This window comes from Microcebus murinus, chromosome 27, assembly GCF_040939455.1.
Source record: "Microcebus murinus isolate Inina chromosome 27, M.murinus_Inina_mat1.0, whole genome shotgun sequence".
NCBI lineage: Eukaryota > Metazoa > Chordata > Mammalia > Primates > Cheirogaleidae > Microcebus > Microcebus murinus.
Genome location: NC_134130.1, coordinates 20,148,892 through 20,424,302, shown reverse-complemented (window position 1 = coordinate 20,424,302; position 275,411 = coordinate 20,148,892). Strand labels below are relative to the sequence as shown.

At 63.4% G+C, this 275,411-nt stretch overlaps 46 non-coding genes and 6 pseudogenes across 46 annotated transcripts; all 52 read right to left on the bottom strand.

Annotated features, from left to right (window-relative positions):
* Positions 1-75,916: 75,916 nt before the first annotated feature.
* On the bottom strand, positions 75,917-76,035 carry LOC142864880 (5S ribosomal RNA). Its single transcript, XR_012915190.1, has one exon. It is a non-coding gene; the product is annotated as a 5S ribosomal RNA (ribosomal RNA).
* Positions 76,036-79,900: 3,865 nt separating this feature from the next.
* Positions 79,901-80,019, bottom strand: LOC142864912 (5S ribosomal RNA). Its single transcript, XR_012915222.1, has one exon. It is a non-coding gene; the product is annotated as a 5S ribosomal RNA (ribosomal RNA).
* A 3,782-nt stretch (positions 80,020-83,801) lies between these two features.
* Positions 83,802-83,920, bottom strand: LOC142864911 (5S ribosomal RNA). The gene has a single exon (XR_012915221.1). It is a non-coding gene; the product is annotated as a 5S ribosomal RNA (ribosomal RNA).
* Positions 83,921-87,713: 3,793 nt separating this feature from the next.
* LOC142864910 (5S ribosomal RNA) lies at positions 87,714-87,832 on the bottom strand. Its single transcript, XR_012915220.1, has one exon. It is a non-coding gene; the product is annotated as a 5S ribosomal RNA (ribosomal RNA).
* A 3,770-nt stretch (positions 87,833-91,602) lies between these two features.
* On the bottom strand, positions 91,603-91,721 carry LOC142864909 (5S ribosomal RNA). Its single transcript, XR_012915219.1, has one exon. It is a non-coding gene; the product is annotated as a 5S ribosomal RNA (ribosomal RNA).
* A 3,793-nt stretch (positions 91,722-95,514) lies between these two features.
* Positions 95,515-95,633, bottom strand: LOC142864907 (5S ribosomal RNA). The gene has a single exon (XR_012915217.1). It is a non-coding gene; the product is annotated as a 5S ribosomal RNA (ribosomal RNA).
* Positions 95,634-99,412: 3,779 nt separating this feature from the next.
* On the bottom strand, positions 99,413-99,531 carry LOC142864906 (5S ribosomal RNA). Its single transcript, XR_012915216.1, has one exon. It is a non-coding gene; the product is annotated as a 5S ribosomal RNA (ribosomal RNA).
* Positions 99,532-103,315: 3,784 nt separating this feature from the next.
* Positions 103,316-103,434, bottom strand: LOC142864905 (5S ribosomal RNA). Its single transcript, XR_012915215.1, has one exon. It is a non-coding gene; the product is annotated as a 5S ribosomal RNA (ribosomal RNA).
* Positions 103,435-107,214: 3,780 nt separating this feature from the next.
* On the bottom strand, positions 107,215-107,333 carry LOC142864904 (5S ribosomal RNA). The gene has a single exon (XR_012915214.1). It is a non-coding gene; the product is annotated as a 5S ribosomal RNA (ribosomal RNA).
* A 3,771-nt stretch (positions 107,334-111,104) lies between these two features.
* On the bottom strand, positions 111,105-111,223 carry LOC142864903 (5S ribosomal RNA). Its single transcript, XR_012915213.1, has one exon. It is a non-coding gene; the product is annotated as a 5S ribosomal RNA (ribosomal RNA).
* A 3,782-nt stretch (positions 111,224-115,005) lies between these two features.
* Positions 115,006-115,124, bottom strand: LOC142864902 (5S ribosomal RNA). Its single transcript, XR_012915212.1, has one exon. It is a non-coding gene; the product is annotated as a 5S ribosomal RNA (ribosomal RNA).
* A 3,780-nt stretch (positions 115,125-118,904) lies between these two features.
* On the bottom strand, positions 118,905-119,023 carry LOC142864921 (uncharacterized; annotated as a pseudogene).
* Positions 119,024-122,805: 3,782 nt separating this feature from the next.
* Positions 122,806-122,924, bottom strand: LOC142864901 (5S ribosomal RNA). Its single transcript, XR_012915211.1, has one exon. It is a non-coding gene; the product is annotated as a 5S ribosomal RNA (ribosomal RNA).
* Positions 122,925-126,702: 3,778 nt separating this feature from the next.
* Positions 126,703-126,821, bottom strand: LOC142864900 (5S ribosomal RNA). The gene has a single exon (XR_012915210.1). It is a non-coding gene; the product is annotated as a 5S ribosomal RNA (ribosomal RNA).
* Positions 126,822-130,601: 3,780 nt separating this feature from the next.
* Positions 130,602-130,720, bottom strand: LOC142864899 (5S ribosomal RNA). The gene has a single exon (XR_012915209.1). It is a non-coding gene; the product is annotated as a 5S ribosomal RNA (ribosomal RNA).
* Positions 130,721-134,490: 3,770 nt separating this feature from the next.
* LOC142864898 (5S ribosomal RNA) lies at positions 134,491-134,609 on the bottom strand. The gene has a single exon (XR_012915208.1). It is a non-coding gene; the product is annotated as a 5S ribosomal RNA (ribosomal RNA).
* Positions 134,610-138,390: 3,781 nt separating this feature from the next.
* Positions 138,391-138,509, bottom strand: LOC142864896 (5S ribosomal RNA). The gene has a single exon (XR_012915206.1). It is a non-coding gene; the product is annotated as a 5S ribosomal RNA (ribosomal RNA).
* A 3,769-nt stretch (positions 138,510-142,278) lies between these two features.
* Positions 142,279-142,397, bottom strand: LOC142864895 (5S ribosomal RNA). Its single transcript, XR_012915205.1, has one exon. It is a non-coding gene; the product is annotated as a 5S ribosomal RNA (ribosomal RNA).
* Positions 142,398-146,189: 3,792 nt separating this feature from the next.
* On the bottom strand, positions 146,190-146,308 carry LOC142864920 (uncharacterized; annotated as a pseudogene).
* A 3,780-nt stretch (positions 146,309-150,088) lies between these two features.
* LOC142864894 (5S ribosomal RNA) lies at positions 150,089-150,207 on the bottom strand. The gene has a single exon (XR_012915204.1). It is a non-coding gene; the product is annotated as a 5S ribosomal RNA (ribosomal RNA).
* A 3,778-nt stretch (positions 150,208-153,985) lies between these two features.
* On the bottom strand, positions 153,986-154,104 carry LOC142864893 (5S ribosomal RNA). Its single transcript, XR_012915203.1, has one exon. It is a non-coding gene; the product is annotated as a 5S ribosomal RNA (ribosomal RNA).
* Positions 154,105-157,885: 3,781 nt separating this feature from the next.
* On the bottom strand, positions 157,886-158,004 carry LOC142864922 (uncharacterized; annotated as a pseudogene).
* Positions 158,005-161,774: 3,770 nt separating this feature from the next.
* Positions 161,775-161,893, bottom strand: LOC142864892 (5S ribosomal RNA). Its single transcript, XR_012915202.1, has one exon. It is a non-coding gene; the product is annotated as a 5S ribosomal RNA (ribosomal RNA).
* A 3,779-nt stretch (positions 161,894-165,672) lies between these two features.
* LOC142864918 (uncharacterized) lies at positions 165,673-165,791 on the bottom strand (annotated as a pseudogene).
* A 3,779-nt stretch (positions 165,792-169,570) lies between these two features.
* LOC142864891 (5S ribosomal RNA) lies at positions 169,571-169,689 on the bottom strand. The gene has a single exon (XR_012915201.1). It is a non-coding gene; the product is annotated as a 5S ribosomal RNA (ribosomal RNA).
* Positions 169,690-173,457: 3,768 nt separating this feature from the next.
* LOC142864917 (uncharacterized) lies at positions 173,458-173,576 on the bottom strand (annotated as a pseudogene).
* Positions 173,577-177,357: 3,781 nt separating this feature from the next.
* On the bottom strand, positions 177,358-177,476 carry LOC142864890 (5S ribosomal RNA). The gene has a single exon (XR_012915200.1). It is a non-coding gene; the product is annotated as a 5S ribosomal RNA (ribosomal RNA).
* A 3,777-nt stretch (positions 177,477-181,253) lies between these two features.
* LOC142864889 (5S ribosomal RNA) lies at positions 181,254-181,372 on the bottom strand. Its single transcript, XR_012915199.1, has one exon. It is a non-coding gene; the product is annotated as a 5S ribosomal RNA (ribosomal RNA).
* A 3,771-nt stretch (positions 181,373-185,143) lies between these two features.
* Positions 185,144-185,262, bottom strand: LOC142864888 (5S ribosomal RNA). Its single transcript, XR_012915198.1, has one exon. It is a non-coding gene; the product is annotated as a 5S ribosomal RNA (ribosomal RNA).
* A 3,780-nt stretch (positions 185,263-189,042) lies between these two features.
* LOC142864916 (uncharacterized) lies at positions 189,043-189,161 on the bottom strand (annotated as a pseudogene).
* Positions 189,162-192,941: 3,780 nt separating this feature from the next.
* On the bottom strand, positions 192,942-193,060 carry LOC142864887 (5S ribosomal RNA). Its single transcript, XR_012915197.1, has one exon. It is a non-coding gene; the product is annotated as a 5S ribosomal RNA (ribosomal RNA).
* A 3,779-nt stretch (positions 193,061-196,839) lies between these two features.
* On the bottom strand, positions 196,840-196,958 carry LOC142864885 (5S ribosomal RNA). Its single transcript, XR_012915195.1, has one exon. It is a non-coding gene; the product is annotated as a 5S ribosomal RNA (ribosomal RNA).
* A 3,780-nt stretch (positions 196,959-200,738) lies between these two features.
* Positions 200,739-200,857, bottom strand: LOC142864884 (5S ribosomal RNA). The gene has a single exon (XR_012915194.1). It is a non-coding gene; the product is annotated as a 5S ribosomal RNA (ribosomal RNA).
* A 3,793-nt stretch (positions 200,858-204,650) lies between these two features.
* On the bottom strand, positions 204,651-204,769 carry LOC142864883 (5S ribosomal RNA). Its single transcript, XR_012915193.1, has one exon. It is a non-coding gene; the product is annotated as a 5S ribosomal RNA (ribosomal RNA).
* Positions 204,770-208,546: 3,777 nt separating this feature from the next.
* Positions 208,547-208,665, bottom strand: LOC142864882 (5S ribosomal RNA). The gene has a single exon (XR_012915192.1). It is a non-coding gene; the product is annotated as a 5S ribosomal RNA (ribosomal RNA).
* Positions 208,666-212,445: 3,780 nt separating this feature from the next.
* LOC142864881 (5S ribosomal RNA) lies at positions 212,446-212,564 on the bottom strand. Its single transcript, XR_012915191.1, has one exon. It is a non-coding gene; the product is annotated as a 5S ribosomal RNA (ribosomal RNA).
* Positions 212,565-216,359: 3,795 nt separating this feature from the next.
* LOC142865009 (5S ribosomal RNA) lies at positions 216,360-216,478 on the bottom strand. Its single transcript, XR_012915297.1, has one exon. It is a non-coding gene; the product is annotated as a 5S ribosomal RNA (ribosomal RNA).
* Positions 216,479-220,269: 3,791 nt separating this feature from the next.
* Positions 220,270-220,388, bottom strand: LOC142865008 (5S ribosomal RNA). The gene has a single exon (XR_012915296.1). It is a non-coding gene; the product is annotated as a 5S ribosomal RNA (ribosomal RNA).
* Positions 220,389-224,170: 3,782 nt separating this feature from the next.
* Positions 224,171-224,289, bottom strand: LOC142865007 (5S ribosomal RNA). The gene has a single exon (XR_012915295.1). It is a non-coding gene; the product is annotated as a 5S ribosomal RNA (ribosomal RNA).
* A 3,777-nt stretch (positions 224,290-228,066) lies between these two features.
* On the bottom strand, positions 228,067-228,185 carry LOC142865006 (5S ribosomal RNA). The gene has a single exon (XR_012915294.1). It is a non-coding gene; the product is annotated as a 5S ribosomal RNA (ribosomal RNA).
* A 3,782-nt stretch (positions 228,186-231,967) lies between these two features.
* LOC142865005 (5S ribosomal RNA) lies at positions 231,968-232,086 on the bottom strand. Its single transcript, XR_012915293.1, has one exon. It is a non-coding gene; the product is annotated as a 5S ribosomal RNA (ribosomal RNA).
* A 3,782-nt stretch (positions 232,087-235,868) lies between these two features.
* LOC142865003 (5S ribosomal RNA) lies at positions 235,869-235,987 on the bottom strand. The gene has a single exon (XR_012915291.1). It is a non-coding gene; the product is annotated as a 5S ribosomal RNA (ribosomal RNA).
* A 3,783-nt stretch (positions 235,988-239,770) lies between these two features.
* Positions 239,771-239,889, bottom strand: LOC142865002 (5S ribosomal RNA). The gene has a single exon (XR_012915290.1). It is a non-coding gene; the product is annotated as a 5S ribosomal RNA (ribosomal RNA).
* A 3,782-nt stretch (positions 239,890-243,671) lies between these two features.
* On the bottom strand, positions 243,672-243,790 carry LOC142865001 (5S ribosomal RNA). The gene has a single exon (XR_012915289.1). It is a non-coding gene; the product is annotated as a 5S ribosomal RNA (ribosomal RNA).
* A 3,776-nt stretch (positions 243,791-247,566) lies between these two features.
* LOC142865000 (5S ribosomal RNA) lies at positions 247,567-247,685 on the bottom strand. The gene has a single exon (XR_012915288.1). It is a non-coding gene; the product is annotated as a 5S ribosomal RNA (ribosomal RNA).
* Positions 247,686-251,466: 3,781 nt separating this feature from the next.
* Positions 251,467-251,585, bottom strand: LOC142864999 (5S ribosomal RNA). Its single transcript, XR_012915287.1, has one exon. It is a non-coding gene; the product is annotated as a 5S ribosomal RNA (ribosomal RNA).
* Positions 251,586-255,365: 3,780 nt separating this feature from the next.
* Positions 255,366-255,484, bottom strand: LOC142864998 (5S ribosomal RNA). The gene has a single exon (XR_012915286.1). It is a non-coding gene; the product is annotated as a 5S ribosomal RNA (ribosomal RNA).
* A 3,769-nt stretch (positions 255,485-259,253) lies between these two features.
* LOC142864997 (5S ribosomal RNA) lies at positions 259,254-259,372 on the bottom strand. The gene has a single exon (XR_012915285.1). It is a non-coding gene; the product is annotated as a 5S ribosomal RNA (ribosomal RNA).
* Positions 259,373-263,152: 3,780 nt separating this feature from the next.
* LOC142864996 (5S ribosomal RNA) lies at positions 263,153-263,271 on the bottom strand. Its single transcript, XR_012915284.1, has one exon. It is a non-coding gene; the product is annotated as a 5S ribosomal RNA (ribosomal RNA).
* A 3,776-nt stretch (positions 263,272-267,047) lies between these two features.
* Positions 267,048-267,166, bottom strand: LOC142864995 (5S ribosomal RNA). Its single transcript, XR_012915283.1, has one exon. It is a non-coding gene; the product is annotated as a 5S ribosomal RNA (ribosomal RNA).
* Positions 267,167-270,946: 3,780 nt separating this feature from the next.
* Positions 270,947-271,065, bottom strand: LOC142864994 (5S ribosomal RNA). Its single transcript, XR_012915282.1, has one exon. It is a non-coding gene; the product is annotated as a 5S ribosomal RNA (ribosomal RNA).
* Positions 271,066-274,835: 3,770 nt separating this feature from the next.
* LOC142864992 (5S ribosomal RNA) lies at positions 274,836-274,954 on the bottom strand. Its single transcript, XR_012915280.1, has one exon. It is a non-coding gene; the product is annotated as a 5S ribosomal RNA (ribosomal RNA).
* Positions 274,955-275,411: the final 457 nt, after the last annotated feature.

Genomic DNA, 275,411 nt, shown 5'->3' with positions numbered 1-275,411 from the left:
CGGAACACGGGCAGGCAGGGCGCTGTACGGATCTGGCTGTTACCACTCACCTACGGCAGGCGGTCAGGCAGGGCGCAGGGTGGATCTGGCTGTGTCCACTCACCCACGGGAGATGGGCAGGCAGGGCACAGTGCGGATCTGGTTGTGTCCACTCACCCACGGCAGACGGGTAGGCAGGGCACCGTGTGGATCTGGCTGTGTCCACTCACCCAAGGCAGACGGGCAGGCATGGCGCAGTGCGGATCTGGCTGAGTCCACTCACCCACGGGCGACGGGCAGAGACGGTGCTGTGTGGATCTGGCTATGTCCACTGACCCACGGCACACGGGCAGGCAGGGCGCTGTACGGATCTGGCTGTTTCCACTCACCTACGGCAGGCGGTCAGGCAGGGCGCAGGGCGGATCTGGCTGTGTCCACTCACCCACGGGAGATGGGCAGGCAGGGCGCTGTGCGGATCTGGCTGTGTCCACTCACCCAAGTCAGACAGGCAGGCAGGGCGCAGTGCGGATCTGGCTGTGTCCACTCACCCACGAAAGACGGGCAGGCAAGGCGCAGTGCGGATCTGGCTGTGTCCACTCACCCACGGCAGACGGGCAGAGAGGGTGCTGTGTGGATCTGGCTATGTCCACTCACCCACGGCAGACGGGCAGGCAAGGCGCAGTGTGGATCTGGCTGTGTCCACTCACCCACGGGAGACGGGCAAAGAGGGTGCTGTGTGGATCTGGCTGTGTCCACGGACCGACGGCAGACGGGCAGGCAGGGCGCAGTGCGGATCTGGCTGTGTCCACTCACCCACGGCAGACGGGCAGGCAGGGCGCATTGCGCATCTGGCTGTGTCCACTCACCCACGGCAGACGATCAGGCATTGCGCAGTGCAGATCTGACTGTGTCCACTCACCCACGGGAGACGGGCATGCAGGGCGCAGTGCGTATCTGGCTGTGTCCACTCACCCACGGGAGATGGGCAGGCAGGGTGTAGTGCGGATCTGGCTGTGTCCACACACCCACGGCAGATGGTCAGGGAGGGCGCAGTGCGTATCTGGCTGTGTCCACTCTCCCACGGGAGACGGGTAGGCAATGCGCAGTGTGGATTTGGCTGTGTCCACTACCCACGGGAGACGGGTAGAGAGGGTGATGTGTGGATCTGGCCATGTCCACTGACCCACGGAGGACGGGCACTCAGGGCGCAGTGCGGATCTGGCTGTGTCCACTCTTCCACGGGAGAGGGGCATGCAGGGCGCAGTGCGGATCTGGCTGTGTCCACTCACCCACGGGAAACGGGCAGGCAGGGCGCAGTGCGAATCTGGCTCTGTCCACTCACCCAGGGGAGATGGGTAGGCAAGGCGCAGTGTGGATCTGGCTGTGTCCACTCACCCACGGGAGACGGGCAGAGAGGGTGCTGTGTGGATATGGCTATGTCCACTGACCCACGGCAGACGGGCAGGCAGGGCGCAGTGCGGATCTGGCTGTGTCCACTCACCCACGGCAGACTGTCAGGCAGGGCGCAGTGCGGATCTGGCTGTGTCCACTCACCCACGTGAGACGGGCAGGCAGGGCGCAGTGCGGATCTGGCTGTGTCTACTCACCCACGGGAGACGGGCAGGCAGGGCGCAGTGCGGATCTGGCTGTGTCCACTCACCCACGGGAGACGGGCAGAGACGGTGCTGTGTGGATCTGGCTATGTCCACTGACCCACGGGAGACGGGCAGGCAAGGCGCAGTGTGGATCTGGCTGTGTCCACTCACCCACGGGAGATGGGCAGAGAGGGTGCTGTGTGGATCTGGCTATGTCCACGGACCCACGGCAGATGGGCAGGCAGGGCGCAGTGCGGATCTGGCTGTGTCCACTCACCCACGTCAGACGGGCAGGCAGGGCGCAATTCGTATCTGGCTGTGTCCACACAACCACGGGAGACGGGTAGTCAAGGTGCAGTGTGGATCTGGCTGTGTCCATTCACCCACGGAGACGGGCAGAGAGGGTGCTGTGTGGATATGGCAATGTCCACTGACCCACGGCAAACTGGCAGGCAGGGCTCAGTGCGGATCTGGCTGAGTCCACTCACCCACGGCACACCGTCAGGCAAGGCACAGTGCGGATCTGGCTGTGTCCACTCACCCAAGGGAGACGGGCATGCAGGGCGCAGTGCGGATCTGGCTGTGTCCACTCACCCATGGGAGACGGGCAGAGATGGTGCTGTGTGGATCTGGCTATGTCCACTGACCCACGGCAGACGGGCAGGCAGGGCGCAGTGCGGATCTGGCTGTGTCCACTCACCCACGGCAGACGGGCAGGCAGGGCGCAGTGCGGTTCTGGCTGTGTCAACTCACCCACGGGAGGCGGTCAGGCAAGGCGCAGTGCGGATCTGGCTGTGTCCACTCACCCACGGGAGACGGGCAGAGAGGGTGCTGTGTGGATCTGGCTATGTCCACAGACCCACGGCAGACGGGCAGGCAGGGCGCAGTGCGGATCTGGCTGTGTCCACTCACCCACGGCAGACGGGCAGGCAGGGCGCAGTGCGGATCTGGCTCTGTCAACTCACCCACGGGAGGTGGTCTTGCAAGGCGCAGTGTGGATCTGGCTGTGTCCACTCACCCACGGGAGACGGGCAGAGAGTGTGCTGTTGGATCTGGCTATGTCCACTGTCCCACGGGAGACAGGCAGGCAGGGCGCAGTGCGGATCTGGCTGTGTCCACTCACCCACGGCAGACTGACATGCAGGGTGCAGTGCGAATCTGGCTGTGTCCACTCACCCACGGGAGACGGGCATGCAGGGCGCAGTGCATATCTGGCTGTGTCCACTCACCCACGGGAGATGGGCAGGCAGGGTGTAGTGCGGATCTGGCTGTGTCCACACACCCACGGCAGATGGTCAGGGAGGGCGCAGTGCGTATCTGGCTGTGTCCACTCTCCCACGGGAGACGGGTAGGCAATGCGCAGTGTGGATCTGGCTGTGTCCACTACCCAGGGGAGACGGGTAGAGAGGGTGATGTGTGGATCTGGCCATGTCCACTGACCCACGGCAGACGGGCACTCAGGGCGCAGTGCGGATCTGGCTGTGTCCACTCTTCCACGGGAGAGGGGCATGCAGGGCGCAGTGCGGATCTGGCTGTGTCCACTCACCCACGGGAGATGGGCAGGCAGGGCGCAGTGCGGATCTGGCTGTGTCCACTCACCCAAGTCAGACGGGCAGGCAGGGCGCAGTGCGGATCTGGCTGTGTCCACTCACCCACGAAAGACGGGCAGGCAAGGCGCAGTGCGGATCTGGCTGTGTCCACTCACCCACGGCAGACGGGCAGAGAGGGTGCTGTGTGGATCTGGCTATGTCCACTCACCCACGGCTGATGGGCAGGCAAGGCACAGTGTGGATCTGGCTGTGTCCACTCACCCACGGGAGACGGGCAAAGAGGGTGCTGTGTGGATCTGGCTATGTCCACGGACTGACGGCAGACGGGCAGGCAGGGCGCAGTGCGGATCTGGCTGTGTCCACTCACCCACGGCAGACGGGCAGGCAGGGCGCAGTGCGCATCTGGCTGTGTCCACTCACCCACGGCAGACGATCAGGCATTGCGCAGTGCAGATCTGACTGTGTCCACTCACCCACGGGAGACGGGCATGCAGGGCGCAGTGCGTATCTGGCTGTGTCTACTCACCCACGGGAGATGGGCAGGCAGGGTGTAGTGCGGATCTGGCTGTGTCCACACACCCACGGCAGATGGTCAGGCAGGGCGCAGTGCGTATCTGGCTGTGTCCACTCTCCCACGGGAGACGGGTAGGCAATGCGCAGTGTGGATCTGGCTGTGTCCACTACCCAGGGGAGACGGGTAGAGAGGGTGATGTGTGGATCTGGCCATGTCCACTGACCCACGGCAGACGGGCACTCAGGGCGCAGTGCGGATCTGGCTGTGTCCACTCTTCCACGGGAGAGGGGCATGCAGGGCGCAGTGCGGATCTGGCTGTGTCCACTCACCCACGGGAGACGGGCAGGCAGGGCGCAGTGCGGATCTGGCTCTGTCCACTCACCCAGGGGAGACGGGTAGGCAAGGCGCAGTGTGGATCTGGCTGTGTCCACTCACCCACGGGAGACGGGCAGAGATGGTGCTGTGTGGATATGGCTATGTCCACTGACCCACGGCAGACGGGCAGGCAGGGCGCAGTGCGGATCTGGCTGTGTCCACTCACCCACGGCAGACTGTCAGGCAGGGCGCAGTGCGGATCTGGCTGTGTCAACTCACACACGGGGGATGGGCAGGCAGGGCGCAGTGCGGATCTGGCTGTGTCCACTCACCCATGGGAGACGGGCAGGCAGGGCGCAATGTGGATCTGGATGTGTCCACTCACACACGGGGGATGGGCAGGCAGGGCGCAGTGTGGATCTGGCTGTGTCCACTCACCCACGGGAGACGGGCAGGCAGGGCGCAGTGCGGATCTGGCTGTGTCCACTCACCCACGGCAGACGGGCATGCAGGGCGCAGTGCGAATCTGGCTGTGTCCACTCACCCACGGCAGACGGGCGGGCCGGGCGCAATGCGGATCTGGCTGTGTCCACTCACCCACGGGAGGCGAGCAGGCAAGGCGCAGTGAGGATCTGGCTGTGTCCACTCACCCACGGGAGACTGGCAGAGAGTGTGCTGTGTGGATCTGGCTATGTCCACTGACCCACGGCAGACTTGCAGGCAGGGCGCAGTGCGGATCTGGCTGTGTCCACTCACCCACGGGCGACGGGCAGAGACGGTGCTGTGTGGATCTGGCTATGTCAACTGTCCCACGGAACACGGGCAGGCAGGGCGCTGTACGGATCTGGCTGTTACCACTCACCTACGGCAGGCGGTCAGGCAGGGCGCAGGGTGGATCTGGCTGTGTCCACTCACCCACGGGAGATGGGCAGGCAGGGCACAGTGCGGATCTGGTTGTGTCCACTCACCCACGGCAGACGGGTAGGCAGGGCACCGTGCGGATCTGGCTGTGTCCACTCACCCAAGGCAGACGGGCAGGCATGGCGCAGTGCGGATCTGGCTGTGTCCACTCACCCACGGGAGACGGGCAGGCAAGGCGCAGTGCGGATCTGGCTGAGTCCACTCACCCACGGGCGACGGGCAGAGACGGTGCTGTGTGGATCTGGCTATGTCCACTGACCCACGGCACACGGGCAGGCAGGGCGCTGTACGGATCTGGCTGTTTCCACTCACCTACGGCAGGCGGTCAGGCAGGGCGCAGGGCGGATCTGGCTGTGTCCACTCACCCACGGGAGATGGGCAGGCAGGGCGCAGTGCGGATCTGGCTGTGTCCACTCACCCAAGTCAGACGGGCAGGCAGGGCGCAGTGCGGATCTGGCTGTGTCCACTCACCCACGAAAGACGGGCAGGCAAGGCGCAGTGCGGATCTGGCTGTGTCCACTCACCCACGGCAGACGGGCAGACAGGGTGCTGTGTGGATCTGGCTATGTCCACTCACCCACGGCAGACGGGCAGGCAAGGCGCAGTGTGGATCTGGCTGTGTCCACTCACCCACGGGAGACGGGCAAAGAGGGTGCTGTGTGGATCTGGCTGTGTCCACGGACCGACGGCAGACCGGCAGGCAGGGCGCAGTGCGGATCTGGCTGTGTCCACTCACCCACGGCAGACGGGCAGGCAGGGCGCATTGCGCATCTGGCTGTGTCCACTCACCCACGGCAGACGATCAGGCATTGCGCAGTGCAGATCTGACTGTGTCCACTCACCCACGGGAGACGGGCATGCAGGGCGCAGTGCGTATCTGGCTGTGTCCACTCACCCACGGGAGATGGGCAGGCAGGGTGTAGTGCGGATCTGGCTGTGTCCACACACCCACGGCAGATGGTCAGGGAGGGCGCAGTGCGTATCTGGCTGTGTCCACTCTCCCACGGGAGACGGGTAGGCAATGCGCACTGTGGATTTGGCTGTGTCCACTACCCACGGGAGACGGGTAGAGAGGGTGATGTGTGGATCTGGCCATGTCCACTGACCCACGGCAGACGGGCACTCAGGGCGCAGTGCGGATCTGGCTGTGTCCACTCTTCCACGGGAGAGGGGCATGCAGGGCGCAGTGCGGATCTGGCTGTGTCCACTCACCCACGGGAAACGGGCAGGCAGGGCGCAGTGCGGATCTGGCTCTGTCCACTCACCCAGGGGAGACGGGTAGGCAAGGCGCAGTGTGGATCTGGCTGTGTCCACTCACCCACGGGAGACGGGCAGAGAGGGTGCTGTGTGGATATGGCTATGTCCACTGACCCACGGCAGACGGGCAGGCAGGGCGCAGTGCGGATCTGGCTGTGTCCACTCACCCACGGCAGACTGTCAGGCAGGGCGCAGTGCGGATCTGGCTGTGTCCACTCACCCACGTGAGACGGGCAGGCAGGGCGCAGTGCGGATCTGGCTGTGTCTACTCACCCACGGGAGACGGGCAGGCAGGGCGCAGTGCGGATCTGGCTGTGTCCACTCACCCACGGGAGACGGGCAGAGACGGTGCTGTGTGGATCTGGCTATGTCCACTGACCCACGGGAGACGGGCAGGCAAGGCGCTGTGTGGATCTGGCTGTGTCCACTCACCCACGGGAGATGGGCAGAGAGGGTGCTGTGTGGATCTGGCTATGTCCACGGACCCACGGCAGATGGGCAGGCAGGGCGCAGTGCGGATCTGGCTGTGTCCACTCACCCACGTCAGACGGGCAGGCAGGGCGCAATTCGTATCTGGCTGTGTCCACACAACCACGGGAGACGGGTAGTCAAGGTGCAGTGTGGATCTGGCTGTGTCCATTCACCCACGGAGACGGGCAGAGAGGGTGCTGTGTGGATATGGCAATGTCCACTGACCCACGGCAAACTGGCAGGCAGGGCTCAGTGCGGATCTGGCTGAGTCCACTCACCCACGGCACACCGTCAGGCAAGGCGCAGTACGGATCTGGCTGTGTCCACTCACCCAAGGGAGACGGGCATGCAGGGCGCAGTGCGGATCTGGCTGTGTCCACTCACCCATGGGAGACGGGCAGAGATGGTGCTGTGTGGATCTGGCTATGTCCACTGACCCACGGCAGACGGGCAGGCAGGGCGCAGTGCGGATCTGGCTGTGTCCACTCACCCACGGCAGACGGGCAGGCAGGGCGCAGTGCGGTTCTGGCTGTGTCAACTCACCCACGGGAGGCGGTCAGGCAAGGCGCAGTGCGGATCTGGCTGTGTCCACTCACCCACGGGAGACGGGCAGAGAGGGTGCTGTGTGGATCTGGCTATGTCCACAGACCCACGGCAGACGGGCAGGCAGGGCGCAGTGCGGATCTGGCTGTGTCCACTCACCCACGACAGACGGGCAGGCAGGGCGCAGTGCGGATCTGGCTCTGTCAACTCACCCACGGGAGGTGGTCTTGCAAGGCGCAGTGTGGATCTGGCTGTGTCCACTCACCCACGGGAGACGGGCAGAGAGTGTGCTGTTGGATCTGGCTATGTCCACTGTCCCACGGGAGACAGGCAGGCAGGGCGCAGTGCGGATCTGGCTGTGTCCACTCACCCACGGCAGACTGACATGCAGGGTGCAGTGCGAATCTGGCTGTGTCCACTCACCCACGGGAGGCGAGCAGGCAAGGCGCAGTGTGGATCTGGCTGTGTCCATTCACCCACGGGAGACGGGCAGAGAGGGTGCTGTGTGGATCTGGCTATGTCCACTGACCCACGGCAGACTGGCAGGCAGGGCGCAGTGCGGATCTGGCTGTGTCCACTCACCCACGGCAGACGGTAAGGCAGGGTGCAGTGCGGATCTGGCTGTGTCCACTCACCCACGGGAGACGGGTAGGCAGGGCGCAGTGCGGATCTGGCTGTGTCCACTCACCCACGGGAGACGGGCAGGCAGGGCGCAGTGAAGATCTGGCTGTGTCCACTCACCCTCGGGAGACGGGCAGGCAAGGCGCAGTGTGGATCTGGCTGTGTCCACTCACCCACGGGAGACGGGCAGAGAGGGCGCTGTATGTATCTGGCTATGTCCACTGACTCACGGCAGACGGGCAGGCTGGGCGCAGTACGGATCTGGCTGTGTCCAATCACCCACGGCAGACGGGCAGGCAGGGCGCAGTGCGGATCTGGCTGTGTCCACTCACCCACGGCAGACGGTCAGGCAGGGCGCAGTGCGGATCTGGCTGTGTCCACTCACCCACAGGAGACGGGCAGGCAGGGCGCAGTGCAGATATGGCTGTGTCCACTCACCCACGGGGGATGGGCAGGCAGGGTGCAGTGCGGATCTGGCTGTGTCCACTCACCCACGGCAGACGGGCAGGCAGGGCGCAGTGCGGATCTGGCTGTGTCCACTCACCCACGGGAGACGGGCAGAGAGGGTGCTGTGTGGATCTGGCTGTGTCCTTTGACCCACGGCAGACGGGCCGGCAAGGCGCAGTACGGAAATGGCTGTGTCCACTCACCCACGGCAGACGGTCAGGCAGGGCGCAGTGGGGATCTGGCTGGGTCCACTCACCCACGGAAGACGGGCAGGCAATGCGCAGTGCGGATCTTCCTGTGTCTACTCACCCACGGGAGACGGGCAGGCAGAGCGCAGTGCGGATCTGGCTGTGTCAACTCACCCACGGCAGACGGACAGGCAGGGCGCAGTGCGGATCTGGCTGTGTCCACTCACCCAGGGGAGACGGGCAGGCAGTGCGCAGTGTGGATCTGGCTGTGTCCACTCACCCACGGGAGAAGGGCAGGCAGGGCGCAGTGTGGATCTGGCTGTGTCCACTCACCCACGGGAGACCGGCAGGCAGGGCGCAGTGCGGATCTGGCTGTGTCCACTCACTGACGGCAGACGGGCAGGCAGGGTGCAGTGCGGATCTGGCTGTGTCCACTCACCCACGGCAGACGGGCAGGCAGGGCGCAGTGCGGATCTGGCTGTGTCCACTCACCCACGGGAGGCAGTCAGGCAAGGCGCAGTGTGGATCTGGCTGTGTCCACTCACCCACGGGAGACGGGCAGAGAGGGTGCTGTTTGGATCTTTCTATGTCCACTGACTCATGGCAGACGGGCAGGCAGGGCGCAGTGCGGATCTGCTGTGTCCAATCACCCATGGCAGACGGGCAGGCAGGGCGCAGTTCGGATCTGGCTGTGTCCACTCACCCACGGCAGACGGGCAGGCAGGGCGCAGTGTGAATCTGGCTGTGTACACTCACCCACGGCATACGGGCAGAGAGTATTCTGTGTGCATCTGGCTATGTCCACTGACCCACGGCAGACGGGCAGGCAGGGCGCAGTGCGGATCTGGCTGTGTCCACTCACCCACGGGAGACTTGCAGGCAAGTTGCAGTGTGGATCTGGCTGTGTCCACTCACCCACGGGAGACGGGAAAAGACGGTGCTGTGTGGATCTGGCTATGTCCACTGACCCACGGCAGACGGGCAGGCAGGGCGCGGTACGGATCTGGCTGTGTCCACTCACCCACGGGAGACTTGCAGGCAAGTTGCAGTGTGGATCTGGCTGTGTCCACTCACCCACGGGAGACGGGAAAAGACGGTGCTGTGTGGATCTGGCTATGTCCACTGACCCACGGCAGACGGGCAGGCAGGGCGCAGTACGGATCTGGCTGTGTCCACTCACCCACGGCAGGGGGTCAGGCAGCGCACAGTGCGGATCTGGCTGTGTCCACTCACCCACGGGAGACGGTCAGGCAGGGCGCAGTGCGGATCTGGCTGTGTCCACTCACCCACGGGAGAAGGGCAGGCAGGGCGCAGTGTGGATCTGGCTGTGTCCACTCACCCACGGGAGACGGGCAGAGATGGTGCTGTGTGGATATGGCTATGTCCACTGACCCACGGCAGACGGGCAGGCAGGGCGCAGTGCAGATCTGGCTGTGTCCACTCACCCACGGCAGACTGTCAGGCAGGGCGCAGTGCGGACCTGGCTGTGTCAACTCACACACGGGGGATGGGCAGGCAGGGCGCAGTGCGGATCTGGCTGTGTCCACTCACCCACGGGAGACGGGCAGGCAGGGCGCAATGTGGATCTGGCTGTGTCTACTCACACACGGGGGATGGGCAGGCAGGGCGCAGTGTGGATCTGGCTGTGTCCACTCACCCACGGGAGACGGGCAGGCAGGGCGCAGTGCGGATCTGGCTGTGTCCACTCACCCACGGCAGACGGGCATGCAGGGCGCAGTGCGAATCTGGCTGTGTCCACTCAACCACGGCAGACGGGCAGGCCGGGCGCAATGCGGATCTGGCTGTGTCCACTCACCCACGGGCGACGGGCAGAGACGGTGCTGTGTGGATCTGGCTATGTCCACTGACCCACGGCACACGGGCAGGCAGGGCGCTGTGCGGATTTGGCTGTTTCCACTCACCTACGGCAGGCGGTCAGGCAGGGCGCAGGGCGGATCTGGCTGTGTCCACTCACCCACGGGAGATGGGCAGGCAGGGCGCAGTGCGGATCTGGCTGTGTCCACTCACCCAAGTCAGACAGGCAGGCAGGGCGCAGTGCGGATCTGGCTGTGTCCACTCACCCACGAAAGACGGGCAGGCAAGGCGCAGTGCGGATCTGGCTGTGTCCACTCACCCACGGCAGACGGGCAGAGAGGGTGCTGTGTGGATCTGGCTATGTCCACTCACCCACGGCTGATGGGCAGGCAAGGCACAGTGTGGATCTGGCTGTGTCCACTCACCCACGGGAGACGGGCAAAGAGGGTGCTGTGTGGATCTGGCTATGTCCACGGACTGACGGCAGACGGGCAGGCAGGGCGCAGTGCGGATCTGGCTGTGTCCACTCACCCACGGCAGACGGGCAGGCAGGGCGCAGTGCGCATCTGGCTGTGTCCACTCACCCACGGCAGACGATCAGGCATTGCGCAGTGCAGATCTGACTGTGTCCACTCACCCACGGGAGACGGGCATGCAGGGCGCAGTGCGTATCTGGCTGTGTCCACTCACCCACGGGAGATGGACAGGCAGGGTGTAGTGCGGATCTGGCTGTGTCCACACACCCACGGCAGATGGTCAGGGAGGGCGCAGTGCGTATCTGGCTGTGTCCACTCTCCCACGGGAGACGGGTAGGCAATGCGCACTGTGGATTTGGCTGTGTCCACTACCCACGGGAGACGGGTAGAGAGGGTGATGTGTGGATCTGGCCATGTCCACTGACCCACGGCAGACGGGCACTCAGGGCGCAGTGCGGATCTGGCTGTGTCCACTCTTCCACGGGAGAGGGGCATGCAGGGCGCAGTGCGGATCTGGCTGTGTCCACTCACCCACGGGAAACGGGCAGGCAGGGCGCAGTGCGGATCTGGCTCTGTCCACTCACCCAGGGGAGACGGGTAGGCAAGGCGCAGTGTGGATCTGGCTGTGTCCACTCACCCACGGGAGACGGGCAGAGAGGGTGCTGTGTGGATATGGCTATGTCCACTGACCCACGGCAGACGGGCAGGCAGGGCGCAGTGCGGATCTGGCTGTGTCCACTCACCCACGGCAGACTGTCAGGCAGGGCGCAGTGCGGATCTGGCTGTGTCCACTCACCCACGTGAGACGGGCAGGCAGGGCGCAGTGCGGATCTGGCTGTGTCTACTTACCCACGGGAGACGGGCAGGCAGGGCGCAGTGCGGATCTGGCTGTGTCCACTCACCCACGGGAGACGGGCAGAGACGGTGCTGTGTGGATCTGGCTATGTCCACTGACCCACGGCAGACGGGCAGGCAGGGCGCAGTGCGGATCTGGCTGTGTCCACTCACCCACGGCAGACGGGCAGGCAGGGCGCAGTGCGGTTCTGGCTGTGTCAACTCACCCACGGGAGGCGGTCAGGCAAGGCGCAGTGCGGATCTGGCTGTGTCCACTCACCCACGGGAGACGGGCAGAGAGGGTGCTGTGTGGATCTGGCTATGTCCACAGACCCACGGCAGACGGGCAGGCAGGGCGCAGTGCGGATCTGGCTGTGTCCACTCACCCACGACAGACGGGCAGGCAGGGCACAGTGCGGATCTGGCTCTGTCAACTCACCCACGAGAGGTGGTCTTGCAAGGCGCAGTGTGGATCTGGCTGTGTCCACTCACCCACGGGAGACGGGCAGAGAGTGTGCTGTTGGATCTGGCTATGTCCACTGTCCCACGGGAGACAGGCAGGCAGGGCGCAGTGCGGATCTGGCTGTGTCCACTCACCCACGGCAGACTGACATGCAGGGTGCAGTGCGAATCTGGCTGTGTCCACTCACCCACGGGAGGCGAGCAGGCAAGGCGCAGTGTGGATCTGGCTGTGTCCATTCACCCACGGGAGACGGGCAGAGAGGGTGCTGTGTGGATCTGGCTATGTCCACTGACCCACGGCAGACTGGCAGGCAGGGCGCAGTGCGGATCTGGCTGTGTCCACTCACCCACGGCAGACGGTAAGGCAGGGTGCAGTGCGGATCTGGCTGTGTCCACTCACCCACGGGAGACGGGTAGGCAGGGCGCAGTGCGGATCTGGCTGTGTCCACTCACCCACGGGAGACGGGCAGGCAGGGCGCAGTGAAGATCTGGCTGTGTCCACTCACCCACGGGAGACGGGCAGGCAAGGCGCAGTGTGGATCTGGCTGTGTCCACTCACCCACGGGAGACGGGCAGAGAGGGCGCTGTATGTATCTGGCTATGTCCACTGACTCACGGCAGACGGGCAGGCTGGGCGCAGTACGGATCTGGCTGTGTCCAATCACCCACGGCAGACGGGCAGGCAGGGCGCAGTGCGGATCTGGCTGTGTCCACTCACCCACGGCAGACGGTCAGGCAGGGCGCAGTGCGGATCTGGCTGTGTCCACTCACCCACAGGAGACGGGCAGGCAGGGCGCAGTGCAGATATGGCTGTGTCCACTCACCCACGGGGGATGGGCAGGCAGGGTGCAGTGCGGATCTGGCTGTGTCCACTCACCCACGGCAGACGGGCAGGCAGGGCGCAGTGCGGATCTGGCTGTGTCCACTCACCCACGGGAGACGGGCAGAGAGGGTGCTGTGTGGATCTGGCTGTGTCCTTTGACCCACGGCAGACGGGCCGGCAAGGCGCAGTACGGAAATGGCTGTGTCCACTCACCCACGGCAGACGGTCAGGCAGGGCGCAGTGGGGATCTGGCTGGGTCCACTCACCCACGGAAGACGGGCAGGCAATGCGCAGTGCGGATCTTCCTGTGTCTACTCACCCACGGGAGACGGGCAGGCAGAGCGCAGTGCGGATCTGGCTGTGTCAACTCACCCACGGCAGACGGACAGGCAGGGCGCAGTGCGGATCTGGCTGTGTCCACTCACCCACGGGAGACGGGCAGGCAGTGCGCAGTGTGGATCTGGCTGTGTCCACTCACCCACGGGAGAAGGGCAGGCAGGGCGCAGTGTGGATCTGGCTGTGTCCACTCACCCACGGGAGACCGGCAGGCAGGGCGCAGTGCGGATCTGGCTGTGTCCACTCACTGACGGCAGACGGGCAGGCAGGGTGCAGTGCGGATCTGGCTGTGTCCACTCACCCACGGCAGACGGGCAGGCAGGGCGCAGTACGGATCTGGCTGTGTCCACTCACCCACGGGAGGCAGTCAGGCAAGGCGCAGTGTGGATCTGGCTGTGTCCACTCACCCACGGGAGACGGGCAGAGAGGGTGCTGTTTGGATCTTTCTATGTCCACTGACTCACGGCAGACGGGCAGGCAGGGCGCAGTGCGGATCTGCTGTGTCCAATCACCCATGGCAGACGGGCAGGCAGGGCGCAGTTCGGATCTGGCTGTGTCCACTCACCCACGGCAGACGGGCAGGCAGGGCGCAGTGTGAATCTGGCTGTGTACACTCACCCACGGCATACGGGCAGAGAGTATTCTGTGTGCATCTGGCTATGTCCACTGACCCACGGCAGACGGGCAGGCAGGGCTCAGTGCGGATCTGGCTGTGTCCACTCACCCACGGGAGACTTGCAGGCAAGTTGCAGTGTGGATCTGGCTGTGTCCACTCACCCACGGGAGACGGGAAAAGACGGTGCTGTGTGGATCTGGCTATGTCCACTGACCCACGGCAGACGGGTAGGCAGGGCGCAGTACGGATCTGGCTGTGTCCACTCACCCACGGGAGACTTGCAGGCAAGTTGCAGTGTGGATCTGGCTGTGTCCACTCACCCACGGGAGACGGGAAAAGACGGTGCTGTGTGGATCTGGCTATGTCCACTGACCCACGGCAGACGGGCAGGCAGGGCGCAGTACGGATCTGGCTGTGTCCACTCACCCACGGCAGGGGGTCAGGCAGCGCACAGTGCGGATCTGGCTGTGTCCACTCACCCACGGGAGACGGTCAGGCAGGGCGCAGAGCGGATCTGGCTGTGTCCACTCACCCACGGGAGAAGGGCAGGCAGGGCGCAGTGTGGATCTGGCTGTGTCCACTCACCCACGGGAGACGGGCAGAGATGGTGCTGTGTGGATATGGCTATGTCCACTGACCCACGGCAGACGGGCAGGCAGGGCGCAGTGCAGATCTGGCTGTGTCCACTCACCCACGGCAGACTGTCAGGCAGGGCGCAGTGCGGACCTGGCTGTGTCAACTCACACACGGGGGATGGGCAGGCAGGGCGCAGTGCGGATCTGGCTGTGTCCACTCACCCACGGGAGACGGGCAGGCAGGGCGCAATGTGGATCTGGCTGTGTCTACTCACACACGGGGGATGGGCAGGCAGGGCGCAGTGTGGATCTGGCTGTGTCCACTCACCCACGGGAGACGGGCAGGCAGGGCGCAGTGCGGATCTGGCTGTGTCCACTCACCCACGGCAGACGGGCATGCAGGGCGCAGTGCGAATCTGGCTGTGTCCACTCACCCACGGCAGACGGGCAGGCCGGGCGCAATGCGGATCTGGCTGTGTCCACTCACCCACGGGCGACGGGCAGAGACGGTGCTGTGTGGATCTGGCTATGTCCACTGACCCACGGCACACGGGCAGGCAGGGCGCTGTGCGGATTTGGCTGTTTCCACTCACCTACGGCAGGCGGTCAGGCAGGGCGCAGGGCGGATCTGGCTGTGTCCACTCACCCACGGGAGATGGGCAGGCAGGGCGCAGTGCGGATCTAGCTGTGTCCACTCACCCAAGTCAGACAGGCAGGCAGGGCGCAGTGCGGATCTGGCTGTGTCCACTCACCCACGAAAGACGGGCAGGCAAGGCGCAGTGCGGATCTGGCTGTGTCCACTCACCCACGGCAGACGGGCAGAGAGGGTGCTGTGTGGATCTGGCTATGTCCACTCACCCACGGCTGATGGGCAGGCAAGGCACAGTGTGGATCTGGCTGTGTCCACTCACCCACGGGAGACGGGCAAAGAGGGTGCTGTGTGGATCTGGCTATGTCCACGGACTGACGGCAGACGGGCAGGCAGGGCGCAGTGCGGATCTGGCTGTGTCCACTCACCCACGGCAGACGGGCAGGCAGGGCGCAGTGCGCATCTGGCTGTGTCCACTCACCCACGGCAGACGATCAGGCATTGCGCAGTGCAGATCTGACTGTGTCCACTCACCCACGGGAGACGGGCATGCAGGGCGCAGTGCGTATCTGGCTGTGTCTACTCACCCACGGGAGATGGGCAGGCAGGGTGTAGTGCGGATCTGGCTGTGTCCACACACCCACGGCAGATGGTCAGGCAGGGCGCAGTGCGTATCTGGCTGTGTCCACTCTCCCACGGGAGACGGGTAGGCAATGCGCAGTGTGGATCTGGCTGTGTCCACTACCCAGGGGAGACGGGTAGAGAGGGTGATGTGTGGATCTGGCCATGTCCACTGACCCACGGCAGACGGGCACTCAGGGCGCAGTGCGGATCTGGCTGTGTCCACTCTTCCACGGGAGAGGGGCATGCAGGGCGCAGTGCGGATCTGGCTGTGTCCACTCACCCACGGGAGACGGGCAGGCAGGGCGCAGTGCGGATCTGGCTATGTCCACTCACCCAGGGGAGACGGGTAGGCAAGGCGCAGTGTGGATCTGGCTGTGTCCACTCACCCACGGGAGACGGGCAGAGATGGTGCTGTGTGGATATGGCTATGTCCACTGACCCACGGCAGACGGGCAGGCAGGGCGCAGTGCGGATCTGGCTGTGTCCACTCACCCACGGCAGACTGTCAGGCAGGGCGCAGTGCGGATCTGGCTGTGTCAACTCACACACGGGGGATGGGCAGGCAGGGCGCAGTGCGGATCTGGCTGTGTCCACTCACCCATGGGAGACGGGCAGGCAGGGCGCAATGTGGATCTGGCTGTGTCCACTCACACACGGGGGATGGGCAGGCAGGGCGCAGTGTGGATCTGGCTGTGTCCACTCACCCACGGGAGACGGGCAGGCAGGGCGCAGTGCGGATCTGGCTGTGTCCACTCACCCACGGCAGACGGGCATGCAGGGCGCAGTGCGAATCTGGCTGTGTCCACTCACCCACGGCAGACGGGCAGGCCGGGCGCAATGCGGATCTGGCTGTGTCCACTCACCCACGGGAGGCGAGCAGGCAAGGCGCAGTGAGGATCTGGCTGTGTCCACTCACCCACGGGAGACTGGCAGAGAGTGTGCTGTGTGGATCTGGCTATGTCCACTGACCCACGGCAGACTTGCAGGCAGGGCGCAGTGCGGATCTGGCTGTGTCCACTCACCCACGGGCGACGGGCAGAGACGGTGCTGTGTGGATCTGGCTATGTCAACTGTCCCACGGAACACGGGCAGGCAGGGCGCTGTACGGATCTGGCTGTTACCACTCACCTACGGCAGGCGGTCAGGCAGGGCGCAGGGTGGATCTGGCTGTGTCCACTCACCCACGGGAGATGGGCAGGCAGGGCACAGTGCGGATCTGGTTGTGTCCACTCACCCACGGCAGACGGGTAGGCAGGGCACCGTGCGGATCTGGCTGTGTCCACTCACCCAAGGCAGACGGGCAGGCATGGCGCAGTGCGGATCTGGCTGTGTCCACTCACCCACGGGAGACGGGCAGGTAAGGCGCAGTGCGGATCTGGCTGAGTCCACTCACCCACGGGCGACGGGCAGAGACGGTGCTGTGTGGATCTGGCTATGTCCACTGACCCACGGCACACGGGCAGGCAGGGCGCTGTACGGATCTGGCTGTTTCCACTCACCTACGGCAGGCGGTCAGGCAGGGCGCAGGGCGGATCTGGCTGTGTCCACTCACCCACGGGAGATGGGCAGGCAGGGCGCAGTGCGGATCTGGCTGTGTCCACTCACCCAAGTCAGACGGGCAGGCAGGGCGCAGTGCGGATCTGGCTGTGTCCACTCACCCACGAAAGACGGGCAGGCAAGGCGCAGTGCGGATCTGGCTGTGTCCACTCACCCACGGCAGACGGGCAGAGAGGGTGCTGTGTGGATCTGGCTATGTCCACTCACCCACGGCAGACGGGCAGGCAAGTCGCAGTGTGGATCTGGCTGTGTCCACTCACCCACGGGAGACGGGCAAAGAGGGTGCTGTGTGGATCTGGCTGTGTCCACGGACCGACGGCAGACGGGCAGGCAGGGCGCAGTGCGGATCTGGCTGTGTCCACTCACCCACGGCAGGCGGGCAGGCAGGGCGCAGTGCGGATCTGGCTGTGTCCACTCACCCACGGGAAACGGGCAGGCAAGGCGCAGTGTGGATATGGCTGTGTCCACTCACCCACGGGAGACGGGCAGAGAGGGCGCTGTATGTATCTGGCTATGTCCACTGACTCACGGCAGACGGGCAGGCTGGGCGCAGTGCGGATCTGGCTGTGTCCAATCACCCACGGCAGACGGGCAGGCAGGGCGCAGTGCGGATCTGGCTGTGTCCACTCACCCACGGCAGACGGTCAGGCAGGGCGCAGTGCGGATCTGGCTGTGTCCACTCACCCACAGGAGACGGGCAGGCAGGGCGCAGTGCAGATATGGCTGTGTCCACTCACCCACGGGGGATGGGCAGGCAGGGTGCAGTGCGGATCTGGCTGTGTCCACTCACCCACGGCAGACGGGCAGGCAGGGCGCAGTGCGGATCTGGCTGTGTCCACTCACCCACGGGAGACGGGCACAGAGGGTGCTGTGTGGATCTGGCTGTGTCCTTTGACCCACGGCAGACGGGCCGGCAAGGCGCAGTACGGATCTGGCTGTGTCCACTCACCCACGGCAGACGGTCAGGCAGGGCGCAGTGGGGATCTGGCTGGGTCCACTCACCCACGGAAGACGGGCAGGCAAGGCGCAGTGCGGATCTTCCTGTGTCTACTCACCCACGGGAGACGGGCAGGCAGGGCGCAGTGCGGATCTGGCTGTGTCAACTCACCCACGGGGGATGGGCAGCCAGGCCTCAGTGCGGATCTGGCTGTGTCAACTCACCCACGGGAGGCGGTCAGGCAAGGCGCAGTGTGGATCTGGCTGTGTCCACTCACCCACGGGAGACGGGCAGAGAGTGTGCTGTTGGATCTGGCTATGTCCACTGTCCCACGGGAGACAGGCAGGCAGGGCGCAGTGCGGATCTGGCTGTGTCCACTCACCCACGGCAGACTGACATGCAGGGTGCAGTGCGAATCTGGCTGTGTCCACTCACCCACGGGAGGCGAGCAGGCAAGGCGCAGTGTGGATCTGGCTGTGTCCAATCACCCACGGCAGACGGGCCGGCAGGGCGCAGTGCGGATCTGGCTGTGACCACTCACCCATGGGAGACGGGCAGGCAAGGCACAGTGTGGATCTGGCTGTGTCCACTCACCCACGGGAGACGGGCAGGCAGGGCACAGTGCGGATCTGGCTGTGTCAACTCACCCACGGGGGATGGGCAGCCAGGGCTCAGTGCGGATCTGGCTGTGTCAACTCACGCACGGGGGATGGGCAGGAAGGGCGCAGTGCGGATCTGGCTGTGTCCACTCACCCACGGGAGACGGGCAGGCAGGGCGCAATGTGGATCTGGCTGTGTCCACTCACACACGGGGGATGGGCAGGCAGGGCGCCGTGTGGATCTGGCTGTGTCCACTCACCCACGGGAGACGGGCAGAGAGGGTGCTGTGTGGATCTGGCTGTGTCCTTTGACCCACGGCATACGGGCAGGCAAGGCGCAGTACGGATCTGGCTGTGTCCACTCACCCACGGCAGACGGTCAGGCAGGGCGCAGTGGGGATCTGGCTGTGTCCACTCACCCACGGAAGACGGGCAGGCAAGGCGCAGTGCGGATCTTCCTGTGTCTACTCACCCACGGGAGACGGGCAGGCAGGGCGCAGTACGGATCTGGCTGTGTCCACTCACCCACGGCAAGGGGTCAGGCAGGGCACAGTGTGGTCCTAGCTGTGTCCACTCACCCACAGGAGACGGGCAGGCAGGGCGCAGTGCAGATATGGCTGTGTCCACTCAACCACGGGAGACGGGCAGGCAGGGCGCAGTGTGGATCTGGCTGAGTCCACTCACCCACGGGGGATGGGCAGGCAGGGTGCAGTGCGGATCTGGCTGTGTCCACTCACCCACGGCAGACGGGCAGGCAGGGCGCAGTGCGGATCTGGCTGTGTCCACTCACCCACGGGAGACGGGCAGAGAGGGTGCTGTGTGGATCTGGCTGTGTCTTTGACCCACGGCAGACGGGCAGGCAAGGCGCAGTACGGATCTGGCTGTGTCCACTCACCCACGGCAGACGGTCAGGCATGGCGCAGTGGGGATCTGGCTGGGTCCACTCACCCACGGAAGACGGGCAGGCAATGCGCAGTGCGGATCTTCCTGTGTCTACTCACCCACGGGAGACGGGCAGGCAGGGCGCAGTGCGGATCTGGCTGTGTCAACTCACCCACGGGGGATGGGCAGCCAGGGCTCAGTGCGGATGTGGCTGTGTCAACTCACCCACGGGAGGTGGTCAGGCAAGGCGCAGTGTGGATCTGGCTGTGTCCACTCACCCACGGGAGACGGGCAGAGAGTGTGCTGTTGGATCTGGCTATGTCCACTGTCCCACGGGAGACAGGCAGGCAGGGCGCAGTGCGGATCTGGCTGTGTCCACTTACCCACGGCAGACTGACATGCAGGGTGCAGTGCGAATCTGGCTGTGTCCACTCACCCACGGGAGGCGAGCAGGCAAGGCGCAGTGTGGATCTGGCTGTGTCCATTCACCCACGGGAGACGGGCAGAGAGGGTGCTGTGTGCATCTGGCTATGTCCACTGACCCACGGCAGACTGGCAGGCAGGGCCCAGTGCGGATCTGGCTGTGTCCACTCACCCACGGCAGACGGTAAGGCAGGGTGCAGTGCGGATCTGGCTGTGTCCACTCACCCACGGGGGACGGGTAGGCAGGGCGCAGTGCGGATCTGGCTGTGTCCACTCACCCACGGGAGACGGGCAGGCAGGGCGCAGTGCGGATCTGGCTGTGTCCACTCACCCACGGGAGACGGGCATGCAAGGCGCAGTGTGGATCTGGCTGTGTCCACTCACCCACGGGAGACGGGCAGAGAGGGCGCTGTATGTATCTGGCTATGTCCACTGACTCACGGCAGACGGGCAGGCTGGGCGCAGTGCGGATCTGGCTGTGTCCAATCACCCACGGCAGACGGGCAGGCAGGGCGCAGTGCGGATCTGGCTGTGTCCACTCACCCACGGGAGACGGGCAGGCAGGACGCAGTACGGATCTCGCTGTGTCCACTAACCCACGGGAGACGGGCAGGCAGGGCGCAGTGTGGATCTGGCTGTGTCCACTCACCCACGGGAGACGTGCAGGCAGGGCGCAGTGCGGATCTGGCTGTGTCCACTCACCCACGGCAGACGGGCAGGCAGGGAGCAGTGCGGATCTGGCTGTGTCCACTCACCCACGGCAGACGGGCAGGCAGGGCGCAGTGCGGATCTGGCTGTGTCCACTCACCCACGGGAGACGGGCAGGCAAGGCGCAGTGCGGATCTGGCTGTGTCCACTCACCCACGGGAGACGGGCTGGCAGGGCGCAGTGCGGATCTGGCTGTGTACACTCACCCACGGGAGACGGGCAGGCAGGACGCAGTGCGGATCTCGCTGTGTCCACTAACCCACGGGAGACGGGCAGGCAGGGCGCAGTGAGGATCTGGCTGTGTCCACTCACCCACGGGAGACGGTCAGGCAGGGCGCAGTGCGGATCTGGCTGTGTCCACTCACCCACGGGAGACGGGCAGGCAGGGCGCAGTGTGGATCTGGCTGAGTCCACTCACCCACGGGGGATGGGCAGGCAGGGTGCAGTGCGGATCTGGCTGTGTCCACTCACCCACGGCAGACGGGCAGGCAGGGCGCAGTGCGGATCTGGCTGTGTCCACTCACCCATGGGAGACGGGCAGGCAGGGCGCAGTGCGGATCTGGCTGTGTCCACTAACCCAGGGGAGACGGGCAGGCAAGGTGCAATGCAGATCTGGCTGTGTCCACTCACCCACGGGAGACGGGCAGAGAGGATGCTGTGTGGATCTGGCTATGTCCACTGACCCATGGCAGACGGGCAGGCAGGGCGCAGTGCGGATCTGGCTGTGTCCACTCACCCTCGGCAGACGGGCAGGCAGGGCGCAGTGCGGATCTGGCTGTGTCCACTCACCCACGGGAGACGGGCAGAGAGGGTGCTGTGTGGATCTGGCTGTGTCCTTTGACCCACGGCAGACGGGCCGGCAAGGCGCAGTACGGATCTAGCTGTGTCCACTCACCCACGGCAGACGGTCAGGCAGGGCGCAGTGGGGATCTGGCTGGGTCCACTCACCCACGGAAGACGGGCAGGCAATGCGCAGTGCGGATCTTCCTGTGTCTACTCACCCACGGGAGACGGGCAGGCAGGGCGCAGTGCGGATCTGGCTGTGTCAACTCACCCACGGGGGATGGGCAGCCAGGCCTCAGTGCGGATCTGGCTGTGTCAACTCACCCACGGGAGGTGGTCAGGCAAGGCGCAGTGTGGATCTGGCTGTGTCCACTCACCCACGGGAGACGGGCAGAGAGTGTGCTGTTGGATCTGGCTATGTCCACTGTCCCACGGGAGACAGGCAGGCAGGGCGCAGTGCGGATCTGGCTGTGTCCACTCACCCACGGGAGACGGGCAGAGAGGGTACTGTTTGGATCTTTCTATGTCCACTGACTCACGGCAGACGGGCAGGCAGGGCGCAGTGCGGATCTGCTGTGTCCAATCACCAATGGCAGACGGGCAGGCAGGGCGCAGTTCGGATCTGGCTGTGTCCACTCACCCACGGCAGACGGGCAGGCAGGGCGCAGTGTGAATCTGGCTGTGTACACTCACCCACGGCATACGGGCAGAGAGTATTCTGTGTGCATCTGGCTATGTCCACTGACCCACGGCAGACGGGCAGGCAGGGCGCAGTGCGGATCTGGCTGTGTCCACTCACCCACGGGAGACTTGCAGGCAAGTTGCAGTGTGGATCTGGCTGTGTCCACTCACCCACGGGAGACGGGAAAAGACGGTGCTGTGTGGATCTGGCTATGTCCACTGACCCACGGCAGACGGGCAGGCAGGGCGCAGTACGGATCTGGCTGTGTCCACTCACCCACGGCAGGGGGTCAGGCAGCGCACAGTGCGGATCTGGCTGTGTCCACTCACCCACGGGAGATGGTCAGGCAGGGCGCAGTGCGGATCTGGCTGTGTCCACTCACCCACGGGAGAAGGGCAGGCAAGGCGCAGTGTGGATCTGGCTGTGTCCACTCACCCACGGGAGACCTGCAGAGATGGTGCTGTGTGGATATGGCTATGTCCACTGACCCACGGCAGACGGGCAGGCAGGGCGCAGTGCAGATCTGGCTGTGTCCACTCACCCACGGCAGACTGTCAGGCAGGGCGCAGTGCGGATCTGGCTGTGTCAACTCACACACGGGGGATGGGCAGGCAGGGCGCAGTGCGGATCTGGCTGTGTCCACTCACCCACGGGAGACGGGCAGGCAGGGCGCAATGTGGATCTGGCTGTGTCTACTCACACACGGGGGATGGGCAGGCAGGGCGCAGTGTGGATCTGGCTGTGTCCACTCACCCACGGGAGACGGGCAGGCAGGGCGCAGTGCGGATCTGGCTGTGTCCACTCACCCACGGCAGACGGGCATGCAGGGCGCAGTGCGAATCTGGCTGTGTCCACTCACCCACGGCAGACGGGCAGGCCGGGCGCAATGCGGATCTGGCTGTGTCCACTCACCCACGGGCGACGGGCAGAGACGGTGCTGTGTGGATCTGGCTATGTCCACTGACCCACGGCACACGGGCAGGCAGGGCGCTGTGCGGATTTGGCTGTTTCCACTCACCTACGGCAGGCGGTCAGGCAGGGCGCAGGGCGGATCTGGCTGTGTCCACTCACCCACGGGAGATGGGCAGGCAGGGCGCAGTGCGGATCTGGCTGTGTCCACTCACCCAAGTCAGACAGGCAGGCAGGGCGCAGTGCGGATCTGGCTGTGTCCACTCACCCACGAAAGACGGGCAGGCAAGGCGCAGTGCGGATCTGGCTGTGTCCACTCACCCACGGCAGACGGGCAGAGAGGGTGCTGTGTGGATCTGGCTATGTCCACTCACCCACGGCTGATGGGCAGGCAAGGCACAGTGTGGATCTGGCTGTGTCCACTCACCCACGGGAGACGGGCAAAGAGGGTGCTGTGTGGATCTGGCTATGTCCACGGACTGACGGCAGACGGGCAGGCAGGGCGCAGTGCGGATCTGGCTGTGTCCACTCACCCACGGCAGACGGGCAGGCAGGGCGCAGTGCGCATCTGGCTGTGTCCACTCACCCACGGCAGACGATCAGGCATTGCGCAGTGCAGATCTGACTGTGTCCACTCACCCACGGGAGACGGGCATGCAGGGCGCAGTGCGTATCTGGCTGTGTCTACTCACCCACGGGAGATGGGCAGGCAGGGTGTAGTGCGGATCTGGCTGTGTCCACACACCCACGGCAGATGGTCAGGCAGGGCGCAGTGCGTATCTGGCTGTGTCCACTCTCCCACGGGAGACGGGTAGGCAATGCGCAGTGTGGATCTGGCTGTGTCCACTACCCAGGGGAGACGGGTAGAGAGGGTGATGTGTGGATCTGGCCATGTCCACTGACCCACGGCAGACGGGCACTCAGGGCGCAGTGCGGATCTGGCTGTGTCCACTCTTCCACGGGAGAGGGGCATGCAGGGCGCAGTGCGGATCTGGCTGTGTCCACTCACCCACGGGAGACGGGCAGGCAGGGCGCAGTGCGGATCTGGCTATGTCCACTCACCCAGGGGAGACGGGTAGGCAAGGCGCAGTGTGGATCTGGCTGTGTCCACTCACCCACGGGAGACGGGCAGAGATGGTGCTGTGTGGATATGGCTATGTCCACTGACCCACGGCAGACGGGCAGGCAGGGCGCAGTGCGGATCTGGCTGTGTCCACTCACCCACGGCAGACTGTCAGGCAGGGCGCAGTGCGGATCTGGCTGTGTCAACTCACACACGGGGGATGGGCAGGCAGGGCGCAGTGCGGATCTGGCTGTGTCCACTCACCCATGGGAGACGGGCAGGCAGGGCGCAATGTGGATCTGGCTGTGTCCAGTCACACACGGGGGATGGGCAGGCAGGGCGCAGTGTGGATCTGGCTGTGTCCACTCACCCACGGGAGACGGGCAGGCAGGGCGCAGTGCGGATCTGGCTGTGTCCACTCACCCACGGCAGACGGGCATGCAGGGCGCAGTGCGAATCTGGCTGTGTCCACTCACCCACGGCAGACGGGCGGGCCGGGCGCAATGCGGATATGGCTGTGTCCACTCACCCACGGGAGGCGAGCAGGCAAGGCGCAGTGAGGATCTGGCTGTGTCCACTCACCCACGGGAGACTGGCAGAGAGTGTGCTGTGTGGATCTGGCTATGTCCACTGACCCACGGCAGACTTGCAGGCAGGGCGCAGTGCGGATCTGGCTGTGTCCACTCACCCACGGGCGACGGGCAGAGACGGTGCTGTGTGGATCTGGCTATGTCAACTGTCCCACGGAACACGGGCAGGCAGAGCGCTGTACGGATCTGGCTGTTACCACTCACCTACGGCAGGCGGTCAGGCAGGGCGCAGGGTGGATCTGGCTGTGTCCACTCACCCACGGGAGATGGGCAGGCAGGGCACAGTGCGGATCTGGTTGTGTCCACTCACCCACGGCAGACGGGTAGGCAGGGCACCGTGCGGATCTGGCTGTGTCCACTCACCCAAGGCAGACGGGCAGGCATGGCGCAGTGCGGATCTGGCTGTGTCCACTCACCCACGGGAGACGGGCAGGCAAGGCGCAGTGCGGATCTGGCTGAGTCCACTCACCCACGGGCGACGGGCAGAGACGGTGCTGTGTGGATCTGGCTATGTCCACTGACCCACGGCACACGGGCAGGCAGGGCGCTGTACGGATCTGGCTGTTTCCACTCACCTACGGCAGGCGGTCAGGCAGGGCGCAGGGCGGATCTGGCTGTGTCCACTCACCCACGGGAGATCGGCAGGCAGGGCGCAGTGCGGATCTGGCTGTGTCCACTCACCCAAGTCAGACGGGCAGGCAGGGCGCAGTGCGGATCTGGCTGTGTCCACTCACCCACGAAAGACGGGCAGGCAAGGCGCAGTGCGGATCTGGCTGTGTCCACTCACCCACGGCAGACGGGCAGAGAGGGTGCTGTGTGGATCTGGCTATGTCCACTCACCCACGGCAGACGGGCAGGCAAGGCGCAGTGTGGATCTGGCTGTGTCCACTCACCCACGGGAGACGGGCAAAGAGGGTGCTGTGTGGATCTGGCTGTGTCCACGGACCGACGGCAGACGGGCAGGCAGGGCGCAGTGCGGATCTGGCTGTGTCCACTCACCCACGGCAGACGGGCAGGCAGGGCGCAGTGCGGATCTGGCTGTGTCCACTCACCCACGGGAAACGGGCAGGCAAGGCGCAGTGTGGATCTGGCTGTGTCCACTCACCCACGGGAGACGGGCAGAGAGGGCGCTGTATGTATCTGGCTATGTCCACTGACTCACGGCAGACGGGCAGGCTGGGCGCAGTGCGGATCTGGCTGTGTCCAATCACCCACGGCAGACGGGCAGGCAGGGCGCAGTGCGGATCTGGCTGTGTCCACTCACCCACGGCAGACGGTCAGGCAGGGCGCAGTGCGGATCTGGCTGTGTCCACTCACCCACAGGAGACGGGCAGGCAGGGCGCAGTGCAGATATGGCTGTGTCCACTCACCCACGGGGGATGGGCAGGCAGGGTGCAGTGCGGATCTGGCTGTGTCCACTCACCCACGGCAGACGGGCAGGCAGGGCGCAGTGCGGATCTGGCTGTGTCCACTCACACACGGGAGACGGGCACAGAGGGTGCTGTGTGGATCTGGCTGTGTCCTTTGACCCACGGCAGACGGGCCGGCAAGGCGCAGTACGGATCTGGCTGTGTCCACTCACCCACGGCAGACGGTCAGGCAGGGCGCAGTGGGGATCTGGCTGGGTCCACTCACCCACGGAAGACGGGCAGGCAATGCGCAGTGCGGATCTTCCTGTGTCTACTCACCCACGGGAGACGGGCAGGCAGGGCGCAGTGTGGATCTGGCTGTGTCAACTCACCCACGGGGGATGGGCAGCCAGGCCTCAGTGCGGATCTGGCTGTGTCAACTCACCCATGGGAGGTGGTCAGGCAAGGCGCAGTGTGGATCTGGCTTTGTCCACTCACCCACGGGAGACGGGCAGAGAGTGTGCTGTTGGATCTGGCTATGTCCACTGTCCCACGGGAGACAGGCAGGCAGGGCGCAGTGCGGATCTGGCTGTGTCCACTCACCCACGGCAGACTGACATGCAGGGTGCAGTGCGAATCTGGCTGTGTCCACTCAACCACGGGAGGCGAGCAGGCAAGGCGCAGTGTGGATCTGGCTGTGTCCAATCACCCACGGCAGACGGGCCGGCAGGGCGCAGTGCGGATCTGGCTGTGACCACTCACCCATGGGAGACGGGCAGGCAAGGCACAGTGTGGATCTGGCTGTGTCCACTCACCCACGGGAGACGGGCAGAGAGGGTGCTGTGTGGATCTGGCTGTGTCCTTTGACCCACGGCAGACGGGCAGGCAAGGCGCAGTACGGATCTGGCTGTGTCCACTCACGCACGGCAGACGGTCAGGCAGGGCGCAGTGGGGATCTGGCTGGGTCCACTCACCCACGGAAGACGGGCAGGCAAGGCGCAGTGCGGATCTTCCTGTGTCTACTCACCCACGGGAGACGGGCAGGCAGGGCACAGTGCGGATCTGGCTGTGTCAACTCACCCACGGGGGATGGGCAGCCAGGGCTCAGTGCGGATCTGGCTGTGTCAACTCACGCACGGGGGATGGGCAGGAAGGGCGCAGTGCGGATCTGGCTGTGTCCACTCACCCACGGGAGACGGGCAGGCAGGGCGCAATGTGGATCTGGCTGTGTCCACTCACACACGGGGGATGGGCAGGCAGGGCGCAGTGTGGATCTGGCTGTGTCCACTCACCCACGGGAGACGGGCAGGCAGGGCGCAGTGCGGATCTGGCTGTGTCAACTCACCCACGGCAGACGGGCAGGCAGGGCGCAGTGCGGATCTGGCTGTGTCCACTCACCCACGGCAGACGGGCAGGCAGGGCGCAGTGCGGATCTGGCTGTGTCCACTCACCCACGGGAGGCGGTCAGGCAAGGCGCAGTGTGGATCTAGCTGTGTCCACTCACCCACAGGAGACGGGCAGGCAGGGCGCAGTGCAGATCTGGCTGTGTCCACTCACCCACGGGAGATGGGCAGGCAGGGAGAAGTGTGGATCTGGCTGAGTCCACTCACCCACGGGGGAAGGGCAGGCAGGGTGCAGTGCGAATCTGGCTGTGTCCACTCACCCACGGCAGACGGGCAGGCAGGGCGCAGTGTGGATCTGGCTGTGTCCACTCACCCATGGGAGACGGGCAGGCAGGGCGCAGTGTGGATCTGGCTGTGTCCAATAACCCAGGGGAGACGGGCAGGCAAGGTGCAATGCAGATCTGGCTGTGTCCACTCACCCACGGGAGACGGGCAGAGAGGATGCTGTGTGGATCTGGCTATGTCCACTGACCCATGGCAGACGGGCAGGCAGGGCGCAGTGCAGATCTGGCAGTGTCCAATCACCCACGGCAGACGGGCCGGCAGGGCGCAGTGCGGATCTGGCTGTGTCCACTCACCCATAGGAGACGGGAAGGCAAGGCACAGTGTGGATCTGGCTGTGTCCACTCACCCACGGGAGACGGGCAGAGAGGGTGCTGTGTGGATCTTGCTGTGTCCATTGACCCACGGCATACGGGCAGGCAAGGCGCAGTACGGATCTGGCTGTGTCCACTCACCCACGGCAGACGGTCAGGCAGGGCGCAGTGGGGATCTGGCTGTGTCCACTCACCCACGGAAGACGGGCAGGCAAGGCGCAGTGCGGATCTTCCTGTGTCTACTCACCCACGGGAGACGGGCAGGCAGGGCGCAGTACGGATCTGGCTGTGTCCACTCACCCACGGCAAGGGGTCAGGCAGGGCACAGTGTGGATCTAGCTGTGTCCACTCACCCACAGGAGACGGGCAGGCAGGGCGCAGTGCAGATATGGCTGTGTCCACTCACCCACGGGAGACGGGCAGGCAGGGCGCAGTGTGGATCTGGCTGAGTCCACTCACCCACGGGGGATGGGCAGGCAGGGTGCAGTGCGGATCTGGCTGTGTCCACTCACCCACGGCAGACGGGCAGGCAGGGCGCAGTGCGGATCTGGCTGTGTCCACTCACCCACGGGAGACGGGCAGAGAGGGTGCTGTGTGGATCTGGCTGTGTCCTTTGACCCACGGCAGACGGGCATGCAAGGCGCAGTACGGATCTGGCTGTGTCCACTCACCCACGGCAGACGGTCAGGCATGGCGCAGTGGGGATCTGGCTGGGTCCACTCACCCACGGAAGACGGGCAGGCAATGCGCAGTGCGGATCTTCCTGTGTCTACTCACCCACGGGAGACGGGCAGGCAGGGCGCAGTGCGGATCTGGCTGTGTCAACTCACCCACGGGGGATGGGCAGCCAGGGCTCAGTGCGGATGTGGCTGTGTCAACTCACCCACGGGAGGTGGTCAGGCAAGGCGCAGTGTGGATCTGGCTGTGTCCACTCACCCACGGGAGACGGGCAGAGAGTGTGCTGTTGGATCTGGCTATGTCCACTGTCCCACGGGAGACAGGCAGGCAGGGCGCAGTGCGGATCTGGCTGTGTCCACTCACCCACGGCAGACTGACATGCAGGGTGCAGTGCGAATCTGGCTGTGTCCACTCACCCACGGGAGGCGAGCAGGCAAGGCGCAGTGTGGATCTGGCTGTGTGCATTCACCCACGGGAGACGGGCAGAGAGGGTGCTGTGTGGATCTGGCTATGTCCACTGACCCACGGCAGACTGGCAGGCAGGGCCCAGTGCGGATCTGGCTGTGTCCACTCACCCACGGCAGACGGTAAGGCAGGGTGCAGTGCGGATCTGGCTGTGTCCACTCACCCACGGGGGACGGGTAGGCAGGGCGCAGTGCGGATCTGGCTGTGTCCACTCACCCACGGGAGACGGGCAGGCAGGGCGCAGTGCGGATCTGGCTGTGTTCACTCACCCACGGGAGACGGGCAGGCAAGGCGCAGTGTGGATCTGGCTGTGTCCACTCACCCACGGGAGACGGGCAGAGAGGGCGCTGTATGTATCTGGCTATGTCCACTGACTCACGGCAGACGGGCAGGCTGGGCGCAGTGCGGATCTGGCTGTGTCCAATCACCCACGGCAGACGGGCAGGCAGGGCGCAGTGCGGATCTGGATGTGTCCACTCACCCACGGGAGACGGGCAGGCAGGACGCAGTACGGATCTCGCTGTGTCCACTAACCCACGGGGGATGGGCAGGCAGGGCGCAGTGTGGATCTGGCTGTGTCCACTCACCCACGGGAGACGGGCAGGCAGGGCGCAGTGCGGATCTGGCTGTGTCCACTCACCCACGGCAGACGGGCATGCAGGGCGCAGTGCGAATCTGGCTGTGTCCACTCACCCACGGCAGACGGGCAGGCCGGGCGCAATGCGGATCTGGCTGTGTCCACTCACCCACGGGAGGCGAGCAGGCAAGGCGCAGTGAGGATCTGGCTGTGTCCACTCACCCACGGGAGACTGGCAGAGAGTGTGCTGTGTGGATCTGGCTATGTCCACTGACCCACGGCAGACTTGCAGGCAGGGCGCAGTGCGGATCTGGCTGTGTCCACTCACCCACGGGCGACGGGCAGAGACGGTGCTGTGTGGATCTGGCTATGTCAACTGTCCCACGGAACACGGGCAGGCAGGGCGCTGTACGGATCTGGCTGTTACCACTCACCTACGGCAGGCGGTCAGGCAGGGCGCAGGGTGGATCTGGCTGTGTCCACTCACCCACGGGAGATGGGCAGGCAGGGCACAGTGCGGATCTGGTTGTGTCCACTCACCCACGGCAGACGGGTAGGCAGGGCACCGTGCGGATCTGGCTGTGTCCACTCACCCAAGGCAGACGGGCAGGCATGGCGCAGTGCGGATCTGGCTGTGTCCACTCACCCACGGGAGACGGGCAGGCAAGGCGCAGTGCGGATCTGGCTGAGTCCACTCACCCACGGGCGACGGGCAGAGACGGTGCTGTGTGGATCTGGCTATGTCCACTGACCCACGGCACACGGGCAGGCAGGGCGCTGTACGGATCTGGCTGTTTCCACTCACCTACGGCAGGCGGTCAGGCAGGGCGCAGGGCGGATCTGGCTGTGTCCACTCACCCACGGGAGATGGGCAGGCAGGGCGCAGTGCGGATCTGGCTGTGTCCACTCACCCAAGTCAGACGGGCAGGCAGGGCGCAGTGCGGATCTGGCTGTGTCCACTCACCCACGAAAGACGGGCAGGCAAGGCGCAGTGCGGATCTGGCTGTGTCCACTCACCCACGGCAGACGGGCAGACAGGGTGCTGTGTGGATCTGGCTATGTCCACTCACCCACGGCAGACGGGCAGGCAAGGCGCAGTGTGGATCTGGCTGTGTCCACTCACCCACGGGAGACGGGCAAAGAGGGTGCTGTGTGGATCTGGCTGTGTCCACGGACCGACGGCAGACCGGCAGGCAGGGCGCAGTGCGGATCTGGCTGTGTCCACTCACCCACGGCAGACGGGCAGGCAGGGCGCATTGCGCATCTGGCTGTGTCCACTCACCCACGGCAGACGATCAGGCATTGCGCAGTGCAGATCTGACTGTGTCCACTCACCCACGGGAGACGGGCATGCAGGGCGCAGTGCGTATCTGGCTGTGTCCACTCACCCACGGGAGATGGGCAGGCAGGGTGTAGTGCGGATCTGGCTGTGTCCACACACCCACGGCAGATGGTCAGGGAGGGCGCAGTGCGTATCTGGCTGTGTCCACTCTCCCACGGGAGACGGGTAGGCAATGCGCACTGTGGATTTGGCTGTGTCCACTACCCACGGGAGACGGGTAGAGAGGGTGATGTGTGGATCTGGCCATGTCCACTGACCCACGGCAGACGGGCACTCAGGGCGCAGTGCGGATCTGGCTGTGTCCACTCTTCCACGGGAGAGGGGCATGCAGGGCGCAGTGCGGATCTGGCTGTGTCCACTCACCCACGGGAAACGGGCAGGCAGGGCGCAGTGCGGATCTGGCTCTGTCCACTCACCCAGGGGAGACGGGTAGGCAAGGCGCAGTGTGGATCTGGCTGTGTCCACTCACCCACGGGAGACGGGCAGAGAGGGTGCTGTGTGGATATGGCTATGTCCACTGACCCACGGCAGACGGGCAGGCAGGGCGCAGTGCGGATCTGGCTGTGTCCACTCACCCACGGCAGACTGTCAGGCAGGGCGCAGTGCGGATCTGGCTGTGTCCACTCACCCACGTGAGACGGGCAGGCAGGGCGCAGTGCGGATCTGGCTGTGTCTACTCACCCACGGGAGACGGGCAGGCAGGGCGCAGTGCGGATCTGGCTGTGTCCACTCACCCACGGGAGACGGGCAGAGACGGTGCTGTGTGGATCTGGCTATGTCCACTGACCCACGGGAGACGGGCAGGCAAGGCGCTGTGTGGATCTGGCTGTGTCCACTCACCCACGGGAGATGGGCAGAGAGGGTGCTGTGTGGATCTGGCTATGTCCACGGACCCACGGCAGATGGGCAGGCAGGGCGCAGTGCGGATCTGGCTGTGTCCACTCACCCACGTCAGACGGGCAGGCAGGGCGCAATTCGTATCTGGCTGTGTCCACACAACCACGGGAGACGGGTAGTCAAGGTGCAGTGTGGATCTGGCTGTGTCCATTCACCCACGGAGACGGGCAGAGAGGGTGCTGTGTGGATATGGCAATGTCCACTGACCCACGGCAAACTGGCAGGCAGGGCTCAGTGCGGATCTGGCTGAGTCCACTCACCCACGGCACACCGTCAGGCAAGGCGCAGTACGGATCTGGCTGTGTCCACTCACCCAAGGGAGACGGGCATGCAGGGCGCAGTGCGGATCTGGCTGTGTCCACTCACCCATGGGAGACGGGCAGAGATGGTGCTGTGTGGATCTGGCTATGTCCACTGACCCACGGCAGACGGGCAGGCAGGGCGCAGTGCGGATCTGGCTGTGTCCACTCACCCACGGCAGACGGGCAGGCAGGGCGCAGTGCGGTTCTGGCTGTGTCAACTCACCCACGGGAGGCGGTCAGGCAAGGCGCAGTGCGGATCTGGCTGTGTCCACTCACCCACGGGAGACGGGCAGAGAGGGTGCTGTGTGGATCTGGCTATGTCCACAGACCCACGGCAGACGGGCAGGCAGGGCGCAGTGCGGATCTGGCTGTGTCCACTCACCCACGACAGACGGGCAGGCAGGGCGCAGTGCGGATCTGGCTCTGTCAACTCACCCACGGGAGGTGGTCTTGCAAGGCGCAGTGTGGATCTGGCTGTGTCCACTCACCCACGGGAGACGGGCAGAGAGTGTGCTGTTGGATCTGGCTATGTCCACTGTCCCACGGGAGACAGGCAGGCAGGGCGCAGTGCGGATCTGGCTGTGTCCACTCACCCACGGCAGACTGACATGCAGGGTGCAGTGCGAATCTGGCTGTGTCCACTCACCCACGGGAGGCGAGCAGGCAAGGCGCAGTGTGGATCTGGCTGTGTCCATTCACCCACGGGAGACGGGCAGAGAGGGTGCTGTGTGGATCTGGCTATGTCCACTGACCCACGGCAGACTGGCAGGCAGGGCGCAGTGCGGATCTGGCTGTGTCCACTCACCCACGGCAGACGGTAAGGCAGGGTGCAGTGCGGATCTGGCTGTGTCCACTCACCCACGGGAGACGGGTAGGCAGGGCGCAGTGCGGATCTGGCTGTGTCCACTCACCCACGGGAGACGGGCAGGCAGGGCGCAGTGAAGATCTGGCTGTGTCCACTCACCCTCGGGAGACGGGCAGGCAAGGCGCAGTGTGGATCTGGCTGTGTCCACTCACCCACGGGAGACGGGCAGAGAGGGCGCTGTATGTATCTGGCTATGTCCACTGACTCACGGCAGACGGGCAGGCTGGGCGCAGTACGGATCTGGCTGTGTCCAATCACCCACGGCAGACGGGCAGGCAGGGCGCAGTGCGGATCTGGCTGTGTCCACTCACCCACGGCAGACGGTCAGGCAGGGCGCAGTGCGGATCTGGCTGTGTCCACTCACCCACAGGAGACGGGCAGGCAGGGCGCAGTGCAGATATGGCTGTGTCCACTCACCCACGGGGGATGGGCAGGCAGGGTGCAGTGCGGATCTGGCTGTGTCCACTCACCCACGGCAGACGGGCAGGCAGGGCGCAGTGCGGATCTGGCTGTGTCCACTCACCCACGGGAGACGGGCAGAGAGGGTGCTGTGTGGATCTGGCTGTGTCCTTTGACCCACGGCAGACGGGCCGGCAAGGCGCAGTACGGAAATGGCTGTGTCCACTCACCCACGGCAGACGGTCAGGCAGGGCGCAGTGGGGATCTGGCTGGGTCCACTCACCCACGGAAGACGGGCAGGCAATGCGCAGTGCGGATCTTCCTGTGTCTACTCACCCACGGGAGACGGGCAGGCAGAGCGCAGTGCGGATCTGGCTGTGTCAACTCACCCACGGCAGACGGACAGGCAGGGCGCAGTGCGGATCTGGCTGTGTCCACTCACCCACGGGAGACGGGCAGGCAGTGCGCAGTGTGGATCTGGCTGTGTCCACTCACCCACGGGAGAAGGGCAGGCAGGGCGCAGTGTGGATCTGGCTGTGTCCACTCACCCACGGGAGACCGGCAGGCAGGGCGCAGTGCGGATCTGGCTGTGTCCACTCACTGACGGCAGACGGGCAGGCAGGGTGCAGTGCGGATCTGGCTGTGTCCACTCACCCACGGCAGACGGGCAGGCAGGGCGCAGTGCGGATCTGGCTGTGTCCACTCACCCACGGGAGGCAGTCAGGCAAGGCGCAGTGTGGATCTGGCTGTGTCCACTCACCCACGGGAGACGGGCAGAGAGGGTGCTGTTTGGATCTTTCTATGTCCACTGACTCATGGCAGACGGGCAGGCAGGGCGCAGTGCGGATCTGCTGTGTCCAATCACCCATGGCAGACGGGCAGGCAGGGCGCAGTTCGGATCTGGCTGTGTCCACTCACCCACGGCAGACGGGCAGGCAGGGCGCAGTGTGAATCTGGCTGTGTACACTCACCCACGGCATACGGGCAGAGAGTATTCTGTGTGCATCTGGCTATGTCCACTGACCCACGGCAGACGGGCAGGCAGGGCGCAGTGCGGATCTGGCTGTGTCCACTCACCCACGGGAGACTTGCAGGCAAGTTGCAGTGTGGATCTGGCTGTGTCCACTCACCCACGGGAGACGGGAAAAGACGGTGCTGTGTGGATCTGGCTATGTCCACTGACCCACGGCAGACGGGCAGGCAGGGCGCAGTACGGATCTGGCTGTGTCCACTCACCCACGGGAGACTTGCAGGCAAGTTGCAGTGTGGATCTGGCTGTGTCCACTCACCCACGGGAGACGGGAAAAGACGGTGCTGTGTGGATCTGGCTATGTCCACTGACCCACGGCAGACGGGCAGGCAGGGCGCAGTACGGATCTGGCTGTGTCCACTCACCCACGGCAGGGGGTCAGGCAGCGCACAGTGCGGATCTGGCTGTGTCCACTCACCCACGGGAGACGGTCAGGCAGGGCGCAGTGCGGATCTGGCTGTGTCCACTCACCCACGGGAGAAGGGCAGGCAGGGCGCAGTGTGGATCTGGCTGTGTCCACTCACCCACGGGAGACGGGCAGAGATGGTGCTGTGTGGATATGGCTATGTCCACTGACCCACGGCAGACGGGCAGGCAGGGCGCAGTGCAGATCTGGCTGTGTCCACTCACCCACGGCAGACTGTCAGGCAGGGCGCAGTGCGGACCTGGCTGTGTCAACTCACACACGGGGGATGGGCAGGCAGGGCGCAGTGCGGATCTGGCTGTGTCCACTCACCCACGGGAGACGGGCAGGCAGGGCGCAATGTGGATCTGGCTGTGTCTACTCACACACGGGGGATGGGCAGGCAGGGCGCAGTGTGGATCTGGCTGTGTCCACTCACCCACGGGAGACGGGCAGGCAGGGCGCAGTGCGGATCTGGCTGTGTCCACTCACCCACGGCAGACGGGCATGCAGGGCGCAGTGCGAATCTGGCTGTGTCCACTCAACCACGGCAGACGGGCAGGCCGGGCGCAATGCGGATCTGGCTGTGTCCACTCACCCACGGGCGACGGGCAGAGACGGTGCTGTGTGGATCTGGCTATGTCCACTGACCCACGGCACACGGGCAGGCAGGGCGCTGTGCGGATTTGGCTGTTTCCACTCACCTACGGCAGGCGGTCAGGCAGGGCGCAGGGCGGATCTGGCTGTGTCCACTCACCCACGGGAGATGGGCAGGCAGGGCGCAGTGCGGATCTGGCTGTGTCCACTCACCCAAGTCAGACAGGCAGGCAGGGCGCAGTGCGGATCTGGCTGTGTCCACTCACCCACGAAAGACGGGCAGGCAAGGCGCAGTGCGGATCTGGCTGTGTCCACTCACCCACGGCAGACGGGCAGAGAGGGTGCTGTGTGGATCTGGCTATGTCCACTCACCCACGGCTGATGGGCAGGCAAGGCACAGTGTGGATCTGGCTGTGTCCACTCACCCACGGGAGACGGGCAAAGAGGGTGCTGTGTGGATCTGGCTATGTCCACGGACTGACGGCAGACGGGCAGGCAGGGCGCAGTGCGGATCTGGCTGTGTCCACTCACCCACGGCAGACGGGCAGGCAGGGCGCAGTGCGCATCTGGCTGTGTCCACTCACCCACGGCAGACGATCAGGCATTGCGCAGTGCAGATCTGACTGTGTCCACTCACCCACGGGAGACGGGCATGCAGGGCGCAGTGCGTATCTGGCTGTGTCCACTCACCCACGGGAGATGGACAGGCAGGGTGTAGTGCGGATCTGGCTGTGTCCACACACCCACGGCAGATGGTCAGGGAGGGCGCAGTGCGTATCTGGCTGTGTCCACTCTCCCACGGGAGACGGGTAGGCAATGCGCACTGTGGATTTGGCTGTGTCCACTACCCACGGGAGACGGGTAGAGAGGGTGATGTGTGGATCTGGCCATGTCCACTGACCCACGGCAGACGGGCACTCAGGGCGCAGTGCGGATCTGGCTGTGTCCACTCTTCCACGGGAGAGGGGCATGCAGGGCGCAGTGCGGATCTGGCTGTGTCCACTCACCCACGGGAAACGGGCAGGCAGGGCGCAGTGCGGATCTGGCTCTGTCCACTCACCCAGGGGAGACGGGTAGGCAAGGCGCAGTGTGGATCTGGCTGTGTCCACTCACCCACGGGAGACGGGCAGAGAGGGTGCTGTGTGGATATGGCTATGTCCACTGACCCACGGCAGACGGGCAGGCAGGGCGCAGTGCGGATCTGGCTGTGTCCACTCACCCACGGCAGACTGTCAGGCAGGGCGCAGTGCGGATCTGGCTGTGTCCACTCACCCACGTGAGACGGGCAGGCAGGGCGCTGTGCGGATCTGGCTGTGTCTACTTACCCACGGGAGACGGGCAGGCAGGGCGCAGTGCGGATCTGGCTGTGTCCACTCACCCACGGGAGACGGGCAGAGACGGTGCTGTGTGGATCTGGCTATGTCCACTGACCCACGGCAGACGGGCAGGCAGGGCGCAGTGCGGATCTGGCTGTGTCCACTCACCCACGGCAGACGGGCAGGCAGGGCGCAGTGCGGTTCTGGCTGTGTCAACTCACCCACGGGAGGCGGTCAGGCAAGGCGCAGTGCGGATCTGGCTGTGTCCACTCACCCACGGGAGACGGGCAGAGAGGGTGCTGTGTGGATCTGGCTATGTCCACAGACCCACGGCAGACGGGCAGGCAGGGCGCAGTGCGGATCTGGCTGTGTCCACTCACCCACGACAGACGGGCAGGCAGGGCACAGTGCGGATCTGGCTCTGTCAACTCACCCACGAGAGGTGGTCTTGCAAGGCGCAGTGTGGATCTGGCTGTGTCCACTCACCCACGGGAGACGGGCAGAGAGTGTGCTGTTGGATCTGGCTATGTCCACTGTCCCACGGGAGACAGGCAGGCAGGGCGCAGTGCGGATCTGGCTGTGTCCACTCACCCACGGCAGACTGACATGCAGGGTGCAGTGCGAATCTGGCTGTGTCCACTCACCCACGGGAGGCGAGCAGGCAAGGCGCAGTGTGGATCTGGCTGTGTCCATTCACCCACGGGAGACGGGCAGAGAGGGTGCTGTGTGGATCTGGCTATGTCCACTGACCCACGGCAGACTGGCAGGCAGGGCGCAGTGCGGATCTGGCTGTGTCCACTCACCCACGGCAGACGGTAAGGCAGGGTGCAGTGCGGATCTGGCTGTGTCCACTCACCCACGGGAGACGGGTAGGCAGGGCGCAGTGCGGATCTGGCTGTGTCCACTCACCCACGGGAGACGGGCAGGCAGGGCGCAGTGAAGATCTGGCTGTGTCCACTCACCCACGGGAGACGGGCAGGCAAGGCGCAGTGTGGATCTGGCTGTGTCCACTCACCCACGGGAGACGGGCAGAGAGGGCGCTGTATGTATCTGGCTATGTCCACTGACTCACGGCAGACGGGCAGGCTGGGCGCAGTACGGATCTGGCTGTGTCCAATCACCCACGGCAGACGGGCAGGCAGGGCGCAGTGCGGATCTGGCTGTGTCCACTCACCCACGGCAGACGGTCAGGCAGGGCGCAGTGCGGATCTGGCTGTGTCCACTCACCCACAGGAGACGGGCAGGCAGGGCGCAGTGCAGATATGGCTGTGTCCACTCACCCACGGGGGATGGGCAGGCAGGGTGCAGTGCGGATCTGGCTGTGTCCACTCACCCACGGCAGACGGGCAGGCAGGGCGCAGTGCGGATCTGGCTGTGTCCACTCACCCACGGGAGACGGGCAGAGAGGGTGCTGTGTGGATCTGGCTGTGTCCTTTGACCCACGGCAGACGGGCCGGCAAGGCGCAGTACGGAAATGGCTGTGTCCACTCACCCACGGCAGACGGTCAGGCAGGGCGCAGTGGGGATCTGGCTGGGTCCACTCACCCACGGAAGACGGGCAGGCAATGCGCAGTGCGGATCTTCCTGTGTCTACTCACCCACGGGAGACGAACAGGCAGAGCGCAGTGCGGATCTGGCTGTGTCAACTCACCCACGGCAGACGGACAGGCAGGGCGCAGTGCGGATCTGGCTGTGTCCACTCACCCACGGGAGACGGGCAGGCAGTGCGCAGTGTGGATCTGGCTGTGTCCACTCACCCACGGGAGAAGGGCAGGCAGGGCGCAGTGTGGATCTGGCTGTGTCCACTCACCCACGGGAGACCGGCAGGCAGGGCGCAGTGCGGATCTGGCTGTGTCCACTCACTGACGGCAGACGGGCAGGCAGGGTGCAGTGCGGATCTGGCTGTGTCCATTCACCCACGGCAGACGGGCAGGCAGGGCGCAGTACGGATCTGGCTGTGTCCACTCACCCACGGGAGGCAGTCAGGCAAGGCGCAGTGTGGATCTGGCTGTGTCCACTCAACCACGGGAGACGGGCAGAGAGGGTGCTGTTTGGATCTTTCTATGTCCACTGACTCACGGCAGACGGGCAGGCAGGGCGCAGTGCGGATCTGCTGTGTCCAATCACCCATGGCAGACGGGCAGGCAGGGCGCAGTTCGGATCTGGCTGTGTCCACTCACCCACGGCAGACGGGCAGGCAGGGCGCAGTGTGAATCTGGCTGTGTACACTCACCCACGGCATACGGGCAGAGAGTATTCTGTGTGCATCTGGCTATGTCCACTGACCCACGGCAGACGGGCAGGCAGGGCTCAGTGCGGATCTGGCTGTGTCCACTCACCCACGGGAGACTTGCAGGCAAGTTGCAGTGTGGATCTGGCTGTGTCCACTCACCCACGGGAGACGGGAAAAGACGGTGCTGTGTGGATCTGGCTATGTCCACTGACCCACGGCAGACGGGTAGGCAGGGCGCAGTACGGATCTGGCTGTGTCCACTCACCCACGGGAGACTTGCAGGCAAGTTGCAGTGTGGATCTGGCTGTGTCCACTCACCCACGGGAGACGGGAAAAGACGGTGCTGTGTGGATCTGGCTATGTCCACTGACCCACGGCAGACGGGCAGGCAGGGCGCAGTACGGATCTGGCTGTGTCCACTCACCCACGGCAGGGGGTCAGGCAGCGCACAGTGCGGATCTGGCTGTGTCCACTCACCCACGGGAGACGGTCAGGCAGGGCGCAGAGCGGATCTGGCTGTGTCCACTCACCCACGGGAGAAGGGCAGGCAGGGCGCAGTGTGGATCTGGCTGTGTCCACTCACCCACGGGAGACGGGCAGAGATGGTGCTGTGTGGATATGGCTATGTCCACTGACCCACGGCAGACGGGCAGGCAGGGCGCAGTGCAGATCTGGCTGTGTCCACTCACCCACGGCAGACTGTCAGGCAGGGCGCAGTGCGGACCTGGCTGTGTCAACTCACACACGGGGGATGGGCAGGCAGGGCGCAGTGCGGATCTGGCTGTGTCCACTCACCCACGGGAGACGGGCAGGCAGGGCGCAATGTGGATCTGGCTGTGTCTACTCACACACGGGGGATGGGCAGGCAGGGCGCAGTGTGGATCTGGCTGTGTCCACTCACCCACGGGAGACGGGCAGGCAGGGCGCAGTGCGGATCTGGCTGTGTCCACTCACCCACGGCAGACGGGCATGCAGGGCGCAGTGCGAATCTGGCTGTGTCCACTCACCCACGGCAGACGGGCAGGCCGGGCGCAATGCGGATCTGGCTGTGTCCACTCACCCACGGGCGACGGGCAGAGACGGTGCTGTGTGGATCTGGCTATGTCCACTGACCCACGGCACACGGGCAGGCAGGGCGCTGTGCGGATTTGGCTGTTTCCACTCACCTACGGCAGGCGGTCAGGCAGGGCGCAGGGCGGATCTGGCTGTGTCCACTCACCCACGGGAGATGGGCAGGCAGGGCGCAGTGCGGATCTAGCTGTGTCCACTCACCCAAGTCAGACAGGCAGGCAGGGCGCAGTGCGGATCTGGCTGTGTCCACTCACCCACGAAAGACGGGCAGGCAAGGCGCAGTGCGGATCTGGCTGTGTCCACTCACCCACGGCAGACGGGCAGAGAGGGTGCTGTGTGGATCTGGCTATGTCCACTCACCCACGGCTGATGGGCAGGCAAGGCACAGTGTGGATCTGGCTGTGTCCACTCACCCACGGGAGACGGGCAAAGAGGGTGCTGTGTGGATCTGGCTATGTCCACGGACTGACGGCAGACGGGCAGGCAGGGCGCAGTGCGGATCTGGCTGTGTCCACTCACCCACGGCAGACGGGCAGGCAGGGCGCAGTGCGCATCTGGCTGTGTCCACTCACCCACGGCAGACGATCAGGCATTGCGCAGTGCAGATCTGACTGTGTCCACTCACCCACGGGAGACGGGCATGCAGGGCGCAGTGCGTATCTGGCTGTGTCTACTCACCCACGGGAGATGGGCAGGCAGGGTGTAGTGCGGATCTGGCTGTGTCCACACACCCACGGCAGATGGTCAGGCAGGGCGCAGTGCGTATCTGGCTGTGTCCACTCTCCCACGGGAGACGGGTAGGCAATGCGCAGTGTGGATCTGGCTGTGTCCACTACCCAGGGGAGACGGGTAGAGAGGGTGATGTGTGGATCTGGCCATGTCCACTGACCCACGGCAGACGGGCACTCAGGGCGCAGTGCGGATCTGGCTGTGTCCACTCTTCCACGGGAGAGGGGCATGCAGGGCGCAGTGCGGATCTGGCTGTGTCCACTCACCCACGGGAGACGGGCAGGCAGGGCGCAGTGCGGATCTGGCTATGTCCACTCACCCAGGGGAGACGGGTAGGCAAGGCGCAGTGTGGATCTGGCTGTGTCCACTCACCCACGGGAGACGGGCAGAGATGGTGCTGTGTGGATATGGCTATGTCCACTGACCCACGGCAGACGGGCAGGCAGGGCGCAGTGCGGATCTGGCTGTGTCCACTCACCCACGGCAGACTGTCAGGCAGGGCGCAGTGCGGATCTGGCTGTGTCAACTCACACACGGGGGATGGGCAGGCAGGGCGCAGTGCGGATCTGGCTGTGTCCACTCACCCATGGGAGACGGGCAGGCAGGGCGCAATGTGGATCTGGCTGTGTCCACTCACACACGGGGGATGGGCAGGCAGGGCGCAGTGTGGATCTGGCTGTGTCCACTCACCCACGGGAGACGGGCAGGCAGGGCGCAGTGCGGATCTGGCTGTGTCCACTCACCCACGGCAGACGGGCATGCAGGGCGCAGTGCGAATCTGGCTGTGTCCACTCACCCACGGCAGACGGGCAGGCCGGGCGCAATGCGGATCTGGCTGTGTCCACTCACCCACGGGAGGCGAGCAGGCAAGGCGCAGTGAGGATCTGGCTGTGTCCACTCACCCACGGGAGACTGGCAGAGAGTGTGCTGTGTGGATCTGGCTATGTCCACTGACCCACGGCAGACTTGCAGGCAGGGCGCAGTGCGGATCTGGCTGTGTCCACTCACCCACGGGCGACGGGCAGAGACGGTGCTGTGTGGATCTGGCTATGTCAACTGTCCCACGGAACACGGGCAGGCAGGGCGCTGTACGGATCTGGCTGTTACCACTCACCTACGGCAGGCGGTCAGGCAGGGCGCAGGGTGGATCTGGCTGTGTCCACTCACCCACGGGAGATGGGCAGGCAGGGCACAGTGCGGATCTGGTTGTGTCCACTCACCCACGGCAGACGGGTAGGCAGGGCACCGTGCGGATCTGGCTGTGTCCACTCACCCAAGGCAGACGGGCAGGCATGGCGCAGTGCGGATCTGGCTGTGTCCACTCACCCACGGGAGACGGGCAGGTAAGGCGCAGTGCGGATCTGGCTGAGTCCACTCACCCACGGGCGAAGGGCAGAGACGGTGCTGTGTGGATCTGGCTATGTCCACTGACCCACGGCACACGGGCAGGCAGGGCGCTGTACGGATCTGGCTGTTTCCACTCACCTACGGCAGGCGGTCAGGCAGGGCGCAGGGCGGATCTGGCTGTGTCCACTCACCCACGGGAGATGGGCAGGCAGGGCGCAGTGCGGATCTGGCTGTGTCCACTCACCCAAGTCAGACGGGCAGGCAGGGCGCAGTGCGGATCTGGCTGTGTCCACTCACCCACGAAAGACGGGCAGGCAAGGCGCAGTGCGGATCTGGCTGTGTCCACTCACCCACGGCAGACGGGCAGAGAGGGTGCTGTGTGGATCTGGCTATGTCCACTCACCCACGGCAGACGGGCAGGCAAGTCGCAGTGTGGATGTGGCTGTGTCCACTCACCCACGGGAGACGGGCAAAGAGGGTGCTGTGTGGATCTGGCTGTGTCCACGGACCGACGGCAGACGGGCAGGCAGGGCGCAGTGCGGATCTGGCTGTGTCCACTCACCCACGGCAGGCGGGCAGGCAGGGCGCAGTGCGGATCTGGCTGTGTCCACTCACCCACGGGAAACGGGCAGGCAAGGCGCAGTGTGGATATGGCTGTGTCCACTCACCCACGGGAGACGGGCAGAGAGGGCGCTGTATGTATCTGGCTATGTCCACTGACTCACGGCAGACGGGCAGGCTGGGCGCAGTGCGGATCTGGCTGTGTCCAATCACCCACGGCAGACGGGCAGGCAGGGCGCAGTGCGGATCTGGCTGTGTCCACTCACCCACGGCAGACGGTCAGGCAGGGCGCAGTGCGGATCTGGCTGTGTCCACTCACCCACAGGAGACGGGCAGGCAGGGCGCAGTGCAGATATGGCTGTGTCCACTCACCCACGGGGGATGGGCAGGCAGGGTGCAGTGCGGATCTGGCTGTGTCCACTCACCCACGGCAGACGGGCAGGCAGGGCGCAGTGCGGATCTGGCTGTGTCCACTCACCCACGGGAGACGGGCACAGAGGGTGCTGTGTGGATCTGGCTGTGTCCTTTGACCCACGGCAGACGGGCCGGCAAGGCGCAGTACGGATCTGGCTGTGTCCACTCACCCACGGCAGACGGTCAGGCAGGGCGCAGTGGGGATCTGGCTGGGTCCACTCACCCACGGAAGACGGGCAGGCAAGGCGCAGTGCGGATCTTCCTGTGTCTACTCACCCACGGGAGACGGGCAGGCAGGGCGCAGTGCGGATCTGGCTGTGTCAACTCACCCACGGGGGATGGGCAGCCAGGCCTCAGTGCGGATCTGGCTGTGTCAACTCACCCACGGGAGGCGGTCAGGCAAGGCGCAGTGTGGATCTGGCTGTGTCCACTCACCCACGGGAGACGGGCAGAGAGTGTGCTGTTGGATCTGGCTATGTCCACTGTCCCACGGGAGACAGGCAGGCAGGGCGCAGTGCGGATCTGGCTGTGTCCACTCACCCACGGCAGACTGACATGCAGGGTGCAGTGCGAATCTGGCTGTGTCCACTCACCCACGGGAGGCGAGCAGGCAAGGCGCAGTGTGGATCTGGCTGTGTCCAATCACCCACGGCAGACGGGCCGGCAGGGCGCAGTGCGGATCTGGCTGTGACCACTCACCCATGGGAGACGGGCAGGCAAGGCACAGTGTGGATCTGGCTGTGTCCACTCACCCACGGGAGACGGGCAGGCAGGGCACAGTGCGGATCTGGCTGTGTCAACTCACCCACGGGGGATGGGCAGCCAGGGCTCAGTGCGGATCTGGCTGTGTCAACTCACGCACGGGGGATGGGCAGGAAGGGCGCAGTGCGGATCTGGCTGTGTCCACTCACCCACGGGAGACGGGCAGGCAGGGCGCAATGTGGATCTGGCTGTGTCCACTCACACACGGGGGATGGGCAGGCAGGGCGCCGTGTGGATCTGGCTGTGTCCACTCACCCACGGGAGACGGGCAGAGAGGGTGCTGTGTGGATCTGGCTGTGTCCTTTGACCCACGGCATACGGGCAGGCAAGGCGCAGTACGGATCTGGCTGTGTCCACTCACCCACGGCAGACGGTCAGGCAGGGCGCAGTGGGGATCTGGCTGTGTCCACTCACCCACGGAAGACGGGCAGGCAAGGCGCAGTGCGGATCTTCCTGTGTCTACTCACCCACGGGAGACGGGCAGGCAGGGCGCAGTACGGATCTGGCTGTGTCCACTCACCCACGGCAAGGGGTCAGGCAGGGCACAGTGTGGTCCTAGCTGTGTCCACTCACCCACAGGAGACGGGCAGGCAGGGCGCAGTGCAGATATGGCTGTGTCCACTCAACCACGGGAGACGGGCAGGCAGGGCGCAGTGTGGATCTGGCTGAGTCCACTCACCCACGGGGGATGGGCAGGCAGGGTGCAGTGCGGATCTGGCTGTGTCCACTCACCCACGGCAGACGGGCAGGCAGGGCGCAGTGCGGATCTGGCTGTGTCCACTCACCCACGGGAGACGGGCAGAGAGGGTGCTGTGTGGATCTGGCTGTGTCTTTGACCCACGGCAGACGGGCAGGCAAGGCGCAGTACGGATCTGGCTGTGTCCACTCACCCACGGCAGACGGTCAGGCATGGCGCAGTGGGGATCTGGCTGGGTCCACTCACCCACGGAAGACGGGCAGGCAATGCGCAGTGCGGATCTTCCTGTGTCTACTCACCCACGGGAGACGGGCAGGCAGGGCGCAGTGCGGATCTGGCTGTGTCAACTCACCCACGGGGGATGGGCAGCCAGGGCTCAGTGCGGATGTGGCTGTGTCAACTCACCCACGGGAGGTGGTCAGGCAAGGCGCAGTGTGGATCTGGCTGTGTCCACTCACCCACGGGCGACGGGCAGAGACGGTGCTGTGTGGATCTGGCTATGTCAACTGTCCCACGGAACACGGGCAGGCAGGGCGCTGTACGGATCTGGCTGTTACCACTCACCTACGGCAGGCGGTCAGGCAGGGCGCAGGGTGGATCTGGCTGTGTCCACTCACCCACGGGAGATGGGCAGGCAGGGCACAGTGCGGATCTGGTTGTGTCCACTCACCCACGGCAGACGGGTAGGCAGGGCACCGTGCGGATCTGGCTGTGTCCACTCACCCAAGGCAGACGGGCAGGCATGGCGCAGTGCGGATCTGGCTGTGTCCACTCACCCACGGGAGACGGGCAGGCAAGGCGCAGTGCGGATCTGGCTGAGTCCACTCACCCACGGGCGACGGGCAGAGACGGTGCTGTGTGGATCTGGCTATGTCCACTGACCCACGGCACACGGGCAGGCAGGGCGCTGTACGGATCTGGCTGTTTCCACTCACCTACGGCAGGCGGTCAGGCAGGGCGCAGGGCGGATCTGGCTGTGTCCACTCACCCACGGGAGATCGGCAGGCAGGGCGCAGTGCGGATCTGGCTGTGTCCACTCACCCAAGTCAGACGGGCAGGCAGGGCGCAGTGCGGATCTGGCTGTGTCCACTCACCCACGAAAGACGGGCAGGCAAGGCGCAGTGCGGATCTGGCTGTGTCCACTCACCCACGGCAGACGGGCAGAGAGGGTGCTGTGTGGATCTGGCTATGTCCACTCACCCACGGCAGACGGGCAGGCAAGGCGCAGTGTGGATCTGGCTGTGTCCACTCACCCACGGGAGACGGGCAAAGAGGGTGCTGTGTGGATCTGGCTGTGTCCACGGACCGACGGCAGACGGGCAGGCAGGGCGCAGTGCGGATCTGGCTGTGTCCACTCACCCACGGCAGACGGGCAGGCAGGGCGCAGTGCGGATCTGGCTGTGTCCACTCACCCACGGGAAACGGGCAGGCAAGGCGCAGTGTGGATCTGGCTGTGTCCACTCACCCACGGGAGACGGGCAGAGAGGGCGCTGTATGTATCTGGCTATGTCCACTGACTCACGGCAGACGGGCAGGCTGGGCGCAGTGCGGATCTGGCTGTGTCCAATCACCCACGGCAGACGGGCAGGCAGGGCGCAGTGCGGATCTGGCTGTGTCCACTCACCCACGGCAGACGGTCAGGCAGGGCGCAGTGCGGATCTGGCTGTGTCCACTCACCCACAGGAGACGGGCAGGCAGGGCGCAGTGCAGATATGGCTGTGTCCACTCACCCACGGGGGATGGGCAGGCAGGGTGCAGTGCGGATCTGGCTGTGTCCACTCACCCACGGCAGACGGGCAGGCAGGGCGCAGTGCGGATCTGGCTGTGTCCACTCACCCACGGGAGACGGGCACAGAGGGTGCTGTGTGGATCTGGCTGTGTCCTTTGACCCACGGCAGACGGGCCGGCAAGGCGCAGTACGGATCTGGCTGTGTCCACTCACCCACGGCAGACGGTCAGGCAGGGCGCAGTGGGGATCTGGCTGGGTCCACTCACCCACGGAAGACGGGCAGGCAATGCGCAGTGCGGATCTTCCTGTGTCTACTCACCCACGGGAGACGGGCAGGCAGGGCGCAGTGTGGATCTGGCTGTGTCAACTCACCCACGGGGGATGGGCAGCCAGGCCTCAGTGCGGATCTGGCTGTGTCAACTCACCCATGGGAGGTGGTCAGGCAAGGCGCAGTGTGGATCTGGCTTTGTCCACTCACCCACGGGAGACGGGCAGAGAGTGTGCTGTTGGATCTGGCTATGTCCACTGTCCCACGGGAGACAGGCAGGCAGGGCGCAGTGCGGATCTGGCTGTGTCCACTCACCCACGGCAGACTGACATGCAGGGTGCAGTGCGAATCTGGCTGTGTCCACTCAACCACGGGAGGCGAGCAGGCAAGGCGCAGTGTGGATCTGGCTGTGTCCAATCACCCACGGCAGACGGGCCGGCAGGGCGCAGTGCGGATCTGGCTGTGACCACTCACCCATGGGAGACGGGCAGGCAAGGCACAGTGTGGATCTGGCTGTGTCCACTCACCCACGGGAGACGGGCAGAGAGGGTGCTGTGTGGATCTGGCTGTGTCCTTTGACCCACGGCAGACGGGCAGGCAAGGCGCAGTACGGATCTGGCTGTGTCCACTCACGAACGGCAGACGGTCAGGCAGGGCGCAGTGGGGATCTGGCTGGGTCCACTCACCCACGGAAGACGGGCAGGCAAGGCGCAGTGCGGATCTTCCTGTGTCTACTCACCCACGGGAGACGGGCAGGCAGGGCACAGTGCGGATCTGGCTGTGTCAACTCACCCACGGGGGATGGGCAGCCAGGGCTCAGTGCGGATCTGGCTGTGTCAACTCACGCACGGGGGATGGGCAGGAAGGGCGCAGTGCGGATCTGGCTGTGTCCACTCACCCACGGGAGACGGGCAGGCAGGGCGCAATGTGGATCTGGCTGTGTCCACTCACACACGGGGGATGGGCAGGCAGGGCGCAGTGTGGATCTGGCTGTGTCCACTCACCCACGGGAGACGGGCAGGCAGGGCGCAGTGCGGATCTGGCTGTGTCAACTCACCCACGGCAGACGGGCAGGCAGGGCGCAGTGCGGATCTGGCTGTGTCCACTCACCCACGGCAGACGGGCAGGCAGGGCGCAGTGCGGATCTGGCTGTGTCCACTCACCCACGGGAGGCGGTCAGGCAAGGCGCAGTGTGGATCTAGCTGTGTCCACTCACCCACAGGAGACGGGCAGGCAGGGCGCAGTGCAGATCTGGCTGTGTCCACTCACCCACGGGAGATGGGCAGGCAGGGAGAAGTGTGGATCTGGCTGAGTCCACTCACCCACGGGGGAAGGGCAGGCAGGGTGCAGTGCGAATCTGGCTGTGTCCACTCACCCACGGCAGACGGGCAGGCAGGGCGCAGTGTGGATCTGGCTGTGTCCACTCACCCATGGGAGACGGGCAGGCAGGGCGCAGTGTGGATCTGGCTGTGTCCAATAACCCAGGGGAGACGGGCAGGCAAGGTGCAATGCAGATCTGGCTGTGTCCACTCACCCACGGGAGACGGGCAGAGAGGATGCTGTGTGGATCTGGCTATGTCCACTGACCCATGGCAGACGGGCAGGCAGGGCGCAGTGCAGATCTGGCAGTGTCCAATCACCCACGGCAGACGGGCCGGCAGGGCGCAGTGCGGATCTGGCTGTGTCCACTCACCCATAGGAGACGGGAAGGCAAGGCACAGTGTGGATCTGGCTGTGTCCACTCACCCACGGGAGACGGGCAGAGAGGGTGCTGTGTGGATCTGGCTGTGTCCTTTGACCCACGGCATACGGGCAGGCAAGGCGCAGTACGGATCTGGCTGTGTCCACTCACCCACGGCAGACGGTCAGGCAGGGCGCAGTGGGGATCTGGCTGTGTCCACTCACCCACGGAAGACGGGCAGGCAAGGCGCAGTGCGGATCTTCCTGTGTCTACTCACCCACGGGAGACGGGCAGGCAGGGCGCAGTACGGATCTGGCTGTGTCCACTCACCCACGGCAAGGGGTCAGGCAGGGCACAGTGTGGATCTAGCTGTGTCCACTCACCCACAGGAGACGGGCAGGCAGGGCGCAGTGCAGATATGGCTGTGTCCACTCACCCACGGGAGACGGGCAGGCAGGGCGCAGTGTGGATCTGGCTGAGTCCACTCACCCACGGGGGATGAGCAGGCAGGGTGCAGTGCGGATCTGGCTGTGTCCACTCACCCACGGCAGACGGGCAGGCAGGGCGCAGTGCGGATCTGGCTGTGTCCACTCACCCACGGGAGACGGGCAGAGAGGGTGCTGTGTGGATCTGGCTGTGTCCTTTGACCCACGGCAGACGGGCATGCAAGGCGCAGTACGGATCTGGCTGTGTCCACTCACCCACGGCAGACGGTCAGGCATGGCGCAGTGGGGATCTGGCTGGGTCCACTCACCCACGGAAGACGGGCAGGCAATGCGCAGTGCGGATCTTCCTGTGTCTACTCACCCACGGGAGACGGGCAGGCAGGGCGCAGTGCGGATCTGGCTGTGTCAACTCACCCACGGGGGATGGGCAGCCAGGGCTCAGTGCGGATGTGGCTGTGTCAACTCACCCACGGGAGGTGGTCAGGCAAGGCGCAGTGTGGATCTGGCTGTGTCCACTCACCCACGGGAGACGGGCAGAGAGTGTGCTGTTGGATCTGGCTATGTCCACTGTCCCACGGGAGACAGGCAGGCAGGGCGCAGTGCGGATCTGGCTGTGTCCACTCACCCACGGCAGACTGACATGCAGGGTGCAGTGCGAATCTGGCTGTGTCCACTCACCCACGGGAGGCGAGCAGGCAAGGCGCAGTGTGGATCTGGCTGTGTGCATTCACCCACGGGAGACGGGCAGAGAGGGTGCTGTGTGGATCTGGCTATGTCCACTGACCCACGGCAGACTGGCAGGCAGGGCCCAGTGCGGATCTGGCTGTGTCCACTCACCCACGGCAGACGGTAAGGCAGGGTGCAGTGCGGATCTGGCTGTGTCCACTCACCCACGGGGGACGGGTAGGCAGGGCGCAGTGCGGATCTGGCTGTGTCCACTCACCCACGGGAGACGGGCAGGCAGGGCGCAGTGCGGATCTGGCTGTGTTCACTCACCCACGGGAGACGGGCAGGCAAGGCGCAGTGTGGATCTGGCTGTGTCCACTCACCCACGGGAGACGGGCAGAGAGGGCGCTGTATGTATCTGGCTATGTCCACTGACTCACGGCAGACGGGCAGGCTGGGCGCAGTGCGGATCTGGCTGTGTCCAATCACCCACGGCAGACGGGCAGGCAGGGCGCAGTGCGGATCTGGATGTGTCCACTCACCCACGGGAGACGGGCAGGCAGGACGCAGTACGGATCTCGCTGTGTCCACTAACCCACGGGAGACGGGCAGGCAGGGCGCAGTGTGGATCTGGCTGTGTCCACTCACCCACGGGAGACGTGCAGGCAGGGCGCAGTGCGGATCTGGCTGTGTCCACTCACCCACGGCAGACGGGCAGGCAGGGCGCAGTGCGGATCTGGCTGTGTCCACTCACCCACGGCAGACGGGCAGGCAGGGCGCAGTGCGGATCTGGCTGTGTCCACTCACCCACGGGAGACGGGCAGGCAAGGCGCAGTGCGGATCTGGCTGTGTCCACTCACCCACGGGAGACGGGCAGGCAGGGCGCAGTGCGGATCTGGCTGTGTACACTCACCCACGGGAGACGGGCTGCAGGACGCAGTGCGGATCTCGCTGTGTCCACTAACCCACGGGAGACGGGCAGGCAGGGCGCAGTGAGGATCTGGCTGTGTCCACTCACCCACGGGAGACGGTCAGGCAGGGCGCAGTGCGGATCTGGCTGTGTCCACTCACCCACGGGAGACGGGCAGGCAGGGCGCAGTGTGGATCTGGCTGAGTCCACTCACCCACGGGGGATGGGCAGGCAGGGTGCAGTGCGGATCTGGCTGTGTCCACTCACCCACGGCAGACGGGCAGGCAGGGCGCAGTGCGGATCTGGCTGTGTCCACTCACCCATGGGAGACGGGCAGGCAGGGCGCAGTGCGGATCTGGCTGTGTCCACTAACCCAGGGGAGACGGGCAGGCAAGGTGCAATGCAGATCTGGCTGTGTCCACTCACCCACGGGAGACGGGCAGAGAGGATGCTGTGTGGATCTGGCTATGTCCACTGACCCATGGCAGACGGGCAGGCAGGGCGCAGTGCGGATCTGGCTGTGTCCACTCACCCTCGGCAGACGGGCAGGCAGGGCGCAGTGCGGATCTGGCTGTGTCCACTCACCCACGGGAGACGGGCAGAGAGGGTGCTGTGTGGATCTGGCTGTGTCCTTTGACCCACGGCAGACGGGCCGGCAAGGCGCAGTACGGATCTGGCTGTGTCCACTCACCCACGGCAGACGGTCAGGCAGGGCGCAGTGGGGATCTGGCTGTGTCCACTCACCCACGGAAGACGGGCAGGCAAGGCGCAGTGCGGATCTTCCTGTGTCTACTCACCCACGGGAGACGGGCAGGCAGGGCGCAGTGCGGATCTGGCTGTGTCAACTCACCCACGGGGGATGGGCAGCCAGGCCTCAGTGCGGATCTGGCTGTGTCAACTCACCCACGGGAGGTGGTCAGGCAAGGCGCAGTGTGGATCTGGCTGTGTCCACTCACCCACGGGAGACGGGCAGAGAGTGTGCTGTTGGATCTGGCTATGTCCACTGTCCCACGGGAGACAGGCAGGCAGGGCGCAGTGCGGATCTGGCTGTGTCCACTCACCCACGGCAGACTGACATGCAGGGTGCAGTGCGAATCTGGCTGTGTCCACTCACCCACGGGAGGCGAGCAGGCAAGGCGCAGTGTGGATCTGGCTGTGTCCAATCACCCACGGCAGACGGGCCGGCAGGGCGCAGTGCGGATCTGGCTGTGACCACTCACCCATGGGAGACGGGCAGGCAAGGCACAGTGTGGATCTGGCTGTGTCCACTCACCCACGGGAGACGGGCAGAGAGGGTGCTGTGTGGATCTGGCTGTGTCCTTTGACCCACGGCAGACGGGCAGGCAAGGCGCAGTACGGATCTGGCTGTGTCCACTCACCCACGGCAGACGGTCAGGCAGGGCGCAGTGGCGATCTGGCTGGGTCCACTCACCCACGGAAGACGGGCAGGCAAGGCGCAGTGCGGATCTTCCTGTGTCTACTCACCCACGGGAGACGGGCAGGCAGGGCACAGTGCGGATCTGGCTGTGTCAACTCACCCACGGGGGATGGGCAGCCAGGGCTCAGTGCGGATCTGGCTGTGTCAAATCACGCACGGGGGATGGGCAGGAAGGGCGCAGTGCGGATCTGGCTGTGTCCACTCACCCACGGGAGACGGGCAGGCAGGGCGCAATGTGGATCTGGCTGTGTCCACTCACACACGGGGGATGGGCAGGCAGGGCGCAGTGTGGATCTGGCTGTGTCCACTCACCCACGGGAGACGGGCAGGCAGGGCGCAGTGCGGATCTGGCTGTGTCCACTCACCCACGGCAGACGGGCAGGCAGGGCGCAGTGCGGATCTGGCTGTGTCCACTCACCCACGGCAGACGGGCAGGCAGGGCGCAGTGCGGATCTGGCTGTGTCCACTCACCCACGGGAGGCGGTCAGGCAAGGCGCAGTGTGGATCTAGCTGTGTCCACTCACCCACAGGAGACGGGCAGGCAGGGCGCAGTGCAGATCTGGCTGTGTCCACTCACCCACGGGAGACGGGCAGGCAGGGAGCAGTGTGGATCTGGCTGAGTACACTCACCCACGGGGGAAGGGCAGGCAGGGTGCAGTGCGGATCTGGCTGTGTCCACTCACCCACGGCAGACGGGCAGGCAGGGCGCAGTGTGGATCTGGCTGTGTCCACTCACCCATGGGAGACGGGCAGGCAGGGCGCAGTGTGGATCTGGCTGTGTCCAATAACCCAGGGGAGACGGGCAGGCAAGGTGCAATGCAGATCTGGCTGTGTCCACTCACCCACGGGAGACGGGCAGAGAGGATGCTGTGTGGATCTGGCTATGTCCACTGACCCATGGCAGATGGGCAGGCAGGGCGCAGTGCAGATCTGGCTGTGTCCAATCACCCACGGCAGACGGGCCGGCAGGGCGCAGTGCGGATCTGGCTGTGTCCACTCACCCATAGGAGACGGGAAGGCAAGGCACAGTGTGGATCTGGCTGTGTCCACTCACCCACGGGAGACGGGCAGAGAGGGTGCTGTGTGGATCTGGCTGTGTCCTTTGACCCACGGCATACGGGCCGGCAAGGCGCAGTACGGATCTGGCTGTGTCCACTCACCCACGGCAGACGGTCAGGCAGGGCGCAGTGGGGATCTGGCTGTGTCCACTCACCCACGGAAGACGGGCAGGCAAGGCGCAGTGCGGATCTTCCTGTGTCTACTCACCCACGGGAGACGGGCAGGCAGGGCGCAGTACGGATCTGGCTGTGTCCACTCACCCACGGCAAGGGGTCAGGCAGGGCACAGTGTGGATCTAGCTGTGTCCACTCACCCACAGGAGACGGGCAGGCAGGGCGCAGTGCAGATATGGCTGTGTCCACTCACCCACGGGAGACGGGCAGGCAGGGCGCAGTGTGGATCTGGCTGAGTCCACTCACCCACGGGGGATGGGCAGGCAGGTGCAGTGCGGATCTGGCTGTGTCCACTCACCCACGGCAGACGGGCAGGCAGGGCGCAGTGCGGATCTGGCTGTGTCCACTCACCCACGGGAGACGGGCAGAGAGGGTGCTGTGTGGATCTGGCTGTGTCCTTTGACCCACGGCAGACGGGCAGGCAAGGCGCAGTACGGATCTGGCTGTGTCCACTCACCCACGGCAGATGGTCAGGCAGGGCGCAGTGGGGATCTGGCTGGGTCCACTCACCCACGGAAGACGGGCAGGCAATGCGCAGTGCGGATCTTCCTGTGTCTACTCACCCATGGGAGACGGGCAGGCAGGGCGCAGTGCGGATCTGGCTGTGTCAACTCACCCACGGGGGATGGGCAGCCAGGGCTCAGTGCGGATGTGGCTGTGTCAACTCACCCACGGGAGGTGGTCAGGCAAGGCGCAGTGTGGATCTGGCTGTGTCCACTCACCCACGGGAGACGGGCAGAGAGTGTGCTGTTGGATCTGGCTATGTCCACTGTCCCACGGGAGACAGGCAGGCAGGGCGCAGTGCGGATCTGGCTGTGTCCACTCACCCACGGCAGACTGACATGCAGGGTGCAGTGCGAATCTGGCTGTGTCCACTCACCCACGGGAGGCGAGCAGCCAAGGCGCAGTGTGGATCTGGCTGTGTCCATTCACCCACGGGAGACGGGCAGAGAGGGTGCTGTGTGGATCTGGCTATGTCCACTGACCCACGGCAGACTGGCAGGCAGGGCCCAGTGCGGATCTGGCTGTGTCCACTCACCCACGGCAGACGGTAAGGCAGGGTGCAGTGCGGATCTGGCTGTGTCCACTCACCCACGGGGGACGGGTAGGCAGGGCGCAGTGCGGATCTGGCTGTGTCCACTCACCCACGGGAGACGGGCAGGCAGGGCGCAGTGCGGATCTGGCTGTGTCCACTCACCCACGGGAGACGGGCAGGCAAGGCGCAGTGTGGATCTGGCTGTGTCCACTCACCCACGGGAGACGGGCAGAGAGGGCGCTGTATGTATCTGGCTATGTCCACTGACTCACGGCAGACGGGCAGGCTGGGCGCAGTGCGGATCTGGCTGTGTCCAATCACCCACGGCAGACGGGCAGGCAGGGCGCAGTGCGGATCTGGCTGTGTCCACTCACCCACGGGAGACGGGCAGGCAGGACGCAGTACGGATCTCGCTGTGTCCACTAACCCACGGGAGACGGGCAGGCAGGGCGCAGTGTGGATCTGGCTGTGTCCACTCACCCACGGGAGACGTGCAGGCAGGGCGCAGTGCGGATCTGGCTGTGTCCACTCACCCACGGCAGACGGGCAGGCAGGGCGCAGTGCGGATCTGGCTGTGTCCACTCACCCACGGCAGACGGGCAGGCAGGGCGCAGTGCGGATCTGGCTGTGTCCACTCACCCACGGGAGACGGGCAGGCAAGGCGCAGTGCGGACCTGGCTGTGTCCACTCACCCACGGGAGACGGGCAGGCAGGGCGCAGTGCGGATCTGGCTGTGTACACTCACCCACGGGAGACGGGCTGCAGGACGCAGTGCGGATCTCGCTGTGTCCACTAACCCACGGGAGACGGGCAGGCAGGGCGCAGTGAGGATCTGGCTGTGTCCACTCACCCACGGGAGACGGTCAGGCAGGGCGCAGTGCGGATCTGGCTGTGTCCACTCACCCACGGGAGACGGGCAGGCAGGGCGCAGTGTGGATCTGGCTGAGTCCACTCACCCACGGGGGATGGGCAGGCAGGGTGCAGTGCGGATCTGGCTGTGTCCACTCACCCACGGCAGACGGGCAGGCAGGGCGCAGTGCGGATCTGGCTGTGTCCACTCACCCATGGGAGACGGGCAGGCAGGGCGCAGTGCGGATCTGGCTGTGTCCACTAACCCAGGGGAGACGGGCAGGCAAGGTGCAATGCAGATCTGGCTGTGTCCACTCACCCACGGGAGACGGGCAGAGAGGATGCTGTGTGGATCTGGCTATGTCCACTGACCCATGGCAGACGGGCAGGCAGGGCGCAGTGCGGATCTGGCTGTGTCCACTCACCCTCGGCAGACGGGCAGGCAGGGCGCAGTGCGGATCTGGCTGTGTCCACTCACCCACGGGAGACGGGCAGAGAGGGTGCTGTGTGGATCTGGCTGTGTCCTTTGACCCACGGCAGACGGGCCGGCAAGGCGCAGTACGGATCTGGCTGTGTCCACTCACCCACGGCAGACGGTCAGGCAGGGCGCAGTGGGGATCTGGCTGGGTCCACTCACCCACGGAAGACGGGCAGGCAATGCGCAGTGCGGATCTTCCTGTGTCTACTCACCCACGGGAGACGGGCAGGCAGGGCGCAGTGCGGATCTGGCTGTGTCAACTCACCCACGGGGGATGGGCAGCCAGGCCTCAGTGCGGATCTGGCTGTGTCAACTCACCCACGGGAGGTGGTCAGGCAAGGCGCAGTGTGGATCTGGCTGTGTCCACTCACCCACGGGAGACGGGCAGAGAGTGTGCTGTTGGATCTGGCTATGTCCACTGTCCCACGGGAGACAGGCAGGCAGGGCGCAGTGCGGATCTGGCTGTGTCCACTCACCCACGGCAGACTGACATGCAGGGTGCAGTGCGAATCTGGCTGTGTCCACTCACCCACGGGAGGCGAGCAGGCAAGGCGCAGTGTGGATCTGGCTGTGTCCAATCACCCACGGCAGACGGGCCGGCAGGGCGCAGTGCGGATCTGGCTGTGACCACTCACCCATGGGAGACGGGCAGGCAAGGCACAGTGTGGATCTGGCTGTGTCCACTCACCCACGGGAGACGGGCAGAGAGGGTGCTGTGTGGATCTGGCTGTGTCCTTTGACCCACGGCAGACGGGCAGGCAAGGCGCAGTACGGATCTGGCTGTGTCCACTCACCCACGGCAGACGGTCAGGCAGGGCGCAGTGGCGATCTGGCTGGGTCCACTCACCCACGGAAGACGGGCAGGCAAGGCGCAGTGCGGATCTTCCTGTGTCTACTCACCCACGGGAGACGGGCAGGCAGGGCACAGTGCGGATCTGGCTGTGTCAACTCACCCACGGGGGATGGGCAGCCAGGGCTCAGTGCGGATCTGGCTGTGTCAAATCAGGCACGGGGGATGGGCAGGAAGGGCGCAGTGCGGATCTGGCTGTGTCCACTCACCCACGGGAGACGGGCAGGCAGGGCGCAATGTGGATCTGGCTGTGTCCACTCACACACGGGGGATGGGCAGGCAGGGCGCAGTGTGGATCTGGCTGTGTCCACTCACCCACGGGAGACGGGCAGGCAGGGCGCAGTGCGGATCTGGCTGTGTCCACTCACCCACGGCAGACGGGCAGGCAGGGCGCAGTGCGGATCTGGCTGTGTCCACTCACCCACGGCAGACGGGCAGGCAGGGCGCAGTGCGGATCTGGCTGTGTCCACTCACCCACGGGAGGCGGTCAGGCAAGGCGCAGTGTGGATCTAGCTGTGTCCACTCACCCACAGGAGACGGGCAGGCAGGGCGCAGTGCAGATCTGGCTGTGTCCACTCACCCACGGGAGACGGGCAGGCAGGGAGCAGTGTGGATCTGGCTGAGTACACTCACCCACGGGGGAAGGGCAGGCAGGGTGCAGTGCGGATCTGGCTGTGTCCACTCACCCACGGCAGACGGGCAGGCAGTGCGCAGTGTGGATCTGGCTGTGTCCACTCACCCATGGGAGACGGGCAGGCAGGGCGCAGTGTGGATCTGGCTGTGTCCAATAACCCAGGGGAGACGGGCAGGCAAGGTGCAATGCATATCTGGCTGTGTCCACTCACCCACGGGAGACGGGCAGAGAGGATGCTGTGTGGATCTGGCTATGTCCACTGACCCATGGCAGATGGGCAGGCAGGGCGCAGTGCAGATCTGGCTGTGTCCAATCACCCACGGCAGACGGGCCGGCAGGGCGCAGTGCGGATCTGGCTGTGTCCACTCACCCATAGGAGACGGGAAGGCAAGGCACAGTGTGGATCTGGCTGTGTCCACTCACCCACGGGAGACGGGCAGAGAGGGTGCTGTGTGGATCTGGCTGTGTCCTTTGACCCACGGCATACGGGCAGGCAAGGCGCAGTACGGATCTGGCTGTGTCCACTCACCCACGGCAGACGGTCAGGCAGGGCGCAGTGGGGATCTGGCTGTGTCCACTCACCCACGGAAGACGGGCAGGCAAGGCGCAGTGCGGATCTTCCTGTGTCTACTCACCCACGGGAGACGGGCAGGCAGGGCGCAGTACGGATCTGGCTGTGTCCACTCACCCACGGCAAGGGGTCAGGCAGGGCACAGTGTGGATCTAGCTGTGTCCACTCACCCACAGGAGACGGGCAGGCAGGGCGCAGTGCAGATATGGCTGTGTCCACTCACCCACGGGAGACGGGCAGGCAGGGCGCAGTGTGGATCTGGCTGAGTCCACTCACCCACGGGGGATGGGCAGGCAGGGTGCAGTGCGGATCTGGCTGTGTCCACTCACCCACGGCAGACGGGCAGGCAGGGCGCAGTGCGGATCTGGCTGTGTCCACTCACCCACGGGAGACGGGCAGAGAGGGTGCTGTGTGGATCTGGCTGTGTCCTTTGACCCACGGCAGACGGGCAGGCAAGGCGCAGTACGGATCTGGCTGTGTCCACTCACCCACGGCAGATGGTCAGGCAGGGCGCAGTGGGGATCTGGCTGGGTCCACTCACCCACGGAAGACGGGCAGGCAATGCGCAGTGCGGATCTTCCTGTGTCTACTCACCCACGGGAGACGGGCAGGCAGGGCGCAGTGCGGATCTGGCTGTGTCAACTCACCCACGGGGGATGGGCAGCCAGGGCTCAGTGCGGATGTGGCTGTGTCAACTCACCCACGGGAGGTGGTCAGGCAAGGCGCAGTGTGGATCTGGCTGTGTCCACTCACCCACGGGAGGCGAGCAGCCAAGGCGCAGTGTGGATCTGGCTGTGTCCATTCACCCACGGGAGACGGGCAGAGAGGGTGCTGTGTGGATCTGGCTATGTCCACTGACCCACGGCAGACTGGCAGGCAGGGCCCAGTGCGGATCTGGCTGTGTCCACTCACCCACGGCAGACGGTAAGGCAGGGTGCAGTGCGGATCTGGCTGTGTCCACTCACCCACGGGGGACGGGTAGGCAGGGCGCAGTGCGGATCTGGCTGTGTCCACTCACCCACGGGAGACGGGCAGGCAGGGCGCAGTGCGGATCTGGCTGTGTCCACTCACCCACGGGAGACGGGCAGGCAAGGCGCAGTGTGGATCTGGCTGTGTCCACTCACCCACGGGAGACGGGCAGAGAGGGCGCTGTATGTATCTGGCTATGTCCACTGACTCACGGCAGACGGGCAGGCTGGGCGCAGTGCGGATCTGGCTGTGTCCAATCACCCACGGCAGACGGGCAGGCAGGGCGCAGTGCGGATCTGGCTGTGTCCACTCACCCACGGCAGACGGTCAGGCAGGGCGCAGTGCGGATCTGGCTGTGTCCACTAACCCACGGGAGACGGGCAGGCAAGGCGCAGTGCGGATCTCGCTGTGTCCACTCACCCACGAGAGACGGGCAGGCAGGGCGCAGTGCGGATCTGGCTGTGTCCACTCACCCACGGGAGACGGGCAGGCAGGACGCAGTACGGATCTCGCTGTGTCCACTAACCCACGGGAGACGGGCAGGCAGGGCGCAGTGTGGATCTGGCTGTGTCCACTCACCCACGGGAGACGTGCAGGCAGGGCGCAGTGCGGATCTGGCTGTGTCCACTCACCCACGGCAGACGGGCAGGCAGGGCGCAGTGCGGATCTGGCTGTGTCCACTCACCCACGGCAGACGGGCAGGCAGGGCGCAGTGCGGATCTGGCTATGTCCACTCACCCACGGGAGACGGGCAGGCAAGGCGCAGTGCGGATCTGGCTGTGTCCACTCACCCACGGGAGACGGGCAGGCAGGGCGCAGTGCGGATCTGGCTGTGTCCACTCACCCACGGGAGACGGGCAGGCAGGACGCAGTGCGGATCTCGCTGTGTCCACTAACCCACGGGAGACGGGCAGGCAGGGCGCAGTGTGGATCTGCCTGTGTCCACTCACCCACGGGAGACCGGCAGGCAGGGCGCAGTGCGGATCTGGCTGTGTCCACTCACCGACGGCAGACGGGCAGGCAGGGCGCAGTGCGGATCTGGTAGTGTCCACTCACCCACGGCAGACGGGCAGGCAGGGCGCAGTGCGGATCTGGCTGTGTCCACTCACCCACGGGAGGCGGTCAGGCAAGGCGCAGTGTGGATCTGGCTGTGTCCACTCACCCACGGGAGACGGGCAGAGAGGGTGCTGTTTGGATCTTTCTATGTCCACTGACTCACGGCAGACGGGCAGGCAGGGCGCAGTGCGGATCTGCTGTGTCCAATCACCCATGGCAGACGGGCAGGCAGGGCGCAGTTCGGATCTGGCTGTGTCCACTCACCCACGGCAGATGGGCAGGCAGGGCGCAGTGTGAATCTGGCTGTGTACACTCACCCACGGCATACGGGCAGAGAGTGTTCTGTGTGCATCTGGCTATGTCCACTGACCCACGGCAGACGGGCAGGCAGGGCGCTGTGCGGATCTGGCTGTGTCCACTCACCCACGGCAGACGGTCAGGCACGGCGCAGTGCGGATCGGGCTGTGTCCACTCACCCACGGGAGACGGGCAGGCACGGCGCAGTGCGGATCTGGCTGTGTCCACTCACCCACGGGAGACGGGCAGGCAAGGCGCAGTGCGGATCTGGCTGTGTCCACTCACCCACGGGAGACGGGCAGACAGGGCGCAGTGCGGATCTGGCTGTGTCCAATCACCCACGGGAGACGGGCAGGCAGGGCGCAGTGCGGATCTGACTGTGTCCACTCACCCACGGGAGACTGGCAGGCAAGGCACAGTGCGGATCTGGCTGTGTCCACTCACCCAAGGGAGACGGGCAGGCAGGGCGCAGTGCGGATCTGGCTGTGTCCACTCACCCATGGGAGACGGGCAGAGACGGTGCTGTGTGGATCTGGCTATGTCCACTGACCCACGGCAGACTGGCAGGCAGGGCGCAGTGCGGATCTGGCTGTGTCCACTCACACACCGCAGACGGTCAGGCAGGGCGCAGTGCGGATCTGGATGTGTCCACTCACCCACTGCACACGGAAGGTCAGGGCGCTTGTGGGTCTGGCTGTGTCCACACACCCGGGGTAGACGGGCAGTGAGGGTGCAGTGTGGATCTGTCTGTGTCCACTCACCCACCGGGGACGGGCAGTGAGGGCTCAGTGTGGATCTTGCTGTGTCCACTCACTCACGGGAGACGGGCAGTGAGGACTCAGTGTGGATCTGGCTGTGTCCACTCACTCACGGGAGACGGGCAGTGAGTGCACAGTGTGGATCTGGCTGTGTCCACTCATTCACGGGTGAGGGGCAGGCAGGGAACAGTTTGGATTTGGTTGTGTCCACATTCCCACGGGAGACCGGCAGTGAGTGCGCAGTGTGGATCTGGCTATGTCCACTCACCCACGGGAGATGGCCAGGCAAGGCACAGTGTGGATCTGGCTGTGTCCACTCACCCAAAGGAGACGGATATAGAGAATGCTGTGTGGATCTGGCTATGTCCACTGACCCACGGCAAACGGGCAGGCAGGGCGCAGTGCGGATCTGGCTGTGTCCACTCACCCACGGCAGACGGTCAGGCAGGGCGCAGTGCGGATCTGGATGTGTCCACTCACCCACGGGAGACGGGCAGGCAAGGCGCAGTGCAGATCTGGCTGTGTCCACTCACCCACGGCAGACTGGCAGGCAGGGCACAGTGCAGATCTGGCTGTGTCCACTCACCCACGGGAGACAAGCAGGCAGGGTGCAGTTTGGATCTGGCTGTGTCCACTCACCCACGGGAGAAGGGCAGGCAAGGCGCAGTGTGGATCTGGCTGTGTCCACTCACCCACGGGAGACGGGCAGAGAGGGTGCTGTGTGGATCTGGCTATGTCCACTGACCCACGGCAGACGGGCAGGCAGGGCGCAGTGCGGATCTGACTGTGTCCACTCACCCACGGCAGACGGGCAGGCAGGGCGCAGTGCGGATCTGGCTGTGTCCACTCACCCACGGGAGACCGGCAGGCAAGGCGCAGTGCGGATCTGGCTGTGTCCACTCACCCACGGGAGACAGGCATTCAGGGTGCAGTTTGGATCTGGCTGTGTCCACTCACCCACGGGAGAAGGGCAGGCAAGGCGCAGTGCGGATCTGGCTGTGTCCACTCACCCACGGGAGACGGGCAGAGAGGGTGCTGTGTGGATCTGGCTATGTCCACTGACCCACGGCAGACGGGCAGGCTGGGCGCAGTGCGGATCTGACTGTGTCCACTCACCCACGGCAGACGGGCAGGCAGGGCGCAGTGCGGATCTGGCTGTGTCCACTCACCCACGGGAGACCGGCAGGCAAGGCGCAGTGCGGATCTGGCTGTGTCCACTCACCCACGGGAGACGGGCAGGCAGGGTGCACTGCGGATCTGGCTGTGTCCACACACCCACGGGAGACGGGCAGGCAGGGCGCAATGCGGATCTGGCTGTGACCTCTCACACACGGGAGAAGTGCAGGCAGGGCGCAGTGCGGATCTGTCTGTGTCCACTGACCCACGGGAGGCGGGCAGGCAAGGCGCAGTGCGGATCTGGCTGTGTACACTCACCCACGGGAGACGGGCAGGCAGGACGCAGTGCGGATCTCGCTGTGTCCACTCACCCACGGCAGACGGTCAGGCAGGGCGGAGTGCGGATCTGGCTGTGTCCACTCACCTAGGGGAGACGGGCAGGCAGGGCGCAGTGCGGATCTGGCTGTGTCCACTCACCCACGGGAGACGGGCAGAGAGGGTGCTGTGTGGATCTGGCTATGTCCACTGACCCACGGCAGACAGGCAGGCAGGGCGCAGTGTGGATCTGGCTGTGTCCACTCACCCACGAGAGACGGGCAGGCAGGGCGCAGTGCGGATCTGGCTGTGTCCACTCACCCAAGGCAGACGGGCAGGCAGGGCGCAGTGCGGATCTGGCTGTGTCCACTCACACACGGAAGACAGGCAGGCAGGCGCAGTGCGGATCTGGCTGTGTCCACTCACCCACGGGGGACGGGCAGGCAGGGCGCAGTGCGGATCTGGCTGTGTCCACTCACCCATGGGAGATGGGCAGGCAGGATGCAGTGCGGATCTGGCTGTGTCCACTCTCCCAGGGGAGACGGGCAGGCAAGACGCAGTGTGGATCTGGCTGTGTCCACTCACCCATGGGAGAAGGGCAGAGAGGGTGCTGTGTGGATCTGGCTATGTCCACTGACCCACGGCAGATGGGCAGGCAGGGCGCAGTGCGGATCTGGCTGTGTCCACTCACCCACGGGAGACTTGCAGGCAAGTTGCAGTGTGGATCTGGCTGTGTCCACTCACCCACGGGAGACGGGAAGAGACGTTGCTGTGTGGATCTGGCTATGTCCACTGACCCACGGCAGACGGGCAGGCAGGGCGCAGTACGGATCTGGCTGTGTCCACTCACCCACGGCAGGGGGTCAGGCAGCGCACAGTGCGGATCTGGCTGTGTCCAATCACCCACGGGAGACGGGCAGGCAGGGCGCAGTGCGGATCTGGCTGTGTCCACTCACCCACGGGAGAAGGGCAGGCAGGGCGCAGTGTGGATCTCGCTGTGTCCACTCACCCACGGGAGACGGGCAGGCAGGGCGCAGTGTCGATCTGCCTGTGTCCACTCACCCACGGGAGACCGGCAGGCAGGGCGCAGTGCGGATCTGGCTGTGTCCTCTCACCGACAGCAGACGGGCAGGCAGGGCGCAGTGCGGATCTGGCTTTGTCCACTCACCCACGGGAGGCGGTCAGGCAAGGCGCAGTGTGGATCTGGCTGTGTCCACTCACCCACGGGAGACGGGCAGAGAGGGTGCTGTTTGGATCTTTCTATGTCCACTGACTCACGGCAGACGGGCAGGCAGGGCACAGTGCGGATCTGCTGTGTCCCATCACCCATAGCACACGGGCAGGCAGGGCGCATTTCGGATCTGGCTGTGTCCACACACCCACGGCAGACGGGCAGGCAGGGCGCAGTGTGAATCTGGCTGTGTACACTCACCCACGGCAGACGGGAAGGCAGGGCGCAGTGCGGATCTGGCAGTGTCCACTCACCCACGGGAGACGGGCAGGCAAGGCGCAGTGCGGATCTAGCTGTGTCTACTCATCCACGGGAGACGGGCAGGCAAGGCGGAGTGTGGATCTGGCTGTGTCCACTCACCCACGGGAGACGGGCAGAGAGGGTGCTGTGTGGATCTGGCTATGTCCACTGACACACGGCTTACGGGCAGGCAGGGCGCAGTGCGGATCTGGCCATGTCTACTTACCCACGGCAGATGGTCAGGCAGGGCGCTGTGCAGATCTGGCTGTGTCCTTACACCCACGGGAGACGGACAGGCAAGGCGCAGTGTGGATATGGCTGTGTCCACTCAGCCATGGGAGACGTTCAGAGAGGGTGCTATGTGGATCTGGCTATGTCCACTGACACATGACAGACGGTCAGGCAGGGCGCCGTGCGGATCTGACTGTGTCCACTCACCCACGGGAGACGGGCAGGCAGGGCGCAGTGCGGATCTGGCTGTGTCCACTCACCCACGGGAGACGGGCAGACTGGGCACAGTGCGGATCTGGCTGTGTCCACTCACCCACGGGAGAAGGGCAGGCAGGGCGCAGTGTGGATCTGGCTGTGTCCACTCACCCACGGGAGACGGGCAGGCAGGGCGCAGTGTGGATCTGCCTGTGTCCACTCACCCACGGGAGACCGGCAGGCAGGGCGCAGTGCGGATCTGGCTGTGTCCACTCACCGACGGCAGACGGGCAGGCAGGGCGCAGTGCGGATCTGGCAGTGTCCACTCACCCACGGCAGACGGGCAGGCAGGGCGCAGTGCGGATCTGGCTGTGTCCACTCACCCACGGGAGGCGGTCAGGCAAGGCGCAGTGTGGATCTGGCTGTGTCCACTCACCCACGGGAGACGGGCAGAGAGGGTGCTGTTTGGATCTTTCTATGTCCACTGACTCACGGCAGACGGGCAGGCAGGGCGCAGTGCGGATCTGCTGTGTCCAATCACCCATGGTAGACGGGCAGGCAGGGCGCAGTTCGGATCTGGCTGTGTCCACTCACCCACGGCAGATGGGCAGGCAGGGCGCAGTGTGAATCTGGCTGTGTACACTCACCCACGGCATACGGGCAGAGAGTGTTCTGTGTGCATCTGGCTATGTCCACTGACCCACGGCAGACGGGCAGGCAGGGCGCTGTGCGGATCTGGCTGTGTCCACTCACCCACGGCAGACGGTCAGGCACGGCGCAGTGCGGATCTGGCTGTGTCCACTCACCCACGGGAGACGGGCAGGCACGGCGCAGTGCGGATCTGGCTGTGTCCACTCACCCACGGGAGACGGGCAGGCAAGGCGCAGTGCGGATCTGGCTGTGTCCACTCACCCACGGGAGACGGGCAGACAGGGCGCAGTGCGGATCTGGCTGTGTCCAATCACCCACGGGAGACGGGCAGGCAGGGCGCAGTGCGGATCTGACTGTGTCCACTCACCCACGGGAGACTGGCAGGCAAGGCGCAGTGCGGATCTGGCTGTGTCCACTCACCCAAGGGAGACGGGCAGGCAGGGCGCAGTGCGGATCTGGCTGTGTCCACTCACCCATGGGAGACGGGCAGAGACGGTGCTGTGTGGATCTGGCTATGTCCACTGACCCACGGCAGACGGGCAGGCAGGGCGCAGTGCGGATCTGGCTGTGTCCACTCACACACCGCAGACGGTCAGGCAGGGCGCAGTGCGGATCTGGATGTGTCCACTCACCCACTGCACACGGAAGGTCAGGGCGCTTGTGGGTCTGGCTGTGTCCACACACCCGGGGTAGACGGGCAGTGAGGGTGCAGTGTGGATCTGTCTGTGTCCACTCACCCACCGGGGACGGGCAGTGAGGGCTCAGTGTGGATCTTGCTGTGTCCACTCACTCACGGGAGACGGGCAGTGAGGACTCAGTGTGGATCTGGCTGTGTCCACTCACTCACGGGAGACGGGCAGTGAGTGCACAGTGTGGATCTGGCTGTGTCCACTCATTCACGGGTGAGGGGCAGGCAGGGAACAGTTTGGATTTGGTTGTGTCCACATTCCCACGGGAGACCGGCAGTGAGTGCGCAGTGTGGATCTGGCTATGTCCACTCACCCACGGGAGATGGCCAGGCAAGGCACAGTGTGGATCTGGCTGTGTCCACTCACCCAAAGGAGACGGATATAGAGAATGCTGTGTGGATCTGGCTATGTCCACTGACCCACGGCAAACGGGCAGGCAGGGCGCAGTGCGGATCTGGCTGTGTCCACTCACCCACGGCAGACGGTCAGGCAGGGCGCAGTGCGGATCTGGATGTGTCCACTCACCCACGGGAGACGGGCAGGCAAGGCGCAGTGCAGATCTGGCTGTGTCCACTCACCCACGGCAGACTGGCAGGCAGGGCACAGTGCAGATCTGGCTGTGTCCACTCACCCACGGGAGACAGGCAGGCAGGGTGCAGTTTGGATCTGGCTGTGTCCACTCACCCACGGGAGAAGGGCAGGCAAGGCGCAGTGTGGATCTGGCTGTGTCCACTCACCCACGGGAGACGGGCAGAGAGGGTCCTGTGTGGATCTGGCTATGTCCACTGACCCACGGCAGACGGGCATGCAGGGCGCAGTGCGGATCTGGCTGTGTCCAATCACTCACGGCAGACAGGCAGGCAGGGCGCAGTGCGGATCTGACTGTGTCCACTCATCCACGGGAGACGGGCAGGCAAGGCGCAGTGCGGATCTGGCTGTGTCCACTCACCCACGGGAGACGGGCAGGCAAGGCGCAGTGTGGATCTAGCTGTGTCCACTCACTAACGGGAGACGGGCAGAGAGGGTGCTGTGTGGATCTGGCTATGTCCACTGACCCATGGCAGACGGGCAGGCAGGGCGCAGTACGGATCTGGCTGTGTCCACTCACCCACGGCAGACCGTCAGGCAGGGCGCAGTGTGGATCTGGCGGTGTCCACTCACCCACGGCAGACGGGTAGGCAAGGCGCAGTGTGGATCTGGCTGTGTCCACTCACCCACGGGAGACGGGCAGGCAGGGCGCAGTGCGGATCTGACTGTGTCCACTCACCCAAGGGAGACGGGCAGGCAGGGCGCAGTGCGGATCTGGCTGTGTCCACTCACCCATGGGAGACGGGCAGAGACGGTGCTGTGTGGATCTGGCTATGTCCACTGACCCACGGCAGACGGGCAGGCAGGGCGCAGTGCGGATCTGGCTGTGTCCACTCACACACCGCAGACGGTCAGGCAGGGCGCAGTGCGGATCTGGATGTGTCCACTCACCCACTGCACACGGAAGGTCAGGGCGCTTGTGGGTCTGGCTGTGTCCACACACCCGGGGTAGACGGGCAGTGAGGGTGCAGTGTGGATCTGTCTGTGTCCACTCACCCACCGGGGACGGGCAGTGAGGGCTCAGTGTGGATCTTGCTGTGTCCACTCACTCACGGGAGACGGGCAGTGAGGACTCAGTGTGGATCTGGCTGTGTCCACTCACTCACGGGAGACGGGCAGTGAGTGCACAGTGTGGATCTGGCTGTGTCCACTCATTCACGGGTGAGGGGCAGGCAGGGAACAGTTTGGATTTGGTTGTGTCCACATTCCCACGGGAGACCGGCAGTGAGTGCGCAGTGTGGATCTGGCTATGTCCACTCACCCACGGGAGATGGCCAGGCAAGGCACAGTGTGGATCTGGCTGTGTCCACTCACCCAAAGGAGACGGATATAGAGAATGCTGTGTGGATCTGGCTATGTCCACTGACCCACGGCAAACGGGCAGGCAGGGCGCAGTGCGGATCTGGCTGTGTCCACTCACCCACGGCAGACGGTCAGGCAGGGCGCAGTGCGGATCTGGATGTGTCCACTCACCCACGGGAGACGGGCAGGCAAGGCGCAGTGCAGATCTGGCTGTGTCCACTCACCCACGGCAGACTGGCAGGCAGGGCACAGTGCAGATCTGGCTGTGTCCACTCACCCACGGGAGACAGGCAGGCAGGGTGCAGTTTGGATCTGGCTGTGTCCACTCACCCACGGGAGAAGGGCAGGCAAGGCGCAGTGTGGATCTGGCTGTGTCCACTCACCCACGGGAGACGGGCAGAGAGGGTCCTGTGTGGATCTGGCTATGTCCACTGACCCACGGCAGACGGGCATGCAGGGCGCAGTGCGGATCTGGCTGTGTCCAATCACTCACGGCAGACAGGCAGGCAGGGCGCAGTGCGGATCTGACTGTGTCCACTCATCCACGGGAGACGGGCAGGCAAGGCGCAGTGCGGATCTGGCTGTGTCCACTCACCCACGGGAGACGGGCAGGCAAGGCGCAGTGTGGATCTAGCTGTGTCCACTCACTAACGGGAGACGGGCAGAGAGGGTGCTGTGTGGATCTGGCTATGTCCACTGACCCATGGCAGACGGGCAGGCAGGGCGCAGTACGGATCTGGCTGTGTCCACTCACCCACGGCAGACCGTCAGGCAGGGCGCAGTGTGGATCTGGCGGTGTCCACTCACCCACGGCAGACGGGTAGGCAAGGCGCAGTGTGGATCTGGCTGTGTCCACTCACCCACGGGAGACGGGCAGAGAGGGTGCTGTGTGGATCTGGCTATGTCCACTGACCCACGGGAGACGGGCTGGCAGGGCGCAGTGCGGATCTGGCTGTGTCCACTCACCCACGGCAGACGGCCAGGCAAGGCGCAGTGTGGATCTGGCTGTGTCCACTCACCCACGGGAGACGGGCAGGCAGGGCGCAGTGCGGATCTGGCTGTGTCCACTCACCCACGGCAGACGGTCAGGCAGGGCGCAGTGCGGATCTGGATGTGTCCACTCACCCACGGGAGACGGGCAGGCAAGGCGCAGTGTGAATCTGGCAGTGTCCATTCACCCACGGCAGACGGGCAGGCAGGGTGCAGTGCGGATCTGGCTGTGTCCACTCACCCACGGGAGACGGCAGAGAGGGTGCTGTGTGGATCTGGCTTTGTCCACTGATCCACGGCAGACGGGAAGGCAGGGCGCAGTGCGGATCTGGCTGTGTCCACTCACCCACGGCAGACGGGCAGGCAGGGCGCAGTGCAGATCTGGCTGTGTCCACTCACCCACGGGAGACCGGCAGGCAAGGCACAGTGTGGATCTAGCTGTGTCCACTCACCCATGGGATACGGGCAGAGAGGGTGCTGTGTGGATCTGGCTATGTCCACTGACCCACGGCAAACGGGCAGGCAGTGCGCAGTGCGGATCTGGCTGTGTCCACTCACCCACGGCAGACGGACAGTCAGGGCGCAGTGTGGATCTGGCTGTGTCCACACACCCGGGGTAGACGGGCAGTGAGGGTGCAGTGTGGATCTGTCTGTGTCCACTCACCCACCGGGGACGGGCAGTGAGGGCTCAGTTGGATCTGGCTGTGTCCACTCACTCACGGGAGACGAGCAGTGAGAGCTCAGTGTGGATCTGGCTGTGTCCACTCACTCACGGGAGACGGGCAGTGAGGGCTCAGTGTGGATCTGGCTGTGTCCACTCACTCACGGGAGACGGGCAGTGAGTGCACAGTGTGGATCTGGCTGTGTCCACTCATCCACGGGTGAGGGGCAGGCAGGGAACAGTTTGGATTTGGCTGTGTCCACATTCCCACGGGAGACCGGCAGTGAGTTCGCAGTGTGGATCTGGCTATGTCCACTCACCCACGGGAGATGTCCAGGCAAGGCACAGTGTGGATCTGGCTGTGTCCACTCACCCAAAGGAGACGGATACAGAGAATGCTGTGTGGATCTGGCTATGTCCACTGACCCACGGCAAACGGGCAGGCAGGGCGCAGTGCGGATCTGGCTGTGTCCACTCACCCACAGCAGACGGTCAGTCAGGGCGCAGTGCGGATCTGGCTGTGACCACTCACCCACGGGAGATGGGCAGGCAAGGCGCAGTATAGATGTGGCTGTGCCCACTCACACACGGGAGACGGGCAGGAAGGGCGTAGTGTGGATGTGGCTGTGTCCATTCACACATCTGTGACGGGCAGGCAGGGCTCAGTTTGGAACTGGCAGTGTCCACAACCACCACCAGAGACGGGCAGGCAGGACTCTGTGTGGATGTGCCTGTCTTCACTCAGCCACGGAAGATGGGCAGGCAGGGCGCAGTGTGGAAATGGCAGTGTCTACTCACCCACGGGAGATGGGCAGGCAGGGCGCTGAGTGGATCTGGCTGTTTCCACACACCCATGGGATACGGTCAGGCAGGGCGCAGTGTGGAACTAGCTGTGTCCACACACGCACTGGAGACGGGCAGGCAGGGCACTGTGTGCAACTGGCTGTGACCACACACCCACAGTAGATGGGCAGGCAGGGCGCAGTGTAGATCTGGCTGTGTCCACTCACTCACTGGAGACGGGCAGGCTGGGTGCCATGTGCATCTGACTGTGTCCACACACCCATGGGAGACGGGCAGGCTGGGCGTCGTGTGGATCCGGCTGTGTGCACAGACCCATGTGAGATTGCCAGGCAGGGTTCTGTGTGGGACTCGCTGTGTCCACACACCCACGGGAGACGGTCATGCAGAGTGCAGTGTGGTTCTGGCCGTGTCCACATACCCATGGGAGACGGGCAGGCAGGGTGCTGTGTGTATCTGGCTGTGTCCACTCACCCATGGGAGACGGGCAGGCAGGGTGCAGTGTGGATCTTGCTGTGTCCACTCACCCACGGGAGACGGGCAGGCAGGGCGCTGCGTGTATCTGGCTGTGTCCACACACCCATGGGAGACGTGCAGGCTGGGTGCCGTGTGGATCTGGTTGTGTCGACACACTCATGAGAGACGGGCAGGCAGGGCACTGTGAGGATCTGGCTATGTCCACTACCCCACGGGAGAGGGGCAGGCAGGTCGCAGCACTGTGTGGATCTGGCTGTGTCTACTCACCCACGGGAGACGGGCAGGCAGGGCGCTGTATGGATCTGCTTGTGTCTACTCACCCACGGGGGACGGGCAGGCAGGGCGCAGTGCGGATCTGGCTGTGTCCACTCAACCACAGGAGACGGGCAGGTAGGGCACAGTGTGGATCTTGCCGTGTCCACACACTCATGGGAGATGGGCAGGCAGGGCCCAGTGTTGAACTGGCTGGTTCCACTCACCCAGGGTTGTCGGGCAGACAGGGCGCAGTGTGGAACTGGTGTGTCCACACACCCACGGTAAACGGGAGGCAGGGCGCAGTGTGGATGTGGCTGTGTCCACTCACCCACGGGAGACGGGCAGGCAGAGCGCAGTGTGGAACTTGCTGTGTCCACACACCCACCGGAGATGGGCAGGTAGGGCGCTGTGTGGAACTGGCTGTGTCCACACACCCATTGGAGATGGTCAGGCAAGGTGCTTTGTGGATGTGGCTGTGTCCACTCAACAATGGGAGATGGGCAGGCTGGGTGCCGTGTGTATCTGGCTCTGTCCACTCACCCACGGGAGATGAGCAGGCAGCACGCAGTGTGGATCCTGCTGTTTCCACTCACCCATGGGAGACAGGCAGGGCGCAGTGTCGATCTGACTGTGTCCACTCACACATGGGTGATGGGCAGGCAGAGCTCTGTGTGGATCTGGCTTTGTCCACACACCCACCGGAGACGGGAAGGCAGGGCGCTGTTTGGATCTGGGTGTGTCCACTTACCCATGGGATACGGTCAGGCAGGGCTCTGTGTGGAACTGGCTGTGTCCACTCACCCACAGGAGACAGGGAGGCAGGGCGCAGTGTCGATCTTGCCGTGTCCACACACCCACGGGAGACGGGGAGGCAGGGCGCAGTGTGGATGTGGCTGTGTCCACTCACCCACGGGAGACGGGAAGGCAGGGCGCAGTGTAGATCTGGCTGTTTCCACTGACCCACAGTAGACGGGCAGGCAGGGCGCTGTGTGGATGTGGCTGTGTCCACTCACGCATGGGAGACGGGCAGGCTGGGCGCCATGTGGAAGTTGCCGTGTACACACACTCACGGGAGACGGGCAGGGAGGGCGCTATGTGGATCTGGCTCTGTCCACTCACCCACGGCAGACGGGCAGGCAGGGCGCTGTGTGGAACATGCTGTGTCCACACATCCATGGGAGATGGTCAGAAAGGGTGCTGTGTGGATGTGGCTATGTCCACTCACCCACGGGAGCCGGGCAGGCAGGGCGCTGTGTGGAACTGGCTGTGTCCACACACCCATGTGAGACGGTCAGCCAGGGTGCTGTGCGGATGTGGCTGTGTCCACTCACCCACGGGATTCGGGCAGGCTGGGCGCCGTGTGGATCTGGTTGTGTCGACACAGTCATGGGAGATGGGCAGGCAGGGCGCTGTGTGGATCTGGCTGTGTCCACACACCCACCAGAGACGGGCAGGCAGGGCGCTGTGTGGATCTGGCTGTGTCCACTCACCCATGGGAGACGGGCAGGCAGGGCGCTGTGTGGATCTGGCTGTGTCCACACACCCACCGGAGACGGGCATGCAGGGCACTGTGTAGATCTGTCTGTGTCCACTCACCCATGGGAGATGGGCAGGCAGGTCGCTGTGTGGATATGGCTGTGTCCACACACCCACCGGAGACGGGCAGGCAGGGTGCTGTGTGGATCTGGCTGTGTCCACTCACACATGGTTGACGGGCAAGCAGGGCGCAGTGTGGAAATGGCTGTGTACACACACCCACAAGAGACGGGCAGGCAGGGTGCTGTGTGGATGTGGCTATCTCCACTCACCCACAGGAGACTGGCAGGCAGGGCGCAGTGTGGAACTGGCTGTGTCCACTCACCCATGGGAGATGGGCAGGCAGGGCGCAGTGTGGAACTGGCTGTGTCTACTCACCCACGGGAGATGGTCAGGCAGGGTGCTGTGTGGATGTGGCTGTGTCAACACACCCACGGGAGACGGGCAGGCTGGGAGCCGTGTGGATCTGGCTGTGTCCACACACAAACGGGAGACGGGCATGCAGGGCGCAGTGTACATCTGGCTGTGTCCACTCACGCATGGGTGACGAGAAAGCAGAGCGCAGTGTGGAACTGGCTATGTCCACACACCTACGGGAGACGGTCAGGCAGTGCTCTGTGTGGAATTGACTGTGTCCACACAAGCACGGGAGACGAGCAGGCCGGGCGCAGTGTGGAACTGACTGTGTCCACACAAGCACGGGAGACGAGCAGGCCGGGCGCAGTGTGGATCTAGCTGTGTCCACTCACCCATGGGTGACGGGCAGGCTAGGCGCAGTGTGGAACTGGCTGTGTCCACTCACCCATGGGAGACGGGCATGCAGGGCGCAGTACGGATGTGGAGGTGTCCACTCACCAAAAGGAGATGGGCAGGCAGGGCTCTGTGTGGAACTGGCTGTGTCCACTTACTCACGGGAGACGGGCAGGCAGGGCGTCGTGTGGATGTGGCTGTGTCCAAAAACCCAAGGGAGACGGTCAGGCAGGGCACAGTGTGGATGTGGCTGTGTCCACTCAACCATGGGAGACGGGCAGGCTGTTCGCCGTGTGGATCTGGCTGTGTCCACTCACCCACGGGAGATGGGCAGGCAGGGCACAGTGTGGATCTGGCTGAGTCCACTCACCCATGGGTGATGAACAGGCAGGGCACAGTGTGGAACTGGTTGTGTCAACACACGCACCGGAGACGTGCAGGTAGGACTCTGTGTGGAACTGGCTGTGTCCACGCACCCATGGGAGACGGTTAGGCAGGGCGCAGTTTGGATCTTTCCGTGTCCACACACCCACGGGAGACGGGCAGGCAGGGCGCAGTGTGGATGTGGCTGTGTCCACTCACCCATGGGAGACGGGCAGGCAGGGCGCAGTGTGGATCTGGCTGTGTCCACTCACCCATGGGAGATGGGCAGGCAGGTCGCAGTGTGGATCTGGCTGTGTCCACTCACCCATGGGAGACGGGCAGGCAGGGCGTAGTGTGGATGTGGCTGTGTCCAATCACCCATGGGAGATGGGCAGGCAGGGCGCAGTGTGGATCTTGCCGTGTCCACACACCAACGGGAGAAGGGCAGGCTGGGCGCCGTGTGGATCTGGCTGTGTCCTCACACACACGGGAGACTTGCAGGCAGGGCGCAGTGTACATCTGGCTGTGTCCACTCACCCATGCGTGACGGGCAGGCAGGGCCCAGTGTGGAACTGGCTGTGTACACACCCCCACCGGAGACGGGCAGGCAGGGCGCTGTGTGGATGTGGATGTCCCCACTCACCCACGGAAGATGGGCAGGCAGGGCGCAGTGTGGAACTAGCTGTGTCTACTTACCCACGGGAGACGGGCAGTCAGGGCGCTGTGTGGATCTGGCTGTTTCCACACACCCATGGGATACGTTCAGGCAGGGCGCTGTGTGGATCTGGCTGTGTCCACTCACCCACGTGAGACTGGCAGGAAGGGTGCTGTGTGGATGTGGCTGTGTCCACTCACCCACACGAGATGGGCAGGCTGGGCACCGTGACGATCTGGCTGTGTCCACTCACCCACGGGAGACAGGCAAGCAGGGTGCAGTGTGGATCTGGCTGTGATCACTCACCCATGGGTGACGGGCAAGCAGGACGCAGTGTGGAAATGGCTGTGTCCACACACCCACCAGAGACGGGCAGGCAGGGCATGTGTGGATGTGGCTGTCTCCACTCACCCACGGGATACGGGCAGGCAGGGCACAGTGTGGAACTGGCTGTGTCTACTCACCCACGGGAGACGGTCAGGCAGGGTGCTGTGTGGATGTGGCTGTGTCAACACACCCACGGGAGACGGGCATCTGGGAGCCGTGTGGATCTGCCCTGTCCACACTCCCATGGGAGACGGGCAGGCAGGGCCCAGTGTGGAACTGGCTGTGTCCACACCCCTACCGGAGACGGACAGGCAGGGCGCTGTGTGGATGTGCCTGTCTCCACTCACCCACGGAAGGTGGGCAGGCAGGGCACAGTGTGGAACTAGCTTTGTCTACTCACCCACGGGTGACGGGCAGGCAGGGCGCTGTGTGGATCTGCCTGTTTCCACACACCCATGGGATACTTTCAGGCAGGGCACTGTGTGGATCTGGCTGTGTCCACACACCCATGGGAGATGGACAGGAAGGGCGCTGTGTGGAACTTGCTGTGTCCACACACCCACCCGAGACGGGCAGGCTGGGCATAGTGTGGAACTGGCTGTGTCCACACACCCATGGAAGACTGTCAGGCAGGGTGCTGTGTGGATGTGGCTGTGTCTACTCACCCACCGGAGTTGGGCAGGCTGGGCACCGTGATGATTTGGCTGTGTCCACTCACCGATGGGAGACGGGCAGGCTGGGCGATATGGGGATCTGTCTGTGTCCACTCACCCACGGGAGATGGGCAGGCAGGGCGCAGTGTGGAACTGGCTGTGTCCACACACCCATGGGAGGCGGTCAGCCAGGGTGCTGTGTGGATGTGGCTGTGTCCACACACCCATGGGAGACGGTCAGGTAGGGCGCATTGTGGAACTTGCAATGTGCACTCTCCCACGGGAGACGGGCTGGCAGGTCACAGTGTGCATGTGGCTGTGTCCACTCACCCACGGGAGACGGGCAGGAAGGGCGCTGTGTGGATGTGGCTGTGTCCACTCACCCACGGGTGACGGGCAGGCAGGGTGCTGTGTGGATGTGGCTGTGTCCACTCACCCACCAGAGACAGGCAGTCAGGGCGCAGTGTGGAACTAGCTGTGTCCACAAACCAATGGGAGGCGGGCAGGCAGGGCTGTGTGTGGAACTTTCTGTGTCCACAGACATATGGAAAACGGGCAGACAGGGCGCAGTGTGGAACTTGCTGTATCCACTCACCCATGGGTGACATGCAGGCTGGGCTATGTGTGGAACTGTCATTGTCCACACACCCACGGGACACGGGCAGACAGGGAGCAGTGTGGAACTTGCTGTGTCCACACATCAAACAGACAGGTAGGCAGGACGCTGCGTGGACGTGGCTGTGTCTACTCACCCACGGGAGACATGTAGGCTGGGCGCCGTGTGGATTTATTGTGTCCCCTCACCCACGGGAGACGGGTGGCAGGGCGCTGTGTGGAACTTGTTGTGTCCACACACCCAGCAGAGACAGGCGGACAGGGCGCAGTGTGGATGTGACTGTGTAAACTCACCCACGGGAGACGGGCAGTCAGGGCGCAGTGTGTAACTGGTTGTGTCCACACACCAAAGGGACACAGGCAGGCAGGGCGCAGTGTGGATCAGGCTGTGTCCACTCACCCATGGGAGATGGGCAGGCCGTGCGCTGTGTCGATCTGGGTGTGTCCACACACCCATGGGGGACGGTAAGACAGGGTGCCAGAACTTTGGTCTGAGACCTCACAATCCAGAAGCCACGCATGCTGCCGCGTGACGGCGGTATCGCGGCTTGGGACAAGCCCACGGTGCGGGCTGGGGCTCCAGGCACCGCGGCGGGCGCTGAGGGTGTGGGTGACCCCCACCCCGGGCCGCCGCCCCGCTCCCAGAAAGGGGACAGAACAAGAGGCAAAACAAAAAAAGAAAAAAGAAGAAGCCTACGGCACCCGGTATTCCCAGGCGGTCTCCTATCCAAGTACTAACCAGGCCCAACCCTGCTTAGCTTCCGAGATCAGACGGGATCGGGCGCGTTCAGGGTGGTGTGGCCGTGGACAGCGGAGGGCGCCCCTGCCCTGCTCAAGAAGCCGAGCCTCTCTGCGCTTCCCCGCCGCCGCCTCCCGCCCCAGGCTCCGCGCCGGGCCAGGCCTGTTGAGTTTGACAGCCCGGTCCGCAGGGCTCCGAGGGACAGGGGTGACAGGCGGGGCGGGGCGGGCAGGGAGCGGCGGGCCGGGGTGGGGGGCTGTCTCTCTATACACACACACACACACACACTCACACTCACTCACTCACACTCACACAAGATGCGCCTCCACGGCTGGACTCACCAAGGTGGAGACCTTCCAGCCCCCTTCCTCTCCTCACCTGGCCTCCTTCACCTCCCCGCCCCCCACCCCTAGGTCTTGATCGCAACCGCCACCACCACGGCCGCCGGCGCCGCCACCGCCCATTGCGCACGCGCGGGTCGCCTGGCCTTTGACCCCAGGCAGGGGCCGCCCTCCCCCACAACCCCTTTCAGCTGGGCCCCCCACCCTGTGGGTGGGCTGCCGCCTATTCCCCTGGGCCAGGGCTGGGGCACAGCACATGGGGGAGGGGAGCGAGTGTATGGGGCGTCTCTCTCTCTCTCTCTCTCTCTCTCTCTCGGGATGTGTCCCATGGGTGGGATGGGGTGGCGTGGTTTAGGGGGCGCTGAAGAAATCAGTCCCCTCCATCTCCTACCTCTGGAAAACGCCCAAGCCCGTGGAGAACTGCCGGCACCGCTTCGTGGGGGCCGGGACCCTCCTCCGTGTCCTCCTGTGGCCCAGTCCAAGGGGCCTGGGCCTGGCCGGGGCTGCATTGGACCCCGACCACCCTGGCGTGTGGACTCACAAAAAATCGGCCATTAGATATTGGATTCCAGCTTCCTTGAGGTCATTTCACTAATGAGTGCACCGGAAAGAGTTTCCTAATCCATCTGTGAGGGTGGCAACTGAAAGAGAATTTTAAAGCTGACAGAATAGGCGAGGGAAGGCATAGGAGATTTCCACACCCAGCAAGGAAGACTTTCCCGGAATGGAAGAAAGAAACGAGCAAACAGAGACACCGGTAGCCCGCCCGGAAAAGAGTCTGCCCCTGAGAGAAAGCACCCTGACCAGGTTCACCCGTGGGTGGGTGGCGAGCCAGCGGCATTCAGAAGAGCGAGGCCCGCAGTCTGTGCGGAAGACACCTGCGCTCGGGTGTGTGTGGCGGCGCGATTCCCAAGCAGCTCTAGACGTTAAACCCAGGAGAAGCCAGGGAGTTCCCAACGCCCCAGGTGTCCTCAGCCCACGACTGGCTGCTGTGGGAATGCGAAGCCCGGCTCCTTGTCTCAGAGCGGGGTTCCCAGGAGGATCAGGCTGAAGCTGGGACTTGGCCTCAAAGTGTCCCCTCGCATGGCCACCCCCTTCCCCTTCCTGCTCCTCTACTCCTGGTGCCCCTCCATCCAGGGGCCAGACCTTAAAGAGTCACCGCAAGAGAATCCTGGTCCCAAAGGAGCCTTCTGGGGGACCGGTGCTGAGAGAGGTTGTGGGCATGGCCCGCTGGGGCTCTGCCCGACCCAGGGCTGAGAGATGCCACCTCCCAGCTCTGGGTCCCTGCAGGAAGTGTTGGCAAGCACAGGGCCGGTCCTCCAAAGGCCCAGGTGCAGGGAGCCCAGGCCAAGCAGCCTGTGGAAGAAGCCACTTGCCGTGCCACCCCGGGAACAGGACTGCAGGCCCCGGCCCTTCCCACCTCCTCCTCCTCCTCCTCCCCCCCGCCCCGCCCCCACAGGGCACAGGGCTCAGAGACACCTCAGACTCTTGCTACCCAAAGTGCAAAGGGCATCAGTTGCTCCTCCAACCCCCCCCCCCCCGCCCAGCAGACCACGTTGTCCAGCCAGCCCCCGGGCCTCCCTGGGGTGCCCAGCACAAAAGTGCAGACACCCACCGGACCCTCAGTCTCAGTTTTCGGAGGTTTTTGCCACTCTAAGGACCCGCAGGCCAGCTGGGCCTTCGGGCAGGACAGAGAGCCCCGGAATCCGACGTGGAGAGCTGCGTGTACGTCCCCATCAGGAGGCGGTCCCCACCTCCGCGGCTCTCCCCTTGCGGGGAGCGGCAGCCCAGCCGGCAGCCGCAGGGCCTCAGGGAAGACACCAGGCTGGGCCCCCGCGGCACAGCGGGGGCACGTCCCCCGCACTCACGCGACTTAGGGACGGCTGCTGGAGACTGCTGCGGCCACCCTGCTGCCGGGTTTCTGGAGGGCTTCCTGGAAGCAGCATCCACACCAAGCCCTTGGAAGGCCCAGGCGACGGAGGAGCCGGTCAGGCAGGGGCCGAGGACGGTGAGAGGCCGGGCGGGAAGGAGCGTGTCAGGCAGGGGCAGAGGACGGTGACCGGCCGGGCGGGGAGGAGCCGGTCAGGCGGGGGCCCAGGACAGTGACGGGCCTGGCCGGGGAGGAGTGCGTCAGGCAGGGGCAGAGGAGACGGGCTGGGTAAGGGTTAGGGTTACAGTTAGGGCACAATTCACAATCCCAAAGACGTGGAAGCGACCCGAGTGCCCATCCATCCAGGAGTGCATCAATAAAATGTGGCGCGTGGACACCACGGAGTGCCATTCGGCTGTGAGGAGCAGCGGTGAGAGGGCGCCTCTCGTGTTCTCCTGGCCAGAGCTGGAACCCGTTCCAGTAAGCCAAGTATCCCAAGAATGGACACACGGGCACCACGTGAGCGCGCTCACCAGCAAACTGGTACGAACGGATGGACGCCTAAGTGGACAGAGAGGAATCACCTTCATCGGGTGGGTGTCGGGCGGGCGGGTGGGGGGAGGGGAGGGGCATACACATCCATTAGGCATGGGGTGGGTGCGCACCGACTGGGGGATGGGCGCACTTGAAGCTCTGACCCGAGGGGGGAGGCTTGGAGAGGGCAAGGCACCCGACCTTAACATTGGTACCCCCACAATACGCTGGAACAACATGAGAGGTATATGAATAAGAACACAGGGGGGGCCGGGCGCGGTGGCTCACGCCTGTAATCCTAGCTCTCTGGGAGGCCGAGGCGGGCGGATTGCTCCAGGTCAGGAGTTCGAAACCAGCCTGAGCAAGAGCGAGACCCCGTCTCTACTAAAAATAGAGAGAAATTAATTGGCCAACTAATATATATAGAAAAACACAGCCGGGCGTGGTGGTGCATGCCTGTAGTCCCAACTACTCGGGAGGCTGAGGCAGCAGGATTGCTTGAGCCCGGAGATTGAGGTTGCTGTGAGCTAGGCTGACGCCATGGCACTCACTCTAGCCTGGGCAGCAAAACGAGACTCTGTCTCAAAAAAAAAAAAAAAAAAAAAGAACACAGGGGGGAGGGCGGCACGGGCAACACATGTCACCTGAATACTTGTACTCCCATCATCTGCTTGAAAAGAGAGAGAAAAGAAAATGCAATCCTAGAGGTAAGAGACACTTTTTAAAAATAATGAATCCGAAGAGAAAAGTAAAAGGAGGCCTGTGGAGCAGGTCTGGGTGTGACTCCGGATCCCCCAACATCAGGTGCCACCACCAAAGATTCCTGCGTGTAGCCCATAGAACCCCAAAAGCAACGGGACGAGTTCTGGTCACATACTCCCTCAAAATGACATCCTGGCCTTCTTCTGGAACTCCCTCCCCTCTCAGACTCTCAAGGTTTCCTCCAGCGTGTCGGTTCCCACAGAGCAGACCTTTGGTCTGAGACCTGACAGTCCAGATGCCACGCATGCTGCCGCGTGGCGGCGGTGTCGCGGCTTGGGACAAGAGGAGGCCCCACGGTGCGGGCTGGGGCGCCAGGCACCGCGCGCGCGCTGAGGGTGGGGGTGACCCCCACCCCGGGCCGCCGCCGCGCTCCCAGAAAGGGGACAGAACAAGAGGCAAAAAAAAAAAAAAAAAAAAAAAAAAGCAGCAGCCTGTGGCACCCGGTATTCCCAGGCGGTCTCCCATCCAAGTACTAACCAGGCCCGACCCTGCTTAGCTTCCGAGACCAGACGAGATCGGGGGCGTTCAGGGTGGTGTGGCCCTAGACGGCGGCGGAGGGCGCCCCTGCCCCGCTCGAGAAGCCGAGCCTCTCTGGGCTTCCCCGCCGCCGCCTCCCGCCCCAGGCCCCACGCCGGGCCGGGCCGGGCCGGCCTGGTCCCGCGGGCTCCCAGGGTCCGGGGTGATGGGCGGGGCGGGGCGGGGCGGGGCGGGGTGGGGGGCTGTCTCTCTCTACACACACACACACACACTCACACTCACTCACACTCACACAAGATGCGCCTCCACGGCTGGACTCGCCAAGGTGGAGCCCTCCCAGCCCCCCTCGTCTCCTCGCCCGGCCTCCTTCACCTACCCGCTGCCCACCCCCAGCGCGTCGCTGCCGCTGACTGCGCACGCGCGGGACGCTCGCCCTTTGACCCCAGCCAGGGGCCGCCCTCCCCCACAACCCCTTTCAGCTGCGCCCCCCCCCTCGCCCTGTGTGTGGGCTGGCGCCTATTCCCCCGGGCCAGGGCTGGGGCACAGCCAGTGTATGGGGCGTCTCTCTCTGGGGATGTGTCCCATGGGTTTGGTGGGGTGGCGTGGTTTGGGGGGCGCTGAAGAAATCAGTCCCCTCCATCTCCTACCTCTGGAAAACGCCCAAGCCCGTGGAGAACTGCCGGCACCGCTTCGTGGGGGCCGGGACCCTCCTCAGTGTCCTCCTGTGGCCCAGTCCAAGGGGCCTGGGCCTGGCCGGGGCTGCATTGGACCCCGACCACCCTGGCGTGTGGACTCGCTAAAAATCGGCCATTAGATATTGGATTCCAGCTTCCTGGAGGTCATTTCACTAATGAGTGCACCGGAAAGAGTTTCCTAATCCATCTGTGAGGGTGGCAACTGAAAGAGAATTTTAAAGCTGACAGAATAGGCGAGGGAAGGCATAGGAGATTTCCACAGCCAGCAAGGAAGACTTTCCCGAAATGGAAGAAAGAAACGAGCAAACAGAGACACCGGTAGCCCGCCCGGAAAAGAGTCTGCCCCTGAGAGAAAGCACCCTGACCAGGTTCACCCGTGGGTGGGTGGCGAGCTAGCGGCATTCAGAAGAGCGAGGCCCGCAGTCTGTGCGGAAGACACCTGCGCTCGGGTGTGTGTGGCGGCGCGATTCACAAGCAGCTCTAGATGTTAAACCAAGGAGAAGCCAGGGAGTTCCCAACGCCCCAGGTGTCCTCAGCCCACGACTGGCTGCTGTGGGAATGCGAAGCCCGGCTCCTTGTCTCAGAGCGGGGTTCCCAGGAGGATCAGGCTGAAGCTGGGACTTGGCCTCAAAGTGTCCCCTCGCATGGCCACCCCCTTCCCCTTCCTGCTCCTCTACTCCTGGTGCCCCTCCATCCAGGGGCCAGACCTTAAAGAGTCACCGCAAGAGAATCCTGGTCCCAAAGGAGCCTTCTGGGGGACCGGTGCTGAGAGAGGTTGTGGGCATGGCCCGCTGGGGCTCTGCCCGACCCAGGGCTGAGAGATGCCACCTCCCAGCTCTGGGTCCCTGCAGGAAGTGTTGGCAAGCACAGGGCCGGTCCTCCAAAGGCCCAGGTGCAGGGAGCCCAGGCCAAGCAGCCTGTGGAAGAAGCCACTTGCCGTGCCACCCCGGGAACAGGACTGCAGGCCCCGCCCTTCCCACCTCCTCCTCCTCCTCCTCCTCCTCCCCCCCGCCCCGCCCCCACAGGGCACAGGGCTCAGAGACACCTCAGACTCTTGCTACCCAAAGTGCAAAGGGCATCAGTTGCTCCTCCAACACCCCCCCCCCCGCCCAGCAGACCACGTTGTCCAGCCAGCCCCCGGGCCTCCCTGGGGTGCCCAGCACAAAAGTGCAGACACCCACCGGACCCTCAGTCTCAGTTTTCGGAGGTTTTTGCCACTCTAAGGACCCGCAGGCCAGCTGGGCCTTCGGGCAGGACAGAGAGCCCCGGAATCCGACGTGGAGAGCTGCGTGTACGTCCCCATCAGGAGGCGGTCCCCACCTCCGCGGCTCTCCCCTTGCGGGGAGCGGCAGCCCAGCCGGCAGCCGCAGGGCCTCAGGGAAGACACCAGGCTGGGCCCCCGCGGCACAGCGGGGGCACGTCCCCCGCACTCACGCGACTTAGGGACGGCTGCTGGAGACTGCTGCGGCCACCCTGCTGCCGGGTTTCTGGAGGGCTTCCTGGAAGCAGCATCCACACCAAGCCCTTGGAAGGCCCAGGCGACGGAGGAGCCGGTCAGGCAGGGGCCGAGGACGGTGAGAGGCCGGGCGGGAAGGAGCGTGTCAGACAGGGGCAGAGGACGGTGACAGGCCGGGCGGGGAGGAGCCGGTCAGGCGGGGGCCCAGGACAGTGACGGGCCTGGCCGGGGAGGAGTGCGTCAGGCAGGGGCAGAGGAGACGGGCTGGGTAAGGGTTAGGGTTACAGTTAGGGCACAATTCACAATCCCAAAGACGTGGAAGCGACCCGAGTGCCCATCCATCCAGGAGTGCATCAATAAAATGTGGCACGTGGACACCACGGAGTGCCATTCGGCTGTGAGGAGCAGCGGTGAGAGGGCGCCTCTCGTGTTCTCCTGGCCAGAGCTGGAACCCGTTCCAGTAGGCCAAGTATCCCAAGAATGGACACACGAGCACCACGTGAGCGCGCTCACCAGCAAATTGGTACGAACGGATGGACGCCTAAGTGGACAGAGAGGAATCACCTTCATCGGGTGGGTGTCGGGCGGGTGGGGGGAGGGGAGGGGCATACACATCCATTAGGCATGGGGTGGGTGCGCACCGACTGGGGGATGGGCGCACTTGAAGCTCTGACCCGAGGGGGGAGGCTTGGAGAGGGCAAGGCACCCGACCTTAACATTGGTACCCCCACAATACGCTGGAACAACATGAGAGGTATATGAATAAGAACACAGGGGGGGCCGGGCGCGGTGGCTCACGCCTGTAATCCTAGCTCTCTGGGAGGCCGAGGCGGGCGGATTGCTCCAGGTCAGGAGTTCGAAACCAGCCTGAGCAAGAGCGAGACCCCGTCTCTACTAAAAATAGAGAGAAATTAATTGGCCAACTAATATATATAGAAAAACACAGCCGGGCGTGGTGGTGCATGCCTGTAGTCCCAACTACTCGGGAGGCTGAGGCAGCAGGATTGCTTGAGCCCGGAGATTGAGGTTGCTGTGAGCTAGGCTGACGCCATGGCACTCACTCTAGCCTGGGCAGCAAAACGAGACTCTGTCTCAAAAAAAAAAAAAAAAAAAAAGAACACAGGGGGGAGGGCGGCACGGGCAACACATGTCACCTGAATACTTGTACTCCCATCATCTGCTTGAAAAGAGAGAGAAAAGAAAATGCAATCCTAGAGGTAAGAGACACTTTTTAAAAATAATGAATCCGAAGAGAAAAGTAAAAGGAGGCCTGTGGAGCAGGTCTGGGTGTGACTCCGGATCCCCCAACATCAGGTGCCACCACCAAAGATTCCTGCGTGTAGCCCATAGAACCCCAAAAGCAACGGGACGAGTTCTGGTCACATACTCCCTCAAAATGACATCCTGGCCTTCTTCTGGAACTCCCTCCCCTCTCAGACTCTCAAGGTTTCCTCCAGCGTGTCGGTTCCCACAGAGCAGACCTTTGGTCTGAGACCTGACAGTCCAGATGCCACGCATGCTGCCGCGTGGCGGCGGTGTCGCGGCTTGGGACAAGAGGAGGCCCCACGGTGCGGGCTGGGGCGCCAGGCACCGCGCGCGCGCTGAGGGTGGGGGTGACCCCCACCCCGGGCCGCCGCCGCGCTCCCAGAAAGGGGACAGAACAAGAGGCAAAAAAAAAAAAAAAAAAAAAAAAAAAGCAGCAGCCTGTGGCACCCGGTATTCCCAGGCGGTCTCCCATCCAAGTACTAACCAGGCCCGACCCTGCTTAGCTTCCGAGACCAGACGAGATCGGGGGCGTTCAGGGTGGTGTGGCCCTAGACGGCGGCGGAGGGCGCCCCTGCCCCGCTCGAGAAGCCGAGCCTCTCTGGGCTTCCCCGCCGCCGCCTCCCGCCCCAGGCCCCGCGCCGGGCCGGGCCGGGCTGGTTGAGTTCGCCGGCCGGGTCCCGCTGGCTCCCAGGGACGGGGGTGATGGGCGGGGCGGGGCGGGGCGGGGCGGGGTGGGGGGGCTGTCTCTCTATACACACACACACACACTCACACTCACTCACACTCACACAAGATGCGCCTCCACGGCTGGACTCGCCAAGGTGGAGCCCTCCCAGCCCCCCTCGTCTCCTCGCCCGGCCTCCTTCACCTACCCGCTGCCCACCCCCAGCGCGTCGCTGCCGCTGACTGCGCAGGCGCGGGACGCTCGCCCTTTGACCCCAGCCAGGGGCCGCCCTCCCCCACAACCCCTTTCAGCTGCGCCCCCCCCCTCGCCCTGTGTGTGGGCTGCCGCCTATTCCCCCGGGCCAGGGCTGGGGCACAGCCAGTGTATGGGGCGTCTCTCTCTGGGGATGTGTCCCATGGGTGGGGTGGGGTGGCGTGGTTTGGGGGGCGCTGAAGAAATCAGTCCCCTCCATCTCCTACCTCTGGAAAACGCCCAAGCCCGTGGAGAACTGCCGGCACCGCTTCGTGGGGGCCGGGACCCTCCTCCGTGTCCTCCTGTGGCCCAGTCCAAGGGGCCTGGGCCTGGCCGGGGCTGCATTGGACCCCGACCACCCTGGCGTGTGGACTCGCTAAAAATCGGCCATTAGATATTGGATTCCAGCTTCCTGGAGGTCATTTCACTAATGAGTGCACCGGAAAGAGTTTCCTAATCCATCTGTGAGGGTGGCAACTGAAAGAGAATTTTAAAGCTGACAGAATAGGCGAGGGAAGGCATAGGAGATTTCCACAGCCAGCAAGGAAGACTTTCCCGAAATGGAAGAAAGAAACGAGCAAACAGAGACACCGGTAGCCCGCCCGGAAAAGAGTCTGCCCCTGAGAGAAAGCACCCTGACCAGGTTCACCCGTGGGTGGGTGGCGAGCTAGCGGCATTCAGAAGAGCGAGGCCCGCAGTCTGTGCGGAAGACACCTGCGCTCGGGTGTGTGTGGCGGCGCGATTCACAAGCAGCTCTAGATGTTAAACCAAGGAGAAGCCAGGGAGTTCCCAACGCCCCAGGTGTCCTCAGCCCACGACTGGCTGCTGTGGGAATGCGAAGCCCGGCTCCTTGTCTCAGAGCGGGGTTCCCAGGAGGATCAGGCTGAAGCTGGGACTTGGCCTCAAAGTGTCCCCTCGCATGGCCACCCCCTTCCCCTTCCTGCTCCTCTACTCCTGGTGCCCCTCCATCCAGGGGCCAGACCTTAAAGAGTCACCGCAAGAGAATCCTGGTCCCAAAGGAGCCTTCTGGGGGACCGGTGCTGAGAGAGGTTGTGGGCATGGCCCGCTGGGGCTCTGCCCGACCCAGGGCTGAGAGATGCCACCTCCCAGCTCTGGGTCCCTGCAGGAAGTGTTGGCAAGCACAGGGCCGGTCCTCCAAAGGCCCAGGTGCAGGGAGCCCAGGCCAAGCAGCCTGTGGAAGAAGCCACTTGCCGTGCCACCCCGGGAACAGGACTGCAGGCCCCGCCCTTCCCACCTCCTCCTCCTCCTCCTCCTCCTCCCCCCCGCCCCGCCCCCACAGGGCACAGGGCTCAGAGACACCTCAGACTCTTGCTACCCAAAGTGCAAAGGGCATCAGTTGCTCCTCCAACACCCCCCCCCCCGCCCAGCAGACCACGTTGTCCAGCCAGCCCCCGGGCCTCCCTGGGGTGCCCAGCACAAAAGTGCAGACACCCACCGGACCCTCAGTCTCAGTTTTCGGAGGTTTTTGCCACTCTAAGGACCCGCAGGCCAGCTGGGCCTTCGGGCAGGACAGAGAGCCCCGGAATCCGACGTGGAGAGCTGCGTGTACGTCCCCATCAGGAGGCGGTCCCCACCTCCGCGGCTCTCCCCTTGCGGGGAGCGGCAGCCCAGCCGGCAGCCGCAGGGCCTCAGGGAAGACACCAGGCTGGGCCCCCGCGGCACAGCGGGGGCACGTCCCCCGCACTCACGCGACTTAGGGACGGCTGCTGGAGACTGCTGCGGCCACCCTGCTGCCGGGTTTCTGGAGGGCTTCCTGGAAGCAGCATCCACACCAAGCCCTTGGAAGGCCCAGGCGACGGAGGAGCCGGTCAGGCAGGGGCCGAGGACGGTGAGAGGCCGGGCGGGAAGGAGCGTGTCAGACAGGGGCAGAGGACGGTGACAGGCCGGGCGGGGAGGAGCCGGTCAGGCGGGGGCCCAGGACAGTGACGGGCCTGGCCGGGGAGGAGTGCGTCAGGCAGGGGCAGAGGAGACGGGCTGGGTAAGGGTTAGGGTTACAGTTAGGGCACAATTCACAATCCCAAAGACGTGGAAGCGACCCGAGTGCCCATCCATCCAGGAGTGCATCAATAAAATGTGGCACGTGGACACCACGGAGTGCCATTCGGCTGTGAGGAGCAGCGGTGAGAGGGCGCCTCTCGTGTTCTCCTGGCCAGAGCTGGAACCCGTTCCAGTAGGCCAAGTATCCCAAGAATGGACACACGAGCACCACGTGAGCGCGCTCACCAGCAAATTGGTACGAACGGATGGACGCCTAAGTGGACAGAGAGGAATCACCTTCATCGGGTGGGTGTCGGGCGGGTGGGGGGAGGGGAGGGGCATACACATCCATTAGGCATGGGGTGGGTGCGCACCGACTGGGGGATGGGCGCACTTGAAGCTCTGACCCGAGGGGGGAGGCTTGGAGAGGGCAAGGCACCCGACCTTAACATTGGTACCCCCACAATACGCTGGAACAACATGAGAGGTATATGAATAAGAACACAGGGGGGGCCGGGCGCGGTGGCTCACGCCTGTAATCCTAGCTCTCTGGGAGGCCGAGGCGGGCGGATTGCTCCAGGTCAGGAGTTCGAAACCAGCCTGAGCAAGAGCGAGACCCCGTCTCTACTAAAAATAGAGAGAAATTAATTGGCCAACTAATATATATAGAAAAACACAGCCGGGCGTGGTGGTGCATGCCTGTAGTCCCAACTACTCGGGAGGCTGAGGCAGCAGGATTGCTTGAGCCCGGAGATTGAGGTTGCTGTGAGCTAGGCTGACGCCATGGCACTCACTCTAGCCTGGGCAGCAAAACGAGACTCTGTCTCAAAAAAAAAAAAAAAAAAAAGAACACAGGGGGGAGGGCGGCACGGGCAACACATGTCACCTGAATACTTGTACTCCCATCATCTGCTTGAAAAGAGAGAGAAAAGAAAATGCAATCCTAGAGGTAAGAGACACTTTTTAAAAATAATGAATCCGAAGAGAAAAGTAAAAGGAGGCCTGTGGAGCAAGTCTGGGTGTGACTCCGGATCCCCCAACATCAGGTGCCACCACCAAAGATTCCTGCGTGTAGCCCATAGAACCCCAAAAGCAACGGGACGAGTTCTGGTCACATACTCCCTCAAAATGACATCCTGGCCTTCTTCTGGAACTCCCTCCCCTCTCAGACTCTCAAGGTTTCCTCCAGCGTGTCGGTTCCCACAGAGCAGACCTTTGGTCTGAGACCTGACAGTCCAGATGCCACGCATGCTGCCGCGTGGCGGCGGTGTCGCGGCTTGGGACAAGAGGAGGCCCCACGGTGCGGGCTGGGGCGCCAGGCACCGCGCGCGCGCTGAGGGTGGGGGTGACCCCCACCCCGGGCCGCCGCCGCGCTCCCAGAAAGGGGACAGAACAAGAGGCAAAAAAAAAAAAAAAAAAAAAAAAAAAGCAGCAGCCTGTGGCACCCGGTATTCCCAGGCGGTCTCCCATCCAAGTACTAACCAGGCCCGACCCTGCTTAGCTTCCGAGACCAGACGAGATCGGGGGCGTTCAGGGTGGTGTGGCCCTAGACGGCGGCGGAGGGCGCCCCTGCCCCGCTCGAGAAGCCGAGCCTCTCTGGGCTTCCCCGCCGCCGCCTCCCGCCCCAGGCCCCGCGCCGGGCCGGGCCGGGCCGGCCGGGTCCCGCGGGCTCCCAGGGTCGGGGGTGATGGGCGGGGCGGGGCGGGGTGGGGGGCTGTCTCTCTATACACACACACACACACTCACACTCACTCACACTCACACAAGATGCGCCTCCACGGCTGGACTCGCCAAGGTGGAGCCCTCCCAGCCCCCCTCGTCTCCTCGCCCGGCCTCCTTCACCTACCCGCTGCCCACCCCCAGCGCGTCGCTGCCGCTGACTGCGCACGCGCGGGACGCTCGCCCTTTGACCCCAGCCAGGGGCCGCCCTCCCCCACAACCCCTTTCAGCTGCGCCCCCCCCTGGCCCTGTGGGTGGGCTGCCGCCTATTCCCCTGGGCCAGGGCTGGGGCACAGCCAGTGTATGGGGCGTCTCTCTCTGGGGATGTGTCCCATGGGTGGGGTGGGGTGGCGTGGTTTGGGGGGCGCTGAAGAAATCAGTCCCCTCCATCTCCTACCTCTGGAAAACGCCCAAGCCCGTGGAGAACTGCCGGCACCGCTTCGTGGGGGCCGGGACCCTCCTCCGTGTCCTCCTGTGGCCCAGTCCAAGGGGCCTGGGCCTGGCCGGGGCTGCATTGGACCCCGACCACCCTGGCGTGTGGACTCGCTAAAAATCGGCCATTAGATATTGGATTCCAGCTTCCTGGAGGTCATTTCACTAATGAGTGCACCGGAAAGAGTTTCCTAATCCATCTGTGAGGGTGGCAACTGAAAGAGAATTTTAAAGCTGACAGAATAGGCGAGGGAAGGCATAGGAGATTTCCACAGCCAGCAAGGAAGACTTTCCCGAAATGGAAGAAAGAAACGAGCAAACAGAGACACCGGTAGCCCGCCCGGAAAAGAGTCTGCCCCTGAGAGAAAGCACCCTGACCAGGTTCACCCGTGGGTGGGTGGCGAGCTAGCGGCATTCAGAAGAGCGAGGCCCGCAGTCTGTGCGGAAGACACCTGCGCTCGGGTGTGTGTGGCGGCGCGATTCCCAAGCAGCTCTAGACGTTAAACCAAGGAGAAGCCAGGGAGTTCCCAACGCCCCAGGTGTCCTCAGCCCACGACTGGCTGCTGTGGGAATGCGAAGCCCGGCTCCTTGTCTCAGAGCGGGGTTCCCAGGAGGATCAGGCTGAAGCTGGGACTTGGCCTCAAAGTGTCCCCTCGCATGGCCACCCCCTTCCCCTTCCTGCTCCTCTACTCCTGGTGCCCCTCCATCCAGGGGCCAGACCTTAAAGAGTCACCGCAAGAGAATCCTGGTCCCAAAGGAGCCTTCTGGGGGACCGGTGCTGAGAGAGGTTGTGGGCATGGCCCGCTGGGGCTCTGCCCGACGCAGGGCTGAGAGATGCCACCTCCCAGCTCTGGGTCCCTGCAGGAAGTGTTGGCAAGCACAGGGCCGGTCCTCCAAAGGCCCAGGTGCAGGGAGCCCAGGCCAAGCAGCCTGTGGAAGAAGCCACTTGCCGTGCCACCCCCGGGAACAGGACTGCAGGCCCCGGCCCTTCCCACCTCCTCCTCCTCCTCCTCCTCCTCCCCCCCGCCCCGCCCCCACAGGGCACAGGGCTCAGAGACACCTCAGACTCTTGCTACCCAAAGTGCAAAGGGCATCAGTTGCTCCTCCAACACCCCCCCCCCGCCCAGCAGACCACGTTGTCCAGCCAGCCCCCGGGCCTCCCTGGGGTGCCCAGCACAAAAGTGCAGACACCCACCGGACCCTCAGTCTCAGTTTTCGGAGGTTTTTGCCACTCTAAGGACCCGCAGGCCAGCTGGGCCTTCGGGCAGGACAGAGAGCCCCGGAATCCGACGTGGAGAGCTGCGTGTACGTCCCCATCAGGAGGCGGTCCCCACCTCCGCGGCTCTCCCCTTGCGGGGAGCGGCAGCCCAGCCGGCAGCCGCAGGGCCTCAGGGAAGACACCAGGCTGGGCCCCCGCGGCACAGCGGGGGCACGTCCCCCGCACTCACGCGACTTAGGGACGGCTGCTGGAGACTGCTGCGGCCACCCTGCTGCCGGGTTTCTGGAGGGCTTCCTGGAAGCAGCATCCACACCAAGCCCTTGGAAGGCCCAGGCGACGGAGGAGCCGGTCAGGCAGGGGCCGAGGACGGTGAGAGGCCGGGCGGGAAGGAGCGTGTCAGGCAGGGGCAGAGGACGGTGACAGGCCGGGCGGGGAGGAGCCGGTCAGGCGGGGGCCCAGGACAGTGACGGGCCTGGCCGGGGAGGAGTGCGTCAGGCAGGGGCAGAGGAGACGGGCTGGGTAAGGGTTAGGGTTACAGTTAGGGCACAATTCACAATCCCAAAGACGTGGAAGCGACCCGAGTGCCCATCCATCCAGGAGTGCATCAATAAAATGTGGCACGTGGACACCACGGAGTGCCATTCGGCTGTGAGGAGCAGCGGTGAGAGGGCGCCTCTCGTGTTCTCCTGGCCAGAGCTGGAACCCGTTCCAGTAGGCCAAGTATCCCAAGAATGGACACACGAGCACCACGTGAGCGCGCTCACCAGCAAATTGGTACGAACGGATGGACGCCTAAGTGGACAGAGAGGAATCACCTTCATCGGGTGGGTGTCGGGCGGGTGGGGGGAGGGGAGGGGCATACACATCCATTAGGCATGGGGTGGGTGCGCACCGACTGGGGGATGGGCGCACTTGAAGCTCTGACCCGAGGGGGGAGGCTTGGAGAGGGCAAGGCACCCGACCTTAACATTGGTACCCCCACAATACGCTGGAACAACATGAGAGGTATATGAATAAGAACACAGGGGGGGCCGGGCGCGGTGGCTCACGCCTGTAATCCTAGCTCTCTGGGAGGCCGAGGCGGGCGGATTGCTCCAGGTCAGGAGTTCGAAACCAGCCTGAGCAAGAGCGAGACCCCGTCTCTACTAAAAATAGAGAGAAATTAATTGGCCAACTAATATATATAGAAAAACACAGCCGGGCGTGGTGGTGCATGCCTGTAGTCCCAACTACTCGGGAGGCTGAGGCAGCAGGATTGCTTGAGCCCGGAGATTGAGGTTGCTGTGAGCTAGGCTGACGCCATGGCACTCACTCTAGCCTGGGCAGCAAAACGAGACTCTGTCTCAAAAAAAAAAAAAAAAAAAAGAACACAGGGGGGAGGGCGGCACGGGCAACACATGTCACCTGAATACTTGTACTCCCATCATCTGCTTGAAAAGAGAGAGAAAAGAAAATGCAATCCTAGAGGTAAGAGACACTTTTTAAAAATAATGAATCCGAAGAGAAAAGTAAAAGGAGGCCTGTGGAGCAGGTCTGGGTGTGACTCCGGATCCCCCAACATCAGGTGCCACCACCAAAGATTCCTGCGTGTAGCCCATAGAACCCCAAAAGCAACGGGACGAGTTCTGGTCACATACTCCCTCAAAATGACATCCTGGCCTTCTTCTGGAACTCCCTCCCCTCTCAGACTCTCAAGGTTTCCTCCAGCGTGTCGGTTCCCACAGAGCAGACCTTTGGTCTGAGACCTGACAGTCCAGATGCCACGCATGCTGCCGCGTGGCGGCGGTGTCGCGGCTTGGGACAAGAGGAGGCCCCACGGTGCGGGCTGGGGCGCCAGGCACCGCGCGCGCGCTGAGGGTGGGGGTGACCCCCACCCCGGGCCGCCGCCGCGCTCCCAGAAAGGGGACAGAACAAGAGGCAAAAAAAAAAAAAAAAAAAAAAAAAAAAGCAGCAGCCTGTGGCACCCGGTATTCCCAGGCGGTCTCCCATCCAAGTACTAACCAGGCCCGACCCTGCTTAGCTTCCGAGACCAGACGAGATCGGGGGCGTTCAGGGTGGTGTGGCCCTAGACGGCGGCGGAGGGCGCCCCTGCCCCGCTCGAGAAGCCGAGCCTCTCTGGGCTTCCCCGCCGCCGCCTCCCGCCCCAGGCCCCGCGCCGGGCCGGGCCGGGCTGGTTGAGTTCGCCGGCCGGGTCCCGCTGGCTCCCAGGGACGGGGGTGATGGGCGGGGCGGGGCGGGGCGGGGCGGGGTGGGGGGGCTGTCTCTCTATACACACACACACACACTCACACTCACTCACACTCACACAAGATGCGCCTCCACGGCTGGACTCGCCAAGGTGGAGCCCTCCCAGCCCCCCTCGTCTCCTCGCCCGGCCTCCTTCACCTACCCGCTGCCCACCCCCAGCGCGTCGCTGCCGCTGACTGCGCAGGCGCGGGACGCTCGCCCTTTGACCCCAGCCAGGGGCCGCCCTCCCCCACAACCCCTTTCAGCTGCGCCCCCCCCCTCGCCCTGTGTGTGGGCTGCCGCCTATTCCCCCGGGCCAGGGCTGGGGCACAGCCAGTGTATGGGGCGTCTCTCTCTGGGGATGTGTCCCATGGGTGGGGTGGGGTGGCGTGGTTTGGGGGGCGCTGAAGAAATCAGTCCCCTCCATCTCCTACCTCTGGAAAACGCCCAAGCCCGTGGAGAACTGCCGGCACCGCTTCGTGGGGGCCGGGACCCTCCTCCGTGTCCTCCTGTGGCCCAGTCCAAGGGGCCTGGGCCTGGCCGGGGCTGCATTGGACCCCGACCACCCTGGCGTGTGGACTCGCTAAAAATCGGCCATTAGATATTGGATTCCAGCTTCCTGGAGGTCATTTCACTAATGAGTGCACCGGAAAGAGTTTCCTAATCCATCTGTGAGGGTGGCAACTGAAAGAGAATTTTAAAGCTGACAGAATAGGCGAGGGAAGGCATAGGAGATTTCCACAGCCAGCAAGGAAGACTTTCCCGAAATGGAAGAAAGAAACGAGCAAACAGAGACACCGGTAGCCCGCCCGGAAAAGAGTCTGCCCCTGAGAGAAAGCACCCTGACCAGGTTCACCCGTGGGTGGGTGGCGAGCTAGCGGCATTCAGAAGAGCGAGGCCCGCAGTCTGTGCGGAAGACACCTGCGCTCGGGTGTGTGTGGCGGCGCGATTCACAAGCAGCTCTAGATGTTAAACCAAGGAGAAGCCAGGGAGTTCCCAACGCCCCAGGTGTCCTCAGCCCACGACTGGCTGCTGTGGGAATGCGAAGCCCGGCTCCTTGTCTCAGAGCGGGGTTCCCAGGAGGATCAGGCTGAAGCTGGGACTTGGCCTCAAAGTGTCCCCTCGCATGGCCACCCCCTTCCCCTTCCTGCTCCTCTACTCCTGGTGCCCCTCCATCCAGGGGCCAGACCTTAAAGAGTCACCGCAAGAGAATCCTGGTCCCAAAGGAGCCTTCTGGGGGACCGGTGCTGAGAGAGGTTGTGGGCATGGCCCGCTGGGGCTCTGCCCGACCCAGGGCTGAGAGATGCCACCTCCCAGCTCTGGGTCCCTGCAGGAAGTGTTGGCAAGCACAGGGCCGGTCCTCCAAAGGCCCAGGTGCAGGGAGCCCAGGCCAAGCAGCCTGTGGAAGAAGCCACTTGCCGTGCCACCCCGGGAACAGGACTGCAGGCCCCGCCCTTCCCACCTCCTCCTCCTCCTCCTCCTCCTCCCCCCCGCCCCGCCCCCACAGGGCACAGGGCTCAGAGACACCTCAGACTCTTGCTACCCAAAGTGCAAAGGGCATCAGTTGCTCCTCCAACACCCCCCCCCCCGCCCAGCAGACCACGTTGTCCAGCCAGCCCCCGGGCCTCCCTGGGGTGCCCAGCACAAAAGTGCAGACACCCACCGGACCCTCAGTCTCAGTTTTCGGAGGTTTTTGCCACTCTAAGGACCCGCAGGCCAGCTGGGCCTTCGGGCAGGACAGAGAGCCCCGGAATCCGACGTGGAGAGCTGCGTGTACGTCCCCATCAGGAGGCGGTCCCCACCTCCGCGGCTCTCCCCTTGCGGGGAGCGGCAGCCCAGCCGGCAGCCGCAGGGCCTCAGGGAAGACACCAGGCTGGGCCCCCGCGGCACAGCGGGGGCACGTCCCCCGCACTCACGCGACTTAGGGACGGCTGCTGGAGACTGCTGCGGCCACCCTGCTGCCGGGTTTCTGGAGGGCTTCCTGGAAGCAGCATCCACACCAAGCCCTTGGAAGGCCCAGGCGACGGAGGAGCCGGTCAGGCAGGGGCCGAGGACGGTGAGAGGCCGGGCGGGAAGGAGCGTGTCAGACAGGGGCAGAGGACGGTGACAGGCCGGGCGGGGAGGAGCCGGTCAGGCGGGGGCCCAGGACAGTGACGGGCCTGGCCGGGGAGGAGTGCGTCAGGCAGGGGCAGAGGAGACGGGCTGGGTAAGGGTTAGGGTTACAGTTAGGGCACAATTCACAATCCCAAAGACGTGGAAGCGACCCGAGTGCCCATCCATCCAGGAGTGCATCAATAAAATGTGGCACGTGGACACCACGGAGTGCCATTCGGCTGTGAGGAGCAGCGGTGAGAGGGCGCCTCTCGTGTTCTCCTGGCCAGAGCTGGAACCCGTTCCAGTAGGCCAAGTATCCCAAGAATGGACACACGAGCACCACGTGAGCGCGCTCACCAGCAAATTGGTACGAACGGATGGACGCCTAAGTGGACAGAGAGGAATCACCTTCATCGGGTGGGTGTCGGGCGGGTGGGGGGAGGGGAGGGGCATACACATCCATTAGGCATGGGGTGGGTGCGCACCGACTGGGGGATGGGCGCACTTGAAGCTCTGACCCGAGGGGGGAGGCTTGGAGAGGGCAAGGCACCCGACCTTAACATTGGTACCCCCACAATACGCTGGAACAACATGAGAGGTATATGAATAAGAACACAGGGGGGGCCGGGCGCGGTGGCTCACGCCTGTAATCCTAGCTCTCTGGGAGGCCGAGGCGGGCGGATTGCTCCAGGTCAGGAGTTCGAAACCAGCCTGAGCAAGAGCGAGACCCCGTCTCTACTAAAAATAGAGAGAAATTAATTGGCCAACTAATATATATAGAAAAACACAGCCGGGCGTGGTGGTGCATGCCTGTAGTCCCAACTACTCGGGAGGCTGAGGCAGCAGGATTGCTTGAGCCCGGAGATTGAGGTTGCTGTGAGCTAGGCTGACGCCATGGCACTCACTCTAGCCTGGGCAGCAAAACGAGACTCTGTCTCAAAAAAAAAAAAAAAAAAAAGAACACAGGGGGGAGGGCGGCACGGGCAACACATGTCACCTGAATACTTGTACTCCCATCATCTGCTTGAAAAGAGAGAGAAAAGAAAATGCAATCCTAGAGGTAAGAGACACTTTTTAAAAATAATGAATCCGAAGAGAAAAGTAAAAGGAGGCCTGTGGAGCAGGTCTGGGTGTGACTCCGGATCCCCCAACATCAGGTGCCACCACCAAAGATTCCTGCGTGTAGCCCATAGAACCCCAAAAGCAACGGGACGAGTTCTGGTCACATACTCCCTCAAAATGACATCCTGGCCTTCTTCTGGAACTCCCTCCCCTCTCAGACTCTCAAGGTTTCCTCCAGCGTGTCGGTTCCCACAGAGCAGACCTTTGGTCTGAGACCTGACAGTCCAGATGCCACGCATGCTGCCGCGTGGCGGCGGTGTCGCGGCTTGGGACAAGAGGAGGCCCCACGGTGCGGGCTGGGGCGCCAGGCACCGCGCGCGCGCTGAGGGTGGGGGTGACCCCCACCCCGGGCCGCCGCCGCGCTCCCAGAAAGGGGACAGAACAAGAGGCAAAAAAAAAAAAAAAAAAAAAAAAAAAGCAGCAGCCTGTGGCACCCGGTATTCCCAGGCGGTCTCCCATCCAAGTACTAACCAGGCCCGACCCTGCTTAGCTTCCGAGACCAGACGAGATCGGGGGCGTTCAGGGTGGTGTGGCCCTAGACGGCGGCGGAGGGCGCCCCTGCCCCGCTCGAGAAGCCGAGCCTCTCTGGGCTTCCCCGCCGCCGCCTCCCGCCCCAGGCCCCACGCCGGGCCGGGCCGGGCCGGCCTGGTCCCGCGGGCTCCCAGGGTCCGGGGTGATGGGCGGGGCGGGGCGGGGCGGGGCGGGGTGGGGGGCTGTCTCTCTCTACACACACACACACACACTCACACTCACACTCACACAAGATGCGCCTCCACGGCTGGACTCGCCAAGGTGGAGCCCTCCCAGCCCCCCTCGTCTCCTCGCCCGGCCTCCTTCACCTACCCGCTGCCCACCCCCAGCGCGTCGCTGCCGCTGACTGCGCACGCGCGGGACGCTCGCCCTTTGACCCCAGCCAGGGGCCGCCCTCCCCCACAACCCCTTTCAGCTGCGCCCCCCCCCTCGCCCTGTGTGTGGGCTGCCGCCTATTCCCCCGGGCCAGGGCTGGGGCACAGCCAGTGTATGGGGCGTCTCTCTCTGGGGATGTGTCCCATGGGTGGGGTGGGGTGGCGTGGTTTGGGGGGCGCTGAAGAAATCAGTCCCCTCCATCTCCTACCTCTGGAAAACGCCCAAGCCCGTGGAGAACTGCCGGCACCGCTTCGTGGGGGCCGGGACCCTCCTCAGTGTCCTCCTGTGGCCCAGTCCAAGGGGCCTGGGCCTGGCCGGGGCTGCATTGGACCCCGACCACCCTGGCGTGTGGACTCGCTAAAAATCGGCCATTAGATATTGGATTCCAGCTTCCTGGAGGTCATTTCACTAATGAGTGCACCGGAAAGAGTTTCCTAATCCATCTGTGAGGGTGGCAACTGAAAGAGAATTTTAAAGCTGACAGAATAGGCGAGGGAAGGCATAGGAGATTTCCACAGCCAGCAAGGAAGACTTTCCCGAAATGGAAGAAAGAAACGAGCAAACAGAGACACCGGTAGCCCGCCCGGAAAAGAGTCTGCCCCTGAGAGAAAGCACCCTGACCAGGTTCACCCGTGGGTGGGTGGCGAGCTAGCGGCATTCAGAAGAGCGAGGCCCGCAGTCTGTGCGGAAGACACCTGCGCTCGGGTGTGTGTGGCGGCGCGATTCACAAGCAGCTCTAGATGTTAAACCAAGGAGAAGCCAGGGAGTTCCCAACGCCCCAGGTGTCCTCAGCCCACGACTGGCTGCTGTGGGAATGCGAAGCCCGGCTCCTTGTCTCAGAGCGGGGTTCCCAGGAGGATCAGGCTGAAGCTGGGACTTGGCCTCAAAGTGTCCCCTCGCACGGCCACCCCCTTCCCCTTCCTGCTCCTCTACTCCTGGTGCCCCTCCATCCAGGGGCCAGACCTTAAAGAGTCACCGCAAGAGAATCCTGGTCCCAAAGGAGCCTTCTGGGGGACCGGTGCTGAGAGAGGTTGTGGGCATGGCCCGCTGGGGCTCTGCCCGACCCAGGGCTGAGAGATGCCACCTCCCAGCTCTGGGTCCCTGCAGGAAGTGTTGGCAAGCACAGGGCCGGTCCTCCAAAGGCCCAGGTGCAGGGAGCCCAGGCCAAGCAGCCTGTGGAAGAAGCCACTTGCCGTGCCACCCCGGGAACAGGACTGCAGGCCCCGCCCTTCCCACCTCCTCCTCCTCCTCCTCCTCCTCCCCCCCGCCCCGCCCCCACAGGGCACAGGGCTCAGAGACACCTCAGACTCTTGCTACCCAAAGTGCAAAGGGCATCAGTTGCTCCTCCAACACCCCCCCCCCCCGCCCAGCAGACCACGTTGTCCAGCCAGCCCCCGGGCCTCCCTGGGGTGCCCAGCACAAAAGTGCAGACACCCACCGGACCCTCAGTCTCAGTTTTCGGAGGTTTTTGCCACTCTAAGGACCCGCAGGCCAGCTGGGCCTTCGGGCAGGACAGAGAGCCCCGGAATCCGACGTGGAGAGCTGCGTGTACGTCCCCATCAGGAGGCGGTCCCCACCTCCGCGGCTCTCCCCTTGCGGGGAGCGGCAGCCCAGCCGGCAGCCGCAGGGCCTCAGGGAAGACACCAGGCTGGGCCCCCGCGGCACAGCGGGGGCACGTCCCCCGCACTCACGCGACTTAGGGACGGCTGCTGGAGACTGCTGCGGCCACCCTGCTGCCGGGTTTCTGGAGGGCTTCCTGGAAGCAGCATCCACACCAAGCCCTTGGAAGGCCCAGGCGACGGAGGAGCCGGTCAGGCAGGGGCCGAGGACGGTGAGAGGCCGGGCGGGAAGGAGCGTGTCAGACAGGGGCAGAGGACGGTGACAGGCCGGGCGGGGAGGAGCCGGTCAGGCGGGGGCCCAGGACAGTGACGGGCCTGGCCGGGGAGGAGTGCGTCAGGCAGGGGCAGAGGAGACGGGCTGGGTAAGGGTTAGGGTTACAGTTAGGGCACAATTCACAATCCCAAAGACGTGGAAGCGACCCGAGTGCCCATCCATCCAGGAGTGCATCAATAAAATGTGGCACGTGGACACCACGGAGTGCCATTCGGCTGTGAGGAGCAGCGGTGAGAGGGCGCCTCTCGTGTTCTCCTGGCCAGAGCTGGAACCCGTTCCAGTAGGCCAAGTATCCCAAGAATGGACACACGAGCACCACGTGAGCGCGCTCACCAGCAAATTGGTACGAACGGATGGACGCCTAAGTGGACAGAGAGGAATCACCTTCATCGGGTGGGTGTCGGGCGGGTGGGGGGAGGGGAGGGGCATACACATCCATTAGGCATGGGGTGGGTGCGCACCGACTGGGGGATGGGCGCACTTGAAGCTCTGACCCGAGGGGGGAGGCTTGGAGAGGGCAAGGCACCCGACCTTAACATTGGTACCCCCACAATACGCTGGAACAACATGAGAGGTATATGAATAAGAACACAGGGGGGGCCGGGCGCGGTGGCTCACGCCTGTAATCCTAGCTCTCTGGGAGGCCGAGGCGGGCGGATTGCTCCAGGTCAGGAGTTCGAAACCAGCCTGAGCAAGAGCGAGACCCCGTCTCTACTAAAAATAGAGAGAAATTAATTGGCCAACTAATATATATAGAAAAACACAGCCGGGCGTGGTGGTGCATGCCTGTAGTCCCAACTACTCGGGAGGCTGAGGCAGCAGGATTGCTTGAGCCCGGAGATTGAGGTTGCTGTGAGCTAGGCTGACGCCATGGCACTCACTCTAGCCTGGGCAGCAAAACGAGACTCTGTCTCAAAAAAAAAAAAAAAAAAAAAGAACACAGGGGGGAGGGCGGCACGGGCAACACATGTCACCTGAATACTTGTACTCCCATCATCTGCTTGAAAAGAGAGAGAAAAGAAAATGCAATCCTAGAGGTAAGAGACACTTTTTAAAAATAATGAATCCGAAGAGAAAAGTAAAAGGAGGCCTGTGGAGCAGGTCTGGGTGTGACTCCGGATCCCCCAACATCAGGTGCCACCACCAAAGATTCCTGCGTGTAGCCCATAGAACCCCAAAAGCAACGGGACGAGTTCTGGTCACATACTCCCTCAAAATGACATCCTGGCCTTCTTCTGGAACTCCCTCCCCTCTCAGACTCTCAAGGTTTCCTCCAGCGTGTCGGTTCCCACAGAGCAGACCTTTGGTCTGAGACCTGACAGTCCAGATGCCACGCATGCTGCCGCGTGGCGGCGGTGTCGCGGCTTGGGACAAGAGGAGGCCCCACGGTGCGGGCTGGGGCGCCAGGCACCGCGCGCGCGCTGAGGGTGGGGGTGACCCCCACCCCGGGCCGCCGCCGCGCTCCCAGAAAGGGGACAGAACAAGAGGCAAAAAAAAAAAAAAAAAAAAAAAAAAAGCAGCAGCCTGTGGCACCCGGTATTCCCAGGCGGTCTCCCATCCAAGTACTAACCAGGCCCGACCCTGCTTAGCTTCCGAGACCAGACGAGATCGGGGGCGTTCAGGGTGGTGTGGCCCTAGACGGCGGCGGAGGGCGCCCCTGCCCCGCTCGAGAAGCCGAGCCTCTCTGGGCTTCCCCGCCGCCGCCTCCCGCCCCAGGCCCCACGCCGGGCCGGGCCGGGCCGGCCTGGTCCCGCGGGCTCCCAGGGTCCGGGGTGATGGGCGGGGCGGGGCGGGGCGGGGCGGGGTGGGGGGCTGTCTCTCTCTACACACACACACACACACTCACACTCACTCACACTCACACAAGATGCGCCTCCACGGCTGGACTCGCCAAGGTGGAGCCCTCCCAGCCCCCCTCGTCTCCTCGCCCGGCCTCCTTCACCTACCCGCTGCCCACCCCCAGCGCGTCGCTGCCGCTGACTGCGCACGCGCGGGACGCTCGCCCTTTGACCCCAGCCAGGGGCCGCCCTCCCCCACAACCCCTTTCAGCTGCGCCCCCCCCCTCGCCCTGTGTGTGGGCTGCCGCCTATTCCCCCGGGCCAGGGCTGGGGCACAGCCAGTGTATGGGGCGTCTCTCTCTGGGGATGTGTCCCATGGGTGGGGTGGGGTGGCGTGGTTTGGGGGGCGCTGAAGAAATCAGTCCCCTCCATCTCCTACCTCTGGAAAACGCCCAAGCCCGTGGAGAACTGCCGGCACCGCTTCGTGGGGGCCGGGACCCTCCTCAGTGTCCTCCTGTGGCCCAGTCCAAGGGGCCTGGGCCTGGCCGGGGCTGCATTGGACCCCGACCACCCTGGCGTGTGGACTCGCTAAAAATCGGCCATTAGATATTGGATTCCAGCTTCCTGGAGGTCATTTCACTAATGAGTGCACCGGAAAGAGTTTCCTAATCCATCTGTGAGGGTGGCAACTGAAAGAGAATTTTAAAGCTGACAGAATAGGCGAGGGAAGGCATAGGAGATTTCCACAGCCAGCAAGGAAGACTTTCCCGAAATGGAAGAAAGAAACGAGCAAACAGAGACACCGGTAGCCCGCCCGGAAAAGAGTCTGCCCCTGAGAGAAAGCACCCTGACCAGGTTCACCCGTGGGTGGGTGGCGAGCTAGCGGCATTCAGAAGAGCGAGGCCCGCAGTCTGTGCGGAAGACACCTGCGCTCGGGTGTGTGTGGCGGCGCGATTCACAAGCAGCTCTAGATGTTAAACCAAGGAGAAGCCAGGGAGTTCCCAACGCCCCAGGTGTCCTCAGCCCACGACTGGCTGCTGTGGGAATGCGAAGCCCGGCTCCTTGTCTCAGAGCGGGGTTCCCAGGAGGATCAGGCTGAAGCTGGGACTTGGCCTCAAAGTGTCCCCTCGCACGGCCACCCCCTTCCCCTTCCTGCTCCTCTACTCCTGGTGCCCCTCCATCCAGGGGCCAGACCTTAAAGAGTCACCGCAAGAGAATCCTGGTCCCAAAGGAGCCTTCTGGGGGACCGGTGCTGAGAGAGGTTGTGGGCATGGCCCGCTGGGGCTCTGCCCGACGCAGGGCTGAGAGATGCCACCTCCCAGCTCTGGGTCCCTGCAGGAAGTGTTGGCAAGCACAGGGCCGGTCCTCCAAAGGCCCAGGTGCAGGGAGCCCAGGCCAAGCAGCCTGTGGAAGAAGCCACTTGCCGTGCCACCCCCGGGAACAGGACTGCAGGCCCCGGCCCTTCCCACCTCCTCCTCCTCCTCCTCCTCCTCCCCCCCGCCCCGCCCCCACAGGGCACAGGGCTCAGAGACACCTCAGACTCTTGCTACCCAAAGTGCAAAGGGCATCAGTTGCTCCTCCAACACCCCCCCCCCCGCCCAGCAGACCACGTTGTCCAGCCAGCCCCCGGGCCTCCCTGGGGTGCCCAGCACAAAAGTGCAGACACCCACCGGACCCTCAGTCTCAGTTTTCGGAGGTTTTTGCCACTCTAAGGACCCGCAGGCCAGCTGGGCCTTCGGGCAGGACAGAGAGCCCCGGAATCCGACGTGGAGAGCTGCGTGTACGTCCCCATCAGGAGGCGGTCCCCACCTCCGCGGCTCTCCCCTTGCGGGGAGCGGCAGCCCAGCCGGCAGCCGCAGGGCCTCAGGGAAGACACCAGGCTGGGCCCCCGCGGCACAGCGGGGGCACGTCCCCCGCACTCACGCGACTTAGGGACGGCTGCTGGAGACTGCTGCGGCCACCCTGCTGCCGGGTTTCTGGAGGGCTTCCTGGAAGCAGCATCCACACCAAGCCCTTGGAAGGCCCAGGCGACGGAGGAGCCGGTCAGGCAGGGGCCGAGGACGGTGAGAGGCCGGGCGGGAAGGAGCGTGTCAGACAGGGGCAGAGGACGGTGACAGGCCGGGCGGGGAGGAGCCGGTCAGGCGGGGGCCCAGGACAGTGACGGGCCTGGCCGGGGAGGAGTGCGTCAGGCAGGGGCAGAGGAGACGGGCTGGGTAAGGGTTAGGGTTACAGTTAGGGCACAATTCACAATCCCAAAGACGTGGAAGCGACCCGAGTGCCCATCCATCCAGGAGTGCATCAATAAAATGTGGCACGTGGACACCACGGAGTGCCATTCGGCTGTGAGGAGCAGCGGTGAGAGGGCGCCTCTCGTGTTCTCCTGGCCAGAGCTGGAACCCGTTCCAGTAGGCCAAGTATCCCAAGAATGGACACACGAGCACCACGTGAGCGCGCTCACCAGCAAATTGGTACGAACGGATGGACGCCTAAGTGGACAGAGAGGAATCACCTTCATCGGGTGGGTGTCGGGCGGGTGGGGGGAGGGGAGGGGCATACACATCCATTAGGCATGGGGTGGGTGCGCACCGACTGGGGGATGGGCGCACTTGAAGCTCTGACCCGAGGGGGGAGGCTTGGAGAGGGCAAGGCACCCGACCTTAACATTGGTACCCCCACAATACGCTGGAACAACATGAGAGGTATATGAATAAGAACACAGGGGGGGCCGGGCGCGGTGGCTCACGCCTGTAATCCTAGCTCTCTGGGAGGCCGAGGCGGGCGGATTGCTCCAGGTCAGGAGTTCGAAACCAGCCTGAGCAAGAGCGAGACCCCGTCTCTACTAAAAATAGAGAGAAATTAATTGGCCAACTAATATATATAGAAAAACACAGCCGGGCGTGGTGGTGCATGCCTGTAGTCCCAACTACTCGGGAGGCTGAGGCAGCAGGATTGCTTGAGCCCGGAGATTGAGGTTGCTGTGAGCTAGGCTGACGCCATGGCACTCACTCTAGCCTGGGCAGCAAAACGAGACTCTGTCTCAAAAAAAAAAAAAAAAAAAAGAACACAGGGGGGAGGGCGGCACGGGCAACACATGTCACCTGAATACTTGTACTCCCATCATCTGCTTGAAAAGAGAGAGAAAAGAAAATGCAATCCTAGAGGTAAGAGACACTTTTTAAAAATAATGAATCCGAAGAGAAAAGTAAAAGGAGGCCTGTGGAGCAGGTCTGGGTGTGACTCCGGATCCCCCAACATCAGGTGCCACCACCAAAGATTCCTGCGTGTAGCCCATAGAACCCCAAAAGCAACGGGACGAGTTCTGGTCACATACTCCCTCAAAATGACATCCTGGCCTTCTTCTGGAACTCCCTCCCCTCTCAGACTCTCAAGGTTTCCTCCAGCGTGTCGGTTCCCACAGAGCAGACCTTTGGTCTGAGACCTGACAGTCCAGATGCCACGCATGCTGCCGCGTGGCGGCGGTGTCGCGGCTTGGGACAAGAGGAGGCCCCACGGTGCGGGCTGGGGCGCCAGGCACCGCGCGCGCGCTGAGGGTGGGGGTGACCCCCACCCCGGGCCGCCGCCGCGCTCCCAGAAAGGGGACAGAACAAGAGGCAAAAAAAAAAAAAAAAAAAAAAAAAAAAGCAGCAGCCTGTGGCACCCGGTATTCCCAGGCGGTCTCCCATCCAAGTACTAACCAGGCCCGACCCTGCTTAGCTTCCGAGACCAGACGAGATCGGGGGCGTTCAGGGTGGTGTGGCCCTAGACGGCGGCGGAGGGCGCCCCTGCCCCGCTCGAGAAGCCGAGCCTCTCTGGGCTTCCCCGCCGCCGCCTCCCGCCCCAGGCCCCACGCCGGGCCGGGCCGGGCCGGCCTGGTCCCGCGGGCTCCCAGGGTCCGGGGTGATGGGCGGGGCGGGGCGGGGCGGGGCGGGGTGGGGGGCTGTCTCTCTCTACACACACACACACACACTCACACTCACTCACACTCACACAAGATGCGCCTCCACGGCTGGACTCGCCAAGGTGGAGCCCTCCCAGCCCCCCTCGTCTCCTCGCCCGGCCTCCTTCACCTACCCGCTGCCCACCCCCAGCGCGTCGCTGCCGCTGACTGCGCACGCGCGGGACGCTCGCCCTTTGACCCCAGCCAGGGGCCGCCCTCCCCCACAACCCCTTTCAGCTGCGCCCCCCCCCTCGCCCTGTGTGTGGGCTGCCGCCTATTCCCCCGGGCCAGGGCTGGGGCACAGCCAGTGTATGGGGCGTCTCTCTCTGGGGATGTGTCCCATGGGTTTGGTGGGGTGGCGTGGTTTGGGGGGCGCTGAAGAAATCAGTCCCCTCCATCTCCTACCTCTGGAAAACGCCCAAGCCCGTGGAGAACTGCCGGCACCGCTTCGTGGGGGCCGGGACCCTCCTCAGTGTCCTCCTGTGGCCCAGTCCAAGGGGCCTGGGCCTGGCCGGGGCTGCATTGGACCCCGACCACCCTGGCGTGTGGACTCGCTAAAAATCGGCCATTAGATATTGGATTCCAGCTTCCTGGAGGTCATTTCACTAATGAGTGCACCGGAAAGAGTTTCCTAATCCATCTGTGAGGGTGGCAACTGAAAGAGAATTTTAAAGCTGACAGAATAGGCGAGGGAAGGCATAGGAGATTTCCACAGCCAGCAAGGAAGACTTTCCCGAAATGGAAGAAAGAAACGAGCAAACAGAGACACCGGTAGCCCGCCCGGAAAAGAGTCTGCCCCTGAGAGAAAGCACCCTGACCAGGTTCACCCGTGGGTGGGTGGCGAGCTAGCGGCATTCAGAAGAGCGAGGCCCGCAGTCTGTGCGGAAGACACCTGCGCTCGGGTGTGTGTGGCGGCGCGATTCACAAGCAGCTCTAGATGTTAAACCAAGGAGAAGCCAGGGAGTTCCCAACGCCCCAGGTGTCCTCAGCCCACGACTGGCTGCTGTGGGAATGCGAAGCCCGGCTCCTTGTCTCAGAGCGGGGTTCCCAGGAGGATCAGGCTGAAGCTGGGACTTGGCCTCAAAGTGTCCCCTCGCATGGCCACCCCCTTCCCCTTCCTGCTCCTCTACTCCTGGTGCCCCTCCATCCAGGGGCCAGACCTTAAAGAGTCACCGCAAGAGAATCCTGGTCCCAAAGGAGCCTTCTGGGGGACCGGTGCTGAGAGAGGTTGTGGGCATGGCCCGCTGGGGCTCTGCCCGACCCAGGGCTGAGAGATGCCACCTCCCAGCTCTGGGTCCCTGCAGGAAGTGTTGGCAAGCACAGGGCCGGTCCTCCAAAGGCCCAGGTGCAGGGAGCCCAGGCCAAGCAGCCTGTGGAAGAAGCCACTTGCCGTGCCACCCCGGGAACAGGACTGCAGGCCCCGCCCTTCCCACCTCCTCCTCCTCCTCCTCCTCCTCCCCCCCGCCCCGCCCCCACAGGGCACAGGGCTCAGAGACACCTCAGACTCTTGCTACCCAAAGTGCAAAGGGCATCAGTTGCTCCTCCAACACCCCCCCCCCCGCCCAGCAGACCACGTTGTCCAGCCAGCCCCCGGGCCTCCCTGGGGTGCCCAGCACAAAAGTGCAGACACCCACCGGACCCTCAGTCTCAGTTTTCGGAGGTTTTTGCCACTCTAAGGACCCGCAGGCCAGCTGGGCCTTCGGGCAGGACAGAGAGCCCCGGAATCCGACGTGGAGAGCTGCGTGTACGTCCCCATCAGGAGGCGGTCCCCACCTCCGCGGCTCTCCCCTTGCGGGGAGCGGCAGCCCAGCCGGCAGCCGCAGGGCCTCAGGGAAGACACCAGGCTGGGCCCCCGCGGCACAGCGGGGGCACGTCCCCCGCACTCACGCGACTTAGGGACGGCTGCTGGAGACTGCTGCGGCCACCCTGCTGCCGGGTTTCTGGAGGGCTTCCTGGAAGCAGCATCCACACCAAGCCCTTGGAAGGCCCAGGCGACGGAGGAGCCGGTCAGGCAGGGGCCGAGGACGGTGAGAGGCCGGGCGGGAAGGAGCGTGTCAGACAGGGGCAGAGGACGGTGACAGGCCGGGCGGGGAGGAGCCGGTCAGGCGGGGGCCCAGGACAGTGACGGGCCTGGCCGGGGAGGAGTGCGTCAGGCAGGGGCAGAGGAGACGGGCTGGGTAAGGGTTAGGGTTACAGTTAGGGCACAATTCACAATCCCAAAGACGTGGAAGCGACCCGAGTGCCCATCCATCCAGGAGTGCATCAATAAAATGTGGCACGTGGACACCACGGAGTGCCATTCGGCTGTGAGGAGCAGCGGTGAGAGGGCGCCTCTCGTGTTCTCCTGGCCAGAGCTGGAACCCGTTCCAGTAGGCCAAGTATCCCAAGAATGGACACACGAGCACCACGTGAGCGCGCTCACCAGCAAATTGGTACGAACGGATGGACGCCTAAGTGGACAGAGAGGAATCACCTTCATCGGGTGGGTGTCGGGCGGGTGGGGGGAGGGGAGGGGCATACACATCCATTAGGCATGGGGTGGGTGCGCACCGACTGGGGGATGGGCGCACTTGAAGCTCTGACCCGAGGGGGGAGGCTTGGAGAGGGCAAGGCACCCGACCTTAACATTGGTACCCCCACAATACGCTGGAACAACATGAGAGGTATATGAATAAGAACACAGGGGGGGCCGGGCGCGGTGGCTCACGCCTGTAATCCTAGCTCTCTGGGAGGCCGAGGCGGGCGGATTGCTCCAGGTCAGGAGTTCGAAACCAGCCTGAGCAAGAGCGAGACCCCGTCTCTACTAAAAATAGAGAGAAATTAATTGGCCAACTAATATATATAGAAAAACACAGCCGGGCGTGGTGGTGCATGCCTGTAGTCCCAACTACTCGGGAGGCTGAGGCAGCAGGATTGCTTGAGCCCGGAGATTGAGGTTGCTGTGAGCTAGGCTGACGCCATGGCACTCACTCTAGCCTGGGCAGCAAAACGAGACTCTGTCTCAAAAAAAAAAAAAAAAAAAAGAACACAGGGGGGAGGGCGGCACGGGCAACACATGTCACCTGAATACTTGTACTCCCATCATCTGCTTGAAAAGAGAGAGAAAAGAAAATGCAATCCTAGAGGTAAGAGACACTTTTTAAAAATAATGAATCCGAAGAGAAAAGTAAAAGGAGGCCTGTGGAGCAGGTCTGGGTGTGACTCCGGATCCCCCAACATCAGGTGCCACCACCAAAGATTCCTGCGTGTAGCCCATAGAACCCCAAAAGCAACGGGACGAGTTCTGGTCACATACTCCCTCAAAATGACATCCTGGCCTTCTTCTGGAACTCCCTCCCCTCTCAGACTCTCAAGGTTTCCTCCAGCGTGTCGGTTCCCACAGAGCAGACCTTTGGTCTGAGACCTGACAGTCCAGATGCCACGCATGCTGCCGCGTGGCGGCGGTGTCGCGGCTTGGGACAAGAGGAGGCCCCACGGTGCGGGCTGGGGCGCCAGGCACCGCGCGCGCGCTGAGGGTGGGGGTGACCCCCACCCCGGGCCGCCGCCGCGCTCCCAGAAAGGGGACAGAACAAGAGGCAAAAAAAAAAAAAAAAAAAAAAAAAAGCAGCAGCCTGTGGCACCCGGTATTCCCAGGCGGTCTCCCATCCAAGTACTAACCAGGCCCGACCCTGCTTAGCTTCCGAGACCAGACGAGATCGGGGGCGTTCAGGGTGGTGTGGCCCTAGACGGCGGCGGAGGGCGCCCCTGCCCCGCTCGAGAAGCCGAGCCTCTCTGGGCTTCCCCGCCGCCGCCTCCCGCCCCAGGCCCCGCGCCGGGCCGGGCCGGGCCGGCCGGGTCCCGCGGGCTCCCAGGGTCGGGGGTGATGGGCGGGGCGGGGCGGGGTGGGGGGCTGTCTCTCTATACACACACACACACACTCACACTCACTCACACTCACACAAGATGCGCCTCCACGGCTGGACTCGCCAAGGTGGAGCCCTCCCAGCCCCCCTCGTCTCCTCGCCCGGCCTCCTTCACCTACCCGCTGCCCACCCCCAGCGCGTCGCTGCCGCTGACTGCGCACGCGCGGGACGCTCGCCCTTTGACCCCAGCCAGGGGCCGCCCTCCCCCACAACCCCTTTCAGCTGCGCCCCCCCCTGGCCCTGTGGGTGGGCTGCCGCCTATTCCCCCGGGCCAGGGCTGGGGCACAGCCAGTGTATGGGGCGTCTCTCTCTGGGGATGTGTCCCATGGGTGGGGTGGGGTGGCGTGGTTTGGGGGGCGCTGAAGAAATCAGTCCCCTCCATCTCCTACCTCTGGAAAACGCCCAAGCCCGTGGAGAACTGCCGGCACCGCTTCGTGGGGGCCGGGACCCTCCTCCGTGTCCTCCTGTGGCCCAGTCCAAGGGGCCTGGGCCTGGCCGGGGCTGCATTGGACCCCGACCACCCTGGCGTGTGGACTCGCTAAAAATCGGCCATTAGATATTGGATTCCAGCTTCCTGGAGGTCATTTCACTAATGAGTGCACCGGAAAGAGTTTCCTAATCCATCTGTGAGGGTGGCAACTGAAAGAGAATTTTAAAGCTGACAGAATAGGCGAGGGAAGGCATAGGAGATTTCCACAGCCAGCAAGGAAGACTTTCCCGAAATGGAAGAAAGAAACGAGCAAACAGAGACACCGGTAGCCCGCCCGGAAAAGAGTCTGCCCCTGAGAGAAAGCACCCTGACCAGGTTCACCCGTGGGTGGGTGGCGAGCTAGCGGCATTCAGAAGAGCGAGGCCCGCAGTCTGTGCGGAAGACACCTGCGCTCGGGTGTGTGTGGCGGCGCGATTCCCAAGCAGCTCTAGACGTTAAACCAAGGAGAAGCCAGGGAGTTCCCAACGCCCCAGGTGTCCTCAGCCCACGACTGGCTGCTGTGGGAATGCGAAGCCCGGCTCCTTGTCTCAGAGCGGGGTTCCCAGGAGGATCAGGCTGAAGCTGGGACTTGGCCTCAAAGTGTCCCCTCGCACGGCCACCCCCTTCCCCTTCCTGCTCCTCTACTCCTGGTGCCCCTCCATCCAGGGGCCAGACCTTAAAGAGTCACCGCAAGAGAATCCTGGTCCCAAAGGAGCCTTCTGGGGGACCGGTGCTGAGAGAGGTTGTGGGCATGGCCCGCTGGGGCTCTGCCCGACGCAGGGCTGAGAGATGCCACCTCCCAGCTCTGGGTCCCTGCAGGAAGTGTTGGCAAGCACAGGGCCGGTCCTCCAAAGGCCCAGGTGCAGGGAGCCCAGGCCAAGCAGCCTGTGGAAGAAGCCACTTGCCGTGCCACCCCCGGGAACAGGACTGCAGGCCCCGGCCCTTCCCACCTCCTCCTCCTCCTCCTCCTCCTCCCCCCCGCCCCGCCCCCACAGGGCACAGGGCTCAGAGACACCTCAGACTCTTGCTACCCAAAGTGCAAAGGGCATCAGTTGCTCCTCCAACACCCCCCCCCCCGCCCAGCAGACCACGTTGTCCAGCCAGCCCCCGGGCCTCCCTGGGGTGCCCAGCACAAAAGTGCAGACACCCACCGGACCCTCAGTCTCAGTTTTCGGAGGTTTTTGCCACTCTAAGGACCCGCAGGCCAGCTGGGCCTTCGGGCAGGACAGAGAGCCCCGGAATCCGACGTGGAGAGCTGCGTGTACGTCCCCATCAGGAGGCGGTCCCCACCTCCGCGGCTCTCCCCTTGCGGGGAGCGGCAGCCCAGCCGGCAGCCGCAGGGCCTCAGGGAAGACACCAGGCTGGGCCCCCGCGGCACAGCGGGGGCACGTCCCCCGCACTCACGCGACTTAGGGACGGCTGCTGGAGACTGCTGCGGCCACCCTGCTGCCGGGTTTCTGGAGGGCTTCCTGGAAGCAGCATCCACACCAAGCCCTTGGAAGGCCCAGGCGACGGAGGAGCCGGTCAGGCAGGGGCCGAGGACGGTGAGAGGCCGGGCGGGAAGGAGCGTGTCAGACAGGGGCAGAGGACGGTGACAGGCCGGGCGGGGAGGAGCCGGTCAGGCGGGGGCCCAGGACAGTGACGGGCCTGGCCGGGGAGGAGTGCGTCAGGCAGGGGCAGAGGAGACGGGCTGGGTAAGGGTTAGGGTTACAGTTAGGGCACAATTCACAATCCCAAAGACGTGGAAGCGACCCGAGTGCCCATCCATCCAGGAGTGCATCAATAAAATGTGGCACGTGGACACCACGGAGTGCCATTCGGCTGTGAGGAGCAGCGGTGAGAGGGCGCCTCTCGTGTTCTCCTGGCCAGAGCTGGAACCCGTTCCAGTAGGCCAAGTATCCCAAGAATGGACACACGAGCACCACGTGAGCGCGCTCACCAGCAAATTGGTACGAACGGATGGACGCCTAAGTGGACAGAGAGGAATCACCTTCATCGGGTGGGTGTCGGGCGGGTGGGGGGAGGGGAGGGGCATACACATCCATTAGGCATGGGGTGGGTGCGCACCGACTGGGGGATGGGCGCACTTGAAGCTCTGACCCGAGGGGGGAGGCTTGGAGAGGGCAAGGCACCCGACCTTAACATTGGTACCCCCACAATACGCTGGAACAACATGAGAGGTATATGAATAAGAACACAGGGGGGGCCGGGCGCGGTGGCTCACGCCTGTAATCCTAGCTCTCTGGGAGGCCGAGGCGGGCGGATTGCTCCAGGTCAGGAGTTCGAAACCAGCCTGAGCAAGAGCGAGACCCCGTCTCTACTAAAAATAGAGAGAAATTAATTGGCCAACTAATATATATAGAAAAACACAGCCGGGCGTGGTGGTGCATGCCTGTAGTCCCAACTACTCGGGAGGCTGAGGCAGCAGGATTGCTTGAGCCCGGAGATTGAGGTTGCTGTGAGCTAGGCTGACGCCATGGCACTCACTCTAGCCTGGGCAGCAAAACGAGACTCTGTCTCAAAAAAAAAAAAAAAAAAAAGAACACAGGGGGGAGGGCGGCACGGGCAACACATGTCACCTGAATACTTGTACTCCCATCATCTGCTTGAAAAGAGAGAGAAAAGAAAATGCAATCCTAGAGGTAAGAGACACTTTTTAAAAATAATGAATCCGAAGAGAAAAGTAAAAGGAGGCCTGTGGAGCAGGTCTGGGTGTGACTCCGGATCCCCCAACATCAGGTGCCACCACCAAAGATTCCTGCGTGTAGCCCATAGAACCCCAAAAGCAACGGGACGAGTTCTGGTCACATACTCCCTCAAAATGACATCCTGGCCTTCTTCTGGAACTCCCTCCCCTCTCAGACTCTCAAGGTTTCCTCCAGCGTGTCGGTTCCCACAGAGCAGACCTTTGGTCTGAGACCTGACAGTCCAGATGCCACGCATGCTGCCGCGTGGCGGCGGTGTCGCGGCTTGGGACAAGAGGAGGCCCCACGGTGCGGGCTGGGGCGCCAGGCACCGCGCGCGCGCTGAGGGTGGGGGTGACCCCCACCCCGGGCCGCCGCCGCGCTCCCAGAAAGGGGACAGAACAAGAGGCAAAAAAAAAAAAAAAAAAAAAAAAAAAAGCAGCAGCCTGTGGCACCCGGTATTCCCAGGCGGTCTCCCATCCAAGTACTAACCAGGCCCGACCCTGCTTAGCTTCCGAGACCAGACGAGATCGGGGGCGTTCAGGGTGGTGTGGCCCTAGACGGCGGCGGAGGGCGCCCCTGCCCCGCTCGAGAAGCCGAGCCTCTCTGGGCTTCCCCGCCGCCGCCTCCCGCCCCAGGCCCCGCGCCGGGCCGGGCCGGGCCGGCCTGGTCCCGCGGGCTCCCAGGGTCCGGGGTGATGGGCGGGGCGGGGCGGGGCGGGGCGGGGTGGGGGGCTGTCTCTCTCTACACACACACACACACACTCACACTCACTCACACTCACACAAGATGCGCCTCCACGGCTGGACTCGCCAAGGTGGAGCCCTCCCAGCCCCCCTCGTCTCCTCGCCCGGCCTCCTTCACCTACCCGCTGCCCACCCCCAGCGCGTCGCTGCCGCTGACTGCGCACGCGCGGGACGCTCGCCCTTTGACCCCAGCCAGGGGCCGCCCTCCCCCACAACCCCTTTCAGCTGCGCCCCCCCCCTCGCCCTGTGTGTGGGCTGCCGCCTATTCCCCCGGGCCAGGGCTGGGGCACAGCCAGTGTATGGGGCGTCTCTCTCTGGGGATGTGTCCCATGGGTTTGGTGGGGTGGCGTGGTTTGGGGGGCGCTGAAGAAATCAGTCCCCTCCATCTCCTACCTCTGGAAAACGCCCAAGCCCGTGGAGAACTGCCGGCACCGCTTCGTGGGGGCCGGGACCCTCCTCAGTGTCCTCCTGTGGCCCAGTCCAAGGGGCCTGGGCCTGGCCGGGGCTGCATTGGACCCCGACCACCCTGGCGTGTGGACTCGCTAAAAATCGGCCATTAGATATTGGATTCCAGCTTCCTGGAGGTCATTTCACTAATGAGTGCACCGGAAAGAGTTTCCTAATCCATCTGTGAGGGTGGCAACTGAAAGAGAATTTTAAAGCTGACAGAATAGGCGAGGGAAGGCATAGGAGATTTCCACAGCCAGCAAGGAAGACTTTCCCGAAATGGAAGAAAGAAACGAGCAAACAGAGACACCGGTAGCCCGCCCGGAAAAGAGTCTGCCCCTGAGAGAAAGCACCCTGACCAGGTTCACCCGTGGGTGGGTGGCGAGCTAGCGGCATTCAGAAGAGCGAGGCCCGCAGTCTGTGCGGAAGACACCTGCGCTCGGGTGTGTGTGGCGGAGCGATTCACAAGCAGCTCTAGATGTTAAACCAAGGAGAAGCCAGGGAGTTCCCAACGCCCCAGGTGTCCTCAGCCCACGACTGGCTGCTGTGGGAATGCGAAGCCCGGCTCCTTGTCTCAGAGCGGGGTTCCCAGGAGGATCAGGCTGAAGCTGGGACTTGGCCTCAAAGTGTCCCCTCGCATGGCCACCCCCTTCCCCTTCCTGCTCCTCTACTCCTGGTGCCCCTCCATCCAGGGGCCAGACCTTAAAGAGTCACCGCAAGAGAATCCTGGTCCCAAAGGAGCCTTCTGGGGGACCGGTGCTGAGAGAGGTTGTGGGCATGGCCCGCTGGGGCTCTGCCCGACCCAGGGCTGAGAGATGCCACCTCCCAGCTCTGGGTCCCTGCAGGAAGTGTTGGCAAGCACAGGGCCGGTCCTCCAAAGGCCCAGGTGCAGGGAGCCCAGGCCAAGCAGCCTGTGGAAGAAGCCACTTGCCGTGCCACCCCGGGAACAGGACTGCAGGCCCCGCCCTTCCCACCTCCTCCTCCTCCTCCTCCTCCTCCCCCCCGCCCCGCCCCCACAGGGCACAGGGCTCAGAGACACCTCAGACTCTTGCTACCCAAAGTGCAAAGGGCATCAGTTGCTCCTCCAACACCCCCCCCCCCGCCCAGCAGACCACGTTGTCCAGCCAGCCCCCGGGCCTCCCTGGGGTGCCCAGCACAAAAGTGCAGACACCCACCGGACCCTCAGTCTCAGTTTTCGGAGGTTTTTGCCACTCTAAGGACCCGCAGGCCAGCTGGGCCTTCGGGCAGGACAGAGAGCCCCGGAATCCGACGTGGAGAGCTGCGTGTACGTCCCCATCAGGAGGCGGTCCCCACCTCCGCGGCTCTCCCCTTGCGGGGAGCGGCAGCCCAGCCGGCAGCCGCAGGGCCTCAGGGAAGACACCAGGCTGGGCCCCCGCGGCACAGCGGGGGCACGTCCCCCGCACTCACGCGACTTAGGGACGGCTGCTGGAGACTGCTGCGGCCACCCTGCTGCCGGGTTTCTGGAGGGCTTCCTGGAAGCAGCATCCACACCAAGCCCTTGGAAGGCCCAGGCGACGGAGGAGCCGGTCAGGCAGGGGCCGAGGACGGTGAGAGGCCGGGCGGGAAGGAGCGTGTCAGACAGGGGCAGAGGACGGTGACAGGGCGGGCGGGGAGGAGCCGGTCAGGCGGGGGCCCAGGACAGTGACGGGCCTGGCCGGGGAGGAGTGCGTCAGGCAGGGGCAGAGGAGACGGGCTGGGTAAGGGTTAGGGTTACAGTTAGGGCACAATTCACAATCCCAAAGACGTGGAAGCGACCCGAGTGCCCATCCATCCAGGAGTGCATCAATAAAATGTGGCACGTGGACACCACGGAGTGCCATTCGGCTGTGAGGAGCAGCGGTGAGAGGGCGCCTCTCGTGTTCTCCTGGCCAGAGCTGGAACCCGTTCCAGTAGGCCAAGTATCCCAAGAATGGACACACGAGCACCACGTGAGCGCGCTCACCAGCAAATTGGTACGAACGGATGGACGCCTAAGTGGACAGAGAGGAATCACCTTCATCGGGTGGGTGTCGGGCGGGTGGGGGGAGGGGAGGGGCATACACATCCATTAGGCATGGGGTGGGTGCGCACCGACTGGGGGATGGGCGCACTTGAAGCTCTGACCCGAGGGGGGAGGCTTGGAGAGGGCAAGGCACCCGACCTTAACATTGGTACCCCCACAATACGCTGGAACAACATGAGAGGTATATGAATAAGAACACAGGGGGGGCCGGGCGCGGTGGCTCACGCCTGTAATCCTAGCTCTCTGGGAGGCCGAGGCGGGCGGATTGCTCCAGGTCAGGAGTTCGAAACCAGCCTGAGCAAGAGCGAGACCCCGTCTCTACTAAAAATAGAGAGAAATTAATTGGCCAACTAATATATATAGAAAAACACAGCCGGGCGTGGTGGTGCATGCCTGTAGTCCCAACTACTCGGGAGGCTGAGGCAGCAGGATTGCTTGAGCCCGGAGATTGAGGTTGCTGTGAGCTAGGCTGACGCCATGGCACTCACTCTAGCCTGGGCAGCAAAACGAGACTCTGTCTCAAAAAAAAAAAAAAAAAAAAGAACACAGGGGGGAGGGCGGCACGGGCAACACATGTCACCTGAATACTTGTACTCCCATCATCTGCTTGAAAAGAGAGAGAAAAGAAAATGCAATCCTAGAGGTAAGAGACACTTTTTAAAAATAATGAATCCGAAGAGAAAAGTAAAAGGAGGCCTGTGGAGCAGGTCTGGGTGTGACTCCGGATCCCCCAACATCAGGTGCCACCACCAAAGATTCCTGCGTGTAGCCCATAGAACCCCAAAAGCAACGGGACGAGTTCTGGTCACATACTCCCTCAAAATGACATCCTGGCCTTCTTCTGGAACTCCCTCCCCTCTCAGACTCTCAAGGTTTCCTCCAGCGTGTCGGTTCCCACAGAGCAGACCTTTGGTCTGAGACCTGACAGTCCAGATGCCACGCATGCTGCCGCGTGGCGGCGGTGTCGCGGCTTGGGACAAGAGGAGGCCCCACGGTGCGGGCTGGGGCGCCAGGCACCGCGCGCGCGCTGAGGGTGGGGGTGACCCCCACCCCGGGCCGCCGCCGCGCTCCCAGAAAGGGGACAGAACAAGAGGCAAAAAAAAAAAAAAAAAAAAAAAAAAAAGCAGCAGCCTGTGGCACCCGGTATTCCCAGGCGGTCTCCCATCCAAGTACTAACCAGGCCCGACCCTGCTTAGCTTCCGAGACCAGACGAGATCGGGGGCGTTCAGGGTGGTGTGGCCCTAGACGGCGGCGGAGGGCGCCCCTGCCCCGCTCGAGAAGCCGAGCCTCTCTGGGCTTCCCCGCCGCCGCCTCCCGCCCCAGGCCCCGCGCCGGGCCGGGCCGGGCCGGCCTGGTCCCGCGGGCTCCCAGGGTCCGGGGTGATGGGCGGGGCGGGGCGGGGCGGGGCGGGGTGGGGGGCTGTCTCTCTCTACACACACACACACACACTCACACTCACTCACACTCACACAAGATGCGCCTCCACGGCTGGACTCGCCAAGGTGGAGCCCTCCCAGCCCCCCTCGTCTCCTCGCCCGGCCTCCTTCACCTACCCGCTGCCCACCCCCAGCGCGTCGCTGCCGCTGACTGCGCACGCGCGGGACGCTCGCCCTTTGACCCCAGCCAGGGGCCGCCCTCCCCCACAACCCCTTTCAGCTGCGCCCCCCCCCTCGCCCTGTGTGTGGGCTGCCGCCTATTCCCCCGGGCCAGGGCTGGGGCACAGCCAGTGTATGGGGCGTCTCTCTCTGGGGATGTGTCCCATGGGTTTGGTGGGGTGGCGTGGTTTGGGGGGCGCTGAAGAAATCAGTCCCCTCCATCTCCTACCTCTGGAAAACGCCCAAGCCCGTGGAGAACTGCCGGCACCGCTTCGTGGGGGCCGGGACCCTCCTCAGTGTCCTCCTGTGGCCCAGTCCAAGGGGCCTGGGCCTGGCCGGGGCTGCATTGGACCCCGACCACCCTGGCGTGTGGACTCGCTAAAAATCGGCCATTAGATATTGGATTCCAGCTTCCTGGAGGTCATTTCACTAATGAGTGCACCGGAAAGAGTTTCCTAATCCATCTGTGAGGGTGGCAACTGAAAGAGAATTTTAAAGCTGACAGAATAGGCGAGGGAAGGCATAGGAGATTTCCACAGCCAGCAAGGAAGACTTTCCCGAAATGGAAGAAAGAAACGAGCAAACAGAGACACCGGTAGCCCGCCCGGAAAAGAGTCTGCCCCTGAGAGAAAGCACCCTGACCAGGTTCACCCGTGGGTGGGTGGCGAGCTAGCGGCATTCAGAAGAGCGAGGCCCGCAGTCTGTGCGGAAGACACCTGCGCTCGGGTGTGTGTGGCGGAGCGATTCACAAGCAGCTCTAGATGTTAAACCAAGGAGAAGCCAGGGAGTTCCCAACGCCCCAGGTGTCCTCAGCCCACGACTGGCTGCTGTGGGAATGCGAAGCCCGGCTCCTTGTCTCAGAGCGGGGTTCCCAGGAGGATCAGGCTGAAGCTGGGACTTGGCCTCAAAGTGTCCCCTCGCATGGCCACCCCCTTCCCCTTCCTGCTCCTCTACTCCTGGTGCCCCTCCATCCAGGGGCCAGACCTTAAAGAGTCACCGCAAGAGAATCCTGGTCCCAAAGGAGCCTTCTGGGGGACCGGTGCTGAGAGAGGTTGTGGGCATGGCCCGCTGGGGCTCTGCCCGACCCAGGGCTGAGAGATGCCACCTCCCAGCTCTGGGTCCCTGCAGGAAGTGTTGGCAAGCACAGGGCCGGTCCTCCAAAGGCCCAGGTGCAGGGAGCCCAGGCCAAGCAGCCTGTGGAAGAAGCCACTTGCCGTGCCACCCCGGGAACAGGACTGCAGGCCCCGCCCTTCCCACCTCCTCCTCCTCCTCCTCCTCCTCCCCCCCGCCCCGCCCCCACAGGGCACAGGGCTCAGAGACACCTCAGACTCTTGCTACCCAAAGTGCAAAGGGCATCAGTTGCTCCTCCAACACCCCCCCCCCCGCCCAGCAGACCACGTTGTCCAGCCAGCCCCCGGGCCTCCCTGGGGTGCCCAGCACAAAAGTGCAGACACCCACCGGACCCTCAGTCTCAGTTTTCGGAGGTTTTTGCCACTCTAAGGACCCGCAGGCCAGCTGGGCCTTCGGGCAGGACAGAGAGCCCCGGAATCCGACGTGGAGAGCTGCGTGTACGTCCCCATCAGGAGGCGGTCCCCACCTCCGCGGCTCTCCCCTTGCGGGGAGCGGCAGCCCAGCCGGCAGCCGCAGGGCCTCAGGGAAGACACCAGGCTGGGCCCCCGCGGCACAGCGGGGGCACGTCCCCCGCACTCACGCGACTTAGGGACGGCTGCTGGAGACTGCTGCGGCCACCCTGCTGCCGGGTTTCTGGAGGGCTTCCTGGAAGCAGCATCCACACCAAGCCCTTGGAAGGCCCAGGCGACGGAGGAGCCGGTCAGGCAGGGGCCGAGGACGGTGAGAGGCCGGGCGGGAAGGAGCGTGTCAGACAGGGGCAGAGGACGGTGACAGGGCGGGCGGGGAGGAGCCGGTCAGGCGGGGGCCCAGGACAGTGACGGGCCTGGCCGGGGAGGAGTGCGTCAGGCAGGGGCAGAGGAGACGGGCTGGGTAAGGGTTAGGGTTACAGTTAGGGCACAATTCACAATCCCAAAGACGTGGAAGCGACCCGAGTGCCCATCCATCCAGGAGTGCATCAATAAAATGTGGCACGTGGACACCACGGAGTGCCATTCGGCTGTGAGGAGCAGCGGTGAGAGGGCGCCTCTCGTGTTCTCCTGGCCAGAGCTGGAACCCGTTCCAGTAGGCCAAGTATCCCAAGAATGGACACACGAGCACCACGTGAGCGCGCTCACCAGCAAATTGGTACGAACGGATGGACGCCTAAGTGGACAGAGAGGAATCACCTTCATCGGGTGGGTGTCGGGCGGGTGGGGGGAGGGGAGGGGCATACACATCCATTAGGCATGGGGTGGGTGCGCACCGACTGGGGGATGGGCGCACTTGAAGCTCTGACCCGAGGGGGGAGGCTTGGAGAGGGCAAGGCACCCGACCTTAACATTGGTACCCCCACAATACGCTGGAACAACATGAGAGGTATATGAATAAGAACACAGGGGGGGCCGGGCGCGGTGGCTCACGCCTGTAATCCTAGCTCTCTGGGAGGCCGAGGCGGGCGGATTGCTCCAGGTCAGGAGTTCGAAACCAGCCTGAGCAAGAGCGAGACCCCGTCTCTACTAAAAATAGAGAGAAATTAATTGGCCAACTAATATATATAGAAAAACACAGCCGGGCGTGGTGGTGCATGCCTGTAGTCCCAACTACTCGGGAGGCTGAGGCAGCAGGATTGCTTGAGCCCGGAGATTGAGGTTGCTGTGAGCTAGGCTGACGCCATGGCACTCACTCTAGCCTGGGCAGCAAAACGAGACTCTGTCTCAAAAAAAAAAAAAAAAAAAAGAACACAGGGGGGAGGGCGGCACGGGCAACACATGTCACCTGAATACTTGTACTCCCATCATCTGCTTGAAAAGAGAGAGAAAAGAAAATGCAATCCTAGAGGTAAGAGACACTTTTTAAAAATAATGAATCCGAAGAGAAAAGTAAAAGGAGGCCTGTGGAGCAGGTCTGGGTGTGACTCCGGATCCCCCAACATCAGGTGCCACCACCAAAGATTCCTGCGTGTAGCCCATAGAACCCCAAAAGCAACGGGACGAGTTCTGGTCACATACTCCCTCAAAATGACATCCTGGCCTTCTTCTGGAACTCCCTCCCCTCTCAGACTCTCAAGGTTTCCTCCAGCGTGTCGGTTCCCACAGAGCAGACCTTTGGTCTGAGACCTGACAGTCCAGATGCCACGCATGCTGCCGCGTGGCGGCGGTGTCGCGGCTTGGGACAAGAGGAGGCCCCACGGTGCGGGCTGGGGCGCCAGGCACCGCGCGCGCGCTGAGGGTGGGGGTGACCCCCACCCCGGGCCGCCGCCGCGCTCCCAGAAAGGGGACAGAACAAGAGGCAAAAAAAAAAAAAAAAAAAAAAAAAAGCAGCAGCCTGTGGCACCCGGTATTCCCAGGCGGTCTCCCATCCAAGTACTAACCAGGCCCGACCCTGCTTAGCTTCCGAGACCAGACGAGATCGGGGGCGTTCAGGGTGGTGTGGCCCTAGATGGCGGCGGAGGGCGCCCCTGCCCCGCTCGAGAAGCCGAGCCTCTCTGGGCTTCCCCGCCGCCGCCTCCCGCCCCAGGCCCCACGCCGGGCCGGGCCGGGCCGGCCTGGTCCCGCGGGCTCCCAGGGTCCGGGGTGATGGGCGGGGCGGGGCGGGGCGGGGCGGGGTGGGGGGCTGTCTCTCTCTACACACACACACACACACTCACACTCACTCACACTCACACAAGATGCGCCTCCACGGCTGGACTCGCCAAGGTGGAGCCCTCCCAGCCCCCCTCGTCTCCTCGCCCGGCCTCCTTCACCTACCCGCTGCCCACCCCCAGCGCGTCGCTGCCGCTGACTGCGCACGCGCGGGACGCTCGCCCTTTGACCCCAGCCAGGGGCCGCCCTCCCCCACAACCCCTTTCAGCTGCGCCCCCCCCCTCGCCCTGTGTGTGGGCTGCCGCCTATTCCCCCGGGCCAGGGCTGGGGCACAGCCAGTGTATGGGGCGTCTCTCTCTGGGGATGTGTCCCATGGGTTTGGTGGGGTGGCGTGGTTTGGGGGGCGCTGAAGAAATCAGTCCCCTCCATCTCCTACCTCTGGAAAACGCCCAAGCCCGTGGAGAACTGCCGGCACCGCTTCGTGGGGGCCGGGACCCTCCTCAGTGTCCTCCTGTGGCCCAGTCCAAGGGGCCTGGGCCTGGCCGGGGCTGCATTGGACCCCGACCACCCTGGCGTGTGGACTCGCTAAAAATCGGCCATTAGATATTGGATTCCAGCTTCCTGGAGGTCATTTCACTAATGAGTGCACCGGAAAGAGTTTCCTAATCCATCTGTGAGGGTGGCAACTGAAAGAGAATTTTAAAGCTGACAGAATAGGCGAGGGAAGGCATAGGAGATTTCCACAGCCAGCAAGGAAGACTTTCCCGAAATGGAAGAAAGAAACGAGCAAACAGAGACACCGGTAGCCCGCCCGGAAAAGAGTCTGCCCCTGAGAGAAAGCACCCTGACCAGGTTCACCCGTGGGTGGGTGGCGAGCTAGCGGCATTCAGAAGAGCGAGGCCCGCAGTCTGTGCGGAAGACACCTGCGCTCGGGTGTGTGTGGCGGCGCGATTCACAAGCAGCTCTAGATGTTAAACCAAGGAGAAGCCAGGGAGTTCCCAACGCCCCAGGTGTCCTCAGCCCACGACTGGCTGCTGTGGGAATGCGAAGCCCGGCTCCTTGTCTCAGAGCGGGGTTCCCAGGAGGATCAGGCTGAAGCTGGGACTTGGCCTCAAAGTGTCCCCTCGCACGGCCACCCCCTTCCCCTTCCTGCTCCTCTACTCCTGGTGCCCCTCCATCCAGGGGCCAGACCTTAAAGAGTCACCGCAAGAGAATCCTGGTCCCAAAGGAGCCTTCTGGGGGACCGGTGCTGAGAGAGGTTGTGGGCATGGCCCGCTGGGGCTCTGCCCGACCCAGGGCTGAGAGATGCCACCTCCCAGCTCTGGGTCCCTGCAGGAAGTGTTGGCAAGCACAGGGCCGGTCCTCCAAAGGCCCAGGTGCAGGGAGCCCAGGCCAAGCAGCCTGTGGAAGAAGCCACTTGCCGTGCCACCCCGGGAACAGGACTGCAGGCCCCGCCCTTCCCACCTCCTCCTCCTCCTCCTCCTCCTCCCCCCCGCCCCGCCCCCACAGGGCACAGGGCTCAGAGACACCTCAGACTCTTGCTACCCAAAGTGCAAAGGGCATCAGTTGCTCCTCCAACACCCCCCCCCCCCGCCCAGCAGACCACGTTGTCCAGCCAGCCCCCGGGCCTCCCTGGGGTGCCCAGCACAAAAGTGCAGACACCCACCGGACCCTCAGTCTCAGTTTTCGGAGGTTTTTGCCACTCTAAGGACCCGCAGGCCAGCTGGGCCTTCGGGCAGGACAGAGAGCCCCGGAATCCGACGTGGAGAGCTGCGTGTACGTCCCCATCAGGAGGCGGTCCCCACCTCCGCGGCTCTCCCCTTGCGGGGAGCGGCAGCCCAGCCGGCAGCCGCAGGGCCTCAGGGAAGACACCAGGCTGGGCCCCCGCGGCACAGCGGGGGCACGTCCCCCGCACTCACGCGACTTAGGGACGGCTGCTGGAGACTGCTGCGGCCACCCTGCTGCCGGGTTTCTGGAGGGCTTCCTGGAAGCAGCATCCACACCAAGCCCTTGGAAGGCCCAGGCGACGGAGGAGCCGGTCAGGCAGGGGCCGAGGACGGTGAGAGGCCGGGCGGGAAGGAGCGTGTCAGACAGGGGCAGAGGACGGTGACAGGCCGGGCGGGGAGGAGCCGGTCAGGCGGGGGCCCAGGACAGTGACGGGCCTGGCCGGGGAGGAGTGCGTCAGGCAGGGGCAGAGGAGACGGGCTGGGTAAGGGTTAGGGTTACAGTTAGGGCACAATTCACAATCCCAAAGACGTGGAAGCGACCCGAGTGCCCATCCATCCAGGAGTGCATCAATAAAATGTGGCACGTGGACACCACGGAGTGCCATTCGGCTGTGAGGAGCAGCGGTGAGAGGGCGCCTCTCGTGTTCTCCTGGCCAGAGCTGGAACCCGTTCCAGTAGGCCAAGTATCCCAAGAATGGACACACGAGCACCACGTGAGCGCGCTCACCAGCAAATTGGTACGAACGGATGGACGCCTAAGTGGACAGAGAGGAATCACCTTCATCGGGTGGGTGTCGGGCGGGTGGGGGGAGGGGAGGGGCATACACATCCATTAGGCATGGGGTGGGTGCGCACCGACTGGGGGATGGGCGCACTTGAAGCTCTGACCCGAGGGGGGAGGCTTGGAGAGGGCAAGGCACCCGACCTTAACATTGGTACCCCCACAATACGCTGGAACAACATGAGAGGTATATGAATAAGAACACAGGGGGGGCCGGGCGCGGTGGCTCACGCCTGTAATCCTAGCTCTCTGGGAGGCCGAGGCGGGCGGATTGCTCCAGGTCAGGAGTTCGAAACCAGCCTGAGCAAGAGCGAGACCCCGTCTCTACTAAAAATAGAGAGAAATTAATTGGCCAACTAATATATATAGAAAAACACAGCCGGGCGTGGTGGTGCATGCCTGTAGTCCCAACTACTCGGGAGGCTGAGGCAGCAGGATTGCTTGAGCCCGGAGATTGAGGTTGCTGTGAGCTAGGCTGACGCCATGGCACTCACTCTAGCCTGGGCAGCAAAACGAGACTCTGTCTCAAAAAAAAAAAAAAAAAAAAGAACACAGGGGGGAGGGCGGCACGGGCAACACATGTCACCTGAATACTTGTACTCCCATCATCTGCTTGAAAAGAGAGAGAAAAGAAAATGCAATCCTAGAGGTAAGAGACACTTTTTAAAAATAATGAATCCGAAGAGAAAAGTAAAAGGAGGCCTGTGGAGCAGGTCTGGGTGTGACTCCGGATCCCCCAACATCAGGTGCCACCACCAAAGATTCCTGCGTGTAGCCCATAGAACCCCAAAAGCAACGGGACGAGTTCTGGTCACATACTCCCTCAAAATGACATCCTGGCCTTCTTCTGGAACTCCCTCCCCTCTCAGACTCTCAAGGTTTCCTCCAGCGTGTCGGTTCCCACAGAGCAGACCTTTGGTCTGAGACCTGACAGTCCAGATGCCACGCATGCTGCCGCGTGGCGGCGGTGTCGCGGCTTGGGACAAGAGGAGGCCCCACGGTGCGGGCTGGGGCGCCAGGCACCGCGCGCGCGCTGAGGGTGGGGGTGACCCCCACCCCGGGCCGCCGCCGCGCTCCCAGAAAGGGGACAGAACAAGAGGCAAAAAAAAAAAAAAAAAAAAAAAAAAAGCAGCAGCCTGTGGCACCCGGTATTCCCAGGCGGTCTCCCATCCAAGTACTAACCAGGCCCGACCCTGCTTAGCTTCCGAGACCAGACGAGATCGGGGGCGTTCAGGGTGGTGTGGCCCTAGACGGCGGCGGAGGGCGCCCCTGCCCCGCTCGAGAAGCCGAGCCTCTCTGGGCTTCCCCGCCGCCGCCTCCCGCCCCAGGCCCCACGCCGGGCCGGGCCGGGCCGGCCTGGTCCCGCGGGCTCCCAGGGTCCGGGGTGATGGGCGGGGCGGGGCGGGGCGGGGCGGGGTGGGGGGCTGTCTCTCTCTACACACACACACACACACTCACACTCACACTCACACAAGATGCGCCTCCACGGCTGGACTCGCCAAGGTGGAGCCCTCCCAGCCCCCCTCGTCTCCTCGCCCGGCCTCCTTCACCTACCCGCTGCCCACCCCCAGCGCGTCGCTGCCGCTGACTGCGCACGCGCGGGACGCTCGCCCTTTGACCCCAGCCAGGGGCCGCCCTCCCCCACAACCCCTTTCAGCTGCGCCCCCCCCCTCGCCCTGTGTGTGGGCTGCCGCCTATTCCCCCGGGCCAGGGCTGGGGCACAGCCAGTGTATGGGGCGTCTCTCTCTGGGGATGTGTCCCATGGGTGGGGTGGGGTGGCGTGGTTTGGGGGGCGCTGAAGAAATCAGTCCCCTCCATCTCCTACCTCTGGAAAACGCCCAAGCCCGTGGAGAACTGCCGGCACCGCTTCGTGGGGGCCGGGACCCTCCTCAGTGTCCTCCTGTGGCCCAGTCCAAGGGGCCTGGGCCTGGCCGGGGCTGCATTGGACCCCGACCACCCTGGCGTGTGGACTCGCTAAAAATCGGCCATTAGATATTGGATTCCAGCTTCCTGGAGGTCATTTCACTAATGAGTGCACCGGAAAGAGTTTCCTAATCCATCTGTGAGGGTGGCAACTGAAAGAGAATTTTAAAGCTGACAGAATAGGCGAGGGAAGGCATAGGAGATTTCCACAGCCAGCAAGGAAGACTTTCCCGAAATGGAAGAAAGAAACGAGCAAACAGAGACACCGGTAGCCCGCCCGGAAAAGAGTCTGCCCCTGAGAGAAAGCACCCTGACCAGGTTCACCCGTGGGTGGGTGGCGAGCTAGCGGCATTCAGAAGAGCGAGGCCCGCAGTCTGTGCGGAAGACACCTGCGCTCGGGTGTGTGTGGCGGCGCGATTCACAACCAGCTCTAGATGTTAAACCAAGGAGAAGCCAGGGAGTTCCCAACGCCCCAGGTGTCCTCAGCCCACGACTGGCTGCTGTGGGAATGCGAAGCCCGGCTCCTTGTCTCAGAGCGGGGTTCCCAGGAGGATCAGGCTGAAGCTGGGACTTGGCCTCAAAGTGTCCCCTCGCACGGCCACCCCCTTCCCCTTCCTGCTCCTCTACTCCTGGTGCCCCTCCATCCAGGGGCCAGACCTTAAAGAGTCACCGCAAGAGAATCCTGGTCCCAAAGGAGCCTTCTGGGGGACCGGTGCTGAGAGAGGTTGTGGGCATGGCCCGCTGGGGCTCTGCCCGACCCAGGGCTGAGAGATGCCACCTCCCAGCTCTGGGTCCCTGCAGGAAGTGTTGGCAAGCACAGGGCCGGTCCTCCAAAGGCCCAGGTGCAGGGAGCCCAGGCCAAGCAGCCTGTGGAAGAAGCCACTTGCCGTGCCACCCCGGGAACAGGACTGCAGGCCCCGCCCTTCCCACCTCCTCCTCCTCCTCCTCCTCCTCCCCCCCGCCCCGCCCCCACAGGGCACAGGGCTCAGAGACACCTCAGACTCTTGCTACCCAAAGTGCAAAGGGCATCAGTTGCTCCTCCAACACCCCCCCCCCCCGCCCAGCAGACCACGTTGTCCAGCCAGCCCCCGGGCCTCCCTGGGGTGCCCAGCACAAAAGTGCAGACACCCACCGGACCCTCAGTCTCAGTTTTCGGAGGTTTTTGCCACTCTAAGGACCCGCAGGCCAGCTGGGCCTTCGGGCAGGACAGAGAGCCCCGGAATCCGACGTGGAGAGCTGCGTGTACGTCCCCATCAGGAGGCGGTCCCCACCTCCGCGGCTCTCCCCTTGCGGGGAGCGGCAGCCCAGCCGGCAGCCGCAGGGCCTCAGGGAAGACACCAGGCTGGGCCCCCGCGGCACAGCGGGGGCACGTCCCCCGCACTCACGCGACTTAGGGACGGCTGCTGGAGACTGCTGCGGCCACCCTGCTGCCGGGTTTCTGGAGGGCTTCCTGGAAGCAGCATCCACACCAAGCCCTTGGAAGGCCCAGGCGACGGAGGAGCCGGTCAGGCAGGGGCCGAGGACGGTGAGAGGCCGGGCGGGAAGGAGCGTGTCAGACAGGGGCAGAGGACGGTGACAGGCCGGGCGGGGAGGAGCCGGTCAGGCGGGGGCCCAGGACAGTGACGGGCCTGGCCGGGGAGGAGTGCGTCAGGCAGGGGCAGAGGAGACGGGCTGGGTAAGGGTTAGGGTTACAGTTAGGGCACAATTCACAATCCCAAAGACGTGGAAGCGACCCGAGTGCCCATCCATCCAGGAGTGCATCAATAAAATGTGGCACGTGGACACCACGGAGTGCCATTCGGCTGTGAGGAGCAGCGGTGAGAGGGCGCCTCTCGTGTTCTCCTGGCCAGAGCTGGAACCCGTTCCAGTAGGCCAAGTATCCCAAGAATGGACACACGAGCACCACGTGAGCGCGCTCACCAGCAAATTGGTACGAACGGATGGACGCCTAAGTGGACAGAGAGGAATCACCTTCATCGGGTGGGTGTCGGGCGGGTGGGGGGAGGGGAGGGGCATACACATCCATTAGGCATGGGGTGGGTGCGCACCGACTGGGGGATGGGCGCACTTGAAGCTCTGACCCGAGGGGGGAGGCTTGGAGAGGGCAAGGCACCCGACCTTAACATTGGTACCCCCACAATACGCTGGAACAACATGAGAGGTATATGAATAAGAACACAGGGGGGGCCGGGCGCGGTGGCTCACGCCTGTAATCCTAGCTCTCTGGGAGGCCGAGGCGGGCGGATTGCTCCAGGTCAGGAGTTCGAAACCAGCCTGAGCAAGAGCGAGACCCCGTCTCTACTAAAAATAGAGAGAAATTAATTGGCCAACTAATATATATAGAAAAACACAGCCGGGCGTGGTGGTGCATGCCTGTAGTCCCAACTACTCGGGAGGCTGAGGCAGCAGGATTGCTTGAGCCCGGAGATTGAGGTTGCTGTGAGCTAGGCTGACGCCATGGCACTCACTCTAGCCTGGGCAGCAAAACGAGACTCTGTCTCAAAAAAAAAAAAAAAAAAAAGAACACAGGGGGGAGGGCGGCACGGGCAACACATGTCACCTGAATACTTGTACTCCCATCATCTGCTTGAAAAGAGAGAGAAAAGAAAATGCAATCCTAGAGGTAAGAGACACTTTTTAAAAATAATGAATCCGAAGAGAAAAGTAAAAGGAGGCCTGTGGAGCAGGTCTGGGTGTGACTCCGGATCCCCCAACATCAGGTGCCACCACCAAAGATTCCTGCGTGTAGCCCATAGAACCCCAAAAGCAACGGGACGAGTTCTGGTCACATACTCCCTCAAAATGACATCCTGGCCTTCTTCTGGAACTCCCTCCCCTCTCAGACTCTCAAGGTTTCCTCCAGCGTGTCGGTTCCCACAGAGCAGACCTTTGGTCTGAGACCTGACAGTCCAGATGCCACGCATGCTGCCGCGTGGCGGCGGTGTCGCGGCTTGGGACAAGAGGAGGCCCCACGGTGCGGGCTGGGGCGCCAGGCACCGCGCGCGCGCTGAGGGTGGGGGTGACCCCCACCCCGGGCCGCCGCCGCGCTCCCAGAAAGGGGACAGAACAAGAGGCAAAAAAAAAAAAAAAAAAAAAAAAAAAGCAGCAGCCTGTGGCACCCGGTATTCCCAGGCGGTCTCCCATCCAAGTACTAACCAGGCCCGACCCTGCTTAGCTTCCGAGACCAGACGAGATCGGGGGCGTTCAGGGTGGTGTGGCCCTAGACGGCGGCGGAGGGCGCCCCTGCCCCGCTCGAGAAGCCGAGCCTCTCTGGGCTTCCCCGCCGCCGCCTCCCGCCCCAGGCCCCACGCCGGGCCGGGCCGGGCCGGCCTGGTCCCGCGGGCTCCCAGGGTCCGGGGTGATGGGCGGGGCGGGGCGGGGCGGGGCGGGGTGGGGGGCTGTCTCTCTCTACACACACACACACACACTCACACTCACTCACACTCACACAAGATGCGCCTCCACGGCTGGACTCGCCAAGGTGGAGCCCTCCCAGCCCCCCTCGTCTCCTCGCCCGGCCTCCTTCACCTACCCGCTGCCCACCCCCAGCGCGTCGCTGCCGCTGACTGCGCACGCGCGGGACGCTCGCCCTTTGACCCCAGCCAGGGGCCGCCCTCCCCCACAACCCCTTTCAGCTGCGCCCCCCCCCTCGCCCTGTGTGTGGGCTGCCGCCTATTCCCCCGGGCCAGGGCTGGGGCACAGCCAGTGTATGGGGCGTCTCTCTCTGGGGATGTGTCCCATGGGTTTGGTGGGGTGGCGTGGTTTGGGGGGCGCTGAAGAAATCAGTCCCCTCCATCTCCTACCTCTGGAAAACGCCCAAGCCCGTGGAGAACTGCCGGCACCGCTTCGTGGGGGCCGGGACCCTCCTCAGTGTCCTCCTGTGGCCCAGTCCAAGGGGCCTGGGCCTGGCCGGGGCTGCATTGGACCCCGACCACCCTGGCGTGTGGACTCGCTAAAAATCGGCCATTAGATATTGGATTCCAGCTTCCTGGAGGTCATTTCACTAATGAGTGCACCGGAAAGAGTTTCCTAATCCATCTGTGAGGGTGGCAACTGAAAGAGAATTTTAAAGCTGACAGAATAGGCGAGGGAAGGCATAGGAGATTTCCACAGCCAGCAAGGAAGACTTTCCCGAAATGGAAGAAAGAAACGAGCAAACAGAGACACCGGTAGCCCGCCCGGAAAAGAGTCTGCCCCTGAGAGAAAGCACCCTGACCAGGTTCACCCGTGGGTGGGTGGCGAGCTAGCGGCATTCAGAAGAGCGAGGCCCGCAGTCTGTGCGGAAGACACCTGCGCTCGGGTGTGTGTGGCGGCGCGATTCACAAGCAGCTCTAGATGTTAAACCAAGGAGAAGCCAGGGAGTTCCCAACGCCCCAGGTGTCCTCAGCCCACGACTGGCTGCTGTGGGAATGCGAAGCCCGGCTCCTTGTCTCAGAGCGGGGTTCCCAGGAGGATCAGGCTGAAGCTGGGACTTGGCCTCAAAGTGTCCCCTCGCATGGCCACCCCCTTCCCCTTCCTGCTCCTCTACTCCTGGTGCCCCTCCATCCAGGGGCCAGACCTTAAAGAGTCACCGCAAGAGAATCCTGGTCCCAAAGGAGCCTTCTGGGGGACCGGTGCTGAGAGAGGTTGTGGGCATGGCCCGCTGGGGCTCTGCCCGACCCAGGGCTGAGAGATGCCACCTCCCAGCTCTGGGTCCCTGCAGGAAGTGTTGGCAAGCACAGGGCCGGTCCTCCAAAGGCCCAGGTGCAGGGAGCCCAGGCCAAGCAGCCTGTGGAAGAAGCCACTTGCCGTGCCACCCCGGGAACAGGACTGCAGGCCCCGCCCTTCCCACCTCCTCCTCCTCCTCCTCCTCCTCCCCCCCGCCCCGCCCCCACAGGGCACAGGGCTCAGAGACACCTCAGACTCTTGCTACCCAAAGTGCAAAGGGCATCAGTTGCTCCTCCAACACCCCCCCCCCCGCCCAGCAGACCACGTTGTCCAGCCAGCCCCCGGGCCTCCCTGGGGTGCCCAGCACAAAAGTGCAGACACCCACCGGACCCTCAGTCTCAGTTTTCGGAGGTTTTTGCCACTCTAAGGACCCGCAGGCCAGCTGGGCCTTCGGGCAGGACAGAGAGCCCCGGAATCCGACGTGGAGAGCTGCGTGTACGTCCCCATCAGGAGGCGGTCCCCACCTCCGCGGCTCTCCCCTTGCGGGGAGCGGCAGCCCAGCCGGCAGCCGCAGGGCCTCAGGGAAGACACCAGGCTGGGCCCCCGCGGCACAGCGGGGGCACGTCCCCCGCACTCACGCGACTTAGGGACGGCTGCTGGAGACTGCTGCGGCCACCCTGCTGCCGGGTTTCTGGAGGGCTTCCTGGAAGCAGCATCCACACCAAGCCCTTGGAAGGCCCAGGCGACGGAGGAGCCGGTCAGGCAGGGGCCGAGGACGGTGAGAGGCCGGGCGGGAAGGAGCGTGTCAGACAGGGGCAGAGGACGGTGACAGGCCGGGCGGGGAGGAGCCGGTCAGGCGGGGGCCCAGGACAGTGACGGGCCTGGCCGGGGAGGAGTGCGTCAGGCAGGGGCAGAGGAGACGGGCTGGGTAAGGGTTAGGGTTACAGTTAGGGCACAATTCACAATCCCAAAGACGTGGAAGCGACCCGAGTGCCCATCCATCCAGGAGTGCATCAATAAAATGTGGCACGTGGACACCACGGAGTGCCATTCGGCTGTGAGGAGCAGCGGTGAGAGGGCGCCTCTCGTGTTCTCCTGGCCAGAGCTGGAACCCGTTCCAGTAGGCCAAGTATCCCAAGAATGGACACACGAGCACCACGTGAGCGCGCTCACCAGCAAATTGGTACGAACGGATGGACGCCTAAGTGGACAGAGAGGAATCACCTTCATCGGGTGGGTGTCGGGCGGGTGGGGGGAGGGGAGGGGCATACACATCCATTAGGCATGGGGTGGGTGCGCACCGACTGGGGGATGGGCGCACTTGAAGCTCTGACCCGAGGGGGGAGGCTTGGAGAGGGCAAGGCACCCGACCTTAACATTGGTACCCCCACAATACGCTGGAACAACATGAGAGGTATATGAATAAGAACACAGGGGGGGCCGGGCGCGGTGGCTCACGCCTGTAATCCTAGCTCTCTGGGAGGCCGAGGCGGGCGGATTGCTCCAGGTCAGGAGTTCGAAACCAGCCTGAGCAAGAGCGAGACCCCGTCTCTACTAAAAATAGAGAGAAATTAATTGGCCAACTAATATATATAGAAAAACACAGCCGGGCGTGGTGGTGCATGCCTGTAGTCCCAACTACTCGGGAGGCTGAGGCAGCAGGATTGCTTGAGCCCGGAGATTGAGGTTGCTGTGAGCTAGGCTGACGCCATGGCACTCACTCTAGCCTGGGCAGCAAAACGAGACTCTGTCTCAAAAAAAAAAAAAAAAAAAAGAACACAGGGGGGAGGGCGGCACGGGCAACACATGTCACCTGAATACTTGTACTCCCATCATCTGCTTGAAAAGAGAGAGAAAAGAAAATGCAATCCTAGAGGTAAGAGACACTTTTTAAAAATAATGAATCCGAAGAGAAAAGTAAAAGGAGGCCTGTGGAGCAGGTCTGGGTGTGACTCCGGATCCCCCAACATCAGGTGCCACCACCAAAGATTCCTGCGTGTAGCCCATAGAACCCCAAAAGCAACGGGACGAGTTCTGGTCACATACTCCCTCAAAATGACATCCTGGCCTTCTTCTGGAACTCCCTCCCCTCTCAGACTCTCAAGGTTTCCTCCAGCGTGTCGGTTCCCACAGAGCAGACCTTTGGTCTGAGACCTGACAGTCCAGATGCCACGCATGCTGCCGCGTGGCGGCGGTGTCGCGGCTTGGGACAAGAGGAGGCCCCACGGTGCGGGCTGGGGCGCCAGGCACCGCGCGCGCGCTGAGGGTGGGGGTGACCCCCACCCCGGGCCGCCGCCGCGCTCCCAGAAAGGGGACAGAACAAGAGGCAAAAAAAAAAAAAAAAAAAAAAAAAAGCAGCAGCCTGTGGCACCCGGTATTCCCAGGCGGTCTCCCATCCAAGTACTAACCAGGCCCGACCCTGCTTAGCTTCCGAGACCAGACGAGATCGGGGGCGTTCAGGGTGGTGTGGCCCTAGACGGCGGCGGAGGGCGCCCCTGCCCCGCTCGAGAAGCCGAGCCTCTCTGGGCTTCCCCGCCGCCGCCTCCCGCCCCAGGCCCCGCGCCGGGCCGGGCCGGGCCGGCCGGGTCCCGCGGGCTCCCAGGGTCGGGGGTGATGGGCGGGGCGGGGCGGGGTGGGGGGCTGTCTCTCTATACACACACACACACACTCACACTCACTCACACTCACACAAGATGCGCCTCCACGGCTGGACTCGCCAAGGTGGAGCCCTCCCAGCCCCCCTCGTCTCCTCGCCCGGCCTCCTTCACCTACCCGCTGCCCACCCCCAGCGCGTCGCTGCCGCTGACTGCGCACGCGCGGGACGCTCGCCCTTTGACCCCAGCCAGGGGCCGCCCTCCCCCACAACCCCTTTCAGCTGCGCCCCCCCCTGGCCCTGTGGGTGGGCTGCCGCCTATTCCCCCGGGCCAGGGCTGGGGCACAGCCAGTGTATGGGGCGTCTCTCTCTGGGGATGTGTCCCATGGGTGGGGTGGGGTGGCGTGGTTTGGGGGGCGCTGAAGAAATCAGTCCCCTCCATCTCCTACCTCTGGAAAACGCCCAAGCCCGTGGAGAACTGCCGGCACCGCTTCGTGGGGGCCGGGACCCTCCTCCGTGTCCTCCTGTGGCCCAGTCCAAGGGGCCTGGGCCTGGCCGGGGCTGCATTGGACCCCGACCACCCTGGCGTGTGGACTCGCTAAAAATCGGCCATTAGATATTGGATTCCAGCTTCCTGGAGGTCATTTCACTAATGAGTGCACCGGAAAGAGTTTCCTAATCCATCTGTGAGGGTGGCAACTGAAAGAGAATTTTAAAGCTGACAGAATAGGCGAGGGAAGGCATAGGAGATTTCCACAGCCAGCAAGGAAGACTTTCCCGAAATGGAAGAAAGAAACGAGCAAACAGAGACACCGGTAGCCCGCCCGGAAAAGAGTCTGCCCCTGAGAGAAAGCACCCTGACCAGGTTCACCCGTGGGTGGGTGGCGAGCTAGCGGCATTCAGAAGAGCGAGGCCCGCAGTCTGTGCGGAAGACACCTGCGCTCGGGTGTGTGTGGCGGCGCGATTCCCAAGCAGCTCTAGACGTTAAACCAAGGAGAAGCCAGGGAGTTCCCAACGCCCCAGGTGTCCTCAGCCCACGACTGGCTGCTGTGGGAATGCGAAGCCCGGCTCCTTGTCTCAGAGCGGGGTTCCCAGGAGGATCAGGCTGAAGCTGGGACTTGGCCTCAAAGTGTCCCCTCGCATGGCCACCCCCTTCCCCTTCCTGCTCCTCTACTCCTGGTGCCCCTCCATCCAGGGGCCAGACCTTAAAGAGTCACCGCAAGAGAATCCTGGTCCCAAAGGAGCCTTCTGGGGGACCGGTGCTGAGAGAGGTTGTGGGCATGGCCCGCTGGGGCTCTGCCCGACGCAGGGCTGAGAGATGCCACCTCCCAGCTCTGGGTCCCTGCAGGAAGTGTTGGCAAGCACAGGGCCGGTCCTCCAAAGGCCCAGGTGCAGGGAGCCCAGGCCAAGCAGCCTGTGGAAGAAGCCACTTGCCGTGCCACCCCCGGGAACAGGACTGCAGGCCCCGGCCCTTCCCACCTCCTCCTCCTCCTCCTCCTCCTCCCCCCCGCCCCGCCCCCACAGGGCACAGGGCTCAGAGACACCTCAGACTCTTGCTACCCAAAGTGCAAAGGGCATCAGTTGCTCCTCCAACACCCCCCCCCCCGCCCAGCAGACCACGTTGTCCAGCCAGCCCCCGGGCCTCCCTGGGGTGCCCAGCACAAAAGTGCAGACACCCACCGGACCCTCAGTCTCAGTTTTCGGAGGTTTTTGCCACTCTAAGGACCCGCAGGCCAGCTGGGCCTTCGGGCAGGACAGAGAGCCCCGGAATCCGACGTGGAGAGCTGCGTGTACGTCCCCATCAGGAGGCGGTCCCCACCTCCGCGGCTCTCCCCTTGCGGGGAGCGGCAGCCCAGCCGGCAGCCGCAGGGCCTCAGGGAAGACACCAGGCTGGGCCCCCGCGGCACAGCGGGGGCACGTCCCCCGCACTCACGCGACTTAGGGACGGCTGCTGGAGACTGCTGCGGCCACCCTGCTGCCGGGTTTCTGGAGGGCTTCCTGGAAGCAGCATCCACACCAAGCCCTTGGAAGGCCCAGGCGACGGAGGAGCCGGTCAGGCAGGGGCCGAGGACGGTGAGAGGCCGGGCGGGAAGGAGCGTGTCAGACAGGGGCAGAGGACGGTGACAGGCCGGGCGGGGAGGAGCCGGTCAGGCGGGGGCCCAGGACAGTGACGGGCCTGGCCGGGGAGGAGTGCGTCAGGCAGGGGCAGAGGAGACGGGCTGGGTAAGGGTTAGGGTTACAGTTAGGGCACAATTCACAATCCCAAAGACGTGGAAGCGACCCGAGTGCCCATCCATCCAGGAGTGCATCAATAAAATGTGGCACGTGGACACCACGGAGTGCCATTCGGCTGTGAGGAGCAGCGGTGAGAGGGCGCCTCTCGTGTTCTCCTGGCCAGAGCTGGAACCCGTTCCAGTAGGCCAAGTATCCCAAGAATGGACACACGAGCACCACGTGAGCGCGCTCACCAGCAAATTGGTACGAACGGATGGACGCCTAAGTGGACAGAGAGGAATCACCTTCATCGGGTGGGTGTCGGGCGGGTGGGGGGAGGGGAGGGGCATACACATCCATTAGGCATGGGGTGGGTGCGCACCGACTGGGGGATGGGCGCACTTGAAGCTCTGACCCGAGGGGGGAGGCTTGGAGAGGGCAAGGCACCCGACCTTAACATTGGTACCCCCACAATACGCTGGAACAACATGAGAGGTATATGAATAAGAACACAGGGGGGGCCGGGCGCGGTGGCTCACGCCTGTAATCCTAGCTCTCTGGGAGGCCGAGGCGGGCGGATTGCTCCAGGTCAGGAGTTCGAAACCAGCCTGAGCAAGAGCGAGACCCCGTCTCTACTAAAAATAGAGAGAAATTAATTGGCCAACTAATATATATAGAAAAACACAGCCGGGCGTGGTGGTGCATGCCTGTAGTCCCAACTACTCGGGAGGCTGAGGCAGCAGGATTGCTTGAGCCCGGAGATTGAGGTTGCTGTGAGCTAGGCTGACGCCATGGCACTCACTCTAGCCTGGGCAGCAAAACGAGACTCTGTCTCAAAAAAAAAAAAAAAAAAAAGAACACAGGGGGGAGGGCGGCACGGGCAACACATGTCACCTGAATACTTGTACTCCCATCATCTGCTTGAAAAGAGAGAGAAAAGAAAATGCAATCCTAGAGGTAAGAGACACTTTTTAAAAATAATGAATCCGAAGAGAAAAGTAAAAGGAGGCCTGTGGAGCAGGTCTGGGTGTGACTCCGGATCCCCCAACATCAGGTGCCACCACCAAAGATTCCTGCGTGTAGCCCATAGAACCCCAAAAGCAACGGGACGAGTTCTGGTCACATACTCCCTCAAAATGACATCCTGGCCTTCTTCTGGAACTCCCTCCCCTCTCAGACTCTCAAGGTTTCCTCCAGCGTGTCGGTTCCCACAGAGCAGACCTTTGGTCTGAGACCTGACAGTCCAGATGCCACGCATGCTGCCGCGTGGCGGCGGTGTCGCGGCTTGGGACAAGAGGAGGCCCCACGGTGCGGGCTGGGGCGCCAGGCACCGCGCGCGCGCTGAGGGTGGGGGTGACCCCCACCCCGGGCCGCCGCCGCGCTCCCAGAAAGGGGACAGAACAAGAGGCAAAAAAAAAAAAAAAAAAAAAAAAAAAGCAGCAGCCTGTGGCACCCGGTATTCCCAGGCGGTCTCCCATCCAAGTACTAACCAGGCCCGACCCTGCTTAGCTTCCGAGACCAGACGAGATCGGGGGCGTTCAGGGTGGTGTGGCCCTAGACGGCGGCGGAGGGCGCCCCTGCCCCGCTCGAGAAGCCGAGCCTCTCTGGGCTTCCCCGCCGCCGCCTCCCGCCCCAGGCCCCGCGCCGGGCCGGGCCGGGCCGGCCTGGTCCCGCGGGCTCCCAGGGTCCGGGGTGATGGGCGGGGCGGGGCGGGGCGGGGCGGGGTGGGGGGCTGTCTCTCTCTACACACACACACACACACTCACACTCACTCACACTCACACAAGATGCGCCTCCACGGCTGGACTCGCCAAGGTGGAGCCCTCCCAGCCCCCCTCGTCTCCTCGCCCGGCCTCCTTCACCTACCCGCTGCCCACCCCCAGCGCGTCGCTGCCGCTGACTGCGCACGCGCGGGACGCTCGCCCTTTGACCCCAGCCAGGGGCCGCCCTCCCCCACAACCCCTTTCAGCTGCGCCCCCCCCCTCGCCCTGTGTGTGGGCTGCCGCCTATTCCCCCGGGCCAGGGCTGGGGCACAGCCAGTGTATGGGGCGTCTCTCTCTGGGGATGTGTCCCATGGGTTTGGTGGGGTGGCGTGGTTTGGGGGGCGCTGAAGAAATCAGTCCCCTCCATCTCCTACCTCTGGAAAACGCCCAAGCCCGTGGAGAACTGCCGGCACCGCTTCGTGGGGGCCGGGACCCTCCTCAGTGTCCTCCTGTGGCCCAGTCCAAGGGGCCTGGGCCTGGCCGGGGCTGCATTGGACCCCGACCACCCTGGCGTGTGGACTCGCTAAAAATCGGCCATTAGATATTGGATTCCAGCTTCCTGGAGGTCATTTCACTAATGAGTGCACCGGAAAGAGTTTCCTAATCCATCTGTGAGGGTGGCAACTGAAAGAGAATTTTAAAGCTGACAGAATAGGCGAGGGAAGGCATAGGAGATTTCCACAGCCAGCAAGGAAGACTTTCCCGAAATGGAAGAAAGAAACGAGCAAACAGAGACACCGGTAGCCCGCCCGGAAAAGAGTCTGCCCCTGAGAGAAAGCACCCTGACCAGGTTCACCCGTGGGTGGGTGGCGAGCTAGCGGCATTCAGAAGAGCGAGGCCCGCAGTCTGTGCGGAAGACACCTGCGCTCGGGTGTGTGTGGCGGCGCGATTCACAAGCAGCTCTAGATGTTAAACCAAGGAGAAGCCAGGGAGTTCCCAACGCCCCAGGTGTCCTCAGCCCACGACTGGCTGCTGTGGGAATGCGAAGCCCGGCTCCTTGTCTCAGAGCGGGGTTCCCAGGAGGATCAGGCTGAAGCTGGGACTTGGCCTCAAAGTGTCCCCTCGCATGGCCACCCCCTTCCCCTTCCTGCTCCTCTACTCCTGGTGCCCCTCCATCCAGGGGCCAGACCTTAAAGAGTCACCGCAAGAGAATCCTGGTCCCAAAGGAGCCTTCTGGGGGACCGGTGCTGAGAGAGGTTGTGGGCATGGCCCGCTGGGGCTCTGCCCGACCCAGGGCTGAGAGATGCCACCTCCCAGCTCTGGGTCCCTGCAGGAAGTGTTGGCAAGCACAGGGCCGGTCCTCCAAAGGCCCAGGTGCAGGGAGCCCAGGCCAAGCAGCCTGTGGAAGAAGCCACTTGCCGTGCCACCCCGGGAACAGGACTGCAGGCCCCGCCCTTCCCACCTCCTCCTCCTCCTCCTCCTCCTCCCCCCCGCCCCGCCCCCACAGGGCACAGGGCTCAGAGACACCTCAGACTCTTGCTACCCAAAGTGCAAAGGGCATCAGTTGCTCCTCCAACACCCCCCCCCCCCGCCCAGCAGACCACGTTGTCCAGCCAGCCCCCGGGCCTCCCTGGGGTGCCCAGCACAAAAGTGCAGACACCCACCGGACCCTCAGTCTCAGTTTTCGGAGGTTTTTGCCACTCTAAGGACCCGCAGGCCAGCTGGGCCTTCGGGCAGGACAGAGAGCCCCGGAATCCGACGTGGAGAGCTGCGTGTACGTCCCCATCAGGAGGCGGTCCCCACCTCCGCGGCTCTCCCCTTGCGGGGAGCGGCAGCCCAGCCGGCAGCCGCAGGGCCTCAGGGAAGACACCAGGCTGGGCCCCCGCGGCACAGCGGGGGCACGTCCCCCGCACTCACGCGACTTAGGGACGGCTGCTGGAGACTGCTGCGGCCACCCTGCTGCCGGGTTTCTGGAGGGCTTCCTGGAAGCAGCATCCACACCAAGCCCTTGGAAGGCCCAGGCGACGGAGGAGCCGGTCAGGCAGGGGCCGAGGACGGTGAGAGGCCGGGCGGGAAGGAGCGTGTCAGACAGGGGCAGAGGACGGTGACAGGCCGGGCGGGGAGGAGCCGGTCAGGCGGGGGCCCAGGACAGTGACGGGCCTGGCCGGGGAGGAGTGCGTCAGGCAGGGGCAGAGGAGACGGGCTGGGTAAGGGTTAGGGTTACAGTTAGGGCACAATTCACAATCCCAAAGACGTGGAAGCGACCCGAGTGCCCATCCATCCAGGAGTGCATCAATAAAATGTGGCACGTGGACACCACGGAGTGCCATTCGGCTGTGAGGAGCAGCGGTGAGAGGGCGCCTCTCGTGTTCTCCTGGCCAGAGCTGGAACCCGTTCCAGTAGGCCAAGTATCCCAAGAATGGACACACGAGCACCACGTGAGCGCGCTCACCAGCAAATTGGTACGAACGGATGGACGCCTAAGTGGACAGAGAGGAATCACCTTCATCGGGTGGGTGTCGGGCGGGTGGGGGGAGGGGAGGGGCATACACATCCATTAGGCATGGGGTGGGTGCGCACCGACTGGGGGATGGGCGCACTTGAAGCTCTGACCCGAGGGGGGAGGCTTGGAGAGGGCAAGGCACCCGACCTTAACATTGGTACCCCCACAATACGCTGGAACAACATGAGAGGTATATGAATAAGAACACAGGGGGGGCCGGGCGCGGTGGCTCACGCCTGTAATCCTAGCTCTCTGGGAGGCCGAGGCGGGCGGATTGCTCCAGGTCAGGAGTTCGAAACCAGCCTGAGCAAGAGCGAGACCCCGTCTCTACTAAAAATAGAGAGAAATTAATTGGCCAACTAATATATATAGAAAAACACAGCCGGGCGTGGTGGTGCATGCCTGTAGTCCCAACTACTCGGGAGGCTGAGGCAGCAGGATTGCTTGAGCCCGGAGATTGAGGTTGCTGTGAGCTAGGCTGACGCCATGGCACTCACTCTAGCCTGGGCAGCAAAACGAGACTCTGTCTCAAAAAAAAAAAAAAAAAAAAGAACACAGGGGGGAGGGCGGCACGGGCAACACATGTCACCTGAATACTTGTACTCCCATCATCTGCTTGAAAAGAGAGAGAAAAGAAAATGCAATCCTAGAGGTAAGAGACACTTTTTAAAAATAATGAATCCGAAGAGAAAAGTAAAAGGAGGCCTGTGGAGCAGGTCTGGGTGTGACTCCGGATCCCCCAACATCAGGTGCCACCACCAAAGATTCCTGCGTGTAGCCCATAGAACCCCAAAAGCAACGGGACGAGTTCTGGTCACATACTCCCTCAAAATGACATCCTGGCCTTCTTCTGGAACTCCCTCCCCTCTCAGACTCTCAAGGTTTCCTCCAGCGTGTCGGTTCCCACAGAGCAGACCTTTGGTCTGAGACCTGACAGTCCAGATGCCACGCATGCTGCCGCGTGGCGGCGGTGTCGCGGCTTGGGACAAGAGGAGGCCCCACGGTGCGGGCTGGGGCGCCAGGCACCGCGCGCGCGCTGAGGGTGGGGGTGACCCCCACCCCGGGCCGCCGCCGCGCTCCCAGAAAGGGGACAGAACAAGAGGCAAAAAAAAAAAAAAAAAAAAAAAAAAGCAGCAGCCTGTGGCACCCGGTATTCCCAGGCGGTCTCCCATCCAAGTACTAACCAGGCCCGACCCTGCTTAGCTTCCGAGACCAGACGAGATCGGGGGCGTTCAGGGTGGTGTGGCCCTAGACGGCGGCGGAGGGCGCCCCTGCCCCGCTCGAGAAGCCGAGCCTCTCTGGGCTTCCCCGCCGCCGCCTCCCGCCCCAGGCCCCGCGCCGGGCCGGGCCGGGCCGGCCGGGTCCCGCGGGCTCCCAGGGTCGGGGGTGATGGGCGGGGCGGGGCGGGGTGGGGGGCTGTCTCTCTATACACACACACACACACTCACACTCACTCACACTCACACAAGATGCGCCTCCACGGCTGGACTCGCCAAGGTGGAGCCCTCCCAGCCCCCCTCGTCTCCTCGCCCGGCCTCCTTCACCTACCCGCTGCCCACCCCCAGCGCGTCGCTGCCGCTGACTGCGCACGCGCGGGACGCTCGCCCTTTGACCCCAGCCAGGGGCCGCCCTCCCCCACAACCCCTTTCAGCTGCGCCCCCCCCTGGCCCTGTGGGTGGGCTGCCGCCTATTCCCCCGGGCCAGGGCTGGGGCACAGCCAGTGTATGGGGCGTCTCTCTCTGGGGATGTGTCCCATGGGTGGGGTGGGGTGGCGTGGTTTGGGGGGCGCTGAAGAAATCAGTCCCCTCCATCTCCTACCTCTGGAAAACGCCCAAGCCCGTGGAGAACTGCCGGCACCGCTTCGTGGGGGCCGGGACCCTCCTCCGTGTCCTCCTGTGGCCCAGTCCAAGGGGCCTGGGCCTGGCCGGGGCTGCATTGGACCCCGACCACCCTGGCGTGTGGACTCGCTAAAAATCGGCCATTAGATATTGGATTCCAGCTTCCTGGAGGTCATTTCACTAATGAGTGCACCGGAAAGAGTTTCCTAATCCATCTGTGAGGGTGGCAACTGAAAGAGAATTTTAAAGCTGACAGAATAGGCGAGGGAAGGCATAGGAGATTTCCACAGCCAGCAAGGAAGACTTTCCCGAAATGGAAGAAAGAAACGAGCAAACAGAGACACCGGTAGCCCGCCCGCAAAAGAGTCTGCCCCTGAGAGAAAGCACCCTGACCAGGTTCACCCGTGGGTGGGTGGCGAGCTAGCGGCATTCAGAAGAGCGAGGCCCGCAGTCTGTGCGGAAGACACCTGCGCTCGGGTGTGTGTGGCGGCGCGATTCCCAAGCAGCTCTAGACGTTAAACCAAGGAGAAGCCAGGGAGTTCCCAACGCCCCAGGTGTCCTCAGCCCACGACTGGCTGCTGTGGGAATGCGAAGCCCGGCTCCTTGTCTCAGAGCGGGGTTCCCAGGAGGATCAGGCTGAAGCTGGGACTTGGCCTCAAAGTGTCCCCTCGCATGGCCACCCCCTTCCCCTTCCTGCTCCTCTACTCCTGGTGCCCCTCCATCCAGGGGCCAGACCTTAAAGAGTCACCGCAAGAGAATCCTGGTCCCAAAGGAGCCTTCTGGGGGACCGGTGCTGAGAGAGGTTGTGGGCATGGCCCGCTGGGGCTCTGCCCGACGCAGGGCTGAGAGATGCCACCTCCCAGCTCTGGGTCCCTGCAGGAAGTGTTGGCAAGCACAGGGCCGGTCCTCCAAAGGCCCAGGTGCAGGGAGCCCAGGCCAAGCAGCCTGTGGAAGAAGCCACTTGCCGTGCCACCCCCGGGAACAGGACTGCAGGCCCCGGCCCTTCCCACCTCCTCCTCCTCCTCCTCCTCCTCCCCCCCGCCCCGCCCCCACAGGGCACAGGGCTCAGAGACACCTCAGACTCTTGCTACCCAAAGTGCAAAGGGCATCAGTTGCTCCTCCAACACCCCCCCCCCGCCCAGCAGACCACGTTGTCCAGCCAGCCCCCGGGCCTCCCTGGGGTGCCCAGCACAAAAGTGCAGACACCCACCGGACCCTCAGTCTCAGTTTTCGGAGGTTTTTGCCACTCTAAGGACCCGCAGGCCAGCTGGGCCTTCGGGCAGGACAGAGAGCCCCGGAATCCGACGTGGAGAGCTGCGTGTACGTCCCCATCAGGAGGCGGTCCCCACCTCCGCGGCTCTCCCCTTGCGGGGAGCGGCAGCCCAGCCGGCAGCCGCAGGGCCTCAGGGAAGACACCAGGCTGGGCCCCCGCGGCACAGCGGGGGCACGTCCCCCGCACTCACGCGACTTAGGGACGGCTGCTGGAGACTGCTGCGGCCACCCTGCTGCCGGGTTTCTGGAGGGCTTCCTGGAAGCAGCATCCACACCAAGCCCTTGGAAGGCCCAGGCGACGGAGGAGCCGGTCAGGCAGGGGCCGAGGACGGTGAGAGGCCGGGCGGGAAGGAGCGTGTCAGACAGGGGCAGAGGACGGTGACAGGCCGGGCGGGGAGGAGCCGGTCAGGCGGGGGCCCAGGACAGTGACGGGCCTGGCCGGGGAGGAGTGCGTCAGGCAGGGGCAGAGGAGACGGGCTGGGTAAGGGTTAGGGTTACAGTTAGGGCACAATTCACAATCCCAAAGACGTGGAAGCGACCCGAGTGCCCATCCATCCAGGAGTGCATCAATAAAATGTGGCACGTGGACACCACGGAGTGCCATTCGGCTGTGAGGAGCAGCGGTGAGAGGGCGCCTCTCGTGTTCTCCTGGCCAGAGCTGGAACCCGTTCCAGTAGGCCAAGTATCCCAAGAATGGACACACGAGCACCACGTGAGCGCGCTCACCAGCAAATTGGTACGAACGGATGGACGCCTAAGTGGACAGAGAGGAATCACCTTCATCGGGTGGGTGTCGGGCGGGTGGGGGGAGGGGAGGGGCATACACATCCATTAGGCATGGGGTGGGTGCGCACCGACTGGGGGATGGGCGCACTTGAAGCTCTGACCCGAGGGGGGAGGCTTGGAGAGGGCAAGGCACCCGACCTTAACATTGGTACCCCCACAATACGCTGGAACAACATGAGAGGTATATGAATAAGAACACAGGGGGGGCCGGGCGCGGTGGCTCACGCCTGTAATCCTAGCTCTCTGGGAGGCCGAGGCGGGCGGATTGCTCCAGGTCAGGAGTTCGAAACCAGCCTGAGCAAGAGCGAGACCCCGTCTCTACTAAAAATAGAGAGAAATTAATTGGCCAACTAATATATATAGAAAAACACAGCCGGGCGTGGTGGTGCATGCCTGTAGTCCCAACTACTCGGGAGGCTGAGGCAGCAGGATTGCTTGAGCCCGGAGATTGAGGTTGCTGTGAGCTAGGCTGACGCCATGGCACTCACTCTAGCCTGGGCAGCAAAACGAGACTCTGTCTCAAAAAAAAAAAAAAAAAAAAGAACACAGGGGGGAGGGCGGCACGGGCAACACATGTCACCTGAATACTTGTACTCCCATCATCTGCTTGAAAAGAGAGAGAAAAGAAAATGCAATCCTAGAGGTAAGAGACACTTTTTAAAAATAATGAATCCGAAGAGAAAAGTAAAAGGAGGCCTGTGGAGCAGGTCTGGGTGTGACTCCGGATCCCCCAACATCAGGTGCCACCACCAAAGATTCCTGCGTGTAGCCCATAGAACCCCAAAAGCAACGGGACGAGTTCTGGTCACATACTCCCTCAAAATGACATCCTGGCCTTCTTCTGGAACTCCCTCCCCTCTCAGACTCTCAAGGTTTCCTCCAGCGTGTCGGTTCCCACAGAGCAGACCTTTGGTCTGAGACCTGACAGTCCAGATGCCACGCATGCTGCCGCGTGGCGGCGGTGTCGCGGCTTGGGACAAGAGGAGGCCCCACGGTGCGGGCTGGGGCGCCAGGCACCGCGCGCGCGCTGAGGGTGGGGGTGACCCCCACCCCGGGCCGCCGCCGCGCTCCCAGAAAGGGGACAGAACAAGAGGCAAAAAAAAAAAAAAAAAAAAAAAAAAAGCAGCAGCCTGTGGCACCCGGTATTCCCAGGCGGTCTCCCATCCAAGTACTAACCAGGCCCGACCCTGCTTAGCTTCCGAGACCAGACGAGATCGGGGGCGTTCAGGGTGGTGTGGCCCTAGACGGCGGCGGAGGGCGCCCCTGCCCCGCTCGAGAAGCCGAGCCTCTCTGGGCTTCCCCGCCGCCGCCTCCCGCCCCAGGCCCCGCGCCGGGCCGGGCCGGGCTGGTTGAGTTCGCCGGCCGGGTCCCGCTGGCTCCCAGGGACGGGGGTGATGGGCGGGGCGGGGCGGGGCGGGGCGGGGTGGGGGGGCTGTCTCTCTATACACACACACACACACTCACACTCACTCACACTCACACAAGATGCGCCTCCACGGCTGGACTCGCCAAGGTGGAGCCCTCCCAGCCCCCCTCGTCTCCTCGCCCGGCCTCCTTCACCTACCCGCTGCCCACCCCCAGCGCGTCGCTGCCGCTGACTGCGCAGGCGCGGGACGCTCGCCCTTTGACCCCAGCCAGGGGCCGCCCTCCCCCACAACCCCTTTCAGCTGCGCCCCCCCCCTCGCCCTGTGTGTGGGCTGCCGCCTATTCCCCCGGGCCAGGGCTGGGGCACAGCCAGTGTATGGGGCGTCTCTCTCTGGGGATGTGTCCCATGGGTGGGGTGGGGTGGCGTGGTTTGGGGGGCGCTGAAGAAATCAGTCCCCTCCATCTCCTACCTCTGGAAAACGCCCAAGCCCGTGGAGAACTGCCGGCACCGCTTCGTGGGGGCCGGGACCCTCCTCCGTGTCCTCCTGTGGCCCAGTCCAAGGGGCCTGGGCCTGGCCGGGGCTGCATTGGACCCCGACCACCCTGGCGTGTGGACTCGCTAAAAATCGGCCATTAGATATTGGATTCCAGCTTCCTGGAGGTCATTTCACTAATGAGTGCACCGGAAAGAGTTTCCTAATCCATCTGTGAGGGTGGCAACTGAAAGAGAATTTTAAAGCTGACAGAATAGGCGAGGGAAGGCATAGGAGATTTCCACAGCCAGCAAGGAAGACTTTCCCGAAATGGAAGAAAGAAACGAGCAAACAGAGACACCGGTAGCCCGCCCGGAAAAGAGTCTGCCCCTGAGAGAAAGCACCCTGACCAGGTTCACCCGTGGGTGGGTGGCGAGCTAGCGGCATTCAGAAGAGCGAGGCCCGCAGTCTGTGCGGAAGACACCTGCGCTCGGGTGTGTGTGGCGGCGCGATTCACAAGCAGCTCTAGATGTTAAACCAAGGAGAAGCCAGGGAGTTCCCAACGCCCCAGGTGTCCTCAGCCCACGACTGGCTGCTGTGGGAATGCGAAGCCCGGCTCCTTGTCTCAGAGCGGGGTTCCCAGGAGGATCAGGCTGAAGCTGGGACTTGGCCTCAAAGTGTCCCCTCGCATGGCCACCCCCTTCCCCTTCCTGCTCCTCTACTCCTGGTGCCCCTCCATCCAGGGGCCAGACCTTAAAGAGTCACCGCAAGAGAATCCTGGTCCCAAAGGAGCCTTCTGGGGGACCGGTGCTGAGAGAGGTTGTGGGCATGGCCCGCTGGGGCTCTGCCCGACCCAGGGCTGAGAGATGCCACCTCCCAGCTCTGGGTCCCTGCAGGAAGTGTTGGCAAGCACAGGGCCGGTCCTCCAAAGGCCCAGGTGCAGGGAGCCCAGGCCAAGCAGCCTGTGGAAGAAGCCACTTGCCGTGCCACCCCGGGAACAGGACTGCAGGCCCCGCCCTTCCCACCTCCTCCTCCTCCTCCTCCTCCTCCCCCCCGCCCCGCCCCCACAGGGCACAGGGCTCAGAGACACCTCAGACTCTTGCTACCCAAAGTGCAAAGGGCATCAGTTGCTCCTCCAACACCCCCCCCCCCGCCCAGCAGACCACGTTGTCCAGCCAGCCCCCGGGCCTCCCTGGGGTGCCCAGCACAAAAGTGCAGACACCCACCGGACCCTCAGTCTCAGTTTTCGGAGGTTTTTGCCACTCTAAGGACCCGCAGGCCAGCTGGGCCTTCGGGCAGGACAGAGAGCCCCGGAATCCGACGTGGAGAGCTGCGTGTACGTCCCCATCAGGAGGCGGTCCCCACCTCCGCGGCTCTCCCCTTGCGGGGAGCGGCAGCCCAGCCGGCAGCCGCAGGGCCTCAGGGAAGACACCAGGCTGGGCCCCCGCGGCACAGCGGGGGCACGTCCCCCGCACTCACGCGACTTAGGGACGGCTGCTGGAGACTGCTGCGGCCACCCTGCTGCCGGGTTTCTGGAGGGCTTCCTGGAAGCAGCATCCACACCAAGCCCTTGGAAGGCCCAGGCGACGGAGGAGCCGGTCAGGCAGGGGCCGAGGACGGTGAGAGGCCGGGCGGGAAGGAGCGTGTCAGACAGGGGCAGAGGACGGTGACAGGCCGGGCGGGGAGGAGCCGGTCAGGCGGGGGCCCAGGACAGTGACGGGCCTGGCCGGGGAGGAGTGCGTCAGGCAGGGGCAGAGGAGACGGGCTGGGTAAGGGTTAGGGTTACAGTTAGGGCACAATTCACAATCCCAAAGACGTGGAAGCGACCCGAGTGCCCATCCATCCAGGAGTGCATCAATAAAATGTGGCACGTGGACACCACGGAGTGCCATTCGGCTGTGAGGAGCAGCGGTGAGAGGGCGCCTCTCGTGTTCTCCTGGCCAGAGCTGGAACCCGTTCCAGTAGGCCAAGTATCCCAAGAATGGACACACGAGCACCACGTGAGCGCGCTCACCAGCAAATTGGTACGAACGGATGGACGCCTAAGTGGACAGAGAGGAATCACCTTCATCGGGTGGGTGTCGGGCGGGTGGGGGGAGGGGAGGGGCATACACATCCATTAGGCATGGGGTGGGTGCGCACCGACTGGGGGATGGGCGCACTTGAAGCTCTGACCCGAGGGGGGAGGCTTGGAGAGGGCAAGGCACCCGACCTTAACATTGGTACCCCCACAATACGCTGGAACAACATGAGAGGTATATGAATAAGAACACAGGGGGGGCCGGGCGCGGTGGCTCACGCCTGTAATCCTAGCTCTCTGGGAGGCCGAGGCGGGCGGATTGCTCCAGGTCAGGAGTTCGAAACCAGCCTGAGCAAGAGCGAGACCCCGTCTCTACTAAAAATAGAGAGAAATTAATTGGCCAACTAATATATATAGAAAAACACAGCCGGGCGTGGTGGTGCATGCCTGTAGTCCCAACTACTCGGGAGGCTGAGGCAGCAGGATTGCTTGAGCCCGGAGATTGAGGTTGCTGTGAGCTAGGCTGACGCCATGGCACTCACTCTAGCCTGGGCAGCAAAACGAGACTCTGTCTCAAAAAAAAAAAAAAAAAAAAGAACACAGGGGGGAGGGCGGCACGGGCAACACATGTCACCTGAATACTTGTACTCCCATCATCTGCTTGAAAAGAGAGAGAAAAGAAAATGCAATCCTAGAGGTAAGAGACACTTTTTAAAAATAATGAATCCGAAGAGAAAAGTAAAAGGAGGCCTGTGGAGCAGGTCTGGGTGTGACTCCGGATCCCCCAACATCAGGTGCCACCACCAAAGATTCCTGCGTGTAGCCCATAGAACCCCAAAAGCAACGGGACGAGTTCTGGTCACATACTCCCTCAAAATGACATCCTGGCCTTCTTCTGGAACTCCCTCCCCTCTCAGACTCTCAAGGTTTCCTCCAGCGTGTCGGTTCCCACAGAGCAGACCTTTGGTCTGAGACCTGACAGTCCAGATGCCACGCATGCTGCCGCGTGGCGGCGGTGTCGCGGCTTGGGACAAGAGGAGGCCCCACGGTGCGGGCTGGGGCGCCAGGCACCGCGCGCGCGCTGAGGGTGGGGGTGACCCCCACCCCGGGCCGCCGCCGCGCTCCCAGAAAGGGGACAGAACAAGAGGCAAAAAAAAAAAAAAAAAAAAAAAAAAGCAGCAGCCTGTGGCACCCGGTATTCCCAGGCGGTCTCCCATCCAAGTACTAACCAGGCCCGACCCTGCTTAGCTTCCGAGACCAGACGAGATCGGGGGCGTTCAGGGTGGTGTGGCCCTAGATGGCGGCGGAGGGCGCCCCTGCCCCGCTCGAGAAGCCCAGCCTCTCTGGGCTTCCCCGCCGCCGCCTCCCGCCCCAGGCCCCACGCCGGGCCGGGCCGGGCCGGCCTGGTCCCGCGGGCTCCCAGGGTCCGGGGTGATGGGCGGGGCGGGGCGGGGCGGGGCGGGGTGGGGGGCTGTCTCTCTCTACACACACACACACACACTCACACTCACTCACACTCACACAAGATGCGCCTCCACGGCTGGACTCGCCAAGGTGGAGCCCTCCCAGCCCCCCTCGTCTCCTCGCCCGGCCTCCTTCACCTACCCGCTGCCCACCCCCAGCGCGTCGCTGCCGCTGACTGCGCACGCGCGGGACGCTCGCCCTTTGACCCCAGCCAGGGGCCGCCCTCCCCCACAACCCCTTTCAGCTGCGCCCCCCCCCTCGCCCTGTGTGTGGGCTGGCGCCTATTCCCCCGGGCCAGGGCTGGGGCACAGCCAGTGTATGGGGCGTCTCTCTCTGGGGATGTGTCCCATGGGTTTGGTGGGGTGGCGTGGTTTGGGGGGCGCTGAAGAAATCAGTCCCCTCCATCTCCTACCTCTGGAAAACGCCCAAGCCCGTGGAGAACTGCCGGCACCGCTTCGTGGGGGCCGGGACCCTCCTCAGTGTCCTCCTGTGGCCCAGTCCAAGGGGCCTGGGCCTGGCCGGGGCTGCATTGGACCCCGACCACCCTGGCGTGTGGACTCGCTAAAAATCGGCCATTAGATATTGGATTCCAGCTTCCTGGAGGTCATTTCACTAATGAGTGCACCGGAAAGAGTTTCCTAATCCATCTGTGAGGGTGGCAACTGAAAGAGAATTTTAAAGCTGACAGAATAGGCGAGGGAAGGCATAGGAGATTTCCACAGCCAGCAAGGAAGACTTTCCCGAAATGGAAGAAAGAAACGAGCAAACAGAGACACCGGTAGCCCGCCCGGAAAAGAGTCTGCCCCTGAGAGAAAGCACCCTGACCAGGTTCACCCGTGGGTGGGTGGCGAGCTAGCGGCATTCAGAAGAGCGAGGCCCGCAGTCTGTGCGGAAGACACCTGCGCTCGGGTGTGTGTGGCGGCGCGATTCACAAGCAGCTCTAGATGTTAAACCAAGGAGAAGCCAGGGAGTTCCCAACGCCCCAGGTGTCCTCAGCCCACGACTGGCTGCTGTGGGAATGCGAAGCCCGGCTCCTTGTCTCAGAGCGGGGTTCCCAGGAGGATCAGGCTGAAGCTGGGACTTGGCCTCAAAGTGTCCCCTCGCATGGCCACCCCCTTCCCCTTCCTGCTCCTCTACTCCTGGTGCCCCTCCATCCAGGGGCCAGACCTTAAAGAGTCACCGCAAGAGAATCCTGGTCCCAAAGGAGCCTTCTGGGGGACCGGTGCTGAGAGAGGTTGTGGGCATGGCCCGCTGGGGCTCTGCCCGACCCAGGGCTGAGAGATGCCACCTCCCAGCTCTGGGTCCCTGCAGGAAGTGTTGGCAAGCACAGGGCCGGTCCTCCAAAGGCCCAGGTGCAGGGAGCCCAGGCCAAGCAGCCTGTGGAAGAAGCCACTTGCCGTGCCACCCCGGGAACAGGACTGCAGGCCCCGCCCTTCCCACCTCCTCCTCCTCCTCCTCCTCCTCCCCCCCGCCCCGCCCCCACAGGGCACAGGGCTCAGAGACACCTCAGACTCTTGCTACCCAAAGTGCAAAGGGCATCAGTTGCTCCTCCAACACCCCCCCCCCCGCCCAGCAGACCACGTTGTCCAGCCAGCCCCCGGGCCTCCCTGGGGTGCCCAGCACAAAAGTGCAGACACCCACCGGACCCTCAGTCTCAGTTTTCGGAGGTTTTTGCCACTCTAAGGACCCGCAGGCCAGCTGGGCCTTCGGGCAGGACAGAGAGCCCCGGAATCCGACGTGGAGAGCTGCGTGTACGTCCCCATCAGGAGGCGGTCCCCACCTCCGCGGCTCTCCCCTTGCGGGGAGCGGCAGCCCAGCCGGCAGCCGCAGGGCCTCAGGGAAGACACCAGGCTGGGCCCCCGCGGCACAGCGGGGGCACGTCCCCCGCACTCACGCGACTTAGGGACGGCTGCTGGAGACTGCTGCGGCCACCCTGCTGCCGGGTTTCTGGAGGGCTTCCTGGAAGCAGCATCCACACCAAGCCCTTGGAAGGCCCAGGCGACGGAGGAGCCGGTCAGGCAGGGGCCGAGGACGGTGAGAGGCCGGGCGGGAAGGAGCGTGTCAGACAGGGGCAGAGGACGGTGACAGGCCGGGCGGGGAGGAGCCGGTCAGGCGGGGGCCCAGGACAGTGACGGGCCTGGCCGGGGAGGAGTGCGTCAGGCAGGGGCAGAGGAGACGGGCTGGGTAAGGGTTAGGGTTACAGTTAGGGCACAATTCACAATCCCAAAGACGTGGAAGCGACCCGAGTGCCCATCCATCCAGGAGTGCATCAATAAAATGTGGCACGTGGACACCACGGAGTGCCATTCGGCTGTGAGGAGCAGCGGTGAGAGGGCGCCTCTCGTGTTCTCCTGGCCAGAGCTGGAACCCGTTCCAGTAGGCCAAGTATCCCAAGAATGGACACACGAGCACCACGTGAGCGCGCTCACCAGCAAATTGGTACGAACGGATGGACGCCTAAGTGGACAGAGAGGAATCACCTTCATCGGGTGGGTGTCGGGCGGGTGGGGGGAGGGGAGGGGCATACACATCCATTAGGCATGGGGTGGGTGCGCACCGACTGGGGGATGGGCGCACTTGAAGCTCTGACCCGAGGGGGGAGGCTTGGAGAGGGCAAGGCACCCGACCTTAACATTGGTACCCCCACAATACGCTGGAACAACATGAGAGGTATATGAATAAGAACACAGGGGGGGCCGGGCGCGGTGGCTCACGCCTGTAATCCTAGCTCTCTGGGAGGCCGAGGCGGGCGGATTGCTCCAGGTCAGGAGTTCGAAACCAGCCTGAGCAAGAGCGAGACCCCGTCTCTACTAAAAATAGAGAGAAATTAATTGGCCAACTAATATATATAGAAAAACACAGCCGGGCGTGGTGGTGCATGCCTGTAGTCCCAACTACTCGGGAGGCTGAGGCAGCAGGATTGCTTGAGCCCGGAGATTGAGGTTGCTGTGAGCTAGGCTGACGCCATGGCACTCACTCTAGCCTGGGCAGCAAAACGAGACTCTGTCTCAAAAAAAAAAAAAAAAAAAAGAACACAGGGGGGAGGGCGGCACGGGCAACACATGTCACCTGAATACTTGTACTCCCATCATCTGCTTGAAAAGAGAGAGAAAAGAAAATGCAATCCTAGAGGTAAGAGACACTTTTTAAAAATAATGAATCCGAAGAGAAAAGTAAAAGGAGGCCTGTGGAGCAGGTCTGGGTGTGACTCCGGATCCCCCAACATCAGGTGCCACCACCAAAGATTCCTGCGTGTAGCCCATAGAACCCCAAAAGCAACGGGACGAGTTCTGGTCACATACTCCCTCAAAATGACATCCTGGCCTTCTTCTGGAACTCCCTCCCCTCTCAGACTCTCAAGGTTTCCTCCAGCGTGTCGGTTCCCACAGAGCAGACCTTTGGTCTGAGACCTGACAGTCCAGATGCCACGCATGCTGCCGCGTGGCGGCGGTGTCGCGGCTTGGGACAAGAGGAGGCCCCACGGTGCGGGCTGGGGCGCCAGGCACCGCGCGCGCGCTGAGGGTGGGGGTGACCCCCACCCCGGGCCGCCGCCGCGCTCCCAGAAAGGGGACAGAACAAGAGGCAAAAAAAAAAAAAAAAAAAAAAAAAAGCAGCAGCCTGTGGCACCCGGTATTCCCAGGCGGTCTCCCATCCAAGTACTAACCAGGCCCGACCCTGCTTAGCTTCCGAGACCAGACGAGATCGGGGGCGTTCAGGGTGGTGTGGCCCTAGACGGCGGCGGAGGGCGCCCCTGCCCCGCTCGAGAAGCCGAGCCTCTCTGGGCTTCCCCGCCGCCGCCTCCCGCCCCAGGCCCCACGCCGGGCCGGGCCGGGCCGGCCTGGTCCCGCGGGCTCCCAGGGTCCGGGGTGATGGGCGGGGCGGGGCGGGGCGGGGCGGGGTGGGGGGCTGTCTCTCTCTACACACACACACACACACTCACACTCACACTCACACAAGATGCGCCTCCACGGCTGGACTCGCCAAGGTGGAGCCCTCCCAGCCCCCCTCGTCTCCTCGCCCGGCCTCCTTCACCTACCCGCTGCCCACCCCCAGCGCGTCGCTGCCGCTGACTGCGCACGCGCGGGACGCTCGCCCTTTGACCCCAGCCAGGGGCCGCCCTCCCCCACAACCCCTTTCAGCTGCGCCCCCCCCCTCGCCCTGTGTGTGGGCTGCCGCCTATTCCCCCGGGCCAGGGCTGGGGCACAGCCAGTGTATGGGGCGTCTCTCTCTGGGGATGTGTCCCATGGGTGGGGTGGGGTGGCGTGGTTTGGGGGGCGCTGAAGAAATCAGTCCCCTCCATCTCCTACCTCTGGAAAACGCCCAAGCCCGTGGAGAACTGCCGGCACCGCTTCGTGGGGGCCGGGACCCTCCTCAGTGTCCTCCTGTGGCCCAGTCCAAGGGGCCTGGGCCTGGCCGGGGCTGCATTGGACCCCGACCACCCTGGCGTGTGGACTCGCTAAAAATCGGCCATTAGATATTGGATTCCAGCTTCCTGGAGGTCATTTCACTAATGAGTGCACCGGAAAGGGTTTCCTAATCCATCTGTGAGGGTGGCAACTGAAAGAGAATTTTAAAGCTGACAGAATAGGCGAGGGAAGGCATAGGAGATTTCCACAGCCAGCAAGGAAGACTTTCCCGAAATGGAAGAAAGAAACGAGCAAACAGAGACACCGGTAGCCCGCCCGGAAAAGAGTCTGCCCCTGAGAGAAAGCACCCTGACCAGGTTCACCCGTGGGTGGGTGGCGAGCTAGCGGCATTCAGAAGAGCGAGGCCCGCAGTCTGTGCGGAAGACACCTGCGCTCGGGTGTGTGTGGCGGCGCGATTCACAAGCAGCTCTAGATGTTAAACCAAGGAGAAGCCAGGGAGTTCCCAACGCCCCAGGTGTCCTCAGCCCACGACTGGCTGCTGTGGGAATGCGAAGCCCGGCTCCTTGTCTCAGAGCGGGGTTCCCAGGAGGATCAGGCTGAAGCTGGGACTTGGCCTCAAAGTGTCCCCTCGCACGGCCACCCCCTTCCCCTTCCTGCTCCTCTACTCCTGGTGCCCCTCCATCCAGGGGCCAGACCTTAAAGAGTCACCGCAAGAGAATCCTGGTCCCAAAGGAGCCTTCTGGGGGACCGGTGCTGAGAGAGGTTGTGGGCATGGCCCGCTGGGGCTCTGCCCGACCCAGGGCTGAGAGATGCCACCTCCCAGCTCTGGGTCCCTGCAGGAAGTGTTGGCAAGCACAGGGCCGGTCCTCCAAAGGCCCAGGTGCAGGGAGCCCAGGCCAAGCAGCCTGTGGAAGAAGCCACTTGCCGTGCCACCCCGGGAACAGGACTGCAGGCCCCGCCCTTCCCACCTCCTCCTCCTCCTCCTCCTCCTCCCCCCCGCCCCGCCCCCACAGGGCACAGGGCTCAGAGACACCTCAGACTCTTGCTACCCAAAGTGCAAAGGGCATCAGTTGCTCCTCCAACACCCCCCCCCCCCGCCCAGCAGACCACGTTGTCCAGCCAGCCCCCGGGCCTCCCTGGGGTGCCCAGCACAAAAGTGCAGACACCCACCGGACCCTCAGTCTCAGTTTTCGGAGGTTTTTGCCACTCTAAGGACCCGCAGGCCAGCTGGGCCTTCGGGCAGGACAGAGAGCCCCGGAATCCGACGTGGAGAGCTGCGTGTACGTCCCCATCAGGAGGCGGTCCCCACCTCCGCGGCTCTCCCCTTGCGGGGAGCGGCAGCCCAGCCGGCAGCCGCAGGGCCTCAGGGAAGACACCAGGCTGGGCCCCCGCGGCACAGCGGGGGCACGTCCCCCGCACTCACGCGACTTAGGGACGGCTGCTGGAGACTGCTGCGGCCACCCTGCTGCCGGGTTTCTGGAGGGCTTCCTGGAAGCAGCATCCACACCAAGCCCTTGGAAGGCCCAGGCGACGGAGGAGCCGGTCAGGCAGGGGCCGAGGACGGTGAGAGGCCGGGCGGGAAGGAGCGTGTCAGACAGGGGCAGAGGACGGTGACAGGCCGGGCGGGGAGGAGCCGGTCAGGCGGGGGCCCAGGACAGTGACGGGCCTGGCCGGGGAGGAGTGCGTCAGGCAGGGGCAGAGGAGACGGGCTGGGTAAGGGTTAGGGTTACAGTTAGGGCACAATTCACAATCCCAAAGACGTGGAAGCGACCCGAGTGCCCATCCATCCAGGAGTGCATCAATAAAATGTGGCACGTGGACACCACGGAGTGCCATTCGGCTGTGAGGAGCAGCGGTGAGAGGGCGCCTCTCGTGTTCTCCTGGCCAGAGCTGGAACCCGTTCCAGTAGGCCAAGTATCCCAAGAATGGACACACGAGCACCACGTGAGCGCGCTCACCAGCAAATTGGTACGAACGGATGGACGCCTAAGTGGACAGAGAGGAATCACCTTCATCGGGTGGGTGTCGGGCGGGTGGGGGGAGGGGAGGGGCATACACATCCATTAGGCATGGGGTGGGTGCGCACCGACTGGGGGATGGGCGCACTTGAAGCTCTGACCCGAGGGGGGAGGCTTGGAGAGGGCAAGGCACCCGACCTTAACATTGGTACCCCCACAATACGCTGGAACAACATGAGAGGTATATGAATAAGAACACAGGGGGGGCCGGGCGCGGTGGCTCACGCCTGTAATCCTAGCTCTCTGGGAGGCCGAGGCGGGCGGATTGCTCCAGGTCAGGAGTTCGAAACCAGCCTGAGCAAGAGCGAGACCCCGTCTCTACTAAAAATAGAGAGAAATTAATTGGCCAACTAATATATATAGAAAAACACAGCCGGGCGTGGTGGTGCATGCCTGTAGTCCCAACTACTCGGGAGGCTGAGGCAGCAGGATTGCTTGAGCCCGGAGATTGAGGTTGCTGTGAGCTAGGCTGACGCCATGGCACTCACTCTAGCCTGGGCAGCAAAACGAGACTCTGTCTCAAAAAAAAAAAAAAAAAAAAGAACACAGGGGGGAGGGCGGCACGGGCAACACATGTCACCTGAATACTTGTACTCCCATCATCTGCTTGAAAAGAGAGAGAAAAGAAAATGCAATCCTAGAGGTAAGAGACACTTTTTAAAAATAATGAATCCGAAGAGAAAAGTAAAAGGAGGCCTGTGGAGCAGGTCTGGGTGTGACTCCGGATCCCCCAACATCAGGTGCCACCACCAAAGATTCCTGCGTGTAGCCCATAGAACCCCAAAAGCAACGGGACGAGTTCTGGTCACATACTCCCTCAAAATGACATCCTGGCCTTCTTCTGGAACTCCCTCCCCTCTCAGACTCTCAAGGTTTCCTCCAGCGTGTCGGTTCCCACAGAGCAGACCTTTGGTCTGAGACCTGACAGTCCAGATGCCACGCATGCTGCCGCGTGGCGGCGGTGTCGCGGCTTGGGACAAGAGGAGGCCCCACGGTGCGGGCTGGGGCGCCAGGCACCGCGCGCGCGCTGAGGGTGGGGGTGACCCCCACCCCGGGCCGCCGCCGCGCTCCCAGAAAGGGGACAGAACAAGAGGCAAAAAAAAAAAAAAAAAAAAAAAAAAAGCAGCAGCCTGTGGCACCCGGTATTCCCAGGCGGTCTCCCATCCAAGTACTAACCAGGCCCGACCCTGCTTAGCTTCCGAGACCAGACGAGATCGGGGGCGTTCAGGGTGGTGTGGCCCTAGACGGCGGCGGAGGGCGCCCCTGCCCCGCTCGAGAAGCCGAGCCTCTCTGGGCTTCCCCGCCGCCGCCTCCCGCCCCAGGCCCCACGCCGGGCCGGGCCGGGCCGGCCTGGTCCCGCGGGCTCCCAGGGTCCGGGGTGATGGGCGGGGCGGGGCGGGGCGGGGCGGGGTGGGGGGCTGTCTCTCTCTACACACACACACACACACTCACACTCACTCACACTCACACAAGATGCGCCTCCACGGCTGGACTCGCCAAGGTGGAGCCCTCCCAGCCCCCCTCGTCTCCTCGCCCGGCCTCCTTCACCTACCCGCTGCCCACCCCCAGCGCGTCGCTGCCGCTGACTGCGCACGCGCGGGACGCTCGCCCTTTGACCCCAGCCAGGGGCCGCCCTCCCCCACAACCCCTTTCAGCTGCGCCCCCCCCCTCGCCCTGTGTGTGGGCTGCCGCCTATTCCCCCGGGCCAGGGCTGGGGCACAGCCAGTGTATGGGGCGTCTCTCTCTGGGGATGTGTCCCATGGGTTTGGTGGGGTGGCGTGGTTTGGGGGGCGCTGAAGAAATCAGTCCCCTCCATCTCCTACCTCTGGAAAACGCCCAAGCCCGTGGAGAACTGCCGGCACCGCTTCGTGGGGGCCGGGACCCTCCTCAGTGTCCTCCTGTGGCCCAGTCCAAGGGGCCTGGGCCTGGCCGGGGCTGCATTGGACCCCGACCACCCTGGCGTGTGGACTCGCTAAAAATCGGCCATTAGATATTGGATTCCAGCTTCCTGGAGGTCATTTCACTAATGAGTGCACCGGAAAGAGTTTCCTAATCCATCTGTGAGGGTGGCAACTGAAAGAGAATTTTAAAGCTGACAGAATAGGCGAGGGAAGGCATAGGAGATTTCCACAGCCAGCAAGGAAGACTTTCCCGAAATGGAAGAAAGAAACGAGCAAACAGAGACACCGGTAGCCCGCCCGGAAAAGAGTCTGCCCCTGAGAGAAAGCACCCTGACCAGGTTCACCCGTGGGTGGGTGGCGAGCTAGCGGCATTCAGAAGAGCGAGGCCCGCAGTCTGTGCGGAAGACACCTGCGCTCGGGTGTGTGTGGCGGCGCGATTCACAAGCAGCTCTAGATGTTAAACCAAGGAGAAGCCAGGGAGTTCCCAACGCCCCAGGTGTCCTCAGCCCACGACTGGCTGCTGTGGGAATGCGAAGCCCGGCTCCTTGTCTCAGAGCGGGGTTCCCAGGAGGATCAGGCTGAAGCTGGGACTTGGCCTCAAAGTGTCCCCTCGCATGGCCACCCCCTTCCCCTTCCTGCTCCTCTACTCCTGGTGCCCCTCCATCCAGGGGCCAGACCTTAAAGAGTCACCGCAAGAGAATCCTGGTCCCAAAGGAGCCTTCTGGGGGACCGGTGCTGAGAGAGGTTGTGGGCATGGCCCGCTGGGGCTCTGCCCGACCCAGGGCTGAGAGATGCCACCTCCCAGCTCTGGGTCCCTGCAGGAAGTGTTGGCAAGCACAGGGCCGGTCCTCCAAAGGCCCAGGTGCAGGGAGCCCAGGCCAAGCAGCCTGTGGAAGAAGCCACTTGCCGTGCCACCCCGGGAACAGGACTGCAGGCCCCGCCCTTCCCACCTCCTCCTCCTCCTCCTCCTCCTCCCCCCCGCCCCGCCCCCACAGGGCACAGGGCTCAGAGACACCTCAGACTCTTGCTACCCAAAGTGCAAAGGGCATCAGTTGCTCCTCCAACACCCCCCCCCCCGCCCAGCAGACCACGTTGTCCAGCCAGCCCCCGGGCCTCCCTGGGGTGCCCAGCACAAAAGTGCAGACACCCACCGGACCCTCAGTCTCAGTTTTCGGAGGTTTTTGCCACTCTAAGGACCCGCAGGCCAGCTGGGCCTTCGGGCAGGACAGAGAGCCCCGGAATCCGACGTGGAGAGCTGCGTGTACGTCCCCATCAGGAGGCGGTCCCCACCTCCGCGGCTCTCCCCTTGCGGGGAGCGGCAGCCCAGCCGGCAGCCGCAGGGCCTCAGGGAAGACACCAGGCTGGGCCCCCGCGGCACAGCGGGGGCACGTCCCCCGCACTCACGCGACTTAGGGACGGCTGCTGGAGACTGCTGCGGCCACCCTGCTGCCGGGTTTCTGGAGGGCTTCCTGGAAGCAGCATCCACACCAAGCCCTTGGAAGGCCCAGGCGACGGAGGAGCCGGTCAGGCAGGGGCCGAGGACGGTGAGAGGCCGGGCGGGAAGGAGCGTGTCAGACAGGGGCAGAGGACGGTGACAGGCCGGGCGGGGAGGAGCCGGTCAGGCGGGGGCCCAGGACAGTGACGGGCCTGGCCGGGGAGGAGTGCGTCAGGCAGGGGCAGAGGAGACGGGCTGGGTAAGGGTTAGGGTTACAGTTAGGGCACAATTCACAATCCCAAAGACGTGGAAGCGACCCGAGTGCCCATCCATCCAGGAGTGCATCAATAAAATGTGGCACGTGGACACCACGGAGTGCCATTCGGCTGTGAGGAGCAGCGGTGAGAGGGCGCCTCTCGTGTTCTCCTGGCCAGAGCTGGAACCCGTTCCAGTAGGCCAAGTATCCCAAGAATGGACACACGAGCACCACGTGAGCGCGCTCACCAGCAAATTGGTACGAACGGATGGACGCCTAAGTGGACAGAGAGGAATCACCTTCATCGGGTGGGTGTCGGGCGGGTGGGGGGAGGGGAGGGGCATACACATCCATTAGGCATGGGGTGGGTGCGCACCGACTGGGGGATGGGCGCACTTGAAGCTCTGACCCGAGGGGGGAGGCTTGGAGAGGGCAAGGCACCCGACCTTAACATTGGTACCCCCACAATACGCTGGAACAACATGAGAGGTATATGAATAAGAACACAGGGGGGGCCGGGCGCGGTGGCTCACGCCTGTAATCCTAGCTCTCTGGGAGGCCGAGGCGGGCGGATTGCTCCAGGTCAGGAGTTCGAAACCAGCCTGAGCAAGAGCGAGACCCCGTCTCTACTAAAAATAGAGAGAAATTAATTGGCCAACTAATATATATAGAAAAACACAGCCGGGCGTGGTGGTGCATGCCTGTAGTCCCAACTACTCGGGAGGCTGAGGCAGCAGGATTGCTTGAGCCCGGAGATTGAGGTTGCTGTGAGCTAGGCTGACGCCATGGCACTCACTCTAGCCTGGGCAGCAAAACGAGACTCTGTCTCAAAAAAAAAAAAAAAAAAAAGAACACAGGGGGGAGGGCGGCACGGGCAACACATGTCACCTGAATACTTGTACTCCCATCATCTGCTTGAAAAGAGAGAGAAAAGAAAATGCAATCCTAGAGGTAAGAGACACTTTTTAAAAATAATGAATCCGAAGAGAAAAGTAAAAGGAGGCCTGTGGAGCAGGTCTGGGTGTGACTCCGGATCCCCCAACATCAGGTGCCACCACCAAAGATTCCTGCGTGTAGCCCATAGAACCCCAAAAGCAACGGGACGAGTTCTGGTCACATACTCCCTCAAAATGACATCCTGGCCTTCTTCTGGAACTCCCTCCCCTCTCAGACTCTCAAGGTTTCCTCCAGCGTGTCGGTTCCCACAGAGCAGACCTTTGGTCTGAGACCTGACAGTCCAGATGCCACGCATGCTGCCGCGTGGCGGCGGTGTCGCGGCTTGGGACAAGAGGAGGCCCCACGGTGCGGGCTGGGGCGCCAGGCACCGCGCGCGCGCTGAGGGTGGGGGTGACCCCCACCCCGGGCCGCCGCCGCGCTCCCAGAAAGGGGACAGAACAAGAGGCAAAAAAAAAAAAAAAAAAAAAAAAAAAGCAGCAGCCTGTGGCAACCGGTATTCCCAGGCGGTCTCCCATCCAAGTACTAACCAGGCCCGACCCTGCTTAGCTTCCGAGACCAGACGAGATCGGGGGCGTTCAGGGTGGTGTGGCCCTAGACGGCGGCGGAGGGCGCCCCTGCCCCGCTCGAGAAGCCGAGCCTCTCTGGGCTTCCCCGCCGCCGCCTCCCGCCCCAGGCCCCGCGCCGGGCCGGGCCGGGCCGGCCGGGTCCCGCGGGCTCCCAGGGTCGGGGGTGATGGGCGGGGCGGGGCGGGGTGGGGGGCTGTCTCTCTATACACACACACACACACTCACACTCACTCACACTCACACAAGATGCGCCTCCACGGCTGGACTCGCCAAGGTGGAGCCCTCCCAGCCCCCCTCGTCTCCTCGCCCGGCCTCCTTCACCTACCCGCTGCCCACCCCCAGCGCGTCGCTGCCGCTGACTGCGCACGCGCGGGACGCTCGCCCTTTGACCCCAGCCAGGGGCCGCCCTCCCCCACAACCCCTTTCAGCTGCGCCCCCCCCTGGCCCTGTGGGTGGGCTGCCGCCTATTCCCCCGGGCCAGGGCTGGGGCACAGCCAGTGTATGGGGCGTCTCTCTCTGGGGATGTGTCCCATGGGTGGGGTGGGGTGGCGTGGTTTGGGGGGCGCTGAAGAAATCAGTCCCCTCCATCTCCTACCTCTGGAAAACGCCCAAGCCCGTGGAGAACTGCCGGCACCGCTTCGTGGGGGCCGGGACCCTCCTCCGTGTCCTCCTGTGGCCCAGTCCAAGGGGCCTGGGCCTGGCCGGGGCTGCATTGGACCCCGACCACCCTGGCGTGTGGACTCGCTAAAAATCGGCCATTAGATATTGGATTCCAGCTTCCTGGAGGTCATTTCACTAATGAGTGCACCGGAAAGAGTTTCCTAATCCATCTGTGAGGGTGGCAACTGAAAGAGAATTTTAAAGCTGACAGAATAGGCGAGGGAAGGCATAGGAGATTTCCACAGCCAGCAAGGAAGACTTTCCCGAAATGGAAGAAAGAAACGAGCAAACAGAGACACCGGTAGCCCGCCCGGAAAAGAGTCTGCCCCTGAGAGAAAGCACCCTGACCAGGTTCACCCGTGGGTGGGTGGCGAGCTAGCGGCATTCAGAAGAGCGAGGCCCGCAGTCTGTGCGGAAGACACCTGCGCTCGGGTGTGTGTGGCGGCGCGATTCCCAAGCAGCTCTAGACGTTAAACCAAGGAGAAGCCAGGGAGTTCCCAACGCCCCAGGTGTCCTCAGCCCACGACTGGCTGCTGTGGGAATGCGAAGCCCGGCTCCTTGTCTCAGAGCGGGGTTCCCAGGAGGATCAGGCTGAAGCTGGGACTTGGCCTCAAAGTGTCCCCTCGCATGGCCACCCCCTTCCCCTTCCTGCTCCTCTACTCCTGGTGCCCCTCCATCCAGGGGCCAGACCTTAAAGAGTCACCGCAAGAGAATCCTGGTCCCAAAGGAGCCTTCTGGGGGACCGGTGCTGAGAGAGGTTGTGGGCATGGCCCGCTGGGGCTCTGCCCGACGCAGGGCTGAGAGATGCCACCTCCCAGCTCTGGGTCCCTGCAGGAAGTGTTGGCAAGCACAGGGCCGGTCCTCCAAAGGCCCAGGTGCAGGGAGCCCAGGCCAAGCAGCCTGTGGAAGAAGCCACTTGCCGTGCCACCCCCGGGAACAGGACTGCAGGCCCCGGCCCTTCCCACCTCCTCCTCCTCCTCCTCCTCCTCCCCCCCGCCCCGCCCCCACAGGGCACAGGGCTCAGAGACACCTCAGACTCTTGCTACCCAAAGTGCAAAGGGCATCAGTTGCTCCTCCAACACCCCCCCCCCCGCCCAGCAGACCACGTTGTCCAGCCAGCCCCCGGGCCTCCCTGGGGTGCCCAGCACAAAAGTGCAGACACCCACCGGACCCTCAGTCTCAGTTTTCGGAGGTTTTTGCCACTCTAAGGACCCGCAGGCCAGCTGGGCCTTCGGGCAGGACAGAGAGCCCCGGAATCCGACGTGGAGAGCTGCGTGTACGTCCCCATCAGGAGGCGGTCCCCACCTCCGCGGCTCTCCCCTTGCGGGGAGCGGCAGCCCAGCCGGCAGCCGCAGGGCCTCAGGGAAGACACCAGGCTGGGCCCCCGCGGCACAGCGGGGGCACGTCCCCCGCACTCACGCGACTTAGGGACGGCTGCTGGAGACTGCTGCGGCCACCCTGCTGCCGGGTTTCTGGAGGGCTTCCTGGAAGCAGCATCCACACCAAGCCCTTGGAAGGCCCAGGCGACGGAGGAGCCGGTCAGGCAGGGGCCGAGGACGGTGAGAGGCCGGGCGGGAAGGAGCGTGTCAGACAGGGGCAGAGGACGGTGACAGGCCGGGCGGGGAGGAGCCGGTCAGGCGGGGGCCCAGGACAGTGACGGGCCTGGCCGGGGAGGAGTGCGTCAGGCAGGGGCAGAGGAGACGGGCTGGGTAAGGGTTAGGGTTACAGTTAGGGCACAATTCACAATCCCAAAGACGTGGAAGCGACCCGAGTGCCCATCCATCCAGGAGTGCATCAATAAAATGTGGCACGTGGACACCACGGAGTGCCATTCGGCTGTGAGGAGCAGCGGTGAGAGGGCGCCTCTCGTGTTCTCCTGGCCAGAGCTGGAACCCGTTCCAGTAGGCCAAGTATCCCAAGAATGGACACACGAGCACCACGTGAGCGCGCTCACCAGCAAATTGGTACGAACGGATGGACGCCTAAGTGGACAGAGAGGAATCACCTTCATCGGGTGGGTGTCGGGCGGGTGGGGGGAGGGGAGGGGCATACACATCCATTAGGCATGGGGTGGGTGCGCACCGACTGGGGGATGGGCGCACTTGAAGCTCTGACCCGAGGGGGGAGGCTTGGAGAGGGCAAGGCACCCGACCTTAACATTGGTACCCCCACAATACGCTGGAACAACATGAGAGGTATATGAATAAGAACACAGGGGGGGCCGGGCGCGGTGGCTCACGCCTGTAATCCTAGCTCTCTGGGAGGCCGAGGCGGGCGGATTGCTCCAGGTCAGGAGTTCGAAACCAGCCTGAGCAAGAGCGAGACCCCGTCTCTACTAAAAATAGAGAGAAATTAATTGGCCAACTAATATATATAGAAAAACACAGCCGGGCGTGGTGGTGCATGCCTGTAGTCCCAACTACTCGGGAGGCTGAGGCAGCAGGATTGCTTGAGCCCGGAGATTGAGGTTGCTGTGAGCTAGGCTGACGCCATGGCACTCACTCTAGCCTGGGCAGCAAAACGAGACTCTGTCTCAAAAAAAAAAAAAAAAAAAAGAACACAGGGGGGAGGGCGGCACGGGCAACACATGTCACCTGAATACTTGTACTCCCATCATCTGCTTGAAAAGAGAGAGAAAAGAAAATGCAATCCTAGAGGTAAGAGACACTTTTTAAAAATAATGAATCCGAAGAGAAAAGTAAAAGGAGGCCTGTGGAGCAGGTCTGGGTGTGACTCCGGATCCCCCAACATCAGGTGCCACCACCAAAGATTCCTGCGTGTAGCCCATAGAACCCCAAAAGCAACGGGACGAGTTCTGGTCACATACTCCCTCAAAATGACATCCTGGCCTTCTTCTGGAACTCCCTCCCCTCTCAGACTCTCAAGGTTTCCTCCAGCGTGTCGGTTCCCACAGAGCAGACCTTTGGTCTGAGACCTGACAGTCCAGATGCCACGCATGCTGCCGCGTGGCGGCGGTGTCGCGGCTTGGGACAAGAGGAGGCCCCACGGTGCGGGCTGGGGCGCCAGGCACCGCGCGCGCGCTGAGGGTGGGGGTGACCCCCACCCCGGGCCGCCGCCGCGCTCCCAGAAAGGGGACAGAACAAGAGGCAAAAAAAAAAAAAAAAAAAAAAAAAAAGCAGCAGCCTGTGGCACCCGGTATTCCCAGGCGGTCTCCCATCCAAGTACTAACCAGGCCCGACCCTGCTTAGCTTCCGAGACCAGACGAGATCGGGGGCGTTCAGGGTGGTGTGGCCCTAGACGGCGGCGGAGGGCGCCCCTGCCCCGCTCGAGAAGCCGAGCCTCTCTGGGCTTCCCCGCCGCCGCCTCCCGCCCCAGGCCCCGCGCCGGGCCGGGCCGGGCCGGCCTGGTCCCGCGGGCTCCCAGGGTCCGGGGTGATGGGCGGGGCGGGGCGGGGCGGGGCGGGGTGGGGGGCTGTCTCTCTCTACACACACACACACACACTCACACTCACTCACACTCACACAAGATGCGCCTCCACGGCTGGACTCGCCAAGGTGGAGCCCTCCCAGCCCCCCTCGTCTCCTCGCCCGGCCTCCTTCACCTACCCGCTGCCCACCCCCAGCGCGTCGCTGCCGCTGACTGCGCACGCGCGGGACGCTCGCCCTTTGACCCCAGCCAGGGGCCGCCCTCCCCCACAACCCCTTTCAGCTGCGCCCCCCCCCTCGCCCTGTGTGTGGGCTGCCGCCTATTCCCCCGGGCCAGGGCTGGGGCACAGCCAGTGTATGGGGCGTCTCTCTCTGGGGATGTGTCCCATGGGTTTGGTGGGGTGGCGTGGTTTGGGGGGCGCTGAAGAAATCAGTCCCCTCCATCTCCTACCTCTGGAAAACGCCCAAGCCCGTGGAGAACTGCCGGCACCGCTTCGTGGGGGCCGGGACCCTCCTCAGTGTCCTCCTGTGGCCCAGTCCAAGGGGCCTGGGCCTGGCCGGGGCTGCATTGGACCCCGACCACCCTGGCGTGTGGACTCGCTAAAAATCGGCCATTAGATATTGGATTCCAGCTTCCTGGAGGTCATTTCACTAATGAGTGCACCGGAAAGAGTTTCCTAATCCATCTGTGAGGGTGGCAACTGAAAGAGAATTTTAAAGCTGACAGAATAGGCGAGGGAAGGCATAGGAGATTTCCACAGCCAGCAAGGAAGACTTTCCCGAAATGGAAGAAAGAAACGAGCAAACAGAGACACCGGTAGCCCGCCCGGAAAAGAGTCTGCCCCTGAGAGAAAGCACCCTGACCAGGTTCACCCGTGGGTGGGTGGCGAGCTAGCGGCATTCAGAAGAGCGAGGCCCGCAGTCTGTGCGGAAGACACCTGCGCTCGGGTGTGTGTGGCGGCGCGATTCACAAGCAGCTCTAGATGTTAAACCAAGGAGAAGCCAGGGAGTTCCCAACGCCCCAGGTGTCCTCAGCCCACGACTGGCTGCTGTGGGAATGCGAAGCCCGGCTCCTTGTCTCAGAGCGGGGTTCCCAGGAGGATCAGGCTGAAGCTGGGACTTGGCCTCAAAGTGTCCCCTCGCATGGCCACCCCCTTCCCCTTCCTGCTCCTCTACTCCTGGTGCCCCTCCATCCAGGGGCCAGACCTTAAAGAGTCACCGCAAGAGAATCCTGGTCCCAAAGGAGCCTTCTGGGGGACCGGTGCTGAGAGAGGTTGTGGGCATGGCCCGCTGGGGCTCTGCCCGACCCAGGGCTGAGAGATGCCACCTCCCAGCTCTGGGTCCCTGCAGGAAGTGTTGGCAAGCACAGGGCCGGTCCTCCAAAGGCCCAGGTGCAGGGAGCCCAGGCCAAGCAGCCTGTGGAAGAAGCCACTTGCCGTGCCACCCCGGGAACAGGACTGCAGGCCCCGCCCTTCCCACCTCCTCCTCCTCCTCCTCCTCCTCCCCCCCGCCCCGCCCCCACAGGGCACAGGGCTCAGAGACACCTCAGACTCTTGCTACCCAAAGTGCAAAGGGCATCAGTTGCTCCTCCAACACCCCCCCCCCGCCCAGCAGACCACGTTGTCCAGCCAGCCCCCGGGCCTCCCTGGGGTGCCCAGCACAAAAGTGCAGACACCCACCGGACCCTCAGTCTCAGTTTTCGGAGGTTTTTGCCACTCTAAGGACCCGCAGGCCAGCTGGGCCTTCGGGCAGGACAGAGAGCCCCGGAATCCGACGTGGAGAGCTGCGTGTACGTCCCCATCAGGAGGCGGTCCCCACCTCCGCGGCTCTCCCCTTGCGGGGAGCGGCAGCCCAGCCGGCAGCCGCAGGGCCTCAGGGAAGACACCAGGCTGGGCCCCCGCGGCACAGCGGGGGCACGTCCCCCGCACTCACGCGACTTAGGGACGGCTGCTGGAGACTGCTGCGGCCACCCTGCTGCCGGGTTTCTGGAGGGCTTCCTGGAAGCAGCATCCACACCAAGCCCTTGGAAGGCCCAGGCGACGGAGGAGCCGGTCAGGCAGGGGCCGAGGACGGTGAGAGGCCGGGCGGGAAGGAGCGTGTCAGACAGGGGCAGAGGACGGTGACAGGGCGGGCGGGGAGGAGCCGGTCAGGCGGGGGCCCAGGACAGTGACGGGCCTGGCCGGGGAGGAGTGCGTCAGGCAGGGGCAGAGGAGACGGGCTGGGTAAGGGTTAGGGTTACAGTTAGGGCACAATTCACAATCCCAAAGACGTGGAAGCGACCCGAGTGCCCATCCATCCAGGAGTGCATCAATAAAATGTGGCACGTGGACACCACGGAGTGCCATTCGGCTGTGAGGAGCAGCGGTGAGAGGGCGCCTCTCGTGTTCTCCTGGCCAGAGCTGGAACCCGTTCCAGTAGGCCAAGTATCCCAAGAATGGACACACGAGCACCACGTGAGCGCGCTCACCAGCAAATTGGTACGAACGGATGGACGCCTAAGTGGACAGAGAGGAATCACCTTCATCGGGTGGGTGTCGGGCGGGTGGGGGGAGGGGAGGGGCATACACATCCATTAGGCATGGGGTGGGTGCGCACCGACTGGGGGATGGGCGCACTTGAAGCTCTGACCCGAGGGGGGAGGCTTGGAGAGGGCAAGGCACCCGACCTTAACATTGGTACCCCCACAATACGCTGGAACAACATGAGAGGTATATGAATAAGAACACAGGGGGGGCCGGGCGCGGTGGCTCACGCCTGTAATCCTAGCTCTCTGGGAGGCCGAGGCGGGCGGATTGCTCCAGGTCAGGAGTTCGAAACCAGCCTGAGCAAGAGCGAGACCCCGTCTCTACTAAAAATAGAGAGAAATTAATTGGCCAACTAATATATATAGAAAAACACAGCCGGGCGTGGTGGTGCATGCCTGTAGTCCCAACTACTCGGGAGGCTGAGGCAGCAGGATTGCTTGAGCCCGGAGATTGAGGTTGCTGTGAGCTAGGCTGACGCCATGGCACTCACTCTAGCCTGGGCAGCAAAACGAGACTCTGTCTCAAAAAAAAAAAAAAAAAAAAGAACACAGGGGGGAGGGCGGCACGGGCAACACATGTCACCTGAATACTTGTACTCCCATCATCTGCTTGAAAAGAGAGAGAAAAGAAAATGCAATCCTAGAGGTAAGAGACACTTTTTAAAAATAATGAATCCGAAGAGAAAAGTAAAAGGAGGCCTGTGGAGCAGGTCTGGGTGTGACTCCGGATCCCCCAACATCAGGTGCCACCACCAAAGATTCCTGCGTGTAGCCCATAGAACCCCAAAAGCAACGGGACGAGTTCTGGTCACATACTCCCTCAAAATGACATCCTGGCCTTCTTCTGGAACTCCCTCCCCTCTCAGACTCTCAAGGTTTCCTCCAGCGTGTCGGTTCCCACAGAGCAGACCTTTGGTCTGAGACCTGACAGTCCAGATGCCACGCATGCTGCCGCGTGGCGGCGGTGTCGCGGCTTGGGACAAGAGGAGGCCCCACGGTGCGGGCTGGGGCGCCAGGCACCGCGCGCGCGCTGAGGGTGGGGGTGACCCCCACCCCGGGCCGCCGCCGCGCTCCCAGAAAGGGGACAGAACAAGAGGCAAAAAAAAAAAAAAAAAAAAAAAAAAGCAGCAGCCTGTGGCACCCGGTATTCCCAGGCGGTCTCCCATCCAAGTACTAACCAGGCCCGACCCTGCTTAGCTTCCGAGACCAGACGAGATCGGGGGCGTTCAGGGTGGTGTGGCCCTAGATGGCGGCGGAGGGCGCCCCTGCCCCGCTCGAGAAGCCGAGCCTCTCTGGGCTTCCCCGCCGCCGCCTCCCGCCCCAGGCCCCACGCCGGGCCGGGCCGGGCCGGCCTGGTCCCGCGGGCTCCCAGGGTCCGGGGTGATGGGCGGGGCGGGGCGGGGCGGGGCGGGGTGGGGGGCTGTCTCTCTCTACACACACACACACACACTCACACTCACTCACACTCACACAAGATGCGCCTCCACGGCTGGACTCGCCAAGGTGGAGCCCTCCCAGCCCCCCTCGTCTCCTCGCCCGGCCTCCTTCACCTACCCGCTGCCCACCCCCAGCGCGTCGCTGCCGCTGACTGCGCACGCGCGGGACGCTCGCCCTTTGACCCCAGCCAGGGGCCGCCCTCCCCCACAACCCCTTTCAGCTGCGCCCCCCCCCTCGCCCTGTGTGTGGGCTGCCGCCTATTCCCCCGGGCCAGGGCTGGGGCACAGCCAGTGTATGGGGCGTCTCTCTCTGGGGATGTGTCCCATGGGTTTGGTGGGGTGGCGTGGTTTGGGGGGCGCTGAAGAAATCAGTCCCCTCCATCTCCTACCTCTGGAAAACGCCCAAGCCCGTGGAGAACTGCCGGCACCGCTTCGTGGGGGCCGGGACCCTCCTCAGTGTCCTCCTGTGGCCCAGTCCAAGGGGCCTGGGCCTGGCCGGGGCTGCATTGGACCCCGACCACCCTGGCGTGTGGACTCGCTAAAAATCGGCCATTAGATATTGGATTCCAGCTTCCTGGAGGTCATTTCACTAATGAGTGCACCGGAAAGAGTTTCCTAATCCATCTGTGAGGGTGGCAACTGAAAGAGAATTTTAAAGCTGACAGAATAGGCGAGGGAAGGCATAGGAGATTTCCACAGCCAGCAAGGAAGACTTTCCCGAAATGGAAGAAAGAAACGAGCAAACAGAGACACCGGTAGCCCGCCCGGAAAAGAGTCTGCCCCTGAGAGAAAGCACCCTGACCAGGTTCACCCGTGGGTGGGTGGCGAGCTAGCGGCATTCAGAAGAGCGAGGCCCGCAGTCTGTGCGGAAGACACCTGCGCTCGGGTGTGTGTGGCGGCGCGATTCACAAGCAGCTCTAGATGTTAAACCAAGGAGAAGCCAGGGAGTTCCCAACGCCCCAGGTGTCCTCAGCCCACGACTGGCTGCTGTGGGAATGCGAAGCCCGGCTCCTTGTCTCAGAGCGGGGTTCCCAGGAGGATCAGGCTGAAGCTGGGACTTGGCCTCAAAGTGTCCCCTCGCATGGCCACCCCCTTCCCCTTCCTGCTCCTCTACTCCTGGTGCCCCTCCATCCAGGGGCCAGACCTTAAAGAGTCACCGCAAGAGAATCCTGGTCCCAAAGGAGCCTTCTGGGGGACCGGTGCTGAGAGAGGTTGTGGGCATGGCCCGCTGGGGCTCTGCCCGACCCAGGGCTGAGAGATGCCACCTCCCAGCTCTGGGTCCCTGCAGGAAGTGTTGGCAAGCACAGGGCCGGTCCTCCAAAGGCCCAGGTGCAGGGAGCCCAGGCCAAGCAGCCTGTGGAAGAAGCCACTTGCCGTGCCACCCCGGGAACAGGACTGCAGGCCCCGCCCTTCCCACCTCCTCCTCCTCCTCCTCCTCCTCCCCCCCGCCCCGCCCCCACAGGGCACAGGGCTCAGAGACACCTCAGACTCTTGCTACCCAAAGTGCAAAGGGCATCAGTTGCTCCTCCAACACCCCCCCCCCCGCCCAGCAGACCACGTTGTCCAGCCAGCCCCCGGGCCTCCCTGGGGTGCCCAGCACAAAAGTGCAGACACCCACCGGACCCTCAGTCTCAGTTTTCGGAGGTTTTTGCCACTCTAAGGACCCGCAGGCCAGCTGGGCCTTCGGGCAGGACAGAGAGCCCCGGAATCCGACGTGGAGAGCTGCGTGTACGTCCCCATCAGGAGGCGGTCCCCACCTCCGCGGCTCTCCCCTTGCGGGGAGCGGCAGCCCAGCCGGCAGCCGCAGGGCCTCAGGGAAGACACCAGGCTGGGCCCCCGCGGCACAGCGGGGGCACGTCCCCCGCACTCACGCGACTTAGGGACGGCTGCTGGAGACTGCTGCGGCCACCCTGCTGCCGGGTTTCTGGAGGGCTTCCTGGAAGCAGCATCCACACCAAGCCCTTGGAAGGCCCAGGCGACGGAGGAGCCGGTCAGGCAGGGGCCGAGGACGGTGAGAGGCCGGGCGGGAAGGAGCGTGTCAGACAGGGGCAGAGGACGGTGACAGGCCGGGCGGGGAGGAGCCGGTCAGGCGGGGGCCCAGGACAGTGACGGGCCTGGCCGGGGAGGAGTGCGTCAGGCAGGGGCAGAGGAGACGGGCTGGGTAAGGGTTAGGGTTACAGTTAGGGCACAATTCACAATCCCAAAGACGTGGAAGCGACCCGAGTGCCCATCCATCCAGGAGTGCATCAATAAAATGTGGCACGTGGACACCACGGAGTGCCATTCGGCTGTGAGGAGCAGCGGTGAGAGGGCGCCTCTCGTGTTCTCCTGGCCAGAGCTGGAACCCGTTCCAGTAGGCCAAGTATCCCAAGAATGGACACACGAGCACCACGTGAGCGCGCTCACCAGCAAATTGGTACGAACGGATGGACGCCTAAGTGGACAGAGAGGAATCACCTTCATCGGGTGGGTGTCGGGCGGGTGGGGGGAGGGGAGGGGCATACACATCCATTAGGCATGGGGTGGGTGCGCACCGACTGGGGGATGGGCGCACTTGAAGCTCTGACCCGAGGGGGGAGGCTTGGAGAGGGCAAGGCACCCGACCTTAACATTGGTACCCCCACAATACGCTGGAACAACATGAGAGGTATATGAATAAGAACACAGGGGGGGCCGGGCGCGGTGGCTCACGCCTGTAATCCTAGCTCTCTGGGAGGCCGAGGCGGGCGGATTGCTCCAGGTCAGGAGTTCGAAACCAGCCTGAGCAAGAGCGAGACCCCGTCTCTACTAAAAATAGAGAGAAATTAATTGGCCAACTAATATATATAGAAAAACACAGCCGGGCGTGGTGGTGCATGCCTGTAGTCCCAACTACTCGGGAGGCTGAGGCAGCAGGATTGCTTGAGCCCGGAGATTGAGGTTGCTGTGAGCTAGGCTGACGCCATGGCACTCACTCTAGCCTGGGCAGCAAAACGAGACTCTGTCTCAAAAAAAAAAAAAAAAAAAAGAACACAGGGGGGAGGGCGGCACGGGCAACACATGTCACCTGAATACTTGTACTCCCATCATCTGCTTGAAAAGAGAGAGAAAAGAAAATGCAATCCTAGAGGTAAGAGACACTTTTTAAAAATAATGAATCCGAAGAGAAAAGTAAAAGGAGGCCTGTGGAGCAGGTCTGGGTGTGACTCCGGATCCCCCAACATCAGGTGCCACCACCAAAGATTCCTGCGTGTAGCCCATAGAACCCCAAAAGCAACGGGACGAGTTCTGGTCACATACTCCCTCAAAATGACATCCTGGCCTTCTTCTGGAACTCCCTCCCCTCTCAGACTCTCAAGGTTTCCTCCAGCGTGTCGGTTCCCACAGAGCAGACCTTTGGTCTGAGACCTGACAGTCCAGATGCCACGCATGCTGCCGCGTGGCGGCGGTGTCGCGGCTTGGGACAAGAGGAGGCCCCACGGTGCGGGCTGGGGCGCCAGGCACCGCGCGCGCGCTGAGGGTGGGGGTGACCCCCACCCCGGGCCGCCGCCGCGCTCCCAGAAAGGGGACAGAACAAGAGGCAAAAAAAAAAAAAAAAAAAAAAAAAGCAGCAGCCTGTGGCACCCGGTATTCCCAGGCGGTCTCCCATCCAAGTACTAACCAGGCCCGACCCTGCTTAGCTTCCGAGACCAGACGAGATCGGGGGCGTTCAGGGTGGTGTGGCCCTAGACGGCGGCGGAGGGCGCCCCTGCCCCGCTCGAGAAGCCGAGCCTCTCTGGGCTTCCCCGCCGCCGCCTCCCGCCCCAGGCCCCGCGCCGGGCCGGGCCGGGCCGGCCGGGTCCCGCGGGCTCCCAGGGTCGGGGGTGATGGGCGGGGCGGGGCGGGGTGGGGGGCTGTCTCTCTATACACACACACACACACTCACACTCACTCACACTCACACAAGATGCGCCTCCACGGCTGGACTCGCCAAGGTGGAGCCCTCCCAGCCCCCCTCGTCTCCTCGCCCGGCCTCCTTCACCTACCCGCTGCCCACCCCCAGCGCGTCGCTGCCGCTGACTGCGCACGCGCGGGACGCTCGCCCTTTGACCCCAGCCAGGGGCCGCCCTCCCCCACAACCCCTTTCAGCTGCGCCCCCCCCTGGCCCTGTGGGTGGGCTGCCGCCTATTCCCCCGGGCCAGGGCTGGGGCACAGCCAGTGTATGGGGCGTCTCTCTCTGGGGATGTGTCCCATGGGTGGGGTGGGGTGGCGTGGTTTGGGGGGCGCTGAAGAAATCAGTCCCCTCCATCTCCTACCTCTGGAAAACGCCCAAGCCCGTGGAGAACTGCCGGCACCGCTTCGTGGGGGCCGGGACCCTCCTCCGTGTCCTCCTGTGGCCCAGTCCAAGGGGCCTGGGCCTGGCCGGGGCTGCATTGGACCCCGACCACCCTGGCGTGTGGACTCGCTAAAAATCGGCCATTAGATATTGGATTCCAGCTTCCTGGAGGTCATTTCACTAATGAGTGCACCGGAAAGAGTTTCCTAATCCATCTGTGAGGGTGGCAACTGAAAGAGAATTTTAAAGCTGACAGAATAGGCGAGGGAAGGCATAGGAGATTTCCACAGCCAGCAAGGAAGACTTTCCCGAAATGGAAGAAAGAAACGAGCAAACAGAGACACCGGTAGCCCGCCCGGAAAAGAGTCTGCCCCTGAGAGAAAGCACCCTGACCAGGTTCACCCGTGGGTGGGTGGCGAGCTAGCGGCATTCAGAAGAGCGAGGCCCGCAGTCTGTGCGGAAGACACCTGCGCTCGGGTGTGTGTGGCGGCGCGATTCCCAAGCAGCTCTAGACGTTAAACCAAGGAGAAGCCAGGGAGTTCCCAACGCCCCAGGTGTCCTCAGCCCACGACTGGCTGCTGTGGGAATGCGAAGCCCGGCTCCTTGTCTCAGAGCGGGGTTCCCAGGAGGATCAGGCTGAAGCTGGGACTTGGCCTCAAAGTGTCCCCTCGCATGGCCACCCCCTTCCCCTTCCTGCTCCTCTACTCCTGGTGCCCCTCCATCCAGGGGCCAGACCTTAAAGAGTCACCGCAAGAGAATCCTGGTCCCAAAGGAGCCTTCTGGGGGACCGGTGCTGAGAGAGGTTGTGGGCATGGCCCGCTGGGGCTCTGCCCGACGCAGGGCTGAGAGATGCCACCTCCCAGCTCTGGGTCCCTGCAGGAAGTGTTGGCAAGCACAGGGCCGGTCCTCCAAAGGCCCAGGTGCAGGGAGCCCAGGCCAAGCAGCCTGTGGAAGAAGCCACTTGCCGTGCCACCCCCGGGAACAGGACTGCAGGCCCCGGCCCTTCCCACCTCCTCCTCCTCCTCCTCCTCCTCCCCCCCGCCCCGCCCCCACAGGGCACAGGGCTCAGAGACACCTCAGACTCTTGCTACCCAAAGTGCAAAGGGCATCAGTTGCTCCTCCAACACCCCCCCCCCGCCCAGCAGACCACGTTGTCCAGCCAGCCCCCGGGCCTCCCTGGGGTGCCCAGCACAAAAGTGCAGACACCCACCGGACCCTCAGTCTCAGTTTTCGGAGGTTTTTGCCACTCTAAGGACCCGCAGGCCAGCTGGGCCTTCGGGCAGGACAGAGAGCCCCGGAATCCGACGTGGAGAGCTGCGTGTACGTCCCCATCAGGAGGCGGTCCCCACCTCCGCGGCTCTCCCCTTGCGGGGAGCGGCAGCCCAGCCGGCAGCCGCAGGGCCTCAGGGAAGACACCAGGCTGGGCCCCCGCGGCACAGCGGGGGCACGTCCCCCGCACTCACGCGACTTAGGGACGGCTGCTGGAGACTGCTGCGGCCACCCTGCTGCCGGGTTTCTGGAGGGCTTCCTGGAAGCAGCATCCACACCAAGCCCTTGGAAGGCCCAGGCGACGGAGGAGCCGGTCAGGCAGGGGCCGAGGACGGTGAGAGGCCGGGCGGGAAGGAGCGTGTCAGACAGGGGCAGAGGACGGTGACAGGCCGGGCGGGGAGGAGCCGGTCAGGCGGGGGCCCAGGACAGTGACGGGCCTGGCCGGGGAGGAGTGCGTCAGGCAGGGGCAGAGGAGACGGGCTGGGTAAGGGTTAGGGTTACAGTTAGGGCACAATTCACAATCCCAAAGACGTGGAAGCGACCCGAGTGCCCATCCATCCAGGAGTGCATCAATAAAATGTGGCACGTGGACACCACGGAGTGCCATTCGGCTGTGAGGAGCAGCGGTGAGAGGGCGCCTCTCGTGTTCTCCTGGCCAGAGCTGGAACCCGTTCCAGTAGGCCAAGTATCCCAAGAATGGACACACGAGCACCACGTGAGCGCGCTCACCAGCAAATTGGTACGAACGGATGGACGCCTAAGTGGACAGAGAGGAATCACCTTCATCGGGTGGGTGTCGGGCGGGTGGGGGGAGGGGAGGGGCATACACATCCATTAGGCATGGGGTGGGTGCGCACCGACTGGGGGATGGGCGCACTTGAAGCTCTGACCCGAGGGGGGAGGCTTGGAGAGGGCAAGGCACCCGACCTTAACATTGGTACCCCCACAATACGCTGGAACAACATGAGAGGTATATGAATAAGAACACAGGGGGGGCCGGGCGCGGTGGCTCACGCCTGTAATCCTAGCTCTCTGGGAGGCCGAGGCGGGCGGATTGCTCCAGGTCAGGAGTTCGAAACCAGCCTGAGCAAGAGCGAGACCCCGTCTCTACTAAAAATAGAGAGAAATTAATTGGCCAACTAATATATATAGAAAAACACAGCCGGGCGTGGTGGTGCATGCCTGTAGTCCCAACTACTCGGGAGGCTGAGGCAGCAGGATTGCTTGAGCCCGGAGATTGAGGTTGCTGTGAGCTAGGCTGACGCCATGGCACTCACTCTAGCCTGGGCAGCAAAACGAGACTCTGTCTCAAAAAAAAAAAAAAAAAAAAGAACACAGGGGGGAGGGCGGCACGGGCAACACATGTCACCTGAATACTTGTACTCCCATCATCTGCTTGAAAAGAGAGAGAAAAGAAAATGCAATCCTAGAGGTAAGAGACACTTTTTAAAAATAATGAATCCGAAGAGAAAAGTAAAAGGAGGCCTGTGGAGCAGGTCTGGGTGTGACTCCGGATCCCCCAACATCAGGTGCCACCACCAAAGATTCCTGCGTGTAGCCCATAGAACCCCAAAAGCAACGGGACGAGTTCTGGTCACATACTCCCTCAAAATGACATCCTGGCCTTCTTCTGGAACTCCCTCCCCTCTCAGACTCTCAAGGTTTCCTCCAGCGTGTCGGTTCCCACAGAGCAGACCTTTGGTCTGAGACCTGACAGTCCAGATGCCACGCATGCTGCCGCGTGGCGGCGGTGTCGCGGCTTGGGACAAGAGGAGGCCCCACGGTGCGGGCTGGGGCGCCAGGCACCGCGCGCGCGCTGAGGGTGGGGGTGACCCCCACCCCGGGCCGCCGCCGCGCTCCCAGAAAGGGGACAGAACAAGAGGCAAAAAAAAAAAAAAAAAAAAAAAAAAGCAGCAGCCTGTGGCACCCGGTATTCCCAGGCGGTCTCCCATCCAAGTACTAACCAGGCCCGACCCTGCTTAGCTTCCGAGACCAGACGAGATCGGGGGCGTTCAGGGTGGTGTGGCCCTAGATGGCGGCGGAGGGCGCCCCTGCCCCGCTCGAGAAGCCCAGCCTCTCTGGGCTTCCCCGCCGCCGCCTCCCGCCCCAGGCCCCACGCCGGGCCGGGCCGGGCCGGCCTGGTCCCGCGGGCTCCCAGGGTCCGGGGTGATGGGCGGGGCGGGGCGGGGCGGGGCGGGGTGGGGGGCTGTCTCTCTCTACACACACACACACACACTCACACTCACTCACACTCACACAAGATGCGCCTCCACGGCTGGACTCGCCAAGGTGGAGCCCTCCCAGCCCCCCTCGTCTCCTCGCCCGGCCTCCTTCACCTACCCGCTGCCCACCCCCAGCGCGTCGCTGCCGCTGACTGCGCACGCGCGGGACGCTCGCCCTTTGACCCCAGCCAGGGGCCGCCCTCCCCCACAACCCCTTTCAGCTGCGCCCCCCCCCCTCGCCCTGTGTGTGGGCTGCCGCCTATTCCCCCGGGCCAGGGCTGGGGCACAGCCAGTGTATGGGGCGTCTCTCTCTGGGGATGTGTCCCATGGGTTTGGTGGGGTGGCGTGGTTTGGGGGGCGCTGAAGAAATCAGTCCCCTCCATCTCCTACCTCTGGAAAACGCCCAAGCCCGTGGAGAACTGCCGGCACCGCTTCGTGGGGGCCGGGACCCTCCTCAGTGTCCTCCTGTGGCCCAGTCCAAGGGGCCTGGGCCTGGCCGGGGCTGCATTGGACCCCGACCACCCTGGCGTGTGGACTCGCTAAAAATCGGCCATTAGATATTGGATTCCAGCTTCCTGGAGGTCATTTCACTAATGAGTGCACCGGAAAGAGTTTCCTAATCCATCTGTGAGGGTGGCAACTGAAAGAGAATTTTAAAGCTGACAGAATAGGCGAGGGAAGGCATAGGAGATTTCCACAGCCAGCAAGGAAGACTTTCCCGAAATGGAAGAAAGAAACGAGCAAACAGAGACACCGGTAGCCCGCCCGGAAAAGAGTCTGCCCCTGAGAGAAAGCACCCTGACCAGGTTCACCCGTGGGTGGGTGGCGAGCTAGCGGCATTCAGAAGAGCGAGGCCCGCAGTCTGTGCGGAAGACACCTGCGCTCGGGTGTGTGTGGCGGCGCGATTCACAAGCAGCTCTAGATGTTAAACCAAGGAGAAGCCAGGGAGTTCCCAACGCCCCAGGTGTCCTCAGCCCACGACTGGCTGCTGTGGGAATGCGAAGCCCGGCTCCTTGTCTCAGAGCGGGGTTCCCAGGAGGATCAGGCTGAAGCTGGGACTTGGCCTCAAAGTGTCCCCTCGCATGGCCACCCCCTTCCCCTTCCTGCTCCTCTACTCCTGGTGCCCCTCCATCCAGGGGCCAGACCTTAAAGAGTCACCGCAAGAGAATCCTGGTCCCAAAGGAGCCTTCTGGGGGACCGGTGCTGAGAGAGGTTGTGGGCATGGCCCGCTGGGGCTCTGCCCGACCCAGGGCTGAGAGATGCCACCTCCCAGCTCTGGGTCCCTGCAGGAAGTGTTGGCAAGCACAGGGCCGGTCCTCCAAAGGCCCAGGTGCAGGGAGCCCAGGCCAAGCAGCCTGTGGAAGAAGCCACTTGCCGTGCCACCCCGGGAACAGGACTGCAGGCCCCGCCCTTCCCACCTCCTCCTCCTCCTCCTCCTCCTCCCCCCCGCCCCGCCCCCACAGGGCACAGGGCTCAGAGACACCTCAGACTCTTGCTACCCAAAGTGCAAAGGGCATCAGTTGCTCCTCCAACACCCCCCCCCCCGCCCAGCAGACCACGTTGTCCAGCCAGCCCCCGGGCCTCCCTGGGGTGCCCAGCACAAAAGTGCAGACACCCACCGGACCCTCAGTCTCAGTTTTCGGAGGTTTTTGCCACTCTAAGGACCCGCAGGCCAGCTGGGCCTTCGGGCAGGACAGAGAGCCCCGGAATCCGACGTGGAGAGCTGCGTGTACGTCCCCATCAGGAGGCGGTCCCCACCTCCGCGGCTCTCCCCTTGCGGGGAGCGGCAGCCCAGCCGGCAGCCGCAGGGCCTCAGGGAAGACACCAGGCTGGGCCCCCGCGGCACAGCGGGGGCACGTCCCCCGCACTCACGCGACTTAGGGACGGCTGCTGGAGACTGCTGCGGCCACCCTGCTGCCGGGTTTCTGGAGGGCTTCCTGGAAGCAGCATCCACACCAAGCCCTTGGAAGGCCCAGGCGACGGAGGAGCCGGTCAGGCAGGGGCCGAGGACGGTGAGAGGCCGGGCGGGAAGGAGCGTGTCAGACAGGGGCAGAGGACGGTGACAGGCCGGGCGGGGAGGAGCCGGTCAGGCGGGGGCCCAGGACAGTGACGGGCCTGGCCGGGGAGGAGTGCGTCAGGCAGGGGCAGAGGAGACGGGCTGGGTAAGGGTTAGGGTTACAGTTAGGGCACAATTCACAATCCCAAAGACGTGGAAGCGACCCGAGTGCCCATCCATCCAGGAGTGCATCAATAAAATGTGGCACGTGGACACCACGGAGTGCCATTCGGCTGTGAGGAGCAGCGGTGAGAGGGCGCCTCTCGTGTTCTCCTGGCCAGAGCTGGAACCCGTTCCAGTAGGCCAAGTATCCCAAGAATGGACACACGAGCACCACGTGAGCGCGCTCACCAGCAAATTGGTACGAACGGATGGACGCCTAAGTGGACAGAGAGGAATCACCTTCATCGGGTGGGTGTCGGGCGGGTGGGGGGAGGGGAGGGGCATACACATCCATTAGGCATGGGGTGGGTGCGCACCGACTGGGGGATGGGCGCACTTGAAGCTCTGACCCGAGGGGGGAGGCTTGGAGAGGGCAAGGCACCCGACCTTAACATTGGTACCCCCACAATACGCTGGAACAACATGAGAGGTATATGAATAAGAACACAGGGGGGGCCGGGCGCGGTGGCTCACGCCTGTAATCCTAGCTCTCTGGGAGGCCGAGGCGGGCGGATTGCTCCAGGTCAGGAGTTCGAAACCAGCCTGAGCAAGAGCGAGACCCCGTCTCTACTAAAAATAGAGAGAAATTAATTGGCCAACTAATATATATAGAAAAACACAGCCGGGCGTGGTGGTGCATGCCTGTAGTCCCAACTACTCGGGAGGCTGAGGCAGCAGGATTGCTTGAGCCCGGAGATTGAGGTTGCTGTGAGCTAGGCTGACGCCATGGCACTCACTCTAGCCTGGGCAGCAAAACGAGACTCTGTCTCAAAAAAAAAAAAAAAAAAAAGAACACAGGGGGGAGGGCGGCACGGGCAACACATGTCACCTGAATACTTGTACTCCCATCATCTGCTTGAAAAGAGAGAGAAAAGAAAATGCAATCCTAGAGGTAAGAGACACTTTTTAAAAATAATGAATCCGAAGAGAAAAGTAAAAGGAGGCCTGTGGAGCAGGTCTGGGTGTGACTCCGGATCCCCCAACATCAGGTGCCACCACCAAAGATTCCTGCGTGTAGCCCATAGAACCCCAAAAGCAACGGGACGAGTTCTGGTCACATACTCCCTCAAAATGACATCCTGGCCTTCTTCTGGAACTCCCTCCCCTCTCAGACTCTCAAGGTTTCCTCCAGCGTGTCGGTTCCCACAGAGCAGACCTTTGGTCTGAGACCTGACAGTCCAGATGCCACGCATGCTGCCGCGTGGCGGCGGTGTCGCGGCTTGGGACAAGAGGAGGCCCCACGGTGCGGGCTGGGGCGCCAGGCACCGCGCGCGCGCTGAGGGTGGGGGTGACCCCCACCCCGGGCCGCCGCCGCGCTCCCAGAAAGGGGACAGAACAAGAGGCAAAAAAAAAAAAAAAAAAAAAAAAAAGCAGCAGCCTGTGGCACCCGGTATTCCCAGGCGGTCTCCCATCCAAGTACTAACCAGGCCCGACCCTGCTTAGCTTCCGAGACCAGACGAGATCGGGGGCGTTCAGGGTGGTGTGGCCCTAGACGGCGGCGGAGGGCGCCCCTGCCCCGCTCGAGAAGCCGAGCCTCTCTGGGCTTCCCCGCCGCCGCCTCCCGCCCCAGGCCCCACGCCGGGCCGGGCCGGGCCGGCCTGGTCCCGCGGGCTCCCAGGGTCCGGGGTGATGGGCGGGGCGGGGCGGGGCGGGGCGGGGTGGGGGGCTGTCTCTCTCTACACACACACACACACACTCACACTCACACTCACACAAGATGCGCCTCCACGGCTGGACTCGCCAAGGTGGAGCCCTCCCAGCCCCCCTCGTCTCCTCGCCCGGCCTCCTTCACCTACCCGCTGCCCACCCCCAGCGCGTCGCTGCCGCTGACTGCGCACGCGCGGGACGCTCGCCCTTTGACCCCAGCCAGGGGCCGCCCTCCCCCACAACCCCTTTCAGCTGCGCCCCCCCCCTCGCCCTGTGTGTGGGCTGCCGCCTATTCCCCCGGGCCAGGGCTGGGGCACAGCCAGTGTATGGGGCGTCTCTCTCTGGGGATGTGTCCCATGGGTGGGGTGGGGTGGCGTGGTTTGGGGGGCGCTGAAGAAATCAGTCCCCTCCATCTCCTACCTCTGGAAAACGCCCAAGCCCGTGGAGAACTGCCGGCACCGCTTCGTGGGGGCCGGGACCCTCCTCAGTGTCCTCCTGTGGCCCAGTCCAAGGGGCCTGGGCCTGGCCGGGGCTGCATTGGACCCCGACCACCCTGGCGTGTGGACTCGCTAAAAATCGGCCATTAGATATTGGATTCCAGCTTCCTGGAGGTCATTTCACTAATGAGTGCACCGGAAAGAGTTTCCTAATCCATCTGTGAGGGTGGCAACTGAAAGAGAATTTTAAAGCTGACAGAATAGGCGAGGGAAGGCATAGGAGATTTCCACAGCCAGCAAGGAAGACTTTCCCGAAATGGAAGAAAGAAACGAGCAAACAGAGACACCGGTAGCCCGCCCGGAAAAGAGTCTGCCCCTGAGAGAAAGCACCCTGACCAGGTTCACCCGTGGGTGGGTGGCGAGCTAGCGGCATTCAGAAGAGCGAGGCCCGCAGTCTGTGCGGAAGACACCTGCGCTCGGGTGTGTGTGGCGGCGCGATTCACAAGCAGCTCTAGATGTTAAACCAAGGAGAAGCCAGGGAGTTCCCAACGCCCCAGGTGTCCTCAGCCCACGACTGGCTGCTGTGGGAATGCGAAGCCCGGCTCCTTGTCTCAGAGCGGGGTTCCCAGGAGGATCAGGCTGAAGCTGGGACTTGGCCTCAAAGTGTCCCCTCGCACGGCCACCCCCTTCCCCTTCCTGCTCCTCTACTCCTGGTGCCCCTCCATCCAGGGGCCAGACCTTAAAGAGTCACCGCAAGAGAATCCTGGTCCCAAAGGAGCCTTCTGGGGGACCGGTGCTGAGAGAGGTTGTGGGCATGGCCCGCTGGGGCTCTGCCCGACCCAGGGCTGAGAGATGCCACCTCCCAGCTCTGGGTCCCTGCAGGAAGTGTTGGCAAGCACAGGGCCGGTCCTCCAAAGGCCCAGGTGCAGGGAGCCCAGGCCAAGCAGCCTGTGGAAGAAGCCACTTGCCGTGCCACCCCGGGAACAGGACTGCAGGCCCCGCCCTTCCCACCTCCTCCTCCTCCTCCTCCTCCTCCCCCCCGCCCCGCCCCCACAGGGCACAGGGCTCAGAGACACCTCAGACTCTTGCTACCCAAAGTGCAAAGGGCATCAGTTGCTCCTCCAACACCCCCCCCCCCCGCCCAGCAGACCACGTTGTCCAGCCAGCCCCCGGGCCTCCCTGGGGTGCCCAGCACAAAAGTGCAGACACCCACCGGACCCTCAGTCTCAGTTTTCGGAGGTTTTTGCCACTCTAAGGACCCGCAGGCCAGCTGGGCCTTCGGGCAGGACAGAGAGCCCCGGAATCCGACGTGGAGAGCTGCGTGTACGTCCCCATCAGGAGGCGGTCCCCACCTCCGCGGCTCTCCCCTTGCGGGGAGCGGCAGCCCAGCCGGCAGCCGCAGGGCCTCAGGGAAGACACCAGGCTGGGCCCCCGCGGCACAGCGGGGGCACGTCCCCCGCACTCACGCGACTTAGGGACGGCTGCTGGAGACTGCTGCGGCCACCCTGCTGCCGGGTTTCTGGAGGGCTTCCTGGAAGCAGCATCCACACCAAGCCCTTGGAAGGCCCAGGCGACGGAGGAGCCGGTCAGGCAGGGGCCGAGGACGGTGAGAGGCCGGGCGGGAAGGAGCGTGTCAGACAGGGGCAGAGGACGGTGACAGGCCGGGCGGGGAGGAGCCGGTCAGGCGGGGGCCCAGGACAGTGACGGGCCTGGCCGGGGAGGAGTGCGTCAGGCAGGGGCAGAGGAGACGGGCTGGGTAAGGGTTAGGGTTACAGTTAGGGCACAATTCACAATCCCAAAGACGTGGAAGCGACCCGAGTGCCCATCCATCCAGGAGTGCATCAATAAAATGTGGCACGTGGACACCACGGAGTGCCATTCGGCTGTGAGGAGCAGCGGTGAGAGGGCGCCTCTCGTGTTCTCCTGGCCAGAGCTGGAACCCGTTCCAGTAGGCCAAGTATCCCAAGAATGGACACACGAGCACCACGTGAGCGCGCTCACCAGCAAATTGGTACGAACGGATGGACGCCTAAGTGGACAGAGAGGAATCACCTTCATCGGGTGGGTGTCGGGCGGGTGGGGGGAGGGGAGGGGCATACACATCCATTAGGCATGGGGTGGGTGCGCACCGACTGGGGGATGGGCGCACTTGAAGCTCTGACCCGAGGGGGGAGGCTTGGAGAGGGCAAGGCACCCGACCTTAACATTGGTACCCCCACAATACGCTGGAACAACATGAGAGGTATATGAATAAGAACACAGGGGGGGCCGGGCGCGGTGGCTCACGCCTGTAATCCTAGCTCTCTGGGAGGCCGAGGCGGGCGGATTGCTCCAGGTCAGGAGTTCGAAACCAGCCTGAGCAAGAGCGAGACCCCGTCTCTACTAAAAATAGAGAGAAATTAATTGGCCAACTAATATATATAGAAAAACACAGCCGGGCGTGGTGGTGCATGCCTGTAGTCCCAACTACTCGGGAGGCTGAGGCAGCAGGATTGCTTGAGCCCGGAGATTGAGGTTGCTGTGAGCTAGGCTGACGCCATGGCACTCACTCTAGCCTGGGCAGCAAAACGAGACTCTGTCTCAAAAAAAAAAAAAAAAAAAAGAACACAGGGGGGAGGGCGGCACGGGCAACACATGTCACCTGAATACTTGTACTCCCATCATCTGCTTGAAAAGAGAGAGAAAAGAAAATGCAATCCTAGAGGTAAGAGACACTTTTTAAAAATAATGAATCCGAAGAGAAAAGTAAAAGGAGGCCTGTGGAGCAGGTCTGGGTGTGACTCCGGATCCCCCAACATCAGGTGCCACCACCAAAGATTCCTGCGTGTAGCCCATAGAACCCCAAAAGCAACGGGACGAGTTCTGGTCACATACTCCCTCAAAATGACATCCTGGCCTTCTTCTGGAACTCCCTCCCCTCTCAGACTCTCAAGGTTTCCTCCAGCGTGTCGGTTCCCACAGAGCAGACCTTTGGTCTGAGACCTGACAGTCCAGATGCCACGCATGCTGCCGCGTGGCGGCGGTGTCGCGGCTTGGGACAAGAGGAGGCCCCACGGTGCGGGCTGGGGCGCCAGGCACCGCGCGCGCGCTGAGGGTGGGGGTGACCCCCACCCCGGGCCGCCGCCGCGCTCCCAGAAAGGGGACAGAACAAGAGGCAAAAAAAAAAAAAAAAAAAAAAAAAAGCAGCAGCCTGTGGCACCCGGTATTCCCAGGCGGTCTCCCATCCAAGTACTAACCAGGCCCGACCCTGCTTAGCTTCCGAGACCAGACGAGATCGGGGGCGTTCAGGGTGGTGTGGCCCTAGACGGCGGCGGAGGGCGCCCCTGCCCCGCTCGAGAAGCCGAGCCTCTCTGGGCTTCCCCGCCGCCGCCTCCCGCCCCAGGCCCCGCGCCGGGCCGGGCCGGGCCGGCCGGGTCCCGCGGGCTCCCAGGGTCGGGGGTGATGGGCGGGGCGGGGCGGGGTGGGGGGCTGTCTCTCTATACACACACACACACACTCACACTCACTCACACTCACACAAGATGCGCCTCCACGGCTGGACTCGCCAAGGTGGAGCCCTCCCAGCCCCCCTCGTCTCCTCGCCCGGCCTCCTTCACCTACCCGCTGCCCACCCCCAGCGCGTCGCTGCCGCTGACTGCGCACGCGCGGGACGCTCGCCCTTTGACCCCAGCCAGGGGCCGCCCTCCCCCACAACCCCTTTCAGCTGCGCCCCCCCCTGGCCCTGTGGGTGGGCTGCCGCCTATTCCCCCGGGCCAGGGCTGGGGCACAGCCAGTGTATGGGGCGTCTCTCTCTGGGGATGTGTCCCATGGGTGGGGTGGGGTGGCGTGGTTTGGGGGGCGCTGAAGAAATCAGTCCCCTCCATCTCCTACCTCTGGAAAACGCCCAAGCCCGTGGAGAACTGCCGGCACCGCTTCGTGGGGGCCGGGACCCTCCTCCGTGTCCTCCTGTGGCCCAGTCCAAGGGGCCTGGGCCTGGCCGGGGCTGCATTGGACCCCGACCACCCTGGCGTGTGGACTCGCTAAAAATCGGCCATTAGATATTGGATTCCAGCTTCCTGGAGGTCATTTCACTAATGAGTGCACCGGAAAGAGTTTCCTAATCCATCTGTGAGGGTGGCAACTGAAAGAGAATTTTAAAGCTGACAGAATAGGCGAGGGAAGGCATAGGAGATTTCCACAGCCAGCAAGGAAGACTTTCCCGAAATGGAAGAAAGAAACGAGCAAACAGAGACACCGGTAGCCCGCCCGGAAAAGAGTCTGCCCCTGAGAGAAAGCACCCTGACCAGGTTCACCCGTGGGTGGGTGGCGAGCTAGCGGCATTCAGAAGAGCGAGGCCCGCAGTCTGTGCGGAAGACACCTGCGCTCGGGTGTGTGTGGCGGCGCGATTCCCAAGCAGCTCTAGACGTTAAACCAAGGAGAAGCCAGGGAGTTCCCAACGCCCCAGGTGTCCTCAGCCCACGACTGGCTGCTGTGGGAATGCGAAGCCCGGCTCCTTGTCTCAGAGCGGGGTTCCCAGGAGGATCAGGCTGAAGCTGGGACTTGGCCTCAAAGTGTCCCCTCGCATGGCCACCCCCTTCCCCTTCCTGCTCCTCTACTCCTGGTGCCCCTCCATCCAGGGGCCAGACCTTAAAGAGTCACCGCAAGAGAATCCTGGTCCCAAAGGAGCCTTCTGGGGGACCGGTGCTGAGAGAGGTTGTGGGCATGGCCCGCTGGGGCTCTGCCCGACGCAGGGCTGAGAGATGCCACCTCCCAGCTCTGGGTCCCTGCAGGAAGTGTTGGCAAGCACAGGGCCGGTCCTCCAAAGGCCCAGGTGCAGGGAGCCCAGGCCAAGCAGCCTGTGGAAGAAGCCACTTGCCGTGCCACCCCCGGGAACAGGACTGCAGGCCCCGGCCCTTCCCACCTCCTCCTCCTCCTCCTCCTCCTCCCCCCCGCCCCGCCCCCACAGGGCACAGGGCTCAGAGACACCTCAGACTCTTGCTACCCAAAGTGCAAAGGGCATCAGTTGCTCCTCCAACACCCCCCCCCCCGCCCAGCAGACCACGTTGTCCAGCCAGCCCCCGGGCCTCCCTGGGGTGCCCAGCACAAAAGTGCAGACACCCACCGGACCCTCAGTCTCAGTTTTCGGAGGTTTTTGCCACTCTAAGGACCCGCAGGCCAGCTGGGCCTTCGGGCAGGACAGAGAGCCCCGGAATCCGACGTGGAGAGCTGCGTGTACGTCCCCATCAGGAGGCGGTCCCCACCTCCGCGGCTCTCCCCTTGCGGGGAGCGGCAGCCCAGCCGGCAGCCGCAGGGCCTCAGGGAAGACACCAGGCTGGGCCCCCGCGGCACAGCGGGGGCACGTCCCCCGCACTCACGCGACTTAGGGACGGCTGCTGGAGACTGCTGCGGCCACCCTGCTGCCGGGTTTCTGGAGGGCTTCCTGGAAGCAGCATCCACACCAAGCCCTTGGAAGGCCCAGGCGACGGAGGAGCCGGTCAGGCAGGGGCCGAGGACGGTGAGAGGCCGGGCGGGAAGGAGCGTGTCAGACAGGGGCAGAGGACGGTGACAGGCCGGGCGGGGAGGAGCCGGTCAGGCGGGGGCCCAGGACAGTGACGGGCCTGGCCGGGGAGGAGTGCGTCAGGCAGGGGCAGAGGAGACGGGCTGGGTAAGGGTTAGGGTTACAGTTAGGGCACAATTCACAATCCCAAAGACGTGGAAGCGACCCGAGTGCCCATCCATCCAGGAGTGCATCAATAAAATGTGGCACGTGGACACCACGGAGTGCCATTCGGCTGTGAGGAGCAGCGGTGAGAGGGCGCCTCTCGTGTTCTCCTGGCCAGAGCTGGAACCCGTTCCAGTAGGCCAAGTATCCCAAGAATGGACACACGAGCACCACGTGAGCGCGCTCACCAGCAAATTGGTACGAACGGATGGACGCCTAAGTGGACAGAGAGGAATCACCTTCATCGGGTGGGTGTCGGGCGGGTGGGGGGAGGGGAGGGGCATACACATCCATTAGGCATGGGGTGGGTGCGCACCGACTGGGGGATGGGCGCACTTGAAGCTCTGACCCGAGGGGGGAGGCTTGGAGAGGGCAAGGCACCCGACCTTAACATTGGTACCCCCACAATACGCTGGAACAACATGAGAGGTATATGAATAAGAACACAGGGGGGGCCGGGCGCGGTGGCTCACGCCTGTAATCCTAGCTCTCTGGGAGGCCGAGGCGGGCGGATTGCTCCAGGTCAGGAGTTCGAAACCAGCCTGAGCAAGAGCGAGACCCCGTCTCTACTAAAAATAGAGAGAAATTAATTGGCCAACTAATATATATAGAAAAACACAGCCGGGCGTGGTGGTGCATGCCTGTAGTCCCAACTACTCGGGAGGCTGAGGCAGCAGGATTGCTTGAGCCCGGAGATTGAGGTTGCTGTGAGCTAGGCTGACGCCATGGCACTCACTCTAGCCTGGGCAGCAAAACGAGACTCTGTCTCAAAAAAAAAAAAAAAAAAAAAGAACACAGGGGGGAGGGCGGCACGGGCAACACATGTCACCTGAATACTTGTACTCCCATCATCTGCTTGAAAAGAGAGAGAAAAGAAAATGCAATCCTAGAGGTAAGAGACACTTTTTAAAAATAATGAATCCGAAGAGAAAAGTAAAAGGAGGCCTGTGGAGCAGGTCTGGGTGTGACTCCGGATCCCCCAACATCAGGTGCCACCACCAAAGATTCCTGCGTGTAGCCCATAGAACCCCAAAAGCAACGGGACGAGTTCTGGTCACATACTCCCTCAAAATGACATCCTGGCCTTCTTCTGGAACTCCCTCCCCTCTCAGACTCTCAAGGTTTCCTCCAGCGTGTCGGTTCCCACAGAGCAGACCTTTGGTCTGAGACCTGACAGTCCAGATGCCACGCATGCTGCCGCGTGGCGGCGGTGTCGCGGCTTGGGACAAGAGGAGGCCCCACGGTGCGGGCTGGGGCGCCAGGCACCGCGCGCGCGCTGAGGGTGGGGGTGACCCCCACCCCGGGCCGCCGCCGCGCTCCCAGAAAGGGGACAGAACAAGAGGCAAAAAAAAAAAAAAAAAAAAAAAAAAAGCAGCAGCCTGTGGCACCCGGTATTCCCAGGCGGTCTCCCATCCAAGTACTAACCAGGCCCGACCCTGCTTAGCTTCCGAGACCAGACGAGATCGGGGGCGTTCAGGGTGGTGTGGCCCTAGACGGCGGCGGAGGGCGCCCCTGCCCCGCTCGAGAAGCCGAGCCTCTCTGGGCTTCCCCGCCGCCGCCTCCCGCCCCAGGCCCCGCGCCGGGCCGGGCCGGGCCGGCCTGGTCCCGCGGGCTCCCAGGGTCCGGGGTGATGGGCGGGGCGGGGCGGGGCGGGGCGGGGTGGGGGGCTGTCTCTCTCTACACACACACACACACACTCACACTCACTCACACTCACACAAGATGCGCCTCCACGGCTGGACTCGCCAAGGTGGAGCCCTCCCAGCCCCCCTCGTCTCCTCGCCCGGCCTCCTTCACCTACCCGCTGCCCACCCCCAGCGCGTCGCTGCCGCTGACTGCGCACGCGCGGGACGCTCGCCCTTTGACCCCAGCCAGGGGCCGCCCTCCCCCACAACCCCTTTCAGCTGCGCCCCCCCCCTCGCCCTGTGTGTGGGCTGCCGCCTATTCCCCCGGGCCAGGGCTGGGGCACAGCCAGTGTATGGGGCGTCTCTCTCTGGGGATGTGTCCCATGGGTTTGGTGGGGTGGCGTGGTTTGGGGGGCGCTGAAGAAATCAGTCCCCTCCATCTCCTACCTCTGGAAAACGCCCAAGCCCGTGGAGAACTGCCGGCACCGCTTCGTGGGGGCCGGGACCCTCCTCAGTGTCCTCCTGTGGCCCAGTCCAAGGGGCCTGGGCCTGGCCGGGGCTGCATTGGACCCCGACCACCCTGGCGTGTGGACTCGCTAAAAATCGGCCATTAGATATTGGATTCCAGCTTCCTGGAGGTCATTTCACTAATGAGTGCACCGGAAAGAGTTTCCTAATCCATCTGTGAGGGTGGCAACTGAAAGAGAATTTTAAAGCTGACAGAATAGGCGAGGGAAGGCATAGGAGATTTCCACAGCCAGCAAGGAAGACTTTCCCGAAATGGAAGAAAGAAACGAGCAAACAGAGACACCGGTAGCCCGCCCGGAAAAGAGTCTGCCCCTGAGAGAAAGCACCCTGACCAGGTTCACCCGTGGGTGGGTGGCGAGCTAGCGGCATTCAGAAGAGCGAGGCCCGCAGTCTGTGCGGAAGACACCTGCGCTCGGGTGTGTGTGGCGGCGCGATTCACAAGCAGCTCTAGATGTTAAACCAAGGAGAAGCCAGGGAGTTCCCAACGCCCCAGGTGTCCTCAGCCCACGACTGGCTGCTGTGGGAATGCGAAGCCCGGCTCCTTGTCTCAGAGCGGGGTTCCCAGGAGGATCAGGCTGAAGCTGGGACTTGGCCTCAAAGTGTCCCCTCGCATGGCCACCCCCTTCCCCTTCCTGCTCCTCTACTCCTGGTGCCCCTCCATCCAGGGGCCAGACCTTAAAGAGTCACCGCAAGAGAATCCTGGTCCCAAAGGAGCCTTCTGGGGGACCGGTGCTGAGAGAGGTTGTGGGCATGGCCCGCTGGGGCTCTGCCCGACCCAGGGCTGAGAGATGCCACCTCCCAGCTCTGGGTCCCTGCAGGAAGTGTTGGCAAGCACAGGGCCGGTCCTCCAAAGGCCCAGGTGCAGGGAGCCCAGGCCAAGCAGCCTGTGGAAGAAGCCACTTGCCGTGCCACCCCGGGAACAGGACTGCAGGCCCCGCCCTTCCCACCTCCTCCTCCTCCTCCTCCTCCTCCCCCCCGCCCCGCCCCCACAGGGCACAGGGCTCAGAGACACCTCAGACTCTTGCTACCCAAAGTGCAAAGGGCATCAGTTGCTCCTCCAACACCCCCCCCCCGCCCAGCAGACCACGTTGTCCAGCCAGCCCCCGGGCCTCCCTGGGGTGCCCAGCACAAAAGTGCAGACACCCACCGGACCCTCAGTCTCAGTTTTCGGAGGTTTTTGCCACTCTAAGGACCCGCAGGCCAGCTGGGCCTTCGGGCAGGACAGAGAGCCCCGGAATCCGACGTGGAGAGCTGCGTGTACGTCCCCATCAGGAGGCGGTCCCCACCTCCGCGGCTCTCCCCTTGCGGGGAGCGGCAGCCCAGCCGGCAGCCGCAGGGCCTCAGGGAAGACACCAGGCTGGGCCCCCGCGGCACAGCGGGGGCACGTCCCCCGCACTCACGCGACTTAGGGACGGCTGCTGGAGACTGCTGCGGCCACCCTGCTGCCGGGTTTCTGGAGGGCTTCCTGGAAGCAGCATCCACACCAAGCCCTTGGAAGGCCCAGGCGACGGAGGAGCCGGTCAGGCAGGGGCCGAGGACGGTGAGAGGCCGGGCGGGAAGGAGCGTGTCAGACAGGGGCAGAGGACGGTGACAGGCCGGGCGGGGAGGAGCCGGTCAGGCGGGGGCCCAGGACAGTGACGGGCCTGGCCGGGGAGGAGTGCGTCAGGCAGGGGCAGAGGAGACGGGCTGGGTAAGGGTTAGGGTTACAGTTAGGGCACAATTCACAATCCCAAAGACGTGGAAGCGACCCGAGTGCCCATCCATCCAGGAGTGCATCAATAAAATGTGGCACGTGGACACCACGGAGTGCCATTCGGCTGTGAGGAGCAGCGGTGAGAGGGCGCCTCTCGTGTTCTCCTGGCCAGAGCTGGAACCCGTTCCAGTAGGCCAAGTATCCCAAGAATGGACACACGAGCACCACGTGAGCGCGCTCACCAGCAAATTGGTACGAACGGATGGACGCCTAAGTGGACAGAGAGGAATCACCTTCATCGGGTGGGTGTCGGGCGGGTGGGGGGAGGGGAGGGGCATACACATCCATTAGGCATGGGGTGGGTGCGCACCGACTGGGGGATGGGCGCACTTGAAGCTCTGACCCGAGGGGGGAGGCTTGGAGAGGGCAAGGCACCCGACCTTAACATTGGTACCCCCACAATACGCTGGAACAACATGAGAGGTATATGAATAAGAACACAGGGGGGGCCGGGCGCGGTGGCTCACGCCTGTAATCCTAGCTCTCTGGGAGGCCGAGGCGGGCGGATTGCTCCAGGTCAGGAGTTCGAAACCAGCCTGAGCAAGAGCGAGACCCCGTCTCTACTAAAAATAGAGAGAAATTAATTGGCCAACTAATATATATAGAAAAACACAGCCGGGCGTGGTGGTGCATGCCTGTAGTCCCAACTACTCGGGAGGCTGAGGCAGCAGGATTGCTTGAGCCCGGAGATTGAGGTTGCTGTGAGCTAGGCTGACGCCATGGCACTCACTCTAGCCTGGGCAGCAAAACGAGACTCTGTCTCAAAAAAAAAAAAAAAAAAAAGAACACAGGGGGGAGGGCGGCACGGGCAACACATGTCACCTGAATACTTGTACTCCCATCATCTGCTTGAAAAGAGAGAGAAAAGAAAATGCAATCCTAGAGGTAAGAGACACTTTTTAAAAATAATGAATCCGAAGAGAAAAGTAAAAGGAGGCCTGTGGAGCAGGTCTGGGTGTGACTCCGGATCCCCCAACATCAGGTGCCACCACCAAAGATTCCTGCGTGTAGCCCATAGAACCCCAAAAGCAACGGGACGAGTTCTGGTCACATACTCCCTCAAAATGACATCCTGGCCTTCTTCTGGAACTCCCTCCCCTCTCAGACTCTCAAGGTTTCCTCCAGCGTGTCGGTTCCCACAGAGCAGACCTTTGGTCTGAGACCTGACAGTCCAGATGCCACGCATGCTGCCGCGTGGCGGCGGTGTCGCGGCTTGGGACAAGAGGAGGCCCCACGGTGCGGGCTGGGGCGCCAGGCACCGCGCGCGCGCTGAGGGTGGGGGTGACCCCCACCCCGGGCCGCCGCCGCGCTCCCAGAAAGGGGACAGAACAAGAGGCAAAAAAAAAAAAAAAAAAAAAAAAAAAGCAGCAGCCTGTGGCACCCGGTATTCCCAGGCGGTCTCCCATCCAAGTACTAACCAGGCCCGACCCTGCTTAGCTTCCGAGACCAGACGAGATCGGGGGCGTTCAGGGTGGTGTGGCCCTAGATGGCGGCGGAGGGCGCCCCTGCCCCGCTCGAGAAGCCGAGCCTCTCTGGGCTTCCCCGCCGCCGCCTCCCGCCCCAGGCCCCACGCCGGGCCGGGCCGGGCCGGCCTGGTCCCGCGGGCTCCCAGGGTCCGGGGTGATGGGCGGGGCGGGGCGGGGCGGGGCGGGGTGGGGGGCTGTCTCTCTCTACACACACACACACACACTCACACTCACTCACACTCACACAAGATGCGCCTCCACGGCTGGACTCGCCAAGGTGGAGCCCTCCCAGCCCCCCTCGTCTCCTCGCCCGGCCTCCTTCACCTACCCGCTGCCCACCCCCAGCGCGTCGCTGCCGCTGACTGCGCACGCGCGGGACGCTCGCCCTTTGACCCCAGCCAGGGGCCGCCCTCCCCCACAACCCCTTTCAGCTGCGCCCCCCCCCTCGCCCTGTGTGTGGGCTGCCGCCTATTCCCCCGGGCCAGGGCTGGGGCACAGCCAGTGTATGGGGCGTCTCTCTCTGGGGATGTGTCCCATGGGTTTGGTGGGGTGGCGTGGTTTGGGGGGCGCTGAAGAAATCAGTCCCCTCCATCTCCTACCTCTGGAAAACGCCCAAGCCCGTGGAGAACTGCCGGCACCGCTTCGTGGGGGCCGGGACCCTCCTCAGTGTCCTCCTGTGGCCCAGTCCAAGGGGCCTGGGCCTGGCCGGGGCTGCATTGGACCCCGACCACCCTGGCGTGTGGACTCGCTAAAAATCGGCCATTAGATATTGGATTCCAGCTTCCTGGAGGTCATTTCACTAATGAGTGCACCGGAAAGAGTTTCCTAATCCATCTGTGAGGGTGGCAACTGAAAGAGAATTTTAAAGCTGACAGAATAGGCGAGGGAAGGCATAGGAGATTTCCACAGCCAGCAAGGAAGACTTTCCCGAAATGGAAGAAAGAAACGAGCAAACAGAGACACCGGTAGCCCGCCCGGAAAAGAGTCTGCCCCTGAGAGAAAGCACCCTGACCAGGTTCACCCGTGGGTGGGTGGCGAGCTAGCGGCATTCAGAAGAGCGAGGCCCGCAGTCTGTGCGGAAGACACCTGCGCTCGGGTGTGTGTGGCGGCGCGATTCACAAGCAGCTCTAGATGTTAAACCAAGGAGAAGCCAGGGAGTTCCCAACGCCCCAGGTGTCCTCAGCCCACGACTGGCTGCTGTGGGAATGCGAAGCCCGGCTCCTTGTCTCAGAGCGGGGTTCCCAGGAGGATCAGGCTGAAGCTGGGACTTGGCCTCAAAGTGTCCCCTCGCATGGCCACCCCCTTCCCCTTCCTGCTCCTCTACTCCTGGTGCCCCTCCATCCAGGGGCCAGACCTTAAAGAGTCACCGCAAGAGAATCCTGGTCCCAAAGGAGCCTTCTGGGGGACCGGTGCTGAGAGAGGTTGTGGGCATGGCCCGCTGGGGCTCTGCCCGACCCAGGGCTGAGAGATGCCACCTCCCAGCTCTGGGTCCCTGCAGGAAGTGTTGGCAAGCACAGGGCCGGTCCTCCAAAGGCCCAGGTGCAGGGAGCCCAGGCCAAGCAGCCTGTGGAAGAAGCCACTTGCCGTGCCACCCCGGGAACAGGACTGCAGGCCCCGCCCTTCCCACCTCCTCCTCCTCCTCCTCCTCCTCCCCCCCGCCCCGCCCCCACAGGGCACAGGGCTCAGAGACACCTCAGACTCTTGCTACCCAAAGTGCAAAGGGCATCAGTTGCTCCTCCAACACCCCCCCCCCCGCCCAGCAGACCACGTTGTCCAGCCAGCCCCCGGGCCTCCCTGGGGTGCCCAGCACAAAAGTGCAGACACCCACCGGACCCTCAGTCTCAGTTTTCGGAGGTTTTTGCCACTCTAAGGACCCGCAGGCCAGCTGGGCCTTCGGGCAGGACAGAGAGCCCCGGAATCCGACGTGGAGAGCTGCGTGTACGTCCCCATCAGGAGGCGGTCCCCACCTCCGCGGCTCTCCCCTTGCGGGGAGCGGCAGCCCAGCCGGCAGCCGCAGGGCCTCAGGGAAGACACCAGGCTGGGCCCCCGCGGCACAGCGGGGGCACGTCCCCCGCACTCACGCGACTTAGGGACGGCTGCTGGAGACTGCTGCGGCCACCCTGCTGCCGGGTTTCTGGAGGGCTTCCTGGAAGCAGCATCCACACCAAGCCCTTGGAAGGCCCAGGCGACGGAGGAGCCGGTCAGGCAGGGGCCGAGGACGGTGAGAGGCCGGGCGGGAAGGAGCGTGTCAGACAGGGGCAGAGGACGGTGACAGGCCGGGCGGGGAGGAGCCGGTCAGGCGGGGGCCCAGGACAGTGACGGGCCTGGCCGGGGAGGAGTGCGTCAGGCAGGGGCAGAGGAGACGGGCTGGGTAAGGGTTAGGGTTACAGTTAGGGCACAATTCACAATCCCAAAGACGTGGAAGCGACCCGAGTGCCCATCCATCCAGGAGTGCATCAATAAAATGTGGCACGTGGACACCACGGAGTGCCATTCGGCTGTGAGGAGCAGCGGTGAGAGGGCGCCTCTCGTGTTCTCCTGGCCAGAGCTGGAACCCGTTCCAGTAGGCCAAGTATCCCAAGAATGGACACACGAGCACCACGTGAGCGCGCTCACCAGCAAATTGGTACGAACGGATGGACGCCTAAGTGGACAGAGAGGAATCACCTTCATCGGGTGGGTGTCGGGCGGGTGGGGGGAGGGGAGGGGCATACACATCCATTAGGCATGGGGTGGGTGCGCACCGACTGGGGGATGGGCGCACTTGAAGCTCTGACCCGAGGGGGGAGGCTTGGAGAGGGCAAGGCACCCGACCTTAACATTGGTACCCCCACAATACGCTGGAACAACATGAGAGGTATATGAATAAGAACACAGGGGGGGCCGGGCGCGGTGGCTCACGCCTGTAATCCTAGCTCTCTGGGAGGCCGAGGCGGGCGGATTGCTCCAGGTCAGGAGTTCGAAACCAGCCTGAGCAAGAGCGAGACCCCGTCTCTACTAAAAATAGAGAGAAATTAATTGGCCAACTAATATATATAGAAAAACACAGCCGGGCGTGGTGGTGCATGCCTGTAGTCCCAACTACTCGGGAGGCTGAGGCAGCAGGATTGCTTGAGCCCGGAGATTGAGGTTGCTGTGAGCTAGGCTGACGCCATGGCACTCACTCTAGCCTGGGCAGCAAAACGAGACTCTGTCTCAAAAAAAAAAAAAAAAAAAAGAACACAGGGGGGAGGGCGGCACGGGCAACACATGTCACCTGAATACTTGTACTCCCATCATCTGCTTGAAAAGAGAGAGAAAAGAAAATGCAATCCTAGAGGTAAGAGACACTTTTTAAAAATAATGAATCCGAAGAGAAAAGTAAAAGGAGGCCTGTGGAGCAGGTCTGGGTGTGACTCCGGATCCCCCAACATCAGGTGCCACCACCAAAGATTCCTGCGTGTAGCCCATAGAACCCCAAAAGCAACGGGACGAGTTCTGGTCACATACTCCCTCAAAATGACATCCTGGCCTTCTTCTGGAACTCCCTCCCCTCTCAGACTCTCAAGGTTTCCTCCAGCGTGTCGGTTCCCACAGAGCAGACCTTTGGTCTGAGACCTGACAGTCCAGATGCCACGCATGCTGCCGCGTGGCGGCGGTGTCGCGGCTTGGGACAAGAGGAGGCCCCACGGTGCGGGCTGGGGCGCCAGGCACCGCGCGCGCGCTGAGGGTGGGGGTGACCCCCACCCCGGGCCGCCGCCGCGCTCCCAGAAAGGGGACAGAACAAGAGGCAAAAAAAAAAAAAAAAAAAAAAAAAAGCAGCAGCCTGTGGCACCCGGTATTCCCAGGCGGTCTCCCATCCAAGTACTAACCAGGCCCGACCCTGCTTAGCTTCCGAGACCAGACGAGATCGGGGGCGTTCAGGGTGGTGTGGCCCTAGACGGCGGCGGAGGGCGCCCCTGCCCCGCTCGAGAAGCCGAGCCTCTCTGGGCTTCCCCGCCGCCGCCTCCCGCCCCAGGCCCCGCGCCGGGCCGGGCCGGGCCGGCCTGGTCCCGCGGGCTCCCAGGGTCCGGGGTGATGGGCGGGGCGGGGCGGGGCGGGGCGGGGTGGGGGGCTGTCTCTCTCTACACACACACACACACACTCACACTCCTCACACTCACACAAGATGCGCCTCCACGGCTGGACTCGCCAAGGTGGAGCCCTCCCAGCCCCCCTCGTCTCCTCGCCCGGCCTCCTTCACCTACCCGCTGCCCACCCCCAGCGCGTCGCTGCCGCTGACTGCGCACGCGCGGGACGCTCGCCCTTTGACCCCAGCCAGGGGCCGCCCTCCCCCACAACCCCTTTCAGCTGCGCCCCCCCCCTCGCCCTGTGTGTGGGCTGCCGCCTATTCCCCCGGGCCAGGGCTGGGGCACAGCCAGTGTATGGGGCGTCTCTCTCTGGGGATGTGTCCCATGGGTTTGGTGGGGTGGCGTGGTTTGGGGGGCGCTGAAGAAATCAGTCCCCTCCATCTCCTACCTCTGGAAAACGCCCAAGCCCGTGGAGAACTGCCGGCACCGCTTCGTGGGGGCCGGGACCCTCCTCAGTGTCCTCCTGTGGCCCAGTCCAAGGGGCCTGGGCCTGGCCGGGGCTGCATTGGACCCCGACCACCCTGGCGTGTGGACTCGCTAAAAATCGGCCATTAGATATTGGATTCCAGCTTCCTGGAGGTCATTTCACTAATGAGTGCACCGGAAAGAGTTTCCTAATCCATCTGTGAGGGTGGCAACTGAAAGAGAATTTTAAAGCTGACAGAATAGGCGAGGGAAGGCATAGGAGATTTCCACAGCCAGCAAGGAAGACTTTCCCGAAATGGAAGAAAGAAACGAGCAAACAGAGACACCGGTAGCCCGCCCGGAAAAGAGTCTGCCCCTGAGAGAAAGCACCCTGACCAGGTTCACCCGTGGGTGGGTGGCGAGCTAGCGGCATTCAGAAGAGCGAGGCCCGCAGTCTGTGCGGAAGACACCTGCGCTCGGGTGTGTGTGGCGGCGCGATTCACAAGCAGCTCTAGATGTTAAACCAAGGAGAAGCCAGGGAGTTCCCAACGCCCCAGGTGTCCTCAGCCCACGACTGGCTGCTGTGGGAATGCGAAGCCCGGCTCCTTGTCTCAGAGCGGGGTTCCCAGGAGGATCAGGCTGAAGCTGGGACTTGGCCTCAAAGTGTCCCCTCGCATGGCCACCCCCTTCCCCTTCCTGCTCCTCTACTCCTGGTGCCCCTCCATCCAGGGGCCAGACCTTAAAGAGTCACCGCAAGAGAATCCTGGTCCCAAAGGAGCCTTCTGGGGGACCGGTGCTGAGAGAGGTTGTGGGCATGGCCCGCTGGGGCTCTGCCCGACCCAGGGCTGAGAGATGCCACCTCCCAGCTCTGGGTCCCTGCAGGAAGTGTTGGCAAGCACAGGGCCGGTCCTCCAAAGGCCCAGGTGCAGGGAGCCCAGGCCAAGCAGCCTGTGGAAGAAGCCACTTGCCGTGCCACCCCGGGAACAGGACTGCAGGCCCCGCCCTTCCCACCTCCTCCTCCTCCTCCTCCTCCTCCCCCCCGCCCCGCCCCCACAGGGCACAGGGCTCAGAGACACCTCAGACTCTTGCTACCCAAAGTGCAAAGGGCATCAGTTGCTCCTCCAACACCCCCCCCCCGCCCAGCAGACCACGTTGTCCAGCCAGCCCCCGGGCCTCCCTGGGGTGCCCAGCACAAAAGTGCAGACACCCACCGGACCCTCAGTCTCAGTTTTCGGAGGTTTTTGCCACTCTAAGGACCCGCAGGCCAGCTGGGCCTTCGGGCAGGACAGAGAGCCCCGGAATCCGACGTGGAGAGCTGCGTGTACGTCCCCATCAGGAGGCGGTCCCCACCTCCGCGGCTCTCCCCTTGCGGGGAGCGGCAGCCCAGCCGGCAGCCGCAGGGCCTCAGGGAAGACACCAGGCTGGGCCCCCGCGGCACAGCGGGGGCACGTCCCCCGCACTCACGCGACTTAGGGACGGCTGCTGGAGACTGCTGCGGCCACCCTGCTGCCGGGTTTCTGGAGGGCTTCCTGGAAGCAGCATCCACACCAAGCCCTTGGAAGGCCCAGGCGACGGAGGAGCCGGTCAGGCAGGGGCCGAGGACGGTGAGAGGCCGGGCGGGAAGGAGCGTGTCAGACAGGGGCAGAGGACGGTGACAGGCCGGGCGGGGAGGAGCCGGTCAGGCGGGGGCCCAGGACAGTGACGGGCCTGGCCGGGGAGGAGTGCGTCAGGCAGGGGCAGAGGAGACGGGCTGGGTAAGGGTTAGGGTTACAGTTAGGGCACAATTCACAATCCCAAAGACGTGGAAGCGACCCGAGTGCCCATCCATCCAGGAGTGCATCAATAAAATGTGGCACGTGGACACCACGGAGTGCCATTCGGCTGTGAGGAGCAGCGGTGAGAGGGCGCCTCTCGTGTTCTCCTGGCCAGAGCTGGAACCCGTTCCAGTAGGCCAAGTATCCCAAGAATGGACACACGAGCACCACGTGAGCGCGCTCACCAGCAAATTGGTACGAACGGATGGACGCCTAAGTGGACAGAGAGGAATCACCTTCATCGGGTGGGTGTCGGGCGGGTGGGGGGAGGGGAGGGGCATACACATCCATTAGGCATGGGGTGGGTGCGCACCGACTGGGGGATGGGCGCACTTGAAGCTCTGACCCGAGGGGGGAGGCTTGGAGAGGGCAAGGCACCCGACCTTAACATTGGTACCCCCACAATACGCTGGAACAACATGAGAGGTATATGAATAAGAACACAGGGGGGGCCGGGCGCGGTGGCTCACGCCTGTAATCCTAGCTCTCTGGGAGGCCGAGGCGGGCGGATTGCTCCAGGTCAGGAGTTCGAAACCAGCCTGAGCAAGAGCGAGACCCCGTCTCTACTAAAAATAGAGAGAAATTAATTGGCCAACTAATATATATAGAAAAACACAGCCGGGCGTGGTGGTGCATGCCTGTAGTCCCAACTACTCGGGAGGCTGAGGCAGCAGGATTGCTTGAGCCCGGAGATTGAGGTTGCTGTGAGCTAGGCTGACGCCATGGCACTCACTCTAGCCTGGGCAGCAAAACGAGACTCTGTCTCAAAAAAAAAAAAAAAAAAAGAACACAGGGGGGAGGGCGGCACGGGCAACACATGTCACCTGAATACTTGTACTCCCATCATCTGCTTGAAAAGAGAGAGAAAAGAAAATGCAATCCTAGAGGTAAGAGACACTTTTTAAAAATAATGAATCCGAAGAGAAAAGTAAAAGGAGGCCTGTGGAGCAGGTCTGGGTGTGACTCCGGATCCCCCAACATCAGGTGCCACCACCAAAGATTCCTGCGTGTAGCCCATAGAACCCCAAAAGCAACGGGACGAGTTCTGGTCACATACTCCCTCAAAATGACATCCTGGCCTTCTTCTGGAACTCCCTCCCCTCTCAGACTCTCAAGGTTTCCTCCAGCGTGTCGGTTCCCACAGAGCAGACCTTTGGTCTGAGACCTGACAGTCCAGATGCCACGCATGCTGCCGCGTGGCGGCGGTGTCGCGGCTTGGGACAAGAGGAGGCCCCACGGTGCGGGCTGGGGCGCCAGGCACCGCGCGCGCGCTGAGGGTGGGGGTGACCCCCACCCCGGGCCGCCGCCGCGCTCCCAGAAAGGGGACAGAACAAGAGGCAAAAAAAAAAAAAAAAAAAAAAAAAAAAGCAGCAGCCTGTGGCACCCGGTATTCCCAGGCGGTCTCCCATCCAAGTACTAACCAGGCCCGACCCTGCTTAGCTTCCGAGACCAGACGAGATCGGGGGCGTTCAGGGTGGTGTGGCCCTAGACGGCGGCGGAGGGCGCCCCTGCCCCGCTCGAGAAGCCGAGCCTCTCTGGGCTTCCCCGCCGCCGCCTCCCGCCCCAGGCCCCGCGCCGGGCCGGGCCGGGCCGGCCTGGTCCCGCGGGCTCCCAGGGTCCGGGGTGATGGGCGGGGCGGGGCGGGGCGGGGCGGGGTGGGGGGCTGTCTCTCTCTACACACACACACACACACTCACACTCACTCACACTCACACAAGATGCGCCTCCACGGCTGGACTCGCCAAGGTGGAGCCCTCCCAGCCCCCCTCGTCTCCTCGCCCGGCCTCCTTCACCTACCCGCTGCCCACCCCCAGCGCGTCGCTGCCGCTGACTGCGCACGCGCGGGACGCTCGCCCTTTGACCCCAGCCAGGGGCCGCCCTCCCCCACAACCCCTTTCAGCTGCGCCCCCCCCCTCGCCCTGTGTGTGGGCTGGCGCCTATTCCCCCGGGCCAGGGCTGGGGCACAGCCAGTGTATGGGGCGTCTCTCTCTGGGGATGTGTCCCATGGGTTTGGTGGGGTGGCGTGGTTTGGGGGGCGCTGAAGAAATCAGTCCCCTCCATCTCCTACCTCTGGAAAACGCCCAAGCCCGTGGAGAACTGCCGGCACCGCTTCGTGGGGGCCGGGACCCTCCTCAGTGTCCTCCTGTGGCCCAGTCCAAGGGGCCTGGGCCTGGCCGGGGCTGCATTGGACCCCGACCACCCTGGCGTGTGGACTCGCTAAAAATCGGCCATTAGATATTGGATTCCAGCTTCCTGGAGGTCATTTCACTAATGAGTGCACCGGAAAGAGTTTCCTAATCCATCTGTGAGGGTGGCAACTGAAAGAGAATTTTAAAGCTGACAGAATAGGCGAGGGAAGGCATAGGAGATTTCCACAGCCAGCAAGGAAGACTTTCCCGAAATGGAAGAAAGAAACGAGCAAACAGAGACACCGGTAGCCCGCCCGGAAAAGAGTCTGCCCCTGAGAGAAAGCACCCTGACCAGGTTCACCCGTGGGTGGGTGGCGAGCTAGCGGCATTCAGAAGAGCGAGGCCCGCAGTCTGTGCGGAAGACACCTGCGCTCGGGTGTGTGTGGCGGCGCGATTCACAAGCAGCTCTAGATGTTAAACCAAGGAGAAGCCAGGGAGTTCCCAACGCCCCAGGTGTCCTCAGCCCACGACTGGCTGCTGTGGGAATGCGAAGCCCGGCTCCTTGTCTCAGAGCGGGGTTCCCAGGAGGATCAGGCTGAAGCTGGGACTTGGCCTCAAAGTGTCCCCTCGCATGGCCACCCCCTTCCCCTTCCTGCTCCTCTACTCCTGGTGCCCCTCCATCCAGGGGCCAGACCTTAAAGAGTCACCGCAAGAGAATCCTGGTCCCAAAGGAGCCTTCTGGGGGACCGGTGCTGAGAGAGGTTGTGGGCATGGCCCGCTGGGGCTCTGCCCGACCCAGGGCTGAGAGATGCCACCTCCCAGCTCTGGGTCCCTGCAGGAAGTGTTGGCAAGCACAGGGCCGGTCCTCCAAAGGCCCAGGTGCAGGGAGCCCAGGCCAAGCAGCCTGTGGAAGAAGCCACTTGCCGTGCCACCCCGGGAACAGGACTGCAGGCCCCGCCCTTCCCACCTCCTCCTCCTCCTCCTCCTCCTCCCCCCCGCCCCGCCCCCACAGGGCACAGGGCTCAGAGACACCTCAGACTCTTGCTACCCAAAGTGCAAAGGGCATCAGTTGCTCCTCCAACACCCCCCCCCCCGCCCAGCAGACCACGTTGTCCAGCCAGCCCCCGGGCCTCCCTGGGGTGCCCAGCACAAAAGTGCAGACACCCACCGGACCCTCAGTCTCAGTTTTCGGAGGTTTTTGCCACTCTAAGGACCCGCAGGCCAGCTGGGCCTTCGGGCAGGACAGAGAGCCCCGGAATCCGACGTGGAGAGCTACGTGTACGTCCCCATCAGGAGGCGGTCCCCACCTCCGCGGCTCTCCCCTTGCGGGGAGCGGCAGCCCAGCCGGCAGCCGCAGGGCCTCAGGGAAGACACCAGGCTGGGCCCCCGCGGCACAGCGGGGGCACGTCCCCCGCACTCACGCGACTTAGGGACGGCTGCTGGAGACTGCTGCGGCCACCCTGCTGCCGGGTTTCTGGAGGGCTTCCTGGAAGCAGCATCCACACCAAGCCCTTGGAAGGCCCAGGCGACGGAGGAGCCGGTCAGGCAGGGGCCGAGGACGGTGAGAGGCCGGGCGGGAAGGAGCGTGTCAGACAGGGGCAGAGGACGGTGACAGGCCGGGCGGGGAGGAGCCGGTCAGGCGGGGGCCCAGGACAGTGACGGGCCTGGCCGGGGAGGAGTGCGTCAGGCAGGGGCAGAGGAGACGGGCTGGGTAAGGGTTAGGGTTACAGTTAGGGCACAATTCACAATCCCAAAGACGTGGAAGCGACCCGAGTGCCCATCCATCCAGGAGTGCATCAATAAAATGTGGCACGTGGACACCACGGAGTGCCATTCGGCTGTGAGGAGCAGCGGTGAGAGGGCGCCTCTCGTGTTCTCCTGGCCAGAGCTGGAACCCGTTCCAGTAGGCCAAGTATCCCAAGAATGGACACACGAGCACCACGTGAGCGCGCTCACCAGCAAATTGGTACGAACGGATGGACGCCTAAGTGGACAGAGAGGAATCACCTTCATCGGGTGGGTGTCGGGCGGGTGGGGGGAGGGGAGGGGCATACACATCCATTAGGCATGGGGTGGGTGCGCACCGACTGGGGGATGGGCGCACTTGAAGCTCTGACCCGAGGGGGGAGGCTTGGAGAGGGCAAGGCACCCGACCTTAACATTGGTACCCCCACAATACGCTGGAACAACATGAGAGGTATATGAATAAGAACACAGGGGGGGCCGGGCGCGGTGGCTCACGCCTGTAATCCTAGCTCTCTGGGAGGCCGAGGCGGGCGGATTGCTCCAGGTCAGGAGTTCGAAACCAGCCTGAGCAAGAGCGAGACCCCGTCTCTACTAAAAATAGAGAGAAATTAATTGGCCAACTAATATATATAGAAAAACACAGCCGGGCGTGGTGGTGCATGCCTGTAGTCCCAACTACTCGGGAGGCTGAGGCAGCAGGATTGCTTGAGCCCGGAGATTGAGGTTGCTGTGAGCTAGGCTGACGCCATGGCACTCACTCTAGCCTGGGCAGCAAAACGAGACTCTGTCTCAAAAAAAAAAAAAAAAAAAAGAACACAGGGGGGAGGGCGGCACGGGCAACACATGTCACCTGAATACTTGTACTCCCATCATCTGCTTGAAAAGAGAGAGAAAAGAAAATGCAATCCTAGAGGTAAGAGACACTTTTTAAAAATAATGAATCCGAAGAGAAAAGTAAAAGGAGGCCTGTGGAGCAGGTCTGGGTGTGACTCCGGATCCCCCAACATCAGGTGCCACCACCAAAGATTCCTGCGTGTAGCCCATAGAACCCCAAAAGCAACGGGACGAGTTCTGGTCACATACTCCCTCAAAATGACATCCTGGCCTTCTTCTGGAACTCCCTCCCCTCTCAGACTCTCAAGGTTTCCTCCAGCGTGTCGGTTCCCACAGAGCAGACCTTTGGTCTGAGACCTGACAGTCCAGATGCCACGCATGCTGCCGCGTGGCGGCGGTGTCGCGGCTTGGGACAAGAGGAGGCCCCACGGTGCGGGCTGGGGCGCCAGGCACCGCGCGCGCGCTGAGGGTGGGGGTGACCCCCACCCCGGGCCGCCGCCGCGCTCCCAGAAAGGGGACAGAACAAGAGGCAAAAAAAAAAAAAAAAAAAAAAAAAAGCAGCAGCCTGTGGCACCCGGTATTCCCAGGCGGTCTCCCATCCAAGTACTAACCAGGCCCGACCCTGCTTAGCTTCCGAGACCAGACGAGATCGGGGGCGTTCAGGGTGGTGTGGCCCTAGACGGCGGCGGAGGGCGCCCCTGCCCCGCTCGAGAAGCCGAGCCTCTCTGGGCTTCCCCGCCGCCGCCTCCCGCCCCAGGCCCCGCGCCGGGCCGGGCCGGGCTGGTTGAGTTCGCCGGCCGGGTCCCGCTGGCTCCCAGGGACGGGGGTGATGGGCGGGGCGGGGCGGGGCGGGGCGGGGTGGGGGGGCTGTCTCTCTATACACACACACACACACTCACACTCACTCACACTCACACAAGATGCGCCTCCACGGCTGGACTCGCCAAGGTGGAGCCCTCCCAGCCCCCCTCGTCTCCTCGCCCGGCCTCCTTCACCTACCCGCTGCCCACCCCCAGCGCGTCGCTGCCGCTGACTGCGCACGCGCGGGACGCTCGCCCTTTGACCCCAGCCAGGGGCCGCCCTCCCCCACAACCCCTTTCAGCTGCGCCCCCCCCCTCGCCCTGTGGGTGGGCTGCCGCCTATTCCCCCGGGCCAGGGCTGGGGCACAGCCAGTGTATGGGGCGTCTCTCTCTGGGGATGTGTCCCATGGGTGGGGTGGGGTGGCGTGGTTTGGGGGGCGCTGAAGAAATCAGTCCCCTCCATCTCCTACCTCTGGAAAACGCCCAAGCCCGTGGAGAACTGCCGGCACCGCTTCGTGGGGGCCGGGACCCTCCTCCGTGTCCTCCTGTGGCCCAGTCCAAGGGGCCTGGGCCTGGCCGGGGCTGCATTGGACCCCGACCACCCTGGCGTGTGGACTCGCTAAAAATCGGCCATTAGATATTGGATTCCAGCTTCCTGGAGGTCATTTCACTAATGAGTGCACCGGAAAGAGTTTCCTAATCCATCTGTGAGGGTGGCAACTGAAAGAGAATTTTAAAGCTGACAGAATAGGCGAGGGAAGGCATAGGAGATTTCCACACCCAGCAAGGAAGACTGTCCCGAAATGGAAGAAAGAAACGAGCAAACAGAGACACCGGTAGCCCGCCCGGAAAAGAGTCTGCCCCTGAGAGAAAGCACCCTGACCAGGTTCACCCGTGGGTGGGTGGCGAGCTAGCGGCATTCAGAAGAGCGAGGCCCGCAGTCTGTGCGGAAGACACCTGCGCTCGGGTGTGTGTGGCGGCGCGATTCACAAGCAGCTCTAGATGTTAAACCAAGGAGAAGCCAGGGAGTTCCCAACGCCCCAGGTGTCCTCAGCCCACGACTGGCTGCTGTGGGAATGCGAAGCCCGGCTCCTTGTCTCAGAGCGGGGTTCCCAGGAGGATCAGGCTGAAGCTGGGACTTGGCCTCAAAGTGTCCCCTCGCATGGCCACCCCCTTCCCCTTCCTGCTCCTCTACTCCTGGTGCCCCTCCATCCAGGGGCCAGACCTTAAAGAGTCACCGCAAGAGAATCCTGGTCCCAAAGGAGCCTTCTGGGGGACCGGTGCTGAGAGAGGTTGTGGGCATGGCCCGCTGGGGCTCTGCCCGACCCAGGGCTGAGAGATGCCACCTCCCAGCTCTGGGTCCCTGCAGGAAGTGTTGGCAAGCACAGGGCCGGTCCTCCAAAGGCCCAGGTGCAGGGAGCCCAGGCCAAGCAGCCTGTGGAAGAAGCCACTTGCCGTGCCACCCCGGGAACAGGACTGCAGGCCCCGCCCTTCCCACCTCCTCCTCCTCCTCCTCCTCCTCCCCCCCGCCCCGCCCCCACAGGGCACAGGGCTCAGAGACACCTCAGACTCTTGCTACCCAAAGTGCAAAGGGCATCAGTTGCTCCTCCAACACCCCCCCCCCCCGCCCAGCAGACCACGTTGTCCAGCCAGCCCCCGGGCCTCCCTGGGGTGCCCAGCACAAAAGTGCAGACACCCACCGGACCCTCAGTCTCAGTTTTCGGAGGTTTTTGCCACTCTAAGGACCCGCAGGCCAGCTGGGCCTTCGGGCAGGACAGAGAGCCCCGGAATCCGACGTGGAGAGCTGCGTGTACGTCCCCATCAGGAGGCGGTCCCCACCTCCGCGGCTCTCCCCTTGCGGGGAGCGGCAGCCCAGCCGGCAGCCGCAGGGCCTCAGGGAAGACACCAGGCTGGGCCCCCGCGGCACAGCGGGGGCACGTCCCCCGCACTCACGCGACTTAGGGACGGCTGCTGGAGACTGCTGCGGCCACCCTGCTGCCGGGTTTCTGGAGGGCTTCCTGGAAGCAGCATCCACACCAAGCCCTTGGAAGGCCCAGGCGACGGAGGAGCCGGTCAGGCAGGGGCCGAGGACGGTGAGAGGCCGGGCGGGAAGGAGCGTGTCAGACAGGGGCAGAGGACGGTGACAGGCCGGGCGGGGAGGAGCCGGTCAGGCGGGGGCCCAGGACAGTGACGGGCCTGGCCGGGGAGGAGTGCGTCAGGCAGGGGCAGAGGAGACGGGCTGGGTAAGGGTTAGGGTTACAGTTAGGGCACAATTCACAATCCCAAAGACGTGGAAGCGACCCGAGTGCCCATCCATCCAGGAGTGCATCAATAAAATGTGGCACGTGGACACCACGGAGTGCCATTCGGCTGTGAGGAGCAGCGGTGAGAGGGCGCCTCTCGTGTTCTCCTGGCCAGAGCTGGAACCCGTTCCAGTAGGCCAAGTATCCCAAGAATGGACACACGAGCACCACGTGAGCGCGCTCACCAGCAAATTGGTACGAACGGATGGACGCCTAAGTGGACAGAGAGGAATCACCTTCATCGGGTGGGTGTCGGGCGGGTGGGGGGAGGGGAGGGGCATACACATCCATTAGGCATGGGGTGGGTGCGCACCGACTGGGGGATGGGCGCACTTGAAGCTCTGACCCGAGGGGGGAGGCTTGGAGAGGGCAAGGCACCCGACCTTAACATTGGTACCCCCACAATACGCTGGAACAACATGAGAGGTATATGAATAAGAACACAGGGGGGGCCGGGCGCGGTGGCTCACGCCTGTAATCCTAGCTCTCTGGGAGGCCGAGGCGGGCGGATTGCTCCAGGTCAGGAGTTCGAAACCAGCCTGAGCAAGAGCGAGACCCCGTCTCTACTAAAAATAGAGAGAAATTAATTGGCCAACTAATATATATAGAAAAACACAGCCGGGCGTGGTGGTGCATGCCTGTAGTCCCAACTACTCGGGAGGCTGAGGCAGCAGGATTGCTTGAGCCCGGAGATTGAGGTTGCTGTGAGCTAGGCTGACGCCATGGCACTCACTCTAGCCTGGGCAGCAAAACGAGACTCTGTCTCAAAAAAAAAAAAAAAAAAAAGAACACAGGGGGGAGGGCGGCACGGGCAACACATGTCACCTGAATACTTGTACTCCCATCATCTGCTTGAAAAGAGAGAGAAAAGAAAATGCAATCCTAGAGGTAAGAGACACTTTTTAAAAATAATGAATCCGAAGAGAAAAGTAAAAGGAGGCCTGTGGAGCAGGTCTGGGTGTGACTCCGGATCCCCCAACATCAGGTGCCACCACCAAAGATTCCTGCGTGTAGCCCATAGAACCCCAAAAGCAACGGGACGAGTTCTGGTCACATACTCCCTCAAAATGACATCCTGGCCTTCTTCTGGAACTCCCTCCCCTCTCAGACTCTCAAGGTTTCCTCCAGCGTGTCGGTTCCCACAGAGCAGACCTTTGGTCTGAGACCTGACAGTCCAGATGCCACGCATGCTGCCGCGTGGCGGCGGTGTCGCGGCTTGGGACAAGAGGAGGCCCCACGGTGCGGGCTGGGGCGCCAGGCACCGCGCGCGCGCTGAGGGTGGGGGTGACCCCCACCCCGGGCCGCCGCCGCGCTCCCAGAAAGGGGACAGAACAAGAGGCAAAAAAAAAAAAAAAAAAAAAAAAAAGCAGCAGCCTGTGGCACCCGGTATTCCCAGGCGGTCTCCCATCCAAGTACTAACCAGGCCCGACCCTGCTTAGCTTCCGAGACCAGACGAGATCGGGGGCGTTCAGGGTGGTGTGGCCCTAGACGGCGGCGGAGGGCGCCCCTGCCCCGCTCGAGAAGCCGAGCCTCTCTGGGCTTCCCCGCCGCCGCCTCCCGCCCCAGGCCCCGCGCCGGGCCGGGCCGGGCCGGCCTGGTCCCGCGGGCTCCCAGGGTCCGGGGTGATGGGCGGGGCGGGGCGGGGCGGGGCGGGGTGGGGGGCTGTCTCTCTCTACACACACACACACACACTCACACTCCTCACACTCACACAAGATGCGCCTCCACGGCTGGACTCGCCAAGGTGGAGCCCTCCCAGCCCCCCTCGTCTCCTCGCCCGGCCTCCTTCACCTACCCGCTGCCCACCCCCAGCGCGTCGCTGCCGCTGACTGCGCACGCGCGGGACGCTCGCCCTTTGACCCCAGCCAGGGGCCGCCCTCCCCCACAACCCCTTTCAGCTGCGCCCCCCCCCTCGCCCTGTGTGTGGGCTGCCGCCTATTCCCCCGGGCCAGGGCTGGGGCACAGCCAGTGTATGGGGCGTCTCTCTCTGGGGATGTGTCCCATGGGTTTGGTGGGGTGGCGTGGTTTGGGGGGCGCTGAAGAAATCAGTCCCCTCCATCTCCTACCTCTGGAAAACGCCCAAGCCCGTGGAGAACTGCCGGCACCGCTTCGTGGGGGCCGGGACCCTCCTCAGTGTCCTCCTGTGGCCCAGTCCAAGGGGCCTGGGCCTGGCCGGGGCTGCATTGGACCCCGACCACCCTGGCGTGTGGACTCGCTAAAAATCGGCCATTAGATATTGGATTCCAGCTTCCTGGAGGTCATTTCACTAATGAGTGCACCGGAAAGAGTTTCCTAATCCATCTGTGAGGGTGGCAACTGAAAGAGAATTTTAAAGCTGACAGAATAGGCGAGGGAAGGCATAGGAGATTTCCACAGCCAGCAAGGAAGACTTTCCCGAAATGGAAGAAAGAAACGAGCAAACAGAGACACCGGTAGCCCGCCCGGAAAAGAGTCTGCCCCTGAGAGAAAGCACCCTGACCAGGTTCACCCGTGGGTGGGTGGCGAGCTAGCGGCATTCAGAAGAGCGAGGCCCGCAGTCTGTGCGGAAGACACCTGCGCTCGGGTGTGTGTGGCGGCGCGATTCACAAGCAGCTCTAGATGTTAAACCAAGGAGAAGCCAGGGAGTTCCCAACGCCCCAGGTGTCCTCAGCCCACGACTGGCTGCTGTGGGAATGCGAAGCCCGGCTCCTTGTCTCAGAGCGGGGTTCCCAGGAGGATCAGGCTGAAGCTGGGACTTGGCCTCAAAGTGTCCCCTCGCATGGCCACCCCCTTCCCCTTCCTGCTCCTCTACTCCTGGTGCCCCTCCATCCAGGGGCCAGACCTTAAAGAGTCACCGCAAGAGAATCCTGGTCCCAAAGGAGCCTTCTGGGGGACCGGTGCTGAGAGAGGTTGTGGGCATGGCCCGCTGGGGCTCTGCCCGACCCAGGGCTGAGAGATGCCACCTCCCAGCTCTGGGTCCCTGCAGGAAGTGTTGGCAAGCACAGGGCCGGTCCTCCAAAGGCCCAGGTGCAGGGAGCCCAGGCCAAGCAGCCTGTGGAAGAAGCCACTTGCCGTGCCACCCCGGGAACAGGACTGCAGGCCCCGCCCTTCCCACCTCCTCCTCCTCCTCCTCCTCCTCCCCCCCGCCCCGCCCCCACAGGGCACAGGGCTCAGAGACACCTCAGACTCTTGCTACCCAAAGTGCAAAGGGCATCAGTTGCTCCTCCAACACCCCCCCCCGCCCAGCAGACCACGTTGTCCAGCCAGCCCCCGGGCCTCCCTGGGGTGCCCAGCACAAAAGTGCAGACACCCACCGGACCCTCAGTCTCAGTTTTCGGAGGTTTTTGCCACTCTAAGGACCCGCAGGCCAGCTGGGCCTTCGGGCAGGACAGAGAGCCCCGGAATCCGACGTGGAGAGCTGCGTGTACGTCCCCATCAGGAGGCGGTCCCCACCTCCGCGGCTCTCCCCTTGCGGGGAGCGGCAGCCCAGCCGGCAGCCGCAGGGCCTCAGGGAAGACACCAGGCTGGGCCCCCGCGGCACAGCGGGGGCACGTCCCCCGCACTCACGCGACTTAGGGACGGCTGCTGGAGACTGCTGCGGCCACCCTGCTGCCGGGTTTCTGGAGGGCTTCCTGGAAGCAGCATCCACACCAAGCCCTTGGAAGGCCCAGGCGACGGAGGAGCCGGTCAGGCAGGGGCCGAGGACGGTGAGAGGCCGGGCGGGAAGGAGCGTGTCAGACAGGGGCAGAGGACGGTGACAGGCCGGGCGGGGAGGAGCCGGTCAGGCGGGGGCCCAGGACAGTGACGGGCCTGGCCGGGGAGGAGTGCGTCAGGCAGGGGCAGAGGAGACGGGCTGGGTAAGGGTTAGGGTTACAGTTAGGGCACAATTCACAATCCCAAAGACGTGGAAGCGACCCGAGTGCCCATCCATCCAGGAGTGCATCAATAAAATGTGGCACGTGGACACCACGGAGTGCCATTCGGCTGTGAGGAGCAGCGGTGAGAGGGCGCCTCTCGTGTTCTCCTGGCCAGAGCTGGAACCCGTTCCAGTAGGCCAAGTATCCCAAGAATGGACACACGAGCACCACGTGAGCGCGCTCACCAGCAAATTGGTACGAACGGATGGACGCCTAAGTGGACAGAGAGGAATCACCTTCATCGGGTGGGTGTCGGGCGGGTGGGGGGAGGGGAGGGGCATACACATCCATTAGGCATGGGGTGGGTGCGCACCGACTGGGGGATGGGCGCACTTGAAGCTCTGACCCGAGGGGGGAGGCTTGGAGAGGGCAAGGCACCCGACCTTAACATTGGTACCCCCACAATACGCTGGAACAACATGAGAGGTATATGAATAAGAACACAGGGGGGGCCGGGCGCGGTGGCTCACGCCTGTAATCCTAGCTCTCTGGGAGGCCGAGGCGGGCGGATTGCTCCAGGTCAGGAGTTCGAAACCAGCCTGAGCAAGAGCGAGACCCCGTCTCTACTAAAAATAGAGAGAAATTAATTGGCCAACTAATATATATAGAAAAACACAGCCGGGCGTGGTGGTGCATGCCTGTAGTCCCAACTACTCGGGAGGCTGAGGCAGCAGGATTGCTTGAGCCCGGAGATTGAGGTTGCTGTGAGCTAGGCTGACGCCATGGCACTCACTCTAGCCTGGGCAGCAAAACGAGACTCTGTCTCAAAAAAAAAAAAAAAAAAAGAACACAGGGGGGAGGGCGGCACGGGCAACACATGTCACCTGAATACTTGTACTCCCATCATCTGCTTGAAAAGAGAGAGAAAAGAAAATGCAATCCTAGAGGTAAGAGACACTTTTTAAAAATAATGAATCCGAAGAGAAAAGTAAAAGGAGGCCTGTGGAGCAGGTCTGGGTGTGACTCCGGATCCCCCAACATCAGGTGCCACCACCAAAGATTCCTGCGTGTAGCCCATAGAACCCCAAAAGCAACGGGACGAGTTCTGGTCACATACTCCCTCAAAATGACATCCTGGCCTTCTTCTGGAACTCCCTCCCCTCTCAGACTCTCAAGGTTTCCTCCAGCGTGTCGGTTCCCACAGAGCAGACCTTTGGTCTGAGACCTGACAGTCCAGATGCCACGCATGCTGCCGCGTGGCGGCGGTGTCGCGGCTTGGGACAAGAGGAGGCCCCACGGTGCGGGCTGGGGCGCCAGGCACCGCGCGCGCGCTGAGGGTGGGGGTGACCCCCACCCCGGGCCGCCGCCGCGCTCCCAGAAAGGGGACAGAACAAGAGGCAAAAAAAAAAAAAAAAAAAAAAAAAAAGCAGCAGCCTGTGGCACCCGGTATTCCCAGGCGGTCTCCCATCCAAGTACTAACCAGGCCCGACCCTGCTTAGCTTCCGAGACCAGACGAGATCGGGGGCGTTCAGGGTGGTGTGGCCCTAGACGGCGGCGGAGGGCGCCCCTGCCCCGCTCGAGAAGCCGAGCCTCTCTGGGCTTCCCCGCCGCCGCCTCCCGCCCCAGGCCCCGCGCCGGGCCGGGCCGGGCCGGCCTGGTCCCGCGGGCTCCCAGGGTCCGGGGTGATGGGCGGGGCGGGGCGGGGCGGGGCGGGATGGGGGGCTGTCTCTCTCTACACACACACACACACACTCACACTCACTCACACTCACACAAGATGCGCCTCCACGGCTGGACTCGCCAAGGTGGAGCCCTCCCAGCCCCCCTCGTCTCCTCGCCCGGCCTCCTTCACCTACCCGCTGCCCACCCCCAGCGCGTCGCTGCCGCTGACTGCGCACGCGCGGGACGCTCGCCCTTTGACCCCAGCCAGGGGCCGCCCTCCCCCACAACCCCTTTCAGCTGCGCCCCCCCCCTCGCCCTGTGTGTGGGCTGGCGCCTATTCCCCCGGGCCAGGGCTGGGGCACAGCCAGTGTATGGGGCGTCTCTCTCTGGGGATGTGTCCCATGGGTTTGGTGGGGTGGCGTGGTTTGGGGGGCGCTGAAGAAATCAGTCCCCTCCATCTCCTACCTCTGGAAAACGCCCAAGCCCGTGGAGAACTGCCGGCACCGCTTCGTGGGGGCCGGGACCCTCCTCAGTGTCCTCCTGTGGCCCAGTCCAAGGGGCCTGGGCCTGGCCGGGGCTGCATTGGACCCCGACCACCCTGGCGTGTGGACTCGCTAAAAATCGGCCATTAGATATTGGATTCCAGCTTCCTGGAGGTCATTTCACTAATGAGTGCACCGGAAAGAGTTTCCTAATCCATCTGTGAGGGTGGCAACTGAAAGAGAATTTTAAAGCTGACAGAATAGGCGAGGGAAGGCATAGGAGATTTCCACAGCCAGCAAGGAAGACTTTCCCGAAATGGAAGAAAGAAACGAGCAAACAGAGACACCGGTAGCCCGCCCGGAAAAGAGTCTGCCCCTGAGAGAAAGCACCCTGACCAGGTTCACCCGTGGGTGGGTGGCGAGCTAGCGGCATTCAGAAGAGCGAGGCCCGCAGTCTGTGCGGAAGACACCTGCGCTCGGGTGTGTGTGGCGGCGCGATTCACAAGCAGCTCTAGATGTTAAACCAAGGAGAAGCCAGGGAGTTCCCAACGCCCCAGGTGTCCTCAGCCCACGACTGGCTGCTGTGGGAATGCGAAGCCCGGCTCCTTGTCTCAGAGCGGGGTTCCCAGGAGGATCAGGCTGAAGCTGGGACTTGGCCTCAAAGTGTCCCCTCGCATGGCCACCCCCTTCCCCTTCCTGCTCCTCTACTCCTGGTGCCCCTCCATCCAGGGGCCAGACCTTAAAGAGTCACCGCAAGAGAATCCTGGTCCCAAAGGAGCCTTCTGGGGGACCGGTGCTGAGAGAGGTTGTGGGCATGGCCCGCTGGGGCTCTGCCCGACCCAGGGCTGAGAGATGCCACCTCCCAGCTCTGGGTCCCTGCAGGAAGTGTTGGCAAGCACAGGGCCGGTCCTCCAAAGGCCCAGGTGCAGGGAGCCCAGGCCAAGCAGCCTGTGGAAGAAGCCACTTGCCGTGCCACCCCGGGAACAGGACTGCAGGCCCCGCCCTTCCCACCTCCTCCTCCTCCTCCTCCTCCTCCCCCCCGCCCCGCCCCCACAGGGCACAGGGCTCAGAGACACCTCAGACTCTTGCTACCCAAAGTGCAAAGGGCATCAGTTGCTCCTCCAACACCCCCCCCCCCGCCCAGCAGACCACGTTGTCCAGCCAGCCCCCGGGCCTCCCTGGGGTGCCCAGCACAAAAGTGCAGACACCCACCGGACCCTCAGTCTCAGTTTTCGGAGGTTTTTGCCACTCTAAGGACCCGCAGGCCAGCTGGGCCTTCGGGCAGGACAGAGAGCCCCGGAATCCGACGTGGAGAGCTGCGTGTACGTCCCCATCAGGAGGCGGTCCCCACCTCCGCGGCTCTCCCCTTGCGGGGAGCGGCAGCCCAGCCGGCAGCCGCAGGGCCTCAGGGAAGACACCAGGCTGGGCCCCCGCGGCACAGCGGGGGCACGTCCCCCGCACTCACGCGACTTAGGGACGGCTGCTGGAGACTGCTGCGGCCACCCTGCTGCCGGGTTTCTGGAGGGCTTCCTGGAAGCAGCATCCACACCAAGCCCTTGGAAGGCCCAGGCGACGGAGGAGCCGGTCAGGCAGGGGCCGAGGACGGTGAGAGGCCGGGCGGGAAGGAGCGTGTCAGACAGGGGCAGAGGACGGTGACAGGCCGGGCGGGGAGGAGCCGGTCAGGCGGGGGCCCAGGACAGTGACGGGCCTGGCCGGGGAGGAGTGCGTCAGGCAGGGGCAGAGGAGACGGGCTGGGTAAGGGTTAGGGTTACAGTTAGGGCACAATTCACAATCCCAAAGACGTGGAAGCGACCCGAGTGCCCATCCATCCAGGAGTGCATCAATAAAATGTGGCACGTGGACACCACGGAGTGCCATTCGGCTGTGAGGAGCAGCGGTGAGAGGGCGCCTCTCGTGTTCTCCTGGCCAGAGCTGGAACCCGTTCCAGTAGGCCAAGTATCCCAAGAATGGACACACGAGCACCACGTGAGCGCGCTCACCAGCAAATTGGTACGAACGGATGGACGCCTAAGTGGACAGAGAGGAATCACCTTCATCGGGTGGGTGTCGGGCGGGTGGGGGGAGGGGAGGGGCATACACATCCATTAGGCATGGGGTGGGTGCGCACCGACTGGGGGATGGGCGCACTTGAAGCTCTGACCCGAGGGGGGAGGCTTGGAGAGGGCAAGGCACCCGACCTTAACATTGGTACCCCCACAATACGCTGGAACAACATGAGAGGTATATGAATAAGAACACAGGGGGGGCCGGGCGCGGTGGCTCACGCCTGTAATCCTAGCTCTCTGGGAGGCCGAGGCGGGCGGATTGCTCCAGGTCAGGAGTTCGAAACCAGCCTGAGCAAGAGCGAGACCCCGTCTCTACTAAAAATAGAGAGAAATTAATTGGCCAACTAATATATATAGAAAAACACAGCCGGGCGTGGTGGTGCATGCCTGTAGTCCCAACTACTCGGGAGGCTGAGGCAGCAGGATTGCTTGAGCCCGGAGATTGAGGTTGCTGTGAGCTAGGCTGACGCCATGGCACTCACTCTAGCCTGGGCAGCAAAACGAGACTCTGTCTCAAAAAAAAAAAAAAAAAAAAGAACACAGGGGGGAGGGCGGCACGGGCAACACATGTCACCTGAATACTTGTACTCCCATCATCTGCTTGAAAAGAGAGAGAAAAGAAAATGCAATCCTAGAGGTAAGAGACACTTTTTAAAAATAATGAATCCGAAGAGAAAAGTAAAAGGAGGCCTGTGGAGCAGGTCTGGGTGTGACTCCGGATCCCCCAACATCAGGTGCCACCACCAAAGATTCCTGCGTGTAGCCCATAGAACCCCAAAAGCAACGGGACGAGTTCTGGTCACATACTCCCTCAAAATGACATCCTGGCCTTCTTCTGGAACTCCCTCCCCTCTCAGACTCTCAAGGTTTCCTCCAGCGTGTCGGTTCCCACAGAGCAGACCTTTGGTCTGAGACCTGACAGTCCAGATGCCACGCATGCTGCCGCGTGGCGGCGGTGTCGCGGCTTGGGACAAGAGGAGGCCCCACGGTGCGGGCTGGGGCGCCAGGCACCGCGCGCGCGCTGAGGGTGGGGGTGACCCCCACCCCGGGCCGCCGCCGCGCTCCCAGAAAGGGGACAGAACAAGAGGCAAAAAAAAAAAAAAAAAAAAAAAAAAGCAGCAGCCTGTGGCACCCGGTATTCCCAGGCGGTCTCCCATCCAAGTACTAACCAGGCCCGACCCTGCTTAGCTTCCGAGACCAGACGAGATCGGGGGCGTTCAGGGTGGTGTGGCCCTAGACGGCGGCGGAGGGCGCCCCTGCCCCGCTCGAGAAGCCGAGCCTCTCTGGGCTTCCCCGCCGCCGCCTCCCGCCCCAGGCCCCGCGCCGGGCCGGGCCGGGCTGGTTGAGTTCGCCGGCCGGGTCCCGCTGGCTCCCAGGGACGGGGGTGATGGGCGGGGCGGGGCGGGGCGGGGCGGGGTGGGGGGGCTGTCTCTCTATACACACACACACACACTCACACTCACTCACACTCACACAAGATGCGCCTCCACGGCTGGACTCGCCAAGGTGGAGCCCTCCCAGCCCCCCTCGTCTCCTCGCCCGGCCTCCTTCACCTACCCGCTGCCCACCCCCAGCGCGTCGCTGCCGCTGACTGCGCACGCGCGGGACGCTCGCCCTTTGACCCCAGCCAGGGGCCGCCCTCCCCCACAACCCCTTTCAGCTGCGCCCCCCCCCTCGCCCTGTGTGTGGGCTGCCGCCTATTCCCCCGGGCCAGGGCTGGGGCACAGCCAGTGTATGGGGCGTCTCTCTCTGGGGATGTGTCCCATGGGTTTGGTGGGGTGGCGTGGTTTGGGGGGCGCTGAAGAAATCAGTCCCCTCCATCTCCTACCTCTGGAAAACGCCCAAGCCCGTGGAGAACTGCCGGCACCGCTTCGTGGGGGCCGGGACCCTCCTCAGTGTCCTCCTGTGGCCCAGTCCAAGGGGCCTGGGCCTGGCCGGGGCTGCATTGGACCCCGACCACCCTGGCGTGTGGACTCGCTAAAAATCGGCCATTAGATATTGGATTCCAGCTTCCTGGAGGTCATTTCACTAATGAGTGCACCGGAAAGAGTTTCCTAATCCATCTGTGAGGGTGGCAACTGAAAGAGAATTTTAAAGCTGACAGAATAGGCGAGGGAAGGCATAGGAGATTTCCACAGCCAGCAAGGAAGACTTTCCCGAAATGGAAGAAAGAAACGAGCAAACAGAGACACCGGTAGCCCGCCCGGAAAAGAGTCTGCCCCTGAGAGAAAGCACCCTGACCAGGTTCACCCGTGGGTGGGTGGCGAGCTAGCGGCATTCAGAAGAGCGAGGCCCGCAGTCTGTGCGGAAGACACCTGCGCTCGGGTGTGTGTGGCGGCGCGATTCACAAGCAGCTCTAGACGTTAAACCAAGGAGAAGCCAGGGAGTTCCCAACGCCCCAGGTGTCCTCAGCCCACGACTGGCTGCTGTGGGAATGCGAAGCCCGGCTCCTTGTCTCAGAGCGGGGTTCCCAGGAGGATCAGGCTGAAGCTGGGACTTGGCCTCAAAGTGTCCCCTCGCATGGCCACCCCCTTCCCCTTCCTGCTCCTCTACTCCTGGTGCCCCTCCATCCAGGGGCCAGACCTTAAAGAGTCACCGCAAGAGAATCCTGGTCCCAAAGGAGCCTTCTGGGGGACCGGTGCTGAGAGAGGTTGTGGGCATGGCCCGCTGGGGCTCTGCCCGACCCAGGGCTGAGAGATGCCACCTCCCAGCTCTGGGTCCCTGCAGGAAGTGTTGGCAAGCACAGGGCCGGTCCTCCAAAGGCCCAGGTGCAGGGAGCCCAGGCCAAGCAGCCTGTGGAAGAAGCCACTTGCCGTGCCACCCCGGGAACAGGACTGCAGGCCCCGCCCTTCCCACCTCCTCCTCCTCCTCCTCCTCCTCCCCCCCGCCCCGCCCCCACAGGGCACAGGGCTCAGAGACACCTCAGACTCTTGCTACCCAAAGTGCAAAGGGCATCAGTTGCTCCTCCAACACCCCCCCCCCCCCGCCCAGCAGACCACGTTGTCCAGCCAGCCCCCGGGCCTCCCTGGGGTGCCCAGCACAAAAGTGCAGACACCCACCGGACCCTCAGTCTCAGTTTTCGGAGGTTTTTGCCACTCTAAGGACCCGCAGGCCAGCTGGGCCTTCGGGCAGGACAGAGAGCCCCGGAATCCGACGTGGAGAGCTGCGTGTACGTCCCCATCAGGAGGCGGTCCCCACCTCCGCGGCTCTCCCCTTGCGGGGAGCGGCAGCCCAGCCGGCAGCCGCAGGGCCTCAGGGAAGACACCAGGCTGGGCCCCCGCGGCACAGCGGGGGCACGTCCCCCGCACTCACGCGACTTAGGGACGGCTGCTGGAGACTGCTGCGGCCACCCTGCTGCCGGGTTTCTGGAGGGCTTCCTGGAAGCAGCATCCACACCAAGCCCTTGGAAGGCCCAGGCGACGGAGGAGCCGGTCAGGCAGGGGCCGAGGACGGTGAGAGGCCGGGCGGGAAGGAGCGTGTCAGACAGGGGCAGAGGACGGTGACAGGCCGGGCGGGGAGGAGCCGGTCAGGCGGGGGCCCAGGACAGTGACGGGCCTGGCCGGGGAGGAGTGCGTCAGGCAGGGGCAGAGGAGACGGGCTGGGTAAGGGTTAGGGTTACAGTTAGGGCACAATTCACAATCCCAAAGACGTGGAAGCGACCCGAGTGCCCATCCATCCAGGAGTGCATCAATAAAATGTGGCACGTGGACACCACGGAGTGCCATTCGGCTGTGAGGAGCAGCGGTGAGAGGGCGCCTCTCGTGTTCTCCTGGCCAGAGCTGGAACCCGTTCCAGTAGGCCAAGTATCCCAAGAATGGACACACGAGCACCACGTGAGCGCGCTCACCAGCAAATTGGTACGAACGGATGGACGCCTAAGTGGACAGAGAGGAATCACCTTCATCGGGTGGGTGTCGGGCGGGTGGGGGGAGGGGAGGGGCATACACATCCATTAGGCATGGGGTGGGTGCGCACCGACTGGGGGATGGGCGCACTTGAAGCTCTGACCCGAGGGGGGAGGCTTGGAGAGGGCAAGGCACCCGACCTTAACATTGGTACCCCCACAATACGCTGGAACAACATGAGAGGTATATGAATAAGAACACAGGGGGGGCCGGGCGCGGTGGCTCACGCCTGTAATCCTAGCTCTCTGGGAGGCCGAGGCGGGCGGATTGCTCCAGGTCAGGAGTTCGAAACCAGCCTGAGCAAGAGCGAGACCCCGTCTCTACTAAAAATAGAGAGAAATTAATTGGCCAACTAATATATATAGAAAAACACAGCCGGGCGTGGTGGTGCATGCCTGTAGTCCCAACTACTCGGGAGGCTGAGGCAGCAGGATTGCTTGAGCCCGGAGATTGAGGTTGCTGTGAGCTAGGCTGACGCCATGGCACTCACTCTAGCCTGGGCAGCAAAACGAGACTCTGTCTCAAAAAAAAAAAAAAAAAAAAGAACACAGGGGGGAGGGCGGCACGGGCAACACATGTCACCTGAATACTTGTACTCCCATCATCTGCTTGAAAAGAGAGAGAAAAGAAAATGCAATCCTAGAGGTAAGAGACACTTTTTAAAAATAATGAATCCGAAGAGAAAAGTAAAAGGAGGCCTGTGGAGCAGGTCTGGGTGTGACTCCGGATCCCCCAACATCAGGTGCCACCACCAAAGATTCCTGCGTGTAGCCCATAGAACCCCAAAAGCAACGGGACGAGTTCTGGTCACATACTCCCTCAAAATGACATCCTGGCCTTCTTCTGGAACTCCCTCCCCTCTCAGACTCTCAAGGTTTCCTCCAGCGTGTCGGTTCCCACAGAGCAGACCTTTGGTCTGAGACCTGACAGTCCAGATGCCACGCATGCTGCCGCGTGGCGGCGGTGTCGCGGCTTGGGACAAGAGGAGGCCCCACGGTGCGGGCTGGGGCGCCAGGCACCGCGCGCGCGCTGAGGGTGGGGGTGACCCCCACCCCGGGCCGCCGCCGCGCTCCCAGAAAGGGGACAGAACAAGAGGCAAAAAAAAAAAAAAAAAAAAAAAAAAAGCAGCAGCCTGTGGCACCCGGTATTCCCAGGCGGTCTCCCATCCAAGTACTAACCAGGCCCGACCCTGCTTAGCTTCCGAGACCAGACGAGATCGGGGGCGTTCAGGGTGGTGTGGCCCTAGACGGCGGCGGAGGGCGCCCCTGCCCCGCTCGAGAAGCCGAGCCTCTCTGGGCTTCCCCGCCGCCGCCTCCCGCCCCAGGCCCCGCGCCGGGCCGGGCCGGGCTGGTTGAGTTCGCCGGCCGGGTCCCGCTGGCTCCCAGGGACGGGGGTGATGGGCGGGGCGGGGCGGGGCGGGGCGGGGTGGGGGGGCTGTCTCTCTATACACACACACACACACTCACACTCACTCACACTCACACAAGATGCGCCTCCACGGCTGGACTCGCCAAGGTGGAGCCCTCCCAGCCCCCCTCGTCTCCTCGCCCGGCCTCCTTCACCTACCCGCTGCCCACCCCCAGCGCGTCGCTGCCGCTGACTGCGCAGGCGCGGGACGCTCGCCCTTTGACCCCAGCCAGGGGCCGCCCTCCCCCACAACCCCTTTCAGCTGCGCCCCCCCCCTCGCCCTGTGTGTGGGCTGCCGCCTATTCCCCCGGGCCAGGGCTGGGGCACAGCCAGTGTATGGGGCGTCTCTCTCTGGGGATGTGTCCCATGGGTGGGGTGGGGTGGCGTGGTTTGGGGGGCGCTGAAGAAATCAGTCCCCTCCATCTCCTACCTCTGGAAAACGCCCAAGCCCGTGGAGAACTGCCGGCACCGCTTCGTGGGGGCCGGGACCCTCCTCCGTGTCCTCCTGTGGCCCAGTCCAAGGGGCCTGGGCCTGGCCGGGGCTGCATTGGACCCCGACCACCCTGGCGTGTGGACTCGCTAAAAATCGGCCATTAGATATTGGATTCCAGCTTCCTGGAGGTCATTTCACTAATGAGTGCACCGGAAAGAGTTTCCTAATCCATCTGTGAGGGTGGCAACTGAAAGAGAATTTTAAAGCTGACAGAATAGGCGAGGGAAGGCATAGGAGATTTCCACAGCCAGCAAGGAAGACTTTCCCGAAATGGAAGAAAGAAACGAGCAAACAGAGACACCGGTAGCCCGCCCGGAAAAGAGTCTGCCCCTGAGAGAAAGCACCCTGACCAGGTTCACCCGTGGGTGGGTGGCGAGCTAGCGGCATTCAGAAGAGCGAGGCCCGCAGTCTGTGCGGAAGACACCTGCGCTCGGGTGTGTGTGGCGGCGCGATTCACAAGCAGCTCTAGATGTTAAACCAAGGAGAAGCCAGGGAGTTCCCAACGCCCCAGGTGTCCTCAGCCCACGACTGGCTGCTGTGGGAATGCGAAGCCCGGCTCCTTGTCTCAGAGCGGGGTTCCCAGGAGGATCAGGCTGAAGCTGGGACTTGGCCTCAAAGTGTCCCCTCGCATGGCCACCCCCTTCCCCTTCCTGCTCCTCTACTCCTGGTGCCCCTCCATCCAGGGGCCAGACCTTAAAGAGTCACCGCAAGAGAATCCTGGTCCCAAAGGAGCCTTCTGGGGGACCGGTGCTGAGAGAGGTTGTGGGCATGGCCCGCTGGGGCTCTGCCCGACCCAGGGCTGAGAGATGCCACCTCCCAGCTCTGGGTCCCTGCAGGAAGTGTTGGCAAGCACAGGGCCGGTCCTCCAAAGGCCCAGGTGCAGGGAGCCCAGGCCAAGCAGCCTGTGGAAGAAGCCACTTGCCGTGCCACCCCGGGAACAGGACTGCAGGCCCCGCCCTTCCCACCTCCTCCTCCTCCTCCTCCTCCTCCCCCCCGCCCCGCCCCCACAGGGCACAGGGCTCAGAGACACCTCAGACTCTTGCTACCCAAAGTGCAAAGGGCATCAGTTGCTCCTCCAACACCCCCCCCCCCCGCCCAGCAGACCACGTTGTCCAGCCAGCCCCCGGGCCTCCCTGGGGTGCCCAGCACAAAAGTGCAGACACCCACCGGACCCTCAGTCTCAGTTTTCGGAGGTTTTTGCCACTCTAAGGACCCGCAGGCCAGCTGGGCCTTCGGGCAGGACAGAGAGCCCCGGAATCCGACGTGGAGAGCTGCGTGTACGTCCCCATCAGGAGGCGGTCCCCACCTCCGCGGCTCTCCCCTTGCGGGGAGCGGCAGCCCAGCCGGCAGCCGCAGGGCCTCAGGGAAGACACCAGGCTGGGCCCCCGCGGCACAGCGGGGGCACGTCCCCCGCACTCATGCGACTTAGGGACGGCTGCTGGAGACTGCTGCGGCCACCCTGCTGCCGGGTTTCTGGAGGGCTTCCTGGAAGCAGCATCCACACCAAGCCCTTGGAAGGCCCAGGTGACGGAGGAGCCGGTCAGGCAGGGGCCGAGGACGGTGAGAGGCCGGGCGGGAAGGAGCGTGTCAGACAGGGGCAGAGGACGGTGACAGGCCGGGCGGGGAGGAGCCGGTCAGGCGGGGGCCCAGGACAGTGACGGGCCTGGCCGGGGAGGAGTGCGTCAGGCAGGGGCAGAGGAGACGGGCTGGGTAAGGGTTAGGGTTACAGTTAGGGCACAATTCACAATCCCAAAGACGTGGAAGCGACCCGAGTGCCCATCCATCCAGGAGTGCATCAATAAAATGTGGCACGTGGACACCACGGAGTGCCATTCGGCTGTGAGGAGCAGCGGTGAGAGGGCGCCTCTCGTGTTCTCCTGGCCAGAGCTGGAACCCGTTCCAGTAGGCCAAGTATCCCAAGAATGGACACACGAGCACCACGTGAGCGCGCTCACCAGCAAATTGGTACGAACGGATGGACGCCTAAGTGGACAGAGAGGAATCACCTTCATCGGGTGGGTGTCGGGCGGGTGGGGGGAGGGGAGGGGCATACACATCCATTAGGCATGGGGTGGGTGCGCACCGACTGGGGGATGGGCGCACTTGAAGCTCTGACCCGAGGGGGGAGGCTTGGAGAGGGCAAGGCACCCGACCTTAACATTGGTACCCCCACAATACGCTGGAACAACATGAGAGGTATATGAATAAGAACACAGGGGGGGCCGGGCGCGGTGGCTCACGCCTGTAATCCTAGCTCTCTGGGAGGCCGAGGCGGGCGGATTGCTCCAGGTCAGGAGTTCGAAACCAGCCTGAGCAAGAGCGAGACCCCGTCTCTACTAAAAATAGAGAGAAATTAATTGGCCAACTAATATATATAGAAAAACACAGCCGGGCGTGGTGGTGCATGCCTGTAGTCCCAACTACTCGGGAGGCTGAGGCAGCAGGATTGCTTGAGCCCGGAGATTGAGGTTGCTGTGAGCTAGGCTGACGCCATGGCACTCACTCTAGCCTGGGCAGCAAAACGAGACTCTGTCTCAAAAAAAAAAAAAAAAAAGAACACAGGGGGGAGGGCGGCACGGGCAACACATGTCACCTGAATACTTGTACTCCCATCATCTGCTTGAAAAGAGAGAGAAAAGAAAATGCAATCCTAGAGGTAAGAGACACTTTTTAAAAATAATGAATCCGAAGAGAAAAGTAAAAGGAGGCCTGTGGAGCAGGTCTGGGTGTGACTCCGGATCCCCCAACATCAGGTGCCACCACCAAAGATTCCTGCGTGTAGCCCATAGAACCCCAAAAGCAACGGGACGAGTTCTGGTCACATACTCCCTCAAAATGACATCCTGGCCTTCTTCTGGAACTCCCTCCCCTCTCAGACTCTCAAGGTTTCCTCCAGCGTGTCGGTTCCCACAGAGCAGACCTTTGGTCTGAGACCTGACAGTCCAGATGCCACGCATGCTGCCGCGTGGCGGCGGTGTCGCGGCTTGGGACAAGAGGAGGCCCCACGGTGCGGGCTGGGGCGCCAGGCACCGCGCGCGCGCTGAGGGTGGGGGTGACCCCCACCCCGGGCCGCCGCCGCGCTCCCAGAAAGGGGACAGAACAAGAGGCAAAAAAAAAAAAAAAAAAAAAAAAAAGCAGCAGCCTGTGGCACCCGGTATTCCCAGGCGGTCTCCCATCCAAGTACTAACCAGGCCCGACCCTGCTTAGCTTCCGAGACCAGACGAGATCGGGGGCGTTCAGGGTGGTGTGGCCCTAGACGGCGGCGGAGGGCGCCCCTGCCCCGCTCGAGAAGCCGAGCCTCTCTGGGCTTCCCCGCCGCCGCCTCCCGCCCCAGGCCCCGCGCCGGGCCGGGCCGGGCCGGCCTGGTCCCGCGGGCTCCCAGGGTCCGGGGTGATGGGCGGGGCGGGGCGGGGCGGGGCGGGGCGGGGTGGGGGGCTGTCTCTCTCTACACACACACACACACACTCACACTCACACTCACACAAGATGCGCCTCCACGGCTGGACTCGCCAAGGTGGAGCCCTCCCAGCCCCCCTCGTCTCCTCGCCCGGCCTCCTTCACCTACCCGCTGCCCACCCCCAGCGCGTCGCTGCCGCTGACTGCGCACGCGCGGGACGCTCGCCCTTTGACCCCAGCCAGGGGCCGCCCTCCCCCACAACCCCTTTCAGCTGCGCCCCCCCCCTCGCCCTGTGTGTGGGCTGCCGCCTATTCCCCCGGGCCAGGGCTGGGGCACAGCCAGTGTATGGGGCGTCTCTCTCTGGGGATGTGTCCCATGGGTGGGGTGGGGTGGCGTGGTTTGGGGGGCGCTGAAGAAATCAGTCCCCTCCATCTCCTACCTCTGGAAAACGCCCAAGCCCGTGGAGAACTGCCGGCACCGCTTCGTGGGGGCCGGGACCCTCCTCAGTGTCCTCCTGTGGCCCAGTCCAAGGGGCCTGGGCCTGGCCGGGGCTGCATTGGACCCCGACCACCCTGGCGTGTGGACTCGCTAAAAATCGGCCATTAGATATTGGATTCCAGCTTCCTGGAGGTCATTTCACTAATGAGTGCACCGGAAAGAGTTTCCTAATCCATCTGTGAGGGTGGCAACTGAAAGAGAATTTTAAAGCTGACAGAATAGGCGAGGGAAGGCATAGGAGATTTCCACAGCCAGCAAGGAAGACTTTCCCGAAATGGAAGAAAGAAACGAGCAAACAGAGACACCGGTAGCCCGCCCGGAAAAGAGTCTGCCCCTGAGAGAAAGCACCCTGACCAGGTTCACCCGTGGGTGGGTGGCGAGCTAGCGGCATTCAGAAGAGCGAGGCCCGCAGTCTGTGCGGAAGACACCTGCGCTCGGGTGTGTGTGGCGGCGCGATTCACAAGCAGCTCTAGATGTTAAACCAAGGAGAAGCCAGGGAGTTCCCAACGCCCCAGGTGTCCTCAGCCCACGACTGGCTGCTGTGGGAATGCGAAGCCCGGCTCCTTGTCTCAGAGCGGGGTTCCCAGGAGGATCAGGCTGAAGCTGGGACTTGGCCTCAAAGTGTCCCCTCGCATGGCCACCCCCTTCCCCTTCCTGCTCCTCTACTCCTGGTGCCCCTCCATCCAGGGGCCAGACCTTAAAGAGTCACCGCAAGAGAATCCTGGTCCCAAAGGAGCCTTCTGGGGGACCGGTGCTGAGAGAGGTTGTGGGCATGGCCCGCTGGGGCTCTGCCCGACCCAGGGCTGAGAGATGCCACCTCCCAGCTCTGGGTCCCTGCAGGAAGTGTTGGCAAGCACAGGGCCGGTCCTCCAAAGGCCCAGGTGCAGGGAGCCCAGGCCAAGCAGCCTGTGGAAGAAGCCACTTGCCGTGCCACCCCGGGAACAGGACTGCAGGCCCCGCCCTTCCCACCTCCTCCTCCTCCTCCTCCTCCTCCCCCCCGCCCCGCCCCCACAGGGCACAGGGCTCAGAGACACCTCAGACTCTTGCTACCCAAAGTGCAAAGGGCATCAGTTGCTCCTCCAACACCCCCCCCCCCGCCCAGCAGACCACGTTGTCCAGCCAGCCCCCGGGCCTCCCTGGGGTGCCCAGCACAAAAGTGCAGACACCCACCGGACCCTCAGTCTCAGTTTTCGGAGGTTTTTGCCACTCTAAGGACCCGCAGGCCAGCTGGGCCTTCGGGCAGGACAGAGAGCCCCGGAATCCGACGTGGAGAGCTGCGTGTACGTCCCCATCAGGAGGCGGTCCCCACCTCCGCGGCTCTCCCCTTGCGGGGAGCGGCAGCCCAGCCGGCAGCCGCAGGGCCTCAGGGAAGACACCAGGCTGGGCCCCCGCGGCACAGCGGGGGCACGTCCCCCGCACTCACGCGACTTAGGGACGGCTGCTGGAGACTGCTGCGGCCACCCTGCTGCCGGGTTTCTGGAGGGCTTCCTGGAAGCAGCATCCACACCAAGCCCTTGGAAGGCCCAGGCGACGGAGGAGCCGGTCAGGCAGGGGCCGAGGACGGTGAGAGGCCGGGCGGGAAGGAGCGTGTCAGACAGGGGCAGAGGACGGTGACAGGCCGGGCGGGGAGGAGCCGGTCAGGCGGGGGCCCAGGACAGTGACGGGCCTGGCCGGGGAGGAGTGCGTCAGGCAGGGGCAGAGGAGACGGGCTGGGTAAGGGTTAGGGTTACAGTTAGGGCACAATTCACAATCCCAAAGACGTGGAAGCGACCCGAGTGCCCATCCATCCAGGAGTGCATCAATAAAATGTGGCACGTGGACACCACGGAGTGCCATTCGGCTGTGAGGAGCAGCGGTGAGAGGGCGCCTCTCGTGTTCTCCTGGCCAGAGCTGGAACCCGTTCCAGTAGGCCAAGTATCCCAAGAATGGACACACGAGCACCACGTGAGCGCGCTCACCAGCAAATTGGTACGAACGGATGGACGCCTAAGTGGACAGAGAGGAATCACCTTCATCGGGTGGGTGTCGGGCGGGTGGGGGGAGGGGAGGGGCATACACATCCATTAGGCATGGGGTGGGTGCGCACCGACTGGGGGATGGGCGCACTTGAAGCTCTGACCCGAGGGGGGAGGCTTGGAGAGGGCAAGGCACCCGACCTTAACATTGGTACCCCCACAATACGCTGGAACAACATGAGAGGTATATGAATAAGAACACAGGGGGGGCCGGGCGCGGTGGCTCACGCCTGTAATCCTAGCTCTCTGGGAGGCCGAGGCGGGCGGATTGCTCCAGGTCAGGAGTTCGAAACCAGCCTGAGCAAGAGCGAGACCCCGTCTCTACTAAAAATAGAGAGAAATTAATTGGCCAACTAATATATATAGAAAAACACAGCCGGGCGTGGTGGTGCATGCCTGTAGTCCCAACTACTCGGGAGGCTGAGGCAGCAGGATTGCTTGAGCCCGGAGATTGAGGTTGCTGTGAGCTAGGCTGACGCCATGGCACTCACTCTAGCCTGGGCAGCAAAACGAGACTCTGTCTCAAAAAAAAAAAAAAAAAAAAGAACACAGGGGGGAGGGCGGCACGGGCAACACATGTCACCTGAATACTTGTACTCCCATCATCTGCTTGAAAAGAGAGAGAAAAGAAAATGCAATCCTAGAGGTAAGAGACACTTTTTAAAAATAATGAATCCGAAGAGAAAAGTAAAAGGAGGCCTGTGGAGCAGGTCTGGGTGTGACTCCGGATCCCCCAACATCAGGTGCCACCACCAAAGATTCCTGCGTGTAGCCCATAGAACCCCAAAAGCAACGGGACGAGTTCTGGTCACATACTCCCTCAAAATGACATCCTGGCCTTCTTCTGGAACTCCCTCCCCTCTCAGACTCTCAAGGTTTCCTCCAGCGTGTCGGTTCCCACAGAGCAGACCTTTGGTCTGAGACCTGACAGTCCAGATGCCACGCATGCTGCCGCGTGGCGGCGGTGTCGCGGCTTGGGACAAGAGGAGGCCCCACGGTGCGGGCTGGGGCGCCAGGCACCGCGCGCGCGCTGAGGGTGGGGGTGACCCCCACCCCGGGCCGCCGCCGCGCTCCCAGAAAGGGGACAGAACAAGAGGCAAAAAAAAAAAAAAAAAAAAAAAAAAAGCAGCAGCCTGTGGCACCCGGTATTCCCAGGCGGTCTCCCATCCAAGTACTAACCAGGCCCGACCCTGCTTAGCTTCCGAGACCAGACGAGATCGGGGGCGTTCAGGGTGGTGTGGCCCTAGACGGCGGCGGAGGGCGCCCCTGCCCCGCTCGAGAAGCCGAGCCTCTCTGGGCTTCCCCGCCGCCGCCTCCCGCCCCAGGCCCCGCGCCGGGCCGGGCCGGGCCGGCCTGGTCCCGCGGGCTCCCAGGGTCCGGGGTGATGGGCGGGGCGGGGCGGGGCGGGGCGGGGTGGGGGGCTGTCTCTCTCTACACACACACACACACACTCACACTCACACTCACACAAGATGCGCCTCCACGGCTGGACTCGCCAAGGTGGAGCCCTCCCAGCCCCCCTCGTCTCCTCGCCCGGCCTCCTTCACCTACCCGCTGCCCACCCCCAGCGCGTCGCTGCCGCTGACTGCGCACGCGCGGGACGCTCGCCCTTTGACCCCAGCCAGGGGCCGCCCTCCCCCACAACCCCTTTCAGCTGCGCCCCCCCCCTCGCCCTGTGTGTGGGCTGCCGCCTATTCCCCCGGGCCAGGGCTGGGGCACAGCCAGTGTATGGGGCGTCTCTCTCTGGGGATGTGTCCCATGGGTGGGGTGGGGTGGCGTGGTTTGGGGGGCGCTGAAGAAATCAGTCCCCTCCATCTCCTACCTCTGGAAAACGCCCAAGCCCGTGGAGAACTGCCGGCACCGCTTCGTGGGGGCCGGGACCCTCCTCCGTGTCCTCCTGTGGCCCAGTCCAAGGGGCCTGGGCCTGGCCGGGGCTGCATTGGACCCCGACCACCCTGGCGTGTGGACTCGCTAAAAATCGGCCATTAGATATTGGATTCCAGCTTCCTGGAGGTCATTTCACTAATGAGTGCACCGGAAAGAGTTTCCTAATCCATCTGTGAGGGTGGCAACTGAAAGAGAATTTTAAAGCTGACAGAATAGGCGAGGGAAGGCATAGGAGATTTCCACAGCCAGCAAGGAAGACTTTCCCGAAATGGAAGAAAGAAACGAGCAAACAGAGACACCGGTAGCCCGCCCGGAAAAGAGTCTGCCCCTGAGAGAAAGCACCCTGACCAGGTTCACCCGTGGGTGGGTGGCGAGCTAGCGGCATTCAGAAGAGCGAGGCCCGCAGTCTGTGCGGAAGACACCTGCGCTCGGGTGTGTGTGGCGGCGCGATTCACAAGCAGCTCTAGACGTTAAACCCAGGAGAAGCCAGGGAGTTCCCAACGCCCCAGGTGTCCTCAGCCCACGACTGGCTGCTGTGGGAATGCGAAGCCCGGCTCCTTGTCTCAGAGCGGGGTTCCCAGGAGGATCAGGCTGAAGCTGGGACTTGGCCTCAAAGTGTCCCCTCGCATGGCCACCCCCTTCCCCTTCCTGCTCCTCTACTCCTGGTGCCCCTCCATCCAGGGGCCAGACCTTAAAGAGTCACCGCAAGAGAATCCTGGTCCCAAAGGAGCCTTCTGGGGGACCGGTGCTGAGAGAGGTTGTGGGCATGGCCCGCTGGGGCTCTGCCCGACCCAGGGCTGAGAGATGCCACCTCCCAGCTCTGGGTCCCTGCAGGAAGTGTTGGCAAGCACAGGGCCGGTCCTCCAAAGGCCCAGGTGCAGGGAGCCCAGGCCAAGCAGCCTGTGGAAGAAGCCACTTGCCGTGCCACCCCGGGAACAGGACTGCAGGCCCCGCCCTTCCCACCTCCTCCTCCTCCTCCTCCTCCTCCCCCCCGCCCCGCCCCCACAGGGCACAGGGCTCAGAGACACCTCAGACTCTTGCTACCCAAAGTGCAAAGGGCATCAGTTGCTCCTCCAACACCCCCCCCCCCCGCCCAGCAGACCACGTTGTCCAGCCAGCCCCCGGGCCTCCCTGGGGTGCCCAGCACAAAAGTGCAGACACCCACCGGACCCTCAGTCTCAGTTTTCGGAGGTTTTTGCCACTCTAAGGACCCGCAGGCCAGCTGGGCCTTCGGGCAGGACAGAGAGCCCCGGAATCCGACGTGGAGAGCTGCGTGTACGTCCCCATCAGGAGGCGGTCCCCACCTCCGCGGCTCTCCCCTTGCGGGGAGCGGCAGCCCAGCCGGCAGCCGCAGGGCCTCAGGGAAGACACCAGGCTGGGCCCCCGCGGCACAGCGGGGGCACGTCCCCCGCACTCACGCGACTTAGGGACGGCTGCTGGAGACTGCTGCGGCCACCCTGCTGCCGGGTTTCTGGAGGGCTTCCTGGAAGCAGCATCCACACCAAGCCCTTGGAAGGCCCAGGCGACGGAGGAGCCGGTCAGGCAGGGGCCGAGGACGGTGAGAGGCCGGGCGGGAAGGAGCGTGTCAGACAGGGGGAGAGGACGGTGACAGGCCGGGCGGGGAGGAGCCGGTCAGGCGGGGGCCCAGGACAGTGACGGGCCTGGCCGGGGAGGAGTGCGTCAGGCAGGGGCAGAGGAGACGGGCTGGGTAAGGGTTAGGGTTACAGTTAGGGCACAATTCACAATCCCAAAGACGTGGAAGCGACCCGAGTGCCCATCCATCCAGGAGTGCATCAATAAAATGTGGCACGTGGACACCACGGAGTGCCATTCGGCTGTGAGGAGCAGCGGTGAGAGGGCGCCTCTCGTGTTCTCCTGGCCAGAGCTGGAACCCGTTCCAGTAGGCCAAGTATCCCAAGAATGGACACACGAGCACCACGTGAGCGCGCTCACCAGCAAATTGGTACGAACGGATGGACGCCTAAGTGGACAGAGAGGAATCACCTTCATCGGGTGGGTGTCGGGCGGGTGGGGGGAGGGGAGGGGCATACACATCCATTAGGCATGGGGTGGGTGCGCACCGACTGGGGGATGGGCGCACTTGAAGCTCTGACCCGAGGGGGGAGGCTTGGAGAGGGCAAGGCACCCGACCTTAACATTGGTACCCCCACAATACGCTGGAACAACATGAGAGGTATATGAATAAGAACACAGGGGGGGCCGGGCGCGGTGGCTCACGCCTGTAATCCTAGCTCTCTGGGAGGCCGAGGCGGGCGGATTGCTCCAGGTCAGGAGTTCGAAACCAGCCTGAGCAAGAGCGAGACCCCGTCTCTACTAAAAATAGAGAGAAATTAATTGGCCAACTAATATATATAGAAAAACACAGCCGGGCGTGGTGGTGCATGCCTGTAGTCCCAACTACTCGGGAGGCTGAGGCAGCAGGATTGCTTGAGCCCGGAGATTGAGGTTGCTGTGAGCTAGGCTGACGCCATGGCACTCACTCTAGCCTGGGCAGCAAAACGAGACTCTGTCTCAAAAAAAAAAAAAAAAAAAAGAACACAGGGGGGAGGGCGGCACGGGCAACACATGTCACCTGAATACTTGTACTCCCATCATCTGCTTGAAAAGAGAGAGAAAAGAAAATGCAATCCTAGAGGTAAGAGACACTTTTTAAAAATAATGAATCCGAAGAGAAAAGTAAAAGGAGGCCTGTGGAGCAGGTCTGGGTGTGACTCCGGATCCCCCAACATCAGGTGCCACCACCAAAGATTCCTGCGTGTAGCCCATAGAACCCCAAAAGCAACGGGACGAGTTCTGGTCACATACTCCCTCAAAATGACATCCTGGCCTTCTTCTGGAACTCCCTCCCCTCTCAGACTCTCAAGGTTTCCTCCAGCGTGTCGGTTCCCACAGAGCAGACCTTTGGTCTGAGACCTGACAGTCCAGATGCCACGCATGCTGCCGCGTGGCGGCGGTGTCGCGGCTTGGGACAAGAGGAGGCCCCACGGTGCGGGCTGGGGCGCCAGGCACCGCGCGCGCGCTGAGGGTGGGGGTGACCCCCACCCCGGGCCGCCGCCGCGCTCCCAGAAAGGGGACAGAACAAGAGGCAAAAAAAAAAAAAAAAAAAAAAAAAAGCAGCAGCCTGTGGCACCCGGTATTCCCAGGCGGTCTCCCATCCAAGTACTAACCAGGCCCGACCCTGCTTAGCTTCCGAGACCAGACGAGATCGGGGGCGTTCAGGGTGGTGTGGCCCTAGACGGCGGCGGAGGGCGCCCCTGCCCCGCTCGAGAAGCCCAGCCTCTCTGGGCTTCCCCGCCGCCGCCTCCCGCCCCAGGCCCCGCGCCGGGCCGGGCCGGGCCGGCCTGGTCCCGCGGGCTCCCAGGGTCCGGGGTGATGGGCGGGGCGGGGCGGGGCGGGGCGGGGTGGGGGGCTGTCTCTCTCTACACACACACACACACACTCACACTCACTCACACTCACACAAGATGCGCCTCCACGGCTGGACTCGCCAAGGTGGAGCCCTCCCAGCCCCCCTCGTCTCCTCGCCCGGCCTCCTTCACCTACCCGCTGCCCACCCCCAGCGCGTCGCTGCCGCTGACTGCGCAGGCGCGGGACGCTCGCCCTTTGACCCCAGCCAGGGGCCGCCCTCCCCCACAACCCCTTTCAGCTGCGCCCCCCCCCTCGCCCTGTGTGTGGGCTGCCGCCTATTCCCCCGGGCCAGGGCTGGGGCACAGCCAGTGTATGGGGCGTCTCTCTCTGGGGATGTGTCCCATGGGTGGGGTGGGGTGGCGTGGTTTGGGGGGCGCTGAAGAAATCAGTCCCCTCCATCTCCTACCTCTGGAAAACGCCCAAGCCCGTGGAGAACTGCCGGCACCGCTTCGTGGGGGCCGGGACCCTCCTCAGTGTCCTCCTGTGGCCCAGTCCAAGGGGCCTGGGCCTGGCCGGGGCTGCATTGGACCCCGACCACCCTGGCGTGTGGACTCGCTAAAAATCGGCCATTAGATATTGGATTCCAGCTTCCTGGAGGTCATTTCACTAATGAGTGCACCGGAAAGAGTTTCCTAATCCATCTGTGAGGGTGGCAACTGAAAGAGAATTTTAAAGCTGACAGAATAGGCGAGGGAAGGCATAGGAGATTTCCACAGCCAGCAAGGAAGACTTTCCCGAAATGGAAGAAAGAAACGAGCAAACAGAGACACCGGTAGCCCGCCCGGAAAAGAGTCTGCCCCTGAGAGAAAGCACCCTGACCAGGTTCACCCGTGGGTGGGTGGCGAGCTAGCGGCATTCAGAAGAGCGAGGCCCGCAGTCTGTGCGGAAGACACCTGCGCTCGGGTGTGTGTGGCGGCGCGATTCACAAGCAGCTCTAGACGTTAAACCCAGGAGAAGCCAGGGAGTTCCCAACGCCCCAGGTGTCCTCAGCCCACGACTGGCTGCTGTGGGAATGCGAAGCCCGGCTCCTTGTCTCAGAGCGGGGTTCCCAGGAGGATCAGGCTGAAGCTGGGACTTGGCCTCAAAGTGTCCCCTCGCACGGCCACCCCCTTCCCCTTCCTGCTCCTCTACTCCTGGTGCCCCTCCATCCAGGGGCCAGACCTTAAAGAGTCACCGCAAGAGAATCCTGGTCCCAAAGGAGCCTTCTGGGGGACCGGTGCTGAGAGAGGTTGTGGGCATGGCCCGCTGGGGCTCTGCCCGACCCAGGGCTGAGAGATGCCACCTCCCAGCTCTGGGTCCCTGCAGGAAGTGTTGGCAAGCACAGGGCCGGTCCTCCAAAGGCCCAGGTGCAGGGAGCCCAGGCCAAGCAGCCTGTGGAAGAAGCCACTTGCCGTGCCACCCCGGGAACAGGACTGCAGGCCCCGCCCTTCCCACCTCCTCCTCCTCCTCCTCCTCCTCCCCCCCGCCCCGCCCCCACAGGGCACAGGGCTCAGAGACACCTCAGACTCTTGCTACCCAAAGTGCAAAGGGCATCAGTTGCTCCTCCAACACCCCCCCCCCCCGCCCAGCAGACCACGTTGTCCAGCCAGCCCCCGGGCCTCCCTGGGGTGCCCAGCACAAAAGTGCAGACACCCACCGGACCCTCAGTCTCAGTTTTCGGAGGTTTTTGCCACTCTAAGGACCCGCAGGCCAGCTGGGCCTTCGGGCAGGACAGAGAGCCCCGGAATCCGACGTGGAGAGCTGCGTGTACGTCCCCATCAGGAGGCGGTCCCCACCTCCGCGGCTCTCCCCTTGCGGGGAGCGGCAGCCCAGCCGGCAGCCGCAGGGCCTCAGGGAAGACACCAGGCTGGGCCCCCGCGGCACAGCGGGGGCACGTCCCCCGCACTCACGCGACTTAGGGACGGCTGCTGGAGACTGCTGCGGCCACCCTGCTGCCGGGTTTCTGGAGGGCTTCCTGGAAGCAGCATCCACACCAAGCCCTTGGAAGGCCCAGGCGACGGAGGAGCCGGTCAGGCAGGGGCCGAGGACGGTGAGAGGCCGGGCGGGAAGGAGCGTGTCAGACAGGGGCAGAGGACGGTGACAGGCCGGGCGGGGAGGAGCCGGTCAGGCGGGGGCCCAGGACAGTGACGGGCCTGGCCGGGGAGGAGTGCGTCAGGCAGGGGCAGAGGAGACGGGCTGGGTAAGGGTTAGGGTTACAGTTAGGGCACAATTCACAATCCCAAAGACGTGGAAGCGACCCGAGTGCCCATCCATCCAGGAGTGCATCAATAAAATGTGGCACGTGGACACCACGGAGTGCCATTCGGCTGTGAGGAGCAGCGGTGAGAGGGCGCCTCTCGTGTTCTCCTGGCCAGAGCTGGAACCCGTTCCAGTAGGCCAAGTATCCCAAGAATGGACACACGAGCACCACGTGAGCGCGCTCACCAGCAAATTGGTACGAACGGATGGACGCCTAAGTGGACAGAGAGGAATCACCTTCATCGGGTGGGTGTCGGGCGGGTGGGGGGAGGGGAGGGGCATACACATCCATTAGGCATGGGGTGGGTGCGCACCGACTGGGGGATGGGCGCACTTGAAGCTCTGACCCGAGGGGGGAGGCTTGGAGAGGGCAAGGCACCCGACCTTAACATTGGTACCCCCACAATACGCTGGAACAACATGAGAGGTATATGAATAAGAACACAGGGGGGGCCGGGCGCGGTGGCTCACGCCTGTAATCCTAGCTCTCTGGGAGGCCGAGGCGGGCGGATTGCTCCAGGTCAGGAGTTCGAAACCAGCCTGAGCAAGAGCGAGACCCCGTCTCTACTAAAAATAGAGAGAAATTAATTGGCCAACTAATATATATAGAAAAACACAGCCGGGCGTGGTGGTGCATGCCTGTAGTCCCAACTACTCGGGAGGCTGAGGCAGCAGGATTGCTTGAGCCCGGAGATTGAGGTTGCTGTGAGCTAGGCTGACGCCATGGCACTCACTCTAGCCTGGGCAGCAAAACGAGACTCTGTCTCAAAAAAAAAAAAAAAAAAAAGAACACAGGGGGGAGGGCGGCACGGGCAACACATGTCACCTGAATACTTGTACTCCCATCATCTGCTTGAAAAGAGAGAGAAAAGAAAATGCAATCCTAGAGGTAAGAGACACTTTTTAAAAATAATGAATCCGAAGAGAAAAGTAAAAGGAGGCCTGTGGAGCAGGTCTGGGTGTGACTCCGGATCCCCCAACATCAGGTGCCACCACCAAAGATTCCTGCGTGTAGCCCATAGAACCCCAAAAGCAACGGGACGAGTTCTGGTCACATACTCCCTCAAAATGACATCCTGGCCTTCTTCTGGAACTCCCTCCCCTCTCAGACTCTCAAGGTTTCCTCCAGCGTGTCGGTTCCCACAGAGCAGACCTTTGGTCTGAGACCTGACAGTCCAGATGCCACGCATGCTGCCGCGTGGCGGCGGTGTCGCGGCTTGGGACAAGAGGAGGCCCCACGGTGCGGGCTGGGGCGCCAGGCACCGCGCGCGCGCTGAGGGTGGGGGTGACCCCCACCCCGGGCCGCCGCCGCGCTCCCAGAAAGGGGACAGAACAAGAGGCAAAAAAAAAAAAAAAAAAAAAAAAAAAGCAGCAGCCTGTGGCACCCGGTATTCCCAGGCGGTCTCCCATCCAAGTACTAACCAGGCCCGACCCTGCTTAGCTTCCGAGACCAGACGAGATCGGGGGCGTTCAGGGTGGTGTGGCCCTAGACGGCGGCGGAGGGCGCCCCTGCCCCGCTCGAGAAGCCCAGCCTCTCTGGGCTTCCCCGCCGCCGCCTCCCGCCCCAGGCCCCGCGCCGGGCCGGGCCGGGCCGGCCTGGTCCCGCGGGCTCCCAGGGTCCGGGGTGATGGGCGGGGCGGGGCGGGGCGGGGCGGGGTGGGGGGCTGTCTCTCTCTACACACACACACACACACTCACACTCACTCACACTCACACAAGATGCGCCTCCACGGCTGGACTCGCCAAGGTGGAGCCCTCCCAGCCCCCCTCGTCTCCTCGCCCGGCCTCCTTCACCTACCCGCTGCCCACCCCCAGCGCGTCGCTGCCGCTGACTGCGCAGGCGCGGGACGCTCGCCCTTTGACCCCAGCCAGGGGCCGCCCTCCCCCACAACCCCTTTCAGCTGCGCCCCCCCCCTCGCCCTGTGTGTGGGCTGCCGCCTATTCCCCCGGGCCAGGGCTGGGGCACAGCCAGTGTATGGGGCGTCTCTCTCTGGGGATGTGTCCCATGGGTGGGGTGGGGTGGCGTGGTTTGGGGGGCGCTGAAGAAATCAGTCCCCTCCATCTCCTACCTCTGGAAAACGCCCAAGCCCGTGGAGAACTGCCGGCACCGCTTCGTGGGGGCCGGGACCCTCCTCAGTGTCCTCCTGTGGCCCAGTCCAAGGGGCCTGGGCCTGGCCGGGGCTGCATTGGACCCCGACCACCCTGGCGTGTGGACTCGCTAAAAATCGGCCATTAGATATTGGATTCCAGCTTCCTGGAGGTCATTTCACTAATGAGTGCACCGGAAAGAGTTTCCTAATCCATCTGTGAGGGTGGCAACTGAAAGAGAATTTTAAAGCTGACAGAATAGGCGAGGGAAGGCATAGGAGATTTCCACAGCCAGCAAGGAAGACTTTCCCGAAATGGAAGAAAGAAACGAGCAAACAGAGACACCGGTAGCCCGCCCGGAAAAGAGTCTGCCCCTGAGAGAAAGCACCCTGACCAGGTTCACCCGTGGGTGGGTGGCGAGCTAGCGGCATTCAGAAGAGCGAGGCCCGCAGTCTGTGCGGAAGACACCTGCGCTCGGGTGTGTGTGGCGGCGCGATTCACAAGCAGCTCTAGACGTTAAACCCAGGAGAAGCCAGGGAGTTCCCAACGCCCCAGGTGTCCTCAGCCCACGACTGGCTGCTGTGGGAATGCGAAGCCCGGCTCCTTGTCTCAGAGCGGGGTTCCCAGGAGGATCAGGCTGAAGCTGGGACTTGGCCTCAAAGTGTCCCCTCGCACGGCCACCCCCTTCCCCTTCCTGCTCCTCTACTCCTGGTGCCCCTCCATCCAGGGGCCAGACCTTAAAGAGTCACCGCAAGAGAATCCTGGTCCCAAAGGAGCCTTCTGGGGGACCGGTGCTGAGAGAGGTTGTGGGCATGGCCCGCTGGGGCTCTGCCCGACCCAGGGCTGAGAGATGCCACCTCCCAGCTCTGGGTCCCTGCAGGAAGTGTTGGCAAGCACAGGGCCGGTCCTCCAAAGGCCCAGGTGCAGGGAGCCCAGGCCAAGCAGCCTGTGGAAGAAGCCACTTGCCGTGCCACCCCGGGAACAGGACTGCAGGCCCCGCCCTTCCCACCTCCTCCTCCTCCTCCTCCTCCTCCCCCCCGCCCCGCCCCCACAGGGCACAGGGCTCAGAGACACCTCAGACTCTTGCTACCCAAAGTGCAAAGGGCATCAGTTGCTCCTCCAACACCCCCCCCCCCCGCCCAGCAGACCACGTTGTCCAGCCAGCCCCCGGGCCTCCCTGGGGTGCCCAGCACAAAAGTGCAGACACCCACCGGACCCTCAGTCTCAGTTTTCGGAGGTTTTTGCCACTCTAAGGACCCGCAGGCCAGCTGGGCCTTCGGGCAGGACAGAGAGCCCCGGAATCCGACGTGGAGAGCTGCGTGTACGTCCCCATCAGGAGGCGGTCCCCACCTCCGCGGCTCTCCCCTTGCGGGGAGCGGCAGCCCAGCCGGCAGCCGCAGGGCCTCAGGGAAGACACCAGGCTGGGCCCCCGCGGCACAGCGGGGGCACGTCCCCCGCACTCACGCGACTTAGGGACGGCTGCTGGAGACTGCTGCGGCCACCCTGCTGCCGGGTTTCTGGAGGGCTTCCTGGAAGCAGCATCCACACCAAGCCCTTGGAAGGCCCAGGCGACGGAGGAGCCGGTCAGGCAGGGGCCGAGGACGGTGAGAGGCCGGGCGGGAAGGAGCGTGTCAGACAGGGGCAGAGGACGGTGACAGGCCGGGCGGGGAGGAGCCGGTCAGGCGGGGGCCCAGGACAGTGACGGGCCTGGCCGGGGAGGAGTGCGTCAGGCAGGGGCAGAGGAGACGGGCTGGGTAAGGGTTAGGGTTACAGTTAGGGCACAATTCACAATCCCAAAGACGTGGAAGCGACCCGAGTGCCCATCCATCCAGGAGTGCATCAATAAAATGTGGCACGTGGACACCACGGAGTGCCATTCGGCTGTGAGGAGCAGCGGTGAGAGGGCGCCTCTCGTGTTCTCCTGGCCAGAGCTGGAACCCGTTCCAGTAGGCCAAGTATCCCAAGAATGGACACACGAGCACCACGTGAGCGCGCTCACCAGCAAATTGGTACGAACGGATGGACGCCTAAGTGGACAGAGAGGAATCACCTTCATCGGGTGGGTGTCGGGCGGGTGGGGGGAGGGGAGGGGCATACACATCCATTAGGCATGGGGTGGGTGCGCACCGACTGGGGGATGGGCGCACTTGAAGCTCTGACCCGAGGGGGGAGGCTTGGAGAGGGCAAGGCACCCGACCTTAACATTGGTACCCCCACAATACGCTGGAACAACATGAGAGGTATATGAATAAGAACACAGGGGGGGCCGGGCGCGGTGGCTCACGCCTGTAATCCTAGCTCTCTGGGAGGCCGAGGCGGGCGGATTGCTCCAGGTCAGGAGTTCGAAACCAGCCTGAGCAAGAGCGAGACCCCGTCTCTACTAAAAATAGAGAGAAATTAATTGGCCAACTAATATATATAGAAAAACACAGCCGGGCGTGGTGGTGCATGCCTGTAGTCCCAACTACTCGGGAGGCTGAGGCAGCAGGATTGCTTGAGCCCGGAGATTGAGGTTGCTGTGAGCTAGGCTGACGCCATGGCACTCACTCTAGCCTGGGCAGCAAAACGAGACTCTGTCTCAAAAAAAAAAAAAAAAAAAAGAACACAGGGGGGAGGGCGGCACGGGCAACACATGTCACCTGAATACTTGTACTCCCATCATCTGCTTGAAAAGAGAGAGAAAAGAAAATGCAATCCTAGAGGTAAGAGACACTTTTTAAAAATAATGAATCCGAAGAGAAAAGTAAAAGGAGGCCTGTGGAGCAGGTCTGGGTGTGACTCCGGATCCCCCAACATCAGGTGCCACCACCAAAGATTCCTGCGTGTAGCCCATAGAACCCCAAAAGCAACGGGACGAGTTCTGGTCACATACTCCCTCAAAATGACATCCTGGCCTTCTTCTGGAACTCCCTCCCCTCTCAGACTCTCAAGGTTTCCTCCAGCGTGTCGGTTCCCACAGAGCAGACCTTTGGTCTGAGACCTGACAGTCCAGATGCCACGCATGCTGCCGCGTGGCGGCGGTGTCGCGGCTTGGGACAAGAGGAGGCCCCACGGTGCGGGCTGGGGCGCCAGGCACCGCGCGCGCGCTGAGGGTGGGGGTGACCCCCACCCCGGGCCGCCGCCGCGCTCCCAGAAAGGGGACAGAACAAGAGGCAAAAAAAAAAAAAAAAAAAAAAAAAAAGCAGCAGCCTGTGGCACCCGGTATTCCCAGGCGGTCTCCCATCCAAGTACTAACCAGGCCCGACCCTGCTTAGCTTCCGAGACCAGACGAGATCGGGGGCGTTCAGGGTGGTGTGGCCCTAGACGGCGGCGGAGGGCGCCCCTGCCCCGCTCGAGAAGCCCAGCCTCTCTGGGCTTCCCCGCCGCCGCCTCCCGCCCCAGGCCCCGCGCCGGGCCGGGCCGGGCCGGCCTGGTCCCGCGGGCTCCCAGGGTCCGGGGTGATGGGCGGGGCGGGGCGGGGCGGGGCGGGGTGGGGGGCTGTCTCTCTCTACACACACACACACACACTCACACTCACTCACACTCACACAAGATGCGCCTCCACGGCTGGACTCGCCAAGGTGGAGCCCTCCCAGCCCCCCTCGTCTCCTCGCCCGGCCTCCTTCACCTACCCGCTGCCCACCCCCAGCGCGTCGCTGCCGCTGACTGCGCAGGCGCGGGACGCTCGCCCTTTGACCCCAGCCAGGGGCCGCCCTCCCCCACAACCCCTTTCAGCTGCGCCCCCCCCCTCGCCCTGTGTGTGGGCTGCCGCCTATTCCCCCGGGCCAGGGCTGGGGCACAGCCAGTGTATGGGGCGTCTCTCTCTGGGGATGTGTCCCATGGGTGGGGTGGGGTGGCGTGGTTTGGGGGGCGCTGAAGAAATCAGTCCCCTCCATCTCCTACCTCTGGAAAACGCCCAAGCCCGTGGAGAACTGCCGGCACCGCTTCGTGGGGGCCGGGACCCTCCTCAGTGTCCTCCTGTGGCCCAGTCCAAGGGGCCTGGGCCTGGCCGGGGCTGCATTGGACCCCGACCACCCTGGCGTGTGGACTCGCTAAAAATCGGCCATTAGATATTGGATTCCAGCTTCCTGGAGGTCATTTCACTAATGAGTGCACCGGAAAGAGTTTCCTAATCCATCTGTGAGGGTGGCAACTGAAAGAGAATTTTAAAGCTGACAGAATAGGCGAGGGAAGGCATAGGAGATTTCCACAGCCAGCAAGGAAGACTTTCCCGAAATGGAAGAAAGAAACGAGCAAACAGAGACACCGGTAGCCCGCCCGGAAAAGAGTCTGCCCCTGAGAGAAAGCACCCTGACCAGGTTCACCCGTGGGTGGGTGGCGAGCTAGCGGCATTCAGAAGAGCGAGGCCCGCAGTCTGTGCGGAAGACACCTGCGCTCGGGTGTGTGTGGCGGCGCGATTCCCAAGCAGCTCTAGACGTTAAACCCAGGAGAAGCCAGGGAGTTCCCAACGCCCCAGGTGTCCTCAGCCCACGACTGGCTGCTGTGGGAATGCGAAGCCCGGCTCCTTGTCTCAGAGCGGGGTTCCCAGGAGGATCAGGCTGAAGCTGGGACTTGGCCTCAAAGTGTCCCCTCGCACGGCCACCCCCTTCCCCTTCCTGCTCCTCTACTCCTGGTGCCCCTCCATCCAGGGGCCAGACCTTAAAGAGTCACCGCAAGAGAATCCTGGTCCCAAAGGAGCCTTCTGGGGGACCGGTGCTGAGAGAGGTTGTGGGCATGGCCCGCTGGGGCTCTGCCCGACCCAGGGCTGAGAGATGCCACCTCCCAGCTCTGGGTCCCTGCAGGAAGTGTTGGCAAGCACAGGGCCGGTCCTCCAAAGGCCCAGGTGCAGGGAGCCCAGGCCAAGCAGCCTGTGGAAGAAGCCACTTGCCGTGCCACCCCGGGAACAGGACTGCAGGCCCCGCCCTTCCCACCTCCTCCTCCTCCTCCTCCTCCTCCCCCCCGCCCCGCCCCCACAGGGCACAGGGCTCAGAGACACCTCAGACTCTTGCTACCCAAAGTGCAAAGGGCATCAGTTGCTCCTCCAACACCCCCCCCCCCCCGCCCAGCAGACCACGTTGTCCAGCCAGCCCCCGGGCCTCCCTGGGGTGCCCAGCACAAAAGTGCAGACACCCACCGGACCCTCAGTCTCAGTTTTCGGAGGTTTTTGCCACTCTAAGGACCCGCAGGCCAGCTGGGCCTTCGGGCAGGACAGAGAGCCCCGGAATCCGACGTGGAGAGCTGCGTGTACGTCCCCATCAGGAGGCGGTCCCCACCTCCGCGGCTCTCCCCTTGCGGGGAGCGGCAGCCCAGCCGGCAGCCGCAGGGCCTCAGGGAAGACACCAGGCTGGGCCCCCGCGGCACAGCGGGGGCACGTCCCCCGCACTCACGCGACTTAGGGACGGCTGCTGGAGACTGCTGCGGCCACCCTGCTGCCGGGTTTCTGGAGGGCTTCCTGGAAGCAGCATCCACACCAAGCCCTTGGAAGGCCCAGGCGACGGAGGAGCCGGTCAGGCAGGGGCCGAGGACGGTGAGAGGCCGGGCGGGAAGGAGCGTGTCAGACAGGGGCAGAGGACGGTGACAGGCCGGGCGGGGAGGAGCCGGTCAGGCGGGGGCCCAGGACAGTGACGGGCCTGGCCGGGGAGGAGTGCGTCAGGCAGGGGCAGAGGAGACGGGCTGGGTAAGGGTTAGGGTTACAGTTAGGGCACAATTCACAATCCCAAAGACGTGGAAGCGACCCGAGTGCCCATCCATCCAGGAGTGCATCAATAAAATGTGGCACGTGGACACCACGGAGTGCCATTCGGCTGTGAGGAGCAGCGGTGAGAGGGCGCCTCTCGTGTTCTCCTGGCCAGAGCTGGAACCCGTTCCAGTAGGCCAAGTATCCCAAGAATGGACACACGAGCACCACGTGAGCGCGCTCACCAGCAAATTGGTACGAACGGATGGACGCCTAAGTGGACAGAGAGGAATCACCTTCATCGGGTGGGTGTCGGGCGGGTGGGGGGAGGGGAGGGGCATACACATCCATTAGGCATGGGGTGGGTGCGCACCGACTGGGGGATGGGCGCACTTGAAGCTCTGACCCGAGGGGGGAGGCTTGGAGAGGGCAAGGCACCCGACCTTAACATTGGTACCCCCACAATACGCTGGAACAACATGAGAGGTATATGAATAAGAACACAGGGGGGGCCGGGCGCGGTGGCTCACGCCTGTAATCCTAGCTCTCTGGGAGGCCGAGGCGGGCGGATTGCTCCAGGTCAGGAGTTCGAAACCAGCCTGAGCAAGAGCGAGACCCCGTCTCTACTAAAAATAGAGAGAAATTAATTGGCCAACTAATATATATAGAAAAACACAGCCGGGCGTGGTGGTGCATGCCTGTAGTCCCAACTACTCGGGAGGCTGAGGCAGCAGGATTGCTTGAGCCCGGAGATTGAGGTTGCTGTGAGCTAGGCTGACGCCATGGCACTCACTCTAGCCTGGGCAGCAAAACGAGACTCTGTCTCAAAAAAAAAAAAAAAAAAAAGAACACAGGGGGGAGGGCGGCACGGGCAACACATGTCACCTGAATACTTGTACTCCCATCATCTGCTTGAAAAGAGAGAGAAAAGAAAATGCAATCCTAGAGGTAAGAGACACTTTTTAAAAATAATGAATCCGAAGAGAAAAGTAAAAGGAGGCCTGTGGAGCAGGTCTGGGTGTGACTCCGGATCCCCCAACATCAGGTGCCACCACCAAAGATTCCTGCGTGTAGCCCATAGAACCCCAAAAGCAACGGGACGAGTTCTGGTCACATACTCCCTCAAAATGACATCCTGGCCTTCTTCTGGAACTCCCTCCCCTCTCAGACTCTCAAGGTTTCCTCCAGCGTGTCGGTTCCCACAGAGCAGACCTTTGGTCTGAGACCTGACAGTCCAGATGCCACGCATGCTGCCGCGTGGCGGCGGTGTCGCGGCTTGGGACAAGAGGAGGCCCCACGGTGCGGGCTGGGGCGCCAGGCACCGCGCGCGCGCTGAGGGTGGGGGTGACCCCCACCCCGGGCCGCCGCCGCGCTCCCAGAAAGGGGACAGAACAAGAGGCAAAAAAAAAAAAAAAAAAAAAAAAAAAGCAGCAGCCTGTGGCACCCGGTATTCCCAGGCGGTCTCCCATCCAAGTACTAACCAGGCCCGACCCTGCTTAGCTTCCGAGACCAGACGAGATCGGGGGCGTTCAGGGTGGTGTGGCCCTAGACGGCGGCGGAGGGCGCCCCTGCCCCGCTCGAGAAGCCGAGCCTCTCTGGGCTTCCCCGCCGCCGCCTCCCGCCCCAGGCCCCGCGCCGGGCCGGGCCGGGCCGGCCTGGTCCCGCGGGCTCCCAGGGTCCGGGGTGATGGGCGGGGCGGGGCGGGGCGGGGCGGGGTGGGGGGCTGTCTCTCTCTACACACACACACACACACTCACACTCACTCACACTCACACAAGATGCGCCTCCACGGCTGGACTCGCCAAGGTGGAGCCCTCCCAGCCCCCCTCGTCTCCTCGCCCGGCCTCCTTCACCTACCCGCTGCCCACCCCCAGCGCGTCGCTGCCGCTGACTGCGCACGCGCGGGACGCTCGCCCTTTGACCCCAGCCAGGGGCCGCCCTCCCCCACAACCCCTTTCAGCTGCGCCCCCCCCCTCGCCCTGTGTGTGGGCTGCCGCCTATTCCCCCGGGCCAGGGCTGGGGCACAGCCAGTGTATGGGGCGTCTCTCTCTGGGGATGTGTCCCATGGGTTTGGTGGGGTGGCGTGGTTTGGGGGGCGCTGAAGAAATCAGTCCCCTCCATCTCCTACCTCTGGAAAACGCCCAAGCCCGTGGAGAACTGCCGGCACCGCTTCGTGGGGGCCGGGACCCTCCTCAGTGTCCTCCTGTGGCCCAGTCCAAGGGGCCTGGGCCTGGCCGGGGCTGCATTGGACCCCGACCACCCTGGCGTGTGGACTCGCTAAAAATCGGCCATTAGATATTGGATTCCAGCTTCCTGGAGGTCATTTCACTAATGAGTGCACCGGAAAGAGTTTCCTAATCCATCTGTGAGGGTGGCAACTGAAAGAGAATTTTAAAGCTGACAGAATAGGCGAGGGAAGGCATAGGAGATTTCCACAGCCAGCAAGGAAGACTTTCCCGAAATGGAAGAAAGAAACGAGCAAACAGAGACACCGGTAGCCCGCCCGGAAAAGAGTCTGCCCCTGAGAGAAAGCACCCTGACCAGGTTCACCCGTGGGTGGGTGGCGAGCTAGCGGCATTCAGAAGAGCGAGGCCCGCAGTCTGTGCGGAAGACACCTGCGCTCGGGTGTGTGTGGCGGCGCGATTCACAAGCAGCTCTAGACGTTAAACCCAGGAGAAGCCAGGGAGTTCCCAACGCCCCAGGTGTCCTCAGCCCACGACTGGCTGCTGTGGGAATGCGAAGCCCGGCTCCTTGTCTCAGAGCGGGGTTCCCAGGAGGATCAGGCTGAAGCTGGGACTTGGCCTCAAAGTGTCCCCTCGCACGGCCACCCCCTTCCCCTTCCTGCTCCTCTACTCCTGGTGCCCCTCCATCCAGGGGCCAGACCTTAAAGAGTCACCGCAAGAGAATCCTGGTCCCAAAGGAGCCTTCTGGGGGACCGGTGCTGAGAGAGGTTGTGGGCATGGCCCGCTGGGGCTCTGCCCGACCCAGGGCTGAGAGATGCCACCTCCCAGCTCTGGGTCCCTGCAGGAAGTGTTGGCAAGCACAGGGCCGGTCCTCCAAAGGCCCAGGTGCAGGGAGCCCAGGCCAAGCAGCCTGTGGAAGAAGCCACTTGCCGTGCCACCCCGGGAACAGGACTGCAGGCCCCGCCCTTCCCACCTCCTCCTCCTCCTCCTCCTCCTCCCCCCCGCCCCGCCCCCACAGGGCACAGGGCTCAGAGACACCTCAGACTCTTGCTACCCAAAGTGCAAAGGGCATCAGTTGCTCCTCCAACACCCCCCCCCCCCGCCCAGCAGACCACGTTGTCCAGCCAGCCCCCGGGCCTCCCTGGGGTGCCCAGCACAAAAGTGCAGACACCCACCGGACCCTCAGTCTCAGTTTTCGGAGGTTTTTGCCACTCTAAGGACCCGCAGGCCAGCTGGGCCTTCGGGCAGGACAGAGAGCCCCGGAATCCGACGTGGAGAGCTGCGTGTACGTCCCCATCAGGAGGCGGTCCCCACCTCCGCGGCTCTCCCCTTGCGGGGAGCGGCAGCCCAGCCGGCAGCCGCAGGGCCTCAGGGAAGACACCAGGCTGGGCCCCCGCGGCACAGCGGGGGCACGTCCCCCGCACTCACGCGACTTAGGGACGGCTGCTGGAGACTGCTGCGGCCACCCTGCTGCCGGGTTTCTGGAGGGCTTCCTGGAAGCAGCATCCACACCAAGCCCTTGGAAGGCCCAGGCGACGGAGGAGCCGGTCAGGCAGGGGCCGAGGACGGTGAGAGGCCGGGCGGGAAGGAGCGTGTCAGACAGGGGCAGAGGACGGTGACAGGCCGGGCGGGGAGGAGCCGGTCAGGCGGGGGCCCAGGACAGTGACGGGCCTGGCCGGGGAGGAGTGCGTCAGGCAGGGGCAGAGGAGACGGGCTGGGTAAGGGTTAGGGTTACAGTTAGGGCACAATTCACAATCCCAAAGACGTGGAAGCGACCCGAGTGCCCATCCATCCAGGAGTGCATCAATAAAATGTGGCACGTGGACACCACGGAGTGCCATTCGGCTGTGAGGAGCAGCGGTGAGAGGGCGCCTCTCGTGTTCTCCTGGCCAGAGCTGGAACCCGTTCCAGTAGGCCAAGTATCCCAAGAATGGACACACGAGCACCACGTGAGCGCGCTCACCAGCAAATTGGTACGAACGGATGGACGCCTAAGTGGACAGAGAGGAATCACCTTCATCGGGTGGGTGTCGGGCGGGTGGGGGGAGGGGAGGGGCATACACATCCATTAGGCATGGGGTGGGTGCGCACCGACTGGGGGATGGGCGCACTTGAAGCTCTGACCCGAGGGGGGAGGCTTGGAGAGGGCAAGGCACCCGACCTTAACATTGGTACCCCCACAATACGCTGGAACAACATGAGAGGTATATGAATAAGAACACAGGGGGGGCCGGGCGCGGTGGCTCACGCCTGTAATCCTAGCTCTCTGGGAGGCCGAGGCGGGCGGATTGCTCCAGGTCAGGAGTTCGAAACCAGCCTGAGCAAGAGCGAGACCCCGTCTCTACTAAAAATAGAGAGAAATTAATTGGCCAACTAATATATATAGAAAAACACAGCCGGGCGTGGTGGTGCATGCCTGTAGTCCCAACTACTCGGGAGGCTGAGGCAGCAGGATTGCTTGAGCCCGGAGATTGAGGTTGCTGTGAGCTAGGCTGACGCCATGGCACTCACTCTAGCCTGGGCAGCAAAACGAGACTCTGTCTCAAAAAAAAAAAAAAAAAAAAGAACACAGGGGGGAGGGCGGCACGGGCAACACATGTCACCTGAATACTTGTACTCCCATCATCTGCTTGAAAAGAGAGAGAAAAGAAAATGCAATCCTAGAGGTAAGAGACACTTTTTAAAAATAATGAATCCGAAGAGAAAAGTAAAAGGAGGCCTGTGGAGCAGGTCTGGGTGTGACTCCGGATCCCCCAACATCAGGTGCCACCACCAAAGATTCCTGCGTGTAGCCCATAGAACCCCAAAAGCAACGGGACGAGTTCTGGTCACATACTCCCTCAAAATGACATCCTGGCCTTCTTCTGGAACTCCCTCCCCTCTCAGACTCTCAAGGTTTCCTCCAGCGTGTCGGTTCCCACAGAGCAGACCTTTGGTCTGAGACCTGACAGTCCAGATGCCACGCATGCTGCCGCGTGGCGGCGGTGTCGCGGCTTGGGACAAGAGGAGGCCCCACGGTGCGGGCTGGGGCGCCAGGCACCGCGCGCGCGCTGAGGGTGGGGGTGACCCCCACCCCGGGCCGCCGCCGCGCTCCCAGAAAGGGGACAGAACAAGAGGCAAAAAAAAAAAAAAAAAAAAAAAAAAAGCAGCAGCCTGTGGCACCCGGTATTCCCAGGCGGTCTCCCATCCAAGTACTAACCAGGCCCGACCCTGCTTAGCTTCCGAGACCAGACGAGATCGGGGGCGTTCAGGGTGGTGTGGCCCTAGACGGCGGCGGAGGGCGCCCCTGCCCCGCTCGAGAAGCCGAGCCTCTCTGGGCTTCCCCGCCGCCGCCTCCCGCCCCAGGCCCCGCGCCGGGCCGGGCCGGGCCGGCCTGGTCCCGCGGGCTCCCAGGGTCCGGGGTGATGGGCGGGGCGGGGCGGGGCGGGGCGGGGTGGGGGGCTGTCTCTCTCTACACACACACACACACACTCACACTCACACTCACACAAGATGCGCCTCCACGGCTGGACTCGCCAAGGTGGAGCCCTCCCAGCCCCCCTCGTCTCCTCGCCCGGCCTCCTTCACCTACCCGCTGCCCACCCCCAGCGCGTCGCTGCCGCTGACTGCGCACGCGCGGGACGCTCGCCCTTTGACCCCAGCCAGGGGCCGCCCTCCCCCACAACCCCTTTCAGCTGCGCCCCCCCCCTCGCCCTGTGTGTGGGCTGCCGCCTATTCCCCCGGGCCAGGGCTGGGGCACAGCCAGTGTATGGGGCGTCTCTCTCTGGGGATGTGTCCCATGGGTGGGGTGGGGTGGCGTGGTTTGGGGGGCGCTGAAGAAATCAGTCCCCTCCATCTCCTACCTCTGGAAAACGCCCAAGCCCGTGGAGAACTGCCGGCACCGCTTCGTGGGGGCCGGGACCCTCCTCAGTGTCCTCCTGTGGCCCAGTCCAAGGGGCCTGGGCCTGGCCGGGGCTGCATTGGACCCCGACCACCCTGGCGTGTGGACTCGCTAAAAATCGGCCATTAGATATTGGATTCCAGCTTCCTGGAGGTCATTTCACTAATGAGTGCACCGGAAAGAGTTTCCTAATCCATCTGTGAGGGTGGCAACTGAAAGAGAATTTTAAAGCTGACAGAATAGGCGAGGGAAGGCATAGGAGATTTCCACAGCCAGCAAGGAAGACTTTCCCGAAATGGAAGAAAGAAACGAGCAAACAGAGACACCGGTAGCCCGCCCGGAAAAGAGTCTGCCCCTGAGAGAAAGCACCCTGACCAGGTTCACCCGTGGGTGGGTGGCGAGCTAGCGGCATTCAGAAGAGCGAGGCCCGCAGTCTGTGCGGAAGACACCTGCGCTCGGGTGTGTGTGGCGGCGCGATTCACAAGCAGCTCTAGACGTTAAACCCAGGAGAAGCCAGGGAGTTCCCAACGCCCCAGGTGTCCTCAGCCCACGACTGGCTGCTGTGGGAATGCGAAGCCCGGCTCCTTGTCTCAGAGCGGGGTTCCCAGGAGGATCAGGCTGAAGCTGGGACTTGGCCTCAAAGTGTCCCCTCGCATGGCCACCCCCTTCCCCTTCCTGCTCCTCTACTCCTGGTGCCCCTCCATCCAGGGGCCAGACCTTAAAGAGTCACCGCAAGAGAATCCTGGTCCCAAAGGAGCCTTCTGGGGGACCGGTGCTGAGAGAGGTTGTGGGCATGGCCCGCTGGGGCTCTGCCCGACCCAGGGCTGAGAGATGCCACCTCCCAGCTCTGGGTCCCTGCAGGAAGTGTTGGCAAGCACAGGGCCGGTCCTCCAAAGGCCCAGGTGCAGGGAGCCCAGGCCAAGCAGCCTGTGGAAGAAGCCACTTGCCGTGCCACCCCGGGAACAGGACTGCAGGCCCCGCCCTTCCCACCTCCTCCTCCTCCTCCTCCTCCTCCCCCCCGCCCCGCCCCCACAGGGCACAGGGCTCAGAGACACCTCAGACTCTTGCTACCCAAAGTGCAAAGGGCATCAGTTGCTCCTCCAACACCCCCCCCCCGCCCAGCAGACCACGTTGTCCAGCCAGCCCCCGGGCCTCCCTGGGGTGCCCAGCACAAAAGTGCAGACACCCACCGGACCCTCAGTCTCAGTTTTCGGAGGTTTTTGCCACTCTAAGGACCCGCAGGCCAGCTGGGCCTTCGGGCAGGACAGAGAGCCCCGGAATCCGACGTGGAGAGCTGCGTGTACGTCCCCATCAGGAGGCGGTCCCCACCTCCGCGGCTCTCCCCTTGCGGGGAGCGGCAGCCCAGCCGGCAGCCGCAGGGCCTCAGGGAAGACACCAGGCTGGGCCCCCGCGGCACAGCGGGGGCACGTCCCCCGCACTCACGCGACTTAGGGACGGCTGCTGGAGACTGCTGCGGCCACCCTGCTGCCGGGTTTCTGGAGGGCTTCCTGGAAGCAGCATCCACACCAAGCCCTTGGAAGGCCCAGGCGACGGAGGAGCCGGTCAGGCAGGGGCCGAGGACGGTGAGAGGCCGGGCGGGAAGGAGCGTGTCAGACAGGGGCAGAGGACGGTGACAGGCCGGGCGGGGAGGAGCCGGTCAGGCGGGGGCCCAGGACAGTGACGGGCCTGGCCGGGGAGGAGTGCGTCAGGCAGGGGCAGAGGAGACGGGCTGGGTAAGGGTTAGGGTTACAGTTAGGGCACAATTCACAATCCCAAAGACGTGGAAGCGACCCGAGTGCCCATCCATCCAGGAGTGCATCAATAAAATGTGGCACGTGGACACCACGGAGTGCCATTCGGCTGTGAGGAGCAGCGGTGAGAGGGCGCCTCTCGTGTTCTCCTGGCCAGAGCTGGAACCCGTTCCAGTAGGCCAAGTATCCCAAGAATGGACACACGAGCACCACGTGAGCGCGCTCACCAGCAAATTGGTACGAACGGATGGACGCCTAAGTGGACAGAGAGGAATCACCTTCATCGGGTGGGTGTCGGGCGGGTGGGGGGAGGGGAGGGGCATACACATCCATTAGGCATGGGGTGGGTGCGCACCGACTGGGGGATGGGCGCACTTGAAGCTCTGACCCGAGGGGGGAGGCTTGGAGAGGGCAAGGCACCCGACCTTAACATTGGTACCCCCACAATACGCTGGAACAACATGAGAGGTATATGAATAAGAACACAGGGGGGGCCGGGCGCGGTGGCTCACGCCTGTAATCCTAGCTCTCTGGGAGGCCGAGGCGGGCGGATTGCTCCAGGTCAGGAGTTCGAAACCAGCCTGAGCAAGAGCGAGACCCCGTCTCTACTAAAAATAGAGAGAAATTAATTGGCCAACTAATATATATAGAAAAACACAGCCGGGCGTGGTGGTGCATGCCTGTAGTCCCAACTACTCGGGAGGCTGAGGCAGCAGGATTGCTTGAGCCCGGAGATTGAGGTTGCTGTGAGCTAGGCTGACGCCATGGCACTCACTCTAGCCTGGGCAGCAAAACGAGACTCTGTCTCAAAAAAAAAAAAAAAAAAAAGAACACAGGGGGGAGGGCGGCACGGGCAACACATGTCACCTGAATACTTGTACTCCCATCATCTGCTTGAAAAGAGAGAGAAAAGAAAATGCAATCCTAGAGGTAAGAGACACTTTTTAAAAATAATGAATCCGAAGAGAAAAGTAAAAGGAGGCCTGTGGAGCAGGTCTGGGTGTGACTCCGGATCCCCCAACATCAGGTGCCACCACCAAAGATTCCTGCGTGTACCCCATAGAACCCCAAAAGCAACGGGACGAGTTCTGGTCACATACTCCCTCAAAATGACATCCTGGCCTTCTTCTGGAACTCCCTCCCCTCTCAGACTCTCAAGGTTTCCTCCAGCGTGTCGGTTCCCACAGAGCAGACCTTTGGTCTGAGACCTGACAGTCCAGATGCCACGCATGCTGCCGCGTGGCGGCGGTGTCGCGGCTTGGGACAAGAGGAGGCCCCACGGTGCGGGCTGGGGCGCCAGGCACCGCGCGCGCGCTGAGGGTGGGGGTGACCCCCACCCCGGGCCGCCGCCGCGCTCCCAGAAAGGGGACAGAACAAGAGGCAAAAAAAAAAAAAAAAAAAAAAAAAAAGCAGCAGCCTGTGGCACCCGGTATTCCCAGGCGGTCTCCCATCCAAGTACTAACCAGGCCCGACCCTGCTTAGCTTCCGAGACCAGACGAGATCGGGGGCGTTCAGGGTGGTGTGGCCCTAGACGGCGGCGGAGGGCGCCCCTGCCCCGCTCGAGAAGCCGAGCCTCTCTGGGCTTCCCCGCCGCCGCCTCCCGCCCCAGGCCCCACGCCGGGCCGGGCCGGGCCGGCCTGGTCCCGCGGGCTCCCAGGGTCCGGGGTGATGGGCGGGGCGGGGCGGGGCGGGGCGGGGTGGGGGGCTGTCTCTCTCTACACACACACACACACACTCACACTCACTCACACTCACACAAGATGCGCCTCCACGGCTGGACTCGCCAAGGTGGAGCCCTCCCAGCCCCCCTCGTCTCCTCGCCCGGCCTCCTTCACCTACCCGCTGCCCACCCCCAGCGCGTCGCTGCCGCTGACTGCGCACGCGCGGGACGCTCGCCCTTTGACCCCAGCCAGGGGCCGCCCTCCCCCACAACCCCTTTCAGCTGCGCCCCCCCCCTCGCCCTGTGTGTGGGCTGCCGCCTATTCCCCCGGGCCAGGGCTGGGGCACAGCCAGTGTATGGGGCGTCTCTCTCTGGGGATGTGTCCCATGGGTTTGGTGGGGTGGCGTGGTTTGGGGGGCGCTGAAGAAATCAGTCCCCTCCATCTCCTACCTCTGGAAAACGCCCAAGCCCGTGGAGAACTGCCGGCACCGCTTCGTGGGGGCCGGGACCCTCCTCAGTGTCCTCCTGTGGCCCAGTCCAAGGGGCCTGGGCCTGGCCGGGGCTGCATTGGACCCCGACCACCCTGGCGTGTGGACTCGCTAAAAATCGGCCATTAGATATTGGATTCCAGCTTCCTGGAGGTCATTTCACTAATGAGTGCACCGGAAAGAGTTTCCTAATCCATCTGTGAGGGTGGCAACTGAAAGAGAATTTTAAAGCTGACAGAATAGGCGAGGGAAGGCATAGGAGATTTCCACAGCCAGCAAGGAAGACTTTCCCGAAATGGAAGAAAGAAACGAGCAAACAGAGACACCGGTAGCCCGCCCGGAAAAGAGTCTGCCCCTGAGAGAAAGCACCCTGACCAGGTTCACCCGTGGGTGGGTGGCGAGCTAGCGGCATTCAGAAGAGCGAGGCCCGCAGTCTGTGCGGAAGACACCTGCACTCGGGTGTGTGTGGCGGCGCGATTCACAAGCAGCTCTAGATGTTAAACCAAGGAGAAGCCAGGGAGTTCCCAACGCCCCAGGTGTCCTCAGCCCACGACTGGCTGCTGTGGGAATGCGAAGCCCGGCTCCTTGTCTCAGAGCGGGGTTCCCAGGAGGATCAGGCTGAAGCTGGGACTTGGCCTCAAAGTGTCCCCTCGCATGGCCACCCCCTTCCCCTTCCTGCTCCTCTACTCCTGGTGCCCCTCCATCCAGGGGCCAGACCTTAAAGAGTCACCGCAAGAGAATCCTGGTCCCAAAGGAGCCTTCTGGGGGACCGGTGCTGAGAGAGGTTGTGGGCATGGCCCGCTGGGGCTCTGCCCGACCCAGGGCTGAGAGATGCCACCTCCCAGCTCTGGGTCCCTGCAGGAAGTGTTGGCAAGCACAGGGCCGGTCCTCCAAAGGCCCAGGTGCAGGGAGCCCAGGCCAAGCAGCCTGTGGAAGAAGCCACTTGCCGTGCCACCCCGGGAACAGGACTGCAGGCCCCGCCCTTCCCACCTCCTCCTCCTCCTCCTCCTCCTCCCCCCCGCCCCGCCCCCACAGGGCACAGGGCTCAGAGACACCTCAGACTCTTGCTACCCAAAGTGCAAAGGGCATCAGTTGCTCCTCCAACACCCCCCCCCCCGCCCAGCAGACCACGTTGTCCAGCCAGCCCCCGGGCCTCCCTGGGGTGCCCAGCACAAAAGTGCAGACACCCACCGGACCCTCAGTCTCAGTTTTCGGAGGTTTTTGCCACTCTAAGGACCCGCAGGCCAGCTGGGCCTTCGGGCAGGACAGAGAGCCCCGGAATCCGACGTGGAGAGCTGCGTGTACGTCCCCATCAGGAGGCGGTCCCCACCTCCGCGGCTCTCCCCTTGCGGGGAGCGGCAGCCCAGCCGGCAGCCGCAGGGCCTCAGGGAAGACACCAGGCTGGGCCCCCGCGGCACAGCGGGGGCACGTCCCCCGCACTCACGCGACTTAGGGACGGCTGCTGGAGACTGCTGCGGCCACCCTGCTGCCGGGTTTCTGGAGGGCTTCCTGGAAGCAGCATCCACACCAAGCCCTTGGAAGGCCCAGGCGACGGAGGAGCCGGTCAGGCAGGGGCCGAGGACGGTGAGAGGCCGGGCGGGAAGGAGCGTGTCAGACAGGGGCAGAGGACGGTGACAGGCCGGGCGGGGAGGAGCCGGTCAGGCGGGGGCCCAGGACAGTGACGGGCCTGGCCGGGGAGGAGTGCGTCAGGCAGGGGCAGAGGAGACGGGCTGGGTAAGGGTTAGGGTTACAGTTAGGGCACAATTCACAATCCCAAAGACGTGGAAGCGACCCGAGTGCCCATCCATCCAGGAGTGCATCAATAAAATGTGGCACGTGGACACCACGGAGTGCCATTCGGCTGTGAGGAGCAGCGGTGAGAGGGCGCCTCTCGTGTTCTCCTGGCCAGAGCTGGAACCCGTTCCAGTAGGCCAAGTATCCCAAGAATGGACACACGAGCACCACGTGAGCGCGCTCACCAGCAAATTGGTACGAACGGATGGACGCCTAAGTGGACAGAGAGGAATCACCTTCATCGGGTGGGTGTCGGGCGGGTGGGGGGAGGGGAGGGGCATACACATCCATTAGGCATGGGGTGGGTGCGCACCGACTGGGGGATGGGCGCACTTGAAGCTCTGACCCGAGGGGGGAGGCTTGGAGAGGGCAAGGCACCCGACCTTAACATTGGTACCCCCACAATACGCTGGAACAACATGAGAGGTATATGAATAAGAACACAGGGGGGGCCGGGCGCGGTGGCTCACGCCTGTAATCCTAGCTCTCTGGGAGGCCGAGGCGGGCGGATTGCTCCAGGTCAGGAGTTCGAAACCAGCCTGAGCAAGAGCGAGACCCCGTCTCTACTAAAAATAGAGAGAAATTAATTGGCCAACTAATATATATAGAAAAACACAGCCGGGCGTGGTGGTGCATGCCTGTAGTCCCAACTACTCGGGAGGCTGAGGCAGCAGGATTGCTTGAGCCCGGAGATTGAGGTTGCTGTGAGCTAGGCTGACGCCATGGCACTCACTCTAGCCTGGGCAGCAAAACGAGACTCTGTCTCAAAAAAAAAAAAAAAAAAAAGAACACAGGGGGGAGGGCGGCACGGGCAACACATGTCACCTGAATACTTGTACTCCCATCATCTGCTTGAAAAGAGAGAGAAAAGAAAATGCAATCCTAGAGGTAAGAGACACTTTTTAAAAATAATGAATCCGAAGAGAAAAGTAAAAGGAGGCCTGTGGAGCAGGTCTGGGTGTGACTCCGGATCCCCCAACATCAGGTGCCACCACCAAAGATTCCTGCGTGTAGCCCATAGAACCCCAAAAGCAACGGGACGAGTTCTGGTCACATACTCCCTCAAAATGACATCCTGGCCTTCTTCTGGAACTCCCTCCCCTCTCAGACTCTCAAGGTTTCCTCCAGCGTGTCGGTTCCCACAGAGCAGACCTTTGGTCTGAGACCTGACAGTCCAGATGCCACGCATGCTGCCGCGTGGCGGCGGTGTCGCGGCTTGGGACAAGAGGAGGCCCCACGGTGCGGGCTGGGGCGCCAGGCACCGCGCGCGCGCTGAGGGTGGGGGTGACCCCCACCCCGGGCCGCCGCCGCGCTCCCAGAAAGGGGACAGAACAAGAGGCAAAAAAAAAAAAAAAAAAAAAAAAAAAGCAGCAGCCTGTGGCACCCGGTATTCCCAGGCGGTCTCCCATCCAAGTACTAACCAGGCCCGACCCTGCTTAGCTTCCGAGACCAGACGAGATCGGGGGCGTTCAGGGTGGTGTGGCCCTAGACGGCGGCGGAGGGCGCCCCTGCCCCGCTCGAGAAGCCGAGCCTCTCTGGGCTTCCCCGCCGCCGCCTCCCGCCCCAGGCCCCACGCCGGGCCGGGCCGGGCCGGCCTGGTCCCGCGGGCTCCCAGGGTCCGGGGTGATGGGCGGGGCGGGGCGGGGCGGGGCGGGGTGGGGGGCTGTCTCTCTCTACACACACACACACACACTCACACTCACTCACACTCACACAAGATGCGCCTCCACGGCTGGACTCGCCAAGGTGGAGCCCTCCCAGCCCCCCTCGTCTCCTCGCCCGGCCTCCTTCACCTACCCGCTGCCCACCCCCAGCGCGTCGCTGCCGCTGACTGCGCACGCGCGGGACGCTCGCCCTTTGACCCCAGCCAGGGGCCGCCCTCCCCCACAACCCCTTTCAGCTGCGCCCCCCCCCTCGCCCTGTGTGTGGGCTGCCGCCTATTCCCCCGGGCCAGGGCTGGGGCACAGCCAGTGTATGGGGCGTCTCTCTCTGGGGATGTGTCCCATGGGTTTGGTGGGGTGGCGTGGTTTGGGGGGCGCTGAAGAAATCAGTCCCCTCCATCTCCTACCTCTGGAAAACGCCCAAGCCCGTGGAGAACTGCCGGCACCGCTTCGTGGGGGCCGGGACCCTCCTCAGTGTCCTCCTGTGGCCCAGTCCAAGGGGCCTGGGCCTGGCCGGGGCTGCATTGGACCCCGACCACCCTGGCGTGTGGACTCGCTAAAAATCGGCCATTAGATATTGGATTCCAGCTTCCTGGAGGTCATTTCACTAATGAGTGCACCGGAAAGAGTTTCCTAATCCATCTGTGAGGGTGGCAACTGAAAGAGAATTTTAAAGCTGACAGAATAGGCGAGGGAAGGCATAGGAGATTTCCACAGCCAGCAAGGAAGACTTTCCCGAAATGGAAGAAAGAAACGAGCAAACAGAGACACCGGTAGCCCGCCCGGAAAAGAGTCTGCCCCTGAGAGAAAGCACCCTGACCAGGTTCACCCGTGGGTGGGTGGCGAGCTAGCGGCATTCAGAAGAGCGAGGCCCGCAGTCTGTGCGGAAGACACCTGCGCTCGGGTGTGTGTGGCGGCGCGATTCACAAGCAGCTCTAGATGTTAAACCAAGGAGAAGCCAGGGAGTTCCCAACGCCCCAGGTGTCCTCAGCCCACGACTGGCTGCTGTGGGAATGCGAAGCCCGGCTCCTTGTCTCAGAGCGGGGTTCCCAGGAGGATCAGGCTGAAGCTGGGACTTGGCCTCAAAGTGTCCCCTCGCATGGCCACCCCCTTCCCCTTCCTGCTCCTCTACTCCTGGTGCCCCTCCATCCAGGGGCCAGACCTTAAAGAGTCACCGCAAGAGAATCCTGGTCCCAAAGGAGCCTTCTGGGGGACCGGTGCTGAGAGAGGTTGTGGGCATGGCCCGCTGGGGCTCTGCCCGACCCAGGGCTGAGAGATGCCACCTCCCAGCTCTGGGTCCCTGCAGGAAGTGTTGGCAAGCACAGGGCCGGTCCTCCAAAGGCCCAGGTGCAGGGAGCCCAGGCCAAGCAGCCTGTGGAAGAAGCCACTTGCCGTGCCACCCCGGGAACAGGACTGCAGGCCCCGCCCTTCCCACCTCCTCCTCCTCCTCCTCCTCCTCCCCCCCGCCCCGCCCCCACAGGGCACAGGGCTCAGAGACACCTCAGACTCTTGCTACCCAAAGTGCAAAGGGCATCAGTTGCTCCTCCAACACCCCCCCCCCCGCCCAGCAGACCACGTTGTCCAGCCAGCCCCCGGGCCTCCCTGGGGTGCCCAGCACAAAAGTGCAGACACCCACCGGACCCTCAGTCTCAGTTTTCGGAGGTTTTTGCCACTCTAAGGACCCGCAGGCCAGCTGGGCCTTCGGGCAGGACAGAGAGCCCCGGAATCCGACGTGGAGAGCTGCGTGTACGTCCCCATCAGGAGGCGGTCCCCACCTCCGCGGCTCTCCCCTTGCGGGGAGCGGCAGCCCAGCCGGCAGCCGCAGGGCCTCAGGGAAGACACCAGGCTGGGCCCCCGCGGCACAGCGGGGGCACGTCCCCCGCACTCACGCGACTTAGGGACGGCTGCTGGAGACTGCTGCGGCCACCCTGCTGCCGGGTTTCTGGAGGGCTTCCTGGAAGCAGCATCCACACCAAGCCCTTGGAAGGCCCAGGCGACGGAGGAGCCGGTCAGGCAGGGGCCGAGGACGGTGAGAGGCCGGGCGGGAAGGAGCGTGTCAGACAGGGGCAGAGGACGGTGACAGGCCGGGCGGGGAGGAGCCGGTCAGGCGGGGGCCCAGGACAGTGACGGGCCTGGCCGGGGAGGAGTGCGTCAGGCAGGGGCAGAGGAGACGGGCTGGGTAAGGGTTAGGGTTACAGTTAGGGCACAATTCACAATCCCAAAGACGTGGAAGCGACCCGAGTGCCCATCCATCCAGGAGTGCATCAATAAAATGTGGCACGTGGACACCACGGAGTGCCATTCGGCTGTGAGGAGCAGCGGTGAGAGGGCGCCTCTCGTGTTCTCCTGGCCAGAGCTGGAACCCGTTCCAGTAGGCCAAGTATCCCAAGAATGGACACACGAGCACCACGTGAGCGCGCTCACCAGCAAATTGGTACGAACGGATGGACGCCTAAGTGGACAGAGAGGAATCACCTTCATCGGGTGGGTGTCGGGCGGGTGGGGGGAGGGGAGGGGCATACACATCCATTAGGCATGGGGTGGGTGCGCACCGACTGGGGGATGGGCGCACTTGAAGCTCTGACCCGAGGGGGGAGGCTTGGAGAGGGCAAGGCACCCGACCTTAACATTGGTACCCCCACAATACGCTGGAACAACATGAGAGGTATATGAATAAGAACACAGGGGGGGCCGGGCGCGGTGGCTCACGCCTGTAATCCTAGCTCTCTGGGAGGCCGAGGCGGGCGGATTGCTCCAGGTCAGGAGTTCGAAACCAGCCTGAGCAAGAGCGAGACCCCGTCTCTACTAAAAATAGAGAGAAATTAATTGGCCAACTAATATATATAGAAAAACACAGCCGGGCGTGGTGGTGCATGCCTGTAGTCCCAACTACTCGGGAGGCTGAGGCAGCAGGATTGCTTGAGCCCGGAGATTGAGGTTGCTGTGAGCTAGGCTGACGCCATGGCACTCACTCTAGCCTGGGCAGCAAAACGAGACTCTGTCTCAAAAAAAAAAAAAAAAAAAAGAACACAGGGGGGAGGGCGGCACGGGCAACACATGTCACCTGAATACTTGTACTCCCATCATCTGCTTGAAAAGAGAGAGAAAAGAAAATGCAATCCTAGAGGTAAGAGACACTTTTTAAAAATAATGAATCCGAAGAGAAAAGTAAAAGGAGGCCTGTGGAGCAGGTCTGGGTGTGACTCCGGATCCCCCAACATCAGGTGCCACCACCAAAGATTCCTGCGTGTAGCCCATAGAACCCCAAAAGCAACGGGACGAGTTCTGGTCACATACTCCCTCAAAATGACATCCTGGCCTTCTTCTGGAACTCCCTCCCCTCTCAGACTCTCAAGGTTTCCTCCAGCGTGTCGGTTCCCACAGAGCAGACCTTTGGTCTGAGACCTGACAGTCCAGATGCCACGCATGCTGCCGCGTGGCGGCGGTGTCGCGGCTTGGGACAAGAGGAGGCCCCACGGTGCGGGCTGGGGCGCCAGGCACCGCGCGCGCGCTGAGGGTGGGGGTGACCCCCACCCCGGGCCGCCGCCGCGCTCCCAGAAAGGGGACAGAACAAGAGGCAAAAAAAAAAAAAAAAAAAAAAAAAAGCAGCAGCCTGTGGCACCCGGTATTCCCAGGCGGTCTCCCATCCAAGTACTAACCAGGCCCGACCCTGCTTAGCTTCCGAGACCAGACGAGATCGGGGGCGTTCAGGGTGGTGTGGCCCTAGACGGCGGCGGAGGGCGCCCCTGCCCCGCTCGAGAAGCCGAGCCTCTCTGGGCTTCCCCGCCGCCGCCTCCCGCCCCAGGCCCCGCGCCGGGCCGGGCCGGGCCGGCCGGGTCCCGCGGGCTCCCAGGGTCGGGGGTGATGGGCGGGGCGGGGCGGGGTGGGGGGCTGTCTCTCTATACACACACACACACACTCACACTCACTCACACTCACACAAGATGCGCCTCCACGGCTGGACTCGCCAAGGTGGAGCCCTCCCAGCCCCCCTCGTCTCCTCGCCCGGCCTCCTTCACCTACCCGCTGCCCACCCCCAGCGCGTCGCTGCCGCTGACTGCGCACGCGCGGGACGCTCGCCCTTTGACCCCAGCCAGGGGCCGCCCTCCCCCACAACCCCTTTCAGCTGCGCCCCCCCCTGGCCCTGTGGGTGGGCTGCCGCCTATTCCCCCGGGCCAGGGCTGGGGCACAGCCAGTGTATGGGGCGTCTCTCTCTGGGGATGTGTCCCATGGGTGGGGTGGGGTGGCGTGGTTTGGGGGGCGCTGAAGAAATCAGTCCCCTCCATCTCCTACCTCTGGAAAACGCCCAAGCCCGTGGAGAACTGCCGGCACCGCTTCGTGGGGGCCGGGACCCTCCTCCGTGTCCTCCTGTGGCCCAGTCCAAGGGGCCTGGGCCTGGCCGGGGCTGCATTGGACCCCGACCACCCTGGCGTGTGGACTCGCTAAAAATCGGCCATTAGATATTGGATTCCAGCTTCCTGGAGGTCATTTCACTAATGAGTGCACCGGAAAGAGTTTCCTAATCCATCTGTGAGGGTGGCAACTGAAAGAGAATTTTAAAGCTGACAGAATAGGCGAGGGAAGGCATAGGAGATTTCCACAGCCAGCAAGGAAGACTTTCCCGAAATGGAAGAAAGAAACGAGCAAACAGAGACACCGGTAGCCCGCCCGGAAAAGAGTCTGCCCCTGAGAGAAAGCACCCTGACCAGGTTCACCCGTGGGTGGGTGGCGAGCTAGCGGCATTCAGAAGAGCGAGGCCCGCAGTCTGTGCGGAAGACACCTGCGCTCGGGTGTGTGTGGCGGCGCGATTCCCAAGCAGCTCTAGACGTTAAACCAAGGAGAAGCCAGGGAGTTCCCAACGCCCCAGGTGTCCTCAGCCCACGACTGGCTGCTGTGGGAATGCGAAGCCCGGCTCCTTGTCTCAGAGCGGGGTTCCCAGGAGGATCAGGCTGAAGCTGGGACTTGGCCTCAAAGTGTCCCCTCGCATGGCCACCCCCTTCCCCTTCCTGCTCCTCTACTCCTGGTGCCCCTCCATCCAGGGGCCAGACCTTAAAGAGTCACCGCAAGAGAATCCTGGTCCCAAAGGAGCCTTCTGGGGGACCGGTGCTGAGAGAGGTTGTGGGCATGGCCCGCTGGGGCTCTGCCCGACGCAGGGCTGAGAGATGCCACCTCCCAGCTCTGGGTCCCTGCAGGAAGTGTTGGCAAGCACAGGGCCGGTCCTCCAAAGGCCCAGGTGCAGGGAGCCCAGGCCAAGCAGCCTGTGGAAGAAGCCACTTGCCGTGCCACCCCCGGGAACAGGACTGCAGGCCCCGGCCCTTCCCACCTCCTCCTCCTCCTCCTCCTCCTCCCCCCCGCCCCGCCCCCACAGGGCACAGGGCTCAGAGACACCTCAGACTCTTGCTACCCAAAGTGCAAAGGGCATCAGTTGCTCCTCCAACACCCCCCCCCCCGCCCAGCAGACCACGTTGTCCAGCCAGCCCCCGGGCCTCCCTGGGGTGCCCAGCACAAAAGTGCAGACACCCACCGGACCCTCAGTCTCAGTTTTCGGAGGTTTTTGCCACTCTAAGGACCCGCAGGCCAGCTGGGCCTTCGGGCAGGACAGAGAGCCCCGGAATCCGACGTGGAGAGCTGCGTGTACGTCCCCATCAGGAGGCGGTCCCCACCTCCGCGGCTCTCCCCTTGCGGGGAGCGGCAGCCCAGCCGGCAGCCGCAGGGCCTCAGGGAAGACACCAGGCTGGGCCCCCGCGGCACAGCGGGGGCACGTCCCCCGCACTCACGCGACTTAGGGACGGCTGCTGGAGACTGCTGCGGCCACCCTGCTGCCGGGTTTCTGGAGGGCTTCCTGGAAGCAGCATCCACACCAAGCCCTTGGAAGGCCCAGGCGACGGAGGAGCCGGTCAGGCAGGGGCCGAGGACGGTGAGAGGCCGGGCGGGAAGGAGCGTGTCAGACAGGGGCAGAGGACGGTGACAGGCCGGGCGGGGAGGAGCCGGTCAGGCGGGGGCCCAGGACAGTGACGGGCCTGGCCGGGGAGGAGTGCGTCAGGCAGGGGCAGAGGAGACGGGCTGGGTAAGGGTTAGGGTTACAGTTAGGGCACAATTCACAATCCCAAAGACGTGGAAGCGACCCGAGTGCCCATCCATCCAGGAGTGCATCAATAAAAGGTGGCACGTGGACACCACGGAGTGCCATTCGGCTGTGAGGAGCAGCGGTGAGAGGGCGCCTCTCGTGTTCTCCTGGCCAGAGCTGGAACCCGTTCCAGTAGGCCAAGTATCCCAAGAATGGACACACGAGCACCACGTGAGCGCGCTCACCAGCAAATTGGTACGAACGGATGGACGCCTAAGTGGACAGAGAGGAATCACCTTCATCGGGTGGGTGTCGGGCGGGTGGGGGGAGGGGAGGGGCATACACATCCATTAGGCATGGGGTGGGTGCGCACCGACTGGGGGATGGGCGCACTTGAAGCTCTGACCCGAGGGGGGAGGCTTGGAGAGGGCAAGGCACCCGACCTTAACATTGGTACCCCCACAATACGCTGGAACAACATGAGAGGTATATGAATAAGAACACAGGGGGGGCCGGGCGCGGTGGCTCACGCCTGTAATCCTAGCTCTCTGGGAGGCCGAGGCGGGCGGATTGCTCCAGGTCAGGAGTTCGAAACCAGCCTGAGCAAGAGCGAGACCCCGTCTCTACTAAAAATAGAGAGAAATTAATTGGCCAACTAATATATATAGAAAAACACAGCCGGGCGTGGTGGTGCATGCCTGTAGTCCCAACTACTCGGGAGGCTGAGGCAGCAGGATTGCTTGAGCCCGGAGATTGAGGTTGCTGTGAGCTAGGCTGACGCCATGGCACTCACTCTAGCCTGGGCAGCAAAACGAGACTCTGTCTCAAAAAAAAAAAAAAAAAAAGAACACAGGGGGGAGGGCGGCACGGGCAACACATGTCACCTGAATACTTGTACTCCCATCATCTGCTTGAAAAGAGAGAGAAAAGAAAATGCAATCCTAGAGGTAAGAGACACTTTTTAAAAATAATGAATCCGAAGAGAAAAGTAAAAGGAGGCCTGTGGAGCAGGTCTGGGTGTGACTCCGGATCCCCCAACATCAGGTGCCACCACCAAAGATTCCTGCGTGTAGCCCATAGAACCCCAAAAGCAACGGGACGAGTTCTGGTCACATACTCCCTCAAAATGACATCCTGGCCTTCTTCTGGAACTCCCTCCCCTCTCAGACTCTCAAGGTTTCCTCCAGCGTGTCGGTTCCCACAGAGCAGACCTTTGGTCTGAGACCTGACAGTCCAGATGCCACGCATGCTGCCGCGTGGCGGCGGTGTCGCGGCTTGGGACAAGAGGAGGCCCCACGGTGCGGGCTGGGGCGCCAGGCACCGCGCGCGCGCTGAGGGTGGGGGTGACCCCCACCCCGGGCCGCCGCCGCGCTCCCAGAAAGGGGACAGAACAAGAGGCAAAAAAAAAAAAAAAAAAAAAAAAAAAGCAGCAGCCTGTGGCACCCGGTATTCCCAGGCGGTCTCCCATCCAAGTACTAACCAGGCCCGACCCTGCTTAGCTTCCGAGACCAGACGAGATCGGGGGCGTTCAGGGTGGTGTGGCCCTAGACGGCGGCGGAGGGCGCCCCTGCCCCGCTCGAGAAGCCGAGCCTCTCTGGGCTTCCCCGCCGCCGCCTCCCGCCCCAGGCCCCGCGCCGGGCCGGGCCGGGCCGGCCTGGTCCCGCGGGCTCCCAGGGTCCGGGGTGATGGGCGGGGCGGGGCGGGGCGGGGCGGGGTGGGGGGCTGTCTCTCTCTACACACACACACACACACTCACACTCACTCACACTCACACAAGATGCGCCTCCACGGCTGGACTCGCCAAGGTGGAGCCCTCCCAGCCCCCCTCGTCTCCTCGCCCGGCCTCCTTCACCTACCCGCTGCCCACCCCCAGCGCGTCGCTGCCGCTGACTGCGCACGCGCGGGACGCTCGCCCTTTGACCCCAGCCAGGGGCCGCCCTCCCCCACAACCCCTTTCAGCTGCGCCCCCCCCCTCGCCCTGTGTGTGGGCTGCCGCCTATTCCCCCGGGCCAGGGCTGGGGCACAGCCAGTGTATGGGGCGTCTCTCTCTGGGGATGTGTCCCATGGGTTTGGTGGGGTGGCGTGGTTTGGGGGGCGCTGAAGAAATCAGTCCCCTCCATCTCCTACCTCTGGAAAACGCCCAAGCCCGTGGAGAACTGCCGGCACCGCTTCGTGGGGGCCGGGACCCTCCTCAGTGTCCTCCTGTGGCCCAGTCCAAGGGGCCTGGGCCTGGCCGGGGCTGCATTGGACCCCGACCACCCTGGCGTGTGGACTCGCTAAAAATCGGCCATTAGATATTGGATTCCAGCTTCCTGGAGGTCATTTCACTAATGAGTGCACCGGAAAGAGTTTCCTAATCCATCTGTGAGGGTGGCAACTGAAAGAGAATTTTAAAGCTGACAGAATAGGCGAGGGAAGGCATAGGAGATTTCCACAGCCAGCAAGGAAGACTTTCCCGAAATGGAAGAAAGAAACGAGCAAACAGAGACACCGGTAGCCCGCCCGGAAAAGAGTCTGCCCCTGAGAGAAAGCACCCTGACCAGGTTCACCCGTGGGTGGGTGGCGAGCTAGCGGCATTCAGAAGAGCGAGGCCCGCAGTCTGTGCGGAAGACACCTGCGCTCGGGTGTGTGTGGCGGCGCGATTCACAAGCAGCTCTAGATGTTAAACCAAGGAGAAGCCAGGGAGTTCCCAACGCCCCAGGTGTCCTCAGCCCACGACTGGCTGCTGTGGGAATGCGAAGCCCGGCTCCTTGTCTCAGAGCGGGGTTCCCAGGAGGATCAGGCTGAAGCTGGGACTTGGCCTCAAAGTGTCCCCTCGCATGGCCACCCCCTTCCCCTTCCTGCTCCTCTACTCCTGGTGCCCCTCCATCCAGGGGCCAGACCTTAAAGAGTCACCGCAAGAGAATCCTGGTCCCAAAGGAGCCTTCTGGGGGACCGGTGCTGAGAGAGGTTGTGGGCATGGCCCGCTGGGGCTCTGCCCGACCCAGGGCTGAGAGATGCCACCTCCCAGCTCTGGGTCCCTGCAGGAAGTGTTGGCAAGCACAGGGCCGGTCCTCCAAAGGCCCAGGTGCAGGGAGCCCAGGCCAAGCAGCCTGTGGAAGAAGCCACTTGCCGTGCCACCCCGGGAACAGGACTGCAGGCCCCGCCCTTCCCACCTCCTCCTCCTCCTCCTCCTCCTCCCCCCCGCCCCGCCCCCACAGGGCACAGGGCTCAGAGACACCTCAGACTCTTGCTACCCAAAGTGCAAAGGGCATCAGTTGCTCCTCCAACACCCCCCCCCCCGCCCAGCAGACCACGTTGTCCAGCCAGCCCCCGGGCCTCCCTGGGGTGCCCAGCACAAAAGTGCAGACACCCACCGGACCCTCAGTCTCAGTTTTCGGAGGTTTTTGCCACTCTAAGGACCCGCAGGCCAGCTGGGCCTTCGGGCAGGACAGAGAGCCCCGGAATCCGACGTGGAGAGCTGCGTGTACGTCCCCATCAGGAGGCGGTCCCCACCTCCGCGGCTCTCCCCTTGCGGGGAGCGGCAGCCCAGCCGGCAGCCGCAGGGCCTCAGGGAAGACACCAGGCTGGGCCCCCGCGGCACAGCGGGGGCACGTCCCCCGCACTCACGCGACTTAGGGACGGCTGCTGGAGACTGCTGCGGCCACCCTGCTGCCGGGTTTCTGGAGGGCTTCCTGGAAGCAGCATCCACACCAAGCCCTTGGAAGGCCCAGGCGACGGAGGAGCCGGTCAGGCAGGGGCCGAGGACGGTGAGAGGCCGGGCGGGAAGGAGCGTGTCAGACAGGGGCAGAGGACGGTGACAGGCCGGGCGGGGAGGAGCCGGTCAGGCGGGGGCCCAGGACAGTGACGGGCCTGGCCGGGGAGGAGTGCGTCAGGCAGGGGCAGAGGAGACGGGCTGGGTAAGGGTTAGGGTTACAGTTAGGGCACAATTCACAATCCCAAAGACGTGGAAGCGACCCGAGTGCCCATCCATCCAGGAGTGCATCAATAAAATGTGGCACGTGGACACCACGGAGTGCCATTCGGCTGTGAGGAGCAGCGGTGAGAGGGCGCCTCTCGTGTTCTCCTGGCCAGAGCTGGAACCCGTTCCAGTAGGCCAAGTATCCCAAGAATGGACACACGAGCACCACGTGAGCGCGCTCACCAGCAAATTGGTACGAACGGATGGACGCCTAAGTGGACAGAGAGGAATCACCTTCATCGGGTGGGTGTCGGGCGGGTGGGGGGAGGGGAGGGGCATACACATCCATTAGGCATGGGGTGGGTGCGCACCGACTGGGGGATGGGCGCACTTGAAGCTCTGACCCGAGGGGGGAGGCTTGGAGAGGGCAAGGCACCCGACCTTAACATTGGTACCCCCACAATACGCTGGAACAACATGAGAGGTATATGAATAAGAACACAGGGGGGGCCGGGCGCGGTGGCTCACGCCTGTAATCCTAGCTCTCTGGGAGGCCGAGGCGGGCGGATTGCTCCAGGTCAGGAGTTCGAAACCAGCCTGAGCAAGAGCGAGACCCCGTCTCTACTAAAAATAGAGAGAAATTAATTGGCCAACTAATATATATAGAAAAACACAGCCGGGCGTGGTGGTGCATGCCTGTAGTCCCAACTACTCGGGAGGCTGAGGCAGCAGGATTGCTTGAGCCCGGAGATTGAGGTTGCTGTGAGCTAGGCTGACGCCATGGCACTCACTCTAGCCTGGGCAGCAAAACGAGACTCTGTCTCAAAAAAAAAAAAAAAAAAAAGAACACAGGGGGGAGGGCGGCACGGGCAACACATGTCACCTGAATACTTGTACTCCCATCATCTGCTTGAAAAGAGAGAGAAAAGAAAATGCAATCCTAGAGGTAAGAGACACTTTTTAAAAATAATGAATCCGAAGAGAAAAGTAAAAGGAGGCCTGTGGAGCAGGTCTGGGTGTGACTCCGGATCCCCCAACATCAGGTGCCACCACCAAAGATTCCTGCGTGTAGCCCATAGAACCCCAAAAGCAACGGGACGAGTTCTGGTCACATACTCCCTCAAAATGACATCCTGGCCTTCTTCTGGAACTCCCTCCCCTCTCAGACTCTCAAGGTTTCCTCCAGCGTGTCGGTTCCCACAGAGCAGACCTTTGGTCTGAGACCTGACAGTCCAGATGCCACGCATGCTGCCGCGTGGCGGCGGTGTCGCGGCTTGGGACAAGAGGAGGCCCCACGGTGCGGGCTGGGGCGCCAGGCACCGCGCGCGCGCTGAGGGTGGGGGTGACCCCCACCCCGGGCCGCCGCCGCGCTCCCAGAAAGGGGACAGAACAAGAGGCAAAAAAAAAAAAAAAAAAAAAAAAAAGCAGCAGCCTGTGGCACCCGGTATTCCCAGGCGGTCTCCCATCCAAGTACTAACCAGGCCCGACCCTGCTTAGCTTCCGAGACCAGACGAGATCGGGGGCGTTCAGGGTGGTGTGGCCCTAGACGGCGGCGGAGGGCGCCCCTGCCCCGCTCGAGAAGCCGAGCCTCTCTGGGCTTCCCCGCCGCCGCCTCCCGCCCCAGGCCCCACGCCGGGCCGGGCCGGGCCGGCCTGGTCCCGCGGGCTCCCAGGGTCCGGGGTGATGGGCGGGGCGGGGCGGGGCGGGGCGGGGTGGGGGGCTGTCTCTCTCTACACACACACACACACACTCACACTCACACTCACACAAGATGCGCCTCCACGGCTGGACTCGCCAAGGTGGAGCCCTCCCAGCCCCCCTCGTCTCCTCGCCCGGCCTCCTTCACCTACCCGCTGCCCACCCCCAGCGCGTCGCTGCCGCTGACTGCGCACGCGCGGGACGCTCGCCCTTTGACCCCAGCCAGGGGCCGCCCTCCCCCACAACCCCTTTCAGCTGCGCCCCCCCCCTCGCCCTGTGTGTGGGCTGCCGCCTATTCCCCCGGGCCAGGGCTGGGGCACAGCCAGTGTATGGGGCGTCTCTCTCTGGGGATGTGTCCCATGGGTGGGGTGGGGTGGCGTGGTTTGGGGGGCGCTGAAGAAATCAGTCCCCTCCATCTCCTACCTCTGGAAAACGCCCAAGCCCGTGGAGAACTGCCGGCACCGCTTCGTGGGGGCCGGGACCCTCCTCAGTGTCCTCCTGTGGCCCAGTCCAAGGGGCCTGGGCCTGGCCGGGGCTGCATTGGACCCCGACCACCCTGGCGTGTGGACTCGCTAAAAATCGGCCATTAGATATTGGATTCCAGCTTCCTGGAGGTCATTTCACTAATGAGTGCACCGGAAAGAGTTTCCTAATCCATCTGTGAGGGTGGCAACTGAAAGAGAATTTTAAAGCTGACAGAATAGGCGAGGGAAGGCATAGGAGATTTCCACAGCCAGCAAGGAAGACTTTCCCGAAATGGAAGAAAGAAACGAGCAAACAGAGACACCGGTAGCCCGCCCGGAAAAGAGTCTGCCCCTGAGAGAAAGCACCCTGACCAGGTTCACCCGTGGGTGGGTGGCGAGCTAGCGGCATTCAGAAGAGCGAGGCCCGCAGTCTGTGCGGAAGACACCTGCGCTCGGGTGTGTGTGGCGGCGCGATTCACAAGCAGCTCTAGATGTTAAACCAAGGAGAAGCCAGGGAGTTCCCAACGCCCCAGGTGTCCTCAGCCCACGACTGGCTGCTGTGGGAATGCGAAGCCCGGCTCCTTGTCTCAGAGCGGGGTTCCCAGGAGGATCAGGCTGAAGCTGGGACTTGGCCTCAAAGTGTCCCCTCGCACGGCCACCCCCTTCCCCTTCCTGCTCCTCTACTCCTGGTGCCCCTCCATCCAGGGGCCAGACCTTAAAGAGTCACCGCAAGAGAATCCTGGTCCCAAAGGAGCCTTCTGGGGGACCGGTGCTGAGAGAGGTTGTGGGCATGGCCCGCTGGGGCTCTGCCCGACCCAGGGCTGAGAGATGCCACCTCCCAGCTCTGGGTCCCTGCAGGAAGTGTTGGCAAGCACAGGGCCGGTCCTCCAAAGGCCCAGGTGCAGGGAGCCCAGGCCAAGCAGCCTGTGGAAGAAGCCACTTGCCGTGCCACCCCGGGAACAGGACTGCAGGCCCCGCCCTTCCCACCTCCTCCTCCTCCTCCTCCTCCTCCCCCCCGCCCCGCCCCCACAGGGCACAGGGCTCAGAGACACCTCAGACTCTTGCTACCCAAAGTGCAAAGGGCATCAGTTGCTCCTCCAACACCCCCCCCCCCCGCCCAGCAGACCACGTTGTCCAGCCAGCCCCCGGGCCTCCCTGGGGTGCCCAGCACAAAAGTGCAGACACCCACCGGACCCTCAGTCTCAGTTTTCGGAGGTTTTTGCCACTCTAAGGACCCGCAGGCCAGCTGGGCCTTCGGGCAGGACAGAGAGCCCCGGAATCCGACGTGGAGAGCTGCGTGTACGTCCCCATCAGGAGGCGGTCCCCACCTCCGCGGCTCTCCCCTTGCGGGGAGCGGCAGCCCAGCCGGCAGCCGCAGGGCCTCAGGGAAGACACCAGGCTGGGCCCCCGCGGCACAGCGGGGGCACGTCCCCCGCACTCACGCGACTTAGGGACGGCTGCTGGAGACTGCTGCGGCCACCCTGCTGCCGGGTTTCTGGAGGGCTTCCTGGAAGCAGCATCCACACCAAGCCCTTGGAAGGCCCAGGCGACGGAGGAGCCGGTCAGGTAGGGGCCGAGGACGGTGAGAGGCCGGGCGGGAAGGAGCGTGTCAGACAGGGGCAGAGGACGGTGACAGGCCGGGCGGGGAGGAGCCGGTCAGGCGGGGGCCCAGGACAGTGACGGGCCTGGCCGGGGAGGAGTGCGTCAGGCAGGGGCAGAGGAGACGGGCTGGGTAAGGGTTAGGGTTACAGTTAGGGCACAATTCACAATCCCAAAGACGTGGAAGCGACCCGAGTGCCCATCCATCCAGGAGTGCATCAATAAAATGTGGCACGTGGACACCACGGAGTGCCATTCGGCTATGAGGAGCAGCGGTGAGAGGGCGCCTCTCGTGCTCTCCTGGCCAGAGCTGGAACCCGTTCCAGTAAGCCAAGTATCCCAAGAATGGACACACGAGCACCACGTGAGCGCGCTCACCAGCAAATTGGTACGAACGGATGGACGCCTAAGTGGACAGAGAGGAATCACCTTCATCGGGTGGGTGTCGGGCGGGTGGGGGGAGGGGAGGGGCATACACATCCATTAGGCATGGGGTGGGTGCGCACCGACTGGGGGATGGGCGCACTTGAAGCTCTGACCCGAGGGGGGAGGCTTGGAGAGGGCAAGGCACCCGACCTTAACATTGGTACCCCCACAATACGCTGGAACAACATGAGAGGTATATGAATAAGAACACAGGGGGGGCCGGGCGCGGTGGCTCACGCCTGTAATCCTAGCTCTCTGGGAGGCCGAGGCGGGCGGATTGCTCCAGGTCAGGAGTTCGAAACCAGCCTGAGCAAGAGCGAGACCCCGTCTCTACTAAAAATAGAGAGAAATTAATTGGCCAACTAATATATATAGAAAAACACAGCCGGGCGTGGTGGTGCATGCCTGTAGTCCCAACTACTCGGGAGGCTGAGGCAGCAGGATTGCTTGAGCCCGGAGATTGAGGTTGCTGTGAGCTAGGCTGACGCCATGGCACTCACTCTAGCCTGGGCAGCAAAACGAGACTCTGTCTCAAAAAAAAAAAAAAAAAAAAGAACACAGGGGGGAGGGCGGCACGGGCAACACATGTCACCTGAATACTTGTACTCCCATCATCTGCTTGAAAAGAGAGAGAAAAGAAAATGCAATCCTAGAGGTAAGAGACACTTTTTAAAAATAATGAATCCGAAGAGAAAAGTAAAAGGAGGCCTGTGGAGCAGGTCTGGGTGTGACTCCGGATCCCCCAACATCAGGTGCCACCACCAAAGATTCCTGCGTGTAGCCCATAGAACCCCAAAAGCAACGGGACGAGTTCTGGTCACATACTCCCTCAAAATGACATCCTGGCCTTCTTCTGGAACTCCCTCCCCTCTCAGACTCTCAAGGTTTCCTCCAGCGTGTCGGTTCCCACAGAGCAGACCTTTGGTCTGAGACCTGACAGTCCAGATGCCACGCATGCTGCCGCGTGGCGGCGGTGTCGCGGCTTGGGACAAGAGGAGGCCCCACGGTGCGGGCTGGGGCGCCAGGCACCGCGCGCGCGCTGAGGGTGGGGGTGACCCCCACCCCGGGCCGCCGCCGCGCTCCCAGAAAGGGGACAGAACAAGAGGCAAAAAAAAAAAAAAAAAAAAAAAAAGCAGCAGCCTGTGGCACCCGGTATTCCCAGGCGGTCTCCCATCCAAGTACTAACCAGGCCCGACCCTGCTTAGCTTCCGAGACCAGACGAGATCGGGGGCGTTCAGGGTGGTGTGGCCCTAGACGGCGGCGGAGGGCGCCCCTGCCCCGCTCGAGAAGCCGAGCCTCTCTGGGCTTCCCCGCCGCCGCCTCCCGCCCCAGGCCCCACGCCGGGCCGGGCCGGGCCGGCCTGGTCCCGCGGGCTCCCAGGGTCCGGGGTGATGGGCGGGGCGGGGCGGGGCGGGGCGGGGTGGGGGGCTGTCTCTCTCTACACACACACACACACACTCACACTCACTCACACTCACACAAGATGCGCCTCCACGGCTGGACTCGCCAAGGTGGAGCCCTCCCAGCCCCCCTCGTCTCCTCGCCCGGCCTCCTTCACCTACCCGCTGCCCACCCCCAGCGCGTCGCTGCCGCTGACTGCGCACGCGCGGGACGCTCGCCCTTTGACCCCAGCCAGGGGCCGCCCTCCCCCACAACCCCTTTCAGCTGCGCCCCCCCCCTCGCCCTGTGTGTGGGCTGCCGCCTATTCCCCCGGGCCAGGGCTGGGGCACAGCCAGTGTATGGGGCGTCTCTCTCTGGGGATGTGTCCCATGGGTTTGGTGGGGTGGCGTGGTTTGGGGGGCGCTGAAGAAATCAGTCCCCTCCATCTCCTACCTCTGGAAAACGCCCAAGCCCGTGGAGAACTGCCGGCACCGCTTCGTGGGGGCCGGGACCCTCCTCAGTGTCCTCCTGTGGCCCAGTCCAAGGGGCCTGGGCCTGGCCGGGGCTGCATTGGACCCCGACCACCCTGGCGTGTGGACTCGCTAAAAATCGGCCATTAGATATTGGATTCCAGCTTCCTGGAGGTCATTTCACTAATGAGTGCACCGGAAAGAGTTTCCTAATCCATCTGTGAGGGTGGCAACTGAAAGAGAATTTTAAAGCTGACAGAATAGGCGAGGGAAGGCATAGGAGATTTCCACAGCCAGCAAGGAAGACTTTCCCGAAATGGAAGAAAGAAACGAGCAAACAGAGACACCGGTAGCCCGCCCGGAAAAGAGTCTGCCCCTGAGAGAAAGCACCCTGACCAGGTTCACCCGTGGGTGGGTGGCGAGCTAGCGGCATTCAGAAGAGCGAGGCCCGCAGTCTGTGCGGAAGACACCTGCGCTCGGGTGTGTGTGGCGGCGCGATTCACAAGCAGCTCTAGATGTTAAACCAAGGAGAAGCCAGGGAGTTCCCAACGCCCCAGGTGTCCTCAGCCCACGACTGGCTGCTGTGGGAATGCGAAGCCCGGCTCCTTGTCTCAGAGCGGGGTTCCCAGGAGGATCAGGCTGAAGCTGGGACTTGGCCTCAAAGTGTCCCCTCGCATGGCCACCCCCTTCCCCTTCCTGCTCCTCTACTCCTGGTGCCCCTCCATCCAGGGGCCAGACCTTAAAGAGTCACCGCAAGAGAATCCTGGTCCCAAAGGAGCCTTCTGGGGGACCGGTGCTGAGAGAGGTTGTGGGCATGGCCCGCTGGGGCTCTGCCCGACCCAGGGCTGAGAGATGCCACCTCCCAGCTCTGGGTCCCTGCAGGAAGTGTTGGCAAGCACAGGGCCGGTCCTCCAAAGGCCCAGGTGCAGGGAGCCCAGGCCAAGCAGCCTGTGGAAGAAGCCACTTGCCGTGCCACCCCGGGAACAGGACTGCAGGCCCCGCCCTTCCCACCTCCTCCTCCTCCTCCTCCTCCTCCCCCCCGCCCCGCCCCCACAGGGCACAGGGCTCAGAGACACCTCAGACTCTTGCTACCCAAAGTGCAAAGGGCATCAGTTGCTCCTCCAACACCCCCCCCCCCGCCCAGCAGACCACGTTGTCCAGCCAGCCCCCGGGCCTCCCTGGGGTGCCCAGCACAAAAGTGCAGACACCCACCGGACCCTCAGTCTCAGTTTTCGGAGGTTTTTGCCACTCTAAGGACCCGCAGGCCAGCTGGGCCTTCGGGCAGGACAGAGAGCCCCGGAATCCGACGTGGAGAGCTGCGTGTACGTCCCCATCAGGAGGCGGTCCCCACCTCCGCGGCTCTCCCCTTGCGGGGAGCGGCAGCCCAGCCGGCAGCCGCAGGGCCTCAGGGAAGACACCAGGCTGGGCCCCCGCGGCACAGCGGGGGCACGTCCCCCGCACTCACGCGACTTAGGGACGGCTGCTGGAGACTGCTGCGGCCACCCTGCTGCCGGGTTTCTGGAGGGCTTCCTGGAAGCAGCATCCACACCAAGCCCTTGGAAGGCCCAGGCGACGGAGGAGCCGGTCAGGCAGGGGCCGAGGACGGTGAGAGGCCGGGCGGGAAGGAGCGTGTCAGACAGGGGCAGAGGACGGTGACAGGCCGGGCGGGGAGGAGCCGGTCAGGCGGGGGCCCAGGACAGTGACGGGCCTGGCCGGGGAGGAGTGCGTCAGGCAGGGGCAGAGGAGACGGGCTGGGTAAGGGTTAGGGTTACAGTTAGGGCACAATTCACAATCCCAAAGACGTGGAAGCGACCCGAGTGCCCATCCATCCAGGAGTGCATCAATAAAATGTGGCACGTGGACACCACGGAGTGCCATTCGGCTGTGAGGAGCAGCGGTGAGAGGGCGCCTCTCGTGTTCTCCTGGCCAGAGCTGGAACCCGTTCCAGTAGGCCAAGTATCCCAAGAATGGACACACGAGCACCACGTGAGCGCGCTCACCAGCAAATTGGTACGAACGGATGGACGCCTAAGTGGACAGAGAGGAATCACCTTCATCGGGTGGGTGTCGGGCGGGTGGGGGGAGGGGAGGGGCATACACATCCATTAGGCATGGGGTGGGTGCGCACCGACTGGGGGATGGGCGCACTTGAAGCTCTGACCCGAGGGGGGAGGCTTGGAGAGGGCAAGGCACCCGACCTTAACATTGGTACCCCCACAATACGCTGGAACAACATGAGAGGTATATGAATAAGAACACAGGGGGGGCCGGGCGCGGTGGCTCACGCCTGTAATCCTAGCTCTCTGGGAGGCCGAGGCGGGCGGATTGCTCCAGGTCAGGAGTTCGAAACCAGCCTGAGCAAGAGCGAGACCCCGTCTCTACTAAAAATAGAGAGAAATTAATTGGCCAACTAATATATATAGAAAAACACAGCCGGGCGTGGTGGTGCATGCCTGTAGTCCCAACTACTCGGGAGGCTGAGGCAGCAGGATTGCTTGAGCCCGGAGATTGAGGTTGCTGTGAGCTAGGCTGACGCCATGGCACTCACTCTAGCCTGGGCAGCAAAACGAGACTCTGTCTCAAAAAAAAAAAAAAAAAAAAGAACACAGGGGGGAGGGCGGCACGGGCAACACATGTCACCTGAATACTTGTACTCCCATCATCTGCTTGAAAAGAGAGAGAAAAGAAAATGCAATCCTAGAGGTAAGAGACACTTTTTAAAAATAATGAATCCGAAGAGAAAAGTAAAAGGAGGCCTGTGGAGCAGGTCTGGGTGTGACTCCGGATCCCCCAACATCAGGTGCCACCACCAAAGATTCCTGCGTGTAGCCCATAGAACCCCAAAAGCAACGGGACGAGTTCTGGTCACATACTCCCTCAAAATGACATCCTGGCCTTCTTCTGGAACTCCCTCCCCTCTCAGACTCTCAAGGTTTCCTCCAGCGTGTCGGTTCCCACAGAGCAGACCTTTGGTCTGAGACCTGACAGTCCAGATGCCACGCATGCTGCCGCGTGGCGGCGGTGTCGCGGCTTGGGACAAGAGGAGGCCCCACGGTGCGGGCTGGGGCGCCAGGCACCGCGCGCGCGCTGAGGGTGGGGGTGACCCCCACCCCGGGCCGCCGCCGCGCTCCCAGAAAGGGGACAGAACAAGAGGCAAAAAAAAAAAAAAAAAAAAAAAAAAGCAGCAGCCTGTGGCACCCGGTATTCCCAGGCGGTCTCCCATCCAAGTACTAACCAGGCCCGACCCTGCTTAGCTTCCGAGACCAGACGAGATCGGGGGCGTTCAGGGTGGTGTGGCCCTAGACGGCGGCGGAGGGCGCCCCTGCCCCGCTCGAGAAGCCGAGCCTCTCTGGGCTTCCCCGCCGCCGCCTCCCGCCCCAGGCCCCGCGCCGGGCCGGGCCGGGCCGGCCGGGTCCCGCGGGCTCCCAGGGTCGGGGGTGATGGGCGGGGCGGGGCGGGGTGGGGGGCTGTCTCTCTATACACACACACACACACTCACACTCACTCACACTCACACAAGATGCGCCTCCACGGCTGGACTCGCCAAGGTGGAGCCCTCCCAGCCCCCCTCGTCTCCTCGCCCGGCCTCCTTCACCTACCCGCTGCCCACCCCCAGCGCGTCGCTGCCGCTGACTGCGCACGCGCGGGACGCTCGCCCTTTGACCCCAGCCAGGGGCCGCCCTCCCCCACAACCCCTTTCAGCTGCGCCCCCCCCTGGCCCTGTGGGTGGGCTGCCGCCTATTCCCCCGGGCCAGGGCTGGGGCACAGCCAGTGTATGGGGCGTCTCTCTCTGGGGATGTGTCCCATGGGTGGGGTGGGGTGGCGTGGTTTGGGGGGCGCTGAAGAAATCAGTCCCCTCCATCTCCTACCTCTGGAAAACGCCCAAGCCCGTGGAGAACTGCCGGCACCGCTTCGTGGGGGCCGGGACCCTCCTCCGTGTCCTCCTGTGGCCCAGTCCAAGGGGCCTGGGCCTGGCCGGGGCTGCATTGGACCCCGACCACCCTGGCGTGTGGACTCGCTAAAAATCGGCCATTAGATATTGGATTCCAGCTTCCTGGAGGTCATTTCACTAATGAGTGCACCGGAAAGAGTTTCCTAATCCATCTGTGAGGGTGGCAACTGAAAGAGAATTTTAAAGCTGACAGAATAGGCGAGGGAAGGCATAGGAGATTTCCACAGCCAGCAAGGAAGACTTTCCCGAAATGGAAGAAAGAAACGAGCAAACAGAGACACCGGTAGCCCGCCCGGAAAAGAGTCTGCCCCTGAGAGAAAGCACCCTGACCAGGTTCACCCGTGGGTGGGTGGCGAGCTAGCGGCATTCAGAAGAGCGAGGCCCGCAGTCTGTGCGGAAGACACCTGCGCTCGGGTGTGTGTGGCGGCGCGATTCCCAAGCAGCTCTAGACGTTAAACCAAGGAGAAGCCAGGGAGTTCCCAACGCCCCAGGTGTCCTCAGCCCACGACTGGCTGCTGTGGGAATGCGAAGCCCGGCTCCTTGTCTCAGAGCGGGGTTCCCAGGAGGATCAGGCTGAAGCTGGGACTTGGCCTCAAAGTGTCCCCTCGCATGGCCACCCCCTTCCCCTTCCTGCTCCTCTACTCCTGGTGCCCCTCCATCCAGGGGCCAGACCTTAAAGAGTCACCGCAAGAGAATCCTGGTCCCAAAGGAGCCTTCTGGGGGACCGGTGCTGAGAGAGGTTGTGGGCATGGCCCGCTGGGGCTCTGCCCGACGCAGGGCTGAGAGATGCCACCTCCCAGCTCTGGGTCCCTGCAGGAAGTGTTGGCAAGCACAGGGCCGGTCCTCCAAAGGCCCAGGTGCAGGGAGCCCAGGCCAAGCAGCCTGTGGAAGAAGCCACTTGCCGTGCCACCCCCGGGAACAGGACTGCAGGCCCCGGCCCTTCCCACCTCCTCCTCCTCCTCCTCCTCCTCCCCCCCGCCCCGCCCCCACAGGGCACAGGGCTCAGAGACACCTCAGACTCTTGCTACCCAAAGTGCAAAGGGCATCAGTTGCTCCTCCAACACCCCCCCCCCCGCCCAGCAGACCACGTTGTCCAGCCAGCCCCCGGGCCTCCCTGGGGTGCCCAGCACAAAAGTGCAGACACCCACCGGACCCTCAGTCTCAGTTTTCGGAGGTTTTTGCCACTCTAAGGACCCGCAGGCCAGCTGGGCCTTCGGGCAGGACAGAGAGCCCCGGAATCCGACGTGGAGAGCTGCGTGTACGTCCCCATCAGGAGGCGGTCCCCACCTCCGCGGCTCTCCCCTTGCGGGGAGCGGCAGCCCAGCCGGCAGCCGCAGGGCCTCAGGGAAGACACCAGGCTGGGCCCCCGCGGCACAGCGGGGGCACGTCCCCCGCACTCACGCGACTTAGGGACGGCTGCTGGAGACTGCTGCGGCCACCCTGCTGCCGGGTTTCTGGAGGGCTTCCTGGAAGCAGCATCCACACCAAGCCCTTGGAAGGCCCAGGCGACGGAGGAGCCGGTCAGGCAGGGGCCGAGGACGGTGAGAGGCCGGGCGGGAAGGAGCGTGTCAGACAGGGGCAGAGGACGGTGACAGGCCGGGCGGGGAGGAGCCGGTCAGGCGGGGGCCCAGGACAGTGACGGGCCTGGCCGGGGAGGAGTGCGTCAGGCAGGGGCAGAGGAGACGGGCTGGGTAAGGGTTAGGGTTACAGTTAGGGCACAATTCACAATCCCAAAGACGTGGAAGCGACCCGAGTGCCCATCCATCCAGGAGTGCATCAATAAAATGTGGCACGTGGACACCACGGAGTGCCATTCGGCTGTGAGGAGCAGCGGTGAGAGGGCGCCTCTCGTGTTCTCCTGGCCAGAGCTGGAACCCGTTCCAGTAGGCCAAGTATCCCAAGAATGGACACACGAGCACCACGTGAGCGCGCTCACCAGCAAATTGGTACGAACGGATGGACGCCTAAGTGGACAGAGAGGAATCACCTTCATCGGGTGGGTGTCGGGCGGGTGGGGGGAGGGGAGGGGCATACACATCCATTAGGCATGGGGTGGGTGCGCACCGACTGGGGGATGGGCGCACTTGAAGCTCTGACCCGAGGGGGGAGGCTTGGAGAGGGCAAGGCACCCGACCTTAACATTGGTACCCCCACAATACGCTGGAACAACATGAGAGGTATATGAATAAGAACACAGGGGGGGCCGGGCGCGGTGGCTCACGCCTGTAATCCTAGCTCTCTGGGAGGCCGAGGCGGGCGGATTGCTCCAGGTCAGGAGTTCGAAACCAGCCTGAGCAAGAGCGAGACCCCGTCTCTACTAAAAATAGAGAGAAATTAATTGGCCAACTAATATATATAGAAAAACACAGCCGGGCGTGGTGGTGCATGCCTGTAGTCCCAACTACTCGGGAGGCTGAGGCAGCAGGATTGCTTGAGCCCGGAGATTGAGGTTGCTGTGAGCTAGGCTGACGCCATGGCACTCACTCTAGCCTGGGCAGCAAAACGAGACTCTGTCTCAAAAAAAAAAAAAAAAAAAAGAACACAGGGGGGAGGGCGGCACGGGCAACACATGTCACCTGAATACTTGTACTCCCATCATCTGCTTGAAAAGAGAGAGAAAAGAAAATGCAATCCTAGAGGTAAGAGACACTTTTTAAAAATAATGAATCCGAAGAGAAAAGTAAAAGGAGGCCTGTGGAGCAGGTCTGGGTGTGACTCCGGATCCCCCAACATCAGGTGCCACCACCAAAGATTCCTGCGTGTAGCCCATAGAACCCCAAAAGCAACGGGACGAGTTCTGGTCACATACTCCCTCAAAATGACATCCTGGCCTTCTTCTGGAACTCCCTCCCCTCTCAGACTCTCAAGGTTTCCTCCAGCGTGTCGGTTCCCACAGAGCAGACCTTTGGTCTGAGACCTGACAGTCCAGATGCCACGCATGCTGCCGCGTGGCGGCGGTGTCGCGGCTTGGGACAAGAGGAGGCCCCACGGTGCGGGCTGGGGCGCCAGGCACCGCGCGCGCGCTGAGGGTGGGGGTGACCCCCACCCCGGGCCGCCGCCGCGCTCCCAGAAAGGGGACAGAACAAGAGGCAAAAAAAAAAAAAAAAAAAAAAAAAAAGCAGCAGCCTGTGGCACCCGGTATTCCCAGGCGGTCTCCCATCCAAGTACTAACCAGGCCCGACCCTGCTTAGCTTCCGAGACCAGACGAGATCGGGGGCGTTCAGGGTGGTGTGGCCCTAGACGGCGGCGGAGGGCGCCCCTGCCCCGCTCGAGAAGCCGAGCCTCTCTGGGCTTCCCCGCCGCCGCCTCCCGCCCCAGGCCCCGCGCCGGGCCGGGCCGGGCCGGCCTGGTCCCGCGGGCTCCCAGGGTCCGGGGTGATGGGCGGGGCGGGGCGGGGCGGGGCGGGGTGGGGGGCTGTCTCTCTCTACACACACACACACACACTCACACTCACTCACACTCACACAAGATGCGCCTCCACGGCTGGACTCGCCAAGGTGGAGCCCTCCCAGCCCCCCTCGTCTCCTCGCCCGGCCTCCTTCACCTACCCGCTGCCCACCCCCAGCGCGTCGCTGCCGCTGACTGCGCACGCGCGGGACGCTCGCCCTTTGACCCCAGCCAGGGGCCGCCCTCCCCCACAACCCCTTTCAGCTGCGCCCCCCCCCTCGCCCTGTGTGTGGGCTGCCGCCTATTCCCCCG